We start from the raw sequence: 221,072 nt of genomic DNA on the forward strand, positions 1-221,072 counted from the left end.
CCGCAATCTTTTGCCTACAGGACCCACACTTGTCCACCATTGCAGGGTGTGTTGGGGTGCATTTGACCTGTGGCAGACTTGTCTTCGCAGCAGCATCTGAAGCTGGACCTGAAGGGCAGGGCCTGGACCTCAGGTCATGAGATTTCAGACCTAGAAAGGACATTCTTCAGGTTCTCTACCCTACCTCCATGATTCCACAGATTTTCATTCAGGTCCTGGATTTATCTCATCCATACCATGGTTGCCCTGGTGGCTGATGAGTTTAGGATTGGAATACAGAACCCCTCTCCGAGTGCCCTGACCTTTCAACAGGCAACCACAGAGCTGACAAAGACCTGTGTACTCCCAAACCGCCATCTTCAGACACCTTGGCTCATTCTCCCCATTACAGAAACCGAAGTTCAGTTGAAGAGAGTGAAAACTCTGAGCAACCCCAAATAAATAATAGCAATAGTTATACATACCAGTGCTTCCAGTGTGTCCAGTCCTGTTTAATGCTCACATCAACTCTAGGAGGAAGGGATTGCCATTACTCCTGTTTTGCAGATGGGCTGCCTCACAGAGAAGTCAAGAGACTGGGCCAAGGTTATGCCGCTCATAAGTGCTGAAAAGTAATTCCTTCAAGTTCAAGGCAGAGCTAGGAATGACCTCCAGCCTCTATGTCTTCCACTCCCATGATTCCTAGATTCGGCTCACCTGTTTCCGGATATTGTTCAGTGCTGTCCTCTTCCTAGGGGCCAAAGCACCTTGGGCTTCCTTCTCCATAACAACTACCACAGGCAATTATCTGGGAACACAGCTCCCCCACCCCAGCCTAGACAGCCTGGGAGGGAGGAAGCAGGTCATGCTCATATCCACATCCCAGCACCCAGTCCAATGCCAAGCACGTGGGAAGCACTGGGTGATCATTCTGTTGAACAAACAAAATTCCAAGTGGTTGAAAGACAGAATTGACAGTGTGCCCCCTTTGTGGGAGGAGAGGCAGCCCACCCACACTGGCCTCTCTGCTCTAGCCACCCCAGCGATTCCATTTCCACCCTTAATAGGATGCCCGACCCAGTCCGATCTGCTCCCGGCTCAGGCTGCTCTTTGGGACTGTCCCTGTAGTAGGGATTGCAAAGTCATATGGGATTAAGACCTGCTCCGGCTGTCACCTGTGGTGGGAAGCTCGCCTATCAGGCAGCCCAGAAGGGCCTCGGTATCTAATGGAGATTTGCTAGTAAGATCTGAGTTGGTGAGCTTTGCATCCTATTAACACGGTGAGGGGAGTGCGGGCCTGTCTGTCTGCTGGAAAATTGCAAACACAATAGAAAAGTCGCTGATGAATATTAATGGCACTGGAAACAATGCTGAGAGAAATTGTTGATGTGATTGGGAAGCTGGGAGGGGGGCTGTGGAGCAGCGGGGGCAGCCTCTCTTCTCTCCCACCCGTGCCTGTCCGTTTAGGGCTGCCTGGAAGTGATAGGTCTGCCTGGCTGTCACAGCTAGATCGAGAGCAACCAGCCTAATGACCCCAAAAGGGAGCCTTGAGCCTGATTTCAGGGTCCAGACTTCCCTCCCCAGATCCATGCAGGCCAGTCCAGGGTCAAGTTTGTGGAGGCTCACAGTGAAGTGTTTAAGAAGGGACTCGGGCTCCCCCATTTCTTCTCCCAGATTTTTCAGGTCGGACGAGCATCCCTCTGAGACTCTTTCCTGAAACTAAGACTTGTCCAGAGGAGCTTCCAACACGGAACGCCCAGGCAGACCAGTGTGCATGGGTCTTTGCATAGGTGACAACCGGAGAAACTCTCAGCACAGCCCAGAGAATCGTCAAGTCCAAAGGATGCTTGGCGAGCACTCCTACCCACCACCCACGGTTCCAGAACCGTGTTCTGCGGAGCCTTAGAGGTCAGGGGAGGAGCTCCATTGGAGAGCGAGAAGGCTAAGAAGGTTGGGTTGCAGGTTCAAGCCTGGAATTCAGATCTCCAGTCCCCCTTGGTTCCCCTGATTTGAAGCTGAGATAGAACCTGAGGACCCAGGGGTGAGTGAGACATAATCCCTCCCTTGCTAGGAACTCAGAGTCAGGCGGGGGAGGCAGATGTCAGTCACACGCTCATCCCATCACAGACCCCCTACCGAGGGCTCTGACCCGGAATTTTGTGTCCTACTCGACACCGAAGAAATAGCACCAACCCCCGTAGGAAATGGATAATGGCCGCGAGCAGACGGTCTACAGGATCAGAGTGAGCACAGAGGGGTGACGCCAGTGCACACAGGTCCTCCCGTTCAATGCCAAGTACAAAGCGAGGCCTTTTCTCCACCAGCTGGGCAACTTTGCAAAAGCGACAAACCCCCCGGAGCTCCAGCTTCCCCATTTGTAATCTGGCAGTAGAACACGTTATGTGTGTATGCTCGTTCAGGCATGTCTGACTCTTTGCGACCCCATGGACTGTAGCCCACCAGGCTCCTCTGTCCCTGTATTTCTCCAGGCAAGAATACTGGAGTGGGTTGTCATGCCCTCCTCCAGGGGATCTTCCCAGCCCAGGGATAGAAGCCGAGTCTCCTGTGCCTCCTGGTTTGCAGGCGGATTCTTTACCCCCTGAGCCATCTGGGAAGCCCAGAATACGTACATGGTGGGCTTAAGATAGTGCGAGTACAGTGTGCAGACCACTCTGGCATGCAGGAGGCACTCAATACATGTCCAGTTCCTTCTTTTCTTCTCTCCTTGTGTAGGGTAAGTCCTTCAAGCATCCATTCAACCTTCTTCTCTGAATGGGTCCTCCCCAGTTTTTAGTCCCTCTGATCTCTGCGGGACTGACCCTGCCCTGCGGGCCTGTGAGTCAGGTTTGGCCAATCAGAGTGCGTTGCTGCCTGTCCATACTGATTGGTTCAGAGATGGGCTTATTCCCTGACTGGGCCAATCAGAGGCAAAGGGGCTCAACTTCAGGACTTTGGCTGGTACTTGCCGGTTCTGCAAAGGCTCCTGAGAAGGGCTGGTATATGCCCGTTGCTGCTGGCAGCCATTTTTTGCCCGGGAGGCGGATGCCATCTGGAAAGAAACCCTCATCAAGGAAAGCTCAGGCTTTCAAAGCTTGTCCTCCATCAAGGAGACGGGCAAAAATAAGATTCTTGGATATGTTTGTTACACAAGCCAAAATATTCTTTTTTTTTTTTTTTTCTTTAAGCCATTTGGGTTTCTGTCCCTTGCTATTTACTGAATGAGTTTTAACTAGCCCATTCAGCCACATGAGGCTTCTGTTCAACTTGAACTTGAAGCTAGCAGATATTCCATTGGCTCCTTCCTCACTTATACCTCCTACCCAACTCAAGGATCTAATTTCCTTGAAAGACTCAGGATTTGGGAAGCCTCGGTCTCTGTTTCTGGAGTGGGTTGCCATTGCCTTCTCCGGAGATTATTCATCATGTATCCACTATTCCAACCTGGTGTCGGCTCCATCTGCTTCTCAGCCACAGCTGGAGTGCAGAGGTGGAGACCTTCTCAGGCTCTGGGGAGGGAGGTCCCAGCCCATCCCTCTGTATATACGCAGCCTGGGAGAGTGTGGAAACTTGTGGAACCCACACAGTCCTGACCAGCCAGGCTACCAAAACTTAGCATTGTGTGGGGAAGGGTGATGGGCGAGGGGCGACTTCTAGAGTTAGGGTCGATTCTGCAGCTCGTGGCGCGAAGCCAAACTCAGCCCGCAGCTATGCTTGTGTTTCACAGCCAGTCTGTGCTTCCGCTTTTTTACATTCAAATGTTTTTAGGAGAGACGTGTGTCTTCCAGCTTACCAAAGACCCACAGTTCTGTTTCCCCCACCTGTGACGCACCATAGGTTTGTAAGACACGTCGCTTGAGGCTACAACCCCTGGTGAGGCCTCCAGCTGCCTTTCCCACCAGGCCATGCAGAGGGGCTGGGGATGTGGTTGGTGGTTTCTGGTTTGCAAGGTTACTTGGCACAAGATGGGGAAAGGCCAGTAATTATCATATGTTATCAATACACCCCCCCGTGGGGTATACATGACCTCTCTTGCCTCTTCTTGCTCCAACATGCCGCAGACCCAAGCTTCAGGCTTGCCCAGCATCGGTCTCCCTGACACTTGTTTTTGTCTGTTTTCCAGGGCTCCTCCCTGCTTACACTCACCTGTTCACCCACAAGTGCTGGGCCATCCCACCCTGCCCAGGGCCCCAGGAGGAATGGCTCCAGGCAGCAGGAGGGGCCCAGTCTGCCAGTTTGCATTGTATTTCTGGGATAATTACTAATGGCACACATCATTTTTATTAGCTGAGCTGTCTGCATTAAAATGATAGACTTTTTTTTATTAAAAACATCCAAGGGAACTGCCATCGCAGTAGAAGGATAATTTTCCATTTAGTTTAAGAGCAGATGGTTACCGAAATGTTCAATGTAAATAAATAGAGATTCAGCCTAAGCATTGGGTAAACATATCAGAAATTTCCCTGTTTGCTTCAAGCCTCCTGCCCTCTCTGGCTCTCCCAGCTCCTCCTCAGGCCTGAACCGAACTCCTCCCAACAGTGAAGGGAATTCTTCCCCCAAACCACTTGGGAAAATCCAGGCCTCCAGAAATGGTGAGAGTTGGACCATAAAGAAGGCTGAGCACTGAAGAACTGATGTTCTTGAACTGTGGTCCTGGAGAAGACTTGAGTGTCCCTTGGACAGCAAGGAGATCAAACTAGTCCATCCCAAAGGAAATCAACCCTGAATATTCATTGGAAGGACTGATGCTAAAGCTGAAACTCCAATACTTTGGCCACCTGATGCAAAGAACTGACTCATTGGAAAAGACTCTGATGCTGAGAAAGATTGAGGGCAGGAGGAGAAGGGGGCAACAGAGGATGAAATGGTAGCAAACTCCATGGGACAGTGAAAGACAGGGAAGCCTTGTGTGCTGCAGTTCATGGGGTTGCAGAGTCAAACACGACTTAGCAACTGAACAGCAGCAACAGGAGTGGTGAGCCAACAGATGACCGATGATCTGCTAGGGACCCACCCTGGAACTTGGGGTGCTGCTAATGTTGCTATAGAGACTGTAGCTTGGGAGATCAAGAAGCAAGGTAGAGAGAGCCAAGGACTATAATCCCATCACAGAGCAATGGTCTGGGTGGGAGTCAACAGACCTGGGTGCCCCGCACTGGGAAAGTGCCCTCTGCTCTCAGGACCTTCACCTTCCACTAAACAATGGGGGGCTTGGATCAGCCACAGCTCCCAAAGGAGTTAAGAGGGAGAGAATGTTTCCCTAAGAAAAAGAAAGATTTAGCAACCAAAGTGATTGGGAAACATTGAGTTAAGCTGATTTCTTTATTGCAAGAACATCTACTGTGTTCATATGGATTGTATTTCTCTATGTGCATGCCTGCTAACTCGCTTCAGTTGTGTCTGACTCTTTGCAACCCTATGGACTATAGCCCTGCCAAGCTCCTCTGTCCATGGGATTCTCCAGGCAAAAATGTTGGAGTGGGTTGCCATGCCCTTTTCCAGGGGATCTCTCCAACACAGGGTCGAACCCGCATCTCTCATGTTTAACTTGGATTGGCAGGCAGATTCTATACCACTGGTGCCACCTAGGAAGCCTCTTTCTTCAAGGACAAGTGGCTTTCTCTACTTTAGTCCCGGGGAGGGCTGAATTCTTCCTGCCGTGGGGTCTTTCCAGGGCCTTTGCAGGCACTTTGTGCTGGCAGTCCCTCGGGTCACCAGGGTGGATGTCCTGCCTTAGCGCCACCAGCCCCCCCTCCTGGGAAGGATTATGGTATTGGAGGAGCTGTCCCCTTAGCCCGTGATTTCAGGCCCAGCACTCTGCAGAAATAAGAAGGTACAAGCTCCACCTGCCCATGCTCTGAAACACCAACAATGGTTTTGATGAAACTGAAAAAGGAAATCAAGAGTGTCTTTTCCACCTGTAAACTGGGTCTCTCTCTTAAGAAAATTGAAAGGGGAAGAGGACCAATGACAGGATCAGGGTCCAAACTAAAAGATATGCTTCGCACAAGGAACTCTGCTCAGTGTCATGTGGCAGCCTGCATGAGGGGGACATCTGAAGGAGAATGGATACGTGTATAGGTGTGGCTGAATCCCTTTGCTGTCCCCCTGAAACTGTCACGTTGTTAATCGGCTGTGCTGCTGCTGCTGAGTCGCTTCAGTCGTGTCTGACTTTTTGCACCCCCATAGACTGTAGCCCACCAGGCTCCTCTGTCCATAGGATTCTCCAGGCAAGAATCCTGGAGTGGGTTGCCGTGCCCTCCTCCAGGGGATCTTCCCAACCCAGGGATCAAACCCATGTCTCTTATGTCCCCTGTGTTGGCAGGCAGGTTCTTTACCACTAGCAACCTCTGGGAAGCCCCATCAGTCATCTACACTCCAATATAAAACAGAAAGTTTTTTAAAAATTGATCATATTTTTTAAAAGAAAAAAAAAAAAAAGAGATGAGCTTTCAGACAGAAACACTGAGAGCCAGAGAGGGAGAAGAAAGGAAGGACTCTCAATGATGTGGCCAACAGTGCCGGACTCTAATGGGATTACCGCTGAATTTACTTATTTCTTTGTGATTTTTCTTAGTGTTTTCCAAGTTGTCTTCATTGAGCATGTTTCACTGTTCTTTCTAAACAAATGCACTATTTCAGACAGACCAATCTGGGCTAGCACAGCAGGTACTCAAGAAACATTCGTTGATTTTTTTTCTTTTTTTGAAAATAGAGGCCATGTTGTCCTCGGATTCTCAGCTTTGGTGCAGATCCATGGGTTTTGGAGAGTTGGGGGTGGGACAGGTGGGCGGGGCCTGTGAGGTCACCTGTCCCCGGGGGCTACTGCGCTTTTTCAGATACAAAACTTTTCTTCAAACCAAAGCTTCCTCAGAAGCCTGGAGAAGGGGAGAGTACATCCGGGTACCAAGGGTGGGGGTAAATAGGGGTTCCCCAAGTCCTGAAACACCACCCTGGAGTCCACAGACCTCAGTATGAAAACTATCATCTTCCCCCAGCCCCACCCCATTCCCCAAACACACACATTTTCCAAATTGAACATAAAAGGCTCATATTGAAGATACCACACGGTAAGTTGGTAACCAAACCAGGGTATAGCCAGAATTTGCCCAGGATGGCCTCTCCTTGGCCTTGACTGATCTATGACAAACAAGTCGTGCAGCCGTGGGGAGGGAAGACACTGACTGAAGCACATCAGGACCCACCCTGAAAGCCAGGGGTCAGTGAGTCTTCTCAAATCACATGTGTCAGAATTGCTTGTAAAGGGGAGAAAAGGCACTGGAAGGAGCAGCAATAGAGCTGGGACAGAAATTTCTTGTTAGTTCTATTGAACCAGTGTCCCCGCATCTCCACCGCTCCATCTGTCATACGGAGACGGTATATTCCTCTTCCTGGAAGCAGACTGTGTCTCGTGGCCTCTCCCACCCTGGGGTCAGCAGGGGCAGTGGAAAGTCAGGAGACCGGGCTCTGCCACTGACTGTGTGCCTTTAGCAAGTCACTTCGCCTCCCTGGGCTTCAGTTCTCATCATCTGAGGGAGTAAGATTAGATCAGGGATGGCAAAGAGGTTCACTCGCGGGTTGCTGTTTGTTGTTGAGTCGCTAAGTCATGTATGACTCTTTTGTGACCCCATGGACTGTAGCCTGCCAGGCTCCTCTGTCCATGAGATTTCCCAGGCAAGAATACTGGGGTAGGTTGTCATCTCCATCTCCAGGGGACCTTCCCAACCCAGGGATCGAACGCACATCTCCTGCATTGGCAGGCGGATTCTTTACCACTGAGCATACCAGGGAAGCCCACTCACGGGTTAACCCTGGTCAGCTGGTAGAGACTGCCTGGAAAGATCGCGGAAAAGGATACTGAAGCATCACCTGAGCTCATGGGAAGGTGATGGGGGTGTGCTTTCCCCACATCAAGGAGTCCAAACTGGTAGCATGTCTCTGGGCAACACTTCCTATACTATAGGAATCAGCAAAGCCTGTCCTGGGCATTCTTGTGAACTCTCTGGAATCCTAGGACCTCCCTCTTCCCTCAGCTTTGTCTCCCTACTCTGCCTGACCCAAAACTTAGAGGTCATCCAATCAGAATCTGAAGCTAATGAGCCGTTGAATAGAGAGGCCTCAGGTGGTCAGCCCTGGACAATCCCCCCAAGCTGCCCAGCCCCCTGCACTGAGATCCAGGAGAGAATCTGGAAGGGAGGGTGTGACTCACAGGTTGACCTTACTCTGTACAGTAAGTGTGTGTTCCTGAGAAAATTGCACTCAAATTGGATTTTTATAAATGGAATTCTATTTGGGCAATGATTTACAACACAATTTCTGGGATACTTTATCTTCATTTTGAGGTAATGTTCCTAACGTTTTAGTTTTAGAACTCCCCTTCCTTTTTTAAGCACTAAGAATGTTCCAGGTAGATGATGCCATAGAAACCACTAAGTCCTACCCTTTCAGTTTCTAGGAAATTGAAGCCCAGAGACAGAAGAAGACTAGCGTTTGTCAAGCAACTGCAAAGTCTCAAGTACCATTTTAGCTTTTTACATGCATCACATTGCCCAATTTTCCAATAATTCCATGAGACGGGATGGGTGTCATCTTCCCTTTACCAATGAATAAAGTGAGGTTCAGGTAGGCGAGTCACTCAGTCACGTCTGACTCTTTGCAACCCCATGGACTGTAGCCAGCCAGGCTCCCCTGTCCATAGGATTCTCCAGGCAGGAATACTGGAGTGAGCTGCCATTTCCTCCTCCAGGGGATCTTTCCAACCCAGGGATCAAACCAGTGTCTCCTCTGCTTCCTGCATTGACAGGCGGATTCTTTTACCACTGAGCCACCTGGAAAGCCAGTGGCTCAGATGGTAAAGAATCTGCCTGCAATGTGGGAGACCTGTGTTCGATCCCTGGGTTGGGAAGATCCCCTGGAGGAGGGAATGGCAGCTCACTCCAGTATTCCTGCCTGGAGAATCCCATGGACAGAGGAGCCTTGCAGGCCCCATTCCATAGGGTTGCAAAGAACTGGACACAATTGAGCAACTGAGCACGCACACACAGGCAGATTAAATAACCGGCACAGGGACGCTCATCTCATAAGTGGCTGCTTCAAATCCCCGAGGACTTCCATTGCTCACTCCATTCTGGCCTGTGACCTGTGACGGTCTGCATGACCAGGCCCCTCTCTCTTGTCCCTCTAGCCTTACTGGCTTCCTTTCCAGTCCTCAGTTAGATACCCCAGGGCCTTTTGCACTTGTTGTTCCTTCCCCCGAGTGCTCTTCTCACTCACCTTATCAGGCTGGTATTCAGGTATCACAACTCATAACTCACATCTCCACGGAGTCTTACCTTCCCAACCTCCCACTCACTTTCTATTATACTAACTTACTTTGTTCTCTTCATAACACTTATCACTATATGAAATCACTTATTTTTTGTTCATTTATTTATTTACCGTCACCCTACTAGACTACCAGTTCCATGAAGACAAGGACCTATCTCTTGTTTCCCTCTGTATCCCCAATCCCTACAGAACCTGGGATGCTCAGTAAATCTTGCAGGACAAATGAATGTAGCAGAAGGGGGTTTTAAATCCAGACCTGCACAAACTCTGAAGCCCAAAGGGCTTCCCATCACACCCCAATGATCTCATGTTTTAAAATTATTTTTATAAACTATTCCTCAATGGAAAAGTTCTCTGAACTTGCCTTTGAAATGTAACATTTCGGAGTTTGTTACATTGGATTAACATAGATGAGAAACTCTTGTTCAAATAAAATGAAATTAAAAATCCAGATCCAGAGATAACCATGGCTCTGGAAGATCAAGAAGACTCCGTATCCCTTGGAAGGACCTCAAGGGGAGCAAACGGCTTGTCCCCAAAAGTTTTCCTGTGACCAGTTTCTCACTAGACCAGCCCACACTGCCAGGAGTTGACTGGATCATAACTGACAAGCCTGGGTTCCCAACACCTGTGGAAGAGCAACTTTATAGCATCAATAGTAAAGTCAACCCTTCTTTATGTGCCTAGAGGATAATTGCTGGCAAAAATGATCATCAAGCAGAGCAGAGTGAGAGGCCAGGTAAAGAGAGAGGCATTGTGCCCTGGGAAAAAACAATGCCACATCTGGGGCTCACTTATCACAGTAACCATAGCAACCACACAATTCCAGGCACTGTGCTGGGTGCTCTATACTCGATGTTGAAGACCCATTTTACAGAAGAGGAAACTGAGGCTCAGAGAGGTTAGGGGACTGGCTCTACATCCTCCAGTAACAGAGTTGAAAATCAAAAATTTATCATTATAAAGGGCCCTTCTTTTATCGCTCATAATGTTTTTTTATTTTAACTTTGAACAAATATCTACTTCGTATTAATATAGCCATTGCAACATTCTCATAATTAGCATGTGCCTAGTGTATATTTTCCCATCCTTTTACTTTTAAGCTGTGTCTTTACAGTTAAAGAGTTTTCTGTAGATGGTATATAGTTTGGTCTTGCTTTTTTATGAAGTGATAACCTCCACCTTTGAACTGAAATGTTTAGAGCATTGATATTTAATTGTAATCATTGATATGTTTGGTTTAAACTTATCATCTTGGTATTTGTTTTCCATTTGTCTCATCTGTCCTTTGTTCCTTTTCTTTTTTAACTACCTTCTTTGGACCAGCTGAGTGTTCTTGTAGCATTCCATTTTATCTCTGTTCGCTAATTAGCTGTACCTTTTTTTTAATTTTTAGCAGTTATTCTAAGGTTTAAAATACATAGCTTTAATTTGTTTAAGAAATCTTAAAACACTTTACTTCCATTTCTCCCTTCTTTTCTTTATAGGACTGTTGCAAACATTTTACTTTTATTCATATGATAAACATCATAATACAAATTATCCTTTAAAGAATTTTTTTTAATGAGGAAAAAAACTCTTATGTTTTTACCTCTTCTACACTCCTTGTTTCCCTTTCTTCCTCTCTTGTGAAAAACAAACAAACAAACAAAACCCACCATCTGCGGTGTGTTAACACATGCTAGGCGCAGAAAGCCCCTTACTACCTTTAATTCTTACCAGAGCCCTGACGCAAGTTACTAACCATGTGTACTCGATGAGGAAGCTCAGGAATGGGAGAGGGCAATACAGCCCTTGAAAGAAATGAACCTCAAGATGGGCCCTTTAGGGACGAAGGGCAGGGGCACTTGGGGAAGACAGAGGGGTCAGTTAGAGCATAGGTGGGCCTGGGGAAGGAAGGAGAGAAGCCAGGAAAGATCCAGCCTGCCTCAAGAGAGGACAGGCCACTGGACATGCCCTCCTCGGGGCCCACCCCTGCTCAGAGGGCCCCAGGCCTGTTGGCATTGCCTTCTCCAAGGGACCAGCGGACCCTAAGGCAGTCAAAGGGGAGAGGCAGAAGACATGGGAGACAGTCCCTCCGTCGGGGACTCTCAGGGGTGAAGCCCTTGCCTCTCAGAGCTGGGAAGGCTTCTCGCCTCCTCTGTGTCCCCTGCGGTGGATCCCCGCTTCTGTCAGCCTCTGCCTTGGGGGGACATTCACTGTCCACTTCCTCCCCCAGGTCTCACCTGCCTGAGCACACACAGTCACATACATGTGGCCTGGAGCACCCAGAGCTTTGCATTCTGCTTTTCATATGTAACGCATCACCTCACAGATTTTGCCATGTGTCTGCATAGTCTTTGCTAAGCTCTTCTGAGTTTCCTTTTTTCTTTTACAAAAGTCCTTTTTATCACTGCACGATTCTCCATGGAGAAGACAGACCCAATGGCTGACCCAGGTCCCAAAGGCCTGCTGTATAAAAGGATTCCAGTTCCTCCCTGAGGCAAGGGGCCCAGCTACCTAGGGTTGTATTTGGGGTTTTTCTCTGAAGCTTGGGGCACTAAACCTTAGGGACCTCCCAGTCTCTCCTCCACCCCCCAAAGGTGCCAGGCTCTGCCACAACACCACCTTGCCCAGGACAGCTGGCCCAGGACAGACGGGCCCTCCTCTATTTATTCACTCATTCATTCCACAACTGTCACCAAGCACCTCCTGTGCACACAGAGCCAAGCCACGCACTGGGAGTGGGGCACCCCGGACAGGAAGACGGCAAGTGAGTGGGCCATTCTGACCTATAAGGGTTTGTGCTTGATGAAAGGCTGGTGCTCTGGGAGCAGAAGGGCTGCTAACCCTGCAGAGAGCTTCCCAGGGGACATGCCGTCAAGGCTGAGATGAAGAGAATGTGTGGGAGGCAGCCAGGTAAGCAGACAAGGTGTCCAGGAAGAAGGGAAAGAGCACAGGCCAAGGCCCAGGAGTGAAAGAGTGCACCCTTCCAGAAGCACTAAAGACACCCGTGTGATCACAGCCCAGGGGATGAGGTGGGAAACAGCAAGAAAGGAGACCAGGAGATAGAAGGGAGCAGGTACCAAGAGCCTGTAAGCTGTGATAGTGTTGGCCCTTATCCTGAGGGCACTACGGAGCCATTGAAGGTTTTTAAGTAGAGGAGAGACCCAACCAAATTTGAACTGTAGTAAACTCATCCTGCCTTCTCATGTTCTTTCCCCGGCAGCAGGTTGGGCACAAGGGCAGTTTGGAAGAGCCCTGGGTGCATCCTGAGTCAGAGTTGCTACAGGGGACAGAGCGAAATCATTGTGAAGTCTTAGAGGAGAGCAAGGATCAGAGTGAAGGACAGGTGACAGCTGGGCTCCTGGTGAGAGACCCTGTGAAGAGCAAGAGCCGGGCAGCTGGAAGACCCTGAGCTGGGGCTCATCCCCCAAAACTGTGAGGGCCGAGGACTCAGGTCTCAGGAAGGTGGGCTCACCTAAGCATCCTGTCCCCCAGCCCCACCCCCACCGGGGATCCTAACTGCACAGCTAACAGATAGAAGCACTGCCGTGGAAACTCAGGCTTCCCATCCCCACTTCAGGCCCACCCTGCTCCTCCCAGCATACAGTCGCCATAGTAACCATTACAGGCACCAGATCTCACTGAGGCTGCGGAATGGTATTAAGCCTGCCTGAGTGGAGGGTGGGAGGATGGGAGTGTTAGCTTGGTACTCCCGTGGATGGAGAGTCCCTAGCCTCTCTCACTTTTCAGGACAGAAGGACAAGGAGCCAGATTTGTTAGAATTGTGATAGGTTGTGGAGTTCACAGCCCTGCCTCCTCTCTCTAGTCCACAGGCTGACCCTTAACCATGGCCAATTGCTAAGAGGAGCAGGACTCGCTGGTTGTTTTAGTCACTAAGTCATGTCGGACTCTTTGGTGACCCCATGGACTGTAGTCCGCCAGGCCCTTCTGTCCATGGGATTTCCCAAGCGAAAATACTTACGTGAGTTGCCATTTATTTCTCCAGGGGATCTTCCAACTCAGGGATTGAACCCACGGATCCCCTGGAGAATAAAATGGCAACTCATTTCAGTGTTCTTGCCTGGGAAATCCCATGGACAGAGGAGCCTGGTGGGCTACAGTCCATGGGGTCACCAAAGAGTCCCATTCAAGTTAGGACTCCCTGGAGCCCTTCTCAAATGCCTGAAACACAAACATCTCAACAACTCTTCTTCTGTGAATGGTCTTAGAGCAATAATACAAATACTTCACGTGCAGACTCTTATCGAGGGCTTGCTACAAGACCAGGAAGTACATGCTTCCTTATCTTCGGTGTACTGAAGTGGAAATCGAGGCTCTGAGAAGGCTCTGAGAAGGCAGGTCATTGCCCCAAGTCATGCATCCAGCAAATGGAGCACCCAAGGGAGGCCCCAGTCGGTCTGAACATCTTCTCTAAGAGTCTTGACTGTGAGTGGAAGCCAGCATCCCTGAGCTTGCCTCTCTTGGACCCAGGTGTGCCACCTGGAACTTGCAGGGCCTGGCTGCTATGCCTGCCAAGCATCAGCCACCAAGGCAGTGCCCTGACCGCCCCTCCAACCCGCCCCACCATCCTGGAACGGCACTCAGCAGCTCTAAAGTTCTTCCATAGTGAGCTGTCAGATGGTTGATTAATTGATTGATTGGTGTTTGGAGCTCATTCTGCAGCAAGACACAAGGCTGTTTGTGATGAGGGGTAAGGCTCAGTTGATGGCAGGGACCAGGGGCTGTGTACCTGGCCAAGGTCAAGTTCACCGTCTGCGCCTGGGTCAGAGAGCTATGAACAGATTTTCTGCCTGTGTAGCTCCAAAGCCCTTCCAGGGGTCACGCTGCAACCTTGGCCTCATTAGCACGTGACGCTCACCAACCAGCTGGGCCCATCTGGTTTCTTATTAATCCAAAAGTGAGATGGAGGGAGCAGCCTTCTAGGGAACCAGCAGTCTTGGATAAAACAGCCTGCAAGCATGCCAATACCTCCTTCTCCCTGCAGCCAGGAAAGAATCTTGCCCTCCTCTTGGCTGTGTCCTCCAAATCCTTCCCTCATGGCCAGACCTCAGAGCTTTGGCTGGTGACCAAACCATGCCTCCTGCAGGGACAGAGGAGAGGCAGGTGGGACAAAGAGCTGGGAGCAAAGGAAGGGCTTTGAGGGAAGGGGCATGGTGGGGGGCAGAGGAAGCAGATGTCATGAGGTCATCCAACGTCCAGCTGCATCCAGCTGCCACACCTGCCTCTTCCCTTTGGGTAGCTAATTCTCATTTTGCACCCTACTTTCCTTTGCACAGGATATTTTTTTTAACTTTTTATTTTGTATTAAGTAAAAGTGAAAGTCCCTCAGCCGTGTCCGACTCTTTGCGACCCCGTGGACTATATAGTCCATGGAATTCTCCAGGCCAGAATACTGGAGTGGGTAGCCTTTGCCTTCTCCGGGGGATCTTCCCAACCCAGGGATCGAACCCAGGTCTCCTGCATTGCAGGCAGATTCTTTACCAGCTGAGCCACAAGAGAAGCCCATTTTGTATTAAGGTATAGCCAATTAACAATGTTATGACAGCTTCAGCTGAACCGCAAAGGGACTCAGCCATTCATATACATGTATCCATCCTCCCCCAAACTCCCCTTGCATAGGCTCTTCTTATTATGTAAAAAGGCACTTCTGTCCCAAATCCACATAATGTTATTCAGTTTCCCATTCCCCATCCTTCATGGCCCATCTCAGGTACTACCTCCCGTAGGAAGTTGGCCCTGACCCCCGCAGTTTGAATAGACCAGTCCTCATTCTGACTTCGGAGAAGGCAATGGCACCCACTCCATTACTCTTGCCTGGAAAATCCCATGGATGGAGGAGCCTGGTAGGCTGCAGTCCATGGGGTCGCTAAGAGTTGGACATGACTGAGCGACTTCCCTTTCACTTTTCACTTTCATGCATTGGAGAAGGAAATGGCAACCCACTCCAGTGTTCTTGCCTGGAGAATCCCAGGGACGGGGGAGCCTGGTGGGCTGCCGTCTATGGGGTCGCACAGAGTCGGACATGACTGAAGCTACTTAGCAGCAGCAGCAGCAGCATTCTGACTTCCTTGGTGGAACCATTAATGGACAGGTCTAATCATTCCTTTGATATTGTGAAATTCTTGAGGGCAAGGCCCATGTTTGATTCATGTATATTCATCCTTGATAATGCCCAACTCTTGTACAGATAGAACGTTTAAGGTAAGTATGTATTGAATGGAAGGATACATGAATGGAGGAATGCATTTTTAATGAAAGGATGGGGTCAAAGTCATAGATTCAATTCCCTGGGAAGGGGGGAGGCAGAGTCTGGTGTGCAGGATGTTTATAGAGAGTGTCCTCGGGATCAACACCTGTGGAAGGAAGGGGAAGGAAGCAGGATTGGCAGAGGGGAAGTCAAGCTGCAATGCAGTCTAACAACAGCAATCTTAGTCCACACTGCATAGAGCTCTGGAGCAAAAATAGATCTTCAGAGCTGTCCTCATAGATTGAGACGGCCGGAGGCCAGACCTTTATACGCACACATTCATCAATCACTGGATGTGGGTTACTGTGGGAAAAGGCACGATCTTCAGCAAGGCAGCTTTCTGTAGCTGAGATAAGCCTTGAAGGAACTGGTCCCTAAAGGCTCTTTGACACCAGTCCTCCTAGCAGTTGGGACCAGAAATTCTTCATTGCAAGGGGGTCTGGACAGCACATCACAGTATCTAGAAGAGGTGGACATGACAAATAATGGACAAAAACATGGACAGATGGACAGTTAGGATGAAGGATGGATTCATAGATGATACGTAAATGGATGATTAGATGAGTTGATATCTGGATAAAGATGGATGGATGGATGGATAAACGGATAGATGGATGAATGGATGGATTTATGGACGGATGGATGAATGGACAAATGGATAAACGGATGGATGAGTGGATGTTTGAGCAAATGAGTATCTGGATGATGGATAGATGAATAAATAGATGTGTGGGTGCATAGATTCATGGATGATGGGTGGATGGATTCATAGATGAATCTTTGGTTGATGAATGGTCGGGTGGATGATTGGTAATGGATGCACGAGCAGATGACATCTTCTCAACATTTCACATCATTTAAGTAACTGGACCTTCCCAGTTATTCACCTCCTTTTTCTTTTTCCCTAAGGAGGATTCAAGGAGGGTCTTCAAACAGTAGTCTTAGCAAGTGAAATGATCTAGAGAGTGAAAGGGAACCCTTCAGTATCACCACAGAACATGTAGGGGCTCTTGAGGACTGCTACCTGGATGGAAGGCCAATACCTACAATTTACTAATACAGATGTGACCCTGCCCCACGACAAGCACACACACGGTGAGCAGTCAGCAGCAACCTAGACGCCATGCATGGGTGCCATGGATGGTGAGACCCCCTCCCCTGCCAAGAGAAAGGACAAGTCTGACTCGGAGGATGGGGGCTGGGGGTGGGCTCTCTCCTCCCACTAAAGACCAAGCCTAGGTACCCCTCAGGCCATGTCACTCTTTCACCTGGAGGGACAGGGCTAACTTCTGTCAATGACAGCACAAAGCCCTCCTTTTTATTTAAAAGAATGCCCTATTTTTCTTTTAATTTATGTACTTTAAATTGAGGGATAATTGCTTTACAATACTGTGTCCGTTTCTGCTGTACATCAGTATGAACCAGCCACAGGTATACGTATGTTCCCTCCCGCTTGAGCCTCCTAAAGGCCTTCTTTACGCTTTGGGTTTTGGCAACTAATCCCCAGCCACTGCCCTTATGTCAATGTCCAGCCAGTGGGGGACACTCACGGGGTCGGCTCAGGCCTCAGAACAGCATTCGGAGGCCACAAAGATCAGGGGCATCTATCAAGGGTTGGAGACATTGACCGAGGAACTTTGCTGCTCCGTTCCTGTGGGTGCTGTGGGGGAAGACAGCTTTCACTCCCAGCGGGACAGAGCCCACAGAATAATTTGGACCAGGGCAGAGGCCCACATCTGGGTGAGGGGATCCCCTAGGATGGTTGTCCCTTCCTCTCTCCCTGGGCCCTGCTCCTCCTAGCTTGAGATTCTTTTCCCTCCCTGTAGGATACTTTTCCAAAGCTAGAGGTCCTCCCTTGCAAGGCAGTGAAGCTGGGTCTTCTCTGGTCTTAGGAAGAGACTCAAGATGACGGAATACGAGGGCGGGGGGAAGAATAGTCCTAATTCCCTATTCATTACGTGAACCTACTGCACAACCTCCCAGCCTCAGCTCACACACTCTCCCATGTGTGACTCGACACCCATGACTTACCTAGGCAAGCTTCTCCATCCTAGAGTTGCTGTAATTGTTTAACAATTCTTCCTTTTATCCCACCTTCTATCTCCCATCACTGGGGCTTACGGTCAGAAAAAAAACAAGCTGGATCTTTCTTAAACCAGCAGCAGTTCTAGGGCCGACAATCACCTTTTCTCCGAACCATATCCATACCTCATACAACCTCCTTCATTCCTTAAGACAATGTTCCTGGCTACCTGAGGCCTGCTTCTTTGACTATGTTCCATTTTATCTCTTTTTTGGCACCCAGTAGAACTCAGTACTCCCGGAGTGGCAGACCAGATGGGAGACAAACAGAGCTCTCTCCTCCTCCTATTAATCCAGGCCCAGAACGTGGCAGCAGTTTTGGCAACCGTGTCATTCGACTGATGCATTGCGACCCTGTGACAGCTAAAATCCTAGGTCATTTTTATATTTGCCACTGACGATCTAGCTGTCCTCCTATTTAGTACTGCTGTAGAGGTTTCTTTGAGGGTGCAATGGCAGGACCCCTCATTATTCCTGCTACCTCTCATCTTAGGCTTAGTCCATCACTCAGTCCCATGAAGATCTTTTTAGATTCTGGCTCTGTCATGAAAGGAATTTGTTATCCCTCCCAGCCCTCTGCCTTCTGCCAATTTGATTGGCCAGATACTTTTAGGGCTCTAGAGGGTGGGAAGTATCTCTTCATTGGCCTACTAATCCCTTGTTGTAGACAATCTCCAAAATAACCCCCAAGGATACCTGCCTCTTAGGATCCACACCCCTGTATAGTCCCCTCCCAGATTATACCAGGATTGGTCTGTGTGACCAACAGAATACAGAAGAAGTGACAATATTTCACTTCCAAGATCCCATCAGAGGCTCTTGTGCTCTCTCTCTTGCTTCCTCACTCGCTCACTCTCACTTTCTCATCACTCTTGTGGAAAGAAGCCATGTCACGAGCAGCCACCTGGAATGGCCCACATGGCCAGGAACCAAAGCCTTTTGTTATGAGTCAAGTGGCTGAGTGTGGAAGTGGATTCTCCAACCAGAGTCAAGCCTCTGTTGACAGCAGCATCAGCTAGAGACTTCATTGCAGCCTTGTGAGATAACCAGAACTACCTAGACAAGTCTCTTAGAGATTCCTGACCCTCAGAAACCTTGAGGAAGTAAATGTCTGTTTTTCAAGCTGCTAAAGTTGGGATAATTTGTTACACAGCAGTGGATGACTAATACACCCCCTCACTCACATCCGGAGAGGAAGAGTCGATAATTAGGTTATAGGTCCCAAGACAGCAGACAGCCACAGGTACTGTGGGCAGGGCAGAGGGCATTTTAAAATATGATTCACATGGGATTAACTCTTTCCTCTTCCTTTTCAGTTCATATCATCTGACCATCTAACCAGCTGGGAGCCTTCCCTTGCTGCCTGCCCCACCCTAAACCCACTGTGGGGGTAGACCACACCCTCTAGTCCTGTCTTTGGGGATCTTCTCTCCTCTGACTTGTGCTCCAGAAATGAGAAGTTATAACCTTCTCTTGCCTGGAAGGGGCCTTAGTCTCTAGATATGTCTTAGAACCCAAGCACATTTTGACTCTAGCTTCAGGCAACTGCCTAGTTTGGGGCTTAGAAGGAGGGAAAGCTCCCTTCCCTTCCCACTTAAGCCTCGAACTTTACTCCATGTGGTTCAGCCCAGGTTACCACAGAGCTCTTCACTGGGTATTCAGACATCAATACAGCAAATATCAAAGTGGCAATTTGACTTCGCATTTGCTCTCCTCCCTTGGGACCTTCGTGGGGCAGGCTGGCCATGATGCGAGGTAGAATTCTGGCCATACCCACCTCTTTAGGCCAGAGCATCCAAGCTAGTGAGCTGTGAATAAGTTTTGGATGTGCCGCAGATATCGATCCCCTCGGGCCTTGAGGTATTGATCCCCTCACAGTCTTTGGAGCAGCCAAGTAGAGCGGGAGACAGCCAGATTCCAGGCCAGTCACCTTCGGCTATGCGCAGACTCAGTATTTTCCCAGTAGACTGGACAAATAGTAACCTTCCCATGAAAGTCGTGATGTGGAAAAGAAAGTCAGCAACACTTTCCTCAATAGATATATTTATTCCTCATCTCTCCATTATGTCCAAGTGAATATCATGACGTATCTTGTCAAATTTTTGCTGATTTTATAATCTCAAATGAATTCATAGATTAAAGTAATCATCATTAATTACTGATAACAATATATAAAAAGATAATCATCCAAAAAAGATAATCATCCAAACCATTATACTTCCTGATGAACATGTAACATTACCTGTGCAGAGGGGCACCGGTTATTCAGCTACTGTCTGTCAGCTCGAAGCCCCACCCTCCCTGCTCTGAGATGCTGGGATTGGCTCTCTGAGAAGCACCCTCCTCCTCCGCAGGTTGACGTCAGGTTTAGCTCCGCCCATAAAGACACTAAGGGGAGACTCAGTTCAGTTCAGTAGCTCAGTCGTGTCTGATTCCTTGCAACCCCATAGACTGTAGCACACCAGGCTTCGCTGCTGCTGCTGCTGCTAAGTCACTTCATTCGTGTCCAACTCTGTACGACCCCATAGACGGCAGCCCACCAGGCTCCGCCGTCCCTGGGATTCTCCAGGCAAGAACATTGGAGTGGGTTGCCATTTTCTTCTCCAGCCGGGCTTTCCTGTCCATCATCAATTCCCAGACCTTGCTCAAACTCATGTCCATCGTGTCGGTGATGCCATTCAACCATCTTATCCTCTGTCGTCCCCTTCTCTTTCCGCCTTCAATCTTTCCCAGCATCAGGATTTTTCCCAATGAGTCTGCTGCTGCTACGTCACGTCAGTCATGTCCAACTCTGTGCGACCCCATAGACAGCAGCCCACCAGGCTCCCCTGTCCCTGGGATTCTTCAGGCAAGAACACTGGAGTGGGTTGCCATTTCCTTCTCCAGTGCATTTAAGTGAAAAGTGAAAGTGAAGTCGCTCAGTTCTGTCCGACCCTCAGCGACCCTATGGACTAGGGTAGGAGAAAAGCAGGGACTCCCTTCTTCCTGCTGGCTTGCTGGATTCTGATACCATTGCTCCAGGAGGACACCTTTCATCCTGCCCTCTCAGAGCAGCCGGTGGCAGCAACTGGGTGGTGGCCACTGAAGTCTGAGCCCCAACTCTGCCAATCTAGATTCCGTCATGCCAATCTCTTCTCATGTTCCCCTTCCCCAGGAATGGTGACTGCGCCCTATCCTTACTGTAGCCTGTCAAACCCCTCTATTCATGGGATTTACCAGGCAAGAATACTGAAGTGGGTTGCCATTTTCTTCTCCAGGGGATCTTCCCCGCCAGGGACCCAACCCACATCTCCTGTGTCTCCTGCATTGCAGGTGGGATTCTTTACCATTGAGCCTTTGGGGAAGCCCCATATAGTTACTACCCCTGCTGAAAGGGCCAGTGTGGTTTCTGTTTTCCCTACTGGACTCCTCAACAGTACAGGACTTTGCCAAAATTAAAAAAGAAGAAGAAGGAGAAATCGAACCTGAATCTGATCAAGTCTTTAGACCCAATCAGCAGTTTAAGTCATTAAGCTTTGTGGTGATTTGTTATGCAGCAACAAACAACTAATACAGGTGAGAGAATGACACTGAGGTTCCGGATTCTGAGACGCAGCGAAGTGTTGGTGAAGCGTCCAGGATTTCCTTCAGAATGATGGGGGAGGGGGGAGAGAGGAGAAGCTGTGGTTCCGAGTGAAAGAAAATGGGCCACGAGTTGAAAACTGCTGAAGCTGAGGGATGGATAGCTTGGTTTCACTAAGCTATTCTTTCTGTTTTATATGGGTTTTTTAAATTAAAATTAAAAAAAAAAAAAAACCTTTGCTCAAACCCCACAAAACAGTTAAAAGCAGAAATTGCATATTTGATAAGATTTGTTCTTCAGTTCAGTTCAGTCGCTCAGTCATGGCCGACTGTTTGCAACCCATGGACTGCAGCACGCCAGGCCTCCCTGTCCATCACCAGCTCCCGGGCCTACTCAAACCCATGTCCATTGAGTCGGTGATGCCATCCAACCATTTCATCCTCTGTCGTCCCCTTCTCCTCCCACCTTCAATCTTTCCCAGCGGCAGGGTCTTCAATGAGTCAGTTCTTCACATCGGGTGGCCAAAGTATTGGAGTTTCAGCTTCAACATCAGTCCTTCCAATGAATATTCAGGACTGATTTCCTTTAGGATGGACTGGTTGGATCTCCTTACAGTCCAAGAGACTCTCAAGAGTCTTCTCCAACACCATAGTTCAAAAGCATCAATTCTTAAGTGCTCAGCTTTATAGTCCAACTCTCACATCCATACATGACTACTAGAAAACCCATAGCTCTGACGAGATGTACCTTTGTTGGCAAAGTAATGTCTCTGCTTTTTAATATGCTGTCCAGGTTGGTCATAACTTTTCTTCCAAGGAGTAAGCGTCTTTTAATTTCATGGCTGCAGTCACCAACTGCAGTGATTTTGGAGCCCCCCAAAATAAAGATTTGTTCTTAGTGAGTCCATATTGGGTTCCAGTGATGCTCACTTCCATAGAAAAGACATCTGGAATAATTCATCCTCTGCATTGAGATAAGTGTGCTGATTTGTAGTTTCAGAATCCACATTCTTCCCCCTTTTGAGAAATGGAAGAGTGTACACCCCTCACCTGTCTTCAGTAACACTTCCTTTTCTCTGATTTCTTGAGGACAGAGACAGTAGCTCGGCGGTCTCATCCGCAAGTATTCTGGGACCATGAGTTCTCTGTTCAGTCTGGAGCCCGGAACTCATTTAGAGCAGCTGGGTCAGTGAGGGCAATTTTACACCCATCCCTGAGTCCATTCCATGGTTGTATTGCAAAAGAGAAGGGATAGGAGCAAAATAGGAGATGAAGAATTCTGTTTCATCCATACCCCCCAAAAATGCCATTTTCCCCAAGCTCTGTTGGACCCACAGCATAAATACATCAGGAAAATAGGAACTAAAAGAAAGAGAAAGGCACTAGGGAAAGCAGACAGTGTAAAATTCAAGGCAAAATGCATTAAATAGAGCAAGGAGAGTCGTTTGATATTGATAAAAGTTATGATCAATAATGAAGTCATAGTTTGCTCCATGAACTTTAATGGACCAAAGAACATAGCATTGAAATATATTAGGCATAAACTCTTCGAAATGTGAGAATAAATTGACAGAAACTCAATTATAGTGGAAGATTTTAGCATACTCATCTCAATCCATGTAAGAAGGCAAACTTAATAAAGCAATAAGAGATTCAAACAGTATCATTAATAGCTGAATTAATAGATATTGAACTTATATCCTGCCAACAGAAACTATATCTTTTTGTCAAGTGTCTGTGTAACATTTACAAAATTGATCATATGCCAGGTCGCAAATCAAACACCAGTAAATTCCAAGTAGCAGGAAGTATACAAGTTACCTTCTCTGACCAAGTGTTAGAAAAGTAGAAACAAATAATAAAAAATTTAAAAATAAATTTTAAAAGTCACCATTTAGAAATTTTTTTACAAAAATATCATTTTAACCCAAGTAGTGGATATTTGGTTCATGATTTTCTTTTTGCTGTAAATTTCACAAAAAGCCCTTTCTGTCATCCTTGATGTGTTAGTAAGACTTAGCTCATTGGCCTTCTCTTTCCTGCAACTCTCTGCTTGCACCTATGAGAGTGGACTTTGATGTTTGGACCACCCAGGATCCATTTTTCTCTTCTTCCGGTACTTGATTTCCTCCTGGAAAGCCTCCCTTCCCCATTCCCAGGGAGCTGGTGTTGACTTCACCGTGTCCCCACCCCCACTGATGGGCATATGGTACCAACCTGGTCAATGAAAGCATTGTGTTACAGTGTTTAGTTCAGAAATAGCCAACGAGACATTTGCTAGGACTGCTGGCTTCCAACCCCTGCTGCACTTGAACCTGGGAGCATGGAAGTCTGGGACTGCTCCTGCCTCCTGGTTATCATAGGAGGGGTCCCTTTGTGAGAAGAGAGCCAGTGCGAACTCCCCTGCTCTGTCCCATGACATCGTTTGAGCCCCTGAATCAAACCACACCTGAAACCCAATCTACTCCTACACTTTTCAGTAAAGTGCCTTTTAGTTTAATCCATCTTAAAGGGAGTTTTCAGTTACTAGTGTCTTTTCTTCCCACTTTGAACCTGCCTTTAAATACAATTCTTTTAATCCTCATTGAATTACTTAGAATTGAATGGTCTTAACTGCATGTTTTTTTAGAACTTCCCAAAGCTTTCTGAGCAGTCTTCCCCTCAAGCCATGGCTCATTGGTATCAGTCATCAAATTTGTCTACCATTCTCATCTTTTTTCAGATCTTTTAAAGTCTTTCAAGTCAGTGCTTTTTATCTGTGAATTGACTTTGGTGGGCTCTGAGGTCACTCCAAGATCACTCCAAAGGTAGAAGGAGCCAGAGGTCGACACCAAGTCTGCCTGACTCCAAAGGCTTTTTCTACAATACCAAACTGCCCTGCTCTGGACTATTTTTTCATCAGGAAGGGGACTCTGGGGCATCTCTCTGAGTCAAATTCTAAGAAGCCCATGTAGGCAGGTGGGAGCTTGAGGAAAGGCTGGAAGAGATTGACTGTTTCCCCAGGGAGAAGCAAGCAGTGGGATCTAGCAGCCCCAGGCTTATGCCTCTGAAAATGCGCCCAAGTTGTCCTGCCCTGCCGCCGTGGAGTGTTCCAGACAGTTGTCGGCGTCAGACAAGCTGAGAGGGCACCCATCCTGGAGGCCGGTACCTTACAGGGCATGGGGAGACCAGAGAGGAGGGGTCGGGTGTGGCCTCTGCTGCTCTAACCCTGCTCCCTGACTGTCCCCAGACCCCGGCCCTGACCATGGGGGACCCTGCCCACCCCAGATGGGGTCACTCCCTTGCCTTCTGTTCCCAGCTGGGAGCCTGAGCCTAGCAGGGCCTCCAGGTGCAAGCAGAGCTCGCCTTCCAGCTGGTGGCCCAGAGTCCAGAGTCCTGCCCTTCACTGTTCTCTGTTTGATAGGGACTCTGGGGGAATGCTAGGGCACCCCAAGAGTGCAAAAAGTTGTTCTCTTGTTGGGGGGATAGGGTTGTCTTGGTTACTTTTTATTGAATGACAATCAACACTGAAGCTTGACAAACCCAAGGGTGACTTAATAAAGGTTAACACTTTCCTGAATTCCCAAGGTAGACAGGTCCTGGATTGTCCTGTCTTTCCCAACCTCTCTGCTACCTCTTGAAAGCATTTTGCATCCATGCACACTAAGTCACTTCAGCTGTGTCCAATTCTTTGTGACCCCATGGACTGTGGCCTGCCAGGCTCTTCTGTCCATGGATTTTTCAGGCAAGACTACCGGAGTGGGTTGCCATTTCCTCTCCCAGGGGATCTTCCCACCCCAGAGATCAAACCCACGTCTCTTACACCCCCTGCATTGGCAGGCAAGTTCTTTACTGCTAGCATCACCTGGGAAGCTATGACCCCACAAAAGGAACCCTCTCTCATCCTGCTCACACCAATAAACACAACCTTCCACTGGACATCTTTTTTATCAGGCATTTTACATACAGTATCTTTAATGTGAACACTAGTCCATGGCAACCCACTCCAATATTCTTGCCTGGAGAATCCCAGGGACAGAGCAGCCTGGTGGGCTGCCATCTGTGGGGTTGCATAGAGTCGGACACGACTGAAGTGACGCAGCAGCAGCAGCAGTCCTTATATCGTAGGTAGGACTACACCTGTTTTGCACATGAAGAAACTGAGGCTCAGAGAAATTAAGAAATCCAAAATCCCAGGTCAGTGGGAGGGCTGACCCCGGATTGGCTGACCATCCCCTTTCCACCATTCAGCACCACCGATGGAAAGAAGCTCACACATTCACTCTTACACCAGCAAAGCCACCGGAGTCAGGTATAAACGTGCAGTGGATAGGTGGATGGTCCATCTCCCTAGAAGGCCCTCCGTTTGTCTGCAGTTATTTATGTGGAGGTTTGTCTGCCCCAATAGACAGTGAGTGCCTCTAAGAGCTGGGTCCAATTCTGTCACTTGCTCCCACATCCCCTACACGCTGTTTGAGTAGAAACATATGAACAGTTGCCATCGTCCATCCTTTGAAAAGCTTTCTCTTTGGGGAAATTTCCTGTGAGCTCTGCCTTCCCAAGTACATAATATGCTCGATCACTGAGTTGTATTCTACAGGCAAGCATACTGGAATGGGTTGCCATTTCCTTTTCAAAGGGATCTTCCTGACCCAGGGGTTGAACCCATGTCTCTTATGTCTCTTGCATTGGCAGGTGGATTCTTTACCACTAGCCCCATTTGGGAGGCCCTCCCAAGTATATTGTTGTTCAGTCGCTAAGTCATGTTCAAATCTTTGTGACCCCATGGACTGCAGCACACCAGGCTTCCCTGTCCTTCACTATCTCGCTGAGTTTGCTCAAGCTCATGTCTATTGAGTCAGTGGTGCCATCCAATCATCTCATCCTCTGTCTCCTCCTTCTCCTCTTGCCCTCAACCTTTCCCAGCATCAGAGTCTTTTCCCATGAGTCAGCTCTTTGCATCAGGTGGCCAAAGTACTGGAGCTTCAGCATCAGTCCTTCCAATGAATATTCAGGATTGATTTCCTTTGGGAGTGACTGTTCGACCTCCTTGCTATCCAAGGGACTCTCAAAAGTCTTCTTCAAAACCACAGTTTGAAAACATCAAATCTTCAGTGCAGAGCCTTCTTTATGGTCCAACTCTCACATTCATACACGAAAAACACACCTTTGACTATATGGACCTTTGTCAGCCAAGTGATGTCTCTGCCTTTTAATACTCTGTCTAGGTTTGTCATAGCTTTTCCTCCAAGGAGTAAGCCTCTTTTAACTTCATGGCTGCAGTCACCGTCCACAATAATTTTAGAGCCCAGGAAAATAAAATCTGTCACTGATTCCACTTTTTCCCCATCTATTTGCCATGAAGTGATGGGACGGGATGCCATGTTCTTAGTTTTTTGAATGTTGAGTTTTAAGCCAGCTTTTTCACTCTCCTTTTTCACCCTCATCAAAAGGCTCTTTAGTTCCTCTTCACCTTCTGTCATTAGAGTGGTATCATCTGCATATCTGAGGTTGTTGATATTTCTCCTGGAAACCTTGATTCAAGCTTGTAAGTCTGGCATTTCTGATGATGTAATCTACATAGAAGTTAAATAAGCAGGATGACAATATACAGCCTTACCATACTCCTTTCCCAATTTTGAACCAGTTCATTGTTCCATGTCCAGTTCTAACTGTTGCTTCTTGTCTGGCATACAGATTTCTCAGGAGACAAGTAAGGTGGTCTGGTATTCCCATCTCTTGAAGAATTTTCCACAGTTTGTTGTGATCCACACAGTCAAAGGCTTTAGCATAGTCAATGAAGCAGAAGTAGATGTTTTTCTGGAATTCTCTTGCTTTTTCAATGATCCAACAGATGTCAGCAAATTGATCTTTGGTTTCTCTGCCTTTTCTAAATCCAGCTTGTACATAGGGAAGTTCTTGGTTCAAGAACTGGTGAAGCCTAGCTTAAAGGATTTTGAGAATTACCTTGCTGGCATGTGAAGTGAGCACAATTGTAGGGTAGTTTGAGCATTCTTTGGCATTACCTTTCTTTGGAATTGGAATGAAAACTGGTATTTTCCAGTCCTGTGGCTACTGATGAGTCAATAGGTTGACATATTGAGTGCAGCACTTTAACAGCATCACCTTTTAGGATTTGAAATAGCTCAGCTGGAATTAAGTCACCTCCAGCAACTTTGTCCATAATAATGCTTCCTAAGGCTCACTTGACTTTACACTCCAGGATGTCTGGCTCTAGGTGAGTGACCACACTATCGTGGTTATCTGGGTCACTAAGATCTTTTTTGTACAGTTCTTCTGTGTATTCTTGACACTTCTTAATCTCTTCTGATTCTGTTAGGTCCTTGCCACTTCTGCCCTTTATTGTGCCCATCTTTGCATAAAATGTTCCCTTGGTATCTCCAGTTCTCTTGAAGTGATCTCTAGTCTTTCCCATTCTATTGTTTTCCTCTATTTCTTTGCGCTGTTCTCTTAAGCAGGCTTTCTTATCTCTCCTTGCTCTTCTCCTGCATTCAGTTCAGTATATCTTTCCCTTTTATCCTTTGCCTTTCACTTCTTTTCTCAGCTCTTTGTAAGGCTGTATGTATCAGAACTCAATTCTCAGGCTCCCTTGCAGTGAGGATGGAGGCACGTGACCTGGGCTTTCTCCTAAAAGTCCCTAATTCAGAACTGAGCCCCAAGCAGAAACAGGCACAGACTTCTGTTTTATGGTCCAGTAATCAGTGTGGCCTCAGTTACAAGGTCAACTCCCTGTGGCAGAAGAGACCACGGCTGCAGTGAAGTCAGTTCCTGGCCTCCTGCTTAGTGGCTGCTGCTGCGGCAGCAATTATTCTACCCATCGAGCAGCATTACGGCAGGGTCCTGAGTTCCTCCTGCCCTCCCGTTGACTGCCTGCATTTGCTCATATTGTTTAATAAAGCTCTTTTCTGCTGAAACTAGCCACCGTGGATTCTAATATTTGCAACTCTGTAAACATTTAGCAAATAAACGTTTTAAAATCTCCTCTCATGCTGGAGGCTGGAGAGGAAGCCCCATCGCATGGCATGTCTTTGGGCCCTTCCTTCTCACTCTGCCTCCTTGCGGGATGCCAGGTCCCTCAGCAGTCTCCAGCAAGCAGGGTGCAGCCCAAGGCACTGCGGTACCTGGCACAGTTCCTGGCACATGGTAGGCCCAGGGAAATGTTTATTGATTGTTCTAATTCTCCTAACTTGTCTGCATCCCAGGATCCCCTGAATCGCTTCTTGACATTCCCAGCCCTTGAATTCTTTTTATGAGACAGAGCTTTATTGCTATTAACTCGTCTAATCCTCAGAGTACCCTGTGAGATGGTAGTCATTGTACTAGCCTCTTGCAGAGGAGGAAACTGAGGCTTGGAGGCATGAAGCAACTTGTCCGAGGTCACGGCCTGGTAGCAGCAGGGTCAGGCTTGTACCCAGGGGTGTTGGACTCCAGAAGCCCAAACATCTCAGCCCCTTCTCTCTGCTACACAAAGTGTAGCCTGGGAGGTGGGAGTCTGGCCTTAGGAAGTTCAGATGCCTGCAGGGGGATGCAGCCAACTCCGGTAAGCCTTACTGACATCTGGGAATTAATGATTGAATGGGCTGGAGCCACAGATGCTCCAATTTAAAGCAAGACTTAAAGCTGTTGTACTTTTTTTTCTCTTTCAAAAGCAAATGTTAGCATTTCTGAACACCTGTGGCTATTGTCTAACCACGCAATGGTCTGGACATTCCCCACTGCCTAAGGCTTTGTCAAACTCCTGAGAATCAGAGCAACTGCCTTTGTTTTCTCTGGAGGAGCTTGAGCAAGTAACTTGAGTTCCTGTTGCAGTCTGAATGTGTCCCCCACCAAAAGTACATACAAGGAAAACCAACCCACAATGTGATGGCACTTGAGGGAGGGACTTTGGGGTTAGCGCTTTCATAAGTGGCCAGAGGGCTCCCTCACCCTCTCTTTCCTCCATGTGAGGGTGGTCCGCAACCCAGGAGAGGGCTCATCCATGCTGGCACTCTGATCTTGGACTTCCAGCTCCCTGAACTGTGGGGAACAGATGTCTAAGCACCCAGTTTATGGCATTTTGTTATAGCAGCCCAAGCTAAGAACGTCCCCTGTCTCCATGCCTTCTCCTACCCCTCCTCAGCTTCTGGGAACCAGCTGCCAGCAAGAACTGGCTACCTCCTGCCAGAAAGAACTCATCTCCTGTGACAGGTGATGGTCCTGAAAGACCAGGGCCAAGAGAGAGGTAAGTTCAGTGAGGCTGCTAGAGCTCCTCCTCATGACACGCAAAACTTGCTCATGACCTGTGTCGGGGGCTCCATCACAGGAGCCCCATCTATTTGGTCTCCATCCAAATAGACCTGTGTCGGGGTCTATTTGAGGAGGGGCTGAAGCTGCACTCAAGCTTGTTAGTGTGGACGCAGACCCTGCCCAGGAAGAGCCACACATGGAATGTCAGGAATGCATGACCTCTGCATGCAAAGGTCAAGGGGAAGGCTACTTCAGGTCTGGACCTCCAACTTGTAAACTGGAGACCAGTAGGCTGAATCCATCTCCTGTGCTTTATTTGGCTGGCAAAGTGCTTCCATAAAATATTTTTTAAATTATTTTCTAGAATTTTCTATTTGGGAAAGTTCATAGTCTAGTGAGCCCCTGGGCTTGATATGTGCAGGGTCCCTTAAGAGTGGAAAGTGAAAGTCTATTTAGTCGAATTAAGTGTGCATATACACCTTACTTAGATGAAGGGTGACTGTGGACAGAGGAGCCTGGGGGGCTACAGTCCATGGGGGTCACAAAGAGTCGAACACGACTGAGCAACCAACACTCTCCCTTTCATACACCTTTAGCAGAAATGCCATCCAGGATCGAGATCCAAAAGAAATCACCCAGCAGATCTGTGAGGAGAGGAAGAGGCTCCCCACCCTCGGGTTGTCTGAGGCAATGAGAAGGGGAGGAGGAAGTTTAGAAGCAAGCTAGGCCTCCATCGCTGAGGGGTGAGTAAAGGTGGTGGATACAGCAGTTTAGAGGCACAGCCTAGAGGTCCATACAGTAACCTGGGTAGGTCTTTAAAAGCAAAACGCTGGGAGATGAAAAAAAAAGACAGAATTGGGTTTTTAGCACAATACTGTGTGCATAAATTAAATACACGCACATAAAACAATATAGGCTTCATACAATCATAAAAATAAAAGCAAGTATGTCAAGCTCATCAGATACAAAAGAAAGAGCCCAGACGTGGGACAAGGAATCAGTAGAGAAATCCATCCGGATACCCTTGCATGGAGCAGTAACGCACGAACTGAGAAGTGGGTTTAGAGCAACTCTGAGTTTCCTGAGCTGAGCCTGAAAAGACCTGGAGGTCTGTCCCTTAGGTGTTGGGGACGTTTCTCTCTGGCTGGGTACCAGGCAGACTTCCCGGGCCAAGGTTATGGTTGAGGACCTAAACTCGTCCGTTCATGCCTTTCTAAGGATAGTCTCCACCTCGCAGCCATCTCATTCACCATCCATCCCCTCAGAAAGCTCACAGCTGGCTGGGGAGTCAGGAACTTGACCAGACCCCAGAGGTCTGGGTGTGGGGTGTTCAGACAGGAGCATCTCATGCAGCCTGGGGTTCAGCAGGGCTTTCTGGGGGAAGCAGCATCTGAGCTGAGACCTGAAAAGGGGGCAGCGGCCGACTGAGCAATTCTGATTATATCTTGCTGGGGGACTTTTGGCAACTCCCTTCCCAATCCGAGCTCCAGGTTGCTCACCAAAGAAAGTTAAGCTCTAATTTGGGGGGTTGCTAAACTGTAGGATGTCATGTGTGCTTGAGGAACCACTGAAACATCCAGAGTGGCCAAGCTCCAGGCCCCCAGCTTCAGTTTATCTTATCTGATGAACACAGAGCTGAGAAGCCCAGATCCCCCTTTAAGGGGGTACCCCTGTTCCCAGAAGTGCCCCTTCCACATCCACCAGCTGCAGAGAGTCACCATCGGAGCTCATGCCCTTCCCAGAGATCTTGCCCTTTTCATAATCAATGAGTGACCGAGGAGGCTGATGGGAAAAAGACCTGGCCAATGGCCCATCCAGACAACTGTGAGGGACCCCTCTTGGGGTTGGCCTGGACCACCCTTGGGCCTGACTTCTCCACCTGCCAGTCCTGTTCCCTCCCCTTCTGTTCCTGGATGCTCATCCCTCTGACCCTTCCCAGTAAACACCATGTGCACTAAACTTGTCTCAGCGCCTCATTCCAGAGAGAGCCCAACTGAAACACTGCTTGCTACATTAAAACTTGCTTAAAAAGCAACAAAAACAATAATATCAATGCAATTTGTTATCAGTCAATTATCAATTTTTAGTCTGCTGCAAAAAGTGAGAAACTTCAAAGCAGACAGACTAAATTACCCTCTAGCCTCAACATGAAACGAGAGTGGCCAGGGAATTGGTCATCAAACATCGCTGGTCAATGGAACAGAGCTTCAAAACCCGAAGGTGAATACAACTCTTGGTCTGAGATTCTGAACATTAGATAACAGTTTTACTGTTATTTTCTATAATAAGTTCTCTTGGGTCCTTCCTAGTGGTTTCATTTATTAATTACCCTCACTTTGTGCAGAATTGTTGATTTACATGCACAAAGTTTGGGGCATTTTTCTCCCTGGGGAGACTGTTTTCTTTGAGAGACAGGCTTATACAAACAGCTAAAGAGGTCACAGTCATATGAACTCCAGGTGCCTGGCAGGATTTGTTGGGAATAAAAAAAGGAAGAAAAGAAAGCAGCAATTCAAGGAGGTGAGAGGAAAATAATAATAATGATAACATGAATCCTCTTTAATTGAGCACCTACTGTGTGCCAGGATCTGGGCTGAGAGCTTGACAAAGTATGAGCTCACATATGGCAGCCTTATGAGGTGGACCTTTAATAATTCCACCCTGTGTATGCAAGTGGTTGATGTTCAGTCGCGGAGTTGTGTCTGACTCTTTGCAACCCCATGACCTCAGCACACCATGCTCTCCTGCCCTTCACTATCTCCTGGAGTTTGCTCAAACTCATGTCCATTGAGTCAGTGATGCCATCCAACCATCTCATCTTCTGTTGCCCCCTTCTCAAGACTGAGGCTCAGTGTGGCTATATGACTTGCCCAAGATCCCAGAGCCAGTAAGCGACTGAGCCAAGGCTTGATTCCACATCTTTCTGACTCCAAAGCCCGGTCACATGGTCCTCACTACTTGTACCAGTTGAGTCTACATCAAAGCCCTGGAAGAGAAAGTCAGGTTCAAGCTGGTAGTGTAAAGATGAGGCAAAGTATACCCCTGGGACCCTAAGAGAAAGGTTGAAACCAACTGTGTTCGGAGTGTGGCTTTATAAAGAATCAACCTTTAGAGAGACCCAGAGACCTTCTGTAAAGTGTGGAAGGCAGGTGTCCAGGGGACTCCAGGCAAGACTGTGTCTCCTGCATCTCTGAATGAAGAGGTCCTCTGCCCCCAAGAGTGACCTGATCCCTCCTATTTGCCATCATAACTCAGGGGCAGCTGAGCCATGGAAGCCCTTGCGCAAGTCCACCCAGCTCCTCCAGCCTGAGGGTTACCATAGCAACCATTTGAGGCTGGGATTTTTTTACTAAAGAAGGGAAAGGAGCACCTCCAAGGAGCAGCGAGGGGAAGTGGAAGGGAGACTTTTGGAGGGTTTGGGGACTCACCGTGTTCTTTCCCTCAGTGTGTGGGGGGCGCCAGTCAGTTCATAAAAGTGGGGAGCACAGAGAATTACAGCCAGATTTCCCCAGGATCACCACACCTTGGCACACAGATAAAGTGATCAAATTTGCACACTGTGTTGGGGGTACACTCAAGGTAACTAGGAACTGGGTGAAAACTGTATTACATTTTCTGTACATTATATAATTTAGGTAGGAAAAAAATAAGTACAAAGTAATGAAAGTGAAGTGAAAGTCGCTCAGTCGTGTCCAACTCTTTGAGACCCTATGGACTATACAGTCCATGGAATTCTCCAAGCCAGAATACTGGAGTGGGTAGCCTTTCCCTTCTCCAGGGGATCTTCCCAGCTCAGGCATAGAATCCAGGTCCCCCTCATTGCAAGAGGATTCTTTACCAGCTGAGCCACAAGGGAAGCCCAAGAATACGGGAGTGGGTAGCCTATCCCTTCTCCAGCGGATCTTCCTGACCCAGGAATCGAACCAGGGTCTCCTGTATGGCAGGTGGATTCTTCACCAACTGAGCTAACAGGGGAGCCCTACAGAGTAATAGGGAAACTATTAAATATTGACTTCGAAGTCGCTCAGTCATGTCCGACTCTTTGTGACCCTATGAACTGTAGCCCACCAGGCTCCTCCATCCATGGGATTTTTCAGGCAAGAATACTGGAGTGGGTTGCCATTTCCTTATTCAGGGGATCTTCCTGACCCAGGGATTGAACTCAGTTCTCCCACACTGCAGGCAGAGTATACCGTCTGAGCCACCAGGGAATCCCCATTGACTATGTGGGAAAAAAAAAAAAAAAAACTTCGCAATGAAATCTGTTCAAGCAATTTAATGAGAAACTTGAGATTTCTTCCATGAACATACTTTTTTTAACATCAGGCTTTACATGTGAAATGGCCATACACAATTTTTGATGGGGGCTTTTTAATGAGGAGTTCTTGAAATTTTTGAAAGTCACTGTTGGCAGGAAACTTTTGTTCACTGAGTACATGATAAAAAATGTAAGACCATTTTATATCCATTCAAAAATGTAAACACTTGAAATTATATTAAAAGAACCTAACAGCTCTTTCTCCTCTTTCTTTGACAAATGTAATGTTGAAATTTCTTGTGGTAATATGAATGGATGGTGAATACAATCAAACATTTCATATCAAGGATTTCAAAATAATGATGAAGTTCTAATTTGCGGAGTGTGTGTGTATTGTTAGAGCTTTCTCCCTGCAGCTAACGTGGATGCCACTAAAAAGACACATCACCTGAAAAGATTAAGGCTTCAGCTTCTACCCGATGTAAAGACAGGGATTTGGAGCCTTTTCCAGAGCTGATCCACCCTGGATAACCCACCCAGCTTCCTTTTCACCTTCATGACTTGACCCACGTTGGACTGGGCACCATGCTTCTAGGACACCAAGAATTGGAATTCCTCTTGCAAGTCCAGGGGTCCCTTGTTCACACTGGGAGCACAGGGCTTGGCAGCTAGCTGCTGACACAGGTGACAAGTCACCTCCTGGAGCAAGGCCCAGCCCACGTGGTACCAGATGTAGCTCCTCCTCATGAAATCTACTGGAACCACAGGGATGCCTGGGCCCTGTCTGGTAAGGGGACCAACCATCCCAGTTCTTGTGATTAAGAGGTTTCTGGGCTTCCCAGGTGGCCCTAGTGGTAGAGAACCCATCTGCCAATACATGAGATGTAAGAGACGCGGGTTTGATCCCTGGATCAGGAAGATCCCCTAGAGGAGGGCATGGTAACCCACTCCAGTATTCTTGCCTAGGAAATCCCATGGACAGAGGAGCCTGGTGGGCTAAAGTCCAATGGGTCTCGAAGAGTCAGACACAACTGAAGCAACTTAGCACATACACAAGAGGTTTCCAGGGATGTGATTCTTCCAGTGCTAAAACTGGGAAAGTCCCAGCCAAACAGAAAGGAGTTAGCTGGTCATCCTACATGGCCACCTAAAGGCTGTAAGAATCAGTTCTTCACTGCAGCCCTGTAATTCATTTGATGCACACACACACACACACACAAACACATACACTGGAATTCTCTGGATTAGAGCAGTGTTTCACAAACCTTCGTGTGCACATGGATAGACTGGGGATCTTATTAAAAGTGAAGATTCTGAGTCAGTAGTTGAAGGGGAGCACGGGCAAGATTCTATATTTCTAACAAGTACCCAGTGATGGAGGTGCTGCTGGCACGTGGACCACCCTTTGAGCTGCACGGGCTTGGATCACAGCACCGAAACCAAAGATGAGACTCCAACACTGTGAGACGAGATCTGCAGCCAAATGCCCAGGGGAGCCAGGAGAAGAGCAGAGAGGGGTCACCGGAATCCATCCCCACCATATGAAAACCAATCATCCCCAAAGGCCCACAGATTTGGAAAGCTGCTTTCTGCACACGGCAAGCATCTCTATCGAGGACAGATTTCCCGTGGCCTCTAGGCCACTCTGAGTTAAAATCAGTTAACATCAGTTGAACCCTAGCATGGATCACTCTAGCCAGTTTAGGGTCAGTGGTGAACACATCAGACCAGACCCCTGACCTCATAGTGTTTCAAGGTTGACTGACAGTTCACGCAGCCAATTCATGCACATACGTCTTTCTTCATCCCCTTTTTCGTTCATTTACGTGCCAAATACTAGTGTAGAACCTATGAAGTTGTAGATACTCCAGAGAAATACTGCTCTTAACCCTGGCAATACAAAATACCAAATACCTGGGATGACTCTCCTATTGAAAACAACTAAAGTTTAGTCGCTCAGTCGTGTCTGACTCTTTGGGACCCCACGGACTTTAACCCACCAGGCTCCTCTGTCCATGGGATTCTCCAGGCAAGAACATTGGAGTGAGTTGCCATGCCCTTCTCCAGGGGATCTTTCCGACCCAGGGATTGAACCTGGGTCTCCTGCATTGCTAGTTGATTCTTCATGGCAAATAAAATATCTGGGGAAAGAAGAAAAAGCATTCTTAAATGTAAGGTAAACCGGCAAGAAAGTAAATAATGTACAAGGCCAAAAAAAGCGTGGAACGGAGGCAAGAGCCGGAAAGGCAAGGAGAGCAGCAGCTGTGTTTACCAGGGTTATTTACTGAACCCTGAGAAACAGAGCTTGGTTTTCCTGGCATCCTAGGGGTAAGGGAAAAGCTGACAAAGCCCAGAGTGTGCCCAGGGTGAGGAGTCTGATAGGAGTGACTCTCCCCAAACAGCTGAGACTTCAAGGGGAAGCAGTCTCGGGTTAAGGACAAAGGGGTAATATCAACAACGCCCTCCGTCACGGGGAGTGCAAGAAAAATGGAATGTCTTAAAAGGAAGCCCTAAGTAGAAAATGGAAAAAGTAACTACTGAGAATTTGGAGCCATCAGTCATTCCTGACACAAGTTTGTAACCAACCAAGTTGAATTCACACCACCTGGGTGGTCCCCAAACTCCACAAACCAACAACTTAATTTACAGTGGTTGCTGCCAAGAAGTGCCCTCCAAGGGCCTGGCAGAGGCCAAAAATAAAAAATACTCTTCGGAAGAACCCTCTGCAATCCCAGGCCTCACGAATTTCCATAAATAGAAATTCAAGGAAAATTGAGTCAACCACGATTCACAACTAAACAAATACACAAGGAAACTCCGTATCACGAATGAGAACCGACAGAAAGCAGGAGACCCCTTCTTACAGACCTGTGTTGACCCACCAGTGCCCTGCCTTATCGGCCACTCGACAGGCAGACCCTTTAGACTCTCACGATCCACACCCACCCCACTCCTGCACTCTCTGTTGAGTTGTTCAGTCATGTGGTGGACTGACGCGATGGAACGCTCTGGCCCACACCCCCTGGAACATTTCTTCTCCTCTGGCAGGCGGTGAGTTCCTGCAGCAGCCACATCTTCCCCAAGATCTGGATCTAGGCAGGAGGTGTGTGAGATGCCTCTTCAAGTTCTTAATTCCTTCCTGGCTTACTCTCCCTCCACCCCAGAGGAGGTGGGACTTCCTGCATGTGTTATTCTCATATTCCGTAAGAGTTCTCCTTTACAACCCTTTTAGTAATTAATCATATTTTACTTGCTAATCATTAATTATATTAAATGGTCCCCATTGAAATTATAAATGTCAGTTCTGTCTTGGCCTGGCCTTTGATCAACACATTCAGCATCCAATTAAAATCACAGGGCGATGCAAAAAAAAGCAGATAAATATGACTCATAACCAAGAGGAAAATCAATCAGTCAATAAAAACACACCCAACAGTAATAGAATTAGTCATCAAGAACTCTGAAACCCACTCAAGTATTCTTGCCTGGAGAATCCCATGGACAGAGGAGCCTGGCAGGCCATATTCCGTAGGGTCACACAAAACTGAAGCCACTTAGCACACACGCATGACTTTGAAACATAAGTCTTATAAAAATTTTCAGAGATATAAAGGAGAATGTGAATACGATGAGGGTAAAAATGGAATATATAACATAAAAGACACAAGGGCCATATAGAAAGGAAAAATACAAATATGAAATGGAAAATGTGCTGAATTGGACTATAGCAGATTAGACATTGCAAAAGAAACAATTAGACAACTTGAGAACATCAGATTAGGAATTATTCAAACTAGGCATGGAGAGGATAAAAGGCTAGGAAAAAAGTAAAGCATCAGTCATCCGTGGGATGATGTTAAGATGCCTTATATATGGGTAGTCAGAATCTCAGGAAAGTTGAGGGGGACAGAAAAAAATATTTGAAGGAAAAAAACAGTTGATGTTTCCCAGATCTGATGAAAACTATAAATCCACACATACAAGAAGCGTAATGAACCCCAAGCAGAATAATGATAAAGAAAAACCTACCAAAGCACATTATAATCAAAGTTGCTGAAAACAAGTAATAAAGAGAAAAATCTTTAAAACAGCTACAGAAAAGAGATACTATACATAAACAAAAAAATTAAGAATCACAGCAAATTCTTCATCAGAAACAATATGAGGCAGAAGACAATCAAAATCTTTACATTGCTGAAAGATAAGCCATCAAATTAGAATTCTAAAGCCAACAAAAGTATCTTTCAAAAACGAAGGCAAAAATAGACTTTTAGAGAAAATCTGAAAGAATTCATTGTCCATAGACCTGCACTCCAAAAAAATGTTATATTCGATCAAAAGTTCCTCAGGTGGAAGGAAAGGGACATCAGGCAGGAGTCTGGATCCACACAAAGGAATGAAGAGCACTCAAAAATAAGATGAAACAGACCACCAATACATTCAACATGAATGAATATCAATCGTCAACCAAGTGAAAGAATCCAGACACAAAAGGCTGCATGTTTATGACTCCATTTATACAAAATCCTGGAAAAGTTAAGACTATAGTGACAGAAAGCAGCTCAACGGTTGCCAAGTTCTGGGGGTTAGGGAAGGAGACGGACGGCAAGAGGGAGAGCACGAGGGAATCTGGGGGCTGAGCTTTCCTATATCTTGATCGTCGTGATGCATAGCTATGCACTTGTCAAAACTGATCAAACCGTATATTTAAGATGAGTGAAGCTTATTGTATATAAATGGCACCCTGATAAATTTGATCATTTAGAAAAAGTCAATGAAAGACCACACATAATGCTTTAAAAATGCATCACAACAATCACAGAGAAATTTAAAAGAAGGCACAAAGAATTAAAGTGTTTTAAGGTATGCAGACGACACCACCCTTATGGCAGAAAGTGAAGAGGAACTCAAAAGCCTCTTGATGAAAGTGAAAGTGGAAAGTGAAAAAGTTGGCTTAAAGCTCAACATTCAGAAAACGAAGATCATGGCATCTGGTCCCATCACTTTGTGGGAAATAGATGGAGAAACAGTGGAAACAGCATCAGACTTTATTTTTGGGGGCTCCAAAATCACTGCAGATGGTGACTGCAGCCATGAAATTAAAAGACGCTTACTCCTTGGAAGGAAAGTTATGACCAACCTAGATAGCATATTCAAAAGCAGAGACATTACTTTGCCAACAAAGGTTCGTCTAGTCAAGGCTATGGTTTTTCCTGTGGTCATGTATGGATGTGAGAGTTGGACTGTGAAGAAGGCTGACCGCCGAAGAATTGATGCTTTTGAACTGTGGTGTTGGAGAAGACTCTTGAGAGTCCCTTGGACTGCAAGGAGATCCAACCAGTCCATTCTGAAGGAGATCAGCCCTGGGATTTCTTTGGAAGGAATGATGCTAAAGCTGAAACTCCAGTCCTTTGGCCACCTCATGTGAAGAGTTGACTCATTGGAAAAGACTCTGATGCTGGGAGGGATTGGGGGCAGGAGGAGAAGGGGACGACAGAGGATGAGATGGCCGGATGGCATCACTGACTCGATGGATGTGAGTCTGAGTGAACTCCAGGAGTTGGTGATGGACAGGGAGGCCTGGCGTGCTGCGATTCATGGGGTCGCAAAGAGTCGGACACAACTGAGCGACTGAACTAACTAAAGTATTAAGTGTATTTTTTAAGAGACGGGTAAAGATATTGACTAATTTTAGACTTGGATAAACTGAAGAAGGAATTTGTCATTTCTAATATTACCACTAAATGAATAAAAACAGATATGTAAATCTCTAATCAGTGGAGGAAAAAAGATGTCATAGACAAAAACATAATCAAAAGTAAGGTTAAAAACAATGGGTGAGACAAATAGGAAGTGCAAAATAAGATGGTAGCTGTAAATTCAAATAGGCTTCATAGGTGTGCTAGTGGTAAAAAACCCACCTGCCAAGGTAGGAGACGTGCGAGACTCAGGTTCAATCCCTGGGTCAAATATATCAGTAATTACAAGGCATGGCTATGAACTAAAAGATGGAATAATAAATTACACAAATTCTACCCATAGAAGGCTAGTGTCGCTATATAGGCATTAGATAAAACGGACTTAAGGCAGAAGCATTACCATGGTAAACAGGAACACTTCACGATGAAAAAAGGTGAAAATCACCAGAAATTATGATAATTTCAGATGTGTAGCACCTAAAAACACAATCTCAAAATCACAAAGCAAAGGAAAATGACAGAACGGCATGGGGAAATAGAGAAATCAATCTACCCACAATCCCAGTATGGAATCTTTAACTTAACTTTCTCAGTAATCATCAAAATCAACACTTTTTTTTTTAAGTCAGGAGCAGTATTTGGCCAGTAAGTTTAACTTGACTAGATGGGCTTAGGGGGCCCACTACATCCGGTTGTTGCACAAGACGCATTCTTTTCCAGTGCAGTCCCCAGGCTACAGCTGAGAACTGAGGCTCAGGGAGACTTCTGGCTTGTCCAGCAAAATGCAGTGGAGCAAGTTCTCAAGGTGAATCTCCTGTCACCTAAACTGCTAATTTTCTACTCTTCCTGGATGGTTTTACTCTTCCTGTTCCCCTCTGTGCAAAGGTTCTTGTTCCAAAACCACTTCCAGCTTCCCAAAGCCGGCTGAAGGCCAGAGTGGCATTGCTAAAGGCTGAGGTGTTACCAAGGAAGGAAGAGCGCAGGAAGCAGCGCCGGCAGAAAGCACTGTTGCTGGAGGCTGAGGCTGGAATGTGCCGGAGGAGGAAACCGCCCGACGCTTGGGTGTGTTCAGCTGGTGTTCTCAGATCCCCTCCAGGAAGCTCTAAGATTCAGGTCTCAGAAAACTCAACATCCTTCATTGCTGGAGACAGTGGGCTTCCCTGGGGCTTCGGGAGGAAGAAGGCTAGGTCCCCACGTGAAAAATGGTCCTTTGTGAACTGAAAAGAGCACAGATGCAGGTGGCTTAAAGGGGGCAGAAAGGCCAAGTCCATCTGACCTAGACAGAGCAGCTGACTTGGCCCATCCCAGGAAGGCATTTCCCAGGAATTTAGATAATTTTGCACATGTGGCCAAAAGACAGCCGGTCATCTCAGCCAACTTCTAGTCCCAAGGGTTACTCCCCTAAGGGCACCGGACACCTGCAGTGCCATCCTGTGGGTAGGCCCGCTTGTCTTCCTGCTTCGCAGCCGTTCGGGGGCATTTCTGTCTGTCCCCTACTTGCCTCCCCCTAGTGAGGCCTCGCCTCTAGGCCTTGGCTGAATAAGGGGACTGCACTGACTGCTGTGCCATTTTGTTCAGGAGTAACTTTGTGCATTGTTAGCATTCATGTGAGAAGAGCTCACCAAAAAAATGTACTATTCAACGAATATTCACTGGGCATGTCCCGGGCACCCTGCCAATAACCGTGGGTAAAATGACATGGTGGTGATGATGATAATGGCCAGCGTTTAATAGGCATTCCCTATACACCAAGCACAGTGCCCAGCACTTAAATGCATTACCTTATGCAATCTTCAGAGTAGCCCTCTGAGGCAGGTATTATAAGCATTACCTTTGTACAGATAAGAACACGGAGGCTCGGAAAAATTGTGATACGCCCTAGGTCACACATTGACTAATGACAAAGATGGAACCGGAACCTAGAATCATGCATTTTACCATAATGGTTCCCAAGATGAAGAAGACATTGTAATTACAAGTCATCAGCAGATGACAACTCCCAGAAGCAAAAAGTGCAATTAGACAGAGGCAGGGTAGGGAGATGGGAGGTTTGGGTGAAGCTTTAAGGGCTCTTTGAAGCCTGGGTAATTGTCCCGTGTATGCCCTGGGCAGGCGGGCTGCAGGCCCCCAGACCAGTCAGATCCTCAGTTTGGGCACTAGTCTCCCAGCTGCGCACACACACACACGCACGCACGCACACACACACACACACACACACACGCACGCACACACACACACACACACACACACACACACACAACGCACCTGGTGACCACTCAGCCCATGGTTCAGCTATACCCCCTGGTGCATTCAAACCCTGACTACTTGCCTCTAAGGACTTGATTCCAACCTGTTTTTCAGCACTCGGGAGACAGAGCCTATGTGTTTTCTCCATGGGTCTGGGAAGGGGCTTCACATACATCTTTTCTTTCCCAGTGATGAAAGGCATTCCAGCAGAGAGAAATTCTTCCCCAGAAGGGGATGAATAGGGAATGGCAGGTTCGTTCTGGACAATACCCTGTGGAATGATGGGAAGTGGCGCTCAGTGAGCTCCCCAGAGGGAAGTGGGGCTGGGAGGCTGGAGTGTCTGCGAATACGAAGAAACAAGGGCGAGCAGGTGAGAACACACAACAGAGGAAGCCTGTGATGAAAAGAATTGGCAGGACACAGCCCTCCAAGCAGCAGCATGAGAGGGGCCCTTAGTACCGGGACAAGACCACGAAGTTACTCCTTAGGATCTAAGCCATCAAGGCGCTACACACAGCCGAGGTGGGGCCGGGTCAGCCCTGCCTACGTGGCGCTCTGACCACCATTTCCTGGCTGGAAACAGGTGCCTCTGTGTCAGCAGGAAACAGCCGCTGGAGAGGTGCGACTGATGGGAGGTGGGGGGGGGGGGGGTGCTCGGGAAACTGCAAACATTCCCTACACGTGTTTGTTCGCTGCCCTTCTCCCTACAAGGGTTAACCTTGGAAATTGTAACAAATGGCAAAGACAAAAAAATAGGAACATCAGTGTCTGTGCGTGAAGTGGGAAAAAAAAAAAGAATTGTTGACTACAGGGGGGTGATTCGGACTCTTAGAACAAAACTCAGCTGAACACCCCTCCCCCCATCCCCTGTGAGAAACAGGCTGGGAGGGCATCAGCTGCCGGGCTCGGCCTCATTCAGATTCCTAAGGGCCCACCCCCTGGTGAAGGAGCCGTACAAGCAAATTCTTTTATCCAGTGGGAAGCACCTGTTTTATCCCTTCTTTTATTCATGCAACCAGTGTTTACTGGAGGTTATCCTGTGCCAAGTCCTATAATTAAAAGTATGATTACAATTGTGATGAACACTATAAAAGAGATGTACATGATGCCATAAGGTCCTATACTCAGGATATCTAATATAATCACTTATATAGGGGCCTATGATTAGAGTAACTGAACCAATCTGATAAAACCAGAGAAGTGTTGATAATGACACTGCGTTCCAGAGGATGAGCAGATATTAACTAGGTTAAGAGGGCGATAGGAGTAACCCAGCCATGAGGAAAGAGCTAAGTATATATGCTGCCGTGAGCCAGAGTGCCGTATGTATTGGTTAGCTTTGGCTGCATAACAAGTCACTCCAAAACTTAGTGGCTTAAAACAACTTTTTTAAACTCAATTTTGTGGGTCAGAAATTTGGCTGGATTCAGCAAGGCACTTCCCACAATCTACGTCAGGTTGCATCGCTGGCTTGGGCTGGGGCTCACTTGAGCACCCGTATCAGTGGCCAAGTCAGTGAGGAACTGGCTGGCCATTGGCTGGGGCTCTTTGGTTCTTCATTTCGTGGTCTGTCATTCTCTAGCAAGCTGCCCTGGGTTTCCTTCACAAGGCAGTTAAACGTATCTAAAAAGCAGCAAAAAGGAACAAGTTCCAAAGCTCGGGTACTTCTCATGCTGCTGTAAGCCATTGACAAAGACAAGGCATGTGGCTAAGCCCAAATGGGGGGAAGGGACACTACCCAAGGGTGTGGTTACAGGGAGAGGGGAACAAATTGGGAGCAGTAACCTCAGTGTGTTCAAGGAATTGAAAGAAAGCCAAAAGACCAGAGTGAATGTGAAGGGGAACACAGCTCGGGTGAAGCTGGAGGTGGGCAGGAACCAGGGCACGCAGGTCGTCCAAGAGAGCTCTAAGATTCGGTCTTTAGACCCTAGAAACAGGCCAGCACTCTGGCTTCTGATTCTCTGTCATGCAGGCTTGTTTATCACAAATAAACCCCTTGAAGGCTGGGTGACAGCTCTTCCAAGCTTGAGAAGCCCAGGACCTCTCAGTTCAGTTCAGTTCAGTTGCTTGGTCCTGTCCGACTCTTTGCGACCCCATGAACCGCAGCACGCCAGGCCTCCCTGTTCATCACCAACTCCCGGAGTCCACCCAAACCCATGTCCATCGCGTCGGTGATGCCATCCAGCCATCTCATCCTCTGGACCTCTGGGGCTGCCTAATCCCAGGAGTTCTCTCTGTCCCAGCCCAACAAAGCTGTGAACTCCACCCCAGGGACCAGCTGTTTTCTTGGAATAAGAGCTGGGGAAGCCGCTCGGAGGCAGCTGCTAGATTGCCAAGGATCAGAAGGAAAGTAAGCAGGACTGGTATTCCGCCAGTGTAGACCACAGGCCACCTGCACTAGCTGTTAAAGTACTGAATGCATCCAGACCACTGAGAGGCCACTGCCCTGAGTCGACCCACTCTGGAATACTTTTCCCTCCCCGGCTATCCTGGCCCCAGACCCAGCAATAAAAGGAGTAACATCTAGCACAGGAAAGAGTCACCAGGACATCAGGATCTCCAGACACTGATCCAGCAAGTCACACCACTTGGTAAATATTTTGAGCATCACCCCCTGGCTATCAGGTGACTAGTCTCAACTAACCGAAGGGAAATGAAACTGAACAAACTGTTGAGGGTGTTGAGGGTGATACGAATCCTGAAAACCAGCAGCTGGTCATCGAATCCCCTCCTCCATCTCCATGTCTCTCCTCCCCAAAGCCAGAAACACCTAGACCCCACCAAGTTCTGCCTTCACCCTTTCACATGTCCCATAATCACACTCAGACATTATTGCACTCTTTTATTTACAGAAAACACAGATAAAGCATTTCAATGTTCATTTAGCAAACTGAACCACTCTTTTTTTTTTCTTTTTTGGCACAAAGAGATATCACAGATGGACCCCAAGATCAATCAGAAAACCATAATATTTATCAGCCATCACTAGTCCAGGGGCAGCCACAAAACTCAGACAGACAGACAGACAGCGTTGCCACAGACTGGAAGAAATAAACAAGGTCCACATTCACCTCACAGTAAAAACCTGCTCACCGACAGGCAAGGATGGGCAGGAAAGGGCAGTTTTCTCTGCTCCAAGGAGTGGGGGGCAGCAGGTATTGGGGAGCAGAAGCAGGATGCGGAGGGATAAACACCATTCATAAATTAGAGAGAGGTGGCCTTTTTGCTTTTAACCTCTTACCTTGTTGAAGTAAGACAGTGCAAAAACTACCATACCCTGACCACTCGTCCATTCAAAAACCTCAGAAGTTGTGTGGTTTGGGGTGTCTCTCCTCTCAGGCGCCCGTGTGTGTGTGTGTATGTGTGTGCGTGCGTGCGTGCGTGCGCATGTGAATGTGTAAGTGTGGTGCTTGTAAACATTGTCACCATCCACCAGGGACACACACTCGAGTGTCTGAACGGGGTGGGGTGGGAGCTGGACCCCACTTCGCCCCCTCTGCCCCAGGGATTCCTGTCCAAGACATAGTGCAAATTTCAGAGACAAAGAGAGGCAGGTGGAAGGGGAGGGGGGCGGACAGGGGGCAGGTAGGACACCAAAGACGGGTGGAGAGGGAAGGGGGAAATAAGGCAACAGTTAAAAACGGTCCATGTTATCAAAACCGACACCCTGTGCCCCCTGCCCCCACCCGCGGAGCCCCGGTCACGAGAAAGGGCGGAAGTCCCGCTCCTCCACCAGGCTGATGGAGGGGTTCTTGAGCTCCTCCTCCGACCTGGCCATCTTGTAGCCCAGCTGTGCTAGCACCCGCTGGCAGGCGTTCTGGGCGAAGGCCACGATGTCGTAGGAGAGGCGGAAGCGCCACTTCTCGGCGGTGGCCGCCGAGTTTCGCACCGTGCCGTACTTGTGCTTCCCCAAGGTGGGGTCTCCCCGCGTGTTGTTCTGGATCCAGCGCGCCACGTGGCTGTCCAGGGGGATGCCCAGGAACCCGTAGATCTCCTCGGTCTTCTTCATGGGGTTCCTGGCCAGGTCCTCGTAGCGCACCAGCATGTACTTGCCCTTGAGCCACGGTGGCCGCATGAGGCCGGTGGACACGGAGTTGGAGAAGTCCTCGCACACCGTGGTCAGCTGCGTCACGTCCAGGTTGTAGGGCTTCCGCCCGGTGCCGTACCAGAGCCGCCAGAGGCGGTACGTGTCGCGGAAGGTCTCACTGCGGGAGGCCAGGATGCCCCGGGGGTCCCGGACCAGCTGGATGACCTTGAGGTTTAGGCGGGGGTCTTCCACCAGGGCCCGCAGGTCGTTGACCTCAGGTACGCGCACCGTCTTGATGGCCACGTGGCTGCGCTCGCGGCAGGCCTCGGCGGCCACCGTCAGGTTCAGCAGGCCGCACCTGCGCACGCAGTCCCCCTCCTCCAGCACCAGGTCCCCCGAGCCCGGGGCGTCGCACACCGGCCGCGAGCACAGCACGCGGCTAGCCCCGCGGCGGAAGATCCTGTCGGTGGTGTGGTTGACGGGCGGCGGCTTGATGTAGTTCTCCAGGAAGTAGAGATCGCAGTCGTAGAGGCTCCTCAGGAGGTCCCGGCTGGCGCCCAGCATGACCCGCCGATCGGCTGGGCTCTTGCCCTGGGTGAAGCGGGGGATGAGTGTGTTCTGCACGTGGTAGAGGGGCTCAAACAGGTAGAAGACGTCCAGGTGCTGGTTGAAGAGCTGGCCCACGAAGGAGGAGCCGCTGCGCGTGGTGGCCAGGATAAGGATGTGGGTCTTGCGCGAGAGGTTATAGGCGAACGTGGGGCCCTCCTCGCACAGCCGCTCGGCCAGCCCAGCCTCCGCCAGGCCTGGGCAGGTGTGGAAGGACTTGGCCGTGAAGGTGCGGATGGCCGTGTATTGAATGGCGATGGAGGCCAGAGCAAGGAGGAGGACGGCCTTCCAGGAACATTGCATGGCTGGGCACCTTCATGGGGCTGCTTCTCCAGCATGTGAGGTCTGGGGGCCAAGGCAGGCAGCTGTCAGGGAGCAGCCAGGCTTGGGTGCCCCTGACGGCCGGAGGGGGGCACCGGCTTGCTCCCCGAGAGGAGCTGGGTCTCCAGCCCTCAGGGGAGGGGCCCCAGTTCCATGGCTTAGTGCTCCCAAATACACCTGAGCACTGAAGGGGCTCCTACGCTAGACTTTACCATTCTCTGGGGACTCCTGGGGGTTCTTAGGGACTGAACAAACCCATTCCCATACCCCAGGGTCTAACCTACAGAATACTGTGGGGCCTCCCATCAGAACTGAGTACCTTAGTGGGGCCTGACCGGGCAAGACCCTAACTCCCTCAACTCCCATAGCTGGGGAATGACCAGCTCCCACCCACCTCAAGCCATTCCCCTGTCTCTGCCTATCCACCCCTGCTGGCATCTCCTGGGCCACCTGCATCTTCTTCCACTCCCATGAGCTGGCACCCACTTCCCCATGTGGTCCTCTTTCCTCTGTCTTCTGCCCACCCCCAGGAGGAAGAAGGGTCCGTGTCAGATGCCGCCCCCTGACCCAAGGCCCCGTGCAAAAAGAACCCCTGCACGCCTTGAGTGGGTGGGCTGCTAGCAACCTCTGGCCACCAGGCTGGGGAAGGTGGACAATGGCGTCAAGCCCTTCCTGCTCCCCCCACCCAATTTACAGATGCAGGTGACCAGCTTATTCCAGTGGAGGACTCTTGGGGCTCATGGACTCCCTCAGAGGCAGGTGGCCCAGAGCAGACAGGGTCCAGCGGCTGCTGAGAAACACCCCTTCCCAGGCCCCAGTGGCCTCTAGGATTTGCTCCTGGCCCCTAAGGAAGGGGGTGGCCCCCAGGTGGTGCTATTGGTAGAGAATCCGCCTGCCAGTGCAGGAGACTCAAGAGACACAGGTTCAGTCCCGGGGTGGGGAAGATCCCCTGGAGAAGGAAATGGCAACCCACTCCAGTATTCTTGCCTATAGAATCCCATGGACAGAGGAGCCCGGTGGGCTCCACAGTCTGTGGGGTCGCAGAGTCAGACACAACTACTGAGAAAGGGGTCCTGGTCATGGGGCACGTGAGTGAACTGGTTTAGCTGGATGAACTGGTTCCTCCAGCACCCCTCCCCCAGCCAGTCCTCAAGGGCCTCCACCCTTAGGCCCTCACCCCCTTCAGCCCACAGGGTGAGCTCGGGGACCCCACTGTGATTCCTCAGTGGCCCCAGAGAACCCAGGCCAGGCAGAGAGAAGAGAAGGGTGGAAGAGAAGGGGCATCTCAAGGAACGGAAGAAATGCAGGGAATGGGAGGGCAGGGAAAGTGGGGGTGAGCTGGGGTCCCGGGGTAGGGGCCAACCTGAGCATCTGGAAGTTGCCCCCCCGCCTCCCCCCCAGCCGAGAGAGGCCAGCTCAGTGACCCGCCCTGGGGAAGGCAAAGGCGAGGGAGGGCTCCACCAACTCACCAAAGGGGCTGTTCGGCGCTGGGCAGTCCACAGCTGCCGGGTCTCCAGGCCTCGCTGGCAGTCACAGCCCGTGCAGCAGTCCCGTGGCCAGCAGACTGCAAGGAGACAGGGAGAGGAGTGGTGCTGAAGCGGGGCTCCCAGGGCCCTCTCCCACCCCTTCTCCCCTGTGTCGCATGCCCCATGGACAGCTCCCTAGGGCTGGGCAACGCAAGCCCTGTCTGCTCTCCTAGATCTACCCACTGAGACTCAGGGCTCCAGGTAACCCAGTGCCATCTCTGAGTCCCTGGGTCCAGCCATCTGAGTCCCAGGCAGCATCCCACCCCCTTCACCCACCTCTCCCACCCACTACCCATACCCTATGAGAGAGTGATGCTCCAGTGGGCAGGGGGCTGGCAAGCCTGCATGCCCAGCTGAGAGTCAGTGCCCCATTTAGGGAACCACCCCAGAGAGGCACCCCTTCCAGCTACCACCCAAGAGAGGTGCACAGAAATCCACTGGACACAAACACCCCCAAGCTGGCCAGCTCAGTTCAGCTCTGGTGATCGGACTGACCCAACCAGACCCAAAGCCTAGTGCCCAACAACGGTACCGTAGGGGTCAAAGTTATCCCAGAAAACGGGGCCGGCTGGAGCACAGTCCAAATGGGTTCTGCATTTAAAATCCGCAGTATCCTGACCCTTTGCAATTCACCTTGTTCAGTGATTTTCCCCAATGGGGGTTAGCGGAAGTCGGGAAGAGCAAGGAGCCTCACCCCAGATCTCCAGGTGGAAACGGCAGCTCAGTGGAGGCAGCCCACCCGCTGAAGCCCGGGAGGAAGGGACAGAAAGGAAGCGAGGTTCCTCTTCCAGCCACACAGAGAGAGGAGAACGACTACCTGAAACTCAAAGCAAAAGTGGACCAGGGAGTGTCCCTGACCTTCATGCTCTTTGCAAACCCTAAGTCAAAGCACCAAGGTCACAGCATCGTTTTGGTTAGTATCCAATGAGTATTTCCTAAGCACTAAGCGGTTTACCTACCTTTGCTCATCAGTGCTCCGCAAGAACTTTACGTGGGAGCCAGTATCGGTTCCATTTCACAGGCAAGAAAGCTGAGGCACAGAGACGTGGAGAAAACTGCCTGAACCCACATGCCTGGCTTAACCCCCATCCAGCAGGTTCCCCAGAGCCCACGCTCCTTCCCTCCAAGGAGACCTGACTTACTGTTCCTCCAGGCTACCCATATTGGGTCTTCAGACATGCACGTAATTAATGTCCCCTGCTCATTTGTGAATCAGCGCGAGAGGCAACAGATGTTAGAAGGCGACGTTCAGATGACTTCTGAGACTTAGAGCACGCTCTTCCCTTTGCTGTCTGGTCTGGTTGAACTACTGGCTCGTGGAGGTTGGGTGAACGCCTGTGCCTTCTGAGTACTCTTCCCACGTTCACTGTTGGGCACAATTCCCCTTGGGGGCGGGACGAGTGGGTCCTCATTTCCCAAATGAGTGCTGTTGGGTTCAGCTCACTCACCCAGCTCTCCACACCAGGGAGAGAGTCTGTTTTCCTGAGAGCCCCTGCTGGAAGGTCAGGGTCCTCACTCCCATTGTTCAGATGATGAAACTAAGGCTCAGAGACTACGTTAATGGGCGTGGTAAGCAAGTAAGAAGTAGGAGACTCAAGTCCCTCTGGATCAGACTCTTGGGCCTGGCACTGTGGCTCTTCTACCATCAGTTTGGTGGAGAAGAAACATGCTGAAGCTTAGGGATGGGCACAGAGGCTGGGGTGAGACAGCAATGGGCTGGCGGTGGCTTGGGGAGGCCTGTTTTAGGTGTGAAACCCTACTTGGTGCTTAGAGGAAGCAGTACCATGTCACCAGGTGGCAGTAAACAGGGGAAAGGCGCAGTCAGAGGTTCTGGGGAACCTCCGGTGTAAGCCAAGAAACGCACCCCCATCCCACACTGCCTCACCCCACGAGAGCAGAAGACGCTGTCTCCATCAGCACGGTTGCTCGGAGGACCCACAGAGAACAGCGTCTCAGCTTTATGTGTGCCCCATGCAGAGTGCAGGCCAGCCCTGCCCAAGTGCCCCAAGACCAACGTGAACGTCTTTAGAGGACAGGTAGGGAAAGTCACCGATATTCATGCAGAGTAATATTTTTAAATTATTCAGGAGTCCATTCTTCAGTGCCAGTGCTATTTCATTCGGCCATATTTCCTTTGTATTTATTCACAAGCATGTTATTATCTAGCATGAGCCAGGTGCTATTCTGAGCACTATGGGTAAAATAACATGAAGGAAAGCAAGTACTTCTGGCCACTCGTGATGTTTCTCCCAGTCATATGCTCCCTTTCCAGGCATCAGCTCATCTAGTGCTCCCAGTAACCCTGTGGGGTCATAGTTCCATTTTACAGATAAGAAAACTGAGGTTCTACACGGTTAGGTAACTTCTCCAAGCTTAGAGCCAGGATTCCAGCCAGGCGGCATGCTCAAAATCCCCCTCCCTGACCTACCCCCTCTTCAACTACTTTCAGCACCCTTTGGTCCTCACCAAGACAGGAAATGGAAGCTTTACAGAGGCTTCCCTTAACTCTTAAGATTCCCGTTCCAAAAACAATTCACCCAAGGTTTTCTTTAGAGATGAGCATCTTTCAAGGAGGAAACCATTTTAAGTTTCTTCCGCTCACTTCCCTGAACCACCTCCACCCCCAAAAACTGTAAGGCCAGGATTGGAAGCTGCAGTCTTCGCCAATAAATCAGAAGGAATTAAAGCATCATTGAGATGCTATAAATCCCTTAAAAAGCAGGACTCAGATTTACAAGGTGCAATCTGGACACCCGGGAGGGGAAGATGTTGAAGGCAGGCCACCCCGTTGTCACCTCTCCCACCCCCCACCCCCAAGGAGGGCAAAGCCAGGGCATGGGAACGGGAAGATGGAGGAAGTCAGGCCCTCCTAGAAATGCCCCTGCTCTCCTGCCAGCCTGGCAGAACCAGGCCCAGGGTCCGCCAAGCGTCCTTGGTATGCTGGAAGCAACTGCCCTGGAAACCAGAGGCCCTGAGGCCCGGCCCCATTGTTCCCAGGGGAGCTCTGGCCACTGCAAGGGATATCAATACCCCCATCCTCTAAGCCGGACTGTGGGCCCCAGAGCCCCTCGCTGGGGCTTCTTGAAGCCTCTGGCCTGGCCTCCCTCCACCTCTGGTGAGTCAAAATCCAGGCAAGCCTTAGACGTGGGCATCCAGAATCTAACTTCTCTTGGGAGTCACCCACTCTCAAAGGAAAGTTCAGACTTCAGAACCAGCCACCTTCAAATTAGGGTACAGGATGGGAGTGGGAATACCTCCACCTGGGAGAACGAGAATTCAGAGCCAAGAGCTCAAGCCATGAAACCACACCTACCTGGACCTGTCACTCTGCAGGACGCGGGCCTGGGTGACTCACTCATTTTCTCTGAGCCTCAGTTTCCCCACCCGTAAAGTAAGTATAACCATAGCAGTGGTCATCTGAACAGGCGTATAATATGGTACAGCCTTGCGCTTGGGACGTTGGCTCTGGCACCAGCCCTGTGGATGACCAGATTCCCCTAGTCTCCCCGGACCTCTGGTTTTCTCACCTAAGAAATGGGGATAATTTTAACAAGGCTGTTTTTTTAGGACGGATTACTTCGTACAGTGTCTAGCGGGGATTGGAGAAGGAAACGGCAACCCACTCCAGTGTTCTTGCCTGGAGAATCCCAGGGACGGGGGAGCCTGGTGGGCTGCCGTCTATGGGGTCGCACAGAGTCGGACACGACTGAAGCGACTTAGCAGCAGCAGCAGCAGCGAGGAGGAAGTGCTCAATAAATGTTAAGTTATTTTTATTGTCATTGATGCCTCGCGTGCTTTCTATGTCAAGGAGGTCCCTCAGAACCCCTCAGCACTGACTGTGACGGTGAGGCAGACATGCTCCCTGACCGCTGTGCCCAGACCTCTGCCAGGCAAGCCTCTGCCCGGAGCCCCTGCCTTTCTGCACACTCTTCCCAGTCGGCGAGCTCTCTCCTGCGGAACCGCCGCAGTGGCTTCCCTGCTGCCCTCTAGTGGCCACATCCTGCAGTGCCGCCCCTTAGCGCGGCGTCTCGGCTGGGTTCAGAATTCCTGGCTGGCTGGCTGCAGTCTAATGTGAGGACGCAGGCAGGCAGGCGGCGGGGAGACGATGTTGCAGGAGCAGCGAGGTGGGGGGATGACACGCCCACCCGGGCTGCGGGCTCTGCTCTGTGCTCCCCTCTTCCCTCACCCGCACACCATGAGGCAGGCGGCAACAGGCAGCCTCATAGCATCCGGAGGGCCTCAGCTCCCTGGTCTCCTTCCGCTCCGGCAGGGAAGGAACACCGAATGTCATAGGCTGGAGCAACCCACAGGCTCTGCATTTGCCTGGCTAGTGACCTTAGACTCATCGCCTGGCCTCTTTGTGCCTCGGTTTTTTCCTAAACCCAGTGACCCTTAAGGGCTTCCCAGGTCTGGCCATCGGAATTGTCCGATCCCGGGAAGCCCTTGTACTTCACCCTCAGGGTTAGGACCACCCTCCCTGAACGATGCAGGAACCCTCCTTCGGAAGTGGGAAGGCTCCAGTCACCTTCCAAGAGGCTACCAGGGCTGACAGCTCTGCCCCTGTCTCAGCCCGCTCCGTGGCTGCCCCGGTGAGGCCCAAGAACCAAGGGACGCTGCCCTTTGACGAGTTAACCTCTGCCTCCTGCTCTGTTTAATCCACACAACCCAGTGCTGTGGTTCTTTGTCTTTTCTGGGTCACAGACCCCCTTGGAGAGACACAATCCTTCATCCCTGAAGATCCATTTGTGCCCACAGTTTTACACACACAATTAGAAGGCTCTTAAACCTCCTAACACCTACCCATGAGCATCCCTTCTCTTCCCTAGAGACTTAACCCTTTCTTTATTAACATTCTCCCCCACCCTAGCATTTTCTTTTTAACCGATTCTGTCAGAGAAGGCTCCAGAGATGTTTAAGTACCAAGGTAGAACAATCACCCAAGATTATTAAGTAAAAAAAAAAAAAAAATTTAAAGTCTAGGGACAGAAAAGACATGGGCAATAGCGTGCCACCATTTCTCATTTTTTTAAAAGGGAATGTATGTGAGTGTATCTATACACACACACACATTTATTTGAATCTATGCATAAACAACCACAAGAACTTGCACTGAACCAGTTAACTGTAGCTGCCAGGTGGGAGGAGCTAGGAGACGGGTGGGAGGAAGGCACAGTTTATACTGAGCATGTTGATCCAGTTTGAGTTTATTAACTTTGGGAAACAGAGAGAAGCCACCTCATGCAAGAACTGGAGGGACAACTGATGACAGGGTGTGGCACTTAAACCCAGCACTGGCATCTCACTGTGCCCCCAGGGCACTGCTCTCCCCAGGGCACTGCTGGCTGGCTCTCTCCACCGGCAATTCCAAGGCACCAGGGTTGCATTCGCCATCTTTCAGCCAGAAAAACGGCTCAGTCTGCTCAGGCGGGGGACAGAAGTCACCTGGGGCTGCTGAGACAAGACAGGAGCTGAAAAAGGGGGAGACCTCCAAAAGGGGACCTGAGGCTTTGGGAAGAGCAGCTAAGGCCCAGTTGGGGAAATGACTCCCCTCCTGGTTTTTCTCCTTGTTCCCTTTTCCCCTGCTTTTGTGAAGTCCGGGAAGACAGGAGAAGGAGAGGGAAAAACCTGATCACTGTATCAGATGACACAGCTCATCAGAGTCTGGAGTCAGTATGGAGGAGCCCCGAGGCTCTGGGGTCCCCGAAACTAGAGCAAGAAGCAGAGGGAACTGGATGGGGGAAGAGATGGACGGGGGCACAGAGTTGGCAAACAGGCCTCTGGGATGGAGCCTGCAGAAAGGAAATGCTTAATCCCTGTGTCTGCAGTAGCCAGTGATGATCCACCGTACATGTTTGTTTAGTTAAGTCTAGAACACATAAAACAGCAAAGTTTTTTCTTCCTAAGGAAAATAATGTGATGAAAATGAGGCAAGGGGAAAACAGGGGTATGAAAGTCCGAAAGAACGAGGAGCCAGGTCAGTGCACAACAGCCCATGAGGTTACACAGACAGGTCGGAGTTACCTGGCAGCCGATGAGAAAAGGGAAATACTTCATTTACGTGTTGCATAGGATCCATGAAGTGAAGATTAAAGCACCTGCTCAAGAGATACCCAACTATTCCTGTTACTGAATCCAACACAAGATTTATCCAGAAGGCTCTCCTCGAGAGCCCTGAGCAGGTATCACTGTCCTTAAGACCTCATACCTAGTAAGTCCAAGGACAAGTTTAGCAGTGCTGTGTCCTGAAACAACCTTCAAGGTAAGCAGGATGCCCATATGTAGCTCAGCCAGTGCAGCCTTGGGAGGATGTGATCTGATGGTGTCCAGACTGAGCCTCTGAGGTCTGGGTCAGCCCAGGGGTGACTGGAAGCCCCAGGGCTTCTTTCTCTTTGGGGTCATGCCCCCTCAATCTGAAACCCTGTGAGGTCTATGGGCCTTCTCTCCAGATCCACACCAATCCAAACGTGTGGTTTGCACACAATCTCTGGAGTCCCTGGGCCTCATGGCTTATCCACAGACCCCACGAAACCAGTACACACATCCTTCAGGCACCTCCGATGGGGGCAAGTTCTCACAATCATGGTTCCGAAGACAAGCATCCAGAGTTGACCATCCACCAACTTTTCACCATCAGCAGAGAGGCTTGGCTATTTCTCATGAGCCTCGATGTCTCCAGAGCAGGTCACTCCAATGTCCACATGTTTTGACCCTGGGACATGCATGGTGTCGCAAACGTCCTTGAGAAGTTTACCCAAAGGCGTGCGAGGAGGCAGGGTGAATGCAGGTTGGACATCCTGGCTGTGGGACCAGCCAGGGCTGGGCTGACTCCTACTGCTGATGCTTTACCCTGAGCAGAGCACTTAACCTCCATAGGCCTCAGCTGTCCTTATCCATGAAATGGGAAAGATGATCACAGAATCTTTCAAATATTTGGATTGTGAGAAAGAAAGCTGATGAAGCTTAGCACAGGGCTGGGCACAGAGCAGGATTCACTAACAACCCTGGGCATGATTTTGAGGGACTACTCTGCTTTCGAACTGTGGTGTTGGAGAAGACTCTCGAGAGTCCCTTAACTGCACGGAGATCCAACCAGTCCGTTCTAAAGGAAATCAGCCCTGAATATTCATTGGAAGCACTGATGCTGACTGCTGCAAAGAGCCGACTCATTGGAAAAGACCCTGATGCTGGGAAAGATTGGAGGCAGGAGGAGAAGGGGATGGCAGAGGATGAGATGGTTGGATGGCATCGTCGACTCAATGGACATGAGTTTAATCAAGCTCTGGGAGACAGTGAAGGACAGGGAAGCGTGGCACGCTGCAGGCCGTGGGGTCGCAAAGAGTCAGACACTACTGAGCGACTGAATAACAACTCAAACCTACAAACAGGCCAATAGTGGCCTGGAAATGTTCAAAGAAATTACACCAGCGCCACGGCCTCCTCCGTGAAGCTCTCACCACCTGTGTAGGCTGGAGACCCCGTTGTTCAGATTGCAGGGACTACCTACAGTCCTGCCGGTCAGGGGGTCCCGACCGACCTGAGGAAAGTTTTCCCCAGCAGCTCCTGCTGCATGGCCCCAGTGTGCCTGACTCCTCGCGGGGGAGGGATGAGTCAGAAGGGCCCAGTTCTCTGTCTCGGGCTGATCCTACCACAGCCCGGCCTGTGGTAGGCGGGCCACTGCACCCACATCAGGCGGAAAGGCCCCGGTTTCCTGTCCCCCCACCGCCCCTCCCCAGCAGCCAGGCGTCATCGGAATAGTACCCAGGCCCCGCCCCCTGGATACCGGGGGCTTTGGCCCCTCCTCCCTGCTTCAAGGATGAGAAACAGCCAACAGGAGCTAAAGCGAAGGCCGCTGCTGCCCGAGGGGCTGGGAAGAGGGGACATCTGTCCCTGGATCCCGGAGTCTCCAGTCTCGGGCCACCTGCGTAAGGCCCAGCTGGGCCCTGGGGATACGGGATGGAGGGCTGGGCGCCGGGGAAGCTCACCTGAGCTTTGGGGCTATTACATGGGATGGAGGGGATGCTGAAAGGTTGTTGCTGAGCCGTGAAAGGCACTGGGATTTTTGGCCTCTGGAGGAGAGGAATTCAATCCGGGGCCAGTGACGAGGCTGGATCACTCAGAGCTTTTGTGTAATAAAGTTTTATTAAAGTATATTCTGACACAGACATCAGAAGGGGGCAGAAAGAGTGCCCCCCACCCCGCTAGTCTTTAGCCGGATGTTATATAGCTACTAGCAGGCTGCTAATTAGAGACAGGAAATGTCTCAGAACTCAGAGACTGGCACCAGGCCCCTCACCCACGACATGCATTTTGAGATAATGTTGGCACAAGGTGAGTTGTCCCGGGCCATAAAATGATTGACATGAATCTTGAAGAAAGGCAGGTTTCCAAGCAAAGGCGCAGTCTCATTAACACAGCTTAAGAGAACATTTGCATGAGTAAAACATACTGGTTTGTCAAGTAAAAATGGACACCAAAAAATGTCTTGATTACCACATGGCCTGGAACGGTCTGGAATGGGGCAGAAGGTTTGGGTTCAAGATCCAGAAGGTCCCCCTGGCTCCTAAGCCCAGAACTTACCACCAGCCCCCAGCTGGCCCCAAGGATGCCAGACAGTTCAGTCTGCCAGTTGTTTGTCTCCTGGATGAGAAGTGTTGGGGAGAGCCGCTCACGGAGACCCTGACAACCAGTCTGTTTTACTTGACAAACCAGTATGTCAGGCTGGTTCTGAGTCTTAGGCAGAACCAAGTTGAAGACAGAGTCCAGGGTAAATACATAGCTCATTAATATAGCTTAAGAAAAACATTTCCATAAGAAAAATGCATTGGTTAGCTCAAGGTTTGAGAAAAGTTAAGTTCAGGTGGAACCAGGTGTCGTCATGGCAACACAGAATTCTAAAAGAAACCTCCTTTTAAATTTGTATAGAGAAGGGAAAAAAGTCTGACATTTGTAGTTTGCTTCTTCCTGCTACTCAAGAGAGGGATTAAAAACTGTCTGACACTTGCAGCCTATTTCCTCCATTTGGAGACCCTGGCCTTCCTGCCTGTCACCCTCTCAATACGGGCCTTGCTCCCTTCAAGCGGGGGCTTTCCACAGGTACTGCTGCCATCTCCCACAAGTGAGGGAGCTTGTCCAAGTGTGTGCGGCTTGTCCTTGGTGGGGGCCAGGATTCAAGCTCAGCTCCGAGGACCCCTAAGCGCTGGCCCTAACCACAAAGCTGAAATTCCCCAGACCACACCCAAGAGCATGGAATGGCACCAGCCCATGCGCTGACTAGAGGGGACTAGAGGGGACAGGCAGGGCCAAGGTGGCCACCAGGCTCCCCACACACACCAGTGCCAACCTTGACCTCAGCGTTCACGCAGACCCAGAAGCAGGTTCGCCCAGCAAACACCCAGTGACCATCTCCAAGGATCAGACCCCTGCTGTGTCGGTTGGAGGGGTGCGGGTCCAGCTGCGTCAGCTGCCTGCAGCCCTTCCTGCCTGGCTCCTGGCACACCACAGGTGGGTGGGTACCATCTCACCGCTTCCCAAGGGGTTCTCCCCTCCCCAGCTGAATGACAAAGAGAAGCCCATCACAAAGATTAGAAAAAATACTGGTGCGAGCATGCAGAGGGCGCAGGGCAATGTCCCACCGGATAGGCACTAACCAAAACAGACTCTGCCCCCCACTCTGGGGCCCTGGCTCTGGTTGGACGAGTAGAGGTAGGGGAGTGGGTGGTTTCATGGCCAGCAAGGCCAGAAATGCCCAAATGCCACGCAGCCAAGAGGACACCAAAAACTGTCTTGATTACCACCTGGCCTGGAACGGTCTGGAATGGGGCAGAGGGTTTGGGTTCAAGGTCCAGAAGGTCCCCCTGGCCCCTAAGCGCAGAACGTACCACCAGCCCCCAGCTGGCCCCAAGGATGCCAGACAGTTCAGTCTGCCAGTTGTCTGTCTCCTGGATGAGAAGTGTTGGGGAGAGCTGCTCACGGGTACCCTGACAATCAGATGAGCACCTCTGCCCCTACATCAACAGGGACCTCCCGAAAAAGACACAATAGCAACTGCTCACGGAGGATCCATCTCACAGGGGAGGGGCCGAGGCTCACTGAGGCTGAGCGGCCTGCTGAGAAGTGGCAGAGGAGGGGCCAGATGCAGTTTATATGTGTGAGGTGCATACGCAGCGAAGTCCTCACCCGTCTTGAGTTTCTCCCTAAAGACGCAGCTTCCTTCCCTGACCCCCTAAACCCCGTGGTCTGAACCGCCCCAGCTATTGTGCTGACCCTGTTAAGGCAAACTTAAGACGTCAGGAGCAAGACGGCAGAGGCTGAGACCCAGACCTCGGATCCAGGGCAGGCTTACCCTCATTGCACTTTCCCAGGCACCCAGGGAGAGGAGAGATCACCCACCTCCCTTAAACAAGATCACGAACGTAACACTCAACGTCACGGTAATGCTCTGAGTGCGCTGTGCAAGGTACTCACTCCACAGCACCTTTGAAATGTCAGCACCAGACTGGTCTGTCATCTTCACCTGCCTACAGAATCCCTGAGGGAGGGCGCCAGGCCCTCTGCCCACCCACCCATCTTGGGGTCGGGGGTGCCCAACTTGGGGCCCTCAGCACCCTGCAAGGACGCAGTGGGTGCTAAGTGACTCGTTTTCCCCAGCAGAGACCCAGAGAAGGGGAGGACTGTGCTCTGTTCTCTGTCCCAGAGGAAGAGATGAGCGTTTGCGACAATTCTCAGCCCATGGCCTTCCAGCTCTAATCAAGGAGCAAACACAAAGAGAGAATCGCTAAACATTTAGAAAACGCGGGAACTCTGTGCCCCATGCAGTACCGTGGGGATTTATAAAGAACAAATCATGCCTGACAAAGTTGATAGCTTTCTTGATAGAATTACAAGACTGGTAGATGAAGGGAATGCAGGCAGGGTAATATATCTTGATTTTTAGCAAAGCATTTGATACAGCGCCTCGAGTAATCTTACAAAATTAATTCAAACAGACTTGGCCCTAAGCACTTGTCATGGGGCTGAAAGCAAGAAGGGGCAGGTCCCAAGGCTCCCAGGTGGAGGAGGCAAGCCCAGGGGGAAAGAGCTGAGGGACAGAGTCCGAGAGAGAAGGCAGGGCTGCCAAGACCCAGCTTTGTTGGGTCAGATCTTACTAACATCTTCATTAACGATCCTGAGAGAGGGAGTAAACAGTCTGTTAACGAAATTTGCAGAGGGTATTAAATTGGAAGGTGTTGTGAACACCAATGAGGATGGCAAAGCTGCCCAGAGAGACCTGCGGAGGAAAAACCTAGGCAGGAAACTGTCAGCATGGAGGGGGCTGGGGGCCAGGGGATTCTGGGGCCACCTGGGGCTGCCAGGGAAGAGGGAAGGACAGCCTCAGGGCGGGGGTGGGGCTGGGGGCAGCCAAGGCCAGTTCGAGTGATGGCTTTGACTGGCAAAGCCCAAGGATCTCAGTTTTCCCATCTGTAAAACAGAAGGAAGAGCAAGCAGGTGTGGAGAATGAGCCGTAGCTCTGAGAGCTGGTACTGATGCAGGGACTGCCTTTTAGGGAGCTCGGAGTGGACACCCTCCCTATGGGAGGGAAGGAGGGAGACAGTGACCAGTGACGTGGAGAGGAGGAGGGGTTGTCTACAGGCCAGTGAGGGGAGAGCAGCAACTGAAAAACGGACCGGTGAGGGAGACTGGCTGGGCCATCACTGGAGCCCAGAGTGGCCTCGAGCCACTGCCCAGACACTGCTGAGGCACAGGTTGCTGGGGTAAGCAGATGTGGGCAGGCGCCCGTCTCCCAGCCTGCTGGGCTGGAGCCCAGAGCCAATCCAGACTTGTAGGGTGCGCTGGGCACACTTCAGCTGCAGAGGTTCTAACCTGCGGGGATGAGGAGGCCAGCATCTGTTATCTTTCTGGAGAATTCCTGATTCCTCTTCAGTGGGTCACCAGGAGATGCTTCTCCAGCCAGGTGAACCCGCCTCTCCGGGATCCAGGAAGGTCGCCCCGGCTCCAGTCCCCTCTCTCAGTCTTCAGAGCTCCAAGGGGCCGAAACAGGACGCTGCCCGGCCATCTGGACTTGGGAGGATGTGTTCCCACAAGCCTCCAGGCAGGTGGGGTCTGAATGGGAGCCAGGACTCCTGAGCACGGTGCTCAGGCCCTCAGCCACCTAAACATGTGCTCCGTGGGAGGAAGAAAGGGATGGCTGGTTCCTAGCTGGGGGTGTACTGGCGGTTCCTGGGGAGGCTCTTACAGGAAGCAGGAGGCCAGCCCCGCCAGATGTCAAGACCACCTTGCCGGACGCAGAGGGGTAGATCCAGGTGAATGCACCGCCAGGGGTAGTGCCCTTCCAACACCTTGAATTAATGGCGCTCACTGAACACTCACTATGGCCGTGTTCTTGGTGTGTTCCTCAGGTTAACACATTTGACCTTCACAACAGCCCTATGAGGTGGGTGAAGAGCTCTTACTTTCCCATTTCACAGAGGAGGAGACTGAGGCATACACTGGTGGCCATGAGCCCTAGCACCTAGTCAGAAAGCCCGTGGGAGAAGCAGAACCTGCCAGGAGCCACAGAAGGAGCTGAGCGGCTCCCAGGTGGGAGGGCTAACCCCAGTGGGTGGGGAGAGGCAGCCCCTCCCACAAGGACCCCAGAGCCTTGCCCTGCCGCTCCCTGTTCCCCATGAAGGGAGCTGGTCCAACTCCAACCACACTTGTGGAGCCTGGATTTTTACTATATGTTTCCCTTCTCCCCCACCACCGCCGCGATGAACAAGTCTGTTTCCATGGAAACCATACCGTGACTCAGGGCTTCGGGACCTTCTCTGAACCAGATTATGAATATCAAATGCTCTCTCCCCGCACCAATGCAGAGTGAGTTGGAAAAGTAAAGAGAGACCCACAGTGGGCAAGGGAGGGAGACAGGGATGTGGGGAAGGGGAACTGCAGCGGAGTTGGGGGGTGGGCGGAAGGGGGTTCAAGCCTCTCCCCGCCCAGTGAGAGCATGGCATCTGGGCCCTCTGCAGACTCAGCGGAGCACAGATGCACACCTCCTGCGTGGAGATGTGGCCGGGATACTCATGCCCCTGTATCAGCCCCTCAGCAACCCTCCTCGGGAACTAGGGCCCTAGAAGAGCACATCCCTTCGAATGGGGACCTGCCCACGGCAAAGCTGGCCACACAGGAGGGAAGCTTGTTGGCAAGAGGAGCTTGACTTCAGACGCTGAAGAGGAACCCTCCAAGCAAAAACATGGCAATACTCAGCGAAGAGGGAAATTTGGAATTTTAAGGGGAAAATGTGCTTCCGCTTTGCGATGAGGTGTGTGTTAACGGTGTGTGCCAGGAAGGAGGTGGGGCTAGGATTTCAAAGCCTCAGCAGGGCTGGGGGCAACATTAGCAGAGGCAGCCTCTCACCTCCCCAGTCCCCCGCCGCCCTGGCCTAGCCCCTCACCTGCCAACATCAGGACAGCAGCAGGGAAATGAAGGTTTGCAGTGCCAGGCTTCGGGGCCTCCCTCAGGGGGCCAACGGCCCAGGGCAAATCCACCCCTCCAAGCCCCAGTAGCTCCCGGAAGATCCAGGAGGGAGAGGAGGAGAATAGATCGGAAGCTTGATACCTCCTTGGTGAATCCAATGCGTGAGTCATGACGGTGAGAGCACTTGGAGAAAGAAACAGGGCCATGGTGCTGCCCCTAAGTGTCCCCAGCTGCTGAGGGCCGGAGCCTGGGGACTGCCCATCTAAGTAAGGTCTCTGCCTGTGGCAGCCAGCCCCACCTCAAGGGGTAGAGGAACCCTTGAAGCAGGTACCTGGTACCTCGGGCCCCCTCCTGCTTGCCTCCTACACCGGTCCCACCTCCCGCCCCCAACCCCCGGTCCCCTCTGCCTCCAGTCCTTATCTACCCTCTGGACATCCACCTCCCTACCCGCTGCCTTCACCTCTCTGTCAAAAGTCTAAGCCCATTCTCTGGCGCCTGGACTCCCTAGACGCCACCAGCTTCGGAACAGTGTTTAAGTCCATCAGGAGAAAAGCCGCACCAGAGGTGAGGAGCGGTAACCCTGGGAGGGGGCGGGCGCAGGAAGGAGGGCCGGGGAGGGTACCCTGTGGCATCGCAAATCAGGCCAAGGTGCCACCTGAGGGCTACCATTAGATCTTACCTTTTAACCCCTAGCTTCCCGGCTAGGGCCACTCTGGGTTCCCAGAGCCTGGGAGGGGCTGCTCTCTAGGAGGGGAAGAGCAGGCGGGTGGTTCTGGCTTCCGTGGGGGGGCTGCACCTTCCAGCAGCCCCTGTTCCCCCCTCCCCCTCCAAGACCAGTTCATCGCAGAGTGGTGGGTGCGGGTGCGGGGCAGTGGCTGGGGGCAGGAAGCAGACGACAGCCCCCGTCTCCGCGTGCAGCGTGGTTTTGGAAAGTTGGTGCAGACGTAGGGACCCCAGGGTCTGCAGGGGTCTCAGCAGCCCCGAGCCCGGCAGGCTATGGGACGCCAAGCCTCAGGCAGCCCCCGAGTGCGCTCCGCCGAGGAGGGGAGCGGGTGCCTCGCGGCCGCCGCGCGACTCAAGTTTGCTGCCTTCCCCGAATGGGGGCGGGGAGGGCCAGGGCGATCGCTGCGCTCACCCGCCGCCGGCCCCGGAAAGCCCCTTCCTGCGCCCGACAAGCTGCGGTCCTCCCCCCGCCCCGCACCGCCCGTAGCGACTGTCCCCAAGCGGAGGGGCGTCTCCCACCGCGCCCGCGCCCCTCCCGGCTGCTGCGGCGAGTGTCCGCTCCCTCCCGCCCCGGGGCCCGCCGGGCCCGGCCGGTACCTGGTCGGGGGCGCGCCGGGAGCCGCTGCAGCGCCCAGCGCCGGCTCCATCCTCGGGTCTGGAGTCAGGCTCGCCGGAGGCCGGCGGGCGGCGGCGGCGGCGGCGGCGGCATCCTCTGCCTCCCGCGCCCTCCTCCTCGGCCTCCCTCCTCCTGCCTCTTCCACCGCCTCCGCGCGCCCCTCACGGGCCCCTCTTCATGGCCCGGGGGCGCGAGCCCAGGACCGCTCGGCCAGCTGAGAGCGTTCTCCGGGTCGGGGTACGGGATCGGAGACCGGAGCGCGAGAGCCCCGGGGGCGCCGGGCCGGGGGCCGGGGGCTGGGACCGAGAGCGCGGCAGCCTGGGGCGCCGGAGCCTCGCCGAGCGCCAGCCGCCCTGCGTCCCGAGCCCTGGGCAGCAGCGGCGGCGGCTACGGCGCCGAGCGAGCGGCGGGCGCTGCGGTCCGGGCTCCACCCCCCCAAAGCCGCCCGCCCCTCAGCTGCCGCCCGCCCCCTGCTCTTCCCCACCCCGCCAGCGCGCGCCCTCCCGCTCCCCGCGCCGCCCTGCCGGCTCAGGCTCCCCGCGCTGCTCCAGCCACCAGCCCTCGGGACACCCCCGTTCGCAGGCCGGTTCCTGTGCCAACCCATCCAAACCCGGGGGGAGCCACACCCACAACCCGGGTTTTGGAAGCCCAGCGAGCGAAGGCGCAGGCTACCCATTGGCACCACTTTCTGTACACACCCCTACCCCGCCCCCGGTGTGTGTGGGGCGGGGGTGGAGAGCGCTCACGGACGGCCTTCCGCCTGAATGCCCCTCCACCTTCAGAAGTTCGCCTGCAGCCCCCAGCCTAGCTCGGGGACCCCAGAACCCACAACAGGAGCCTTTTTGTATCTTTTGGTACCAATAGCCCAGCACAGACCCCTAGGTCACGCCCCTCCACCCCCTTTATTTCTCAGATGTGGAAATGAATCGTTTGCTCCTGCTCCATTGGTACCTCTTGGGCGGGGTCCACAGGCTGTTTGGGGTGCGGGGCAGGCATTAAGGTGCATTTGCTGGCGGACCCTCTTCCAGGCCAGCCCTCCACCCCGCCCCCACCCCCACCCGTCCTACCAGTCAGATGCTGGGGCTCCTAGGTGGAAATCTGGAGCCACTGCCTCCCTTATGTAGGGAGACCCGCCGGCAGAGCCCAGAGCCCGCAGGCTGAGCACCTCAGCCTCTCATTCTTTGCATAAATATTGACTGAGCATCTTTCGAAGGCCGTGTCTGCATGGGCACCAGGGACTCGTTGGTGACAAGACAGATGGACCCCTGGCCTCTCAGAGTGAAGTGTAGGAGAAGCCGGGTAAACAGGCAGAGAGTACCTGGGAGCAGTGGCCCCTGGGCTGCAGGGGACAGCAGGGAAGCGCAGCTCTGCCACCAGCTCTGACTGTGCAGGGGCTGGCCACCGTGGGGGCCTGTGTCCTCATCTGGCCGATCCCCTGTCACTCCTCAGCTTCTGACCAAGCAGTTATCTTCTGAGGCCAGGAAAAGCAGTCAGCTTCTATCTCCACCCATCTCTGAAACTCTGATTTCCAGTTATAGCCAGAGATTCATGGGTGACATGAAAACTTCAGGCACCCCAGGGAAGCCTCCTCACCCAACCACAGACTGTGTGATTGAGTTGTTGGCACGGGAGCCCCTGGGCCACAGTCTGCCGAATATGTGCATGAAGGATGCAACCTCTTTGCGCCTCAGTTTCCTCCCCCAAAAGATGGAGATACCAGTCCTCGCCTCTCGGGGCTGCTGTACACTAGATGGTAAAATGTATGCAAAGCACTCAGCCCATGCCAAGCGCTTAATAACTGCACAGTGCTGTCACTGCTACTGGCAGGCTGGGGTTCGGGGCAGCCAGAAATGAACATTAAACTCAGTCACCCAGAGAAGGGTGTGGCCTCTGCGCTTCTCTAAGGGCCTCCGTATTCAGATCACTGAGACCCTCTCTCTGCCAGAGCCAGATGGTATGAAAGCCTCTGCCCCCCAGGGGCCCACCAAAACCAAACAGTCATTTATCTTGGTCACAACTGCAAATTCGTAATGAGATAAACTCCCCCACCGCCACTGGCAGTCAGTCTGGCAGTGGGTCCCCGTCAGGCCATCACGATCCGATGTTACCCACGCTCCTCTTCCAGTGAGTTCTTCAGCTGCAGGGACCTCAGCGTGGCCCGCCCTCCTCCCACCACAGCCGGGATGGTAGCCCCAAGCCTCCATCTCCACCTCAAGCTGATCAGACCAGTTTCCCCACGTGCTCCCCCAAGGAGTGGCAGTGCTGACCTTCCAGGAGCAAGGACTTCTGTGTTTCAAAACCCTGTTCATCTCTCTAGAAAACCAGTCTCCAAGAGCCCAGACCTGAGCCATCAGACCCTTCCCTTTCACCCAGAGCTAATCCCTCCCCACCATCTTCAGCCTGAGAGGAATAGTCGGGGGTTTAGAGAGCACCTCCTCTATCTCGCCCTCTCAGATCCATCGCCTCATTTTTCAAATTCTAGTGTGTTTCGAGTGGAGAGGAAGGAAATGTACCTCTGGCCGACATGAAAAGATTGGTGGGGTTGTAATGGAAAGATGGAGTGGAATTCGGAATTTTTTTTTTTTTTTGAAAACTATTTAAACTCTAAAAATAGACAAAAGACCTGGTCTCGGGAACACCGGGATTCTGTTTCATTTCCTGGAATCTCCCAGTTGACAAGCATGAGCGTTTTGTGAGCGCCTACTGTGCGCACAGCACTGTGGCAGACGCTACAGGGGAGGAGAGGATGGAGAAAACAGGCCTTTGCTCAGGGCATTTGGATCCCAACGGAGGAGCCAAAACCAGTTGCTACAAATGTGACTTGAGTGCAAAACATGTAGCTTTGGAAGTCGGAGGAAGATGGAGCCTCGGAGGGCCATTCAGGGAAGGCTTACTGGAGGAAGAGGCCATTGAACTGAGGCTTGAGGGATGGATAGGGTGTAAAAAAAGGCAAAAGAGCAGGAGAGCCTGTGAGAGGCAGCAGCGGCTCGCCAGATGGAGCTCATGTGTGGAATAATATAGGAAGATTGACATTAATGACTAACATTCAAGGTCTTACCCTGTGCCGGGCACAGTACTATTTACTTTGTGTGGATTAGTCCGTTTCATCCTCAGAACAACTCTATGAAGGAGGTGTGAGCATTCCCATTTCAGAGATGAGGAAACTGAGAGCCAAACAGGTTAAACGGCTTGCCCAGGTGTGCAGAGCTGGTGAGCAGCAGAGCCAGCGTTTGAGCAAGCAGGCTGGTTGGTTCTACCTGCGAACCATTTAGCTGCCCCACCACTGCCAGCCTGACTCTAGGGAGGGTGCCTACAGGGAGGAATGGCAGGTTGAATGGGCTGGAAAGGATGGTGGCAGGGGTTGGGGTCTTCAGAAGCCCCCAGATACAGGAGCTTCCTGAAACGGAGCCCCCAGACCTTCCCAGAGAACTCTAAAATGAGTTCTCCCTTCAGAGCGCAGGTCCCTGGGATTTGGGGAAATTGGTTAAGGGATCTGGGGGCTCTAGATTTCAGCTTTTTAATATCCCTCTCTGTCCAGGCGGTGGCAGTCTGTGCCACCCACCTGGTTATTTCAGTCTGTTCTGAGAGATTGATGGCCCAGGCTCTGATTTAAGATCTGCGCAGGGATCCTCAATTTGCCCTGTCTCACAGGGATGCTGACAAGGCAGCGAGGGCGTGGAAGACGACTCCTGGCTGGCCCCGGACTTCAGGCCTGAGAGCCTGAAGTTCCAATCTGAAAAGCCTGGGTGGAGGTGGCAAGGCCCCATGGACCCGTCCTCTAGAGCCTCAGTTTCCCCATGGGTGATTGGATGATAAGAGTTGGAGGAGGCCTCAGAGGCGAGCCAAACCGACTCCATTTCATAGATCAGCAAACTGAGGCCCAGAGAGGTTAATCAACTTAGCCGAGGCCACAGAAGAAGTGGGTTGGAATGAGTGGGTCTACAGCTCTTGGAAGGAAAGGTCTCTTATCTATCTCTTTTCCCCCAATTCTGCCCTGTCCAAGATGAAGTCTTATTCTGGATGAATTCCTCTTCTAGATGAATCAAAGGACCTCAACTTCTCTGTGGTTGAAATAAGACAAATATTTGAGGACCTTACCTGGAACTTTTGCTTCCTTAGGAATACGTGACCCCATTTCTTTCTCATAAGAACCCCATGGGTCACTAGGCCCACAGGTCACCGGGCCCACAGGTCACCAGGCCTCATGAGATCCTAGATTCAGAATGTATCATTTTGGCCAAAACTCCCAAATTCCTGTTCTTTCCCTTTCCTGCCCTGTCAGATCCTCAAGCTGAAGCCCCTTGAAAGGTCATCCTACTGTCCCACCTAAAGGGTCTCTGAACCCCTCAAAGGGAATTTATGTGGCTCCCAGACCAGCTTGACCACTGCGGTCACCACTGACCATCTGTCTTGTCTGCTCCTGCTCTAGAACCTGCCAAAGGCCATGAGGCTACTTGAAGTGCCCCCACCACGTACCATGTCTCCCCAATTTTGACCTTTGCAGGGAAGCTAATGGCCAGGCCAAGAGATGACTCCTGAGGCTCCCAGAGCCCCTCCTTGGGCTGCTGGAGCCAGAAGAGCAGCCTCTTCCCCAGCACAGGGGTCCTAGGTAGGTCCCCAGGGCCCCGAGACATAACGATTTGCACCCTAAGTTTCCCAAAACCTCTTTGCAAAGAGCTTGTCCTGCTGGTGGCTGCAACCTCTAAGCCCGGGCCTCAGATGCCAGCCAAGGGGCCAGGGAGGAGGCCCTGTTCCCTCCTGACTCCTCCTCTTCTTGAACCTGTTCCCAACAGACAGTCCCTCTCCTCCAGTTACAGCAGTAAATCAGAGGATGCCAACATATCTTAGTGGAGGCAGGAAACAGGGCAACTAAGCGATTTATTTCTAGGAGGTAGCCAAGCCACAACACACCTGCTACCCGGACTACCCCAGGCACTCCAGGGCTCCAGCCCTGCTGGCCCTGCTGGGCGGAATGCAGGAGGTGTCTGTCTCGATCCTCCGCTGACTGACTCAGGCCTTATCCCAGCCTGCAGGCTCCGTCTTCCTTCCTCTGGCCTCACTCAGTCCAGCCCAGATCTTGCCAAGGCAAGTGTCACCCAATTCCCCCCCAGTTTCTGGGAGGAAGGAAGAGGTCACAGAAGGCCAAATGGCCACTTCCTTCTGGAGGAGCCGCCTCTGAGGAAGAGGTCAGCGCAGAAGTTGACCTGCCCTGAGCCTCTCTGCAGCCATTGCTGCACTCATCCTGGAGGCCCAGACTGAGGACAGACGAGGGTGCGCTCTCGGGATCCAGTGTCTCCCTAGGTGCTTCCGAGAGCTTCCTTGCTGGTGGGGTGGAGAGGGGGCCCCATCGTAGTCTGTGGTCACCTGGAGAGGGCCTCCACCTCTGGCTCCCCACCCAGTCACAGAACCCTGGGGGAGACGGACAGACTGAGCAAAGGCAAACAAGGCCTGAGGTGGGCTGCATCCGTGTGTCTGATCGGAAAACAAGAGTACAATGAACAAGTCCTGGGGCGGGGCAGGTGTTGGGACCGGGAGTGGACGGTGCAGGGTGGTGGGCTGCAACGAAATCCCGCATCCTGGGTCATGCCCAGGCCTCCACGTTACCGTGGCCAGAGAGGCTGGCCCAGATGAGGCAGGCCCCTGGCAGGGCTGGCCTCACGCCTCCTCTCCTGCCTACAGAAGCCTCAGCCCCTGGGTGGGGCAGTTCAGACCAAGGTGTAAGGTCCAGCTCGGAACCAGGCCAGGGACAGGTGCAGAGGCCCAAGCTCTGAGAGGCAGGTGGCCAAGCTGCCAGGATTAGGGAGGGAGGGGCAGTGTCTGGGCCCAGGAGGTGAGTAAGGGCATGTCCCGGTACTATGGGGGACCACCGAGCACCCTGGCCCTGACTCTGGGGACCTCAAACAGCCAGGAAAGGCCAGTCTGGTCTCTTGAAGCAGAAAGGAGCCAAGCCCTAAGAAAGCCTGGGATTCCATCTGGTAAACCCTTGCCCCTACTCCCCAGGCCCCCACCCCCTCACCTGCCTCCTGGCCAGCTCCTGCCCCCTGCCTCTCACTCCTCACACGCCCCCACTTCCTCTTGCTCATGAGTACTCACCTCATGTTAGCCACTGAGGCTCTCTTCCCCAGCCCTGGCTGGCGCTGAGAAGGTCACATTCTCTGCTGGCATGTGGTGACAAGCAGGGCAAATGTGGGCCCCACACTGCATCTCACAGGTGGGCATTGGAGGGTGTAGACAGGTAGATGCCAGGAGATCGATGCTGGGCTGTCCTGAGGCCTCACCTCCATGGAATTTTGGAGAAGCTCAGCAGGGGTGCAGATTCACCTTTCATACCAGGATGCAGAAGTCTCCGTCTGGGAGGGTCTGACCCTGAGGTGACCGTGAGGCCTGCCCTCCTGGGCCAGTTCCCGGGTGGGAGATGCCCAGAGAGGGGCTGCTGCTTCCCGGCGGATACCTGTGAGCCGCTTCCTCCAGACTCCCAGGCTGTCCGCATCCATTGATCCCAGGAGGGGAGGAGGGGTAAGAAAGCATTCAGCGTCCACGTCCCCTTTCCTTACCTGGTCCCCACTCCTCATCTGCCCCCAACGTGAGATGCCAGCTCAAGAGTCCACCGCCTGCCGGGCCTGGTCTTTCAGGAGCCGAGAAGCTGAGCGGAGACCGGGAAGTGTCTTCGGGGCTCCCCTGCCTGGCCCTCAGGCCAAACTGGGAAAACTGTGGCTCCTGAGGGCTGTCCTGCCGGGTGTGGTCAGCCCTTGGCCAGCGGCCCGTGGGCACCTCGCACTGCACAGCCCAGCCCTGGTCAGCACTGCACTGGCTGGCTCTGGGAACTCAGCCCAGGAACAATGGAGCCATTCAAGCGGCCTGGGCTTTGCACAATGACCCTCTTGGTCTCTATCGGTGGCTAGACGGTGTGTGAGTGAGAATGTGTGTTGGGAGGGGTGGGGGCACGGGCGGTGGGATGTGGAGGTAACTGGAGAGCCCAGGCAGAGGCAGGAGAAAGAGCACTGACCAGGGACTTATTTATGATAATCCTGATCTCCATCCTCTGTCAGACAATTTCTCTGTGCCAAGCACTGCCCTAGATACCTGCGTTATCCTCACAACTCACAAGTGAGCGAGCTCCAGCAGGACCCCAGTTTTTAAGACAAGGAACTCAAGGTGCAGTTATGTCAGTCAGAACAACAGTAACTCCTTGAGAGGCGAATTAACCGGGAAGGGGCATAAAGGAACTTTCCAGGAAAGTGCAAAAGTCTCTCTTCGGATGGTGGTCACATGGTTGCACACACTCACTTTCACTGTGCCGTCTGCTGAAGATCTGTGCACTTCGCTGTGTATAGATCGCTCCACGTAACTTTATATTTTAAAAAAAATGACAATACATCCATAGAATGGAATATTACCCAGTCATAATTAAAGACGAGGGAAGCTTTTTGTATACCTCTTTATATATTCACCTTTATACAGCTCTTTATATACAGATCACCAAGATACACAGTTGAGTGAATAAGTGATGCCCTTAACATTAGTTCCCAGATAGTACACAAACACGTTTTAAAATACCGTCTGTACAAATCTGTCTGCGTAGATTAGATCATCTCTAGACAGACACACAGTCACCACAGTAACCTCTGGGAAGAGAAGCCCCACTGCTGGACCCGGGCTGGAGGAAGACTTTCCCCCGTATACTCTTTTCTTAACCCACAGGAGTGTATCACTTATTCAAAAAGGGAAATTAAACAATGAAAGAGTGCCTGAGTTGCCAGTTCCCAAGCCGTCATGTCCATTGCTTCCATGCACTTAGTTTCAAAGCCAAACAGCCTCTCTCCACTCTCCCTACTCACCTCCAGCCTGTCATCCCTCCTCGAACCCAGCCAGACTGCAGCTGGCTGCCCAGCTGGGCACAGTTCATGGTCGGGCTCCACCACGGACCGTCCAGAGCCCACTGTGGCCTGAGAGTTCAGGGGCTGGGGTGGGGCTGGAGCTGTGGAGAAGCCACTACTTCACAGAGCCCAGTCCCCCACCCACCCTGAAGAGAGGGTGGGTGCCCCAAGGATGCTGACTGCTTCCACGTGGGCCCCCTCAAGCTGCTGGCATGCCTGCTCAGGTCCCCACCCTGCCCGCTGCTCCCACCCTGCTATTGCTTTCTCATAGGTTCCTCTCCCAGGTCCCTCGAAAGCAAACCCAGGAAGTCCCAGGCCCAGGGAGGCCAACCACATGTGGTTAGAATCTGGCTGGGGGTGTGCAGAGCAGAGCAGCCCTGCTTTGCTCAACTGCCGCTCATAACATCCTGCTCAACAGGGGCCAGCTTAGGTCCAAGTCCTGGGTCTGAATCCCAGCTCAGCCACTTACAGGCCAGAGGACCGCGGGCACATTGACTTCATCTCTTTGTGCCTCAGTTTCTTCATCTACAAAATGAAAACAAAGATACATCCCTGCGTGGATTATTGGAACCGGAGAGGAGATGCAGAGGAGTATGGGTGCTCCAGCTCAGAACCTGGAGCCAAGCAGGCACATCTTGGAAGGATCCACTCCTCACTCCCGGGGCAACAGTGTCTACACAGCTTTTTGCAGAGAGGGTGACTCAAGGAGAGGGCCTCCCCTACCAGGGCTCCAGGTCCCTTCTGGACCTGGAGGGCAAAGTTTGGAGATCCAGGGAGGCACCCAGGATGTGGGGCATGTGGATACCTGATTTTCTTTCAGGTCTCAGAGCCCAGAGGCAGGAAGACTCGTGGGGGCCCGGGGCCATCTCCGGGTCTCCAAGAGTTACCACAAGGAAGGAAAATCAAGACAAAGATGGTAGGGGTTTGGGTGGGACAGGTGTCAGCAGCACCTCGGCATCACCTACCTGGCTTTCCTTCTGCTACCAGATGCCCACAGCTTCGCACTCCCAGCAGACAGAGTGTGCACACACGTGGCTGGGCCGTTCTGGCCTGGAAGCTGATTTGCTCTGGGCAATTCACTGAACCTCTGAGCCCCATTTTTCCTGTCTGCAAGGGATCAAATGTATGTCCCCGCTTGGGCTCTTCATAGCCTCTTAACACCCTGATGGGCAGCAGTGCCCTGCCTCCAGGGCCCCTCCAAGATCAAATCCCCTGGAGGAGGCAGAGTCCGTTGCTTCTGTAGCCTTCACCTGGGGACTTGGAGGATGACCTCCTGCCCAGGCCTTATGCTGGGCATAGCAGAGGTAACAGTAACATGGTCCTGAATGAGCCTATGTTACCTGGGTGGGGCGGGGGAGTCCAGAGACAAGCCAGAAAGTAAGGGACCAGGTCACACGGTGACCATGGTGGATAAGGGGGAATCAAACATCCTGGAACAGAGAGGAAGGGGTTTATTTGGCCAGGAAAGCAGCTTCCCTACAGACCCCAAGTTTCCTGGCGCAAGTCTGCTCTGAGCATCACATCCGTAGCTCGTGTCACCCTCCGAGCGGCTTCAGGTGAGGCAGGAAGGTGGGGAGAAACCCCTCCATTTTATTGATGAGTGCCAAGCCTTCACGGGGGCAGCCAGCACAGCACTGGGGTAGGTACCCAGGGCTCCAGCTCCCAGCCTGCTGCTCCCCAGCACTTTCATGACCATTCAGCACATCCCCACCCAGGACTGGCTGCACCTGGCCAGGCTCTGCAGGTAGGAAATTCCCTTGGGCCGTCCAGGTCATTCCTTGATAGGTGAGAGCTGTAGGCCGTCCTTTCTCTGGAGTGAAAGGGTCTCCTCAGACCCTGAAACAGCCCCACCTGTCTTCAGCCTCATGCCCTGCTCAAATCCATACCAGAAATGCTGTCTCAAAAAGTCCCCCGTAATGGGACTTCCCTGGCGGTCCAATGGCTAAGACTCGGAGCTCCCAATTCAGGGGGCCAGCTACATCCCTGGTCAAGGAATTAGACCCCACATGCTGCAGATAAGAGCCCATATTCCACAACAAAGGCTCCTCCAAGCTGCAAAGATGTCTCACATCAGGCAACAAAGACCCTGCGTGCCACAGCTAAGACCCAGTGCAGCCATAAACAGAAGTCGCCCAAAATGATAATCCATGCATCAAGCGTCCCTTGACTGTCTAACCTCCGGGAGGCAGTCGTTGAGCCTGGACCAGCCCCTCAGGGCCTGGGGGGAACACCCAGTGTTACCCCAGTCCATCAGGTTTCCCTCCCCTGCAGCTGAGTTATCTCTGCCCCTCTCCAGAGTGGTTCCACCACTCTGTTGCTCAACTCTTTTCTAAGCAGGCCCAGAATACAGATTGTCCAAGAAGATTTCTTTACATTAATGATTAGTTCCTCACCCTTTAAAAGAAAGACATCTTTTTTAAAGGGCAAAATCTTCCAGCCACAGCCTGACGGGCCCTGAGCCAGGCTGTGGAAACAGCAAAGACATACGTAACAGGGCACCAGGGGCCCCGTTCTGCTCCTGAGGCTGATAAAGGAGTATCACAGGGCAGGGGGCTGCTGGCTGGGGCGTGAAGGAGGAGAGAAGGATGGGGAGCCCAGGCCCAGTGTCCAGCTTCGGGACAGAGGGAGAATGTTAGGATCTTGGGACCCAAAGGAAGAACATTGAATTAAGAGTCCAGACACCTGCTTCAACCTGCCGGAAGGTACGGACCTGGTGAAGAGAAAATGCTGACCCCACTCCAGCTGACACTCCCTGTAATACAGGGGTATGCTGGGGGTAAGGAGGGTTTCAGTTCAGCTGTAAGAACGACCTTCTGACTATGACCTTGAACAAGACACCAAGAACCAACTTCGATCCAAAACCCCTCAGCCTGGTCCAGAGCCCTCCTCTTCACAAGATGTGGTTCTCTGAGTCAGTCCTGGCCAGAGGCAGAGGGATGCCCTAGTTGGCCTTTAGAGAGTCGTTCTCCTGGGGAAGAAAGATCTCCCACCAAGGAAGCAATGAAATGGCTGGCTTTTCTCACCCTTTCTCTGGGCCCCCATTCTAAATGAGAACTTAATGTGTGCCTACTTCCTTGGGTCGTTGAAAGGAATAAGGGAAATAAGTGTATTAAATAAAGCATTTAGAGCAATAGGCACATAGTAGACACTCAATAAATGTCAGCTATTATTATGGCTTTAAGACGGCCGGAAAAGGGCACCCCCCTGCCAACTCATCCCCCCTCCCACCTCATCCCCCCTCCCCTGAATTATTCACACAGACAGACACCAATGACATGTCTGTTCAACCCTGCAAAAACAAAACAAAACAAAATCCGGGCGTCTGGAATGGGACTTCAGGCCTTGCTTGGAGATGTGCGAAGCCTTCAAAGCCAGAAGTGGAGAGTGGAGGAAAGAGGGGGGAAAGGGGGCCTGGGTCCCCAGGGACAGCTGCAGGCAGCAGATAAGGGCAGAGGCAGCCACAGCTGGAGCTGAGCAGGACACCAGGGCTCAGACAGGTGAACGCACGGGAGGCTGGAAGGAAATCAGAAGACCAAGAAAAGCTGGGGGCAGGACACACTCTCTTTCTCTCCCTCTCTAGAAAAACAAGGGTGGAAGAAGCCCTTGTATCAACTCTGATTTACAGGGAGGAAAAAAGAAAATAAATGAACCCTTGACAAGTGGGAGAAACGCTAAGGCCACACAGAGACCATTGTCAGCGCCCTCTGTGTGGGGCCTGGGAACTAGGGAGCCTGACGATAGGCCAGGGTCCAACCCGGAAAGACCTTCTGCAGGCCTCTCAGCCCGTCCCAACGCTCCCCACCTCCTCAGCAGCCTTTTGGCCCCTCCATGCCAGCCTCACCCCTCCTGCAGGAGGCAGGGGGCGGGCTTTCGGGCACACCCCTTAAGGGCAGGGCAGGCTGCTTCCTGTCAGGGTTGCCCCTGTTTCTATGCTCGCTCAGGGCAGCACAGTGACCTCAGGGGGGCTTGATGGCCTGATAATTCCCCAGGAGGCCAAATCCAGACAAAGTTCCATTTAACAAGCTAAGCAGCCCAGAGAGCTGAATAAACCTTGGCAAGCCATCACCCTCCACCTTGCCTTTTTAAAATCTGCCTTGAAGCACTCTGGCTTTCAGCAGTGACCTCAGCACGTGTTCTGACCCAGGGCTGATCCTACCGTGGCTCACAGGACTGCCCCTCAGCCAGGGCCAGGTCTGTGCTGGCCACCTGCTCTTCCCTCCCCACCTCCTGCCCCCTCTCCGCCCTGCCTGGGCACCCCTGCCTCATGCCACTCCCAGCACCACAGTCTGGACAGACCAGCTTTCCCCCCACCAGGCCCCACCCCTCCTACGAGCCCCTGTCTGGAGAGCAGCTCCTCAGGCCTGATGTCTCACTTTGGTCATCTCTCCTGCCAAGGCTTTTGCCCCAGCTCCCTCCCATGAAAGTGGAATCCAACGTACTTTTCACCCCCTCATCCATTATAATTTTGCCCTTTTAAACGTCTATGCATGTGCGTTTCCTACTAGACTGGGAACACCTTGAGGTCAGGGCCCTAGAGCTTACTGGTCTCTGTAAACCTAGAACCTAGTTCACGACCAGGCTCATAGTAGGCAGCCACTAGGTAGCTGCCAAATGGACCCCAGATGTGACCTAAAAATGTGAGGTTTTCATGACCCAGTGAGTTCTTCCAACTGACACCAAAGCAGGGCACTGGTCTGGACAAACAGATCTTCCCATCTGTCCATCCTTGGGTGCTTAGGGAGTCCCAGCCTAAGACTCAGACGGGGAGAGGCTGTCTCGTCCCAGGGACAGAGCCCTGCCCACAGGACTGCGGAAGCTGAGTTACCAACCACCACCACCACCATGCAGCCCCCGCCCTTCCCCCACTTCATCTCAAGGATACAGAAAAGACACAGATCCAAGCACCAGCATTCAGGTTACTCCCCCCAAGGCTCCAACCCAACTAACAATAGTTCTCCAAACAGGAGAGGCCGTGGGGACAACGCCTTGTTTCACTTCCGGAGAACAGATGGCTTCGGATCCACCACCAACTCCCGGAGTTTACTCAAACTCATGTCCATTGCATCAATGCTGCCATCCAACCATCTTATCCTCTGTCTTCCCCTTCTCCTCCTGCCTTCACTCTTTCCCAGCATCAGGGGCTTTTCCAATGAGTCTAATGGCTCCAGAGAGACAGTGGTTGCTGGTGGAGCATGCTCGGGGGGTGGGGCAGTAGCAGGAAAGCCACAGTCAGGCACAGGGGGTGGAGCTGTACATGAGACCCAGGGCCCTAGACAGACACTCAGGGCCTCCCTCCCTTCACACCCACAGGTTCTACTTCCTCGTCTATGCCCCAGAGTGGCTGGCTCTCACCTCCCCCAGCCTCCCATTCCATGTAGCTCTCCTGGTCCACTTCTCTAGCTTTGCTCCTGAGCTTTTCTGGGCCACTCCCCCGTGAGCCCTCCCTGTTCCTGTCCCCTCTACTTAAGGAGCCAAAGGAAACAGCTCCAGCCTCTGGTGCCCCGACGAGGACAGGGAAGTCAGGACGCCCAGCAAACGGAGCGTGGCAGGGGGCCTTGCGTAAATAAGAGAGGTGACAAACACAAATCAACACAGCAGATAAACCAGACCAACGTTTTCATCCTGTGCTCCAAAAGCAGGTGCTCCCAGAAGTAAAGGATCCTATGGTCAAAGACGACTTGCGAAGGCAGTCAAGCAGGTATTTTAGCAGGACTTCCCAATACTCTAATGTGCATGGCACATCTCTGAGAGGGACAAAATGCAGCATTTCTCAAATACATTTTTTTCTTTTTTTTAATCAAGAAACCCTTATTCACAGCAGACTTCCCAAGACCAATGTTCTATGCAACATGCTCTGGAAAACACACGACTAGATCTAAGTATTCCGGTTCCCATGTCAAGTCTTTAATCTAACGAGGAATTCGGGGACAAACAGAGGCTTCCCAGAAAAAAGGCAGACAGGAGACAGAATGTCTGGCTCTGCCACTCCCTCTCAGGAGCCACTTCACTCTGCCCTGCCGGCGCCCGGGACCCTTGTGGGGTCGGAGGGAAATATGTAGCACCCCTTTAGTTTTAATCAATTGATTTTTTAAAATATTTATTTATTTGGCCGCGCTGGGTCTTAGTTGCAGTGTGCAGAACATTTTTTTAATTTTAACTTGTGTCATGTGGGCTCTTTAGTCGCAGTGTGTAGGAGGGGAAAGACCACACTGTACAATATGATTCAATGTGTAAAAGCTCTTTGCAGCGTTTAAAAGGACTTATCTGCTGTATAAAGCAAGATACATCTATGCAAGGCAAAGATGAAATGATGGAAGAAAAGCAAAGAAGAGAAAGAGCTGCAGTGTGCACAGTGAAGAAGGGCTGGGCAGAGGGTGGAGGCAGACAGGGAATCTAGTTCTGAGTCCGTCTTGCCCCTAATCCCCCCGTGAGGCCATGGTCAACTCCCGCCTCTTCCTCTGCACATGAAGGGCTGGGGAGAGATGATCTCTGAGGTCCTCCTGGCCCTCAAGTCAGAACTGAAGCCCCCAACCCTGCTTGATGGGGTCCATCTCCCCAGAGGATCTGTCCAGGTGAGGACATACAAGGAATCGAGGAGAACAAAATAACTGCACCCAAGGAGACACCCTCCAAGCTTAGCCAGAGAAGCCAAATCTGCTCCCAGTATGAACTTGGCCATAAAATTGGAGAGGGAGCCACACTTCAGGAACCAGGTAAATGCAGAGAGAGACACACCCGTCGCCCTGCGTGTCTAAGAGGCCCCGCCCACCTGTTCAGGCCCCAGCATCTCCTCTTGGGTGGATAGCTGACCAAAGGGAACTGGGCAGGCCGAGGCCAGGTTTCATTTAGCCTTGTTTGCTGTAGGAGCCTTTGAGGGAAGCAAGGGTTGGGAGGACAGACAGGATGTCACACAGCCAGGTCTGACGGGTGAGAATGGCTCCTGGAGCCTGCATGGTGGAGGGGTGTCGTCCGCCTGCTCACATGGCAGGCTCCCTTCCAGCCCCACTCCCTCAAGGCTCTTCCTCTTCGTCACAAGGAGGTCCATTCCCCACTTCCTGCAGAGTCCACAGTTAGCTGCGCGGGAGACTGAGGGACAGTCATCCAGAGCACTCCAGCCTTTCTGGACAGCAGAGCAGCTGTCTAGTCTCGAGCCCCGTGCCGAGGGGTGCGTGCACGGGCACACTCGTGTTGGGCACAGAGATGTTCCCCAGCCCAGGGCTCACATCAGGAGGAGGTCAGGAGACTGTGGCTATCTGACGCTTGGTGACTGTGTCTGGGGATACGGGCGTGCGGACATGGTCTGCGGCTCTGAGTGCACAGAGTCAGGGACAGCACAGTACCCCACAGGGTCTCTGGGGTGGAAAGGCGACTCTTGGCGCCCAGAGAGTGGGGCCCAGGACGGGAGGACCCGCTTGTGCTGCGGGGTCCCTGTCCCTGCAGACTTCTGCCCGATGAGAGGTGTGCAAGAGCCTTCTGTGAATCCATGAGCCCCTGAAAAGAGCAGGGGAAAGGGGGCAGTGTGTGCTTGCGCATAAGCACATTCAAAAGTGTTGGTGACAGTACCCAAGGGTTCTAATTCCAGGCCCACCTCTGTACCAACTCACCCTAGGACTTGGGCTGAATCCGCTTCCCCTTCAATGGAAGGAGCAGACACAATTGGCTGTGCTCTGCAGTCTGATCCCCTGAAGCTGAGGCTCATGCAACCCCACCAGGGAGGGGGGCCTTATCCCCCAACCCTCCCCCCAGCAGCCAGAACCCAGAGGGAAGAGCTCTGTGGGACTTCATCAGCTGCTCATGAAATGCTTGGGCACATGCCGCCCTGGCCTGCTCAGCCCCCTGAAGGGGAATGATTTGGTGGGGGGCAGAAGGGCCAGGGATGGGGGTTGGAATTTCCAAGCGACAATCCTGGCCAAGGCTGGAATCGGCTTCCCCAGCCCCACAGCCAAATCCTAGCAGCATCCGATGGAGCTCCAGGGGCTGGCTTCCCAGCCACGGGGCCTTAACCCCACTCCAGCCACAGAAGCTGGTCGGGCTCACCAGGGTCAATACCCTGCACCTCCCCGCAAGCCCAGATTGCCAGCCTCCTGGACCGGGGGAGGCTCCAAACTGTACAGGGAGGAGAGGCTGAGGCTGAGGTCGAGGTCACCATGAAGGGGCAGTATCCTCCAATGGACCCCTTTCTTCAACCACCTTCCTTTCCTTCGTTTCACTTTTTTTTTTTTCGCCAGAAAGAGTTTAATTGAGTCTCCTTAGGGAGATGCAGCTCCATCTAATTCAGCTCTTAATTAACCCAGCACACCCCAAAGAGGCTGCAGAACTACTCGTAAATTAAATATGAAAAGCATTATTTATCTAGGAACAGCCTTCTAACGGCTCTGACTCTGACGTTTATAGTTACTAATGAAGATGGATTTGGAGGGAGATAAGTCAAAGAGGAGAGAGTCTACTGCCTGGGAGAGAATGAAGCCCTCGGGCCTCCTGAGGGTCTTCCAGGGCTCGGAGAGGGTAGTCATTGCATTCAAGGGGGGTGTGCCGCCGACCCCCGCTCCCCCGCCCCACCCAGTCCCTGCTTCTCCAGATCTCAGAAAGGAGGTTCAGAGCAGGCTCAGGGGGTCCTTCAGGTTGTTGGACAAGACCCTTTCACAGCAGCCGCCAGACCTCTCTCACCACCCCATTTTTCATTCCCAGCCCTTGTTCTGACTTTGGCTGTCCTTGACTCACCACTTAACTGCTCTGCTCCTTGCTCCACCCTGTCCCCATTCTGTCCCTGCAGACAAGACCCCTTGGCGCGCTGGGTGGTTGCTGGCTAAGACCACGCCTCTAATATGAGAGCCCCTCCCCTCCCTCCAAATGGCCACAAGTAGCAACAGGAGACTCTCATCTTGGCTTTCAAGGAGCAAAAGATGCCTCTTTCTCTAGGCACTTGCACAGAACCAAAGAAGAAGCCAAAAGTCATCTGGAGCCTGGAGGGTCAGGAACAGGAAAGTGGCCGCGATTTTGCTGGTTACCACTCCTCTGCCATCACCCCACCAGACCCCATCAATCGCAGGAAAGTGAACCTTGGGAACCATGCCTTACTCATCTTTTATAAGCCAAGTCCAGGGCCCAGCATGTAAGCACCACGAATGTATATAGGATTGTGGAATTTGAAAAAGCAGACGGGAAAGGAGGACAAGGGAGGCAGGCAGGAGCAACTGAAACCAAAATGAACAGGTGGATAAAAGTCATAATATCCCTGCCGATATAATGGCTTCAGTTCTTCAGGAAAGACAGCTCTGTGAGTGCCCTTCCTTCTCAGGGCCTTCCTTTCCACGTTGAGAGCCCCACCCTCACACCACATCCATAGCCCCAGTTCAACCCAGGAGTAGAGAAGGTCGATTTCCCTTTCTTCTAAAACAGTAGGAAGGAGGGCTTGAGTTTGGGATTTGCTCTCCTTGCTGCTGTCTTCACTGTCTCTCCAGAGGCGTCTACGCCTTCTTTTCTGCCCTTGCTGGCCTCTGGAGAAAGAGGAAGGACCCTAATTTCTCAGCTCTGTCAAGTAACAGACCTCTCTTTAAAAGGTTAAACTCCCTTCAGGCCTTACCCAGATGACCACATAAATGCCATCTGCTGAGCCGCCCCCTCTGGGCCCGGTGGGGTGCTAGACACAGAGATACCGCACGGGGGGCTCTGTCCTTCCAAAGCTTCCAGTGCGGACAAGGAAGATATGCAAGAACGAAATGAAGCATCTCAAAGAGTCCCACAGTTCTTTGTGATTGTGCTCATTTTGACTGCAATGAGTCGACAAACCCAACCTTGTTCAACCACAGTTGTGCTGGAAAGAAGGTCTTCACAGACGTGGCGGTTCCAGGAAGATACGACTAAAGCTCTCCCCACCTTGGCCCAGGACCATGGACTCCGTAACAGGACACACATCTGAGACTCTGGGGCCTCCACCCAGGCGAGGTTCCACTCCAGCAAGCCTCTCTGCATGCCCTACAAGCCTGGAGGCTCGGTGTTCTGGCACCCTGAAATGGCTAGACGAAAACAGCTTCTGCACCTTGAAAGACCTTATCAAGTACCGTTAACAACCAACACAGCTGTAATACGCCAAGGTGCTCATCGTCAGGCTCAGATTTCCCCGTGCAAAGACAGACATCACCAGACTCCTGAATATCCATTCCACTGAAGACTTCAAACTGAGGGCTCTGATAAAACCTCTAGGAAAAGCTGATTCCAGAAAAGGAGAGCTTCTGCCTGAGACCACAGACAAGCTGCTGCCAGCAGAAGTGGACCACTTCCGCCCAAGACCACAAAGCAAGGTCACTTTGGATTCTGCAGTGCCATTTTTCTTTGCCTTCCCCACTAATCTTGTCACTAACTATACTTTGACACTCTCCAGTAACCAACTAGGGCTTCCCTAGTAGCTCAGACGGTAAAGCATCCGCCTGCAATGCAGGAGACCTGGGTTCGATCTCTAGGTCAGAAAGATCCCCTGGAGAAGGAAATGGCAACCCACCCCACAGTATCCTTACCTGGAAAATTCTATGGACAGAGGAGCTTGGCAGGCTACAGTCCATGGGGTCACAAAAACTCAGACATGACTAAGTGACTGAATTCCCTCTATTAACCAACTAAAAGATTTCTCCACATGACCGCCCCTATCTAAATCCTGCCCCCTTTCACCACCTGCCACCCCCTAACCCAGGTCCTTCCTCCCTTAAGAAAAAAATAAGACCTTCGAGTTTATTTTTCTCAGCCCATAATTACTGCCCACCATTGATGACAAACATCTAATAACTGTTTCTTTGGCTACTTCAGAAGGTAGATTTCCTTCTAAGGTCCTTCTGATACTTGTTTCCCTCGTATAATTAATCTCAAATTTAATTTTTAAAAAATTGAATCTTGATCCCCCCATGTCAAAAATACGCTTCTGTTTAGGTCATTATAACCCTATCAAGCAAAACTTAGTCCATCAGAAATGGAAACTAATATTCAGACTATTTTTGCTACAGTAGTTTAATCTCTGCAGAGATACTTCATCCTGTTTTGCAGAAACCGTTTAACTCCACTCAGGAAAGCTTCCGACCCTGAAGGCAAAAAAAAAAAAACCCAGCTCACTCCCGCTGCGATAAATGACATGGCCAATATGGTCTGTGCACCACTGCGACTCTGCTTTGTATGTGGACGTTAGCCTTGTACCACCCGCCACACACTAACTTTTCCTGTTTTTCAGGACAAATTTTAGAGACTCTCAGATGTTTAAAATTACCACCCCTCCAGCAAATCATGTTTCCCGGAACAGAATGTCCAGAAACTTCCAAAAAGAGGTACACACAGACTTCCTGAGAGGGCTGCCAGGAGGGACAGCAGACCCACTCGTTGGACCTACTAGGCAAGCTGCAGTCCCCACAGTAGGAACAATTCAGCTGCCAAAGGTGACCTGAAGCTTTCCCCTGACCCTAGTAGATATCATCAGTTACACAGCTTTTGCTCCGGAAACCAAACCAACAATTTTAAGGTTCATCTATCAGCCAGAATTGTCATGCATGATCACGTAGCTCTTGATTTCTTCTTGAATAGCCTAAGGGAATCTATACCCTAGCAAGTCTTCTCTGGGCAGCCATATAAACACTTCAGGCTCAGGTAGAACAATCTAGAAGTAGATGAAATGAAAAAGTCACCCGGATCTCTAGAAAAGAATCTGGGACACAGTTTCATTTCCTGAATTTGGTCATTCTGGCCCCGGTCTTCAGGATCAATTAAAGTTTTGTTTCTAATCACTCCCCGCCTGAGTGACAGCTGCCTGGTGTACTCTGCTCAGAGTCTTCTTCAAAGCGGCTATGCAACCCTTGTCACATCAGAAAATTAAGAAACTTACCCTGCCCACAAAGAGGCAGGGAGACTAGCTCTTGTCCAACTACACTCTGTAAACAGCCTCCTAACCAGCACACTGTAAGAGTGAAGACCTGAAATTCACAGGCGAATGCTTTGCAATCTGGCTTTGCCCTTGGCCAAAAAGGTGCACCAGGAAGAGAAAAAGCCCGGACAGTCCCGACTTGGCATTCTTTCCCAGTGCTTGTGTGTTCATTCAGCTGTGTCTTCCGACTCTTTGCAACCCCATAGACTGCAGCCCACCTGGCTCTTCTGTCCATGGAATTTTCCATCCCAACCCTGAGATGGAACCTGCATTTCTTGCATCTCCAGCATTGGCAGGTAGATTTTTTACCTAAGTAGCCCTTGGTATTGTCTAAGCCATGACAACGACCACACATCCTCCCATTCTGGCTAATACGAATGACTGCTGCTTCTTTACCAATTATGGCCTGAATCTCACTTCATTCCTCCTGCCTTCTAGGAAAGACTTAAGGTAACAATCATAGAGTTAACGCCTCTTCCGGACAGTACCCCATCCAGAGCAAGGCCCAGCTTCCTTGAATCCTCCTCCCCAAATCACTTAAACAAGCCCCAATCCTATAACAAGTCCTTTCTAACACCCTCTTCCTGAGACCACCCATGTTCCCCATAAGGTGTGTTTCTCCTTTGTTGCAATGAGCCAATAAATCAAGTTTGTTCAACTAGAGATGTGTTTCTGGTGACTTTCGGCTGGAGGGCTCTGATACATGTATAAGCAACTGGACAGGAGGCAGAAGATAGTACATGCTATGAGACTCAGCTTCAACTCAAGGGGGAAGTTGTATTAGGATAGAGAGGAATCGTTAAGTTCTGTGCATGAAAATGGCGTCTTATAAGCATTTCTGGGTATGCTGGGGCAGAAGGAGGTTTTTTTGTCTCTCGCCCCACCCCACCCCCAGAAGTAGACTGCTGCTGCTGCTAAGTCACTTCAGCCGTGTCCGGCTCTGTGAGACCCCATAGACGGCAGCCAACCAGGCTCCCCCATCTCTGGGATTCTCCAGGCAAGAATACTGGAGTGGGTTAGATTGAACTAAATGAGATCAGTCCAGACAACCAGGAAAATGTGTCTTGATCAGCAAGATAATTAGAGACCCAGCTAGGAGGAAGAGGAAGACATTGTCAGTGCTGACATGCTTCTACTGGCCAAAGAGAGAGAGGGAGCCTAGGATAGTTCCTAGAAGGAGTTTATGCAGAGAGCAAGGCCTGGGATCTCCTAAGGAGGGCTTGGGTCATAAAGGAGAAAGACTGTGTTGAGTCTGGGGGCTCTGGGAGCTCCCTAGAAAGCCGGGCTGCCTGACAAGTCTCCTGGTACCTGGCAGCTGGTGCATCTTTGCAAAAGACTTGCACCCCACCCTTCTGCCATCCCAGTTGCTTTTCTGCCTTTGCTGCTCCCAAAGTGGGGCTACCCCTTGCCCTACTCCACCCCTACCCCACCTCCAACTCATATAGGGAGAATCTGGGAAGGAGGCTGGAGGGCTACACGTGTGCAAAGCAGTAACAAGTTTACCACCAAAATCATGCAGAGACAAACAGAAGAGAGCACGTTTGAAACGAAAGAAAAAAACCATCCTTTTAGTGGAAAAATGTTGAACACATTTTAGGAGGATATAATGCCCTGCATGTCAAAAGAACAAATCAAAATTCACCAAAAAGCTCTCCTCTCCACAAAGATACACACACAACTCACTGAACGCACGAGGACACATAGGCACTTCACCTAATTAGACTCCTCTGCTGGCTGTCCCACCTACCTTCCTTCCTCTTCACCCAGCCAAACACCAGATACCAACACCAGGCCAAAGGGCTTTTGTATTTTGCTATAAAGTGACTCTGGTGCAGAAGGAGCTCTTCTTTTACAAATGAGAGACTTATTTTACAAATGAGAAAACTGAGGCCTCGTGATATAATTCAGGGAATGACAACTGAGAATCCAATCCAAGATTTAATCCTGGATCCATTGTTTTTTTGTTTGTCGGATTTTTCCCAAAAGCATCAGCTCACCTCCAGTTTCTAAAATCTACGTGGCCTAGACTGGTAAAAGCGTCCCTCCTCTTGAATGTGTTATACCAAAGTTTGGACACTGTGGGTAAAATGCAGGTTAAAGCCTCGGTAAGCAGCCTACAGAGGTCCAAGGCCTTTGCTATTAAGAAACATGTCAGAGGCTGCATGCAGCTGACACAGACCTGGAGTATTACAGCCCAGGACCCGGTTGCCTTTTTTCCTTTCCTGTAACATACGTTATGGATACCTAATTACAGTAATCAAGAAACTAAACCATTGGGTGGGCCAGAGCCTTTCTCCAGGGATTCTGGGAGTTCTGTTCATTCATGCCTTCCAGGCATTTAAAATCCTCACGAGTTCACACTAGACTGGATTTTTTTTTTTTTCATGCCACAGAACCATTTCAGGTCCCTTAAGAGCCATTGACCACCTCAGTTTCAGAATTTATTCTTCAAGCTCAGTCTGATTCTGGCAGGATGCTGAGGTATCCCTTGGAATTTTCTGGTTCTTCTAATTGTAGATAGTTGGGGAGCCATCCGGTTTTAATTCCCAGATTATCTGTTGGGAAATCTCTAACAGAGCTCAGTTTGAAATCCTAGACAGTTTCAAAAACTCAAACTCGTTTTCATTGCTGTTCTTCATTCTAGACCGAGCCAAAGGGCTAGAGGGACTTTCTAGTAAGGCCACCTTTTTAAAATTGAGTTTGGGCCTCATTCTTTCAGTAGTAGCATCACGATGGCACCTCTACCACGTTTCAGGTGAGTGGCTTCAGCATGACGAGCTCCCACTTCCTTAAGTCCAGGCTGAACTAGGACTCACATCCACCCTCTATCTCGGATGGGGGTGCCTCACTCCTTTTTGGGAACTAGAAAGGAGGTAGCCCTCAGATCCAAAGTCACCAGCATGTAGGTCTAACCTTAATTACAGGCCCCATGGATTTCTAGCAGCCAGTTCTCTTCTTACCCTTGGTCAAGGCAAGTCCTTTGACTGAGCCTCTGTTTTCCCCATCTGTGTAATGGAGGAGGAGTGGGACCATTTTCAGGTTCTCTTCTGGCTCTGTGACCTTCTGACACGGATTAAGAGAGGCAAGATGAGGACCTCAAGAGAGGAAGAGTGAGTGGAGACCCTTTCTATCAGAAGGACATCTGCCATTCAGGTCCATCCAGACCCCCCTCCTAAAGCTGCAGACAAATCAAACTCCCATCACATCTCACCTGGACTCTGGAAATGGCCCCCTAAGGAGCCCAGACTGTAAGGATCTCTGCCACCCTAAGCATCATCCCACCACCCAGTCCAGAGTACCCCCAGGAGTTCCCACTCTTTTCAGAATCCGTGCTCTCAGGAAGGAAGGCACACTCTGCCCACCTCTTTGGCCTCACAGCTTTCTGTGCTCCCTTAAATGCCATGCTGCAAGATTCACTGTTCTCTTTCCTCCTCTCTCTCCCTTCTCTCTCTTCCAGGCCTGTGACTATTCCATTCAAACTGTAAGAACTCCCAAGGCCAGTGGCTCCACCTAATTAACTTCCCTGCATTCTCCAAGGTGGGCTCCACTCTGCCCTTCCCTCCCTGGGAAACTCCCAGCACAGGTCCTCCTCCACCTCTCCTACCCCGAGCACCCCTAGCAGAATATTTGGGACTCAGTCTGCTTTGTAACGCTTGGCCTCTTTGTCCATCATGGTCTCTAGATAAGACATACTCCTTGATCAAGAAGAAGTATTTTTATCCAAGCACTCTTACTTGGCACTCAATACAGACTCCGTACATGTTTGTTCAGGCAATGAGTAAGAAATGAATCGATAGGTCTCCAACTTAATTGGAAAACCTGAAGAGACAATTAGAGATTCCAGAGAGGTGCCAAACCAACGAGACAGTGTTTTAGAAGTCCAGGGTCAGGCATTGTGAACCAGAACAGGTTGTCTTTGCTTTGTCAGGAATTGGAAGTGTTTTGGTTTATGTGGCGAGGGTGTGGGAACTTCATCATAAAAGCAGTGTTTCAAGATTAATCTAGAAGTGTCATTCACCACAGATTTGAAGAGGAAATCCAGACAGTGGCCGTCCAACCCATCTCAGGTAAGAAAAAAAAAATCATTTTCTACACTTACGAGAGAGTCTCAAGCACTCCACTCCTGACCTCAGCCTCTCACCCCACCTTGACTTTCCATCATCTTTCCATCATCTTCTCATCAGCTTGCCTGCCTGTCAAGGCTCCAAGCAAGAGCCAGTCTGGGAGGAGGAGCCAGTCCTCACTGAAGGTTATCATAAGTAAAATCTGCAAGGTTGTTTTTTTCCCCCCTTTTCTTTTTCCTCTGTAGGCCCCTGATTAGGAGATGAGGTTCCTGGAAGAAACTCCATCCCACCTTCCCCTGCTCCACAAACCATTAGCCAAGAGCCCTTCACCACCAAAGCACATCTCCAGGATTGCATGTGGGGTCCATCCTCTTTGGGAAGAATAAAATGAGCCCAAGCTCCCCTCTTGGGACTACATTTTGTTCAAATGCCCTCTGTTGAAGACACTAAGCCCCAGAGAAGTACAATGACTTGCCTGAGGTCACGCTGCTAGTTAGCAGCCAAAATCAGATTTCAAAAACCCCAATCTTCCCTAAGGCCTCTTTCTCAGCACTCAGCCCAGGACTGGAGGAAGAGCTGATTTTGTGGGTTGCTGCAGGGAGTACCTCGTGCCCAGGCTCCTGCCCACGTAGCCACAGCGGTTGCTGCTAAGGTTACTTGTCTCCAAAGATGATAGCAGCAGGTGCTTGCTTTCTTTTATCCCTTGCTGTCCTCGTAAAGGGCTTCCCAGGTGCCGCTATTGGTAAGGAACTCTCCTGCCAATGCAGGAGACATAAGAACCACAGGTTCGATTCCTGGATCAGGAAGATCCCCTGGAGGAGGGCATGGCAACCCACTCCAGTGTTCTTGCCTGGAGAATCCCATGGACAGAGGAGCCTGGAGGGCTACAGTCCATGGGGTCTCAAAGAGTCGGACACGACTGAAGCGACTGAGCACACACACATGTCCTCATAAGGTCCCGACTGACTGAGGGAGGCTAGTCTCAGGTGAGCAAGAGGCTCTGGACAAAGAGGAAAACACCGTGGTGCCCTCCCCAGGTGCCCACACAGCTGGCTAGGACTGGCAAAGGGAAGAAGCGATGGCCCCAGGCTGTAGCTCATGGGCCCTCCCTCTCCCTCCCACACGCATATGCCACTCGCAGACTGTGGACTGCCCCCCGGCATAACTAGCAAAGCATGAATTTTGTAGAGTTTCCAGTGCGCCCCTGAGGCTAAATTCAGGTGAGGGGCAGAAGGGTAGATGTCCAAGGCAGAGCTGCTCTCAGCCTCAGACACACGGGCTGCCACCCAGGGCCTCACCCGTCCCAGGCCGCCTGCTCTCCTCACCAGTGAAGGCGAACCCAAGATCTCTTTCTAGGTTCTACTAATAAAGTCAGCAAAGGCCTGGCGACCCTCTCCTGGTACCAGGTGCGGTGGGAGGTTCAAAGAAGGCCAGCACCTCTGGAATCCCCCGTCCTCTGTTCCTACCGCATCCCCTACACACTAGTACATCGGCATTTAAGGGCATTTCCGAAAGTGAGCCTCAGCCCCTCCAGCACAGCCCATCATCCACGATAATAAAACAAATGAACTAGACTTCCTCACGCTTGATCCATCTTATGTACAAGATGAAAGTCCCCATAGCACCATATCCCTACTGAAATTCCTTGAGTGGCTTCTCTTGAGTGGGTTTGAAGTCTGGTCTTGCTGCTAACTAGCTGTGTGACCCTGGGCAAGTCGCTTGACCTATCTGGGCCTTCTTCTGTAGGAAAAAGTCAAACCCTCGGCATGGCAGCCCAGGCCTTCCCCAAGCCTGTGCCACCCACTGCCATCTCCAGCCTACTCTCCTGCCTCTCTCTATCCCTGAGCCTAGACTTGCTGTCTTATAGGACCTGTCTCATTCTGAGACTCTCATGTTATTTGGTACCAGTCTGTCTACCTGCTTACTGCCAAAGTCCCCTGGGGCAAGAGCATCTCTGTAGCTCCCAGAGGGCCCAACATGGGGCATGAAACAGTGAGCGTCGACAGATGTTAAAGTATCAGTGAGAGGCAGAACAAATACACACCCTTCCTTCCAGGAAGCTGCGTGATGCCCTCCCCCAAAAGGTCTGACTACAGATTCCAGAGTCAGCTTTCTCAAAGGTGGTCCGTGGACCACTGGGCAGCAGAAATACCCAGCGAGCTTATTGTTAAACCATGCAGGTTTGCCAGGCTCCACCCCAGGTCTATGGATTCAGAACCTCTGGAGCGTGCTAACTTGGGATGTGGGGAGGAGGGGGCTCCCCTCCACAGACTCTTGGAGCAGGGCCCTTTGGCAAAAAACATATTGCAGGTGCTCCCCCTAAGCAGCCCAGGGGTGGAGACAGGGTGAAAGGCGTGGGGACTGTGACTCTGTGCCTGCTAATGATCACCACCAGCTCCTAGAACTCATCTTCGTCTTCCACTAGCCAAGTCATGAAGACAGAAGCGCTGCCTTCCCTGCCCCATCCTGCCTCCCAGCGCACCACCTGCCAGCCGCCCCCCCCACACACACCACCTGGCATTTCTCCTCTTGCTGCCTCCCTTCCTCCTTCCCATCGGCACAGCAGGGCTGGAGGCTGCTCTTGCCCTCAGCCAGCCTCTCCCTTCCTCCCCAAGGCCTCCTATCTCTTCTTCCATTGGATTTAAGTTTCTTCTTCCATTGGATTTAAATTTCCTCTCCACCTTCCCACCCCCAGACAAAGGAGTAACTCTTGCTCCTCTTTGCCCTGTCCGCTAGCATGTTAACGGCTTTTATAAAACCAGCATGAGTAGCATTTCCAGCCGCACGCTTTGTATCATACCTAATAATTCAACCTTTGCTGGTTACCCAAGCAGCCTTCCCCTTCTATTGCAAGGCCTGCAGAGCCTCACAAACACCTCTGATGCCAAGTGTCTGTGGTCGTGGGGGCATCCTCACAGAACCGGGAACGCACGGGTCTAGGCTAGTACAAGCACTGGAACCGATTGGGTGCTTTGGGGATGGTAGGTCCCCCATCTCAGTCTCTGAAGAACAAAGGATTGGGGACCAGACAATCTGCAGGAACCCTTTGGATCGAAGACTCTAGAATTAGAGAGCTTTAACACTCTAAGAGCTATTAGTTCCTGGGCTGAGGGCTGCAGGGTGAGGGGCAAGTTCCCCAAAGGCCAGAGAAGTCACCATGACAGTGGCTATCAATTCAGCTTCACATTTTATAGCGGTGGCTGGCCAGGGGAGAAGCCACAGGGCTAGAAGAAGCCGCGAGAAGCAAGTACCCAGCCAGAGTGGGGAAATCATAGCAAACACTTACACAGCATTTACTCCCAGGTGGGCAACGTTCTGAGCACTTTACACATGTTAACTCATTTAATCTCCGCAACACATCCAATACGTAGGCACTATTATTATCCCCATTTTACAGATGAGGAAACAGGTTCAGGGAGGGGAAATAATCCATACAAGGTCAGAGAGCCAGTGGAGGCAGACCTAGTGGACAGGGCAGGTCTGTGAATCCACACTCTCAACCCCAGTTGTTCAAACCTGTCACCTTCGCACACCCTGAGGGAAGATTCACCCCCATCCTGTTACCCCGTCACAGGGGAGCGAGTGGAGACGTCACCTCCACGGGAGGCATCATCTCCAGCATCATACCTTTCATCAGGCCTTCGATGTCTAGAGCCAGTTAGCCTTCCTTTGAAGAGACCAAATGTTGACTTGTATGTATTTCGTATCCCACAAATGGATACCAGAGCAGAAACCCTTTGGCATCTCCACCTTTCTTCACTCCCTCTTTCTTCCCAGCCCCCTGTTCTCACCTCCTCACTACCTCTCCCGTGCCCAACCCCCCTGCACAGGGTGGTGAAAAGCCAAGGACTTCAAAGCAGAGGCAAGAGACCTGAGTGTGAGCTGCCTTCAGTCACCGACAGGGACCTCAGTTCTCCTAGCCTCTCGGGTCAAGAGGCAGTAAGAGTCGAATGACTAGCTTGCCGGCTGGAGAAAGCCACCCAAGATCACCCGTGGGGTCTGTGTCACGCTCTTATCAAGCCCAGCTTCGCTAGGTGTGAAGCGGGGCTTTGCTGGGTTGGCAGGAGGCTGAGGCCCGGAACCTAGCATTGGGGTCCGCAAGTGAGTTGAGTGCTGGGTGGTTCAGGCGGTGCTGTCACAAGCATGGCCTCACCTTGCACCACGGATGAAGCAACTGCCTCTCCCCCCGCAAGGTGGGACTCGGCACCCAGAGTTAAACAGGGCTCAGCCTGAGAAAGAGCTTTGTGAGCAGACCACAGGTGGCCAGGGGTTAGCAACCAGCTCCCAGGATTCCTCACAAAGGCTTAAATCAGTCTCCGTATTTTTCTGTCCCCTCTTGTGATGCCAGCTCACCAGCACACACCTGTATTATGGGGAAGTGCCTCCTCAGAGAAGCTGCCAGCGACAGCCTAGCACACACTCTCCCAGGAAACCACAGCGTCCTCCCCTCCCCCAGCACCCTGCCGGTCCCACCTCCTTCGCCCACACCACCTGGAATGCCTGTTCTCATATCTCTTCAACTCAAACCCCTGTTCCTCCATGGAGGTCCTGTTGGGATCCGGCTGCTGTCTCATGGGAAGAATCAGGCATGAGAGAACCACCTGCCCTGCTCTGGTTTTATCCTGGGAACCTGGGCGTCTGCCTGGGGCCCATCAGATTTTCTGCTTCTTTAAGAGAAACCATGCCATGTGCTTTTCCTAAACCTGCTCATTACCCAAGCCCAGGGCCTGGACACATAGCAGTCACCCAGCAAGTCACAGCAGTCATGCTAGATGAGTGAACTGGGAGGAGCCAAAGAGCAAACACACGTCCAGGCTCTGGTCAGACAACACAGAAATAGCAAATGGTGGTTTCCTTCCCTGGAGAACCTGACCTGAGGGTGTTTCTCTGCACTAGGGCTCCAGAACCCTCCCACAGTCTCCTGAACAGCACCATACCACCCTCTTTAAATCTGAACCCCAAGCCTCTTGCTAAAAGTGTGGATCTCTCTCCCCAGTAGACAGCGGGCCCTTCCCTGTTGATTTGTAACTAGAACCTGCTGGAGGCAAGAGTGGGGCTTTGCGCCTCGAGAGTTTTGGGAAAGAGCCTCTCATCACAGCCTGGGATAGGGTGAGTGAAGAGTGTGCCCTTCGTCTCTCTGCGGCCCACCTTTTCAGCCAGAGATGAGAACTTAGTACCTGGCTGGGTCCTGGGGCAGACGGGTGACAGAGCATGTTAATCAATCCACGTTTAAGACAATATGGCCACAGGAAAGCAGCTCACCCAAAAGCCAGGCAGGGGGCCTCCTCGTGACTGTGGCATTTGGGTTTGTTGTGTCAGGATTCATTTGGGTCTTTTGGAGGGAAGTAGTAGGTGTCAAACACTCCCTCTCAAAAGTATCTCCCTGGTTCCTTGCTCAAGGAATGACAGTTCGCAGGAAAGCAGTGGATACCTCAGATAAAAGAGGGCGGGTGAAGCCTTCTCGCCCTTTGGGCCAGAGTTAGCCTTGCAGGAGGGCCTCTGAATTAATGCCGACCTTCAGTTAGGTAGGAAACACTTTCCAGGCAGAAACAAACGGATGGAATAATTACCGAAAAAACACACAAAGTGTTATGCACTGAGAGGCTCACATTACCGTGTTATTTACATTGATGAAAAACTATAAAAATGTAATAGCTGTCTGATAAAAGTCGAATGGTCAAATAACAGCGGCAACTCCTCAGGACAGACGACTACTGATAATCTATTTGAAGGGCCTTTAGTGGCATGGGGAAGTAGGATACTGTAAAGAGAGAAGTTTGACATACCACTCTATACTACACAGTGTATACAGGCTTAACCGGGTAAAGCACCAGATCAGGAAAAAGAAACCAGACGAGGCGCTATGTTATCTCCAGGCAGTGAGGCTCTGAGTTTATTCTCTTTGAGTATTTTTCTGTGTGCACTCTCCCAAGTTTCCTGTAATGAGCATATATTCGTTTTGAAATATGAGACTCATATAACAAGAAAGCAAAGGAGAGACCTTGGAAGAAAAGGAAAGAATAGGGAGAAAAGAGGGAAGCCAAGCAGAGGAGGAGGAAGTCAGGAGGAAGAATGAGGGCATCTTTGTGCCCCCACTGAGCTGGAGGACTACACTACCACTTCCGGGGCAGAGGACACAGTGGGCAGAAGAGGGCAGCTCAGGACCTAGTCCCAGGTCTAGAGCGGAGGTGAAGGAAGGGGCCACAGCAGGAGACTTGGGCCCACACTTGGTGTGTCACAGCCTTTGTGCCCCAGCATCTCTTCTTTATCACGGGTGAGAATGCCATCTGTCTGTCACCTGGAGCCAGTTCCCCATCGAGCGAAGCAGGTCCCTAAGGAGAAGCCCTGATTCTTCACAGACACACACCCACCCCTCCCCATTTCACGGACCTGCATCTCCTCCAATCCCCGCCCCCTCTACCGCAACCACCTTCACCACCCCACCACCCCCCACTCCCATGCCCTGGGCTGCTCAGGCCCGGCAGCTGCCTGGAATAACCGGAACATTCCTCCTCCTGAGTCTCCCTCCTCCCCGACCCCTGCAGGTTCTTTTCTCTTCCTCCTTCCCTTTTCTCCATGGTCTGGTTTCTTTTTTTTTTTTTCCTCTCTCCCCAACCTGGGGCCCTGTTCCTCTGGGACAGGCTCCCTGCTGCCCCTCCCTTTCCAGCTCCTTCTAGCTCCCAGCAGGCCAGCCTGGGTCTAGTGGATTGGCTATCTCTCAGCACCACCTGCTGCCCACTCTGGCCTCCACCATTGTCCGCTTTCAATTTCTAGAGTCCTCAGGGCCTGGCTCCTATCTCAGCATATCCATCCAGTGCCTGTCTTTGGAAAGCAGGAACTGAAGAGTCAGAGCAGCCAGGCTTCTTCGCCTTTCTTTCCAGCCTCTTTCTATAAAACTAGGACATGTTAGAGCTGGATGAGACCTCCAGGCTCGCCCCATGGGCCTACCCCTACCCCTAATCCTGCTCCCCACCAAGACCCTGGGGCAAAGACAGCAACCACAGGCCTGTTCCAGCTCCCACAGAATACATTCTGCTCTCTGCACAGGATCTGAGGTCCAGGGTGCACAGGGAGGGCAGACAAAAGCACCCACTCTGCACACGTGCATCACAAGGGTTATGACTGAGGGGGTTTAAAGATGTCTTAGAGCCCATTCGAGGCTCAGGTTGCCACTTTGACCCCTCAGACACTGTCACCCAGGACTCATCTAGATCCTTGAGCTACCAAGGCCAGCAACCTGAGGCCCTTATCCTCTCCCATCACACCCCTTTGAAGGCCATCACCCCTCCCAAAGGAAGAAGAGAGCTTGATGCACTCTCGCCTATAACAATACTTGGCAGGCTCTGGAGGATACCTGGACTACCAGTGTTCGAGGGTCCTAGAAAAATCCTCAAACTCAAACAACCGCAAATGGTACAACTGCAGCTACTTTCAGGGCAAAGGGTCTACAGCCTACTCCCGCCATCCTCTGCTCAGGAGACCCCCTGGAGCCCTAGTCTGGAAGCAGTCCCAAGGTTGAAGAGACATCCTTGAAAGAGACGGGCGGCTCCCTGTCTCCCTCCCACTGCCTCTTCCGCTCTTCCGCTCCCTAGGAAGGCCCTCCTGTGTCCTCGTCCTCGGTCGGCCCCAGGGCAGCAGGGCCACTGGTGGGGCCATGGTTCAGCTGGAACAATGAACTTCGTGAGGCAACACTCTCTGTTCCCTGAGGCCATCAGACCGCAAGTGGCTGCACTGGCCCCGCTGAGACAAGCTGTCAGCACAGCGAGGCCTGGGCCCCGCCATCGCTCCCCGGCAACCCAGGAGTTAAAACTGATGACTGAGAAAGGGCAAGCCCACGGGACTCCAGGAGACTGGCTGGAATTTGCCTATCCCAGAAAAACAGGAGTTTGAAGGCACTGCAAGATTGGGAGACATGGAAAACTAGAGAGAAAGAGGAGGATAAAGAAAAGGAAGACAAGCAAGATGGGAAACAGGGCCGAGCAGTTTTCTGAGCATCGCCAATCCCAGACATTTCTTGTGGTAAGAGTCCATCCTGGGGATCAGAGGGATCCCTCTCCCCTGATCCTCCTCTTCCCACCCTCAGGGAAGCAGTAGCATGGAAAATGGAAAGAGCTTTAGAGCCAGACCTTGGCTCCCATACTGACTTCATTGCTTCCTAGCTGTGTGATCTTGAGCAAATGACTTAAATCCTCTGAGCCTCAAGTCATGCCGTCTGTAAAAGGGAGGTACTGATGCCTCAAAGTGTTTTGTGAGAACAGAATGAGGTGAAATGTAATCCAAGATCTTCTCAGGCTGCAGAGATATCTGGCCACTTGCTTCCCTTTCATTCAAACAGAAGTTTTCCGAGAGGCAAAGAGTTATGAGCACAGTTCATTCATTCACTCATTCATTCGTTTATTCAAAACTTCTTCATTGAGGAGCCCCCTACATGTCATGCCATGGGACTATAATTATAAACAAAATGAAGTGGCTACTCTCATTCTAACTGCAGAGGAGAGACAATGAACAAGTGAATATACAAAATGCCAAACAGGGACAAGTGCTATTAAAAAACATATATAAAGTCTGGCATGGAAAGAGAAGGCTGTTTTACATGGGATGGTCAAGGAAGGCATCTCTGCAAAGGTGGACATTTCACAGACATCTGAGAAAGCGACCAGGTCAGTTGAGTGGTTATTTGGCGGTGGGGGAAGTGTCCCAGACAGGGAACAATGATGCAAAGACCCTGAGACAGTTGCACGCGCAGCTTTTGTTCGTAAGAAGGAGAGACCATCAGGGAGACAGACAGATAGACCATAGATGGATAGACCATCTATCCATCAGGGAGAACAATGAAAGGCTCAGAGACCAAGGCCTTGAGAGACCTTCAAGAATGGGTAGTGTGTTTGTAACTTAAATAATTTATGTGGTGGCGCTAGGTCCTCGTTGTGGCACACAGGATCTTTGGTTGTGGCATGTGGGATCTTTAGTTGCAGCATGCAAACTCTTAGCTGCTCCGTGTGGGATCTAGTTCCCTGGCCAGGGATGGAACTTGGGTCCCCTGCCTTGGGCGACACCCAGAGTCTTAGCCACCGGACCACCAGGGGGGTCCCTTAGTAGTATTTAATAGGCACAGCTGGAAAGGAAAAGAACTCCAGACAGAGGCCTTCAGCCTTCATGTTTTGGAATCTAGCTCAGTCCCCTACCCTGTGTTAAGAGGGAAAGAAGCCCCAAGAAAGGCTTGCTACAGTCACACCACCAGTTAATAGTCAAGTCAGAACAAGACTCTGTCCTCTTGACTCCCAGTCAAGGGCTTTGTGTAACCTGGCTTGTCCTTATAATTCAGAATACATGCACATCTGCTCCGCAGGGAGGCTAGGCTGTAAGCTCTCTGGGGGCAGAAGCCCACTTCTCACCAAACTTGGTGCTCTCCCGGGGCCTAGCAAAGGCCAAGGGCCACCCAGGAATTCTGACCTACCCTTGTTCCATCTTCATGGGGTTTTCTGAGCATACCAGTTACCATACCACCAGGCACTGTGCTGCAACTCTGCAGAAGTGCCACACGTGGTGAGTAATACCCTATATCCTAGCAATTATAATTAGTGCAGAATAGGAAATCAGGCATTATTACGAAGAATTGGCTACTCATTTTCATGTTACACTATGCTCCCCCACCATACCTGCTCCCCCATCTCCCACCCTCTCCGGTTTCCCAGTCCCAGGTCAGAGGTGGCGGAGAGGAAGAGTTCAGCCAAAACTTCCTTCCTTCCACTAATGTGTGGGTAACACCTACATGCCAGGTGGTAGAAAGACAGGATTGCCACAGTTCCTGTCCTCAGGGAGCTTATGCTCTCACGGGAAGTGTTCTTCTCAGGCAGTTGCAATGATGGGAGTAAACAGAAGCTACAGAGGCAGCCCAGGAGAGGGGGTGTCTTCAAGAGTCAAGGAAGGCTTCCAGAGGAGGTAGCATTTGAGCTGGACCTGGAAGGATGGGCAAGCACATTCAAGGTAAGCACGCAGGGAAAAGGTATTCCAGAAGCAGCTCCAAGAGAGTGGCCAAAGAGCAGACAGTGTAAAAGCGGGGGATGAGCTGGGAGAAGGCTGAGCAGAGAGTTGGGATCCAGAGCAGGCAAGGCTGTTGGCTGTGAATTATCCCCCAGGGACCCAAGGGAGCTGAGAAAAAAGGTTAAGTAAGGCCCTGAGATTTCTGGCCAGCCCCAGAAGGTGAGTCCCAGAAGCAAAAGTCTTGGGATCAGGAAAGATGAAGACGAGTCCAAGAGCATTGTCCTGGGGGGAGCCAAGAAACCCAGATCTGAAGTGGCAGCAAGCACTGATTTCTTCTCTTACACTCCTGGTTCCTGGAGGCTTGAGGGCACCCACCAGGATTCTGTCCAAGGGATCGATGGTTGGGGATATTTTGCTTGAAGGCAAGAAGAAAAGTAGAGTCAGAAGTGATGGAGGGTTGTTAATTAGATTGAATTCCAGGAGCGCAGAAGTGGCAGACTCAAGATGTCTTGATAAATATTCGATGATCAGGTGGTGACTGCTTGAATGAACAAATTCTGGCAGCCACGTGGAGTATGGTTTGCAGCAGATGGGAGACTAGAGGAAGAAAGACCACCAAGGAAGCTATTGCAATACACCTAGAGGCAGATGAGACAAAAGTGACAAGCCCTAAGGAGAGGTGCCTTGCCCCCAATAAGGGGAGGATGTCTGGATCATCCTTGGGGAGGAAAGGATTTGGGAAAGAATCTGAAGAAAGGACCATCAGAGAAGTCCCGCAAAACCGATCAGCCAGCCCCCAAATCAGCCCCCAGCCCCAGAGTCCTCATGCCCTGCTGCTTTGTCTCAGGAAAGTACTAACAGGAGAACTGCTCCCCCAGGGCCTCCACAAATGCCTTCTGGGGGAAAACACAGCCTTGACATTTGTAATCCTAATCACAGGGGATTAAAAACGGCGTATAATACAGCAGACTAGCTTCAAGCAGCCAGATTCAATGAAGAAGCAGCATCCTGAGAACACAGAGGCATGTGAGGAGCCCAGGAGACAGCAGCAGGGCCTGAGGACTCAGGGTCGGTGGGGCATTTGCCCCACAAGCCTGTAGGCATAACATCTAGATGTAGTTAGTAGCTGCTGCAAGAGTTTCTGCTGTCTTGGCAGCCAGAAGAGGTCACGCCTGTCCTACCTGACCAATCTCTCTGGATCCAAAAACAGCTTTCCCAGCTTGGAAGATCATCATATCCCCAGGAACTTAGGACTCTGAAGTCCTCATTGCTGATGACACCCCCTTCAGATTGAATGCAAGACCTGACTTTAAGGATTCCTGATCCTGAGACCCCATGGAATTCCCATCCCAGGATATCCAGCCTTCAACACAGGCCTTGAAGTCAGGTATGGTCTTCAACAACAAGTTTTCCTCCAGTCTTAACAGCAGCTTAGTCCATTTGAGTGCAGCTTGGCTCACTCATATTTTCATTACTGAGCATCTGAGACCTTATATCACAGATGTCTAGCTCTAACCCTTCAAGCTAAGTATTATCCCCATTTTTCAAATGAAGATTCAGGTTTAGAAGAATGAAATGACTCTGTCCAATATCACACAGTGGCACTCAGAGCTCAAACCCAGATCTGATTAACTCCAACATCAGACACCAGGTGCCTCTGTCTGATCCTGTCTACCTTAGCTGAAACACAAGGAGCAATGATAACACGAACTCTTCTCTGGATGAAAATTATACCATCAATCTTGAATAAGGCCACCAGAAAGACAATTAGCTTTTTTTGAGTAGCTACCACATACCAAAATGTTCAGGTGGCCATTCACTAGGCTTTGTTTTCATTGTAGATTCTTTCATTGTGAATGCCTCTGGTCAGCAATTGAGTTCAGTCCAATATGGACCCAGGTCCCTCTGTCCCCTTTCTTCTGTTCCAGACTCATGAAAATCTGTTTTCTCAGATCCCCTCTGTTCCTCCAACCAGACCAGCCTGGAGCTGTCCCCAAGAACCACTTCCCCACCCTGACTTCACCTCCAGCTACAAAGAAAACAGTAACTCCATTAGCTCCCTCAGCAGCTTCTGCTCCAGGCCCAAGCTGAACTACACAACAAACGCGAGCTGGACACTGATCTCCTCTTACACTGTTATTCCTGCAAGATATCCTAGGTTGTTCGCCTCTATGTCATTCTCTTTTACAAATTAACTCACCCTGGTGATGGAGAGAAAGACTATCACCCAATGACATGAGTCAGAATGAAATCAGAAATGTACAAACTCAAAACAAAAACTACAGATTTACAGAGAAAGTGATCAAAAGAAAGAAGGCAAGAGAGTTAACTGGTCTAGAATTTCCCTCAAATCCCCATCCTCTAGACCCCCATTCCCCAGGACATGCTGAGCCAACTGACTCCAAAATAACCTTTCCTCAAGAAATCTGGCTCTCAACTAAAGTCCCCAAACAAGTCAGCCCCCTTGGAGAATGAATGACTTCGCTTGGCAACCAGAAAGAGACACCACCCCCAAATTGCTGTGTAAATTGGAACAGCCCATGTAGGTCAAGTGAGCCTTAAACTCCTCATCCATACACTCAAAATAATAAGCTTAGCCTTGCCTACCTTATGGGGTTATTTTGAGGATCCAGTAAGATCTTGGATACAAAAACATTTTGGATATTGGAAAAGGAAGATGGGAAGGAGGAAAGCAATAAGACATAGAAATCAATAGGGGATGTTTGAGCTCAAGCAAGGCCATATGGTGCCCCCCTCCAATCTGGCAGGTAGTATTCATTCTGAAAAATTCTAGGGTACTGGCTGTGCTTTAGGGCAGAAGTGCCAGTGAGGGGAATTGGAGTCCTAAACTGCATGCCTCAGTATTGGTCAGGTTACATGCAGACAAGGCTGGCCCACTCCTCAATACCACCAGAAGAGAGAGCAGCAGGACTCAGAGGAGCACACGCTCTGAAAACAGAAAGACTTGGATCCCAGCTATGCCACCTGCTCAGCTGTGTGACTTCTCTGAGCCTTCATTTCCTTGTGTGCACAATGGGGACAGGATACCTAAGTTATAAGATTGTTACAGATTTGTAAGAATTATGTTAAATAACTTGTGTAAAGTGCCTGACATTAATGGTAGTTGTTGTTCTTATTATTATTAATAATAATCCCCCTTTATCACCGCCTCATCCCTAAACATGAGGAGGCAGCACTGAATGGCTATTAATGAGAAATCCACAATCCACCTTACAACAGGCAGTCAGTGGGCCCTCAACAAGCTCACTAAGCATGGAATTGAGCAAGAATATTTTTGTGTCTACTTGAAAGCTAATGAGTAATGAGACTCTAACTAGGAAAGAAAGGGTGCCTGTGGGGTTCCCATGTTGGTGATGGGGGTGGGGGATCAGATAGGCAAGTGCAGAGAGGAAGGACAGCTGGGAGGCAAGCGCTCAGATCCCCAAAGCCAAAGGCTTTGGCCTGGCAGTGTCCAGACAGACAAGCTCCATGAGCCCACTGAACACTCCTTTCCAGCCCAGGATTAAATGCTTGACAAACTGCAGCTTGGTCATTTCCAAAACTGGAAACTGGAAACTGGAAATCCTGGACTTCCAGGCTTGGCAGGGTGGGAAGAGTCAGCTTCGGTAAATCCTAAGTGATGGTTCACCATGCTCTCTGGTGGCCACCCCCATGGGATAGCTAGGAAACAGCTTCTATAACCACAGCAGATAACTGGCTTTAGAGCTCCCTGGAAGAGGGTCTCAGGGCAGAACTTGACTATGAAAGAAAGCAAGGGAAAGGAAAGGAAGGGGGGAAAAGCTGGTACGGACTGACTCACAGTTTTAGTGGACAGGAAAGCCTGAAGAAAGAGCGATAGTGAAGGGGGAGATGCAGTAGATGGCACAGCAGAAGGGCAGATATGTTCCTGACAGGATTCATGAAGGCAGACAGCAAAGGAAGGGCAGGAACTTCTCTTGAGCATCACACCTTTATGACGGGGCACTCTACTAGGATGGTCATAGATACAGCTCATCTAAGCCTCACACCATCCTTGTCAGGGCAGTAACTTTTATCACCATCTTCCACAGGTAAGAACCCTGAGATTTGAGCAATCACCTAGTTTGTTAACTTTTGGTTTTGATTCTCTAACTTTTCAGCAAAGCAATAAGTTTTTATATTTAGATATTCTGACATGTGCTAAAGAAAAATTCCACCGCTTTATGACTGGACACAGTAGTTTTTCCCCACTATTCCAGCTAGTGGTTCTCTTTTCTTCATCCCTTCTCTTTTATCTATGAGTTCCCCACCCCTTATTGGTTAAAAAGACATATATATTCTCATCTAAATGCTTAAATGCAAAAGCATACATCACAGAACCCGTTTTTTCAAAACTACACCAGCACATGTTTTTAAAGGAAAAACCCCTAGGTTACAAAATTCAGTACCTTTATTAATTAAGACTTCTAGACCTTTCTTCAGCTCACTCTGAATTTTCATTTGGAGACAACCCCTCTGTTTTAACCTTAACCTTCTCAAAGTCCCATGCCCCCTCCTCCACGCTCCTCCCCCTCAGTAGCAGCTGTTCTTTCTCCCCCTCCCCCTCTTTTTCGTTCTGCACCAGCTGTTTAGTTCCCCCTACTGAGGCTCTTCAAGTCAAGCAGAGGGAAAGCCTTAATTTGCCCTTCAACCTTCCTAATCTGAAAGTGCCTGCATTCTTTCCCCTCACACAGAAGACAGTAACAAGGGGATAGAACAGTCTGTACACGACCCTCCAGCCACAAAGGTTCATCTTCCAAGTTGGCGCTGTGTGGCCTTTTAGAAAGACTCCCCTTCCTGACTCACTAAGTGCCTGTGCCATGGAGCTATACCAGGCAGACCTCCCCACTCCAAATTAACCTTCATGAGCTCAAATTTTATCTCAGGAAGATAGAGTTTAATACCTCCTTGTCCAAAACATTTCTCCCAGCTCTTCCCACTGAGGACCATCTCTTCCCCTCAGTTGCCGTGCTTTAGAGCCCTTAGCACTTTTGCCTCGCAATGCGGTCAGCACGTGTCTTTCCTTTTTCTCAGACCATAAGCTCCTTGAGGGCAGGACCCAAATCTATTCTGGAGGAACTTCAGTGGCCTTCCCCTATCTAGATCAATCTCAAAAGGACCTGACCTGGCAGAGCTGCCTCACCTGCCCGCTTGCATCTCTTACAAGCATTCTATATTAATAAATCTACTTCTTGCCTATCACCTTGCCTCTAGCTGAATTCCTTCTGCACTGAGACACAAAGAACCTGAACCTCAGTAAGCCCAGACATCGGGTTTCTGATAGTCATGAAAAAGCAAAAAGTGCACATGCTGTAGGATGAAATTGCCATGCTGAGACTGGAAATAGACCCAGTGAAAAATCAAAACCAGCGAAAGGCAAAGAAATATTTTGAGGATATTGAAATTGTCAAAGAAAGGATGATGATCTTCATTCTGGACTGACTCAAGACTGATCCATGGATGAGAAAAATAATGATGTGTAAAAGAATTTTAACTTTAAAAAGGTGTCTACAAGAGTAGAGCACAGCACTAGCATGCTTGAACCAGTGAAGGAGGAGTCAATGTGTGCCTTACGTCTGCACCTACGTCTACCTGAAGAAGGCAGTCTTTTCCCCTCCCCTTTTTTTCATTATAAATTGTAGCCCGCTCACACTTAAGGGCAGAGCTGCCTCAACCGCCCGCTTGCATCTCTTACAAGTGTCCTAAATCCACTTCTTGCCTAAAACAAAAACCAAAAAAAGCACCTGACCTTACACCTTTTTCAGATTTCCCATATTAAAGGCTGAGCATCTCCCTAAGAGGGGCCCTTTCCTGGGAATGGACCCCATGAGGATAAATACTTTGGGTCTTAATCACAGATGTCCCCAGCAGCTGGAAGAGTGCCTCCTTCAGAAGAGGTTCCCAGGAATGATGTGTTTAACAAGTAATGTCTCTCAGGTTGGATTTTCCTAGGATAATTCACTACCCTCAGCTTCCTCTGCATCACCAAGAGATCCTAGAGATCTAGGCCCCTTTGACGAGGATCAGATTTCTGATCATAAGGCTTTTTTCACTGACTAGAATACCCAGCTCCTTTTCTTATCTGCTATTCAACTTCTTTATTTAGAACTATTTAGAGGTGATGTTATTTGCATGAAATACCTATATACTTCTCTGATAGCCTATTACTACCAGTGATCAGACATAGGGGATAGAAAGATTTCTTAGAAAGATTTTATTCAAGGTTTCATATCCCTTATTCAAGATAGCATATGAAGATATTGCATAACACATAGAGGGCACTCGGTAAATGCTTGCTCTCCTTCACCCCCCCCCCCCATAGAACGTGCAAAATAAAATTTAAACCCAGTTCTCCATGGAGAGTTAAGTTCTTGTCCCTCTGCACACTTGCAGGCGTGTCTGAATGTAGAGGGCTGCCTGCAAAGGTGAGGGCACGCATACGAACACACGGGGCAAAGTGACGTGTGTGCATGAAGTCTCTGTCACTGAGGTGACGTTATAGATTCTCAAAGAAGTTTGGATCTGAAGTGAGACAGAGCGGGGATTATTCCAGGAGAGATGAATCTTCACTAGAGATTATTCCTCTACTGTGTGAAGTCAGGAGCCGCCCCGAGGAGCCATGAGTGTGGTAAGTTGCCCAGTAAACACACAGCACCAGTCAGTAACATTTCTTTGTGCGGTTACGACATTTGAAGCCCTATGATCATTACAGCAACACTAAGTCTGATTTTTTAACTTTTTCCCCTTTACTCTTCACCTCCTAATCAAACCAGACCCCAAAACAGACCCTAAAGGATGTTTAATTTCTGACTTTTCTACATCCTTAGACTGTTACAATATGGTTAACATGAAAATATCATTAAAAGCATCAGAGGAAGAATTTAAGACTCCGGGGGGGCTATTAACTTTTCACGTTCAGCAGATGAGTTTGAGTCAATTCTTAGCTAGCCTTTTCAGTTAATGAGTGAGAGTTAATTCCACCTGCAAAGTAGCAATGGTGGTCACCTTAAGACTCTGTTCCTGAGAAAATACGGGTACTGTGTAACCATGAGTTATGAAGGGAGAGAAACCCGGACTTCTACAAAGGCATTATTTGCATCTGCATCACCAGTGCATTCAGTGTTCACTCACTCAACACAGATACTCAATATATTCATCCAGCTATCACTGAGCGCCTACTATATGCCAGATGCTGGAGATACAATGGGAAATAGGGAAGACAATGTTCTTGGCTTTCACAGAGCCTACATATCAACTGGAAAAATGGACAGGGGTCAAGAAAATAAATAAGATAATTTCAGATGGTGATGTACGCTGTGAAGACCACACGGCAGGCCATGGCAGAAAGTACCGCGGCAGAGGCAGCGTTGGGTAGGGGACCACGGGGACAGCCTCTCTGAAGAGGCAACACGCGAACTAAGACCTGAATGTCTTAACCTGAATGTTGAGAAAGGTCCAGACCAAAGATCAGAGGAAAGAATGTTCCAGATGGAAGAAACAACTAGGGAAAGATCCTGAGGGAACAATATGTTTGGAGTATTTGAGGGCTAAAGTTGGATGGACCAGAGCGTGCAGGCAGATGGTAAAACCAAAGAGATGCACTGGAATGGGGAGCACCACATCTTTCAGGCCATGGCAAGGAGTCTGGATTTTATTCCAAGTGCAAAGGACAGCCAGAGAAAAGTTTTAAGCAAAGCAGAATTGGATTTACATTTTTAAAAGACTACTCAGCTGTTGTGTAAAGAGGAGACCCAGGGAAGTTAGAGCAAAAGCAGTCAAGAAGCTCTCCTGATCCATCACTCATGCAGGCACATGGCAGTGGTGGCCTTGCCTGACATATCACCAATTAACAAAAAAGCAGATGAGCCAAGAATGTATTTCAGAGATAGCATTAACAGGACTGGATGGTGAATTCAGTGTGGAGACGTAAAAAAGAGCAGACAGATCAAATGTGAACCCAGTTTGGGGGTTCTGAACTATTAGATCCACACTACTAACACAGGGGAGACTAGAGCAGGAACAATTTGAGAGTGGAATTGGGAATGTCAAGAGTTCTGCTTTAAAACATTGTGTGCATGTATAAAACGCCTGCTAGACACTCGAGGAGTTAGAAGTTCATTCTGGGCCTCATGGGAGGGGCTGCAGCTGAAGACCTAAGTCGGGGAGTCACTGACATATAATCTGAAATCATAAGTCTGCCTGAGGGTATGGAAGTAAAGATTTTTTAGTGCCCAAGACCTAGCTTAGGCTTGCAAGAGATCACTGAGAAGGGCTCATAAGGCAAAAAGAAAACCAGAAGATGGTAGTGTCAACCCAGCCATGGAAGAGGGAGACATTAACTCATGTTTAATGACCATTCAGCTCTCGGCACAATCAAAGCTGATCCTGGGCCAGGCACTGGGATCACAGTGGTGAACAAGACACTGCCAGACCCTCAAGGAACTTACAGTCTAATGGAATTATGAGTGGCACCCAGAGAATGGGGAAGTTAAATTTTGTTCTTACCAGTATAGCTTCTGATTCATTACAACAACACTAGAACAAAGCAGAACATATGCCAACTGAAAATGAAAGTTAAAGCTACAAGGTAATCATTGTTGGAGTCCTCCCATTTTATGTACAGATCAGTAGATGTTTAAACATTGGCTGTGGCACAACCTACCAGTTACTGAACCTGTATTCTGTTCAACTTCTATGAGACTTTGAAAGTCTTGCAAGTAAAGAAGGGGACTATCAGCTGTCCAGTGGCATTTAGTGTCCCCAGAAAACAGTCTGAAAACCGAGAGGACCGAGAGGAGGGGCTCCACCACCCTGAATGTTCTGCTGTTACACCTCGATACAAGTGCACAAGGTTAGAATAATGACATGAAGAGCTCTGAAGACAAATGGTAGTCCCTAAGGGAAAATCCATGAAGTTCACCGGGATTGGATTGGGGCAGTCATTACTGAATTTTCTGGATCATAGTAATGGAGTAGAATTTACAAAATGGGATTTAGAAACATTTCTGATCCAGCGTAGAGACTGTCACCCTTCAGCCATCCCCTTTGTCCTGCTTCTCCTGATTCTCTGCTCCTGGGCTCCTGCAGAAGCCACACTGGTCATCACAACACAGGAAACCCCAAAGACCTGAGGAAACAACCCAAATTCGTGCATCAACACTGCCTCTGGCAAAGCAGCTTATATAAAAAGCTTGTATATAATATTACATACACAAGTTATGTGCACAGAGTGTCCTGAGGTTCTCCGAACCTAAAAGTAACATCTCAGCTGAAGGGAAAGAGGCAACAATAAAAGACAGGGTGAAACTCCCCTCCTTCACAGGTCAACTTAAATGAGTGAACAGACAACAGCATTTAAGCATCTCACCACGGTAGAAGTGAGTAATTATCTGCCATCAGTAAGCAAGGGAGGTGGAATGCCGATTCATGGCATTCTTCCTATTGCAGCCATTTTGGATTTGTTAGCCAGAAACATGAATCGGCACTAAATCAAGAGCTGGGAGAGCAGACGACCTGAGGAAGTGCACATCAGAGCAGAGAAGTCAAGCAGGAGGGCGTGAGGGTAACTGGTGCATTATCAACATTCTTGCACCAGAATTTCTTTTAGATATTAATTTTGTTTTGTGGCTTTCTGTATTTCTCCCTCTCCCTCCAATTTCAACCTGGTAACCTTAGTGTTTTAAATTCTCACTTCAGGGATATTGTCATGATGAAAAGCTGAAGCAAAACGAACCCATGGTTGTTGGGGAAAGCAAAAAGCCATCCAGTCACATTTTGGAGGTAGAGTAGGAAGGTGTAGAAACAGGGAAGTGAGGAAAAAGGTTTCCCAAGTCTAGGAAGGGGGCAAAGTCTAACGTCCCCTTGTGCAAAAGGGGACCAGACTCTGTTGCCTAGCAAGGTACTAGGAAGGTGGCAAAAGCCAAGAAGGGAACAAGATATCCTATTCCTGTTCCTTCCTAAGCATGAAACGGAGGAAAAGCCACTGGCCCCGATTTGCACAGACGTGTACAGTTGTGACTGATGAGTCATCCTGCCTTGGCCCGCTGTGACCTTGGAGCCATTCAGTAGCAGGGAGCTGCAAGAATGGTTGAAGTGGTTGAAGTTCAAAAGTAAACTCATGGATGTAGCCTATTACCAGCTGACATAAGCAACTGGTTAGAAGCGTCATAAATAGAAAGCACTCTTGCTGGACTTTACAAGCCTGCCATCATCTTAATTCAAAACCTCAGTACTTTCATATACTGTCTACTTATAATAGAATGAGCTAACAAATTAACTTTGCCAGGATTTGGGGGTGCAGGAACTTCCCTTTATATCCCTTCCTAAGAATCTAGGAAAGAAACTTAAAGTACACCGGTGAACAGCAGACTGCTTTTTTCTCACCCCTCCAGGTAGCCCCTCTTGATCCCTACCATACAATCTACAAGTGATTTCTCACTCATCTAAATTTTGGTTGGTTCCTTTAGGCTGAACTTCCCTGGGCAGTCACCCTTTGGTGGGATCATTTCATCTCAGGATTTGAAAAATATATATTGCAATCTTGATTTCATCATCTCCTCGGTCAGCCTCCAATGAATAGATTCACACACACACCAAGTTCCTAAGAAACAGATTTCAAAGCTCAATTGCTGCTTAATTCCTTTGCAAAATAAGCAGTGTGCCATCCCAAGTTCTTCCTGGAAAGGCAGTACAATGAAGAGATCAGAATAGAATATTGCTTGGTAAACACAAAATCAGAAAAGAGAAAGCATTGTCTTGCTCAAAGGATATTAGAATCAAATATATATATATATAGCTTGGGGTAATCCTCCCCTTGTCTGAGATAACTGACAAGATAAAACTATCCCTTCAGAGATTCACTGATAACAAGTCATGCTATATTAATCAAATTTCTGATTTTGGTAGGGGGATGAAGATTAAGAACAGGCAGAAACAACAGCCACATTTTATTTTATACCTTGGCCAGGAAAGGGTTTGACAAAGTGTCTCATAATATTCGCACCAACCAGGCAGAAACGTGTGTACAGGATGACAGGACCACCAGGTGAACCCGTCACTGTGTGATTGAGCACAGGCGTATTCCGCTTGGCTTCATCTCGCTCAGCACTTTCTTATATCACAGCAACATAGACAAACATGGCGTCCCTCAATATATGCTAATTTCACAAAAAAGAGAGGTGGAGCTGATATAAACTGACTGAATTAAGACTCAGAACTATCTCAACAGACAGGACATTAATCTAAAATAATGAAATTTACTAAGGCTAGTTGGTAAATCCTCCACTTAAATCAACTGCATTGAGTGTAAAATGGAAAACCTAGCTTAACAGCCTTTCAAATTTCTAGAAAAATGGAACAAATAACAGGGATATTTAATGACCTAGACCAAGTCCAGAGAAGGGTGAGCAGAACTGTAAAAGGACTTAAAAATATTTTTTATGAAGAATGGTTGGGGTAGAGAAGAGAGCATAATATAAGGAGCCAATAAGATTTACAATAATTATAGGGGACATTTGTTTTCTTTCTTGGAATATGCAAGTGGATTAGAGACTGGAGGGCTTTTATAGGGTACTGAAGGGTGAACAAGAACCCATGGGCCCCAGTTACAAGAAAAGCAGATTTCAGTTCAATAAAAATAACTTTTAAAAATAATCACAACTATCCTGAAGAAAAAAACTACCTGTGAAGTTGGGAGCTCTCCATCACAAGACTTTTCAGAACAGCTTGAATGGCTATCTGCTACAACCTGCTCCCTACCAGGAAGCACACCAGTTCCCCCATCTGCAAGTCAAGAGACCAAGGGGTCAGCTTTATAACAAAATATTAAGAACAATCCAAAGAAGCTGGACCAGGTCGAATTGCTGGTGGTCCTGCTCTGACCCAGGAAACTGGTCTTAGCATCTGGACCTCTAGCACATTTAATTATAACAGGTCATTTCCTCAAACACTGGTTTCAGTAGATGAAGCAGTTGTTTTACTACTTAGACCTCAAAACAAACTGGTATTTTGCTTTTCATTCTGTCTACTATTTATTAAACTGGAGTCTTATCTATGAACCCCAGTCTGTATAGGTAGGTCTCCAAAACCACCCCCAAGGAAGCCTGTCTAAACCTCAAGGAATAAAACAGCTGTCAGTCTACATCAACACCTACTGCCCACTGCCAAGAGACCTGATGCCAGCCGGTCATCAGTTTTAGAGCAACTAACAAAAGTCCAACAAAGTTTTGCCGACAAAGGTCTGTCTAGTCAAAGCTATGATTTTTCCAGTAGTCATGTGTGGATGTGAGAGTTGGACTATAAAGAAAGCTGAGCGCCGAAGAATTAATGCTTTTGAACTGGGGTGTTGGAGAAGACTTTCGAGGAGTCCCTTGGACCGCAAGGAGATCAAACCAGTCAATTCTAAAGGAGATCAGTCCCGAATATTCATTGGAAGGACTGACACTGAAGCTGAAACTTCAATACTTTGGCCACCTGATGCGAAGAACTGACGACTCATTGGAAAAGACCCTGATGCTGGGAAGGACTGAAGGCAGGAGGAGAAGGAAATGATAGAGGATGAGGTGGTTGGATGGCATCAATGACTCAATGCATGTGAGTTCGAGCAAGCTATGGGAGTGGGGGATAGACAGGGAAGCCTGGAGTGCTGCAGTCCATGGGGCCGCAAAGAGCTGGACACAACTGAGTGACTGAACTGAACTGAACAAAATTCCTGATGAGTTGGACTTGAAGTTCCCTTCTATATATCAGGCACTGAGGATACAAAAATAAACAGTTCTTGTCTCCGCAAACTCCCTATTCCGGTGGAAAGTTATCACTTTAGCACACTGTTTATGCCACTAATAGAGCATATGAATGAAAAATTAGAACACAAATTATTCTCTGAAATACAGGGAAGTAAAGTACAGTAGCTCCCCCAACCTTATCCACAGTTTCACTTTCTGAGGTTTCAGTTACTTGTGGTCAACCACAGTTCGAAAATATTACATGAAAAATTCCAGAAATAAACAGTTCACAAGTTTTAAACTGCACGTTGTTCTGAGTAACATGATGAAATCTCACGTTGTCCACTCCCTCCCACCCTGGACGTGAATCATCTCTTTGTTCAAGGCATCCATACTGTACACACGACCCGCCTAGTTAGTATGTGGAAAAAAGCCCAGTATACATAAGGTTTGGTACTATCCAATTTCAGGTGTCCACTGAGGGTCTTGGAACACCCTGGAGACAAAGGAGGACTACTGTAGTCAAAACTTCTTCTTGATGTAGTAGTGGGGAAGGTTTTCAGGAAACGACTTCAGAGGACATGGCACCTGAGCTTGGTTTTGAAGAATGAGTAGGACTTTCCCCCTGGAAAATGTGAAAGAGAGGAAGGCACTGCATTCTCTGCTGATGAAAGAACACAAAAAACAACCCCGAGGCACAAAATTCACCAGCGAACTCAGGAAATCGGACCACCTGGTCCCCTCCGATTAGAGCAACAGTGGCTGCTGCTGGCACCTCTACAGGCCGCCCGGACTCTAGGAGTCTGTTTGGTCCCCAGGTATAAGTCATTCAAGCTATCCCATCCTGCTGCCAAAGCAAAGGCAACGCAGCAGAGAAGCAGACTAGATCAAGATTTCTCAACACCAGATGTTGGCCTGTCTGCTGCCCAAAACAAATCATGAAAACAATGTTTGCTCTGAGATTATATTCTTCCTCTTTTTACGGAGTAAAAGACCCTTTTCTTTTGTAAACTGATGGTGACTGTAGATCAGGTTTAGATTTTTAATATTCTGACCTAAAAAAAATGTTAGTCTTCCAAATTTTAGAGGGGATAGTTTGCTATTTGTGAATCCATGTCTGGGAACCATCAGCAGAGAAGAGAGGTACCTCCCTACACATACATTTCCAAAACCCAGGAGCTTCATTCCAGACTCCTAGCGCCTCCAAAGGTCCCCTTCTCCATGGGTCAGATTAGGGTCTGCTGAGCAATTCCCCTTTTTCTGCAGTCATGACTATGCTGCCTCCCAGCAGCAATGCTGCCATTCCCAGATGCCAAATTGCTGTGGAGTAACATTGAGACTATTGAGTTTCTGATTAACTTGAGTGGCCTCTTCATGACATTTACAACATGTAACAGATCAGCTCTGAGCAAAGAGATCAATCTGAACAGATTTTACAGATGGTGAATCTCATCTATTGGCTTTAAGTGCTAGTTATCTTTCATTGAAGCAGTAGTATCTCTTCTCTGTTGCAGCTCTGTTTTAAGGTCCACCAATACATTCCCCAAGGCTTTAAGAGCTTTGACCCCCCCAAATCTCATACCACCTGGGAGTCATTCTCTCTCTATGCCTCCATAGTCTGAATATGCTGTGTTCTCTAGTGAGAAGCCAGGGGTCCTACTTGCCAGAAGTACAACCAAAAGGTAAGACTCAAGACTTAAGGTCTTGGAGGAAGAAGCACGCACAAGGGTGCCATAGCCCTTGAGCTAGACTGCCTCCATCTCTGTGCCCTTCACTTTTCTTCTCTCTTCCAGCTCATTTTGCCCTCTCCCTTTCTCATGTCCATTCTTACCCCCACTCCCATCAGTGCTTATTTGGGATATATTTTGCTTCTCTCCTTTGGATTTCCAATTTTAGATCATCTTTGCTCTACCCTCCACTTTTGCGGTCCCTTATTCCACTAGAGCTAATTTTGTGTATTTACCTACATGGAAATTTAACAAACTATTAGTTCAATTCAATAAATACCTGTTTCCTGAACTCTTTGATATGCTAGACATTCAGGATACAGAGATAAAAAGAGCCTCTTCTATGTCCTCAGGGAGCTCCAGAAAACAAGGGAAGAAGCTGTCTTCTACCTGGCTCTGACTCTAAAATTCTCTCCATTTTCTATCCCTCTTCTTACACACAAACCCAAGTCCCATGGGTAATTAACGAGATGAGTAATGGACTTTCACTTGCCTCTGGCAAGTTTGGAAAGAAGGTTTTTTAGCAAAAGTGGCTTTAAATAGTTCCAGTTGTTTTTGTTTTTCCCTTTGCACCTTTAAAAGGCTCTGAAAACCTGGTAAATATAACTGAATCAGAATCTTTTTGAGGGGTGGACTGCACAGGTGCGGAAACTTGGAGGACTTGACAGGTAGATGTCTTTTCTGGGTCTCCGCATTCCATGCAATATCTGAGTTTTCTCTTTCTGGGTCTATCTTTCACGTTATATGATACTCTTCCCCTCTCAAGATGGAAACAAACCAGGGAAAGCTATGAAAGGGGTAAGAGAGGGCGCCTGCCACCACTCAGCCACAAGAGCAGGCTTGAATCAGCAAGAAGAGCCACCCCACCATGTCATGCTTCATCTGGAAATGCTATTTCTGAATCTGTGTCTTTCAGAAGAGGCTTTCCCCATTCATCAGAAACTCTCCATGTACCTCCTCTGAAGGAATAACCCCAGCCCATCCATGTCACTCAACTTGCCTTAATGTCCTCACCCATGACCTCACTTAACTAATGCAAGGGTCGACCATCTCCTAGATGCTCACCTTAGATTCTGGCCTGCCAAAGGAAAGCATTAACCATTCTATCTCCCAATTGCTCTCTGGAATATTTATTATTTTTCATCAATATAGTTATTAGATACAAACTCAAGGAGAATTGGATTCACAGCCCAAAGTTCTCCTGGACAGACAAAAAAAAAAAAAAGCCACCTCTGCCTTTTCTACCTTCTTTCTGCATTTGTTTTGCTAAACCCCACAATTCTACCACCACTAAAGAGTGGACTAGAGAAAAAACCAGGGCTGGGGTGGCAAAGAGTTTAGGAAGGATCTAGGAACTTCCCTGGTGGTCCAGTGGCTAAGATTTCACGCCCCCAACGTAAGGGCCCTAGGTTCGATCCCTGGTCCTGGAACTAGATCCCACATGCTGCAGCTAAGATCCCACATGCCACAGCTAAAGATCTGACATGCCACCACTAAGACTCAGTGCTGCCAAACTGATTTTTTTTAAGAGATTAGGAAGAATCTAGAAAAGGAGTGACGGCTGTGCCTACCTTCTGTCAGAACTGAAATAAAGGGAGCAACACAATACCTGGGCACTGTTCAGAAGCCACCTCCTTGTAATTAGGTCAACCATTCCCCCAGACAGTACATCCAGATGTTTCCATCAGGATCAAGGCACAACAGAGAAAGCCCACAGTAAGAATGAGTTTCAAGTGGAGCAGAGAAACCCTAAGTCTCTTCCTCCTCCTCTCACCTCCCATTTCTTCTCTTCCCCTCTCCAGTCCCAGATTTCTCTCCCTACACTGCTGGAGTTTTTGGAGGGGGTCTCAGAGGGGGTCTAACTTCCTTTCTTCATTTGACTCCTAACCCCAACACTCCTCACACTCAAGCCCTTTCACAACTCTGTCTTCTGGGCTGCCCACCAAAAGTCTAGAAGTGCAGGCTTTATCTCTACTATGTTAGACCCCAAGAAGAGAGACAGAAAAGGCAGCTGGCAGGGGTTGGAGCTCCTTGCGCTCCATGGCCCCTTCCACATTCCCCAAGCAGACTGAGAACTGGGCACAGTGAATCCTGACTAGGTTCCAGCCTACTTCTGTAAAAGCAAACACCTTCTCCAAGCAGAGAGGATTGCTCTGAAATGCACAGAGTAAACAAACAGCTCTTCCTGCGGCTTACAGCGCTCTAAAAACACAATGCACTCTGCGTGTCAGCGGAACTGCTTTTGGTGGATCACAAGAACTTGGTTATCACCTTTGCCTAGACTGTCTAATCTGCTTTTTCTAGTTGAACTTCTTTCCATGCTTCTCTCTCCTCTTATCTGTTTTCTACCCCTACCCAGCTCCTCCCATCTGAAGCTTTTCCCCCCTCGGGAGAGCTGGGAGAGCCCAGGAAGTGAAGATAGCAGATGGTTCAGAAGAACTTTCCCAATCCCTAAACCTCAGAACCTCAGGTGCCCACACACCACGTGGCCCCACAGAAGGTGCAGCGAAGAGACGGTCCCTAGTACTTCCTACCATTGCATGGTTCTACCTAACTGGATGCGTCCCTGCTTACCCACAGGAAAACCAGTCACATCACACAGAGCCCTCATCAGAAGACCATCACTGGTAGGTTCTTCCAGTACTTTCCTAAACAACTCTTGAGGTCAACCAGGTCTGTTACAGCAGCCAAACATAGGCACCTTAGACTCCAGCCTGCTGAAGACCACCATGACCCTGCCTTCCCCTTAGCTTTCTCCACCCCGCCACCACAAAACCAGGAGCTTATCAAGTGTTATCTAGTCCATCAGATGTTGCTATATTATGTTTCCATTTACAGTTCTGAACTTGAAAATTTTTTCAACTGTCCCTCAATGAAGTCTCTTTCCTCGCAATCTCTCCTTTCTAGCCACTTAACCTCATCTAACCCAATAACTGGGGAGGAACCAGAGGATGGAAGAAAAAGAGTTGGAAACTCTGGAGAACCAGAGAAAATGTGAGGATAAAAGAAAAGCAGAAAGTGTCTACTTTCTAGAGCATTCCAAGGGAACAACAGTCAGAGATGTGAGTCCTCTTGTTTGCTCATCCTCCCTTAAAAAGGTAACTTATATCTAGGAACATGATACAGTTCTTTAGCAAATTACCCCAAACCACCATCACAACTCTCATTCTATCAAGACTTGGTGACTTGATGAGAAACTGTTTTGGCCTAGAAGTTTCTGCCCCACAATTCTGTAATAATGGGACCAAGTGGCCTTCGGGTAGGGCCTAGCATTCTTCCCCTTGGGACTCTGGCCACCAGCCAGGACACACTCAGGCTACTTCAAGATGTATGCCATTATCCAGCTTTCTTCTCTCCCCACCCAGGAAGCTTCTATTGAAGCACATTTGGCCCAACCAAGGTTTAGTCCCCAACCTTTCACTGAAGCCTCCTCTCAGGCTGACTGACTAGCACGCATCAGTCACCTCAGACACACAGTATCTTCAGTTACCTTGGAGTCAATCAACAGAGCTTGCTTGGGCTCTGCTATTGACATCCCTCATCTGTTTCCCAGCCACATACCCACAAGCCTGCCAATGTCCAAGGAGACTGCTGAACAGACCACTAGACTCCAGAGCTCACCCAAGGCGGCCTCCACACTTGCCCACACCCTTCTCCTTCAGGCCCATCTGCTCACTATTTTAGCAGTTGCACAAATTCATTCTTTTAGATATTGAGTACGTTCATATTTTCTTTGAGGTTTAGTTTCTATTAGGCTCCAAACCTGTCTTCTCTGTGAAGAAATGACCCTTCTTTTAAGAAAAATTACTTTGAGAGAATTTGTATTTTCAGTATTAATTTTGTAAAAGTATAAAGACTGGATTCTGTAACCATCGGGAGGATGGCCATGTGGGGACAGGAAATGCAGTTCTTAGGAATTTCCAAAAAGGGAACAAAGAGGAAAATGTGAGTTCAGGGCAGCATTTTCCTTCTTTGGCCAATGACCTGACAACTCTGCTCTGTCTATCACAGTTACAGCCTGACTCCCCTCCCACTCCAAGAAAAACCCCTACACAGGTTAGAAGTAGAAGATAACAGGGACTTGCATCCCAACTAGTCAAGGTTCCTCTGTCCATGGGAATTCTCCAGACAAGAATACTGGAGTGGGTTGCCATGCCCTCTTCCAGGGGATCTTTCCAAGCCATAAATTGAAGCCAGGTATCCTGCATGGCAAGCAGATTCTTTACCATCTGAGCCACCAGGGAAGCCCCCAACAAAGAGAAATCTAGGTTAAATCACAGGATTCCAAAAAACAGAGGGGCTGCCCAGAGGCTGGAGGAGACAGGAACTAAAAACCTATAAAGATGAGCTTTATGGGCAGACTAGGCTAGGCTCACTCCACTTGAGAAGGGCCAAGGAGACACTGTAGTGGAGGACAGAGCCCCAGGGTCTGGGAAGAATCCATTTTCCACCAGATCAAACTGAGAACAAGTTTGGAATCCAATCCAAAGAGCTAACAGCAAGTTTAAGATCAGAGTAGGTTCCAAACCAGCCAAAAGATCTCTTGGCCCCTGTATTTCACATTTTATTTTTCTTCTTAAACTTTTAATTTCCCTGTAAAAGTTCCTTTTGAAAAATTTCAGTCTTGTCATAGGCTGCTATGGTGAAAAGGCTCTGTTTACTTCCATGGCAGGAATAGCGCTCTCTGTCTCCTCTGTCCTACGCTTCTCATCAGTGGGGCTTTGGAGAAGGAAAGGAGAACTGACCAGAGAAGGACAACAGTAAGAAAATGCTTTCCAAGGATGAGAAACTTTTATTTCCTTTCAATCTGATATTATTTCCTTCCATTCTCACATAGAAAAAACAATTCACCCAAAACATTATTCCTGAATCTTAGAAGCATCAAGTTCCAATTATGCCACAGGGAGAACAAAGAATTGAAGGAGACCCATCTCAATTTCTTGTGGCCAAAAAGAAGACTTAATTATGCCATAAAATGCCTCCCTTAGAAGCGACCCTGGGGCGTCTCCTTCACTCTCCCTCAGTGTTCCCATCTGAGGCTCACTACCACTTGTACTGCTCCTCTCTCAACACATCTCCTCTCCTTTCCCAACCACATTTTTTCAGTAGATTGAGGGGGTAAAACTTCACGACTCCCTCCAGCCTCCTAACTCCACGTTGTATCCCCAGTTCTACCTTTTCCTGATTTGCCCATATGGAAAGGGAAAAGGGCGGCCAGTGTGGCTTGTCTCTCAGAAATGCCCTTCCTTCATGGTTTGGCAGCCAGCACAAACCACCATCTTCCGTCACTCCCTCACAAGCTGAGGAACCATTCTTTAACAAATAGAGGCACCCAACTCAAATTCAGCTCAGAAAGTACTGTGGTTGGAGTAGAGGGCTCTAAATTCTGGATTAAGAAGGAAGATATCCCTTGAGGATTAGCGTAATCACTAAGTTGGAAAAGAGAAAAGAGATGTAGAGAATCTGGTACTGCCTCAGCGTACCTGTCTTTCCACCTCTGAGGAGGGTTATCATCTAGGCTCAGTCTCTCCACAGCCCTGTCTCTCCTGTTTTTCAATTCCTTCCCTCATCCCTGCTCCTAATTTTACTGTAAGTATATGAGTGACAACAGGCTGAGGAGGCTGAGAAGGCTGAGAAGTCAAGTCTCACAGATGAGACAGATGCAGGATATGGCCCAGGACAGCCAGAGGAAAGCCAGTGATTCATTCATTTGGGTGCCCACCTGCCCTCTTCCCACAGGCTGTTTCTCCCTTCAGAATAAGTTCTCACTGCCTACCTGACTTCCCCTCCTGATTCTCAGCCTCTTTATTGACCACCAGATTCCATTATAAGAGGGAAGCCCTTGGGCATGGCATGTAAGATCAGGGGATAAGTAGCTCCTGGCTGGTCAACCATCTCCCTTCTTCTTGGACATTTTCCGTATCTTGAGTCCCCAAGACAAGGCCACAGCAAAGAAAGGCATTCGTCTTCCCACATAAAAATCCAATTTCCACTGTACACATACTTCCCACACATTGAGAGGATTTAGCTGAGGGTGCTGAGGGTGAGTAGTGGAAGCCACTTTCTAAATCCCCAGAAAACCCTCAACCCATTCTAAACATCGTTGGCATTTTATTAGGACTATCTCAGGAGGAAGAACAAAAAGAGACCTCCTTAGATGACCGGAAGAAGAATCAGTTTAATGGGATTTCTCCGATTTCTCTAGCACATTTGTTTGCCTCTTTCACTTCTGTTTATTTCCTCTTCTCTATCACCAACTCAATCGTGATCTCCTCTGGCCTACATGGTTTCTCTCTGCGGAAGGGGTGAGTACCTTCCTTTACTATCAACAGTTGGCTTCAGGGCCCTGTTCAGTAGCTGTATCATCCTTGCCCAGGCCCTACTTCCTTCCCAGCCTCTTGTCTGAGTCCTGCTCAGTTTCTCGGAAGTATTTCTAGTCACTGTGGGCAAACCATCCAAGATCATCAAAAACTAGCCTTCACTGATAGCCAACTGCCCACCTGCCCCCCTCCCCCACCACAGTACTCCATTACATTCTCCATCCCAGGGCCGACAGCTCCTCGTGATACTATTATCACTTGCCTTAGTGCCCCAACTGCAATGCCACTGTCTTGCCACATCCCACGGCTGCTCCAAAGCAGCTCGTTTCACTATTCAACTGCTTATTTAGCCCTTGATCCATGGATGTGAAAAATCAGAGCATCTTCCAGAAGCTGATTGCCTAGATTTGGTTCTCCAACTACCCATTGCCTATCTCATTTGTCCCACCCATATCTGAAACCCATGATAAGATCATCAGGAGCTGCCTGTGAGCATCAGCAAGATTCTAAAGAGTTTATGTAAAACGGGTCTAACTTTAGTAAATGTGAGGCTTTCTGGACTCTTGAGATACTGAGAATGCTATAAATTTTCTTTGTAAATTAATAGAAACTTCTTCCGTGGAAACAGAAGTAGAAAAGACTTTGGAGGCTTGGCAACTAAGTTATTTAACCAGCTTATTTAAGGGCTAGCTCTTGGCTCTCTCAGTCTGACGTTGGCACCTCTTGTCACTGGCCTCCATCTTGCCTCGGTCCTTCTCATCCTTGTCCTTGTCTTCTTCTCTATCTTGTTTCCCTCTGGCTGACCTTATCTCCATCCTACTACCCTTTTCCTCCCAGGCATAATAGGCCAGAGCCTCTTAGCTTGGGGAGGCTAGTCCACATGGCTTTGCACTTCCACTGTGGGCCTATGGGTTCCCCATCCTTCAATAGATCCATATTAAGGGTAATCTGGGAACTCAGAAGGACTCTCCATTGTTCCTTCAACATCACCTTCTCTTAGCTACCTCAGCACTGCCAACTCTGCACCCCCCAGCAAATACCTCTGATTCAATAACTTGATAAAGGGGAACACAGAAACTAGTGAGGATAGGAAAGACCAAGGGAAATGGAGTACAACTTGGGGGTTCTTTTCTCTGTTCAGAACCATCATGAGCTGTACTATGTACTCCCCCACAATATTCAGGAGCCTCCAGTGATATACATCTTCCCTGTCAAAGAGAAAATGGTTTCAGGGTCTGTTGGGGGAGTCTTTCTCTCTCAGCCCTTAAAAGACCAGTGATCCCTGAGAAAGTTGACACTTGTGACAATGACTGATGGGAATTTCCAATGGAGTCTTGAATCTAACCATTCCCTCTTCCCAAGAGAGACAACAAGGCGGGCCCCTCCCCAAGACCTCACCCCAGCAACCATGACAACCTACCTAGTGCTTGCGCATACCAAGTCCCAATCCCCTTCTCACCTGTACCTCCCTCTTTTGCTTCATTTCTAACAGGTACCATTTAAGACACGTTTGGGAAGGACCATAAATAATCTCTCTTCATGCCCACTTCCCATCCTTTGGGCTCCCAGCTCTACCACATCCAACACCCTTGCTCTTTATAATTCAATCCTCCCTTATCTCCAAGAGGGGAGGCTCCTGCAGTTCCCATAATTACAGTGTGCACAAGACGGCATGGCCTATTTTCCTGGTTCTATCTTTTACTTCTCCACTCAGTTCCTATTCCATTTTGACTATGAGATCTAACAGCCCCTCTCCCAGCCCCCAGGAGGTGTAATAATAATAGCTAGCACTTACTGAGTGACAACTATGTGCCAGGCATGTATCTGCTCAGCTTTTCTGGGAGCTGGGAGTCCCTACAGTAGTCTCCCTTTTGTCCGACTTTCCATCTCAATTCTCTGTCCCAACTCTCTTCATCTCTGACACCCTCTTCTAAAACATTATATGCTGATCCACTGCTGCTCTTTCAGAGGCCACATCTTCCCTGGCTTACCCTTACAAGATGGACCACTCCATGTCTGGGCTCCAACTATTCCGATATACTCTAGAAGAATCTAAGTCCAGGCCTCCCCTTTCGCTATCCATGACAGTGCTTACTTAGAGGCCTTCGCAAAGAGACCGTTTCCATGGGTAAGGCCACCACAACCACTGCCCCACCTGCCTGCCAACCTTGTCCCTAGCTCCCGGACGTTTAGAGTCCCCAGAATTGGTCGCATCATTTCACCCAGGTCCCAGAACCTATCCAGGTCCCAGGAAAAGCCTCAGCATTTCATACAAGCTAAAAAAGCTGCAGTTAACACCTTAAACTCTGGCCTTCTGAGGCCTACCTAAAGGTAGACTGGCCACCTTTCCACCCTCCAGCCCACTTGCTTTCCCACCAGCTTCTTAATAAATCAGGCCCCCGCCCCATTTATAAGTGTGATCCCCCAAATGCATGTCTCCTTTGAAGGAGAACATTTCCTTTCGCCCTTTACTAGGAAGTCGCGGGATTTCAGGTATGAACAATGGCCGACCAGATATGGCCAAAACCGTTACCCCAGGATCTCGCGATGAGAGCACTGGCTGTTAACGGCCACAGCACTTTCAAGACTCATCATTCATTGGGCTGCCGACCTGTCAGTCACTTCTTCTGGGCCAATGAGTAGCATTGCCTCATAAGAAACAGCGGTTGAAGGGCAGGCCACTGGTTCCCTGACTTTCTGATGCCAGAGGTGGCCCTGCTGTTCTCGTCTGCAACTTGTAACTGTTCGTGCCTGCGCATCATAGGCAGGTGGGCAGCAGGAGGGAGGATCATTGAGTCAGCCTAGACCCACGCACAGGTTACGCAATTTGGAGGGGGAAGGGACAAAAGGAAAAGGTTTAGCGCCAACTAAACGTTGGAGTTTCTTAACAGTAATAGCATTGGGAAGGCTGCGTTGGTTCAATTCTGCCCCAACCCTGCTGGTTCCCTTACTGTGTGAACCTCTGTTGGTCTCTTCCTTGTCCTGGGCCTCAGTTGCTTTTTCATAAGGAGGGGATTGATCCCTCAAGATCTCTCATGCTTCTTATTTTTTGATATTTCAAAAGACGAGGAGAGAACCCAGCTTAACCACTGCCCCGTTAATTGTGAAGGGGAAGGCAGTAGGTCAGAGGTGAAGAAAGATCTAGAACCAAGAGGATGTTCAAAAGGAATGAAAGAGTGATGCCCTCTAGCCTGAGGGAGAGTTTGAGGAGGGGGATAGCTTGCCAGAGGACCTCTCTGAGTGTGGATTCAAAAGGTAGAAAAAGCGTTTTGGCCAGTGTCTATAACAGGGTTGGGGTGGGGAAGGGAGCACGGTGGAGCTTAAAGAATCTCCTCTCACCCATTTATGGGTCGGTTTTTTTTTGTTTGTTTTTCTGGAGTTTCCTACAAAAAGGTTCTTTTTTGGCGGGTAGGGGGAAGTTATTTTGAAGTTTGGCGAAGTTGACCAAGGATCTGTTCCCACGGTGTAAGTGAACTCCCTTCATTTACTGTCTTCTGTTTTTTCAACCAACACCACCTGCAGAAGCTGACAATGACCCTTGGGCTTTTCCAGTGGTTACCACAACACCATTTCCTGCCGCCTGGAGGGAAGACAGAGTAATTGTTGGCAGCAAGAGGTGAGTGTGGGTAAGGAAAAGGGAACTCTTTCCCCTCTTCCCAGCCCTCCTCCTCTCTTTTTCTTTCCCTCATATCCTTCTGCCCGGCCCTTTCCTCCTCCCACCTGCTGACTCCAGCCAGGGTCACACCAATTTTCATTTTTCAAATTCAGGGGGCCTGAAGGCATGCTCAGGAAAGGCTGTTCCCTGGCACAACCTCTCCATTGTCTGTTCCGCTGAGAAGTAATCAGTTTCCAGAAAGTTTGAGAAATTGATTTTCAGCAAGAGGGCACCAAGCCATTTCTGTAGCCCATGGGGTATCTGCATATTTGACATTGGCCTTCCTAACACTGGCCTCCCCTTGGAGGTTCAGATGGTAAAGAATCTCCTGTAATGCAGGAGACATGAGTTCAATCCCTGGGTCAGGAAGATCCCCTGGAGAAGGGAATGGCTGGCTACCCACTCCAGTATTCTTGCCTGGAGAATTCCATAGAGGTGGCAGGCTACAGTCCATGGAGTCACAAAGAGTTGAACAGGACCGATGGACTAACACTAACACTTCATGAGTTAGAGGTTGTCAGCCAAGGAGGTATTAATAACTTCATCCAAACCCGAATAATGTCTTGCTATTTAGCTTTTTACCAAGATTTCTACATCTCAAACCATCCACCTTCCACACAACTGGGTTTTTTTTCCCCTTTATGTCTCATATTTCTTGCTGTCACTCTGTTCTCACTGTCTCTTTTCCTGTGTCTTTCTCTCTGGTTTGATTTGTTTTTCCTTTTGTTTTCTGAGGCCAGAGTGGAACCTGGAGACGATGTGGGCATGCTGATTTTCAAAGGAAAAGATCTGAGCCTCCGCCTTAAGAGGCAGACTCACCCTCTCCAACCTAGCGAGGGTGAATGTTGCCCCCCAGCTCCTCAGACACCCGCTTGGTACTAGGCTTGTTCTCCAGGCTTACTAGAAGAGTACCCCTTACTCTAACCCAACATCCTCAATGATTATCACCCCTGCCTCCTACCTCCCATGTCCACCCCTATGGCAGGGCCCCCACAGAAGCAAAACATAGTCACCTTAGACTCTGGCATACTGAAGCCAGGCCCTGATCCTGTCAGCTCACCTTCCTGCCAACTTGTATTTAATAAAAATATTGTTAAATGGTATTCGTGTGTCTAAAGTACTGTTTAAGTATTTGTTGTTTCAAACTGTATCATTAAATTATATTCTTCTTTTCCCCATTGTATTCTTTTTTTAAATTTTATTTTATTTTTAAACTTTACAATATTGTATTGGTTTTGCCAAATATCGAAATGAATCCATTGTATTCTTTATGGGACCCAAATGTTAGAAGCTGAGAATGAGTAAAGTTGGAGAAAGTGTGACAATATACATTTCTCAATAGAGAGTGACCACAAAGCTTGCTACTCACAGGCAAGGTGTTTGAGAACACAAATGGTCCTAACCACATCAGCCAAGAAAATGGTTTCCCTGAGCACCAGACACAGCTTTCAACTAGTTGAAGGGCATTTCCACTACTCTATTAGGACGTTATGTAACAGCAATGTACAGGTCAGAAAGACCTTCTTGTTTATAATAAATGCCCTAAAATAGTGACATTTGGTTTGGTCCTTCTAGTCAACTATTATGTAGCTATTAAATACATTTGAAAACTTTCTTATGACGGACATAAAAAAGCATATTCTAAAACTATGTGCAAAATCTTCTAAACACCAAAAATTCCAGAAGAGGTTGGAATTCTGGATTTTTATTTTGTTACACATTTTTTTATTTTCTGTTATAAAATGAGCATGTATTATAGACACACAAAAAAATCCAAATTGTAAAACTAGTTGGTTCTTCCCCGTTGTAAATGAAGAAGGAACTGGAATGAACTGATTAAGTGGTCCCTGACATGACAACCTGGCAGGTGGAGGTGAAAGCTTTAATGGGAGTCAGGATGCCACAGACTTGCAAACTGTCGGGAAGATACAGGCAGATTCAGATCTGGTGGAAGACAAGACAACGTATATTCCACTTCATCTTCACTCACTCTTGGTTTCTTATGCCTTCTCTGTGCTATAATGACAAGCATTCCATACTGAAGGGCAAAAAACCTGAGTTCAAATCCTGACCCTGGCCCCTGCTAGGTGGGTATCAAGCATTCAGTCCTGCAGAACCTTAGCTAGATGATCATGTGATGAACCTTAGCCAGATGAGCAAAGGCTCTCACCTCAGGGCCCTTGCACTTGCTTTTCCAAAACTCTTTGTGGAACGCCATGCTCCCAGATGTTCCTGCGGTTTGTTCCCTCCTACATTTAGGTCTGGAAGCAAATGGCAACTCCTCCAAGAGTTCCTCACTCCAGTAACGTAAGACTTTTTTCAATTTTATTTTCTCTGAGCATTGATCCCTAACTAAAATAATCTTCTGCTTTGCTTAATTGCTTATTGTCTCTTAGAAATTCAATTCTTGGGGAGCAGGAATCTAGTCTTGAGCTCTGTATCCCCAGTGCCTAAAACACAGCCTGCGGCTAATTAAATAAGTCAGGCGCCCAGGTGATAGAATTTCACCATGTTTTCTCATTTAATCTTCCTAAGACTCGTGTAGTTTTCCCAAGAGGGAAAGGTTAAGCACAGAGAGGTGAAGTACATTGAGTAAGTGGCAGAGCCAGAATTAGAACTAATTCCAGAATACTTTCCACTTCGCTACCCTTCCCTCCCATGCAGCCGGCGTGGGGCCTGTTTGGGAGAGAGAGGGCTGGGACAGTTCAAGGGCAGCGAACATCAAGAGCCAAGTCTCTGAGCCCAGAAAGTTCAAAATAGTAAAAAGACTGAATTGCATATGGACATAGGAAGCCGTGGGAGCGAAGGACGGAAAGAGCCGGAGGGGCTTGGTTGCAATTCCGGAACTTGAGAGCGTTTTATGAGTATCTGAGCAGCACACAGTCCCTTTTATTCACCCCATGAAGAGAAATCGAACACCTCCTGTGGGCTTTAAGCGATTCAGCTCGTCGCCGGAATGGGCAGTCCCTGTCCTTAATTGAACACCTACTGTGCGCTCTGCACGGCTCAGGGCCCATCTAGGCTGGGAGAGTCTTGTCCTTGTCCTCCCGTATCTGGGGTACTGCAACTGGGATGTCTGGTTAGCAGGGGTTACCTGCCCTGAGCAGAGACAGATGGGAGTTTTCAGTCATCATTAAGGTTTATTGACCAGCGCGGCTGGAATTTCCCAGAGAGAGGAATTAATCTCGCTACCGACTGAGAGCAGACACCCTGCTGGGAGTAGTTACATAAATTCTGTTGCTCAAATTAATTAGGATTGTGATTCATTTGTTTAATGAGGAAGAATCTGATGGTGGCAAGAGGCAAGCCGGCGGGCCTTTCAGAACCCAGCCAATTCCAGGTGACGCTGCGGCAGGTGGAAGGGCTGGCCGGGTCGGAACCAGGCCCTGACGTGGGCGGAAGGACCGGACCAATCAGTAAGACGAATAAACTGAGGCAGGCAGAGATAGCCAATCAGAATACACTGCTCGTTGAGAGGCGGGTGTGAGGCTCGCCGGCTCCCAGACCTTTCTGCCTGTTAGGCCTGTAAGCGAGGAAGGACGTCTCAGCTTCCCTGTTAGGCCTGTAAGCGAGGAAGGACGTCTCAGCTTCATCCCCGGTATTCCATCCTCTTTTTTCAAAGCGATGGAGAAAAATGCCAACAGCTGAAATCGCATCCATTTCCTCACGTCCTCCCAAAAGCCAGATTATTTTGTTCACAGAAGGAAGGATTCTTTCAATAAAGATCTATTGCTTAAAGCATATAGAAACACTTGTCTCTTACTTCCACCTCTACTTATAAAGAGAGCCCTCCTCTTTACCCAGAATGTCCCTGTTTACCAAACCCTGTCAGTGTACTTCACTGTGAGTCCCTCCTATAATGGTAACTGACCAGAACGGCGCAACCTAGGTAAACCGTGAGTCCGGCAGCACCAGACTTTTCATGAAGCAGGAACATTGTCAAAAGCATACGTCTGGCTGCCCCAGGGGCTTCATTCTCTTCCCAAACGAGGCGGAGAAGCTTTGCCTGGAACTTGGTCAGTTACTCTGCACTCAGAGAATGGGTAGCCATGAAGGGGCACCGAGCTGGGAACCGAAAGTCTAAAAACAGGTGACCTAGGACAAGTCTGGTCAGTCTCTGAGCTTCACTTTCCTTCTCCTTGAAAGGCGGCTGCTTTCTGCTCTGAGAATGGAGCTTCGGCTCCGGCACCCTACAGAGCGTCCCCCCTCCAGCAGTTAGAGGTCATTTTGACACCGAAGTCAGATCTTGGCACTTCTAATGTTTTAAAACCCTCCAAAGGCTTTCCAACACATTGGGAAATTTATTTAATATGAAAAAATGTAAACTGACATTTATTCCACAGCTAAGGAGGCCCACAAGATCCAGCCCCTGCCTTCCTCTCTGACCTCAACCTCTGCAGCACCCCCTCCCTCACCACATCAGCCTTTCTTTTAGAATACAAAAAACCCACTCTCTCCATCAGGCCTCTGCACTGGCTGAGCCTTTTCCCTGGAAGGTTCTTCCCCAGCTCTTTGTATGGGCAGAAACTTACCATTTCTTTCCCTGCGTGAATGTCACCTTCTTGGAGATACCTTCCCTCAGTATGCAGTCTAAGGTAATTCAGGCTCAGGAATTCCCTGGCAGTTCAGTGGTTAGAGCTCTGCACTTCTACTGCAGGGGCCATGGATTTGATCCCTGGTCAGGGAACTAAGATCCTGCAAACCAAAAACAAAACAAACAAAACAAAGTGACTCGGGCTCTATCCATTCAGTTCAGTTCAGTTCAGTTGCTCAGTCGTGTCCGACTCTTTGTGACCCCATGAACTGCAGCACGCCAGGCCTCCCTGTCCATCACCAACTCCCGGAGACCACCCAAACCCATGTCCATTGAGTCAGTGATGCCATCCAACCATCTCATCCTCTGTTGTCCCCTTCTCCTGCCCTCAATCTTTCCCAGCATCAGGGTCTTTTCAAATGAGTCAGTTCTTCGCATCAGGTGGCCAAAGTATTGGAGTTTCAGCTTCAGCGTCAGTCCTTCCAATGAACACCCAGGACTGATCTCCTTTAGGATGGACTGGTTGGATCTCCTTGAAGTCCAAGGGACTCTCAAGAGTCTTCTCCGACACCACAACTCAAAACATCAATTTTTAGGTGCTCAAGGCAATGGCACCCCACTCCAGTACTCTTGCCTGGAAAATCCCATGGACAGAGGAGCCTGGGAGGCTGCAGTCCATGAGGTCGTGAAGAGTCGGACACGACTGAGCAACTTCACTTTCACTTTTCACTTTCAATCATTGGAGAAGGAAATGGCAACCCACTCCAGTGTTCTTGCCTGGAGAATCCCAGGGACGGGGGAGCCTGGTGGGCTGCCGTCTATGGGGTCGCACAGAGTTGGACACAACTGAAGCGACTTAGCAGCAGCAGCAGCGGCTTTCTTTATAGTCCAACTCTCACATCATACATGAACACTGGAAAAACCATAGCCTTGACTAGACGGACCTTTGTTGGCAAAGTCACATCTCTGCTTTTCAATATGCTGTCTAGGTTGGTCATAACTTTCCTTCCAAGGAGTAAGCATCTTTTAATTTCATGGCTGCAGTCAACATCTGCAGTGATTTTGGAGCCCAGAAAAATAAAGTCAGCCACCGTTTCCCCATCTATTTGCCATGAAGTGATGAGACAGGAAGCCATGATCTTAGTTTTCTGAATGTTGAGCTTTAAGCCAACTTTTTAACTCTCCTCTTTCACTTTTATCAAGAGGCTCTTTAGTTCTTCTTCACTTTCTGCCATAAGGGTGGTGTCATCTGCATATCTGATGTTATTGATATCTTGATTCCAGCTTGTGCTTCTTCCAGCCCAGCATTTCTCATGATGTACTCTGCATGTAAGTTAAATAAGCAGGATGACAATATACAGCCTCGACGTACTCCTTTTCCTATTTAGAACCAGTCTGTTGTTCCATGTCCAGTTCTAACTGTTGCTTCCTGACCTGCATACAGGTTTCTCAAGAAGCAGGTCAGGTGGTCTTGTAGTCCCATCTCTTTCAGAATTTTCCACAGTTTATTGTGATCCACACAGTCAAAGGCTTTGGCATAGTCAATAAAGCAGAAACAGATGTTCTTCTTGTACGCTCTTGCTTTTTCGATGATCCAGCGGATGTTGGCAATTTGATCTCTGGTTCCTCTGCCTTTTCTAAAACTACCCAAAAAAGATGTCCTTTTCATATAGGGGACTGGAATGCAAAAGTAGGAAGTCAAGAAACACCTGCGGTAACAGGCAAATTTGGCCTTGGAATACGGAATGAAGCAGGGCAAAGGCTAATAGAGTTTTTCCAAGAGAACGCACTGGTCATAGCAAACACCCTCTTCCAGCAACACAAGAGAAGACTCTACACATGGACATCACCAGATGGTCGACACCGAAATCAGATTGATTATATTCTTTGCAGCCAAAGATGGAGAAGCTCTATACAGTCAGCAAAAACAAGACTGGCAGCTGACTGTGGCTCAGATCATGAACTCCTTATTGCCAAATTCAGACTGAAATTGAAGAAAGTGGAGAAAACCACTAGACCATTCAGGTATGACCTAAATCAAATCCCTTATGACTATACAGTGGAAGTGAGAAACAGATTTAAGGGACTAGATCTGATAGATAGAGTGCCTGATGAACTATGGACGGAGGTTTGTGACATTGTACAGGAGACAGGAATCAAGACCATCCCCAAGAAAAAGAAATGCAAAAAAGCAAAATGGATGTCTGAGGAGGTCTTACAAATAGCTGTGAAAAGAATGGAAGCGAAAAGCAAAGGAGAAAAGGAAAGATATGCCCATTTGAATGCAGAGATCCGAAGAATAGCAAGCAGAGATAAGAAAGCCTTCCTCAGCAATCAATGCAAAGAAATAGAGGGAAACAATAGAATGGGAAAGACTAGGGATCTCTTCAAGAAAATTAGAGATACCATGGGAACATTTCATGCAAAGATGGGCTCAATAAAGCACAGAAATGGTAGGGACCTAACAGAAGCAGATAAGAAGAGGTGGCAAGAATACACAGAAGAACTGTACAAAAAACATCTTGACGACCCAGATAATCACGATGGTGTGATCACTCACCTAGAGCCAGACATCCTGGAATGTGAAGTCAAGTGGGCCTTAGGAAGCATCACTACAAACAAAGCTAGTCAAGGTGATGGAATTCCAGTTGAGCTATTTCAAATCCTGAAAGATGATGCTGTGAAAGTGCTGCCCTCAATATGCCAGCAAATTTGGACAACTCAGCAGTGGCCACAGGACTGGAAAAGTTCAGTTTTCATCCCAATCCCAAAGAAAGGCAATGCCAAAGAATGCTCAGACTAGGGCTCTATCCATTACCTTGTCTTATTTTTCATCAGAACACTTTCTCTTTTTTTAAAATTGGAGTGTAATTGCTTTGCAATGTTGTGTTAGTTTCTGCTGTACAACAACATGGATCAACGTAAGTATACATATATCCCCTCCCTCTTGAGCTTCCCTCCCACCCCCACATCCCACCCCTGTAGGTCTTCACAGAACACCAAACTGAGCTCCCCTTGCTATACAGCACCTTCCCACTAGCTGTCCACTTTACACACAGTCGTATATATGGCACTGCTACTCTCTGAATTCATGCCACCCTCTCCTTCCCCTGCTGTGTCCACAGTCCGTTCTCCATGTCTGCATCTCTATTCCTGCCCTGCAATAGGTTCATCAGCACCATTTTTCTCAATGCCGTATATATGTGTTAATATACAATAGTGTTTTTCTCTTTCTGACTTACTTCATTCTGTATGACGGACTCTAGGTTCATCCACATCACACAAATGACCCAATTTCATTTTCATTCCTTTTTATGACTGAGTAGTATATATATATATATACACCACATGTTTTTTATCCATTTAAAAGTGTTCTTCTTTATCAATGGACATTTAGGTTGCTTCCAAATCCTGGCTATTTTAAATAGTGCTGCAATGAACATTGGGGTATGTGTGTCTTCTTGAATTATTATTTTCTCAGAGCATATGTCCAGTAGTGGGATTGCTGGGTCATATGGTAGTTTTATTTTTAGCTTTTGAAGGAAACTCCATACTGTCCTCCATAGAGGTTGTATCAATTTACATTCCCACCAATATTGCAAGAGGGTTCCCTTTTCATCAGCACACTTTTTGCTGCTGGCCTTTTTATGTTTTGTTATCTATCTTCCTTAAGTTGAATTTAAGGTCCACAGGGCCAGGAACCTTCCCCATTTCATCAGTCAAGGTCAAGCTAAGAAAATAGAAACTGCATTAGATATTTCAACAGTGATAATTTAATAAAAAGGAATTCTTTTAAAATATATCTTTTTAAAAATATTAGGAGAGAAAAAATGTTAAGGAAGACCTAAAAAAAAAAAAAAATAGAAGTGATAACCACAGGAAGCAATGGGGTTGTGAGAATCTAAGAACTTGCAGGAGGACCCCACAGCATTGGGACCTAGCCTAACAGATGACCTAGCCAGAGGTCATCTGTTGCTCACCTCTGAGGAGTCAGGGGAGGTTGTTCTGGGAATGTCAAAAGAAGTTGGAGGCCAGAACCAGCTGAAGCTAATAGGAAGAAGGGCCGTTGATGGGGCAACCCCTACAGGATCCAGCTAACAAAAAGGAAGGAGCAGGTCCTTACTCCTTCCTCCTGACTTCCAGTCTCACTCTAGTGCCCCTGCTGGCAGAAACAGGAAGTCCCAGAACAAAGAAGAATTTTAATTTGCAGGATTCCTATAGTTTATAGAAGCCTTCCCTGGTGGTTCAGATGGTCAAGAATCTTCCTGCAATGTGGGACACCCTGGTTTGATCCGTAGGTCAGGAAGATCCCCTGGAGAAGGGAATGGGTACCCACTCCTGTATTCTTGCCAGGAGAATTCCAGGAACAGAGGAGTCTGGCAGGCTACAGTCCTTTACAGTCCTTGCGGTTGCAAAGAGTAGAACACAACTGATCAAGTAACACTTTCACTTTCATAGCTTATAGCATCCATGCCCTAGTATCAAGAGGCATAGTAATAAAAAGATGGATTTGGAGCTGGGAGACAGCAGCTGAATAACTAGCATCCTCGTCTTGTTGTATAACCCTTAGTCCCCATGTTGCAGGAGTGTGTGGCATACAGTAGGCACTCAATACTTGTAGAATGGATGAATGAATGATGTACAACATAGTGTTAGTAGCTAAGGGTACAGAGATGACACAGACTCTAACTTCAAACTGCTCACACTCTAACAAGAGAGTCAAACATCATTTATGGTTCAGAATAAGTGTAGTAACTTTATGGTTCAAAATAAACGTAAAAGCAAAAATACCCACAATTGTGCTGCAGAAGCACAGAGGAGGGCCTCTGCTCAGTTTGGGCAACGTAAGGAAGACCCTCCTAGAGGGGATCATGCTCCAGCTTGATGCTCTGGTGTGTGTGTGCACACTCAGTCACTCAGTCTTATCCAACTCTTTTCGACACCATGGACTGTAGCCCACCAGGCTCTTCTGTCCATGGGATTCTCCAGGCAAGAACACTGGAGTGGCTTCCCATTTCCTACTCCAGGGGATCTTCCGAACCCAAGAATTGAACCCATGTCTCTTGCTTCTCCTGCTTTGGCAGGCAGATTCTTTACCACTGAGTCACTGGGAAGCCCTTGATGCTCTAGGATGAAGAGGAATTTGGAAGGCATGGAGGGATGCTGAGGGTCAGTGACGTGAGGATGCTGGATATTTCAGGCCTGGGAACAGAGATCGTGCAGAGAGCTTGGAGAGAGTGTGGCTCAAGTAGTTCGTTACGGCTAGAGCATCCATGGAAGTGGTAACAGCCTGGAGGATTCAAATTCAGCTCATGAAAGTCTCCTGTGCTGCTCTAAGGAGTTTGGGCTTTGACCTCAAGGCACAGGCATGCCAGTTAAGGTTTTAGAGCTGGAGAATGACATGACCCAATCTGAGGAATGTGAAGTTGCAGGAATGAGAATGAAGGCTGGAGTACAACTAGAAAGTTGTTAGATTTGGGCAAAAAGAACAGGCACTTATCTAATTGTGCTTTCAATGGATACAGTCGGTTATGCAGAGGTTACACCTCAATATGGTTGCATTAAAAGAAAAAACCACATGGGCTTCCCTTGTGGTCCAGGGGTTAAGAATTCACCTTGCAATGCAGGGGGAACCAGTTCGATCCCTGGTCCGGGAAGATCCCACAGGCCTCAGAGCAACCAAGCCTGTTTGTCACAAGTACTGAAGCCCACGCACCTAGAGCGTGTGCTCCACACAAGAGAAGCGGCGTAGTGAGAAGCCTGCGCCCCGCAGCTAGAGAGGAGCCCCTGCTCACCGCAACTAGAGAAAGCCCTTTTGCAGCAACAAAGACCCAGCACAGCCAAAAAATAAATAAAGCAATCCTTAAAAAGGAAATCAATAATTTTTTTTTTTTAAAGAAAAAAACATGTGCTTGGGATCTGAGCTACAGCTGAGGGAGTTGAAGGCTAGGGGAAGAGAAGGGGAAGCTGCTAGAAGCTGGGGTCCCTTGGTCTGGACTCTGTCGTGGGATAATCAGAGCTGCAGGAATCCTGGGAGTCGGCCAGCTCTTTGCATCTTCCCCCTCACAAACCCTTCAAATCATGGAGCTGGAAGGGGCCTTCAGAGGATGCATCAGCGTCCCAGCAGGAAACAGAACTTCACTCAGATAGTTCAACTGAAGAGACTTGAACAAAGAGGAGAGACTTATTTCCAGAGAGATGGGCAGGATTAGAGAAACTAGAAGGGATGCTGAAAACCCTGAGATTACAAACACCTGGAGGCCACCCCTGGGGCCTCAAGGGTCAAGGGGAGGAGGCAGGAGCACTCCTGGAGCCCAGGGAGTGCCAAGGCAAGAGGGGAAGAGCCGTTGGCAGGAGCTGTGGCTGAGCAGAGAAGCACTTCCACAGCCCCTGCCACCACGCAGAGAGGCCGTGGGCAAGAAATCCTCCACCCTCTCCTCCCAGCCTCCAGCTGGCAGAGGCGTCCATTGATTCACTGCACAGGGGGCAGCCTCCCAAGACACAGGTCGGGGCAAAGAAGGGGAGACCTGAGACCCTAAATTGGAACAGACAAGCAGAGAATAACAGCCTAGTACATCTCAATTCATTTTTTTTTTTCCCAGAAGCCTCAGAAAGCTGAGGTGAACTTGCCCAAGGTCAGGCAGCAAGTTAGTACAAGGCCATTGGCCCCTCTCCCTCAGGGTCAAGGTTCATTAGATACTGGCCCTGCGCTGAAGCAGCCAAGTAAAGATGGCCCGTTGTCCCAGAGCTGGAGCTGCAAATCCAAATTAGCCAGAAGAAGACAGCAGAGTGGGGGAGGATGGGCACGCAGGGGCCGGCCATGCATCCTCTGTGTCTGCACGGTAATAGACACCTGCCCCCTTGTCTCTTTGCGACCTGCTGTCTGTCCCCAGCCCCCCGTTTTCCTTTCTCGAGTCCTCCCCAGGCCTGGGTCACAGGAGCTCAGCCCTGGGATTGGCAGGGACGAGAGGAGGAGGCTCCACTTCCCTGGTAGCCAGCCCTGCTCATCGATTCCCCAGAGCTGCTCACTGATCCAGCACAAGATGGTTTAATTGAAGTCATTACAATAAATGGTGCAGAAAAGCAACACCCTTAGTCTGCCAGGAGCCTCAGAGATGAGAGGAAGGGCCTCTGGAAAACCCAGAGCTCACAGCTGGCTATTATGGAAAGGCCACAGGGCTGAGAAATCACATCAGCCTGGGTTCAACTCCTGACCCTGTCACTTACAAACCCTGTGACCTTAGTCAAGTCCCTTTATCTTCCTGAGCTCCTGTGTCCTTGTCCAGGAAAATGAGGCTTTTGTTACTTGGCCTCCATGCACGACCACCAGGCCATGCATGGCCCTGGGCACTGCCTGCCTCTCCTGCTCTTCTCCTGTGCCCGCCCCCCACCACAACCTCCACACTGCAGATGGTTACTGTTCCCTGCCCCACGTTCTGCCTGCTTCTGGTTGCTCTTCCTAAAACACCCTCCCCCACTGCTGCCCTGGGTCATTCCCACCCACCTTTCAAGGTTCAGCTTCAGCTCCAAGGTCCCCTTCCTCCAGGAAGACTGCCTTCCCCCGTCTCTCCTTCATTTGGATGCCTCTCCCACTTTCTGTGACTCCCATCTGGCATTCAACACGCACTGTCATGCACGGCAGCCTTTTTCTCTTCTCGTTGCCGGTCTTCTCATCTAGCTTAAAAGCAGAAACTCTGTCTTCTCTTTCTCACCCTCACATGCCTAACACATGCTCAGCTTTATCACTGTAGTGGCAGTGGTGGGGGGCGGGGGGGGGGCAGCGGGGAGCGGCAGATTGGAGTGAGGGGCAGAGATTCTGAGCCCAGGGGTGGGCACAGAAAACAACCAGCAGGCACTGATCGATGACAAAGTACCCTGAGCTCCCTCCCCAGATAATTAGGATGATACATTCATCCTATGCGTGTGACTCCAGCGTGAGACACAGCCACTTGTGTGGCCAGGCTCAGCTGGCCCTCTGCTTGGCTTCATCAGCTGGCATCTGATTCATTAACAGAAAACAGAGAATTCAGGTCAAGAAATCGTAAAATTTCAGCATCAAAAGAAACCTAATTATGTAGCAAAAAGTGGTGTCCTTGTACCTCTGAGTATAAGTTATAAGAAGCCTTGTAGCTTCCACCTGGGTGCCTTGGAACACTCCTTCTTGAGTTGTTCCCTCTGAGAACCCAGACACCGTACCATGAGAAGCCCACGCCATGTGGAGAAGCCATGTCCAGGTACTCCTCAGTCTGGCAGTCAGTTCCAAACGAGTGTCCAGATGGCAGGCAGCATCAAATAAACGCCAGCCATGAGAGTGGACCATCTCAGACGTCAAGCCCTGTTGACCTTCAGATGACTCCAGTCCCAGCCACTCTCTGATGCCGCCACGTGAGCGAACCCAAGAAAGAATCTCCTTGCTGAGCCAAACCAATTCACAAATCAGGGGGGGAAAAAGCAAATCATTATTTAAAAAATGATAAATCATTGCTTTAAAAAACAACAAATTGATTGTCTTGTAAAGAAATTTTATCAAAATGTCATTTTGCTGGTGAGAAACTGAAGCTCAGAAGTGCCATGTGATTCAAGCCAGGTCACACCGTGCGTTGTAGCAGAGTCATGCAACCGTTGTCGCCCGTTACAAACAGGTGCATGTAACTGTTGTCACGCCATTGCCACCACCAGAAAAGCCAAAGAGGAGTGAGCTGTCTGGGGCAGAAAGCAGGAAAGGAGCTGCTACAAAGGATTTGTAGGATCCTTCCTACAAAGGATTTTGTAGGAAAACTTTCAATTCCTCGGGAAGAAAACTCTTCCTTAAATGTATATGATTTTTTTTTTTAATTTTCAAAGAGCATCTCATACCTTTCATAACTTCTTAGAGTTTACTGAGTTAATTGCTCTGTATTTTAGCTGGGTTGGTTTCTTTTTTCCTTCTCCCTTGAGGTAATTAGCCATAAGCTTACCCGAGTACATATGTCATGTCAAACAATGGCTTCAAAGGAAGGAAAAAGACCCAAAAACAAGGCCAAGTGACAAAACAAAACCTCCTAGAGAAATATTCACATTTCCTGAATAATCTGTCATTAAAAATGCACGCACAAGCAGGACGGCAAACAGCAGTGTCAGAGCAAACGTTACCTGGCCAGCCACTGTCCCCGCTGGCGCTTTGAGTTCCTTGATCTGAACCAAACCCATACCCGGGGCAAAAGTGACAGCCTTTCCCCACTTCGCTGTCATCTGTTTGGCTAAACCATGGGCTCAAAGGAAAACCTTGGACTTGGCTTTTCTTCTTCAGCCTCTTCAATTTAAGCAGCCATCTTTTTAAGGCCCATCTTGCCCAATACACGACAGACAGCAGATTCAGGGAAGCCGCATCTTAGTGTAAGGACAGAATCAAGCCCTTCTGGTTTTCGTTTTTATCTTTGAGTTGATGTGATCAGTATCAGCCTCACATTGGACAGACCTTGGTCTGGGCCCCATGGTCCCATAGTTGTTCGTTCTGAAGGTTTGCTGGGAGAAGACACCATTTTTTGGACATCATCTACGATTTATACTGGGTCCCAAAGGTTTTCTTCTTTTGCCTCGTGTTTAATCTTTGTAGCCACCCTATGAGGGAAGAATTACTACCTCATCTTAAAGAGAAAGAAATTTAATCTTGAAAAGGAACACACTCCAAACATCACAGCTGGAACTGAATCTGAGGCCTAGCCAGCTCCCAAGGCCTGCTCTTCTCCCACACACTCATACTGCCAGGTATCTCTTGCCACAACCACGCCGGGAAACAAATCACAAGAAAACCTCAGTGGTATTCAGTAATCACCATTTACAGCCCATGCATCTGGGATAGTTGGCTAGGCGGTTCTGCTGCTCCTGGCCAGACTCACTAACACACCTAGAGTCTGGCTGCCCATTGAGTGATTGAGGCTGGGCTCCAGGGACAGCTGCAGGGACTCACTCCTCTCCACACGCCTCTCATCCTCCAGCCGGCTAAACCAGGCATGTTCTCATGGCCACGGCAGGGGACAAGAGACAAGGCAAATCCAGCTGATTGCACAGGGACTTTTCAGGCTTTTGCTTCCATCACGTTTGCCATCATCCCTTCAGCCAGAGCAAGTTTCACTGCTAAGCCCAGAGTCAAAGAAGGCGGACACAGAGGACGCAGATGATGGGGGACAGGGTGTGAATGCATGGAAGGATGAAGAGCTGGGATCACTTTTGCAGTCTACCACACTGACCTTGGGCAAGCTACGGTTCCCTCCTGAAGCTTCTGTCCCTGCATTTTTCTTTTAAACTGGATTGTATCTATCTTGTAGGGTAGCTGAGAGCATTCAATAACATAAGCTCTGAAACACCAGCAAAGTCAAAAGTATTTCTTCTGCTGATGTATTTCAAGTACACAAGCTTGGGGGTTGTGGGGGGCAGGGTGAGAGTACTCATTATTTGAGGTACATGGAAAGTTCAGCTCCTATTTCTAGAGTCCAGAAGGTTTACACAAGTCTCAGAGGTGAGAAGGCCCAATCACTGAGACAATAAACAAGATTTGTAAGAAGAAAATAAATCAAGGGGAAAAAGAACAATAAGTAAAATGATGTAATTAAAGTTACTGTTGAAGAAACGATCAAGGAGAGAATGAGTCAGCCACAAGTTAAAGCGATGAATCAGGCCCAATGTCATGTTTCTAGAATTCTTGTCTATTTCAAGAGAGCCTGATGTCCCAGTTAAAAGAGCACCTTGAGCGTGTGGCAACAACATCTGGAAGGAAACACACTTTTAATTTTAATTTCTCCTCAACACCCTGCTAACCACAGGAGCAGGGTGCTGGGTGCAGAGTAGCCCGTCTGAACAATCCCATGGGGAGCGGCCAATCACTGCAGCATTATTTCACGTGTATCCAAAGGGATTTTAAATTCTTTAAAAAAATAAAACCTGTGCAATATACCATTTGATTGTCAAAACAAGGCTATGACTATTAATTGCTCTACTCAACAGATGTGGAAACTGAGGCTTAAATGGTCACCTAGTTAGAGACAAGTCAAAGAGTGGAAGGCAGGTCCCTGAGTTATTCTCTCCCAGACTAACAGAGAACCATCCTCCTGCTGCTGATAACTCATTTGGATTTTTATTTCCAGTCTGTAAGAAATAATATCAAACATTTGCTGAGCCACTTACCTCATAAGCATGGCAGTTCACTGAATCCTCACCACAAACAGAGGTCAGCATATAGCCAGTTTCTTTTATAGATAAGGAGAACTGGAGCTCAGAGACTTTAACCACTTGCCTGAAGTCACACAGCCTGTAATAATGAGCTATGATACACATTCAGCAGCATATCTTTTTCAAATTCTGCCATCACCTACATTAAAGCCTGAACAATTAAAAGCAATTGTATGGCTAAATCTGCCCACCCCCTCCACACACACACACACATATGCTTTTCCCTCAGTTAATTCAAAGAACAAGCTTTCTGACCTGTGTTTTCCACTTCACTGTATGTACCACACCACTGCCTCTAACAGACACAGCTCAAAGCAGAGGAGCAAGTGATATTGGTTCAGGAAACCTGAGCTGTGACCCTGAGCTGCTGACAGAATGTCTGATATTTATAGCAACTTGGAGTCAAGTACGGAGGCAAGTGTGTTCTGGATTGTTGCAGATGTCCTCAGGGGGAAAGAAAGCATCTCTATGAAAAACTGTGTGGGATGCTTAACTGATGGAACATCAGACATGAAAGGACAATTCAATGGGTTTGCATCCCGGTTTTAAAAAATAATAATAAAAGGGTGGCCCAGCCAGTCTCTGTGGATAACATTCTTCACACACCTAGGATATAGCCACAGGAGAGGCCACATTGCTAGCTGAATTTATAAATTGCCCCTTACACTTTAACTATTTCATTTATGCGTTTGCCTATTGATTTAGAGTTGTCCCATTCCACAAAGAATTTGAGGCTGATTGTTTAACTGTGAAAACTACGGCCAAAACTGCCCGCTACTGCTGGCAGCTCAGCAGTGAAGAATCCACCTGCCAGTGCTGGAGACTCAGGTTTGATCTCTGGGTGGGGACGATCCCCTGGAGAAGGAAATGGCAACCCACTCCAGTATTCTTGTCTGGGAAATCTCACATCCAGAGGAGCCTGGCGGGCTACAGTCCATGGGGTTGCAAAGAGTAGAACACAACTGAGCGACTAAACAACAACAAAATGGCCAAAACTTGTTATGCCTCCCTGTCTCCTTGCCCTGGTCCTACACGCCAACTCTGGGCCTGGCCTTATGACTGGCTTTGGCCAATGGAACAGCAGGAAACTTCATGCAAGCATAACTTGAGAAAAGCATCCAGAAGAGAGCCCCAGACATCCAGTCAAGGCTATTCCAGACCGACCAGCCTCTGCCGATGTGCCAGTGACCACAGAGCCCATCCTGGCCAGATCAGCAGAGAAAGACATTGTTTAAAGCCACTGGGTTTGGGGATGCTTTGCTCCATGGCAATAACTAATTAATACAGAAATTTTGTTCTTGAAAAACATTATTAATTAATCGATGGTTATGTATTGAGTGCCCATGATCAGTCCCGTCATAATAGGTTCTGCAGAATACAGAAAACCATGCTGTAAGACATGATCCTGCTTGGAGTTTCATATTTACTTGTGGCAAGACAAAGGAAAAATACCAGCCAGATCTACTTAAACCATGTGGAAATTGTTTATATCCTACTCTTTCCTCAAGGCCAAGCTCAAATGCTACCTTCCTCTTGTAACATTTCCTTCCTTGAACTCCTTGCCAAATTGAATTGTTAACTTCTACCTCCTCTGGGATACCACAGACTATTGTTTTAAATTCTTCCAGGGTGACTCTCATATTATATTTAGAGCTATAGTCAGATGAGAATGTGTCCGTCCCGCCCACTGATTATAAACCTGGGTCTCGCGTCTCACTATGTGGACCCCAACATCTGCTTCAACGGTTGCCTGAACATGAGCCGTGTCAGCGTTTGTTGACTGAATGGACGTTGTAAGACTTCCAGCATGAGGGAAAACTCAGAAGTTTGTGGTAGTCAAGGAGTGCTCCATGAGGGAAGCAGGAGTTAAGGTTCTCAAATGAGATCCACAGTAAGAATTCCTAGAATTCATGGACTGAATTCAGGGGGACCTATGAACTTGGATGAGGAGGAAAATTGCATCTCTGTGTTCACTAATCTTTAACTGAAACTTAGCATTTCATGCCATTATAAATGTAGGTTACAAACCACAAAAGCAGGTGTAACAGATGTTTTCCTAATCACCACATACTACTGCAGAGACCTCAAAATATCATTAATGTTCATCACTACTTTGAAATAATAGTGTTTATTTAATATAGTAATAAAGGAGAATAGCATTACCATATCACAATTTGGTGTTCTTTAATATTTTAACAACCACATCACAACCAGTTTCCTTTATAATACTGTGTGTTTTTTTAATGTATCTAAAATCACATTTTTGAGATGAGGTTTATAGGTTTTATCAGCCTGCCAAACGGGTCCATGACACAAGAACAGTTAAGACTCCTCTCTACCTTGGAGAATATTCAGACTGTGACTCCCCAGATTGGAGAGAAGTAAATATTTTGGATAGATGACCAGCATAAACAAAGATACAAGTGGGACGGGACTCGAGTTCCATACAGGAAGGAAATTTCACCCTCCCCCCACCCTTGAGGAGAGAGCCTCCTGGGCAAGATGAAGTAAAAAGACAGAATCTGTTAGCATAATAATGCATCCAAGAAACGAGGGAATAACTGATTTCTCTTAGCCTCTAAGAACTTGGAGAATTTAAACGCTTAAGGATCTAACAGTTCCCCTGCAGGGTGGAGCTGGGACTCAGGAGAGAGCTGAGCTCTGAACCTTGCAGAAACCACGCCCCCTGCCACACACAACTCTAGTCAAATTGACGCCAAGAAAAGGCCACGCCCCATCCCCCGGGACAGGGCCTCTGCGCGGTGATTAGGCCACAGGCTGCCTGCGGCTGGGTTTGAGGACACTGGCAGCTGACTCACTGGGACCAAGGATGCTTTGCACCATTCTTGGACTCAGAACGGATATGCAATTGGCTAACACTGAGACTCTTTTAGAAAAACACAATGATGACAGTTTGTCCTCACAGAAAGACGTTACAGGCATAACAGAGGAGTGACCACATGGGTTTGGGGACAGCGCAGAGGCCACCCTGATGAGATCAGAAGGCTGGCTCAAGAAGTAAAGCTGAACGGGGAAGAAAGCAGAGAGGAATGAAGGAGAGAGAAGCAAAAACTAACTCTAGGCTTTCAAGAGCCTCTAACCGAGGCAGGGAAGTTAGACGGGGGCTTGGGACAGATGGCAAGGTCTATCTAAGGGATATGAGGTAACTTCAAGACATCGCAGGGACAAAGTCCCGGAGTCCACCAGAGACTCAAGAATAGAATTCCAGGGACAGACTGAAACGGAAAGGGAAGATAGTTAAGGGAATCATCCATGTAAAGGGGATTGTTCAAGTCTCCAAGAATAAAGGCAATAAAATGAAAGAAAAGCAAGGACTGGGCCTAAGGGGATGGTCACAGAATCAAGATTGAAAACAAAGAAGCTGATAATGATGATAATTATACATGAATAAGGAGACTCCTGTGTCCAAAAGCCAAGGTAAGAGAACATTTCAAGAAAAGGGTTAAACATAGCCAAAGAAACTTGTGCAAGGTCTCAGGCTGTGGCCAGTGGGAGGTGCTTGGTGAGTTCCCACGGAGCAGAGCATGGATGGATGGAGGCCCACGGTGGGGGAGTGGGTGGGTGGAGCCAGTGCAATGGGAAGAGAGAAGCCAGGACAGAGGGAGGGCCAAGCCTGGAATTAAGTTTCTTTTCTCCAAGAAGATCCAGACTTTCATTAGAGAAAGAAGGAGACTGCAAATCTGGGGTATTTAAAGGTCATGTGAAAATCATGGAAACCTCAAGCTGAAACTGTTCCCACCTAAATAATTTTTGTTTAGAAAGCAGGCAAAGCCGCTGAAACCATCCCAGCACAGCTCCCAAAATGGAATGACTCAGATGTCTCTGAAAATGTGTAGATGCTCTGAACTGCTCTGCTAATATATGGTCTGCCCACACTGAGCCCAGGGTCTGTTATGGGGACGTCTGACACAGAGGCCAGAGCTTCCCAGAGGCGCTGTAAGAACAGGAATTCAGGAAGTGGGGTCAAGTGAAGAGCTGCTATCACTGAACACACCCCGCAGCTTGATGAAACCACCCACCATTTAACCAGCCTCTACCGTGTGCCCAGCACTTCACTGACACTCTCCTAATCCTTAACCACAGCCTGACAAAGTAGTTTAGCTCCATTATTCTCCCCACTGTCCGGCTGAGGAAAACTGAGGCTCAAGGAGGTTAAGTAACTTGCCTTGAACTCAGTTTACTGAAAGGCGGAGATAGTGCTGGGACCCAAGCATGTCTAACTTCCAACCTGCCTCTGTCTACCCTGTGACCTCAACCAACCCCATCCCATCCCTCAAGATGGGGGAAAAAAAAATGTGACATTACCACCTGTGACAGCCAATGAAAGACAAATCTCCCGTAATGTTAGTCCTAATGCTTTCCAAATTCAAGTTTTTTTTTTTTTTTAATTCATCTGGACTTAACCAACTTTTAGAAGGAATCCATTCACTTCTTCTCTAAGAGCCCTTCTTGAACTCTTGCTGAGGACAAGCGCTCAACTGGCTCCCAGAGGGAAGGGCTCTCAAGGGACGCCCTGGTAGTCGGGGAAGTCTTCACAGAGGAAGACCATGAACCAAATCAGTTTCTTAATTTTGTTGTTGTTGTTTAAACAAAGTATGACTTCTAAGTCTTTTGAAAAGTCAAATAGTGCTCAAAGGCTTACAATTGAAAAGAGCATTCTCTTCTTCTCCCCAACCCCGTCTCCCTCACCTTGTTCTCCTGAAGCCCTTTCCCCTGTTCTTTACCTTCCTCTCTCTAAATTACCCCCCAAGTCACCAAGGGGCTTCCATGGTGGCTCAGGGGGTAAAGAGCCTGCCTGCAATACAGGAGACCTGGGTTTGATCCCTGGGTTGGAAAGGTTCCCTGGAGAAGAAAATGGCAACCCACTCCAGTATTCTTGCCTGGAGAATTCCACGGACAGAGGAGCCTGGAGGGCTACAGTCCCTGGGTTAGGACTGAGTGACTAACTTTCACTTTCATGCTAGATAACACTTATTCTTCAACCTCTTGAGTCATCATCATCTTAAACACTGGTTGACATCTTAGTGGACTAGAAGTTTTTCTTCCATTCTCTCTCCTCCTCCTTCCATTCTCTCCTCCTCCTCTCTCTCCTCCTACTTGCATCTCAATTTTTAAATTATTATTATTATTTTGCTGTACTGGGTCTTCGTTGCTGCGCATGGCTTTGTCTATTTGTGGGGAGTGGAAGCCACTCTCTCTAGCTCTGGTGTGTGGGCTTCTCGTTGCTTTGGCTTCTCTTATTGCAGAGCACAGGCTCTAGAGTGCAGGTTCAGCAGTTTCCGTGCATGGGCTTAGGTGCTGTACAGCATGTGGGATCTTCTGGAACCAGGGATCAAACCCACGTCCCTTATGTTGGCGTGTGGATTCTTAACCATTGGACCACCCTCATAATGGACGTTGCTCATAATTGTTTTAAATCCTTTGTCTACACCTTCACTACTATGTATTCCCAGCCTGATTACTAGACTGTGATTCTACTTCCTTTCTTTTTTGTTTTTCCTATTAATAATTACCTCATTTTTCATCAACTTAGGCTTGTTTTGTAAAAAGCAATTGACTAAACTTTTCCATGCCCTCGATGTAATTTTCCACATGACCAAACCTGTCTGATAATTTGTCAGTCTCATTTATTTTCCTGGGGACAAACTCCCTCACCCCTTAGAGCCTTCAGCTATCCTGCTGATCAGGTCTAGCTGTTCCCTGGGCCAAGGCACAGCTGGTCTCCAGATATTCTCTTAGCCAATACTCAAGGAATTCCGTCCCTGTCTCCCCTGGGTTGGGGTCCCTGTTCCTGGATCCCACATCTTCTTTCTCAGCTCCTGGTTTTAGTTGAGCACATCCTTCAGGAGTTTCATGAGAAAAGGGACGTGGGTGGACAAGTTATTCTGAGATATTATGTGTCTAGAAAAGTCCTCATTTCACCATCACATTCAGTTGATAGCCTGGGTTGGTATGGAAGGAAGATAGATGGTAGTCGCTCAGTTGTGTCTGACTCTTTGTGACCCCCTGGACTGTAGCCCACCAGGCTCCTCTGTCCATGGAATTCTCCAGGGAAAAATTCTGGAGTGGGTTGCCATTCTCTTCTCCAGGAGATCTTCCCAACCCAGGGATCAAACACAGTCTCCTGTGTTGCAGGCAGCTTCTTTACCATCTGAGCCACCAGGAAAGCCCCAGGTTGGTATGGAAGTAAGTCAGAAAAAGACAAGGGCTTCCCTGGTGACTCAGTGGTAAAGAATCCACCTGCCAATGCAGGAGACACCGGTTCTATCCCTGATCTGGGAAGATCCCACATCCCACGGAGTAACTAAACCTGTGCCCCACAACAACTGAACTTGGGCTCCAGAGCCTGGGAGCCACCGCTGCTGAAGCCGGTGCACCCTAGAGCCTGTGCTCTGCGACGAGAGAAGCCACTGCAATGAGCAGCCTGCGGCTGCAGCCAGAGAGCAGAACCTGCTCACCACAACCAGGAGAAGCCTGCACAGCAAGGACGCCCCAGCACAGCCAGAGCAAGTAAGTAAAATTAGTTGTTGAAAAAGAAAGACACCACCATGTGATATCACTCAGATGTGGAATCTAAAAGATATGACACAACCGACATACCCACAAAACAAAAACAGATTCATAGGCATAGAGATCAGCCTTGTGTTTTGCAGGGAGGGGAAAGGTGGGCAGTGGATGAAGAAGAGAAGGATTGGGAGTTTGGGATTAGCAGAAGCAAGCTATTATATATACAAGAAGGTAACAAGGTCCTACTGTATAACACTATATTCAATATTCTTTGATAAACCATAATAGAAAAGAATATGAGAAAGAATATATATATATATATATATATATATATATATATATATATATATATATATATAACTGAATCACTTAGATGTACAGCAGAAATTAACACAACTTTGTAAGTCAACTGTACTTCAATAAAATCTAAAAATAAGGAGGCACCAAAAGACCAGTCAGAGGCTTTGAGTACCTGGGCCTGACTTGTCCGTTTGATGAGCTACATTCTAGGACAATCATTCCTCCTGACAGCTTGTCTGCTACAGACCCCTAGATATATGCATCTATCGGTCATTTCTTTGGAATTACCTAGTTCCTCCAGAGAAACATTCTCCTATGTCCTTGTGGCGTTGAAGCCAGAATACCAATACAGGCTTGATTCTGCTGCTCCGGAGCTGGGTGGGAGAAAGGTGCTGGAGAGTTCTCAATTTATCTGCAGACTCAATCCCCTGCTTACCCCTTTCCTAGGTACACCTGGCTTCCCTGAGCCCAGAGCCTCTGATCTCTCGTGGGAGTAGGAGGAACGGTCACCCGACTGCTGAGGACTTCGAGGTCTGCCTACTCCTTACCTAGACTTTGAGACTGCCCCCATTCTGCCGCTGCTGCCGCCACTCAGTGGCGAGCCCCCTTCTCCACCCCACGTCCTGGGGCACTTGGTGCCTCCAGTCCCTAACCCTCTAAACTGGGGGAGTGTGGAAGAAATCAACTTGCTTCCCAGTGCCCTTCCCAGCTGTGAGTGTGGAGATTTGGTATTCCTCCTCTCTGCTGGGAGAAGGGCATGGCACCCCACTCCAGTATTCTTGCCTGGGAAATCCCATGGACAGAGAAGCACGGTGGGCTACAGTCCACGGGGTCACCAAGACTCAGTAACGACTGAGTGGCTGAGCACACACGCCGCTCTGCTAAGTCACGTGTTCCTCCTCTAGCAGCTTTACCTCCTGGATCTCCGTGTTGAGATCCAGGAACACAGACATCTAAGTCCATCAAAGACAAAATTCGGGTTTCTATTCTGGTTCTCCTGGAGGTTTCTGTAGTTTTCAGGGAGTGAACAGAGTGGTGACATCTTTCTTCTACCACCTTGGAAAGCCTCAAGCTCAGTCTCAGGGTGGATAGCCGTTGACCTGGCAGCTGAGGCAGGGAAAGTTATTCTTGGCGGAGGGCATGGTGTGTTCCCAGGCAAGAGGAATGGAAGCAGACAGCATACAGCTTCTCGCGACTGGAAGCAAGCTCAAGGGAGAGGAGGCTGGACAGGGGCCAGGGAAGCAGGTCACGGAGGGCCATGAGGGTGCCAAGAAGTTTGTCACTGATCCTGGAGAAAAGGGGAAGCCTGAAGGAGAGCAACCTCGTGACCAGATTGGCCACTTGGGGAGCAATACGACAGGTGTGCTCAAGGGAGTCGGGGGCACACACGCCTGGGAGGAGAGAGACCCACCGCGGGTTATGGCAACAGTTTCCCCGTGAGAAACAGCAGCAAGAAAGGGCACTTGAGCAGCGGCGGTCACTGCGCAGAGTCAACAGGACCGACAACTAACGAGCGGGGCAGCAGGGCAGTGGAGGAGTCTAGTTTGAAGGTGGCATGGCAACCCACTCCAGTATTTTTGCCTGGAGAATCTCCACGGACAGAGGTGTCTGGCGGGCTGCGGCCCATGGGGTCACAAGGGGTCGGCCACGACTGTTCGACTAAGCACAGGTGGCAAGATTGTCCACAGGGACGGGGAAACGCTGGAGGAGAAGCGGGTATAGGGGCGCTATACTTGCATTTTTATTACATTCGTCCAAATCCGGGGCGACCAAACCGGTATTATATGGTTGCGGTCAATATCCACATAGCTATCTGAGTCTTGCTTTTTTCTCTTAGAAGTAATTTCCAAGGGTCAACAGAATCCTCTAAGGTCCTTCTTTCATTTGGCCACAGAATATCCCATCGTGTTAATGTCCCATGTCCCACCTCCTCAGGACTCTGTTCCGGGCACTCTAAAGAGGACTGTAGGAACTCCACGGTGCTCTTGGCAGGGTCTGTGAGTGGCCTCCTGCTTCCTCTGAGGCTGAGGACCCCTGGAGAGGTGGGTCAGTGGCATCCGCTCCATCCGCTCTGCCACCTGAAATGAGAGTGATGAGGAAGCATGCTTGGCCACACAGCCTGTGGCTCATCCACGCCCCAAACTACCTCCCAATCTGATCCTCTGGTCGCCAAACAACAGTGACCCTACCAGATGTGGAAGGAGCAAGGCCCTCCCCCTCCCCTCACCTGGGCCCTCTCCCCTTCTCAAACGGCCATGCTGCTTTCTTCTGCCAACCATCCTCAGGAGTGGCCCCATTCAGATCTCCAGAGAGGGTCTCAAGGTGCCTGGGGTCAAAGTGTCATCAGGGTCACGCCTAAGAATGGTGGGACCCACACAGGGAAGGAGGTGGCCCTATGGCAGGGTTAGGGGAGGAGGAGCGGACCAACGGTTGTTATGGCAACCAAGACTCCCAAGATGGAAGGAAGGGAAAAGGCGGCCGTGCTTAAGAGTTGCCATGGCAACCCAGATCCTTGAGACCAGCTCTGAAGACAAAAACCACACACTCCCCACTTACAAAGAAGGTACCTGGGAGTCCTCAGGATTCTTTGCATTTCAGAGAGCTGAATGGAATGAGTCAAGGTCTCCTGGTCCCACAGTTGACTTCAGAGACTTTTCAGAGACAGGAAGGCTTCCACTTTTCTTTGGGAAGACAGCCAGAGCTTGGCAACCCCTCAATTCACTCAAGAAGCATCTATTGAGACTACTGTATAGCAGGGACACTGTGATAAACAAGACTCAGGCCTTGTTCTTAAATGAGGAAACTGGACGTTTAAACATCGGTGCAAGACTGTTGTTGGTGGGCGTGATGGTTCAGCCTTTTCTGGAGACGGTTTGGCAGCATCCATTAAAATCATAGGGCTTCCCTGGTGGCTCAGATGGCTGAAGAATCTGCCTGCGATGCGGGAGATGCAAGTTCAATTCCCGGGTCAGGAAGATGCCCTGGAGAAGGGAACGGCAACCCACTCCAGTATTCTTGCCTAGAGAATCCCATGGACGGAGGAGCCTGGCGGGCTACAGTCTATGGGGTCGCAAAGAGTCAGGCGTGACTTGAGCGACTGACAGTATTAAAATTACAAGAGCACATTTGCTGTGATGCAGCAATCCCATTTCCAGGAGTGTGCCTACAGAAACATTTGCATCTGAATCTTGTCACTAGAGCGTTATTTGTCACAGTAAATGGTGGGAAACACGTGAATGTCCCATGAGGCAGGCTAGCCATCTAGATTTGGATGCAGCTATACGTGCTGAGGACACATATAAATATGTGTGGAAAGCAGAAGAAACTGTTAGCGGTGATCACCCCAGTGTAGCGGGACTGACCAATGAGATCAGAAACTGGAGGGTGGGGCACGGGGCTCTTGCTTTTCCTTCTGAACCACATTTGGCTGTTACAAGAATGCACATGTGCATGTTAACTCGCTTCAGCCATGTCCAGCTCTTAGTGACCCTATAGACTGTGTAGCCCACCAGGCTCCTCTGTCCATGGGATTCTCCAAGCAAGAATACTGAAATGGGTTGCCATGCCCTCCTCCAGGGAATCTTTCCAACTCAGTGTTTGAACCCATGTCTTTTACATCTCCTGCATTGACAGGTGGGCTCTTTACCACTAGCACCACCTGGGAAGCCCCATTACAAGAGTATAGATTTATAATTTAAGGAAACCACCAAATACTTGGGGAATATGTAGGATGGTTGGTGGGTGGTCCCATAACTTCGTGGCAAATAGATGAGGAAAAAATGGAAACAGTGGCAGATTTTATTTTCTTGGTCACCAAAATCACTGTGAACAGTGACTGCACCCAGGAAGTTAAAAGATGCTTGCTCCTTGGAAGAAAAGCTATAACAAACCTAGACAGCATTTTAAAAAGCAGAGACATCACTTTGCAACAAAGGTCCACATAGTCAAAGCTATGGTTTTTCCAGTAGTATGACAGCTGGACCGTGAAGAAGGCTGAGCACCGAAGAATTGATGCTTTTGAACTATGGTGCTGGAGAAGACTCTTGAGAGTCCCTTGGACTGCAAGATCAAACCAGTCAATCCTAAAGGAAACCAACCCTGACTATTCATTGTTAGGACTAAAGCTGAATCTCCACTATTTTGGCCACCTGATGCAAAGAGCCAACTCACTGGAAAAGACCCTGATGCTGGGGAAGATTGCGGGCAAGAGAAGAAGAGGGCGGCAGAGGATGAGATGTTAGATGGTATCACCAACTCAACGGACATGAGTCTGAGTAAACTCCTGGAGTTGGTGATGGACAGGGAAGCCTAGTGTGCTGCAGTCCATGGGGTCGCAAAGAGCTGGACATGACTGAGAGACTGAACAACAAAGGGTGGTTGGTGCTCTGATGAGATTTATGGAGGTGAAAAATGTGTGTATTGCTGGCTATAGGACAATGCAAAGAGCCACACTAGAGTGAGAGTTAGAAGAAAAGACAGGCGGGTAGGAAGAAGTGAGGTCAAATTTCATCAGAGGAAGGCATTTTAAAGGGATGGCAAAAGCAAAGACTGGGAAGCGTGGAAGTCCAGGTGTGTTTGGGAACTTCAAGCAGATTCCATGCAGAGGTGGCAGAGATGGGTTGGGGCCACAGACCTCCCCAGGGACAGGGGAGAGCCATCTCAAGTGTGGAAGCCAGAGAGGGACGTGAGAAGAGCAGAACCTAGACAGATAGCCCAGAGGGCTCCTGTGTGGTGGGCAGACTCAAGGGGAGACATCCCTGGGGCAGAAAGGCACCTTGAGAGGCTGCTAGAATCCCTCCCATGGGGAGAAGTGATGGGGACGCCCCCTGAGGGCAGATGGAGGGCAGGGAATTCCTAGTAGCATTTCACAAGTAGGCAGGGTAGGAATTGATGTGTTTAGAATCCATCATCTATCAGGGCCAGATGAGCCTCCTCCACTTCAGTTCAGTTCAGTTCAGTCTCTCAGTCATGTCCAACACTTTGCAACCCCATGGACTGCAGCACACCAGGCTTCCCTGTCCATCACCAACTCCAGGAGCCTACCCAAACTCATGTCCCTTACATCAGTGATGCCATCCAACCATTTCATCCTGTCATCCCATTCTCCTCCTGCCTTCAATCTTTCCCAGCATCAGGGTCTTTTCCAATGAGTCAGTTCTTCCCATCAGGTGGCCAAAGTATTGGAGTTTCAGCTTCAGCATCAGTCCTTCCAATGAATATTCAGGATTGATTTCCTTTAGGATGGACTGGTTGGATCTCCTTGCAGTCCAAGGGACTCTCAAGAGTCTTCTCCGACACCACTCTTCAAAAGCATCAATTCTTCAGCACTCAGCTTTCATTATAGTCCAACTCTCACATCCATACATGACTACTGGAAAAACCATAGCTTTGACTAGATGGATCTTTGTGGGCAAAGTAATGTCTCTGCCTTTTAATATGCTGTCTAGGTTGGTCATAACTTTTCTTCCAAGGAGCAAGCGTCTTTTAATTTCATGGCTGCAGTCACCATCTGCAGTGATTTCAGAGTCCAAAAAAATAAAGTCTGACACTGTTTCCATTCTTTCCCCATCTATTTGCCATGAAGTGATAGGACCAGATGCCATGATCTTAGTTTCTCTGAATGTGGGGAAATGGAGGCCCAGAGAGGAGAAATGAGGTAGTCCCTGCTTTTATGACTGAGTTTCTCCTGGGCAACTTGGAGGAGGCGGCTCAGTCCTGTGAGGACCTGGCCTATTTAACATCTGATTCAGACAATCCCCAACCGAGATGGGATGGACCAAGGGAGGCCTGCTGCCCAAGAAGCCTCTGTGGGAAGAAGACAGGGAGAAAGACAACTGTGATGTCTAGATGGCAAGGGTCCCACTCGAGATCCAGGCCTCCTAGAGGGGAAGTGTTCCGGGCATCAGACTCAGACATGGCTGGCCTGCAGGGAGCCTCGGCTGGGCGGGGGCACTGGGAAGGATGGCAGGTGGTGAGCACGCTGCCCCCAAGAGCTGGCAGGAAATGTCTCTGTCACCTGCCTCTCTGGTGCCCTGCCGCATGCCAGGGGACAGGCACTGTGGTGGCCCAGACAGAGCATGGGACTCTGGAGTCAGCCCCTGACATCTAGTGCCTTCCTGTCCTGCCCACTGGGTACACTGGCCTTGAACTTGCCATGTAACAATCCCACGTGGGAAAACTGACAGAGGCTCAAGACTCACTCTGAGAAATGCTGCAGGGAACGCAGCCCTCCTCCTGGACAGGAGAAGGGGAAAGCCCCCAAGGGATCCCTGTTTCCAAGCTGCCAGTGTGGCCCCGTTTAGCAGATCAGCTAGAAGGAAGGGTGGTGATCATTGCCCTCCCTGAGCTGTGCATAAGCACAGAGCAGGTGGCGCGCCTCCGCACACGATGTCCTCTCACTTAAAAAGAAGTAAACACTGGGGCAGGTGCAGCTATCCCATTTCACAGAGGCAGCAGACGAGTTCTGATTCAGGCCCCACCAGCATCACACCAACCTTTGGACAGCAGTCCCAGCAGCTGCTAGACTAGATTCAGATCTGTTACCACTGGCCCAAAGAGTTCTGCATGAGGAAACATTCTCCCCTTAAACAAGTCTGGGAAATGCTACAAATTCTTTCCTTCTTTAAGGGAATCACAGTGCCTCCTAAGTTATCAAAGGCTCTTAGAAGTCCCATAGTAATGCTGTTTAACACAGCATTTCCCTAACATATGGCTTCCCTAGTGACTCAGGCAGTAAAGAATCTGCCTGCAAAGCAGGAGACCTGGGTTCGATCCCTAGTTCGGGACGATCCCCTGGAGGAGGGAATGGAAACCCACTCCAGTGTTCTTGCCTGGAGAATCCCATGGACGGAGGAGCCTGGCAGGCTGCAGTCCATGGGTCACACAGAGTCGGACACGGATGAACAGCTAACACTTTCACTAACACACTTTCATGGCCTCTTTTACAGTCTGCAGAACCTGAGCTCCATGAAACATTCTGACAAATGTGGATCTGACCAATAGCAGCAGAACTCTAAGGTGGGATTTCAGACCTTCAAACAAAAGACAAATCCTTGGGCAGAGTCTTCCCTCAGTCCCTCAAGTCACAGCAGAAGCCTCTGCTTCCTCCCGGGCCTTGGAACAGAGAGAGTGGATGAGGCTGAGGTCTGCGGGACCCCGAACTGCACCCTCAGCGGGCAAGGGGAGGACCAGATGCTGGCTGTGGCAGGACTTGTCTGCAGCTCTGGGACCAGGCATCCTCGGGTGGGCGGGCCAGGTCAGGCATCTGGAAGAGCCAAGGCACAGATGTTCCAGCCACTCTTGGATTCCAGCCTGGGCTCCTGCCTTCCCTAATTCCAATATTTGGCTGCCGCTCTCGCCTAATTCATATTCCAATGTCAACACTGTGTAATCTCCCCCAAACACTGACAGCCTGGAGGTGGGCAAGGGGAAGGGGCAGCTGACAAGCAGCGACAGAGGGACCAAAGGGGAGGCGAGGAGGAGGTGAGCAGGACCCCACCCCACCCCCCCACCCAGCCAGGCCGGTAGCACCTGCGAGCTTTCCTGGAGAGAAGAGACTGCGGCCCTAAAGGCACCCAGTACTCACCTGTGCTGATCAAGGAGGCCATGAGGTGTCGGGGCCAAGGGCCTCCCATGCTCAGAGAAGGGGGAACCAGAGCCCACTTAGATGTTGGGCTGGGCTGCCCAGGAGGGTGGGTCTTGTGTGATGGCCAGACAGAGAATGTGACCGCAGTCAGGGGGCTAGGGTCTAGCTCCAGCTCTGCCTCTTAACTGGCTGTGTGACCTTGGGCAAGTCAGTCAACCTCTCTGGGCTTCATTTCACTTCAAATGAAGAAGTTGCCTATCTCTGGGGGAAGGCAAGAGAGCATCAGGAGAAACAACGTGGGCCTGACTGCTGAGCTGGCTCTGTCCTGGCTCTTGACCTCACCTGACTCTGGTATCCTCATAGGTAAAATGGGAATAATGATGCTGGGATGAAATGAGAGAAGGCGTGCAAAGAGCGTGGATCTCTACGCGGGCTGTGGGGGCGGGGCAGGGTATGGGGCAGCTCGAACAAGGTATGCCTGCAGTCATCTTCTCCAGGCCCTCACTGAACCGAGCCTCATGTGAGGTCTATGAGGGAGAGACTATTGCTAACCCATTTTACAGAGGTGGAAACCGAGGCCCCGTAACTGGCCCACAAATCACACCGCTGGAGGGCACTGGATTCTGTCTGACGCCGAAGCCTCCGGGACTGTTCTGTTGTTCCACACTGTCTTTCTAAGCTTGTAGGGGTGGTGAAGGCGTGGACCCGGGCCCTGGAGGAGCCCCATCATCTGGCTGATGAGGAGTGAGGGGTGGGGGCACGGGGGTGCAGGTCCGGGGTGCCGGTGCAGAGCTGCAAGGCGGCCCTTGAGCTTGGTCTCCCTCCTGCCCTAGGAGCCCATCTCCACCCTCACCGACCTCTCGACCCCCAGCCCCACCCTATTCCTCCCAGTCATTGCTGCCCACCACCACCACCCTCCCCAGGCCACCCTCTGCACCCCATTCCCAGCCAAAGGCTTCCCTAGTTCTGACCACAAACTCCCTGGAATTCAGGGACCTCCACCCAGATTTTCCCCAGGGCTGCATTCACTCAGACTTCCTGAGGAGGGCTACTCATCAGTATGCACAAAATTTGCATGCAATTTGCATACACTCCTAAGGACCTGCAAGGCAGCTTTCCAGTGAAGTATTATCGAGGCTGCTTTCCCCTCCTTATCTCTCCATTTCTTCCTGCTGCTATGAACCCACCCTCGGGCACTGCTCCCTGCTTTCCTACTTCTAGATGTGTAACTAAACAAGAGGAGGAATTTTTTTTTTTTTAATGACAATTGCCATTTACTGAGCACCTGTTATGTGACGGGCGCTGCCCCTCACAATTACTCCCAGAGAATCGCTATTTGAGGGGGTCTGAGGGAACCCAGGGAAGAGGAGCCCCCTTCCCAGCCTCTCCTCAGAGCCACCAGAGAATGACTCAGGCAGAAGAATTTCGAAGGGCCTCTTTAATGTTGGGAAAGCTAATTCAGGGGGCTTCCCGGTGGCTCAGTGGTGAAGAATCTGCCTGCCAGTGCAGGAGAGGCAAGAGCCGCACGTTCTGTCCCTGGGTCGGGAAGATCCCATGGTATAGGAAACGGCAGCCCACTCCAGGATTCTTGCCTGGAAATTTCCACAGGCAGAGGAGCCTGGCGGGCTACAGTCCATGGGGCTGCAAAGAGTTGGACTCAACTGAGCACAGCTCACACACGTGAACACACACACACACAGCTGATTCAGGACAAATATGCCTCAGGTCTTGTGGTTTCCTAATTCTGAACAGAACGGCATGGAGAGGATATATGCTCTCTGCAGGTGGGCAGATCCCCCAAAGAGAAGCGGGGAAGGGGCTGGGCTGCACACTGTCCCAAGTTCACCATTTACAAACCACCCCCCGGGAAGACTGGGATGGGGAGCCAAGACTGCCTCGAGCGGATGCTCCCTCCCTGTGGAAGGACACAGCAGCAGCAAGGGAGCAGTGTTCCCCTTATTTTACAGATGTGAAAACTGGGAAGTAATGTAACTTCCCCAAGGTCCCTGAGTAAGGAAACTGGGGGATCGGCACTGAAGCCCAGCACTGCCTAACTCCAGAGCCTGTGGGCTTTCCATATCACCAGAGTCATTTCTTTGAGCAAAGCACACCGGCCAGGGAAAGGGAACAAAGAGAGAACGCAGAGAAGAAAACAGAGAGAAAGCTGCAAGTGTCTGCATGTGGGTCAGCCCGCCACTGGGGAAATCCACCCCTTCAGCGCCAGGGCTGGGAGGGCCTCTGGGCCATGGAGTCGTGGCAGGGGGGACAAACTCTCACACATGCCCGCAGGGGCGAGGCAACCTATACAGGAGTCGGTGGGCAGGGAGACAATAGGGAGTGGTGGGGACTGTGGTCCACCCCACTGCAGAAGGCCCGACTCCAGCCCAGCCCACCTCGATCATGCAGCAACAAAGCCCAGGCCACCAGATCTTCTGACTTTTCAAGAAATGTTAAAATCAAATTATTACACGAAATCTCCCCTATCTGTTTAGGTTGGCTCAGCATTTGAGAGAACGAACAGATACTGTTGAGGCAAGCAAAACATCACTTCTTCTTGGCTGCAGCCTGCTCACCAGTCTACAACCGCAAAAAAGGCCTGTCACCTCAGAAGTGTGCTCGGTGAAGTGAGAGTTCCTGAGCTCCAGGGGTGGCCGCGTCCCTGTCCCTGCCACCTCTCAGGCCGGAGCAGGAGGCACTCAGGCAGTCATGGGGAACATCCTTGGAGCCCATCCCAGAGCTAGCAAGCAGAGAGCCGGGCCCCGTGATTCCTAGCTCAGAGCCCCTTCCACAAACTCACAGCTACTCACTGCCTTTTTTCCTTTTTCTCTTTCTATTTTGTATTGGAGTATAGCCGATTAACAACGTTGGTAGTTTCAGGTGAATAGCGAGGGTCTCAGCACTACATATACAGGTATCCATTCTCCCCCAAGCTCCCCTCCCACCCAGGCTGCCGATAATATAGGGCAGAGTTCCCTGCTCTATACAGCAGGTCCTTGCCGGTTATCCGTTTTAAAGATGCTACTTGCTGTCTTCTGATCCAGGAGCTGCATCTTAAATTACAGTCAGATCTCTGCGGTCTCAGGTTAGAAATCAGCATTTTTAACAAGGCACCCCAGGGAATTCTCACGCACACGAATGTGTGGAAACCATAGCAGGGGGACTGGGAGCAAAGACGGAAATGTACAGGCATAGATGAGTGCCCTGTGGACCAGCCATGCGACCGGAAGTCACAACCTCGCTAAGCCTCAGTCTCTCATCTTTAAAAGAGACAGAATGTTGATCGCTTCACACGTTTGCCTTGGGGAGACCCTAGTAAGGTCAGGCACACAAAAACGTTTTTGTCAGCACACAAGCAGTGGTTTTTCAACCTGCAGGCCCCAGTCAATAAATGGGTCACAGGATCCATTTAACCGGTTTTGGGGACTCCCCTGGTGGTCCAGTGGCCACGACTCTGCACTCCCAGGGTAGGGGGTCCAGATGTGATCCCGTCAGGGAACTAGATCCCACGTGCTGCAATGAAGACTGAAGATGCTACGTGCCACAACTATAGACCCAGCACAACCAAATATTAAAAAAAAAAATTTTAGTGGGCCTCGATCCATTCTATTTTTAGTGAAATAGAATAAACAGTAGAAAGACTATTGTCTTACAGAACTTCATGGAACATAAACACACATGTGGGAATATAAGCACATATGGGAATGTTGGGTCACAATTCATAATGTTTTTGTCCCATGAGTGGTCAAAGAAATTTTTTTGTTTAAAAAACACCCTGCTCTATGGGAATTCCCTGGCAGTACAATGGTTAGGACTTGGCGACCTCCCTGCCAGCGACCTGGGGTTCGATGCCTGGTTGGAGAAGTAGAATCCCACAAGCCACACGATACAGCCACCAAAAAAAAAAAAAAAAAGAAAGAGACATACACTGCTCCACACATAGTTGTAAATCCTCATGACCTTGTATGATGCAATGGTTTCTTTGGACATGACAAAAAACACAAGCAACAAAAGAAAAAAACAAACTGGGCTTCATCAAACTTAAAACTTTTGTGCTTCAGAGGGCATTACTAAGAAAGTGAAAAGACAACCCTCAGAATGGGAGAAAATAACTACAAATCACATATCTAACAAAGGCCTGTTGTGCAGAATATATAAAAGAACTTTACAACTCAACAATAAAAATGATAATCCAACTTTAAAAAGGGGGAAAGTCTCCACAGACATTTTTCCAAAGAAGATACTCAAATAGCCAGCAAGGCTGTGAAAAGATATTCACCATCATTAGGCTTCCCAGCTGGCACCAGTGGTAAAGAACCTGCCTGCCAATGCAGGGAGAGGTAAGAGATGCAGGCTTTGATCCCTGGATTAAGAAGATTCCCCTGGAGGGGGGGCGTGGCAATGCCCTCCAGTATTCTTGCCTGGAGAATCCCGGGGATAAAGGAGCCCGGTGGGCTACAGCCCATGGGGTCACAAAGAGTCAGACACAACTGAAGCTGCAGGGAGCCACCGGGAGGACCTCCACCCGTGACAAAGGTCATGAGGAAGGAGGCTCGACATACGAAAAGGTGGGATCAAGCCTCAGGAGTCCCCCTGGAAATTCTCGAGCATCTACCCCCATAACCAGAGCCTGCCTACTTTACTACTTTGTGCTCTCACCTACACCTCTGACTTTACGGGGGGCTGTCCCCCACCACCTCTTTCGAAGAAAGAGTTAACTTAGAGCTCCAGTTAATAATAATTCCTGGGCATGATAGGAGTGTTCCAAACTTACAAACTCCTCTGAAGGTTCTCTAGCCTGCCTGACAGGCTTGTCTGGCCACATGTGATTGCTCACAGCCTCCCAGCCATGAGAGGCACGAGATGCTTTAAACCTTCTAAAAACAGGTTCCTTAGAAAAGTTAGAAAACCATTAGTATAAGTAGAGTGGGCTGATTAGAAATTGTATTGGTGAAGGGTTTCTCATTTGTTGAGCCAATGTTTGTTGCTAAGTCTCCACATCCCCTGCCCTTACACACATTAATGAATATATAGAAGAAATAAGTATTAACCTTTGATATTAATCACTTTAGACCTTAGGCTAAGTAAATTCTTTCCTTAATTAAAACCCACTACACCCTCACCTTATAGGAATGTAACTTTTATCTGGTACCTTCGGAAGGTGGAGTCTTTTTTAAGAATAATCACCCCTGAAGAAATAAGTGTCCTGGTTGACTGATCGCTGTCACAAGGAGAGGGTCATAAATTGTCAGCAGGTGCCCTGGCCAGAAGATGATATAACACCTCTAAGACCTCTGTATACATTTGTATGAAGCACCTGACTTTGATAAAAGTCAGGACTGCTGACCCCGCATGACTTTTGCATAACATCTCAGTGTATAAAAGTAGACCATGGAAAATAAAGAATTGGGATCAGTTTCTTGAAATACTGGTCTCCCCATGTCGCTCTCTCTCTCAGACTCTCGGTGAGTCTCCATCTGGAGCGCGGAACCCACCAAGCTTACTAATTATGCCTGGGCTTCTAAGATCCGACCGGGGAGGCCTCAGTGTTTCCTCTCCTTCGGGAGAACGGAAGGACGCCTGCGGCCTGCGTAAGTGGTGCAAACTTCTTGTCTTGAAGTTTTATTGGTCTCCCGCGTAAACCAAGCTACTCAGCCTCTTTTCTCCACTGAATTTTTCTACTGAGCTATCCTCATTCTATTACTCTTTATATCTCTAATTAATATCTAATTGAAGCTATTGTATCCTGATCCTCGTCAACGCCGTCCCCGCTTCGAACTCCCTGGGTCAGCCGGGGCTGGACCTCAGCATGAAGCAAATTAGCACACACACATACACATGATTAGTTATCAGGAAAAGGCAAATCAAAACCACAGTGAGATACCACTTCACACCCACTAGGATGGCTATCATCAAAAAGACAGACGGTGACAAGTGTTGACAAGGATACAGAGAAATTGGAAGCCTCATACATTGCTGGTGGGAATGTAAAATGGTGCAGCCACTTTGGAAAACAGTTGGGCATTTCCTCAAAAAGTTAAATATAAAGTCACCATACGATCCAGAATTTTTACTCTTGGGTATGTATATACCCAAGAGAACAAGGCATGAAATACTGATTCACACTACGGTATGGATGAACCCTGAAAACATCATGCCAAATGAAAGAACCCACATATTGCATGATTCCATTTATGTGAAATGCCTAGAACCGGCAAAACCAGAGGCAGAAAACAGATTAATGTTGGTCTAGAGGCAGGGGGTCATGCGGAGTGAAGGTTAGTGGTGTTGGGGTTTCTTTGTGGGATGCTAAAAATGTTCTAGAACAAAATAAGGGTGATGGCTATACAACATTATACATATACTAAAAACCCACAAAACTGTACACTTTAAAAGAGTGAATTTTATATAAATTAGTTCTCAGAAAAAGCAACACTGTTCTAAAACATTATGGAATCTACTGATGCTAAAGAAGTTAGGATGGGAAAGAAAATAAAGAGACCAGGAGGAGAGTGCTAAGATTGTGAAGGCCCTGGAGGGCTGCAGAGGGACGTCGTGTCTCCACCACGCGCCCTCTGCACAGCCTGATCAGCGGCACGCCGTCGGAATGCATGACCCAGTGAATGGGGCTCATACACTATGGACGGTATTTGTGACCCGTAACAGTCTCATTGAGCGACAATTTGGCAATGTCTGTTAAAAACTAAAAATGCTCACACTTCTGACCTCAGACTTTGTGTTTTAGGATGATAGCCTTCAAAAACACTCCCAGAAGGGGGTCACCATCAATACAAGTACATCCATTGCAGTGCTGTTTGGAATTGAGTACATTATGTTGAGTACATAATGACTAGCAATTGAGAGACGATTAAGTAATAATCATGATATACCACATGTGGAATACTGAGCACAGGTAGATATTTGAGAATTATTATTAAGTAGGGGCAGTGGGTATAAAGACAGCAGGGATCAGGGAGAAAGACTCATTTTTTCATAGCAGAATTCCAGCTAATAAACAGGGTACTCTCAAAGTATCTCTCCTACCCCCAAGATACTTATTAATTACAAAGGAAAAGATAGTTTATAGGAGAGAAATCCTGCAGTTGCCACCTAAACCAAGCGATCGATGCTAACATCATCTATCACGTGACACATGGATAATGTGTACCCCCTGGGAAAAATGCATTACTGGGACTTCCCTGGCAGTCCAGTGGCTAAGACTTGGCCTTCCAATGCAGGGGGCTCAGGTTCAATCCTTGGTTGGGGAGCTAAGCTCCCCCATGCTGCACAGTCAAAAAAACAAAACATAAAACAGAAACAATATTGTAACAGTACAATGAAGGCTTTTTAAAAAATGGTCCACATCAAAAATCTTAAAAAAAAAAAACAATTCAGGTATTCATGTCTATAATGCCTAAACTGCAGGAGTTGGGGATGGACAGGGAGGCCTGGCGTGCTGCAGTCCATGGGGTTGCAAAGAGTCGGACACGACTGAGCTACTGAACTGAACTGATGCCTACAATGCCCAATCTCAATCTAATCATGACCAACAGACAGCAGATAAAACCAAACAAATGGATATTCTATTATATAAGTGACCTGTACTCTTCAAAAGTGTTGAGAGAGACAAAGAGGGACTGAAGCTCCATCCCTGACCAGAGACAGCTAAGTGGACCTGAGACTTAAATGCAGTGTCGATCGTAAATTGGATCCCAGAGCAGAAAAAGGTTATTCATGGAAAAGCCAGTGAAATCTGACTAAAGAGTGTAAGTTAGTTAACAGTATTGAACCAATGTTCATTTCTTAGTTTTGGTAACTGCATTATGGTTATGCAAGATGTTAACATTAGGGAAAGTTAAGTGAAGGATATTAAGGGTACTCTGTACTATTTTTACGACTTTTCTGTAAGTCTAAAATTATTTCAAACTGAAAAAAGTTTCAACAGAAAGAATATTGTAGTCTTATTTTTGTATAAAAGAATCATAATCTGGTGAGCATTTGCTGGTTGTCTTCTGTACTGGGTGGAACAGCGTTTCCCCCAAAATTCACAGCCATCTGGAACTTCAGAAGGTGACTTTGTTTGGAAATAGGTTATTTGCAGATGTAATTCATTGACATGAGGTCACACTGGATTAGGGTGGGCCCTAAATCCAAACAACCAGTGGTATCTCTATAAGAAGGCCCTGTGAAGACACACGCACACACTCACACCCACATGCATGCACGCACACACGCACACACACACACTCACATGCACACACACACAGGGACGCACACACATGCATGCACACACACGCACGCATGCACACATGCACACGCACACACACACGTGCACACACGCACGCATGCACACATGCACACACTCACATGCACACACACAGGGACACACACGCATGCACACACACGCGCACACACTCACGTGACACACACGCGTGCACACACACACGCACGCACACATGCACACACACAGGGACACACACACGCACACACACACAGGGACACACACACATGCACACACACACTCACACACACACACACAGGGAGAGCACAGGGTGAGCGCAGAGGAGGCAGAGACTGCAGTGATGCAACTACAACCCAAGGAACACAGGCGCTTCTGGCCACCACCAGAAGCTAGAGAGAAGCATAAAGTAGATTCTCTCTCAGAAGCCCCTAAAGAAACCAACCATGCCAATACCTTGATTTTAGACTTCCAGACCCCCAAAACAAAACAAAAAAATCCTGTTGTTTTAAGCCAGCAAGTTCATGGTAATTTGTTACAGCAGCTCCAGGAAATGAATACATCTTCCTGGCCAGCAATCCCCACCGCTCACCCTGGTCCCAAAGTCCCAACTGTCTCTTGAGGATCCGTGTGGTTCACTGAAGCTGACTTACTCCCCTCCTAAGTGCCCTAGGTTACTCAGCATATTCCATCTCTCCAGCCTCTAAGATGTGTGACCCCTGAGGCATTGAGACTTGAGGACAATATTTGCTGCCAACTCCTGGGAAAGAAGCTTCTACACCTCCAGAAGAAACTGTCTCTCCTGTTAGACCTGAATGAGGAAACCATTGTGCTGTATAACAAGGGGAACCAGTCTCCACATGAAAAGAGCAAAACGGGAAGCAGAATGGAGAAGCAAAGATTCTGATCCATCAGTAGGCTGTTGGATCAAGCCACACCTGAAACCAGTAATCTCTGGACTTTTGGCTTATATGAGCCACTAATTTCCCTCTTGGTTAAAACCAGTGGAGTAAAGAGTCCTGACTAATTCAAGTAAGGCCATGCATGGAAACAAAGCCATCATCATGCTTAGGACCCTCATTCTAGCTTAGCTCTGTTTCCCTCTCTGCCAGTTTCACTGTTAGATGAGTTCTGCTCTCCTAGTCCAAATTCAGCTCAGCAACCTCTATGGAAAGAAAGCATCTCTATTTTTAACCATCAGGTATCTGCTGCAATGAGGCTGTGTAACAAGCAACCCACAAAATCTCAGTTGCTTACAGAAACAGTCCTTTTTCATATTCATGGCTTCCCTTGGTGGCTCAGATGGTAAATAATCTGCCTGCAGTGCAGGGGAGACCGAGGTTCGATCCGTGGGTCAGGAAGATCCTTGGGAGAAGGGAATGGCAACCAGTATTCTTGCTCAGAGAATTCCATGGACAGAGAAACCTGGTAGGCTTACAGTCCATGGACTCAGAAAGAGTCAGACATGACTGAGCAACTAATACTTTCACTTTCAGGGGGTTGGCTAAATTCAGCTGAGTTAGGCTGGACTCAAGTCTTCAGATTGGTTTTGGTTTGCTCCCTATTCTCCACCCTGGACTCCAGACGAAGGCCATGCGGGAAACACCCTTCTCATGGCGGAAGTCAGGAGCTGAAGAGGGGCAAGCAGGAACATAAGACTGCTCTTTTCAGGACAAGCTAGGAACAGGCACAGTGACTTCTACCCACATTCTGCCCAGAACAAGTCAGGTGGTCAAGGCCACCACGGCCAGTGTGGGGAAGAACACTCACCCACAGCAAGCCACGGCAAGGACAGGAACGGAAGGAAGATTATCACTAAATAATTTGATGGCACACATCTTTCTCAGTAGTGCTTCAAACAGGTTGGAGATAACTCACCCGCCGGGCTCAGGGTCAGCTGTTCTCCCCTGAAGCAACCACTGTGCCTGAGGGAGTGAAAGCAATGGAGGTGGTAAGGGTCCCTCCCAAATTTACAGGCGGGGGGAACGCGGGGATGGGCTGCTTCCCAGTGGAACATCAAAATGCTGTTCCCGCGGTAAGGATGAAAACCATCTCGACCAGGGCCGGGTGCCTCTCAAAATACAGCACGGCAAGCGAATCGCCTGAGGATCTTCTTAAAATGCAGGTGCTGAGTCAGCAGGCACAGGGTGGGACCCGAGAGTCCGCCTCGCTAGAGGGTCCCAGGTGATACGGGTAAAGATCTGTAGCAATGATCAAGAATGAAATCAGCAGAGGCTCTCAACGTCCCGATGCCACCTTCTCGATTACAAAATGACAATCCCATCTGCCAGACTTTCTTTTGGCAAAGAAGATGGCGCCCCCGGGGAGTCAGGGAGTGAAATATTTGTGCTGTTTCTCACCCCCTGACTGCCCTTCCACCTCTCGGCCAGTCCCCAGGAAAGGGCTCAAAATCAGGCCAACTGGGAGAGATGAAGCAAGTATCACAGTGCGAGTGCAGCTTTCCATTAACTGCCTGAAACTGCTCCCTGCAATAATGTTGGTGTAATCCATAAGATTCAATTATGGTTATCAGGCAATCAGGCACACTGCGGCGAGGTTCTCACATAATTAATGCTCAGCCCCCATCCAGCAGCTTCCGAAAGTGGCACAGGTAACATGACTCACCCACCCTCAGCTCTGGGAGAGAAACAGGGGACCCAGAAATGAAGCCTGCCCTCCCCCTCGGGTTCCAGAACATTCTTAGGAGATAAGCCCTGGATGTGTTGTGAGGGGGGACAGGGTGCAGCTCAAAGAGCTTGAGCCAGCGACCGCCAGGGAGCCCTCGCACCTGCCATGATGCTTGAGCTGTGGAGTGTGAACCCCGGGGCAGAGTTCAGTTCCTGCCTCTGCTGTTGATCAGCCACGCCGTCTCAGGCACTCCCTTTAAGTTTTTAAAATCTCGAGTTCCTTGTCTGTTGAAGAAGGTGAAAACTGGATCAGAGAGTTTGTGTGTTGCTCCAGTAGTTCCTGCAGGACTGTTCTGAGATCTCCCTGGTCTGGGCCTCAAGGTCCTCATCTGTAAAAAGGGGATAATAAGTCCCACCTTGCATATGCTTGGGCTTCCCTGGAGGCTCAGACGGTAAAGAATCCTCCTGCAAGGTGGGAGACCTGAGTTCAGCCCTTAGATTGGGAAGATCCCCTGGAGGAGGGCATGGCAACCCACTCCAGTATTCCTGCCTAGAGAATCCCCATGGACAGAGGAGCCTGGTGGGCTACAGTCCATGGGGTCAGACACCACTAAGCGACTCTCACTTTCTTTTTCCTACGCTTGAAGGGTCATCATGTAAACCAAATGAAATGACACACCTGCATGAGGAATTTGGAGCATTTCCTGGGACCGACCATTGTGTCCAAGCCACTGAGTGCCTGATTCTGCTCCACCCTCCGGAGCATCACTGTGTACAAGTTTCCTGGTTCCTGCTACCCCACAACAGAGCTCTGGGGGATCAACCGCACTCAAGTGGTGTAAATCTAATGATTAGGGTGGGTAGAGTAAAGGGAAATCACTTCTGAAGCCACAATCTGTGACATTCAAATGAGGCTCAAGTGACACAAAAGAGGAAAAAGTAGCCAAAGAAGGTTCTGGGAATAGTGCAGGTGAGAAGTGAGGAGGAGCGTGAGATCCCAGAGTGGGGAAACTCAGGGAGTTGGGGGGGGGGGATAGGGGGACCAGAGAGAACCCGGGAGAGGAAGTTGGCTGCAAAGACAGTGGCTGGACCTTTGTGAGAAAGACGGGGGCTTCTCTACCAGCCTGAAAGTCCCAGGTGCCAAAACACACACTCACAAGAACATGTGCACGCACATGCAGACAGACACACAGAAAAGCACAGAGATGCAAGCACAGACACGCAGGCACACGCGCACCCATAGACCAGCCCAAGCAGACACAGACGCGGCACGAGCAGAGGCACCCACAAGCCAGCACACACAGACATGCACACACGTGTGCACAGGAATGCATGTGTGCACACACATGCAAATTAAACACACACTCCGTGATACCTTAACATCCACCCGCTTCTCAAGTTGACGCTCACTGTTCTCCCATGAGCCTTTCCCGCCGAGCATGTAATTCTACAACTGCCCACAAGAGGGTACTCGGGAACTAGAAATCAGGTGTCCCAGCAGGTTAACAGAACAGGCAGCCCGGAGATCAGGACTCACCCGGCATATCATAACCGAGAAAGCTGAGCCCAGAGAGGGAGGGGACTCGTCTGAGCGCACAGGTAGTGAGCCCTGCCCTGTCTCCCTACCGGAATTATGCTCCAGGACGGGGGACGGGGGACGGAAGGCTTGTCATTGCCACAGTCCCGGAGAGAGAGGAAGGTTTGAGGGAAAGTTAGGGTACTTGAAGGTAAGTTCTTCTGAGGTTTTTGTTAGCCCTGTCCCTAACTTACTGTGACCCTGAGTCTGTGCCTTGGCCTCTGGTTTTCTCCGTGTTCTCATCTGTGAGGAAGCTTCCCCAGGCCCTCTGGAGGCCCCCAGACAGACCCCTTCCGGTGCCCATGTACGCCTAGATCTTCAGATCACTGCTCTTCCTCCGCATTTAGGGCTCATGCTGTCACCTCCCCAGGCAGTCCTCCTCAGCCGGTTCCTGTGTGCCTTCTAAAGGGCTTCAGTCGTGTCCCACTCTGTGACCCCATGGACTGTAGCCTGCCAGACTCCTCTGTCCATGGCATTCTCCAGGCAAGAATCCTGGAGTGGGTTGCCATTTCCTTCTCCGGGCATTTTCCCCACCAAGGGATCGAAACGGCGTTTCTCTTATGTCTCCTGCATTGGCAGGCGGGTTCTGTACCACTGGCGCCACCTGGGAAGGCCCCTGCGGGTGCCTCCTCCATCACTATTTTATTTGCATCACTTTATTGCTACTTCCCTGGAGTAGGAAACGGCAGCCCACTCCAGTATTCTTGCCTGTAAAACTGCACCGACAGACGCGCCAGGCAGGCTGCAGTCCATGGGGTCGCAAAGAGACACAACTCAGCGCACACGCACGCACACTGCTGGTTACTGCACTTGAAAGAGCCTTGTTTATGATGCACTCACATGTTTATCTTGTCTCCTCCAAGAGGATGTAAGCCTCATAAGAGCAGGGTCCTGGGGTGTCCCCATCTCCCGCATTGGTATCACTTGCACTCAGAACTGGGCCTGGCCTTCCCGAGGGCTGCAGTGACAGGAGGGAAGCCTCCCCTCCCGGCGAGGCCCTAGCAGAGGCCGCCTCAGCCGTGTGCTGGTGCTGCCCTCTAGTGGTGCCGGGTCCCCATCACACCCGGCTTTCTCCCGCCCGTCCGTGGACCTTTTCAATCGGCCACCACCTGTCACCACCAGGGCACATCTTGGTGGGACTACAGGGGTGGAGATAACGGGCTCTTGTCTCCAGGGATCGTTCCACCTGGATGAATCCCATCAGGATAAGTGAGGGATCCTCTATGGCACCTAGTATTTGAAAAGTCAGTCTCACAATGAATCAAGATGGATTTACTGCATGGTGTGGACTCGGTCTCCAAAAAGACACCTTTGAGGCAGAAAATGATGGTGCCTATTTCGACAAAATCTAATAGATCGAGATAAACCAGCCTGTCCCATTTTACAAGTGAAGTCACCAAGGCCCAAGCCAAGACAAAAAGAGAAAGTTGCCTCCTCTAAGAAAACCCTAGAATAACTGACCCATCCTCCCCCACCCACTGATAAGCACAGAACAGTCGGATTTTACGCAAAGCGTGTGTTCCTGAAGACCTTGCATTATTCAAAACATGCATAATTCCAGACTAATTTCGCCATAGAAATGAATGCAAAGTGGAAGGGCTGTGCTGTATAACCCCCATTGTAGCATATTCTTGCTTCAATGCCACTTTTTATTTTCCCGGCATTACCTCTAATATTTCACAACACGCTCTCAGCTAAATTAACAGGGCAGCATTTCCTGCCGGGGGTTTGGTCTTCTTCATAACGTTTTTTTTTTTTTATCACATCTCACTTCCTTTCCAATGTTGTCGATTTTCAGGTGCGTTTTCCAGCACCACCGTTTAAAGAACACTTGGATGACGTTATTACAGGATACAGATAAAAGATTAAAGTTATAATCACTGTGAATGTAGAGAAAGCAGCACAATGGTCTTTAGAATCCCCAGCAGAAATTAGAAATTCGGATGCATGAAGACAGCAGTGCACACATATGGAAGGCAGGTATTTCTATTTAACAGCCTGAGCACCAGTACCATGCAGCAGGCTTACAATTCCCGGTTAACAGCTCACTTAGCTCCTCCAACTCCAGGAAACAACTCTGATGACTTTTATTTTAACTGAGGGGCTTCGTATTATTGCCAATGTCGTGCATAAACATTTTATCCGCATTTTACGTTACATCTTTCCAAAGCCACGTAGTTGAAGCTCTCATAAACCATGACCTCATCTCCCTCCCTGTGTCCTTAACCCCAGAAGGGTGGAAACTAACAGCCTCACCCAACTGAACAGCCACACCCAACCATAGCAGATACAGACTTCAGAAATTCCAGGCACCCCACTCATACCCACGCCCTGGCCTTTGAGGATGAAGCATCAACAGGGGTGCCCACCCCTCCTCCAAGTCAACTTCTACTGGTCAGAGAAGGAAGTCCCCTGGGAAGAGTCCTCCTGTTTCTTCTTGCCCCGTTTCCCCACCAGCATTTGGTTCAAGTTGTCCATCATCTTGTTCCAGCAACCCCCTCCCCCAAAAGTAACCTGAAGAGGCTTTAGGTCCGTGTTGGGGTGGAGGGGGGAGGATGAAGGAAAACTAGCTCTTTGTTGCAAGTATAAGACCATCAGCCTTTTTTCCCATCACCGAAAAGGATCTCTCAGTCCAACTCCTATGAGTTGTTCCTTTGGCCTTCCTCTGCCTGGAATCACTTCTAAAAGGCTCCCTCAGCTTGGCCAGAGCCAGGCCCCAGGAGCAGGGGTAGGAGGGGGCCGACCCTGGGAAGGAGGGGTGGAAGGGCAGCCAGGGGAGGCTCTGAGCCCGTCTGCTGGGATTTGTGTCCAGAGTCCATCTCCACCTGACCTCGAGCAAGCCCCTGTCCGGGACACGTCCCCTCTCTGGGCCTGTTTCCTCCTCTGGAGAATGGGGACAATAATGCCACCTACTTCCCAGGACCACCATGAGAGTAAAATCAATCCCCCAGGTGTCAGCGCCTAGCACCAGAGTGACAGGTGGTTACTGTAACAGGTTCCGTACAAAGTAACAGGTAAGCAAACGCTTACTGAGAGTTCGGGATGTCTGAGGGTCAGCCCCAGAATCTGGGAAATCCCACCCCTCTGAGGACTTAGGGTCCAGTGGTAGCTGGTGACCCAGCCCAGAAGACTCTTGCCACTAATTCACAAATCCACCAGTGGGGATACAGAAGGAACTGCTCAACTGAGAAGGGCAGGGGTTCCCAGCCCTGGCTTTGACCAAGTGTGCGTCAACTCGCCTTCCGCCTCTGGGGCCACCTCTAGGGCGGAGGGGCGGGGACAGGCAGCTGGAGCCCTCCAGGGGGTCCATTCCGGTCAGCCCCTCCCACTGGGCCCACCCCTCCTTGCACTGCCAGGGAATCTGCAACTTTGCCCTGTGAGCATCTCTTCTGTTACCTCAGTCCTGAGAAGCGCCAGGCTCCAATCAGTGTGCCTGGGCAGAGAAGAGGTAGCCAGGGAGGAGAAATTTGTGCTGTCTGGGTAGCAGTTAAGAATCGCCAGGTGTGGCTTCATCTATCACCAGAGAGATCCTGGTGTCAGCCCTGAAATTCCTTATTCTCCAGGAAGCCCTTGTGGGATGGGAGGGCAAGTCCCATGATGCAAGGAAGGGTATTTGATGTTTCCCAGATACATCTCCTGTTCTCCCGCTTCTATGTCTTACCACCTGGACAGCCCTTCTTCCTCCAACTGTGTCCCAATACTCCCCATCTTGTCCCTGTCACACTTCAATGCCACTACTTCCCAGGTGAAAGTGACTCCTCCCCTAGTAGGGTCACCGCACTATTTTCTACCCTGGGCTACTAAGATCACAGGTGCCAGGAAGAATTGCTCAGACTGGGGGCCAAGGGCAGGTCCCAGCCTGGCTTTGCCCAAGAGTTTTTCAAGTCAGTTTCAGCCTCTGAACCTCCTCTTTGACCTGAGGGGTGGGCGTGAGCTTTGAGGCCATTTAGGCGCTATATCCACCCTGGTGTCGTCTACCCACCAGCCTGTGAGCAAGATCCTTGATCTATATACTTGGGACACTGAGGAACAGTCTATTGTTAAGTGGCTAATGGATGGATTCAGAACTTGCAGACATAAGCCATAAAGCTCTCTTAATGTGAAGCCTCTGAGGATCCCCAGTCTTGCAACTACCCTTCCTTTTCCTTACACCAGCCCCTCCACAAAATCACTTTGTAAGCCCCCAGCCAGCGAGCCACACCCTCAGTATGACCCCAGGACATGTGATCAAAAAGACTGATAATATGTCCACTCAGCGCTTTTTTCTTCCATAGAGTTAATAATAATAATAACTTTTTTTTTTGAAAGTCACTCAGACATGTCTGACTCTTTGTGACCCCATGGACTATACAGTCCATGGAATTCTCCAGGCCAGAATACTGGAGTGGGTAGCCTTTCCCTTCTCCAGGGGATCTTCCCGACTCAGGGATCGAACCCAGGTCTCCCGCATTGCAGGCAGATTGCTGCCAGCTGAGCCACAAGGGAAGCCCAAGAATACTGGAGTGGGTAGCTTATCCCTTCTCCAGCAGCTCTTCCCAACTATTTATTAAATGTCTAGTATATGCCTAACACTGGGCTCTAGACTTTCACATGAATTTTCTCATCTAATCTTGATAATCCATGAGGTAGGTTCTATTATTAGTCCCCACTTTTCAGGCCAGTAAATAAGGCTGGAGGAGGTTAAACTTGCCCAAGGTCAGAGCAAACAAATGACAGAATTTGGGAACTTTGTAAATAAATCATTTTTATGCATTTGTGTTGCAATACATTTGCATTTTTATAGTCCTCCCTCAGACTTGAGATTTTTGTTTTTTAATTTAACGTCCTGATCTATTTTCAGTCCATTATGACTGCTCTGCTTGTTTGGCAATGTTTCTATGAGCTGTCAATTTTGTCTCCCTCTCTAAGAGAGGGGAAATATTCTGTGGAATTTGTGAAAAACATAGCTAAATAGGTAAGTGGACATGGATGACTGAAAATGAATTTTTAAAATGAAACAACCTAGAAAGCAGACAAAATTGCTTTCAAAATGCATATGAAAATTGCAAAATCACCCCAGGGTCCAATGACCTTATCAAGGCATGAACTAATGGCTGTAAACATTCATTTCCAACTAAATTCCTTTCAGTTGATTCATTTGAAACCTGAAAAAAAACTTTCAAATGTGTTCTAACTTTGTCAAGCAAATGCATAATTGCTGGAAAATTATTTAGAAATTCAAAGCCCAAAATACTAGAGATGGGAATAGAGAGTAAAGAGATAACAATAAAAGTTAAAATATACTTTTTAACATTTTAAGGGCACCCCATGGTACATAAAAATTAATAAAACTTGAAAAAACAGGGGCCAGTAATACCATTTCAACCTTCCTTTTTTTATCAGTATTGCTGTTGTTCAGTACCTCAGTCATGTCCAACTACTTGTGACCCCATGGACTGCAGCACGCCAGGTTCCCCTGTCCTTCACTAGCTCCCAGAGCTTGCTCAAACTCATGTCCATTGAGTTGATGATGCCATCCAACCATCTCATCCTCTGTCGTGTCGCCCCCTTCTCCTCTTGCCTTCTATCTTTCCCAGCATCAGGGTCTTTGAAGTATAATTGCATACAGTAAAATGCAGATTTTTATGTGTAGAGTTTAAATTCTGAAAAATATGTATATCCATATAACAACCATGCAATCAGGATATTGATTGATACTGACATTGATAAAAGATTGAACATTTCCACCACCCCAGAAAGTTCTTTAGTGCCTCTTTGTAATCACGCCATCCATCCCCGATCAGTGATCTGCTCTCTACACCAGTTTACGTTTATCTGTTCTAGAATTTCATATAAATGGACTTACATATCACACACCATTTTGTGTCTGTCTTCTTGGTAAAACGTTTTCGAGAGTCATCCGCTTTTGCAGCTATTCCGCTTTTAGTAGCATTCTGTCGTATGGAGATGCCACACTGTGCTTACACGTTCATCTCCTGACGAATGTTTGGATCGTCTCCAGTTTCTTGCTGTTATAAATAAGGCTTCTACAAAGATTTTTGCATAGGTCTTCCTCTGAATACAATTTTTCATTTCTTTGGGTAAATACCTAACAATGAGATTTCTGGGTCATGTGGGATGTGTATATTTAACCATTATAAGAAGTTGCCAAACTATTTTCTAAAGTGACTCTACCATTTTCTCGCCCTTAGCAGTGGGTGAAAATTCCAGTCGCCCCCCATTCTGGCAGCATTGTGTAGTGTCAGCCTGAATTTTGTGTGTGTTTGTGTAGCAGGTAAGCAGTTTTATCTCATTGTTCAACCAAACTGCTTTTTATCCATCAATCAGCTTGCTTCTTGTCTGCTCTTTAGGTTGTTTCAGATATAGATTTATATATTTATTCAGATGTATCCTTGTCTGCGCCCTCACACACACGCGCATGTGGACACACACCACTCCTGCGGCCTCCTGTGTGGCAGATGAAGAACATTCTGGATGAGGAAACGGAGGTGGAGTCTGCACTGGCTGACCCTGGGCAGGTCATTTTAAACCTATTTTTTTCAATCAAATGTTGAAAGAAACCCCGGCTCACCAAAGCAAAAACACAAAAAGCACAATTGATGAAAGAAAAATTGATCATTTGAACTTCATTGAAATTAAAAACTTCTGTACTGCAATAGAAGTTAAAAGAGGATAAAAGGATAAACCACAGACTGTAAAGAGAGCTGAGCACCAAAGAATTGATGCTTTTGAAGTGTGGTGTTGGAGAAGACTCTTGAGAGTCCCTTGGACTGCAAGGAGATCCAAGCAGTCCATTCTGAAGGAGATGAGCCCTGGGTGTTCTTTGGAAGGAATGATGCTAAAGCTGAAACTCCAATACTTTGGCCACCTCATGTGAAGAGCTGACTCATTTGAAAAGACCCTGATACTGGGAAAGATTGAGGGCAGGAGGAGAAGGGGACAACAGAGGATGAGATGGCTGGATGGCATCACTGACTGGATGGACATGGGTTTGGGTGGATTCCAGGAGTTGGTGATGGACAGGGAGGCCTGGCGTGCTGTGGTTCATGGGGTTGCAAAGAATCGGACATGACTGAGCAACTGAACTGAACTGAACTGAACAGACTAGGAAGAAATATTGGCAAAACACATATCTGATAAATGACTTGTATCCAAAATATGCAAAGAACTCTTAAAAGTCAACAACAAGAAAACAAATAATCCAACTTAAAAATGGGCAAAATATCTGAATAGAAACTCCACCAAAGAAGATATACAAATGGCAAATAATCATATGACTCAGCACCATATATCACTGAAAAGAAGTGAAAGTGTGGGTCTCGAAGTAGCGTCTCACTCTTTGTGACCCCATAGACTGTAGCCCACCAGGCTCCTCTGTCCATGGAGCGTTCTCCAGAAAAGAATACTGGAGTGGGTAATCATTCCCTTCTCCAGGGGATCTTCCCCACCCAGGAATCGAACCCAGACCTTCTGCATTGCAGGCACATTGTTTTCCATCTGAACCACATCTCATTGGGGAATTGCAAATTAAAATAACAATGAAATACCACAACCACAGGAAGAAGCAACAACAAACTCCAGGGAGAGGGATAATGTGAGCTCCAGTGACGCCACGTTATACTATGCAAAGTGTCCAGGATTCAAACAAAAATATTATGAGACACGCAAAGAAACCAGAAACTAAGTCTCATTCACTGGAAAATAAGAAAATAATAGAAACTGTTACTAAGATAATTTACCCATGGGACTTACTAGAAAAAGCCTCTAAATCAATTGTCTTAAACATGCTGAGACAGATAAAGGTAACCATTGATAAAGAACAAAAAGAAATCAGAATGATGTATCACAAAATAGACAATACCAATAAAGACACCAAAATTACAAGAAGGAACCAAAAAGAAATTTGGGAGCTGACACATACAATAACTGAAATGAAAAACTTACTAGAGAGAGTCAACAGTAAACCTAAGACGGCAGAGGAAATAACCAATGGGCTACATAGGTGAATATGTAAATATGTACATATCTTAGTGTACATATTTACATAGGTAAATATGTACACTAAGATATGTGAAAGCCAGTACTTTCACATATCTTATTGGTAGTCTTTCTTTTCCTATGAGATTCAAAAGTCAAATGTACAAAACAGTAAGTATGAATCTAACCAGGACTCAATGTATAATGACGTAATTAGTGTCAATGACAACATAAAGGGAAGAGGGTGGATCTACAGAAGGGCAGAGTTCTTGAGTATGGTTGAAACTAAACTGGTACTTAGTTTAGGTACTTAGCTTTAGTGTAGATTTAATAAGATTTTAACTGTAATCCTCAGGGAAAACCCAAGGAAAAAATTAAAATATGACTTTTTTTAAAAAGGAGAGAACCAGAATAAAACAATAGGAAAAAAAAGTCAACTGACCACAAAAGGCAATAAAGGAAAAATTGAGGAATAAAAAAGATGTATAATGCATAGAAAACAGCAAAAATCTTTTCTTCCAGTAATTACATGTAAATAGATTCAGGTCTCCAATTACAAAGCAGAGACTGGAAAACATGGACTAAAAGAAAAAGAATTCACACACTATATGCTGACTGCGAGAAACTCACTTTAGATCTAAAGACACAAGTAGATCGAAAGTAGGAAGATAGAAAAAGGTATTCCATACAAATCACAACTAAAATGTAACTGGGGCAGTTATGTTAGTATCATACCAAAGAAACTTTAAGACAAAAAGTTTCAAGAGATTAAGAAAAGGGTTTGTATTGATAAAAGAGTCAATCCATTAAGACAATTACGGCAATTACAAGCATGTATGTGTCTGGTAACAAAACCGCAAAATACATGGGGCAAAACTAACAACTAAAGGAAGAAGTGGTTGTATTCATCTGCTCCGGCTGCTACTACAAAATACCCCAGACTGGATGGCTTAAACCACAGAAATTCATTTCTCAAGTTCTGGAAGCTGGAAAGCGCAAGATCTAGGTGCCAACAAAACAGCCTTCATTCCGAGGCCTCTTCTCTTGGCCTTGTGGCAGCTGCCGTCTTGACGTGTGTTCACATTACCTTTTCTTTGTGTTCACAGAAAGAAAAAGAGAGCTCTCTGTTATTATAAGGACGTTAATCCTATCATGTCAGGCTTATTACCTCATTTAACCTTAATTACTTCCTTAGAGGCACTGTTCCCAAATACAGCCACCCTGGGGGAGTTAGAGTTTCAAAGTATGAATTTGAGGAAGGGGTGAGCAGAGACACGAACATCAGTCCATTACATCAGTTCTACGATAATTGTTGGACTTCAACATCCCACTATCAAAAATAAATACAACAATGATGAACACATGGTTAATAAGGAAATGTAGGACTTAACACTATATACCAACTAGACACAACCAACTTCTATAGAACACTCCACTCAACAAGTGTAGAAATCAAAACATATGTCCACACAGAAATCTGAACACCAACGTTCATAGCAGCATTATTTAAAATACCCCAAAAGTGGAAAGAACACAATGTCCATTTGCTGATGAACAGATAAATAAAACAGGGTATATTCATACTCTGGAATGTTATTTAGCCTGTGATGGTTCATTTTATGTCAACCTGACTGGCCACAAGGCACCACATTAAACATTGTGGTCTGTGGAGGTATTTCCCAATGAGATCGTCATTTGGATTGCCAGACTCCGTAAAGTGGATCGCTCTCCCCAGCGTGAGTGAACTGAGAGCCTGACTAGAAGACGTGAAGAAAGAAGGAATATTCTTCCTCCATTTTACTTTCTGCTTCACTGCTTGAGCTGAGACATCGCATCTTCTCCTGCCCTCGGACTGGGATTTACAGCCTCAGCCCCTCCGATATGCAGGCTTCTAACGGTGAGACTGAACTATACCACCAGGTTTCCTGGGTCTCCAGCTTGCGGCTGTCAAATCATGGGACTTCTCATTCTCCATAATCGCAGGAGTTAATTCCTCATAATGAATCTCCTTTTATATATTTTTTTTCTTTTCTCCTATGACTAATACACAGCCATAAAAAGGAATCACATACTAATACATGCTGAAACGTGAATGAACTTTGAAAACATTACATTTAGTAAGGGAAGCCAATCACAAAAGACCACAGATTGTATGAATTTACTTATATGAAATGTCCAGCAATGACTAAAAAAAAGCACACAATGTGGGCGTGTGAGTGAAGTTTTATTTGGTGCAAAATGAGGACTGTAGCCAGGAAGGCAGCACCTAGACAGTCCTGAGAAACTGCTCCAAAGACATAGTGGGGGAAGGTCAAGATATGTGATTTTGGTGCAGGGGGAGCTCAGTGCAATCAAGCACTCATCTTGAGCAAAAGGTTTTCTGCTAGTCACAAGGGGCTGATGTCATCAGGAAGGGATTTAGTGCTTTTCTAGACATGAGGAGATGCAAGGATTGGGATCTTGAAACCAGTTCCTGAAAATATCTAACTATCTAAAGACCTGTTCCACCAGTTTCCCTGGAGCACAGCGCCTCATTCTCTCTGAATTCCCTTCCGGGGGTGTTGAAGGTCAGCAGCTGCAGCAGCGCAGGGTTCAATCTCCACACAGGCAAATGACAAGTGCCTTTGGAAAGCATCCATTTGTGGTTGACAGCAACATAGGCAAATCTACACAGAGACAGAGGGTAGATTACTATTTGCCTAAGACCAGGGGGTTGGGGAAAATAAGAAGTGACTGGTCAGGGATATGAAGGTTCTTGCTAGTGTGATGAAAATGTTCTAAAATGATGGTGGTGATGGCTGCACAATTCTGTGAATATATTAAAAGCCATTGAATTGTATACATTAAGTGGGCAGATGGTATGATATGTGATTTATATCTCAATAAAGCTGTTTTTAAAAGCTATTAAAGCTTATAAGTGAATCAAGCAAGGTTGCAGAATACAAGATCAATATACAAAAATCAATTGTATTCTATATACAGAAATAAACAAGTGGAAATTGAGATTTTTTTTTAAAAAGTACCATTTACAGTACCAACAGAAAACATGAAGTAATCAGGAATAAATTTAATGAAAGATGTGCAAGCTTTGTTTGCTACAAACTATAAAACATTGATGAGACAGTGACCCAAATAAATAGATGTGTGATGTTCATGAATCAAAAGACAAAATGTCATTTTTCCACAAATTGATCTATGTATTGAATACAATCTCAAAAGAGCCTGAGCAGGTTGGTTTTTTTGTTTTGTTTTGTTCTGTAGAAATTTGCAAGCCAGTTCTAAAATGTATGTGGAAAAGCGAAGAACATAGACAGAACCAAAGTACTGTCTATAAAACAGACAAAGCTGGTGGACTCACAGTACTTGAATTCAGAGCTTAGTATAGAGCTAAAAAATAAGCTTATATTAGTATTTACTATAATTATTTATATGTATGAAAAGGATGGATATATATATATATAAATGGAATAGAAGAGAGTTCAAAAATAAGCTCTTTCATATAGATGTGCATGTTAAGTCACTTCAGTCATGTCCAATTCTTTGCAACCCTGTGGATTGTAGCTTCTCAGGTTCCTCTGTCCAAGGGATTCTCCAAGGCAAGAATACTGGAGTGGGCTGCCATACCCTTCTCCAAGAGAGCTTTCCAAACCAGGGATCAAACCCACATCTCTTATATCTCTTGCACTGGCAGGCAGGCTCTTTAACACAGTAGATTTTCAACCAAGGTGCTAAGGTAATTCGAGGTCAGGGGCGGCAGGCGGAGAGGAGCTACCCCACGTCCAAGGAGCCGCAGCTGCGCGGGCGCAGGAGGACCTAGAGGAGCTATCCCACGTTGAAGGTCAGGAAGGGTGGCGGTGAGGAGATACCCTTCATCCAAGGTAAGGAACAGTGGCTGCGCTTTGCTGGAGCAGCCGTGAAGAGATACCCGACGCCCAAGGTAAGAGAAACACAAGTAAAACAGTAGCTGTTGCAAGAGGGCATCAGAGGGCAAACACACTGAAACCATACTCACAGAAAACTAGACAATCTAATCACACTAGGACCACAGCCTTGTCTAACTCAATGAAACTAAGCCATGCCCATGGGGCAACCCAAGATGGGTGGGTCATGGTGGAGAGATCTGACAGAATGTGGTCCACTGGAGAAGGGAAAGGCAAACCACTTCAGTATTCTTGCCTTGAGAACCCCATGAACAGTATGAAAAGGCAAAATGATAGGATACTGAAAGAGGAACTCCCCAGGTCAGTAGGTGCCCAATATGCTACTGGAGATCAGTGGAGAAATAACTCCAGAAAGAATGAAGGGATGGAGCCAAAGCAAAAACAATACCCAGCTGTGGATGTGACTGGTGATAGAAGCAAGGTCCGATGCTATAAAGAGCAATATTGCATAGGAACCTGGAATGTCAGGTCCATGAATCAAGGCAAATTGGAAGTGGTCAAACAAGAGATGGCAAGACTGAATGTCGACATTCTAGGAATCAGCGAACTGAAATGGACTGGAATGGGTGAATTTAGCTCAGATGACTGTTATATCTACTACTGCAGGCAGGAATCCCTCAGAAGAAATGGAGTGGCCATCATGGTCAATGCAATCTCAAAAACGACAGAATGATCTCTGTTCGTTTCCAAGGCAAACCATTCAATATCACAGTAATCCAAGTCTATGCCCCAACCAGTAACGCTGAAGAAGCTGAAGTTGAATGGTTCTATGAAGACTTACAAGACCTTTTAGAACTAACACCCCAAAAAGATGTCCTTTTCATTATAGGGACTGGAATGCAAAAGTAGGAAGTCAAGAAACACCTGTGGTAACAGGCAAATTTGGCCTTGGAATATGGAATGAAGCAGGGCAAAGACTAATAGAGTTTTGCCAAGAAAATGCACTGGTCATAACAAACACCCACTTCCAACAACACAAGAGAAGACTCTACAGATGGACATCACCAGATGGTCGACACCGAAATCAGATTGATTATATTCTTTGCAGCCAAAGATGGAGAAGCTCTATACAGTCAACAAAAACAAGACCAGGAGCTGACTGTGGCTCAGATCATGAACTCCTTATTACCAAATTCAGACTGAAATTGAAGAAAGTAGGGAAAACCACTAGACCATTCAGGTATGACCTAAATCAAATCTCTTATGATTGTACAGTGGAAGTGAGAAATAGATTTAAGGGCCTAGATCTGATAGATAGAGTGCCTGATGAACTATGGAATGAGGTTCGTGACATTGTACAGGAGACAGAGATCAAGACCATCCCCATGGAAAAGAAATGCAAAAAAGCAAAATGGCTGTTTGGGGAGGCCTTACAAATAGCTGTGAAAAGAAAAGAAGCAAAAAGCAAAGGAGAAAAGGCAAGATATAAGCATCTGAATGCAGAGTTCCAAAGAATAGCAAGAAGAGATAAGGAAGCCTTCCTCAGTGATCAATGCAAAGAAATAGAGGAAAACAACAGAATGGGAAAGACTAGAGATCTCTTCAAGAAAATTAGAGATACCACGGGAACATTTCATGCAAAGATGGGCTCGATAAAGGACAGAAATGGTATGGACCTAACAGAAGCAGAAGATATTAAGAAGAGGTGGCAAGAATACACAGAAGAACTATACAAAGAATATCTTCACAACCCAGATAATCACAATGGTGTGATCACTGACCTAGAGCCAGACATCCTGGAATGTGAAGTCAAGTGGGCCTTAGAAAGCATCACTATGAACAAAGCTAGTGGAGGTGATGGAATTCCAGTTGAGCTATTTCAAATCCTGAAAGATGATGCTGTGAAAGTGCTGCACTCAATATGCCAGCACATTTGGACAACTCAGCAGTGGCCACAGGACTGGAAAAGGTCAGTTTTCATTCCAATCCCAAAGAAAGGCAATGCCAAAGAATGCTCAAACTACCGCACAATTGCACTCATCTCACACGCTAGTAAAGTAATGCTCAAAATTCTCCAAGCCAGTCTTCAGCAATACGTGAACCATGAACTTCCTGATGTTCAAGCTGGTTTTAGAAAAGACAGAGGAACCAGAGATCAAATTGCCAGCATTTGCTGGATCATGGAAAAAGCAAGAGAGTTCCAGAAAAACATTTATTTCTGCTTTATTGATTATGCCAAAGCCTTTGACTGTGTGGATCACAATAAACTGTGGAAAATTCTGAAAGAGATGGGAATACCAGAGCACCTGACCTGCCTCTTGAGAGATCTGTATGCAGGTCAAGAAGCAACAGTTAGAACTGGACGTGGAACAACAGACTGGTTCCAAATAGGAAAAGGAGTATGTCAAGGCTATATATTGTCACCCTGCTTATTTAACTTCTATGCAGAGTACATCATGAGAAACGCTGAGCTGGAAGAAGCACAAGCTAGAATCAAGATTGCCGGGAGAAATATCAATAACCTCAGATATGCAGATGACACCACCCTTATAGCAGAAAGTGAAGAAGAACTAAAAAGCCTCTTGATGAAAGTGAAAGAGGAGAGTGAAAAAGTTGGCTTAAAGTTCAACATTCAGAGAACGAAGATCATGGCATCCGGTCCCATCACTTCATGGGAAATAGATGGGGAAACAGTGGAAACAGTGGCAGACTTTATTTTGGGGGGGCTCCAAAATCACTGCAGATGGTGACTGCAACCATGAAATTAAAAGACGCTTACTCCTTGGAAGAAAAGTTATGTCCAACCTAGATAGCATATTCAAAATCAGAGACATTACTTTGCCAACAAAGTTCCGTCTAGTCAAGGCTATGGTTTTTCCTGTGGTCATGTATGGATATGAGAGTTGGACTGTGAAGAAAGCTGAGCCCCGAAGAATTGATGCTTTTGAACTGTGGTGTTAGAGAAGACTCTTGAGAGTCCCTTGGACTGCAAGGAGATCCAACCAGTCCATTCTGAAGGAGATCAGCCCTGCATGTTCTTTGGAAGGAATGATGCTAAAGCTGAAACTCCAGTCCTTTGGCCACCTCATGCAAACAGTTGACTCATTGGAAAAGACTCTGATGCTGGGAGGGATTGGGGGCAGGAGGAGAAGGGGACGACAGAGGATGAGATGGTTGGGTGTCATCATTGACTCAGTGGACATGAGTTTAGCAGACTCCGGGACATGGTGAAGGACAAGTAAGCCTGGCGTGCTGCTGTCCATGTGGTCACAAAGAGTCGGACACGACTGAGCGACTGAACAAGAACAATCAACTGGTGATTATAAACAAATTAAGGTACGTGCAACATGGATGAATTTTAAAAGCATATGCTAAGTGAAAGATGTCAGACACAAAGGCTACATGCTGTCTGATTCCACTCATATGACATCTGGAAAAACCAAAACTATAGGAACAGAAGTCAGTTCACTAGCGACCAGAAGGAACTTCTGGGGGTGACAGAACCATTCTCATCCTGATTATCGTGGTGGTTACCCAAGTTTACGTATTTGTCAAAATTCACAGAACTGTACACTTAAAATATAAAATTTTTGTACATAATGTATATATGAATAAGCCTAACAAAAAAAAACCCTGAACATTATGTGCAGGAATTCTACTTTCTCTATAATCAGCTCTTCCAATTATATGCTGCATATTTGCCACACTAAGTATCCTCTTATTTTCAAATGAGGCTAGTGGAAGAATAAGATATTTGCATTTAGAAAAGTGCAAGATTCCTCTTTACTTTTCTCTTTGCCTTCACACTCTTCATATTCTTCACCATGTCTGAGTAGAAGTTAATTTATCATGGATTTTGCTGTCCTTATATCAGAATTTTTCTTCCTTGTAAAATTTTGAGGTGGCAAAACAGACATTTTGCTTTCAATTGATCCCACAAGATAAGAATAATTCTCAAATAGACATTTTGTTCAAAGATCAATAGTCTAAATGGAATTAAATAACTACAAATTAAATACAGTTCTTAAAAGTAATTTTGTTTAATGGTAAAAATGCTGTTCTGCCAAACAATTCTATAAAGATTGGAATTACAAAAGATAATTGAATCTCTATTATTCTTCTTGGTACTCTTATTTAAATTTGTATAAACATTTATTAGTTCCAAAAGAATAAAATGTTCTTCCTAAAGTTATCTAGCTAATTCCCTTTCTCTTAATATTCATATGAACCATCAGTCTATTTTCCTATTTATTTAAATTTTTGAAACTTATTATTTCAAACAATTATTGCAAACAATTATTTTTCACATAAAGTAACAATTTTCAATTATCACTAACTATTTTACCATTTTACTCTGCAAAAATAAATACATGTGTATTCAGCAACTGATTGAAATAATCTCAATATATAAAGCACAAAACAATTTTCATCTTGGATTACTTCTAAAATGCTTACTTATGTTTGAAAATGTTCAAATGTTAGTAATAATCCAAATAACCTGCCTTCTTTGCATTCCTGATGTAGTTACATTGGTTAAATATGATGTCCCTCTCCTGACCACAGGATCATCGATCTTGTACAATTTCAGGGATGTCAAGAATGACACAAAAATAGACGCTTCACTACTTGACCTTTCAAGGGCTGAAGCCCAGATTAAATACAGTTTGGCTGAGTTTGGAAGACTGAAACCAAACCTCAGTGCATAACAATGGTTCTCAACTACATGTTCAGTTCAGTTTAGTCACTCAGTCGTGTCTGACTCTTTACGACGCTATGGACTGCAGCACGCCAGGCCTCCCTGTCCATCACCAACTCCCAGAGTTCACTCAAGTTCATGTCCATCGAGTCAGTGATGCCATCCAGCCATCTCATCCTCTGTCATCCCCTTCTCCTCCTGCCCCCCGTCCGTCCCAGCATCAGGGTCTCAAGTACATGAGAGTGCCTCTTATAGAAACTCGGCAGGGCAACTGGCCCCAGGCCAGAAATCCTGGAGTGGGTTGCATGCCCTTCTCCAGGGGATTTTCCTGACCCAAGGATCAAACGTACTTCTCTTAGGTCTCCTATATTGGCAGGTGGGTTCTTTACCACTAGCACCACCTAGGAAGCCCAAGGTGTTTCATAAATTATATGAATTGAACAGTGAATCCAACAGAGAGGAGAGGGCCAGTGGTAGGGGTGTCAAGCAGAAAGATCAATCAGAAGATATTTGTTAAACCAATTTTAAATTCCCAGGTATCCACACTGGCCCACCTCACCATCACTACATGCCACCTGCCAGTTTTACAGCCAAGAACAAAAGAAAGAAGCCGATCTTGACCTTTATCTGCCTATTGGCAGCCATTCTGCAAACAAACCATTATGAACACATCCTGGTCTACACTTCCTGCTGTCCTTCCCTTTCTCTTCTCCCACCCTGTTCTTAGAACCACAGCACTTGGGGGAAGTGGGGCTATGATAGCTAGATTCAGAGAAGGAATAAATCATCAGTGGGCTCATTAGTAAGATCTGGGTCATACTCACCCCTTTTAAAATTCAGCAGGACCCAGTGGTCCTTGCCTCACCCTCACCTTAGCCTGTGTTTTGTCTGTGGAAAACATTAAAACAAGACCAAATAATAGTAGTTTAATCATTAAGCAGAGTCAAGGACCTTAATTTCTCTTCAAGAGCTATAGAAAATATTTTGAGCCCTGTCCTTTGAGCTGTCTTATAGGGCTTCCCTAGTGACTCAGCAGTAAAGAAACTGCCTGCCATGCAGGAGACGCAGGTTCGACCCGTGAGTCGGGAAGATCCCCTGGAGGAGGGCATGGCAAGCGACTCAAGTATTCTTGCCTGGGAAATCCTACTGACAGAGGAGCCTGTCTGTGGGGTCGCGAAAGAGTCAGACATGACTGAAGTGACTGGGTATTCTCAAGCACAGGGAGACAAATCGCCACCAGGTGGAGTAAATTAACTGTTAATACATGAGGACCTGACCATAGCCGTGACATTAGCTGTCACAGTTCCGAGAATCCACCTTAAAGGGAACAAACTAACGCTGGAACTATAGACTAACGGTACTTAAAACAATCAAGATGACACTGATCAGACCACTCCACAGCCAATTTCAAGATGACAGTCAGAGCTGACTGTGCTGTTTCTGCATGCAGCCCCCTCCCTCTGCCTATAACCCACTGAAGGTTAGTGGTAGGCAGTCAGTCTTTGGGTAGAAGTCCGCTCTCCTCTCCAGGTTGCTGGCCTCAGAAATAAAGCCAACTTTTTATTCCACCAACCTTGTCTCTTTACTGGCTTTAGAGCGACGGGCAGCCAGACCCCCACTTTCACTTTGTCTGGAAGAAAGCAGTGGATTGATGGCACCAATGACAGCAAGAGCCAAGGAGGGCAGAGTCCCAAAAGGAGACCAAGACTTTCTTGCCCAAAAAAGGAATATTAATAGATGCCTCCTGTGTGCACTTTCCTCATAACTCATTGACAAAGGGAAGCCGCGGGAGTGCACATCGGGGAGACCTTGTCTAATTGGAGAGTTTCCCTAGGGAAGTGATGTCTGCACTGAGTCCTGAGACAAGAATCTAGACAGACTTAGGGGCAAATGTGGGAGAACGCTGAACAAGGTGTAACCACAGGAGCAAAGGGAGAGGGACGAGGTCCCCGCAACCCTCCAGACACCCTTTCCTTCACAATACAGGCCTTCACAGCACACACGGGTAGTTTGCCAGTTCAGCATCACCCCTGTTTCTTCTTCCCCCTTCTAACTTTTATTTCTGGAGCCAAAGCTTCCCCACTCTCAGATCATCTTATCTGGGTGCAACGGTGGAGCTTGCTGTGCAGGGCTTAAGCCAGACGCTGGATTTATCTACCCGGCCACAGCAATTAATCAAGGGTGGTCATGTGACCAGAGCTGGACCAATCAGAGCGAACCTCAAGGGTTTTGAGAACCTGATTTTTTTTTCCCCCACCAGATTTAAACTTGAGTGATACTTTTTAGGGCAGAAACACGATTGAATATGATAGTATAATGGTAGATATGTCTTTATACATATACATATATGTCAAAACCCATAAAATATAAAGCATCAAGAATGAACCCTAATGTAAACTGCAGACTCTGAGTGATAATGATGTATCAATGTAGATTCAAGGATTCTAACAAAGGTACCGCTCTGGTGGGGGGTGTTGATAATGGGGAGCTGTACATGTGTAGGGGATGGAGGTTATGAAAAATCTCTGTACCTTTGCTCAAATTTGGTGGGAACCTAAAACTGCTCTAAAAAATAAAGTCTATTTTTAAAAAAAAAACCTGAATGGCATGAGGTCTGGAATGCTTAAAGCCATTTGCCATCATATGGAGTCTGAGAACAAAGCCAATGCTTGGAGAAGAGCCCAGACCAGGATCTGTTTGATGGCATTGTTTGGGCTTCTGGGGGGCTTCCCAGGCAGCACTAGTGGTAAAGAACCTGCCTGCTAATGCAGAAGACACAGGAGATATGGGTTCAATCCCTGGATCAGGAAGATCCCCTGGAGAAGGGAACGGCAACCCACTTCAGTATTCTTGCCTGAAGAATCCCATGGACAGAGGAACCTGGTGGGTTATAGTTCATTGGGTGGCAAAGAGTCGTACATGACTGAAGCAACTCAGCACAGCATGGGCAAGCTTCTGGGTCAAGCTCACCTAAAGCCAGCCACTCCCCCTGGACTTCTCAGGAACATCAGCCAATATATTCCATTTTGCTTCAACAAGCTCTTCCCCGTCCCTCCACATACCATCTGGGACAAGGGTCAGAGTTTCTTCTTTTGAGACCAGCAAGCCTGGCTCCTCTCCCATTTTACTGATAGGAAAACAAAGGTCCAGAGAGGTGGAGAGAATTATCCAAAGTCAAAAGATTATAGATACCAGGCCCAAAACTAGAAGTCTAAGGAGCTTTCCACTATGCCTTGAGGTCTGCTGGGGGGTTACGCAGTCAATTAGCAGCTGGTACCCTTTCTCCTGTCACTCCCAGCCAAGACTGAGAAAAGACTGGATAGTTGTTGCTATCAAGACATTTATCAGTCAGGCGAGAGTTTTTAATTTTGTTTTTCACAAACATATCGTATTAATTTCCTCCCCGGTGGTACTAGCGGTAAAGAACCTGCTTACCAATGCAGGAGATGTTAAGAGATGCAGTTTCAATCCCTGGGTTGGGAAGATCTCCTGGAGGAAGGCGCGGCAACCCACTCCCGTATTCTTGCCTGGAGAATCCCATGGACAGAGGAGCCCAGCAGGCTACAGTCCATGGGGCCGTGAAGAGTCGAACACCACTGAGGCAACTTAGCACGCATGCAGGTACTATATTAATTTCTTAGTGCTGTCATAACAAATTACCACAAACTCAGCGGCTCAAAACAATGGCAATTTACTCTGTCACCGCCAGACGTCCAGCATCAAGGTGTCAAGGGTGGGTTCCTTGGGAGGTTCTGGAGGAGAATCTGTTCCATGCTTCTCTGCTGGCTTCCGATGCTCTCCAGCAACTCTTGAAGCATCCTGACTGGTAGCTGCATGACTCCACCCTCTCCAGCCTCCACCTCTGCCTTCACATGACCTTCTTCCCTGTGTCACCTCTGTCTCCAAACCTCCCTCTTTATAAGAACACCAGTCATAGGGTTTAGAGTCCAACTTAACCCGGTATGAGCTCATTCTAACTTAATGAAATACATCTGTTAAAACCCAATTTCAAGTAAGCTCCTATTCTGAGGTTCTGGGGATGAGTTGGAGGGTTGAACTCTAGTCAACCCAGGACACTTAACTCTGTGCCAAGCATCAAGCTTACATGCCTTGAGGCATAACTGGGGTGAAATGGTGTGTGTGATAATAATGCCCACACCAGACTCATGTCCATTTATTTTTTAATTTTTTATGTTATATTCCATTTTTTAAAGATTATACTCCATTTGCAGTTATTACAAAATGTTGGCTATATCTTGTTGATATACACTGTATATCACTGTACATCATTGTAGCCTGTCTTACGCCCAATACTTTGTACCTCCCACTCTTCCATCTCTATATTAACCCCCAGCACACACACTGGTGGACGCCAGTTTGCTCTCTATATCTGTGAATACGCTTCTTTTATGTTATATTCAGTAGTTCATTGTACTTTTTAAATTCCATGTAAAAAGTGATATCATATAGTCTTTGTTTTTTCTGGTTTATTTCACTTCATGTCCTCCAAGTCCATCCATGTCGCTGCAAATGGCAAAGTTTTTATCTTTTCTATGGCTGAGTAATATTTCGTTGTGTGTGTGTGTGTCCCCTTCTTTATCCATTTATCTGATGGAAATATTTAGGTTGCTTCTATGACTTGGATATTGTAAATAGAGCTGTTATGAACACTGAGGTGCATGGATCTTTTCGAACTAGTATTTTTGGGTTTTTTCGGATACATACTCAGGAATGGAATTGTTGAGTCATATGGTAGTTCTATTTATAGCTTTTTGAGAGCTCTTCATACTGTTTTCTACAGTGGCTGCACCAATTTACATTCCCACCAAAGCGTGCGATGGTTCCCTTTTCTCCACATCCCCACCAACACTCATTATTTGTGTTCTTTTTGATGACAGTCTTTTGGACATGTGTGAGGTGATGTCTCATGGGTGTTTTGACTTGCATTTCCCTGATAATAACGACAGAAATGGTATGGACCTAACAGAAGCTGAAGATATTAAGAAAAGGTGGCAAGAATACATGGAAGAACTATACAAAAAAGATCTTAATGACCCAGATAACCACAGTGGTGAGATCGCTCACCTAGATATCCTGGTGTCCGAAGTCAAGTGGGCCTTAGAAGGCATCACTATGAACAAAGCTAGTGGAGGTGAAGAAATTCCAGTTGAGCTATTTCAAATCCTAAAAGATGATGCTGTTAAAGTATTGAACTCAATATGCCAGCAAATTTGGAAAACAGCAGTGGCCACATGACTGGAAAAGGTCGGTTTTTATTCCAATCCCAAAGAAAGGCAATACCAAAGAATGTTCAAACTACCACACAATTGCACTCATCTCACATGCTAGCAAAGTAATGCTCAAAATTCTCCAAGCTAGGCTTCAACAGTTTGTGATCCGAGAACTTCCAGATGTTCAGGCTGATTTAGGAAAGGCAGAGGAATCAGAGATCAAATTGCCAACATTGTTGGATCATAGAAAGAGCAAGAGAATTCCAGAAAAAACATAAACTTCTGCTTTATTGACTATGCCAAAGCCTTTGACTGTGTAGATCACAACAAATTGTGGAAAATTCTTAAAGAGATGGGAATACCAGACCACCTGACCTGCCTCTTGAGATATCTGTATGCAGGTCAAGAAGCAACAGTTAGAACCAGACATGGAACAATGGACTGGTTCAAAATTGAGAAAGGAGTATGACAAAGCTGTATACTGTCACCCTGCTTACTTAACTTATATGCAGAGTACGTGATGCAAAATGCTGGGCTGGAAGAAGCACAAGCTGGAATCAATATGGCCAGGAGAAATATCAATAACCTCAGATATGCAGACGACACCTTTATGAACATGACCTTTATGGCAGAAAGCAAAGAAGAACTAAAGAGTCTCTTAGTGAAAGAGGAGAGTCAAAAAGCTGGTTTAAAACTCAACATTCAAAAAACAAAGATCATGGCATCCAGTCCCATCACTTCATGGCAAATCAATGGGGAAACAGTTGAAACAGTGACAGACTTTATTTTCTTGGACTCCAAAATCACTGCAGATGGTGACTGCAGCCATGAAATTAAATGACGCTTGCTCCTTGGAAGAAAAGTTGTGACCCACCTAGACAGCATATTAAAAAGCAGAGACATTACTTTACAGACAAAGATCTGTCTCGTCAAAGCTATGGTTTTTCCAGTAGTCACGTATAGATGTGAGAGTTGGACCATAAAGAAAGCTGAGCACCGAAGAACTGAGGCTTTTAAAGTGTGGTGCTAGAGAAGACTCTTGAAAGTCCCTTGAACAGAAAGACGATCAAACCAGTCAATCCTAAAGGAAATCAGTCCTGAATATTCATTGAAAGGACTGATGCGGAAGCTCCAATACTTTGGCCACCTGATGCAAAGAACTGACTCATTGGAAAAGACCCTGATGCTGGGAAAGATTGAAGGCAGAAGGAGAAAGGGATGACGGAGGATGAGAGGGTTGGATGGCATCACCTACTCAATGGACATGAGTTTTAGCAAGCTCTGGGAGTTGGTGATGGACAGGGAAGCTTGGTGTGCTGCAGTCCATGGGGTCGCAAAGACTCAGACACTACTGAGCGACTGAACTGATAATTATTGACGTTGATCATCTTAGACTCATATTCATTTAACACACACTCCCTGAGCATCTACTATGTCTGAGGCTCTGTTAGGTGCTGAAGAATTAAAGGTGCCCAATGGCACAGCCCCTGTGCTCACGGAGCTCCAGTCCAGGGAAGGAGCTTGGCATCTGCAAGGCTGTCAGCAGTCAAGAGAGTAGTGGCTGTCTCAATTTTTCATAAACTGCCCCTCTCTGGACCTGTTTCCTTCTCTGTAATGTGAGGGGTTTAGAACAGACGATCTCTAACACACTTTAGAGTTCTAATATTCTGAAAACTTTTTTTTTAATGTGTTTGAAAATGCTTTGTAAACTGCAAAGTGCTGTATGCTCAAAGACAGGCAGTATAACATTAATAGTTAAGTAAGTCAGTCAGCCTGGATTCAAATCCCAGCTCTACTGTCTACAAGCTCCTATGACCTTAGGTGATTTACTTTGTCTCCCTGGATCTCGGTTTCCTTCCATAAAGGAGGATAATATAGCATCTCAAAAAGTTATCATGAGGCTAGAGGAATTAGTCCATGCAGTATTGAGGCCAGGGCATGGCCCAGAGCAGGGCCTGATAATGATACACAACTATTAGCTACATGCTTCCTGCCACTGGGACTTCACAATCCATGTGGGAGATGAAACTAACAGGTGAAAAAGTTAGAGAAAAAGATCCAACAGTAGACCAACCAGAGGGCTCTTGAGACAGCACGGCAAGTTCCCTGAGGGTCGGGGCAGTGAGGCCTGAGGCACATATCTGCCCCTCAACAAACTGCAGGACAGAGGGCAGTAATGCCAGGGTCACGCCATAGGACCAATGACCCAGGAGACCAACTGGGAAACCGGGCTCCGAGCACTGAGCTCATGCAGCAGAATAAACTTCAGCTCAGCAATCAGACCAGTCTGGATTTAAATCCGACTCTTCCCTCCTCACTGGGTGGCCTTGGGTTAGTGACCCCTCGTGTCTGGGATCTCACTTTCCTCATCTGTAAAACAGAGATTAAAACAAGAGAGTGTCCCTCGCAGCCTTGTTGCAAGGACTGCCATGTTGTACATGGAAAATCCCGGCATGGGGCCGCCTCCAATAAGGGTTAGTAAAACACCTTTCACCGGCAGGACTGGTTCTGTCACTCACTCCCCACAGGTTCGCACCTAACCTGGGGAATCATCACTCTGGCTTGGAGATTACTCAGGTGTGTGTTACAGGAGCTTTGGGAAGTAATGCTTTTGGCTATCCTAGATCTCAAAAAAACCAAAAAGGCCTGCACGATCTCAAGCTAAGTGCTTCCCAGAAGCCAGACCCTAACATAAAGGTGCTGTCTCTGATAGATGTTATCGTTACAGAGAACCAGCTCTTGCTAATCCTCAACTCTCCTACTCTCGTCTACAGAACGCCGTCTCCCACACTGGAACTTCTTTGCTAACAGTCCTTCGTCCCCTGGCCATGCATCTCATGCTTTGGGATTTGCCCGGCTCCGCCACTCCTAATCCCTGTCTAGCAAACGAGCCCTGCTTTGAAATTCTCTAGCCGGCCTCCAGGTCTGCAGCTTGTATTCACTCCTTGATTATTGTATCCCCTCCCTTGCAGCTTCAGACCCAGTACCACCCAACTCCAGGCCTTACTGGAATCTTAGACATGAGTTTCAGCAGTAAAGAGTTACCTGATATAGCTGGACCTTGCTGTAAGGGTGCACTGACAGGGGCTTATTCATCTCCTGCAATAAAGAGCAGGTGGTGCAGAGCTGGATGGCGGCTCCTCCAAGCTCTAAGGGACTCAGGAAGGCTCTCTCCACACTTCTGCTCTGCCATCCTTTGCTTTCCTCCTATCTCTTGTCTCATGGTTACAAGGTGGCTGCTGCCCATCCAGACCACATGTCTGCATTATAGACAGAACATGTAAGAAAAAGAAGCAATAAAGACTACTCATATAAGAAAGCAAAGGCTTCTCCAAAAATTCTCAGCTTATAACTCTTTGGTCAGAAGTATGTCACATGACCACATCTAGCTGCAAGGAGGTCTGGTGAATGAGTATTTTTAGGTAGACACATTGACATGCAAATAAAATATGGGTAATGTTGGTAAGAAAGAAGGTTAAGTTAACAGAGGGTGAACCAGGGGTCAGCAAACTATACCAGTGAGCCAATCCAGTCCATGGGCTATTTTTATAAAGTTTTATTGAAACATAGCAGCACCTGTTTGTTACAACACTACAACAGCAGTGTTGAATAGTTGTGACAAAGACCATATAGTCCACTGAGTCTAAAATGCTTACTCTCTGGTCCTTTACAGAAAATATTTGCCAACTCCTGGGGTGGGCAATGAGTACCAGCAAAGGAAAGGCTTTTTTTCCCCCCTGGAACACTCCAAAGAACATTCCAATCATGAAAAAAAATCAGAACTTTTTTCTTCTCTGTTTACATTATTTTACAGTTTAGGACAGATTTTTGTTTCGAATCACACACAGGGTGAATGAGAAGCCTTTTAAGCTTTTCAGGGCACAGAGCCACAGGTCTTAAATCAGGTATCTCTAGTGGTGGTGTGACTTCCACTCATTCCACAAAGAGGTCGAAAGTTGAAAGTCGAAAGTGAAGTCGCTCAGTCGTGTCCAACTCTTTGGGACCCCATGGACTGTAGCCTACCAGGCTTCTCCATCCATGGGATTTTCCAGGCAAGAGTACTGGAGTGGGGTGCCATTTCCTTCTCCAGGAGATCTTCCCAACCCAGGGATTGAACCCCGGTCTCCTTCATTGTAGGCAGACGCTTTACTGTCTGAGCCACCAGGGAAGTAGTGCTGAATAGCTACTGTGGTGGGAATTGTGTCAGGTCCTAGATAGGGACAGGATGGATGGATGAATGGATAGATGATAAATGGAGAGAGAGAAAGCAAGAGAGGGATCCGACTCACAATGTCATGCCTTCTTAATTTTGCCTAAAAAGAAAAGTGAAAGTGTTAGTTTCTCAGTTGTGTTCGACTCTTCAACCCCATGAACTATAGCCCAATAGGCTTCTCTGTCCATGGAATTCTCCAGGCAAGAATACTAGAGTGGGTTGTCATTCCCTTCTCCAGGGGATCTTCCCAACCCAGGGATCGAACCCAGGTTTCCTGCATTGCAAGCAGATTCTTTACCGTTGAGCCCACAGGGAAGCCCCAATTTTGTCTAGAGAATACACATATATCTCAGGAGAAAGGCGTATAGACTATGGTCAGTATGTGGGTAAAGGCCTAATTGCTGTAACAAAGAGATCCCTTCATAACGCCATCAGGGTTTCAGGGATGTAAGTTGATCCCCCTCTCCAAGAACAGTCTCAAAGCAGTCAGGGCAGGTTGGCAGGTGGCTCCACACCACACAATCAGAAACCCTGGCTCTTTCCATCATCCTTCTCCAACAGCCTCTAAAAATTGACCTCATCTCCATGGTAACACGGAGAAGGCAATGGCACCCCACTCCAGTGTTCTTGCCTGGAGAATCCCAGGGACGGGGGAGCCTGGTGGGCTGCCGTCTCAGGGGTCGCACAGAGTGGGACACGACTGAAGCGACTTAGCAGCAGCAGCAGCAGCCATGGTAACAGCTGGGTGACAGGCACATTTAGGTCTCGGGTTATAGGAAGAGGAGGAGAGAACACGGAGGAGCGCCCACCTAACATTTTAAGGCTTAGACTTGGAACATACAACACATCACCTCCATTCCCGATGCACAAAGTCACGTGGTGGTTCACCTACCCACAAGGGAGCCTGGGAAATGTGCCCTCTGGCTAGGCAACCATACAATTATCTTGGACAAATGGGAAATGAATTTTGGTGGAAAATTAGTTAACGTCCACCACATACAACAGGCTCAGGAATCCTTGCTGAACTCAGGCTTGAGACAGTCAATACCTGTGTGTTCCCAGGAGCACTCAGGCCCTCCTGTTACCAGTGCACTGCCACCCCCCTCCCCCAATCCCTGGGAGGTTAGTTCTGTTCATCCTGTCTTGTAGGTGTTGTCTCCTTCTGACATCATTAGTGGCTCCCAGTCAAGGTTAAGAAAATAGGACCACACCCATAAACGGTCCAACTGCTGCATTAATGACCTTATGACCTGCCTCATACCAAGTTCACACCCTGGATAATTATTCTTGACAAAACCTAAAACTTCACCTTTTATAATCGGATTAAACAATTAACATTCCTTAAAAACAACTCAGACTGGAGAAGGAAATGGCAACCCACTCCAGTACTCTTGCCTGGAAAATCCCATGGATGGAGGAGCCTGGAAGGCTGCAGTCCATGGGGTCGCTGAGGGTCAGACACGACTGAGCGACTTCACTTTCACGCATTGGAGAAGGAAATGGCAACCCACTCCAGTGTTCTTGCCTGGAGAATCCCAGGGACAGGGGAGCCTGGTGGGCTGCCGTCTATGGGGTCGCACAGAGTCAGACACGACTGAAGTGACTTAGCATAGCATAGCATAGCATAAAAACAACTCAGAAGCAGTTTGTGCAAAGTGCACAGCTCCTAAGGCCTTAGATCTCTGTGAAACATCCCCACTGCTCCTTTCCCTGTGAAAAGCTAAAAGGATTGGGACCTGTGAGATTTACAGTACTGGCCTATCACAACCTTAATCAAGGGAGTGTCGATAATGGTGGAATTTCAGATACAGCATCCGGGGAGGGATTGGACACAGGGATAGGCCTTGGTCTCCTGGCCCCCCGAGAGCCCAGACTGTGCCCCAAATATCCAGTGTAGACTGTCCCTGGGTCTCTCTCGGTGAAGTGCATCGGGCCTATATAGATCATATATTTCTGCCCTAGGGGATCCAGGTGACAGCACATTCATCAGATAAATTAATTCCTGTTAACCTGCCATGTACAGATGTGAGAGTTGGACCATAATGAAAGCTGAGTGCCGAAGAATTGATGCTTTTGAACTGTGGTGTTGGAGAAGACTCTTGAGAGTCTCCTGGACTGAAAGGAGATCCAACCAGTCGATCCTAAAGGAAATCAGTCCTGAATATTCATCGGAAGAACTGACACTCAAGCTGAAACTCCAATACTTTGGCCACCTGATGTGAAAAACTGACTCATTGGAAAAGACCCTGATGCTGGGAAAGATTGAAGGTGGGAGGAGAAGGGGACCACAGAGGATGAAATGGTTGGATGGCATCACCGACTCGATGGACATGAGTTTGAGTAGGCTTTGGGAGTTGGTGATGGATAGGGAAGCCTGGCATGGTGCAGTCCATGGGATTGCAAAGAATCGGACAGGACTGAGCAACTGAACTGAACCTGCCAAGCTAAAGGGCCCTTCCAGGAAACCACAGCCTCTTAGAAACAAGCTTGCCCTGTGTGTCACTAAAGTATTTGTCATGGTGAAATATCAGGCCTAAGAGAGAAGAGCAGGTTTAGGGGTTGCTCTTCACAAACTGAAACCCACACCCTTTAATGTTTGGCCCTGGAGTGAGACGCTCCGAGTCAGAGGACCAGCTCAGTCCCTTTAAGCCGTTCCTTCCCCCAAAGGGTAATTTGATCCCCAAGGTGACAAGGTGATCAAATGGTATCCTCCACCTAGAGACCTGCCCATAACTAGGAAGCAGGAAGTCCCATTTCAGGAGGAAGAAGGCAGGCCTGGGGCAGAGCTCACCCTGGGGGTCTGCCCTGGCTGGGGCTGTTGATGGGTGCTTATTCCACTGCAACCCTTTCAGTTCCCATAGCCCACCATGGGCTGTTTGAAACACTGGTGAGGGTTTATGCAGTTAGCAAGTAAGACTCTAAATGTACTCCATAGGTTTTACCTTTTTACTATGGAAATTTTCAAATGTACATAGAAGTAAGGAGACTCTTGTATCCTCCATGTACCCAAGCCTAACTTCAACAATTGCCTGTCTCGTTTTATCTATCAACCTTTGGGGTTTTCTTGCAGGGGAGCGGGGTGGTCTTGAGAATTCTAAGTATTTTCAAGTAAATCTCAGACTTCTCATTCACAAATCAAAAGGGACTAATCAAATGGTGTTTGAAATATTACAAACAAATCGTAGTCCTTACTTTCAACCATATCAGCTAGGAGGTTGAGACCCACTTGCAAAGTCCAGCCTCCTAGTTTTAAGGACGGTAACTCTGGAGCAGTTACCCAACGTTAGTGTCTAGAGCGGGAACCAGGAAAAAGTCGGTCCTCCTGGCTGCCTGGTGAGTGATGGCCCAGGCTGGCGACCATTTCCCAGGCCCCATCCTTGGGAGGGGGAGGGGGACCCTCCACTAACCGCCGGACTGCCGGCGGGAAGAATCTCGGCTGTTCCCCCCGAACACATTTCTGGAAGCACAGGCCGGCAGCCGGTCGAATGCAGCGGGGTACTGGGACCTGCAAGCCGCGGTAACTGGAGTGGTGGGGGATCCCGTGCGGGATACCCGGTTCTGGGGTGGCCTTGGAAAGAGAAGGGGGCCTGCTCCCACGACCGGCGGGATAACTCGCAGCCAAGATTAGGCTGCGGCCTGGGTCGCCCTGCGGCCCAACCAGTTCCACGTGGGGAGCTGGTGGGCGAGGCTGGCGCGGCGCCCACGCCAGGGGCTGGGAGCAGGAAGTAATCTCCCGCGGGCGCGGCCCTGGGCGCGGCGCGGCAGGTGCAGCGCCAGGCTGCGTGGGCAGGCGGCCAGTGCAGAGGAGGTGAGCGCCGGGGTCGCCTCGCGGCTAGGGACCGCCAGCCCCGGGGCAGGAGCTTGCGGCTGGGTCCGGCCTGGGGGTGGGTGGGTGGGGCTTCTGAGAGGGGGAGTGGGGTGCTGCCTTGAGGGTCGGATTGGGCCACCCGGAGGGCCTCGAATCTGGGGTGGGGGCGTTCCTGGGGGGTGGGTTTCAGGCTCGGGAGAGGGCTGGGGGCTGAGAAAGTAGGGAGAAGGAGGCCATTGCAACAAGGTTTTGGAAGTGCGAGCGCGGCTAGGTGGAGAGATGCGGCGGGGCCACGGTTCTCTGGACCCCAGGGGACTCGGGGTGGCGCCAGGGCTCCGGGGACGCGGTCCTGCCCGGATGAGGGACAAGATGGCCCTGCAGATGAGCTGAGTCGGAGGGAGTTAAGCCTCTCGAGGAGATGGAGCAGGGAGGGAGGGCTTGCTGGAAGGGGGCCGAGGCTCTAGCACCCACAGGACCCTTCCGCGGCTACCGAGATCCAACACCCAGCACCACAAGCTGCGGGCGAGGAGCGCCCACGGGCTGCCAGGGGCCCACCGCGAGCCAGACTCGGAAGGCCAATTCTCAGACGCTGTGGCTTTAAGGGAGATACCGGCGCGCGGGCTCTTTAAGGAGGGTGTTGGGGGCGTGTCAGGAAATGAGTCCTGGTCCCGCCTCCCCCGGGGGAGGGGCCTCAGGTATCTGGAGGCTTCGGGACCGAGTGGGAGCTTGGAGCCTGGGAAGACCGCGCGCCGTGGGCTTGGACCCGCCCAGTCCACTGCGGGTCCGGAGGACCCGGGCCCTGAGCGCCCCTGACCTCGCCTGCACCCTCTTTCCAAATCCCCCCCGCACACCCTCTTTTCAGCTCCTTGCATGCCTCCCCCTTCTCGCCTTGCAAACCTTTTCTCTCCCATAGCAGCCTATGCATGTTTCTCTCCGCACCTCTTCCTCACGCTGTCCCCCGCCCTTTTGAAGCCCCTTCGCCCTGCGTTTCTCCTGCTCCCCCTTTCTTCTTCCATTCCTCCCCTCCCCCACTTCCCGCTGGTTTCCTTCTTACTCGGTTCCAGCCCCTTCTCCCCTAACTTGTCATTTCCGTCCAGCCTTAGCCCATCGGGCACCTTTCCCCTGTCTTGTCTGATGAGTCCCCTGAGGGTGGGAGCAGGTGGTGGAGCTCACCCCAAAGCAGAACCTCTCCATCCGAGAGAAGAGTGGGAGGCCTCCAGGCCACCCGCCATGTGACAGTTGAGGACTTCAGCTTGCAGAAAGCAGATGTGAGCTCGCTGCCCTGTACTCCAGGAAATCAGTCTGGCTGTGAGCTGACCCAGCTCCTCTGCTACCATGAACAGGGCCTCTCTGAAGCGGTCAAAAATCCTGCACATGGCACTGATGGGGACTTCCGATCCCTCTGGAGAGGCAGAGGCCAGCCAGGAGAAGCCCTTTGTACTGCGGGCACTGCAGATCGCCCTGGTCGTCTCTCTCTACTGGGTCACGTCCATCTCCATGGTGTTCCTTAACAAGTACCTGCTGGATAGCCCCTCCCTGCGGCTGGACACCCCCATCTTCGTCACCTTCTACCAGTGCCTGGTGACCGTGCTGCTGTGCAAGGGCCTCAGTTCACTGGCCACCTGCTGCCCTGGAACCGTGGACTTCCCCGCCCTGCACCTGGACCTCAAGGTGGCCCGCAGCGTCCTGCCCCTGTCTGTGGTCTTCATTGGCATGATCACCTTCAATAACCTCTGCCTCAAGTATGTGGGTGTGGCCTTCTACAACGTGGGTCGCTCACTCACCACCGTCTTCAATGTGCTGCTCTCCTACCTGCTGCTCAAGCAAACCACCTCCTTCTATGCCTTGCTCACCTGCAGCGTCATCATCGGTGAGTGGCCAGCCAGGGACACAGGGAATGGGCACAGTGGGGAGGGGATTGGGGGAGGATGGGAGCTGAAACCCTAAAGAACAACCCTGTCAAACATCTTTGGGCTTTATCTGCCCCGGCTCCCTTGTTTTGACCGTCATATGAAGAGTCTGGGGTCCAGAGAGGGCAAATAACTTTCTGGAGGTCATCCAGCGAGCTAGGGGCCTAATCAGGGTCCTTCAAACAAGATGGGATTACAATCTATACTTCACACAGGGAAAACCAAGGCACAGAGAGGTTAAGTGATTTGTCAAAGATCACACAGCACATAGCTAGTAAGTGGTAGAGGTGAGATCTGATCAAGTAATCTGGCTCCTTACGCTTGACCACTGTACTCTATTGCTTCTCAAGAGTTCGAGTGTCCTGACTTCTCACCCAGTGCTCTTTCTAGAGGATATTGCATCTTTTAATAAATATATGTGTACCATCATCCTCTGACCTTGCAGGCTTACGATAATGCCTGAGACGGTGGCAAGAGATATGCTATGGGATAACTTAGCTGTCTTCCCAGACTTGACCCTCAGAAAATAAAAATTACTACTGGGGACATTGTGTTAATTATTTGCATACAGCATCTCCTATGTTGCCCAGAGGTTGCCTGAATGGTATTATCATCACCATGACCGACTACGTACACACAAGGAAACTGACACCAGACAGGTTAAGTCACTCACAGGGCCCCACAGCTAGGAAGTATCCAGCCTGGGATGGATACTCAAACTGGCTGCTCCCCCAAGCCTGTATTTCTAATCACTCCGCTCTGTTCTTGTCCCCTAGAGCAGCGGCCCCTGGCCTTTTCGGCCCCAGGGACCAGTTTCGTGGAAGAGTCTTTCCACGGACTTGGGAGTGGGGGGATGGTTTCAGGATAATTCATGCCCATTACATTTATTGCACATTGTATTTCTAATCTAATGCTACTGTTGATCTGACAGGACGTACTGGTCCATGGCCTGGAGGTTGGGGACCCTGTCCTAGAGGTTAGAACTGTGCCATCTAGTTCAGTAGCCACTGACCATATGGGTCTATTTCCATTCAAATTCAATGACATTTTTAAAATTCAGTTTCTCAGTTGTGACCTGATTCTGTAGCCACATTTCAAGTGCTCAGTCACCACGTGTGGCCAGTGGCTGTTGTACTGGACGACACAGATGGTAGATCATTTCCATCATCACAAAGTGTTTTATTGCAGCCCATTAGGTAGGAGCACCTCCAGCTTCCCACCTCCTCAGAGTCCTCCTGAGGCTCAGTCTTCCAGGAACGGAATCTTTCTTTGAACCTGTTCAGGTTCTTCCTGGTTCTGCAGACTTCATCTTGGTTGACCTACATCGTCTTGGTTAGTATCTGAGTCCCCAAGCTGAGTTGCACCAGTGGCGGGGAGGGGCCCATCCCATGCCACCTGTCCTAGAAAATGTTTTCCTCATTGAGCCACTGTGGACCTAGGCCTGCCCAGTCTCAGTTCAAGGTGAGAGAGAGAGAATGGCAGAGGTTGGAGTGATGGCAGCTGCCAAGACCCCTGGCAGATCCATCTCAGCAGCTCCCATTTCCTCCCCCAGGGAGTTGGTATGGACTCCCAGGCCTTACTTAGACAAATGCCCCAGGGATCTCCACTTCAGCCCGCTGAATTTATGGAGTGGGCGGTGTGGGGGGAGAGGGAGGGACTTCCTGATTGGCTAATTTACATGCAGGCCCGTGAAGTCTGTAGGGAAACTAGGCCCAAGTCTGAAAAGTAATCAGAGTAGTGGATGGTGAGACAGCTTCTGGGAAAGGACATTCACTGGTTGGCTGCTGGGACAGGCGCCCAGGAGGTAGTGCTGTCTGCTGGCCCAGCGCCTGGGCCTCCTCTCCGCAGTGTTGCCCTACCCCCCACCCCCTCCACCACCCCCCCCCCCAGTTCCTCCTTGTCGGGGAACGTGGGTCTCAGGTGACTCTCCAGGCCCCCTCCTCCTCCCGTCCTGGTCCCCTCCTCCTCCCTTCCTTGGACAGTATCATTCAGTGCTCCTTGTTGGCTGAGATTCCCTCTGGGGTCTGGAATTTTAAAAGGGGCAGTCCCTCTTCTGGACTCAAAAGGTAACCGGCAGGAGGGCTGGGGGCCCTCTGGCTGTGCCCCCAGAACCAGGCTGGGGGTACCTCTTTGCAAAGGTTCTGACGAGAAAGAGAACACTTCCAGCAAGTGCTTACGGCCCAGTCTTGTCTCCTCTGATCCTCACGACCACCTCCAAAACAACCTACATGCATTCACTCAGCAGATATTACTCACTGGCCAAGCATGTGCCAAGAGCTCTGGGGATGCAGATTCTGAAAAGGTAGATGCAGCTCCCACGCTCCTGGAGGGCATGGGGTTGATGCCTGGCAGTCAAGAAGTTATGCCATGACTCAGACATAAAAGGTGCTGAGGAAACCCTGGCGGGGTGGAGACGGGAGAGAGAAAAGCAGGGAGGGAGGGTTCTAAGCTGGCATTCCAAAGGAAGTACTAGATGGATGTAAGGAAGAAGTGAGGAGAGAACGTTCTAGGCAGAAGAAAAAACACGCATTTCTGCGTGGCTGGGCCAGAGCAGGCTGTGCCTGTGAGGCTGCCCAAGTTAAGTGAGCCTGGACTGTTTCCTGAGGGCTGTGGAGATGCCCAGAGAGGCTTTAAGCCAGGACAGGACCTGAGCAGATCTGTCCTGTAGGAAGATCATGCTGGCTGCAAGGTAGAGAGTAGATTGATTGGAGTGGGAAGGTCAAGAACATGAACCCAGATGTCTACAGCGGAAGGACATGGGAGCTCAGAGAATTTACGTAGACTTTCCATGGGCCACCCAGCCTTTAAATGACAGAGCCCGATCGGAGTCCAGGTCTCCCTGACACCAAAATCATGTGGTGGGAGACACAACGCGTGTAAGATTTCGGCCCCTACCTTCTGGGAAAGTGGGGTCTAAGCTAGAGAGGCTGTACTGTCCCCGTGGGCAGGTGCCTACCAACCCAGGGCAGGCAAGGGTCTTGAAGGAAAGCACAGGCAGGAGGAAGCCAGGAAGAGGTCTGGGTGCTGGGGTTACCAGGAGAGACTTCAGCCCTGGAGAGGCTGGCTTTGACCTAAAGAATGAGTGGAATGTCCCAAGAAGGAGGAGAGCGTTTCTGGTTCAGAAAATGGTCAAGGGTGCTGAACCCTGGTGTGAGAAGCAGGGAGATGAGAGTGGCGACTCGGGGTGATTGTGGCACGGAGATGGGGTTCGAGGGCCTGGGGAGCCCAGCATGCCAAGCTGAGGGTGGGCAGTGGGGCGCCGGGGAGGCTCCATGGGTAGGAGGTGTCACAAAATGATAGTCTCAGAGTAAGCAGCCCCAAAGGCCTCGGGCCATAAGTGCTTCTCACCAGGGTAGACTCCCATCTCACAGACCGGGAGGCTGAGTGAGGCTCCGAGACCTCAAGTCACTCGCCCAGGGTCACCTCCACCACTAAGTGCTGTAGCCACGCTCAACCCTCAGAACCCATTTCACACGTTGCTTTTGAGGGGGCCCCAGGCCAGCCCAGTCGTCCAGTTACAGGGTTCTCACAGCACCCTGTCCTGTTTTATGGACCTCATTACAATTGCAATTAAACAAGTAATTGGGACAGGAATCATTTTAATGGCTCTCTCCTCTGCTGGAATGCAAAGCCCCATGAGGAAGGGTTCCTACCCTGGCCTAACTCCCCCAGCCCTTGTGTGGTGCTTTGCACGAGTGGAGACTTTGCACACCTTTCTTGCAGGAAGGGCCAGGGGGACGGAATGATGAGATCAGCGTGACACAGTCTGTAAACTTGGGCGGCAAAATTCTCTGTCCTTCCTCCTCCTCATGCTCGTTCCCCTCTCCCCGCTGCAGGTGGCTTCTGGCTTGGAGTGGACCAGGAAGGAGCAGAGGGCACCCTGTCTTGGACGGGGACCCTCTTCGGAGTGCTCGCCAGCCTCTGCGTCTCACTCAACGCCATCTATACCAAGAAGGTGCTCCCGGCGGTGGACGGCAGCATCTGGCGTCTGACCTTCTACAACAACGCCAACGCTTGCGTCCTCTTCCTGCCCCTGCTCCTGGCGCTGGGGGAGCTCCGGGCCCTCCTCGCCTTCCCCCAGCTGGGCAGCGCCCACTTCTGGGCTATGATGACGCTGGGCGGCCTGTTCGGCTTCGCCATCGGCTATGTGACGGGACTGCAGATCAAGTTCACCAGTCCCCTGACCCACAACGTGTCTGGCACAGCCAAAGCCTGTGCCCAGACGGTGCTGGCCGTCCTCTACTACGAGGAGGCCAAGAGCTTTCTCTGGTGGACGAGCAACATGATGGTGCTGGGGGGCTCCTCTGCTTATACCTGGGTCAGGGGCCGGGAGATGAAGAAGACGCAGGAGGAGCCCCACCCCAGGGAGAACGAGAAGAGCAACATGGAGGTGTGAGCTTCTCCAGAGACCCAGGCACGGCCCAGCCCCTGGGAGCACGCCCCTGAATGCAATGAAGGTGTCTCTCTGGACTCGGAGACTATGGCCTTACAGACGTGACGGGAACCTGGTGGTTGAAATGGAGCCAGTGTTTCCCAGTGTCGTCAGAAAGCTGCCAGACCCGTCTCAACCCCTTTCCTAGTTGCAGGGTTTTGTCCTCCCATAGGGAGGAGGGACACCTCCGTGAGAAGAGCCAGTTAGGTTCTCTGGAGGAGCAGCAGCTTGCAGGGACTAGGACAGGGGCACGTGCCAGAGACTGTGCCCCCTTCCAGGGCCTTCTACCTCCACACGACCTTTGAGGTTGGGAACAGGCCACACCTTGAAGGGACAGCATTGGCAAAGCCAGCGAGTCTTCACTTACACTCAGGGGAGATGGGGCTGGGACCCCCACCAGAGGCTTAGGGTTTGAGAAACCTCACCTCTCTGTGTCCCAGGCAGGTAGCATAGCTTTGACCCACCCCCCACACCCCCCCCACACCCCAAACCAGCCTTCTTTTGGAGGAGAGCGTGGGCTGGGCTGAGGGAGGAAATGGGCAAACATTCCCTCTTCTCTGCGATGAGATGAGCAGGTCCCATGAAAGGGGGTGAGAGGTCTGCGGTACCCAAGCTTGGTCCTGGCACCCACAAGGGCTGCTGGGAAGTGGCCTGGCAACGGGCTGCATCATGGGAGAGCTCCCTGTCCCTGCCGTCTGCCCCCCATGTTTCCCCTGTTTGAACATGGTACGTCCTTCACAGGTTCAGCAGGCTCAGTGACACTCTCCCGCAGTCCCCAACAACAGTTTTCCCCGCCTCACTCCCCTGCCCCTAAGGGGCAGCTGCCACCTGGCACAGCTACCTGGCTCAGGGAACAGCCTCCCAGAAGTGGAGCCAGGGAGCCACTTTGGCTTCTGCGAACTCTGCCTCCCCAGGAGGTGCTGTGGGAGCAAGGGTCAGCTCAGAGCTTTCTACCTCAGCTGTGCCGACCCCCTCAAGATACAGTTCCTGTAGGGCTGGGCTGGTAACCTGATCTAGGTGAAAGCATTCAGCTAACAGTTGCGAACATCCCTGAGTTTAAGGCTGAAAGAATCTTCGCTTCCGCTCATCCCCACCTTATGGGCCTCAGGGTGGCTTTCCTGGCTCCTGTCCCTTCTGTTGGTGTTTCGTCCCACCCAGCTTTGGGGGTAACTCTGATGTTTTCAGTCCCTGTAGCAGAAGGCTGGGGAGAGGGGGTCTTCTCACCACCCCTCTCTTCCAGTCCCTCCACCCTCCCAGGTGGTTTCTAATGAAGTTGGTGGGACTTGATGCCCTGAATTGTGTGCGGTTTAATTAAAAATTGGACTAAAACATCTTGTATGTGTGGAGTGAGAAGGGATAGGCGGGGTCTGGATGGGCCCTATGAACAAAGACCCAGCCCTGCCATCAGCAAGCCTGGGTTCTAGCACAACAGTCCTTCTCAGAACCTCTTCTCCCTCCAGGCCAGGGGTTGATCCCAGACCTCAAGTTTCCTATTGGTAATTGTCGCCACTTTCTGGGTTCTTGCCGGAGGCAAGACGCTGCTGAGTGCTTGCTCCGTCGTTCTTTTCCACAACCCTCCCCAACACGCCTTGAGGTGGGCGCCATCACCCATTCCCCCATTTTACAGATGGGGACACGGAGGCTCAGGAAGGAGCATAGGAAGAAAGAGGCAGCAGTGGGAGTCAGACAGAAGTCTCTGCCTTCAGAGCACCGCTGCTTCACCACAGGGCCCTTAAGTATACCCAGCATTTTTTGAGTACCTACTGCATGCCAGGCACTGGTGGTGGGACATACTGGCATGAGAACCCAAATCTGCTTCCAGGGACAAGAATATAAACACACATCAAGGCTCCCGTAACAGATGCAGTATTGCCCTGAGATCTCAGAAGATGGAGAGACCACATCTTCACAAGGGCCAGGGTGTTTGAATATTACTAGGGAAGCAGGGGCTCCAGGAGCAGGGGTAGAATGACCAGGAAACAAGATTAACCTGAGGAAAGAGTACACAAGGAGTGGTGAGAGGTTTTGTTTGGCGAGGGGGGTGTATAGAAAAGGAGAGTGGGTCACGGTGTGATCAGCCTTCAATGCAGTGGTCCATCTGGTCTTGATTCTAATCAGTTTTAAAGCCATCACCAGGTCCCTTAAACAGAGAAGGGATATAATCATTTCTGCACCCTCTGTATAGTCAGAAGATTGAGACAACATTCTTCATGTTATTAGCCCTTTCTTAAATAAGATTCTAGAAAAATCTAAATAGTTTGAAAAAAATTCAGGCAGCCTCAATTCACAGGACACAACTGAACAGCCTGCTGTTCAAGACCTCCACACAAAAAAGCACAAAGATGGACGGTGTCTGAGGATGGATTTGCATCCACATGCAGCAGAACACCCCAGTTCTGATGCACATGAAGCCCAGAGAAAACCAGAGCCAGCCTTCCAACATCCCAGATTCCCACAGTCAGCACCACCACCCCCAGCTCGTCTCTATGGTATTTAAAGGAGCCAGGGCCGTCCCCAGGAATGTTTCGCCTACAAGAAGCAAAGGAAGTGTGTCTTCACTGGCAAGTCCACAGTTCCCCTTCTCTTTGGTTCCCCTCCACACTTTTTTTTCTTAACAAAGTATCTTGTTTGTAACATAAAAATAAGATCACTTTTCCCCTTTGATTCCAGTGGTTACGGGTTGCTAAGGGGATAATGTACATATCAAGAAGGAGTTTATCTCCAAAATTTCCTCTAAGAAAATGCCAGGAAGGCTTAAAGAGAACCATATACATGTCATATATACACATCTGACATCAACAAAGATACCCTGAAATAGTGGGAATACAACTTGGAAAAAAAAAAAAACCCTCAAAAAATATTTTAATATGCCCCCCAAAAACAAGCATAAAATAGTCTGGTGCAAAAAGGCACAGATGTGGAAGTCAAGCTGCCCAGAGGAAAAAAAAAGAAAAATGGTGGATGAAATGGAAAATTTAGGAACAGGAAGCTGATTCAACACTGACACACACATTTCCAGAATGTATCACTCTTTACTTCTGTTTTTGCAGAGCACTTGATCAGAAGTCTGGAGACCTGGGTTCCACTTCTTAGAAGCTAGGGGGCCTCGGACAAGTCTCCTAACCTTTTCCAGGCCTCACTTTTCTTGAGATATGGGGATAATCCTTGTCCATCCTGCCACGAAAAATGGTTGTGAATTGATGCTCAGCATCGTTCTGAAAATACAGTGAGTTATTGTTCTTATCCGGAGAAGGCAATGGCAACCCACTCCAGTACTCATGCCTGGAAAATCCCATGGGTGGAGGAGCCTGGTGGGCTGCAGTCCATGGGGTCGATAGGAGTCAGACACGACTGAGCGACTTCACTTTCACTTTTCACTTTCATGCATTGGAGAAGGGAATGGCAACCCACTCCAGTGTTCTTGCCCAGAGAATCCCAGGGGTTGGGGAGCCTGATGGGCTGTCGCCTATGGGGTCGCACAGAGTCGGACTCCACTGAAGCGACTTAGCAGCAGCAACAGCAGTGAGAGGAATGAATTAGATAAATCACTTACCCTCTCAGATCCTTTTGCCATATGAAAGAAAAGAAAGTTGTTCTAATGAAGAGATTGGAAAAGACCCTGATGCTGGGAAAGACTGAAGGCGGAAGGAGAAGGGGACGACAGAGGATGAGATGGTCGGATGGCACCGCCAACGTGATGAACATGAGTTTGAGCAAGCTCCAGGAGTTGGTGATGGACAGGGAAACCTGGCATGCTGCAGTCCATGGGGTCGCAAAGAGTCGGACACGACTGAGTGACTGAAAGAAGAGAGAACATGACGATTTAAGGAGTTGACGTACGTGAGATTTGGTTACTAGATAAGAAAACTGAGGCCCTCGTTAGGGTCACATGATAAGCCTGAGACATCAACGACAAACTGGAGTGTAGTATTCAGTCCTCCTGGGCCCTCATCTGATGATCACATAGCTGCCTCACGGACACAGGCCCTGCCCCCACTGAAAACCTCGGCTCCTGTGAGAGGGCTAAATTTAGGACCTGGAACTGGCTAAAACGGGGACACCGGAGCCAGCTGCACAGAAGCAGCTGGCCCAGGTGTGCTGGGAGCTTAGATGAAGGAAGGCTGGGGGAGAGGGGAGGGAGGGAGGGGGTGGTGACTAGTGTGAGGGTGACTGCAGGGGATCGCTGAGCCCTGGTGGGGAATGTACAGCCGTAGAGCTGGGAGCAAGTTTGAATCAGCCCCAGATCTTACAGACAAGCCTGAGGCTTAGAATGTGTGATTGACTTGCCCAAAGCTGCAGTGCGATGGGGCAGGACCCAGACCCCTTCTCTCAGGCCCTTTCTGCTAAGCATCATCGATCACCATTTTTTAAAAATAATGACAGTCACCGTGACTATTATTATTACTAGTATTTGTTAGATGCTCACCACATGCCGGGTGCTCCTCTAAGCATATTACCCGTTAACATCTGACACCCATTGACCCAGATTAACATCTGCAATAGGTACTGTTTTGTTTTTCTTTTTTTAAGATGTGGAACTTTCTTTTTTGATGTGGACAATTTTTAAAATCTTTATTGAATTTGCTACAGTATTGCTTCTGTTGTATGTTTTGTTTTTTGGTCAGGAGGCATATAGGATCTTAGCTCCCCAACCAGGGATCAGACCCACACCTTCTGTGTTGAAAGGCTAAGTCTTAACCAGGACACCAGGGAAGCCCCTGTAGCAGGTACTATTAACAGCCCCCTTTCACAGATGAGGGAACCAAGGCCCAGAGAAGTTAGTATCCTGCCCCAAATCACAGAGCTGGGTGACCTTTCTGTACAATGAGACTGAAAACACAGAGGGACATGGGCCAGACCATATATGACAATAGAACTCTGACCCACAACTCTGGCAGCAGTCGGCCCTGGAAGCTAAACCGGTACCTCCAGTGACACGAGCCCAGAAGAGTCAAGATTTGGGCAATGACAGCCTATTTCCCTATTTTTGATACCCACTCCCTACTTCCAGCTAAGGACCAAGCAATCACACAGGATCCCCTCCCACTTCTAATGAGCGCACCTCCACCTTTCCGATCAGCTTAAAGCCTCCTGAAGCATTCCCTTTCCTCTAGAAAGCCTTCCCACTCCTCTGCCTGCCTTTGAATCTTTGCCACACTGCAAGTGATGGTGGCTGACTCCCCTGCTATAGCAAGTTCAGAATAGATAGCCTGCTTGTTCTCATGTGGGTGGTCTTTGCCTACTTTTGTAACTCCCATTCACCATCAGCTTTCTGTCCAGGTACAGACTGGCTTGGGAAGGAGGAAATAGTCTCAGAGGAGCCCCAGGCAAGTGGAAGGATTTGGAAGGAGCCTGTGGGGTGAGGAGGGGGGCTGGGTAGGGGCAGCTGCATTTCTACTAGGTCTGCAATCTGACTCCCAGGCTGCTCTGTAGCCCCAGAAGGGTTATATGATTTTCCATCCATCTAGCGAGCCTCTCTCTGCTTCCTCCCCAGGTCACCATCCACAGGGTCCCTGCCTTACCTCACTTTTCATTCCCCTAAGCCTTATTGAGCGCACTATATGCACAGCCTGAACTAGTCTCTTTACATCTTCATTCCAGGTACCCCGTGAGGCAAGATCATCTTTCCACTGCTTTTGAGATACACTGGTCTTTAGTTCTGTGTCCACAGTCATCTAATCCCCGACCCTCCATAACTTAGTTTCCTTGTCTATAAAACAGGGGGAAGGAGGCTAGATTAGATCCGTTCCTCTAGGAAATTTGGGGAGCCCCTTAAAGCAGAAGGGAGAACCAAGTGGACCCCCAGCCTCCACTCCAGGGCAGCCTCAGTTTCACCCATTTACATACTGAGGATGCAATTTAGATTTAGTTATGCTCAAACAGTAAAGAATCTGCCCGCAGTGTGGGAGACCTGGGTTCCATCCCTGGGTCGGGAAGATCCCCTGGAGCAGGGCATGGCAACCCACTCTAGCATTTTTGCCTGGAGAATTCCATGGACAGAGGAGCCCGGCAGGCTACAGTCCACGGAGTCACAGAGTCAGACATGACTGAGCAATGAACACTATGGTCCACTATGCTAACAAGGGGGTGGGGGCCTTCTGCGTATTACCCTACTAATGGGGCCCTGAGACTTCGGCAGAGAACGCAAGAACACTTTGTGGCACATACAGTATTTTTTGGACCCAGTACCAATCCCTGCTTCTTTGTCTTTGCTGCCATTGCCATAATTTTGATCCTTTTTCTTCTGAGACTTGCAGAGGGTAAAGAAGGCACTAAATCTTGATGAGTGAAAATGAATCATGGTAATCCCAGTCTCCTTGTCTGTTATTAGTTAAAATGGAATTGACTGAGAAGACATGAAAAGTCTACTAGTGGCTAGTCCACTACTGGGGAACTTTCCTAACTCTTCAAAAGAGACACAAAACAGGAATGTTCCTGCTCTGGCCTCTTGAGGGATCCTCAGCAAGATGGCTGGAGCTCTGGCAGCCGTTTGGAATCATGAGAAGAGTCATTTTCAGGAAGTCTAGCCTACACACCATCAGAGTGGAGAGATGGAGAGAACCTGGGTCCTTGGTGACATCACTGAGTGCTGGAATTAAGAAACTCAGGCACAATTTAAGCCTCTTTCAGTAGGCTTTCCCTTTGTAGCCAGAAGCATTTTAGCTGGTTTAGATCTCCTTTTCTGTTTTGTGGTTAACGTGGTCCTGTCCTAAGCCTTAAGCATCCATGACTAGAACAATGGGATGATGTAGCTCATCTGGGGCTTGAACTGAATTTCTCATCCAACAGCACCTGTCAGAGCATGCTCCTGGGCACCTGTCTGGTTCCAAACCTCCAAGCAACCCTCCTCTCTTCTTCCCACTCTGCACTGTGATCCCTGGCCTGCTCCTAGCCTTTCCATGGCTTTCCTCCTTCCCCTGTACCAAATTGGACTCTGCTCTTGAACTTCCACCTTCCCTTGTCTCCTGGACTTTCTGGTTGCTCTGTGTAACCACCAGCCCCATCCAGCCTGATCCCAAACTCTTGCCCTGATACTTGCTCATGTAGACCCAGGTTGTCCTGCCCCCTCCCCCAGAAAGGAAAATGAGACCCTGAGGACCCACACCTGACATACCCTTTAACAAACCCTGCTTTAAAGCAGGGCCACTTTACATGGAATCTCAAATAGAAAGAAATGACTCAAAACAGTAGAGTCAACTCAACCACCCGCCCCATGAGCCAGTGGATCCTGGAGCCAGCCCAATCTATCCAACAAAGCTTGAGCTTTGGAATAGCATTGTGGTCATGGAGCTGAATCTGAACCCAAACCATACGTCCTTGATCTCAGCTCTCAGCTCCCATGAAACTTGGTGGGATGGGGTCAACAGAGACAATCACAGACTTCCAGCTCTGTCCTAGAACCAAGAGCTCATATTCACCTGAATTGGACTCTGCGAGAAGGTGAGGGAGCATAAAAAGAACATGAAGGTTGTCACCTTCTCCAGAGGCCAGGCAAGCAACAGGCAACCAGAAGAAGCCAGGATGTGAGTCAACAGGGATTAGTGGGGCCTACAGCAGACTGGGGGCCAGTGAACCCAGCAAAGGGCCCAAATTCCTAATTTCCAAAACTAGTTTGCCCCTCTGACCATTAGTTTTCAACTTCTAGGCCATTGGACCTAAGTTGAAATCCCAGCTCTGCTATCTGTGGGCTGGGCATCTTTACGTGGGCAGGATAACATCTCTGCAGACTCAGTTTCCCGTCCACTTCCCAGCTGTGTGGCCATAGGCAATATGACATGATGTCCCTGAGCTTCTAATATACAGAGTAAGGATGACAAAAATTCCTACTCCAGAGGGCAACGCGGTGACTGGATGGGATAATGCAGGTTGCGTACTTAGCATGTTGTCTGCTACGTGAACAGCAGCTGTGATTATTAGGTGGGAACTCTCAGCAGAGAGAATTACAGGACTTTGTCACTTCTGCCCCACAGGCCTGTGGATTCAGCTCTGAGACCTGCCCCACCTGCTGGGTGTGAAAGAGCTGCCCTGGCCGGAGCTGGAGCTGCCAGGACTCTCCATCCCTACCACCTTCATCAGCTAAATGGGTCTCTGATCCTCCCCTCCCACTGCAATCACAGGAGAGGTGACCCCTTATTTATCACAGGAGTGAACTCCCGATAAAAACAGCAATGAGGCCCACCAGTCACACAAGGGAGGGAGGCGAGCTGGATGGGAATCGTGGTGGAATGGAGGGCTTCCAAGGTGGTGTGAGTGATAAAGAACCCACGTGTCAATGCAGGAGACCCAGGGAAGATCCCCTGGAGGAGGGCACAGCAACCCACTCCAGTATTCTTGCCTGGGGAGCCCCATGGACAGAGGAGCCTGGTGGGCTACAGTCCACGGGGTTGCAAAGGGTTGGACAGGACTGAGTGACTTAGCGTGCACGCACAGTTTCACACAGGGGAGCCATGGCAGAGTTCTTTTCCAGGACTCTGGGTCTATGTTTGCTGTTTGGGAATGTGGGTCTATACTGCTAGAACTCCTTTGGCAAGAGGAGCTGGAAATCTGAATCTCTACACGCCATCTCCTGATTTGTTTAAACAGTGACTCAGGTCTATAAAATACTGTGTAGGCTGTGTGGCATGTACACCGACCAGATTCAGCCTCGGGCCACCATTTCATGCCCTCTTTCGTGGAATATAACTTCTTCTTCTTCCTTTTTAAAAAATATTCACTTATTTATTTGGCTTCGCTGGCTCCCAGTCCCGGCATGCAAGATCTTTAGTTGTGACATGGGAACTCTTAGTTTCGGCCCATGAGACCTTAGTTTCCCAACCAGGGATGGAACCCAGGCCCCCTGCATTGAGAGCATGAAGTCTTACCCACTGGCCCACCAGGGAAGACTCAGAATCTAACTTCTTTGGTGGCCTTGTCATACCTGTGGGAACTTAAGTAGGACACAGAAGTGAAAGGAAATTTGCTCAGTCGTGTCTGACTCTTTGCAACCCCAATAGTCCATGGAATTCTCCAGGCCGGAGTGGGTAGCCTTTCCCTTCTCCAGGGGATCTTCCCAACCCAGGGATTGAACCCAGGTCTCCCGCTTTGCAGGTAGATTCTTTATCAGCTGAGCCACAAGGGGAGCCGTAGGACACAGAACCAGGGGGCAAAGGTGGCAGGATCTCTGAACCAGAGCTGATGGGCACTGTCGCTCTGGAAGGTACCAGCTAAAAGTGGCCTTCTTTTGCTACCTCCCCAGAAGAGGACCTTCCTGCAGGGAGTCAGTCTAGCTGTTTACAGCATTTTCCAGCAGCCATAAGGAGAAACAACACTTACAGTCTTTTAAACATCTTATTGCCTCTCTTCACTCTGTCCTTGAAATGCGCAGAAATGCAGGAGCAGGCCTGTGGGGCTTGTGTGATCACTGTTGCCACTGCAGATACTAAGAATAGTTCTCGGAACAGTCATCATCACAAAGCCTTCTACTCCTGCAAGGAATGTTTGTATATGGTGCAGTTTATTTTGAGAGAGTGAATTCTATCCCATCAACCTCCTCCAGAAATTCCTCGAGGCTTATGATCATGTTAATAGAAGGTGCAAATGGCAGCCACTGCTGGGTGTTCGCCATAACCCTCTGTTCTAGACCAAAGAGCCCCCATTTTGTTCAAGTGTCGGGTGGCCCGTTGCTTTCCCGAGGTCAGCCTCTTCCAGACCCCAGGGGTGAATTGTGATTGATCTAAATTATATCAGATTGGCCAGGGCAAAGCCATGTGTACAATCCTGGCCGATAAGACCCGAGGGAGGTCGTCTGGGGGTGCTTCCCTGAACACTTTCTTCCTTCTTACAAAGGAGAGGGAGGGCGAGTGGAGCCGCTGCAGCTATTTTGCTGCCTTGAGGGAATCAACTGACACCTGAGGACAGGTGAGCAGAAAGATAGAGGGAACCTGGGTCCTTGACCTGGGGCTTATTTATTTAGCATCTAATCTTTAATTCTTCAAGTGGTCAATGCTCCCACCCTCCTCAGGACCTCTGTATATGCTGTTTCTTCTACCCACAACACTGTTTTTCCCTCCTCCACACATCTCAGATCTCAGCACAAACATTGTCCAATAAAAACAAATCAGGATGTAGCTAGGGAGAGAAAAGCAAGAGAGTTCCAGAAAAACATCTACTTCTGCTTTATTGACTATGCCAAAGCCTTTGACTGTGTGGATCACAATAAACTGTGGAAAATTCTGAAAGAGATGGGAATACCAGACCACCTGACCTGTCTCTTGAGAAATTTGTATGCAGGTCAGGAAGCAACAGTTAGAACTGGACATGGAACAACAGACTGGTTCCAAATAGGAAAAGGAGTACATCAAGGCTGTATATTGTCACCCTGCTTATTTAACTTATATGCAGAGTACATCTGGAGAAACACTGGGCTGGAAGAAGCACAAGCTGGAATCAAGATTGCCGGGAAAAATATCAATAACCTCAGATATGCAGATGACACCACCCTTATAGCAGAAAAGTGAAGAGGAACTAAAAAGCCTCTTGATGAAAGTGAAAGAGGAGAGTGAAAAAGTTGGCTTAAAGCTCAACATTCAGAGAACGAAGATCATGGCATCCGGTCCCATCACTTCATGGGAAATAGATGGGGAAACAGTGGAAACAGTGTCAGACTTTATTTTTGGGGGCTCCAAAATCACTGCAGATGGTGACTGCAACCATGAAATTAAAAGACGCTTACTCCTTGGAAGAAAAGTTATGACCAACCTAGATAGCATATTGAAAAACAGAGACATTACTTTGCCAACAAAAGATCCGTCTAGTCAAGGCTATGGTTTTTCCAGTGGTCGTGTATGGATGTGAGAGTTGGACTGTGAAGAAGGCTGAGCGCCAAAGAATTGATGCTTTTGAACTGTGGTGTTGGAGAAGACTCTTGAGAGTCCCTTGGACTGCAAGGAGATCCAACCAGTCCATTCTGAAGGAGATGAGCCCTGGGTGTTCTTTGGAAGGAATGATGCTAAAGCTGAAACTCCAGTCCTTTGGCCACCTCATGCGAAGAGTTGACTCATTGGAAAAGACTCTGATGCTGGGAGGGATTGGGGGCAGGAGGAAAAGGGGACGACAGAGGATGAGATGGCTGGATGGCATCACTGACTCGATGGAGGTGAGTCTGAGTGAACTCCCGGAGTTGATGATGGACAGGGAGGCCTGATATGCTGCGATTCATGGGGTCGCAAAGAGTCGAACACAACTGAGCGACTGAACTGAACTGATCCTCTTTATTAATTTTTATGGAGGTAAAATTGACATAATATAAATCCTTGGCATTTTCTAAAAACTTTGTTGATGCAGTGAAAAACTCTTAGGCTTTGAATTCAGATAGACTTGTGTTTAAACCTCTGCTTCACAGTTCCTACTCAGGTCACCTAATAAGGCACTGAGGTTCTCCAAGCGTACCCCTAATGGCTCAGGAAGTAAAGAATCCACCTTCAATGCAGGAGACACAGGAGATGAGGGTTTGATCCCTGGGCCAGGATGATCCCCTGGAGTAGGAAATGGCAACCCACTCCAGCATTCTTGCCTGAAGAATCCCATGGACAGAGGAGCCTGGCGGGCTACAGTCCATGGGGTCACAAAGAGTTGGATATGACTGAGCACACACACAACCCCCCAGTCCACTATTGACTGGACCAATGTCCTAAGACAAACACCATTCCTAAGCCAGGATTCAAGAGACACTGGTCAGTCCTCTCTTAGACATAGCCAGAAGTTAGAGCAGGCAGAGAAAACTGGTCTGGAGAGAAAGAAAATGCAGAAAAATCCAAAGAGAGGCAAACAGGAGATCACAAGATCTTAGAGTGAGAGGGAAGCGGGGAGAGGATGTCTGCCTTTATATCCAGTGGCTTTTTTTTAAAAAATAATTTTATTTATTTTTTGCCGTCTGGGTCTTTGCTGCAGTGGGGGCCACTCTCTAGTTGAGGTGTGCAGGCTTCTCATTGCAGTGGCTTCTCTTGTTGCAGTGCACAGGCTTTAGGACAAGTGGGCTTTAGTCGTCATGGCTCCCTGGCTCTAGAGCACAGGCTCAATAGTGTGGCTCACGGGTTAGATGCTCCTCAGCACGTGGGGTCTTCCCAGATCAGGGACCGAACCCGTGTCTCCTGCATTGGCAGGTGAGTTATTTACCACTGAGCCACCAGGGAAGCCCCTCAGAGGCTTTCTGATGCTTGATTTCATTTCTGATGAAGCAGGATCTGGGTTATGCCCATGGGTCCCACAATAGCAGCCAAAAGCCTACTCTTTGTGTGGAGAGCGGTGGTGGGGACGCCACTCCTCCAGCAGAGGCTTGTAATTGAGGGCAGCCCAAGGCAAGTGGCCTCAGTAATCCATCTCCTCGAAGTCATCCTCCCTTCCAGGGCCCTGGAGCAGGATTAGCAGACACAGGCTCATTAATGAGGTCCTTTTTCTGGCGGCCTAAAGGCGTGTGTTTTGTGGCTGCTCTTGCTAGCTGGGTTCCTGCCATGCACAGACCTACAAACATACACCACGCTTCCCTCCTTTGAGCTTAAAGAGCAGTTGCTGTTTTCTTGAGCAAGAACCTATGAAATTTCAGTTTTCATGGAACTAATTTCATAGAACTAAATTTCAAGAACCTATGAAATTACACAAGGTTATACCCCTTACTCCCAGTTGCAGTCCTTCCCCCTGGTTTTGCTTTATGTTTTCTCCTTTTGCTGCCTGGTGGCTCAGATGGGAAAGAATCTGCCTGCAATGCAGGAGACCTGGGTTCAATCCCGGGTCAGGAATGTCCCCTGAAGAAGGGACGGGCAACCTGCTCCAGTATTCTTGCCTGGAGAATCCCATGGACGGAGGAGCCTGTCAGGCTATAGTCCAGGGGGTCATAGAGTTGGACACGACTGAGCGACTAATCCTAGGCTGGGGCCTCACCTCTGAGGGCAGCTTTCCTTTGATGAAAGTGACAGAGGTCTAAGTGCCGGGGGATCTGAGCACAGCCGTCAGCCCATCCCCCACCAGCCACTGGGCCCAGAGTCTGATGGCCACACCTCATCTGATCACAGCTCAAACATCCTGTCAGTTCCTGGTCATCTACGGCAAAGATTAGAAAAGCGCTCACTCATTTCTTTGGCCCTTTGCTCAATGTTATCAAAGTCTCAAGTAGTGAGTCAGCAGGAGGTGAGGCCCAACACACCCAATGTTGTCTCCTCTTTGGGTTTGAAAATTGGTTCAAGCCCCCATGCGTGCGTGCTGCATGCTAAGTCGCTTCAGTGTCCAACTCTCTGCAACCCCACGGACTGTAGCCTGCCAGGCTCCTCTGTCCATGGGATTCTCCAGCCAAGAATACTGGAGTAGGTTGCCATTTTCCTCCTCCAGGGGATCTTTCCGACCCAGGGATTGAACCCTTGTCTCCTGAGGCTCCTGCATTGCAGGCGAATTTTTACCACTGAGTCATCAGGGAAGTCCTCAAGCCCCCATAGGATTTAACAACAAGGTGATACTGGTTACTTCCTGCCTCAGGTGATACCTCCTGTGTGTCTGTAGGACAGTCTTCCTCAAGATGATCTTCTTCAACTTCTTTGACCAGCAGAACAGTCTAGGAAGGCTCCTAGGGAAATATTCAGAGAGCCACCGTTTTTTGTTTGTTTGTTTGTTTTTAATAAGTAAAGAATTTTTTAAAGCCAGTTCTCTGTGTATTTTTTGGTTGCACCACCTAGCAGGCAGGGGCTTCCCTGGTGGCTTAGAAGGTAAAGAATCCACCTGCCAACGCAGGAGACCCAGGTTCGATCCCTGCATTGGGAAGATCCCCTAGAAGAGGAAATGGCAACCCACTCCAGGTATCTTGCCTGGAAAATCCCATGGACAGAGGAGCCTGGCGGGCTCTGGTCCACAGGGTTGCAAAGAGTCAAGCACGATTAAGCATGTAACATAGATCGCAGGCAGGACCTTAGTTCCCTGACCAGGGATGGAACCTGCACTCCCTACAGTGGAAGCAAGTCTTAACCACTGGACCGCCAGGGAAGTCCCAGAACCACCATTCTTTATAGGATCTGGGGGGCCATCGGCTGTTTCAACTCCTCCAAACCCTGGCCATTGTTGGGGACATCCTCAGGAGCAAACACTCTGGGACAAACATAGCCAGAGAGGACAGGGACAAATGCGTGGAATTCTGGACTCACCTCACCAGACCCAATCGGAGCCAGCATCCTATCTTCCTAAACTTCTAAGGGCATTTGGTTTTTCAAATTTGGTGTATAACACAGCTTTCTAAAGGAGTTGTATCAATTTACACTTCCAACAACAGAGTATGCGTGTTTTGATGGCTCACATTTTCCCCAACAAGAGGACAGTTTTGTCCTCTTGTAACTTTACCTGTTCTAGCGGGTCTACAGCGGCATCTCACTGTGTTTGTATTTCTCCACTGAACTTAGAAAGGTGAACACCTTTTCCTGTGTTCACTGGTCACCAGTATATCCTGTGTCGGGGAGAAGGTGGAACGTGCCTGTTCCAACAGCTGGCCGACTTTCACCTTGGGTTGCCTATCTTTTTTCTCTTTTTTATTTGTAAGAATTTGTTAAATATTATGGATCTGAGCTCTCTAAGAATAAGTATTACAACTATCTTCTCTCATTCTGTAATTTGCCTTTTCACTCTCTAAATAATGCTTTTTTGATACACAAAACCTAATTTTAATATAGTTCAATTTATCAATCTTTCCTTTATGATTAGCACTTTCCATGTTGTATTAAAGAATTATTTGTCTTCCCCCAAGGACATAAGGATATTCTCCTATGTAATCTTCTCAAAGCTTTACTGTTTTACCTTTCATATTAAGCATGTAATCTACTTGCAATTGATTTGTGTGTAGGCCCTGACACAGAGGTCAATTTTCTTTTCTTTTCTTTTTAACACTAGGATACCCAGTTGACCTGGTGCTTCTCTGGTGGCTCAGACAGTAAAGAATCTGCCTGCAATGCAAGAGACAGGAATTCAGTCCCTGGGTCTGAAAGATCCCCTGAAGGAGGAAATGGCAACTGACTCCAGTATTCTTGCGTGCATGCTAAATCACTTCAGTCATGTCCAACTCTTTGCAACCCCATGGATTGTAGCCTGCCCGGGGTCACAAAGAGTTGGACACAACTGAGCGACTAAAAATGGTTTTTCCTGTAATGGAAATTGGCCAACCAGCTGAAAGTCGCTCGGTTGGCCCATTTTCACTGTGGGAAAAACCATTTTTACTCCACTTTTTTACACAGACATCTTTGTCATAAATAAATACCCACATATGTGAGGGTCTGTTTCTGGATTCTCAATTCTGAGATGTTTATCTTTTTTATCTTGTTCCAGTTCCATGCTGCATCTGTTTTATTATTATTATTTAATTATTATTTATCATCATCATCATTGTTATCATTATCCCCATTTTACAAATGAGGAAACTGAGGCCCAGGGAGATTAAGTAACTTGCCCAAGTAGTTTATTAATACTAGTTAACCACAGAGTTGGACATGGAACACGTTGTCTGGCTTTTCAGTCCATCCTCTCAATACATTTTACAGCTTCTTAAGCCAAATAGCTCAAATATCATACATCAAAGTATGCTTTGAGTGAAGTGTTGGAGCTAAGAATACTGCAATTGCACACTGCGTTTAACTTAAAAGAAGAGGGTAGGCCCCTAGGGCTCCCAGCTCAGCCTGAAACTGAGCCGCGCTTCTTTCTCAGTTTAACCACTAGAGGGCGAGGGTCACTTAAACTCACTCCCTCCCTCTCTCCTGCTCCTGGTTACCTTTCAGTTCAGTTCAGTTCTGTTGCTCAGTCGTGTCTGACTCTTTGCGACTCCATGAATCACAGCACGCCAGGCCTCCCTGTCCATCACCATCTCCCAGAGTTCACTCAGACTCATGTCCAGCGAGTCGGTGATGCCATCCAGCCATCTCATCCTCTGTCGTCCCCTTCTCTTCCTGCCCCCAATCCCTCCCAGCATCAGTCTTTTCCAGTGAGTCAACTCTTCCCATGAGGTGGCCAAAGTAGTGTTTCAGCTTTAGCATCATTCCTTCCAAAGAACACCCAGGACTGATCTCCTTCAGAATGGACCGGTTGGATCTCCTTGCAGTCCAAGGGACTCTCAAGAGTCTTCTCCAACACCACAGTTCAAAAGCATCAATTCTTTGGCGCTCAGCTTTCTTTACAGTCCAACTCTCACATCCATACATGACCACTGGAAAAACCATAGCCTTGACTAGACAGACCTTTGTTGGCAAAGTAATGTCTCTGCTTTTCAATATGCTATCTAGGTTGATCATAACTTCTTCCAAGGAGTAAGGGTCTTTTAATTTCATGGTTGCAGTCACCATCTGCAGTGATTTTGGTTACCTTTCAACCGACTGTCAAATATTTATACAAAGCATAGTTCTTAGGGAATGTAAAAAACTGCCTAAGCCAGTCTCCATGCAGGATTACTACAAAAAGAGAAAACAGGACTCTGACCTCTGTTTTCTTATATATTTTTAGCAAAGAAACTTCCCAGTACTTGGCTAATTTGTCTCATTCCTAAACCACTTAGTATAAAAAGTGAAAGTCGCTCAGTTGTGTCTGACTGTTTGAGACCCCCATGGACTGTAGCCTGCCAGACTCCTCTGTCCATGGAGTTCTCCAGACCAGAATACTGGAGTGGGTTGCCATTCCCTTCTCCAGGGGATCTTCCCAACCCAGGGATCGAACCCAGGTCTCCCACATTGCAGGTGAATTCTTTACTGACTGAGCCACCAGGGAAGCCCACTTAGTATAAAGTCCCTCCTTAAATCTCTTATTCTTTCTAACCTAAACTAGATTCTTTCGTTCTGCCCTTAGTGGAAACATGGGCTTCCCTGGTGGCTCAGACAATAAAGAATCCACCTGCAATGCGGGACACCTGGTTCAATCCCTGGGTTGGGAAGATCCCCTGGAGAAGGGAATGGCTACCCACTCCAGTATTCCGGCCTGGAGAATTCCATGGACAGAGGAGCCTGGCAGGCTACAGTCCACAAGGTTGCAAAGAATCGGACACAACTGAATGACTTTCACTTTCTTTAGTGGAAACAAGGAGTAACCGTTTGGCATCCACATGGCAACTACTCTTCAGAGACGCTTATAAATAGCAAGGTGTTAATAAATAAACAACAGATGTGTAACTCAGTTCTCTTTTATCTCAAAGATGTAATAACTCATAAGTATATTTCACCTACTTAGCAATTTACAGATTTCTTTGGTCTCTCTCCAATTTCTCTATGTCCCTTTTGAACTGCAAAATCCAAAAGTGGACTTTGCACTCCCGTATTCCATCCAGTGCCAGATTTACGTCCTGATTCTTGGATATTATCCTGTCATTATACGCAAACAATATGCAATCATTCAATAAGATAATTCGTCCTTATCAACTTGAAAATAAAAATAACAAACACAAAGACAATGACATAGCAATATGTTGTTGTTTAGTCACTAAGTCATGTCTGACTCTTTGCGACCCCATGGACTGCAGCATGCCAGTCTTCTCTGTCCTTCACCATCTCCCAGAGTCTGCTCAAACTCATGTTCATTGAGTCAGCGATGCCATCCAGTCATTTCATCCTCTGCCTCCTCCTTCTCCTTCTGCCCTCAATCTTTCCCAGCATCAGGATCTTTTCCAATGAGTCGTCTCTTTGCATCAGGTGGCCAAAGTATTGGAGCTTCAACTTTAGCCTCAGTCCTGCCAATGAATATTCAGGGTTGATTTACTTTTTTCCAAGGGACTCTCAAGAATCTTCTCCAGCACCACAGTTTGAAAACATCAGCTCTTTGGTGCTCAACCTTATGAAACATGTTTAATATTTTGTTCAAAGATGCATGCAACATTGCACCTCTGCTTTGATTAAAGTTGCAGAACTTAGATGTTTATGGACAAAGTCTGGAAGGCTACATGAAGATAAAAACTAATTGATTTGTTTGGGGATTGATGGTGATGACTTCCCTTTTCATTACTGGTATAATTTTGAGGATTTTAAAAAACTGACTAAAATCTTTTATTCACTCAGCAATTTATGGACACTCATTATGTGTAAAGACCCAGGGCATTGGGTGTTGCAAGGAAAATAAAAGCAGACAGAGATCCTGCTGGTTAGAATAATAGTAGCTAGCTATTATTAAATGCTTACTATATCCTAATTATTGTATAGGTTAAGAAAGTGGGAAACAGAGAGGTCAACTAGTTTACTTAAGATCACACAGAGCAAAAGCAGAATCAGAATTTGAACACAGTCATTCCAAATGTGTAAGACCTTGGGCTTAACCACACTGCCTTTCATAATAACCTATAGGATAGAAAGAGCCATGGCATTGGAAAACAGTGCTCAATCTTAAAATCACAAAATGAGGAACAAGTTGATATCTTGTGCCTGCTTCCCAGGGAAAGTTCATTTAAAAGCTATCCTTGTCTGAAAAAAAAAAGAAATCCTGAATTCCAAGTGACAGGAAGTACAGGATTAGAGACTGGTATGAGAAATATCAATAACCTCAGATATGCAGATGACACCACCCTTATGGCAGAAAGTGAAGAGGAACTCAAAAGCCTCTTGATGAAAGTGAAAGTGGAGAGTGAAAAAGTTGGCTTAAAGCTCAACATTCAGAAAACGAAGATCATGGCATCTGGTCCCATCACTTCATGGCAAATAGATGGGGAAACAGTGGAAACAGTGTCAGACTTTATTTTGGGGGGCTCCAAAATCACTGCAGATGGTGACTGCAGCCATGAAATTAGAAGACACTTACTCCTTGGAAGGAAAGTTATGACCAACCTAGGTAGCATATTCAAAAGCAGAGACATTACTTTGCCAACAAAGGTCCGTCTAGTCAAGGCTATGGTTTTTCCTGTGGTCATGTATGGATGTGAGAGTTGGACTGTGAAGAAAGGTGAGCACCAAAGAATTGGTGCTTTTGAACTGTGGAGTTGGAGAAGACTCTTGAGAGTCCCTTGGACTGCAAGGAGATCCAACCAGTCCATTCTGAAGGAGATCAGTCCTGGGATTTCTTTGGAAGGAATGATGCTAAAGCTGAAACTCCAGTACTTTCGCCACCTCATAGGAAGAGTTGACTCAATGGAAAAGAGTCTGATGCTGGGAGGGATTGGGGGCAGGAAGAGAAGGGGACGACAGAGGATGAGATGGCTGGATGGCATCACTGACTCGCTGGACGTGAGTCTGAGTGAACTCCAGGAGATGGTGATAGACAGGGAGGCCTGGTGTGCTGCGATTCATGGGGTCACAAAGAGTCGGACACGATTGAGCGACTGAACTGAACTGAACTGATGTTAAATGATTCTCAGAGATGCAGCCAATGAGAACAACCCAGAATGTGGGCTCTCTGCAGGGAAAATGACCCTATTTCCTCAACAAATAAACTGCCAAAAGGAAAGAGAGAACACAAAGAGGAACCTATAGATTAAAATAAACTTGCAAGATATGTCAACCAAAAAAGAAAGAAAGAGACAGATAAATGACGATCACCCAGGCACTCAGCAAACATTTATGACCACCCACTGCATGTCAGGTACCAAACTAAGTGCTGGGAATACACTGGTGAGCAAGATAAATGCAGTCCCTGCCCTCATAGAGCTCATGCTCTATAGAGAAAGCATCATGGGAGTTCAGAGAAGAAGCAAATATCCATCTTTGAGGCTATAGGAAAGAACAATCTCCTTCCACTCTCTGTTCCACTCCTAGTAGGACACTCTCTGTTCCACTGCTTGTGGAGGCAAAAGGAGCTAGAAGACGGGACACAAAGTCTCAAAAGAAAAGTAATGCTCAACTATGTCTCAATTTAAATATTATATAAATAAATATTTTTTTAAAGTAACGAGAGGTGGCATCTCATCATTCAGCAAGACTTTGGAGAGAGGATTAAAAAATAACAACAGGGTCAGGACTGGGATAGACCACTAATGTTCCTGGCAACTTAAGATTGTAGTCCCTGTCCAACTTTTACTCAAATCATCCTTGAGCATTAAGTACCAAGCAGAGCTAGATCCTGGAAATGATGTAAATGAGCCACAGTCCTTGCCCTCCAGGAGATTATAATCTAATGAGGCAGACAGATAAGAAATTCCAATATCATGTATAAGGCCAGTGATAAAAAGCACAGAGATGTGCTGTCTACACTGACAGCAAACGACCTCTACACTGAACAGTGTTGTTTTGTTGTTGTTCAGTCGCTAAGGTGTGTCTGACTCTGCAACCTCATGACTGTAGCCTACCAGGCTCTTCTGTCCAGGGATTTCCCCAGCAAGAATACTGGAATGGGTTGCCATTTCCTTCTCCAGGGCATCTTCCCAGACTGGATACTGAACCCATGTCTTCTGCATTGCCAAGTGGATTCTTTATTACTAAGTCACCTGGGAAGCCCTGGTGAAGTCACACTGAGCAGAGACACAGGACAAACTGAAGTTAGAAAAGGGGTGGGGTGTGGTATGTGATCCAGGTTTGAGGGAACAGTTTCTACAAAGCCCTGACAATGAGAGAGCCTAGGATTGCAATAACACTGTGGTTTACAGAGTTGTTCCAAGTAATGCTGCTAAATTGCTGGCTACATTGCTAAACTCCTTCATTTCTCATTCCCAAGTTCAGGAAGTGTTCTGAGCACAGGCACACTTCGGGCCAAATTGAGACAGATTCTTCATTTGATAACCCCCAGAAGAAGAGGGCTCCACTTGGCTCCCCTGGGGAGGATTGGGGAGTGTCAATCTCACACAGACTTCAGTTCAGTGCTTTGCATACAGAGGTAGTACCACTGAGTCCACTAAACACAGAAAAGAAAAATTTCATCTGATGGCATAATTACTATCTCAAATCACATCCTCCACATTTCCAGTCCCTACTCCCAACCCACCTACTGCTGCACAGCAAGGCACCTCTCCACGCGTCAATGTAAGGGTATTATCATGCTGCTTGGCTTAAAAGATGCACTCAATAAATAGTGGCTGTAGTAAAATGTAACGATGTATAGAGTGAGGTAGGTGACAACGCTATCGATGACGATGATGACGTAAGGCAGCCATTTGTTCGTCCTGTTAGTCACTTTTTGGAGTCACAGCAGCCCCGCCAGCGCGCACAGCTTCAAGCAAGACGTCTGGGATCCACTGTCCCTCCACCGTCCACGCCCAGACCTCCTTGGGA

At 48.8% G+C, this 221,072-nt stretch overlaps 2 protein-coding genes and 2 long non-coding RNA genes across 16 annotated transcripts; 3 read left to right on the forward strand and 1 right to left on the reverse strand.

Moving 5' to 3' along the window:
* Positions 1 to 44,458: 44,458 nt before the first annotated feature.
* On the reverse strand, positions 44,459 to 133,346 carry CHST1 (carbohydrate sulfotransferase 1). Of its 10 annotated transcripts, XM_070804115.1 has the most exons (5): positions 49,252 to 50,895; positions 49,065 to 49,139; positions 48,804 to 48,922; positions 48,053 to 48,147; positions 44,459 to 46,607 (listed from the first exon to the last, which is right to left on the reverse strand). In XM_070804115.1, the coding sequence occupies exon 5, from the start codon at positions 46,563 to 46,565 to the stop codon at positions 45,330 to 45,332; it is 1,236 nt and encodes a 411-aa protein (XP_070660216.1). In that variant the 5' UTR covers positions 46,566 to 46,607; positions 48,053 to 48,147; positions 48,804 to 48,922; positions 49,065 to 49,139; positions 49,252 to 50,895; the 3' UTR covers positions 44,459 to 45,329. The 10 variants fall into 10 exon arrangements, with proteins under 10 accessions (XP_070660216.1, XP_070660223.1, XP_070660217.1 ...); XM_070804122.1 differs by lacking the exons at positions 48,804 to 48,922; positions 49,065 to 49,139; positions 49,252 to 50,895 and adding exons at positions 125,699 to 125,861; positions 133,205 to 133,346; XM_070804116.1 differs by lacking the exons at positions 49,065 to 49,139; positions 49,252 to 50,895 and adding an exon at positions 62,882 to 63,298 and having other exon boundaries at positions 48,804 to 48,926.
* On the forward strand, positions 120,145 to 125,704 carry LOC139187371 (uncharacterized). The gene is made up of 3 exons (XR_011570940.1): positions 120,145 to 120,279; positions 121,034 to 121,127; positions 121,907 to 125,704. It is a non-coding gene; the product is annotated as an uncharacterized lncRNA (long non-coding RNA).
* Positions 133,347 to 133,487: 141 nt separating the features above from the next.
* LOC139187372 (uncharacterized) lies at positions 133,488 to 154,731 on the forward strand. 3 transcript variants are annotated; one of them, XR_011570944.1, is made up of 5 exons: positions 133,488 to 140,346; positions 141,634 to 143,439; positions 144,184 to 144,267; positions 150,684 to 150,753; positions 153,814 to 154,731. It is a non-coding gene; the product is annotated as an uncharacterized lncRNA (long non-coding RNA). The 3 variants fall into 3 exon arrangements; XR_011570942.1 differs by having other exon boundaries at positions 150,684 to 154,731; XR_011570943.1 differs by having other exon boundaries at positions 143,182 to 143,439; positions 150,684 to 154,731.
* A 38,437-nt stretch (positions 154,732 to 193,168) lies between these two features.
* Positions 193,169 to 201,239, forward strand: SLC35C1 (solute carrier family 35 member C1). Of its 2 annotated transcripts, none has more exons than XM_019975697.2 (3): positions 193,169 to 193,275; positions 194,910 to 195,436; positions 199,313 to 201,239. In XM_019975697.2, the coding sequence occupies exons 1-3, from the start codon at positions 193,244 to 193,246 to the stop codon at positions 199,870 to 199,872; spliced, it is 1,119 nt and encodes a 372-aa protein (XP_019831256.2). In that variant the 5' UTR covers positions 193,169 to 193,243; the 3' UTR covers positions 199,873 to 201,239. The 2 variants fall into 2 exon arrangements, with proteins under 2 accessions (XP_019831256.2, XP_070660225.1); XM_070804124.1 differs by lacking the exon at positions 193,169 to 193,275 and adding an exon at positions 193,494 to 193,566.
* The last annotated feature ends 19,833 nt before the right edge of the window (positions 201,240 to 221,072 follow it).

The sequence above is a fragment of the Bos indicus genome, chromosome 15, assembly GCF_029378745.1.
Source record: "Bos indicus isolate NIAB-ARS_2022 breed Sahiwal x Tharparkar chromosome 15, NIAB-ARS_B.indTharparkar_mat_pri_1.0, whole genome shotgun sequence".
NCBI classification, from domain to species: Eukaryota; Metazoa; Chordata; class Mammalia; order Artiodactyla; family Bovidae; genus Bos; species Bos indicus.

What these genes read in the sequence shown, in the direction of transcription:
- SLC35C1 (XM_019975697.2), top strand. Translation starts at nt 193,244, where the DNA reads ATGCAGCGGGGTACTGGGACCTGCAAGCCGCG. An exon ending in ACTGGGACCTGCAAGCCGCG is followed by an intron (nt 193,276 to 194,909) that starts GTAACTGGAGTG and finishes TACCATGAACAG; the next exon opens with GGCCTCTCTGAAGCGGTCAA. An exon ending in CACCTGCAGCGTCATCATCG is followed by an intron (nt 195,437 to 199,312) that starts GTGAGTGGCCAG and finishes TCCCCGCTGCAG; the next exon opens with GTGGCTTCTGGCTTGGAGTG.
- CHST1 (XM_070804122.1), bottom strand. Translation starts at nt 46,565, where the DNA reads ATGCAATGTTCCTGGAAGGCCGTCCTCCTCCTTGCTCTGGCCTCCATC.